The sequence below is a fragment of the Aethina tumida genome, chromosome 7 (assembly GCF_024364675.1).
Source record: "Aethina tumida isolate Nest 87 chromosome 7, icAetTumi1.1, whole genome shotgun sequence".
Classification (NCBI taxonomy): Eukaryota; Metazoa; Arthropoda; class Insecta; order Coleoptera; family Nitidulidae; genus Aethina; species Aethina tumida.
Genome location: NC_065441.1, coordinates 1,070,275 through 1,311,940, shown reverse-complemented (window position 1 = coordinate 1,311,940; position 241,666 = coordinate 1,070,275). Strand labels below are relative to the sequence as shown.

At 31.9% G+C, this 241,666-nt stretch overlaps 24 protein-coding genes across 34 annotated transcripts; 16 read left to right on the top strand and 8 right to left on the bottom strand.

Annotated features, from left to right (window-relative positions):
- Positions 1 to 19,141: 19,141 nt before the first annotated feature.
- Positions 19,142 to 24,076, bottom strand: LOC109597503 (putative leucine-rich repeat-containing protein DDB_G0290503). 2 transcript variants are annotated; one of them, XM_049969810.1, is made up of 3 exons: positions 22,576 to 24,076; positions 21,975 to 22,525; positions 19,142 to 21,909 (listed from the first exon to the last, which is right to left on the bottom strand). In XM_049969810.1, the coding sequence occupies exons 1-3, from the start codon at positions 24,038 to 24,040 to the stop codon at positions 19,150 to 19,152; spliced, it is 4,776 nt and encodes a 1,591-aa protein (XP_049825767.1). In that variant the 5' UTR covers positions 24,041 to 24,076; the 3' UTR covers positions 19,142 to 19,149. The 2 variants fall into 2 exon arrangements, with proteins under 2 accessions (XP_049825767.1, XP_049825768.1); XM_049969811.1 differs by lacking the exon at positions 19,142 to 21,909 and having other exon boundaries at positions 21,933 to 22,525.
- A 16,010-nt stretch (positions 24,077 to 40,086) lies between these two features.
- Positions 40,087 to 41,643, top strand: LOC109597501 (serine/threonine-protein phosphatase alpha-2 isoform-like). Its single transcript, XM_020013202.2, has 7 exons — positions 40,087 to 40,257; positions 40,317 to 40,445; positions 40,498 to 40,728; positions 40,786 to 40,983; positions 41,174 to 41,325; positions 41,384 to 41,518; positions 41,574 to 41,643. The coding sequence occupies exons 1-7, from the start codon at positions 40,140 to 40,142 to the stop codon at positions 41,601 to 41,603; spliced, it is 993 nt and encodes a 330-aa protein (XP_019868761.1). The 5' UTR covers positions 40,087 to 40,139; the 3' UTR covers positions 41,604 to 41,643.
- A 106-nt stretch (positions 41,644 to 41,749) lies between these two features.
- On the top strand, positions 41,750 to 55,325 carry LOC109597500 (serine/threonine-protein phosphatase alpha-2 isoform). The gene is made up of 6 exons (XM_020013201.2): positions 41,750 to 41,945; positions 41,999 to 42,532; positions 42,591 to 42,742; positions 42,797 to 42,931; positions 42,993 to 43,063; positions 54,908 to 55,325. The coding sequence occupies exons 1-6, from the start codon at positions 41,756 to 41,758 to the stop codon at positions 54,987 to 54,989; spliced, it is 1,164 nt and encodes a 387-aa protein (XP_019868760.2). The 5' UTR covers positions 41,750 to 41,755; the 3' UTR covers positions 54,990 to 55,325.
- LOC109597521 (uncharacterized) lies at positions 43,090 to 46,616 on the bottom strand. The gene is made up of 8 exons (XM_020013230.2): positions 46,568 to 46,616; positions 46,190 to 46,516; positions 45,307 to 46,140; positions 44,678 to 45,252; positions 43,779 to 44,625; positions 43,632 to 43,729; positions 43,434 to 43,576; positions 43,090 to 43,386 (listed from the first exon to the last, which is right to left on the bottom strand). The coding sequence occupies exons 2-8, from the start codon at positions 46,274 to 46,276 to the stop codon at positions 43,205 to 43,207; spliced, it is 2,766 nt and encodes a 921-aa protein (XP_019868789.2). The 5' UTR covers positions 46,277 to 46,516; positions 46,568 to 46,616; the 3' UTR covers positions 43,090 to 43,204.
- Positions 46,678 to 48,382, bottom strand: LOC109597520 (gustatory and odorant receptor 22-like). The gene is made up of 7 exons (XM_020013229.1): positions 48,191 to 48,382; positions 47,829 to 48,138; positions 47,538 to 47,776; positions 47,340 to 47,489; positions 47,073 to 47,282; positions 46,930 to 47,019; positions 46,678 to 46,867 (listed from the first exon to the last, which is right to left on the bottom strand). Exons 1-7 carry the CDS (start codon positions 48,380 to 48,382, stop codon positions 46,793 to 46,795), a joined length of 1,266 nt encoding a protein of 421 aa, XP_019868788.1. The 3' UTR covers positions 46,678 to 46,792.
- On the bottom strand, positions 48,541 to 118,180 carry LOC109597518 (protein sprint). Its single transcript, XM_020013226.2, has 14 exons — positions 117,561 to 118,180; positions 52,969 to 53,159; positions 51,657 to 52,916; positions 51,192 to 51,602; positions 50,948 to 51,095; positions 50,706 to 50,865; positions 50,549 to 50,645; positions 50,316 to 50,488; positions 50,154 to 50,258; positions 49,774 to 50,097; positions 49,576 to 49,708; positions 49,383 to 49,513; positions 49,155 to 49,323; positions 48,541 to 49,099 (listed from the first exon to the last, which is right to left on the bottom strand). Exons 1-14 carry the CDS (start codon positions 118,169 to 118,171, stop codon positions 48,972 to 48,974), a joined length of 4,041 nt encoding a protein of 1,346 aa, XP_019868785.2. The 5' UTR covers positions 118,172 to 118,180; the 3' UTR covers positions 48,541 to 48,971.
- A 10,651-nt stretch (positions 118,181 to 128,831) lies between these two features.
- LOC126266252 (uncharacterized) lies at positions 128,832 to 129,751 on the top strand. Its single transcript, XM_049969861.1, has 3 exons — positions 128,832 to 129,136; positions 129,232 to 129,416; positions 129,471 to 129,751. Exons 1-3 carry the CDS (start codon positions 129,015 to 129,017, stop codon positions 129,749 to 129,751), a joined length of 588 nt encoding a protein of 195 aa, XP_049825818.1. The 5' UTR covers positions 128,832 to 129,014.
- A 367-nt stretch (positions 129,752 to 130,118) lies between these two features.
- On the top strand, positions 130,119 to 130,872 carry LOC126266233 (uncharacterized). Its single transcript, XM_049969815.1, has 3 exons — positions 130,119 to 130,253; positions 130,306 to 130,490; positions 130,543 to 130,872. Exons 1-3 carry the CDS (start codon positions 130,138 to 130,140, stop codon positions 130,812 to 130,814), a joined length of 573 nt encoding a protein of 190 aa, XP_049825772.1. The 5' UTR covers positions 130,119 to 130,137; the 3' UTR covers positions 130,815 to 130,872.
- Positions 130,873 to 131,001: 129 nt separating this feature from the next.
- LOC126266234 (uncharacterized) lies at positions 131,002 to 131,792 on the top strand. Its single transcript, XM_049969816.1, has 3 exons — positions 131,002 to 131,125; positions 131,189 to 131,379; positions 131,433 to 131,792. The coding sequence occupies exons 1-3, from the start codon at positions 131,013 to 131,015 to the stop codon at positions 131,672 to 131,674; spliced, it is 546 nt and encodes a 181-aa protein (XP_049825773.1). The 5' UTR covers positions 131,002 to 131,012; the 3' UTR covers positions 131,675 to 131,792.
- Positions 131,793 to 131,901: 109 nt separating this feature from the next.
- LOC109597519 (UDP-glucosyltransferase 2) lies at positions 131,902 to 135,906 on the top strand. Of its 3 annotated transcripts, none has more exons than XM_049969812.1 (7): positions 131,902 to 132,033; positions 133,980 to 134,179; positions 134,241 to 134,660; positions 134,718 to 134,919; positions 134,972 to 135,203; positions 135,264 to 135,483; positions 135,541 to 135,906. In XM_049969812.1, exons 2-7 carry the CDS (start codon positions 133,986 to 133,988, stop codon positions 135,785 to 135,787), a joined length of 1,515 nt encoding a protein of 504 aa, XP_049825769.1. In that variant the 5' UTR covers positions 131,902 to 132,033; positions 133,980 to 133,985; the 3' UTR covers positions 135,788 to 135,906. The 3 variants fall into 3 exon arrangements, with proteins under 3 accessions (XP_049825769.1, XP_019868787.2, XP_049825771.1); XM_020013228.2 differs by having other exon boundaries at positions 131,975 to 132,060; XM_049969814.1 differs by lacking the exon at positions 131,902 to 132,033 and having other exon boundaries at positions 133,972 to 134,179.
- Positions 135,907 to 144,098: 8,192 nt separating this feature from the next.
- LOC109597516 (uncharacterized) lies at positions 144,099 to 146,317 on the top strand. Its single transcript, XM_020013220.2, has 4 exons — positions 144,099 to 145,549; positions 145,608 to 145,791; positions 145,852 to 146,027; positions 146,088 to 146,317. Exons 1-4 carry the CDS (start codon positions 145,469 to 145,471, stop codon positions 146,277 to 146,279), a joined length of 633 nt encoding a protein of 210 aa, XP_019868779.1. The 5' UTR covers positions 144,099 to 145,468; the 3' UTR covers positions 146,280 to 146,317.
- Positions 146,318 to 147,926: 1,609 nt separating this feature from the next.
- Positions 147,927 to 148,776, top strand: LOC126266235 (general odorant-binding protein 19d-like). Its single transcript, XM_049969818.1, has 6 exons — positions 147,927 to 148,017; positions 148,077 to 148,161; positions 148,213 to 148,301; positions 148,357 to 148,477; positions 148,534 to 148,604; positions 148,660 to 148,776. The coding sequence occupies exons 1-6, from the start codon at positions 147,970 to 147,972 to the stop codon at positions 148,690 to 148,692; spliced, it is 447 nt and encodes a 148-aa protein (XP_049825775.1). The 5' UTR covers positions 147,927 to 147,969; the 3' UTR covers positions 148,693 to 148,776.
- A 1,149-nt stretch (positions 148,777 to 149,925) lies between these two features.
- LOC109597499 (general odorant-binding protein 19d) lies at positions 149,926 to 150,888 on the top strand. The gene is made up of 6 exons (XM_020013200.2): positions 149,926 to 150,069; positions 150,123 to 150,207; positions 150,310 to 150,398; positions 150,454 to 150,574; positions 150,631 to 150,701; positions 150,763 to 150,888. Exons 1-6 carry the CDS (start codon positions 150,022 to 150,024, stop codon positions 150,793 to 150,795), a joined length of 447 nt encoding a protein of 148 aa, XP_019868759.2. The 5' UTR covers positions 149,926 to 150,021; the 3' UTR covers positions 150,796 to 150,888.
- Positions 150,889 to 151,271: 383 nt separating this feature from the next.
- Positions 151,272 to 152,201, top strand: LOC109597517 (general odorant-binding protein 19d-like). Its single transcript, XM_020013222.2, has 6 exons — positions 151,272 to 151,408; positions 151,469 to 151,553; positions 151,614 to 151,702; positions 151,763 to 151,883; positions 151,955 to 152,025; positions 152,087 to 152,201. Exons 1-6 carry the CDS (start codon positions 151,361 to 151,363, stop codon positions 152,117 to 152,119), a joined length of 447 nt encoding a protein of 148 aa, XP_019868781.1. The 5' UTR covers positions 151,272 to 151,360; the 3' UTR covers positions 152,120 to 152,201.
- Positions 152,202 to 153,834: 1,633 nt separating this feature from the next.
- On the top strand, positions 153,835 to 160,827 carry LOC109597528 (zinc finger matrin-type protein CG9776). Of its 7 annotated transcripts, none has more exons than XM_020013240.2 (9): positions 153,835 to 153,923; positions 154,029 to 154,125; positions 154,248 to 154,355; positions 154,560 to 154,656; positions 155,380 to 155,564; positions 155,951 to 156,117; positions 158,777 to 159,116; positions 159,176 to 159,933; positions 159,992 to 160,827. In XM_020013240.2, the coding sequence occupies exons 2-9, from the start codon at positions 154,114 to 154,116 to the stop codon at positions 160,659 to 160,661; spliced, it is 2,337 nt and encodes a 778-aa protein (XP_019868799.2). In that variant the 5' UTR covers positions 153,835 to 153,923; positions 154,029 to 154,113; the 3' UTR covers positions 160,662 to 160,827. The 7 variants fall into 7 exon arrangements, with proteins under 7 accessions (XP_019868799.2, XP_019868800.2, XP_049825371.1 ...); XM_020013241.2 differs by having other exon boundaries at positions 154,245 to 154,355; XM_049969414.1 differs by lacking the exon at positions 153,835 to 153,923 and adding an exon at positions 155,024 to 155,105 and having other exon boundaries at positions 154,104 to 154,125; positions 154,248 to 154,503.
- Positions 160,828 to 162,133: 1,306 nt separating this feature from the next.
- On the top strand, positions 162,134 to 164,795 carry LOC109597505 (protein Smaug homolog 1). The gene is made up of 4 exons (XM_020013208.2): positions 162,134 to 162,318; positions 162,405 to 163,530; positions 163,592 to 163,781; positions 163,841 to 164,795. The coding sequence occupies exons 2-4, from the start codon at positions 162,411 to 162,413 to the stop codon at positions 164,166 to 164,168; spliced, it is 1,638 nt and encodes a 545-aa protein (XP_019868767.1). The 5' UTR covers positions 162,134 to 162,318; positions 162,405 to 162,410; the 3' UTR covers positions 164,169 to 164,795.
- Positions 164,796 to 164,925: 130 nt separating this feature from the next.
- LOC109597506 (uncharacterized) lies at positions 164,926 to 170,588 on the bottom strand. The gene is made up of 4 exons (XM_020013209.2): positions 170,392 to 170,588; positions 170,075 to 170,338; positions 165,734 to 166,002; positions 164,926 to 165,678 (listed from the first exon to the last, which is right to left on the bottom strand). Exons 1-4 carry the CDS (start codon positions 170,440 to 170,442, stop codon positions 165,351 to 165,353), a joined length of 912 nt encoding a protein of 303 aa, XP_019868768.2. The 5' UTR covers positions 170,443 to 170,588; the 3' UTR covers positions 164,926 to 165,350.
- A 2,049-nt stretch (positions 170,589 to 172,637) lies between these two features.
- Positions 172,638 to 175,090, bottom strand: LOC109597509 (acid phosphatase type 7). Its single transcript, XM_020013212.2, has 4 exons — positions 174,656 to 175,090; positions 173,974 to 174,179; positions 173,575 to 173,672; positions 172,638 to 173,514 (listed from the first exon to the last, which is right to left on the bottom strand). The coding sequence occupies exons 1-4, from the start codon at positions 174,936 to 174,938 to the stop codon at positions 172,773 to 172,775; spliced, it is 1,329 nt and encodes a 442-aa protein (XP_019868771.2). The 5' UTR covers positions 174,939 to 175,090; the 3' UTR covers positions 172,638 to 172,772.
- A 124-nt stretch (positions 175,091 to 175,214) lies between these two features.
- LOC109597532 (histone deacetylase 8) lies at positions 175,215 to 176,745 on the top strand. The gene is made up of 6 exons (XM_020013250.2): positions 175,215 to 175,422; positions 175,474 to 175,811; positions 175,873 to 175,979; positions 176,034 to 176,399; positions 176,455 to 176,552; positions 176,605 to 176,745. Exons 1-6 carry the CDS (start codon positions 175,333 to 175,335, stop codon positions 176,731 to 176,733), a joined length of 1,128 nt encoding a protein of 375 aa, XP_019868809.2. The 5' UTR covers positions 175,215 to 175,332; the 3' UTR covers positions 176,734 to 176,745.
- A 9-nt stretch (positions 176,746 to 176,754) lies between these two features.
- Positions 176,755 to 178,035, bottom strand: LOC109597533 (beta-1,3-galactosyltransferase 5). Its single transcript, XM_020013251.2, has 2 exons — positions 177,167 to 178,035; positions 176,755 to 177,111 (listed from the first exon to the last, which is right to left on the bottom strand). Exons 1-2 carry the CDS (start codon positions 177,951 to 177,953, stop codon positions 176,816 to 176,818), a joined length of 1,083 nt encoding a protein of 360 aa, XP_019868810.2. The 5' UTR covers positions 177,954 to 178,035; the 3' UTR covers positions 176,755 to 176,815.
- Positions 178,036 to 178,049: 14 nt separating this feature from the next.
- LOC109597531 (ATP-dependent DNA helicase DDX11) lies at positions 178,050 to 181,687 on the top strand. Its single transcript, XM_020013248.2, has 12 exons — positions 178,050 to 178,245; positions 178,296 to 178,721; positions 178,785 to 178,951; positions 179,003 to 179,298; positions 179,381 to 179,602; positions 179,993 to 180,129; positions 180,184 to 180,522; positions 180,578 to 180,778; positions 180,832 to 181,081; positions 181,138 to 181,268; positions 181,324 to 181,542; positions 181,593 to 181,687. The coding sequence occupies exons 1-12, from the start codon at positions 178,096 to 178,098 to the stop codon at positions 181,620 to 181,622; spliced, it is 2,568 nt and encodes an 855-aa protein (XP_019868807.1). The 5' UTR covers positions 178,050 to 178,095; the 3' UTR covers positions 181,623 to 181,687.
- A 726-nt stretch (positions 181,688 to 182,413) lies between these two features.
- Positions 182,414 to 187,397, top strand: LOC126266251 (cytochrome P450 4C1-like). The gene is made up of 7 exons (XM_049969860.1): positions 182,414 to 182,660; positions 182,723 to 182,762; positions 182,828 to 182,931; positions 182,988 to 183,239; positions 183,271 to 183,457; positions 183,510 to 183,650; positions 187,312 to 187,397. The coding sequence occupies exons 1-7, from the start codon at positions 182,415 to 182,417 to the stop codon at positions 187,395 to 187,397; spliced, it is 1,056 nt and encodes a 351-aa protein (XP_049825817.1). The 5' UTR covers position 182,414.
- Positions 187,398 to 194,047: 6,650 nt separating this feature from the next.
- Positions 194,048 to 224,527, top strand: LOC109597508 (LIM domain only protein 3). 2 transcript variants are annotated; one of them, XR_007548652.1, is made up of 5 exons: positions 194,048 to 194,291; positions 214,928 to 215,322; positions 223,099 to 223,240; positions 223,665 to 223,954; positions 224,135 to 224,527. XR_007548652.1 is itself a non-coding variant. In XM_049969555.1 (4 exons), exons 2-4 carry the CDS (start codon positions 214,952 to 214,954, stop codon positions 223,845 to 223,847), a joined length of 696 nt encoding a protein of 231 aa, XP_049825512.1. In that variant the 5' UTR covers positions 194,048 to 194,291; positions 214,928 to 214,951; the 3' UTR covers positions 223,848 to 224,527. The 2 variants fall into 2 exon arrangements, 1 of the variants encoding a protein (XP_049825512.1); XM_049969555.1 differs by having other exon boundaries at positions 223,665 to 224,527.
- Positions 224,528 to 229,329: 4,802 nt separating this feature from the next.
- Positions 229,330 to 230,588, bottom strand: LOC109597515 (uncharacterized). Its single transcript, XM_020013219.2, has 5 exons — positions 230,429 to 230,588; positions 230,210 to 230,368; positions 229,905 to 230,151; positions 229,668 to 229,846; positions 229,330 to 229,610 (listed from the first exon to the last, which is right to left on the bottom strand). Exons 1-5 carry the CDS (start codon positions 230,506 to 230,508, stop codon positions 229,364 to 229,366), a joined length of 912 nt encoding a protein of 303 aa, XP_019868778.2. The 5' UTR covers positions 230,509 to 230,588; the 3' UTR covers positions 229,330 to 229,363.
- Positions 230,589 to 241,666: the final 11,078 nt, after the last annotated feature.

The following is a 241,666-nucleotide window of genomic DNA, read 5'->3' as shown; positions in this document are numbered from 1 at the left end:
ATTTGGTTCCTTTGGTACTCTGTTTTTGTTAGACATTTTTAAATAATGGTGATGCAAGTGATATAATAGATTATTGCATTTTTTAATTATAATTATTTTAGTTATCTTAGTATTTCAGTTTGTTCAGCCTTTTGAGATACATTTAATTTTTTTTTTCATGATTTATGGTTCATTTTATTAATTAGATTTGAAAAATACTAATCCATAAGTTCATATTTAGTTCCTTTGGATTTCTGTTTTTGTTAGTTATTTGTAGATAATGGTGATTTTCAATTAGTCCATATATGAAAGTCTCGGAATTAATAAAGTATTTGCATCTTTTAATTTTAACTATTTCAGTTATTTTAGTATTTCAGTTTGTTCAGCCTTTTGAGATACATTTTAATTTTTTTTCAAGGTTTATGGTTCATTTTAATCATTGTATTTAAAAAATATAATTCCATAAGTTTATATTTGGTTCCTTTGGTATTATGTTTTTGTTAGTCATTTGTAGATAATGGTGATTTTCAATTAGTCCATATATGAAAGTCTCGGAAATGATGTTTGTATCAACTCGATGCTTCTATATTTGGATCGTGACTTGTATTGTCTTTAATTGGATTAACAATTGTAACAACTATTCGTATTGACTAAATTTGTGCTTGCTTTTGTTCCATCAAATCTTCATTCTATCCAAATCATAATTTTGCTGTAATTTTTTCTATTTTAATTGAAACATTAGAAATTCTTCATCAATGTTCTTCTTCAATGGCTCCTTTGATATTAAATTGGTTATAATTTTGTGTTTATCAGTAATTTTTGCTATTTTTAGTAGAATTTTAGTTAGGCACAATTGTCAAAGATCATATACACCCACGACAATGTTGACTTTTTTATAATACGCGTAAAAAAGTACGGAGAGAAAATAGTACTACTATAGATTAGATATGGTGATCTAATATGAACAACGTGTAATATATGTGCACCTGTAGACGCATCGTGTCGGTTCGCGTACGCACCATATTCAGGTGTCCGATTGCGAGCGGAATAGGTGGAGAGTGGATTGGAGAGTGTGTCGGTGGAAAAGGCAAAGGAGTTCGGATGAATTTTCCACCTTGAGACAGTGAGACCCGCCGCACCGCCGCACCGCCGCACCGCCGCACCGCCGCACCGCCGCATCGCAGCACCATAACAGTCGGCGGCGATAGGAAAGGAAAGGAGAGGATTCGGCGTCTCTGTCGGCCGGAGAATGCCAAGATCACGGTTGGTACGGTTGGTACTCCGCGTTGCCAACGGGCACCGGTACCACACGCTCAGGGTCGCCGATTATCGCACTCGCATGTCGGACAACTGTAGCGGTTCGCGGTTCGCGGTTCGCGGGCCGCGGTCCGCGCCCGCCAATTCGCGCACCGGAATCCGGCCGGGGATGTACGCAACGCCACTATCATTGCGAATACTCTGCGGAATCTTCTCCGGTACTACCGTTTATGTTACGTCCGTGTTTTATCCTCTAAAAATTCCATTTTTTTACTCTCCCTCTTTTATTTAAGACGACTTTATTCAAATTCACGGTTGATAATTTTATTATTACAAATTCCTAACGTAGTAAAATTTAAATAAATTAATAAAAAGTCCAACAAAATAAATTATGTAAACAAATCACCTTGTACTATTGAGCAACAACCGAGATATTCTTTTTCTCTTTATTTAAATAGTTAGTAACGGTTTTCCGAAAACATTATATAATCGAAATGATCTCATTCCGCATTGATCGCAGCTCTACTCGTTCAAATGTCATTTAATTACATATTAATCGAACATGAAACGAAATGAAAGGCCTGTTTCCGCAAAACTTGTTTGCAACACTCGCCGGCAACTATTTGAATTGTAAATACTTTTCAAAGGCTCTGTTGATTAGAAAAAAAAAAAACGCAATTATATCACGTAAAGTGTTATTTATATTATTTTAATAAATTGCGCAATTGACATACCTATGAATAAATTATTCATTTTTTTTTGCTTCGTCTTCTTTGAATATTAATAATAATGATTAATAATTATACCACAGATTTACGGTTAAAAAATCTGACTCACATATGCATAATTTTGTTATTGTACCACTTTCTAAAGTAATTGCCAAAGAAGCAAAATTTCGGGAGATCAAAGAACTTAAAAGTAATTTTAAAATATTTTTAGGAACTGGTTGATTAAAGAACGGGGCAAAATACCCTTAAATGTGATATGATTAATAATTATGCCACAGTTTTATGATTAAAAGATATGACTCACATATACACAATTTTGTTATGGTATCACTTTCTAAAGCAAAATTTCTGGAGATCAAAGAACTGAAAAGTTAGATATTTAAAAATGTTTTTAGGAACAAGTTGATAAAAGAACGGGGTAAAATATCGTTAAATGTGATATGATTAATACCACAGTGATACGATTAAAAATCTTACTCACATATGCACAATTTTGTTATGGCACTACTTTCTAAAATATTTTTCAAGGAAGCAAAATTTCGGGAGATCAAAGAGCCTAAAAGTAAGGATTAAAATATTTTTAGGAACCGGTTGACAAAAGAACGGGGTAAATACCCTTAAATGTGTATAAACTGTTGAAATACAAAAGGAGTTATGTATAATCCGTTACCGCAAAAATTTCGGTAAATTTGCAACATAATCTTGGATAATATGAAGCTTTTAGCTACCGAAACAATGTTCAAACAATACTAAAGGGACTTGTTATTTAAATAAATATTATACTTTTGTGTTTGTTCGAGAGTATCAAGATTTGTTTGAAATGAAACCTTTTGTAATCCTTTTGTAATCTTTGTAGGAATAAGTTACACGTTAAATAAGCTTGTGTAATTTAATAACAGAAGGAGTTTTGAGCAACTTAATAATATCGATGAAAAACAGTAATCTATATGAACAAATATAGATATGACCAATTGACAATTGCAAAGATGTTAGGAACAGTTAGGTAGGAACGTACAGTTACACATATGCGACGAGAAGACATCAAGACATTGAGTCGGAAGATCGCACAACTGCTTTTTTCAATCTCAATGTTTCCTTTCTTCTCTTTTCTATTTTTTCCTCTTTTCTTCAATTGTTGCCACTTGAATGGACGAAGGAATGTTAGCCAGCAGCCACCAGCCAGCAGCCAGCAGCCACCAGCCAACAGTCAGCAGAGTTCTTTGCACTGTTTCATCGAGAATTGTTCCATAACGGATTCACTTTTGTTCGTATACTTCCAAACTTATTCTATCTCGCATTTTTGCACAATTTTTTTTTGGGAACAAAATGCGTAACTCCCATTATTCGCGGCGTCTTCCCTTAAAACCCCTAACCAGATGTTTACAACCGAAATTGCAGCCATAAACCAATAAACCGATCGGTTTAAAATTTCTGCCTGCGAACGAGAGGGTTAAAACTCTCCATTTCCGTTTATTGTTTTATTTTTACAATTCCGTGCGGCACTTTGTGCCACAGACGTAATAATTTTTTATCACTAATATCCTGATATAAACCGCACTCCTGTATAATCCTTTCTTTACCTGTTAGCAGCGTTTTTTACAATTTAAAAAGTGTTTTTTTATGATTATGCAACCCTATTTTTGGCCGTTTAGGGTTAAGCAAATAAAATAATTTTGGGCACAATAAACCAGTTTGCGTTTCAACAATGTGAATCCAATTAGTGTGAAATTCGGATTTCGTTTCAATTGTGGTAAAACGGTATGTATTAATTGATTTTTTTCAGTCAAACATCTGCGATTCAATTCAATTATTTGCATGTTACAATTATTTGCGATTTTATTGCAAATAAATAGAACTGTACTTCAGATTTTATAATAATACATAGTTAATAATTTCTCATAAATATTATAATTCGATGTTGCACATACTTTTGAATAATGCCTTTTTTTCCTGAATAGAAAGGAAACGCGAAAAACAGGATAATATTACATAATAAATGCAACATTCCAACAATTAAATCAATACCGTTAACGCAACTCCCACAAAATGTCACAAAGCGTTATCAACAATTTTACGTAATCGTAATCGATGTCATTGAATTTATTGAAATTGAAAATAAACGCAAAACGCGTCCGAGATTATTATGTAGTTACTTACAATTAGCACGAGTGAAAATAAATAGTTAAAACAGTTAGATTGTTTGCGCTGCCAATATTCATAAGATGATGTAAGTATCGGTGTGATTTTCTTTTTAGCGGAAAACGGTAGTTTTGTTTTGGTTTTGAATTACGTGCTGTTTCATCTGAACACTTAATTTTTTTTTATTTCTGTTTTTGTTGTTTTCTCTGTTTATTCTGAATTAAACGTATCCGTATCCAAAAAGCAGGATGATTCACTTGATTTATGTTTATAAAGAACAGAAAGATATTTATTTGAATTTTTTATTGCAATTATAATTTGGTTTTTAACCACTTTGATTTTGAATAAAATTTTATTTCTAATTTTCTAGTCACATCAATTTTATTATTTTCGGAGGGAATCCTATTTATTTTTGGATTTTTAAATTCTACATGTAATTGCAATTGTCTTATACACAAACCCAATAGTTTTTGAGATGTTTTTTTCAAAAATTTTGACAGATCATCACCAATTTTCATGATGAAAAATTTTTGCACACACGTTATCCAATGACCTTTCTATAAAAAGCCATTATTAGTACTCAAAAATTTATATAGTTTTGATGTTGTCTACCCCAAAATATTAGTAATTTTGATATTTTCAATGACATCATGTATGTTTTAAAACAATTCAATAGAATATCAAAATATTTTTCTATTGGTTTAAACATTCTCTGTACATAAAATATTTTTTTTCTATGTATACTGCCATTAATGGTATGTGTTTTGAATTGAATTTAATAATTTCTTCAATATTATTTGAAATATTAATCAATTAAATAATAAAAAGTACACAATCGAAAAGTTCTTTATTATTCAATTAAATTATGCCAAAGCATACATGATGTTCCATTAAAAATAACGAAGTAATTGATGTGTTTTGATGCACAAAATTAAATTTAAATAATGAATACCTTGTACGAAATTTGGAAATATAAATAGTGGTTACATATAGAATGGTTTATGGTTAACGTTCACAACAATTTTTAATTTTCTAGCATCAAATTTTTGAAAAATAATAACTCAAATATATTGGATTTAGTTATGGTTGCTATAAAAATTTCAAACCAATACCCATTTCCCATTCAAATCCTACTTTTTATGAATTTTTAAAATTAATAACCAAATAATAAATTTATTATAGCTTATTTAAATTTTGTTAATAGTTAGATAGTTTCTAATTTTTATAAATTATCATAAAATACAAAAATTTGTTTTATTTTTCTTCCTAATAATATTTTCTATTTAAATAATTATTAAATGTTTTATTTAAATATTTCTATTTAATTGGTTATTTATATCTAAAAAATAATTTATTTTGTTATTTATTATATATGAAAAGATTGAAATTTATAAAACAGTTTATTATTATTTAAGATAATAAAATTCCAAAATTTGTTTTATTTTTTTCCTAATAATTAATTTCTATTTAAATGTTTTATTTAAATATTTCCATTAATTTCAATTGGTTATTTATTTAATAATTAATAATATCTAAAAAAAAATGTGTTTATTTTTTATTGTAATTTTTTATATATGGAAAGATATAAAATAAATTTTTAAAATAATTTATTTATTTAAATTTAAATATTATATTAATCTGATAAGTTATAATAATTAAACTTAGTTTTAATTAAAATTATTACTCTTTGAAATTTGAAATAAAAATATGTCAATAAAGTTAAATTTAATAAAAAATCATATTTGTTTTTACATGTTTTTTATAAATTGATGAAATTAATATTTTTTTGTACTTTTGAATAATTAAATTAATAATATATAAAATAGACTAATTTTTATAATTAAAAAAAAAATAAATATAAAATTAAAATATATATTGTAGTATAAATTTAATAAAAATATATTAAATTAATCTGGTCAATTTTAAATAATTATAATTATTCTCTAATTAATATTGTATAATTATTATTATATAATGTAAATTATTTAAGATCTATTCGATATGTTTCTTATTTATTTTTTTATAAAATGTCAAAAATTTATATTTTTAAGTAATTAAATTAATAATTCCTGTATATTTTTATAATTATTTTTTAAGTTATTTAAAATTTTTGTACGATTATATTTTTTAACAAAACCATTTTTGATCTTAAAATTATCAAAATTAATGTATGGAATAAATTTTTACATAAATATATTCTCAAATTTTTAATTTTTATTATTTTTTTTGTTTTTTTTTACATATTTTGAAAACTATTTTTTTATTACTATTTTTTATAATATATTTTCCAGTTATGAAAATAGAGTATAAAAAATTAAAAACTTTTATTTTTTAATTTTTTATATCTATTTATAATATTCAACCGTAATATTTTATCATTATTTTTATTTTTCAATTATAGAAGATTATTATTTTTCAATTTCTAACATAAATAATTAAAAAAGTAAAATAATTTCTGAATGTATATTTGTTGAAAATTAAACAACCTCTAATAGGTAGATATTTATGGTTTGTTGACACAAAACAAAATTTCAATGACAATCAACGAACGATTCCCAATAATCCTTTAACAATAATTCTGTTTACTAATTTAATTTGGGGCAAGAATACACGTTTACGACACACAATAAAAATGCGACTGCCAAATCGAATCACTTAAGCACAACAATATAACTTAAGAAATTTGCATCGATTGTCACCGCCTTACTGCAATTTTTGCATAACACCGACTCAAAATTATACAACTTCCAAGTAAAATGATTTACGGTTTTATTCCTCAATTGCACAAGTTAAAATAGGTCAAAGTTTCGTTGCGTTTATTACCGAAAAGTTATCTAATAATAAAATTTCGGATTTTTATTGGACGGTAAAAGTAAAAGTTGAATTGAACCCTTTTTTTATTATCGAGTTGTGCCAACCCTTTCAGGCGTCTTGTGTTATAAAATGTGTAATAAATAAGTCTTTTGAAAATTGCCGAATTAATTATGTCACAGGTTTCCATTCTTATCTGGCGTTCAGGTCTCCAATTTGTGTATATTTAATTGTGTATATCTGCGATTATTAAAAAAGCTGTATTTAGCATATAAACGTTTATAAATCATTTGACTTATTGAATTAACCTTTATATTTTGTGGGTGTCGTTTTAAGTATCAAAATATTATTGCTTCACCGTTTGTTTATGCGTTCTAATGATGATTATTGAATTTTAACATTGTCATCTTACTTTCATGTCTGTGAAACTAACATAAAATTGATATTTTAGCATAAAAATACTCAGGTATTTAGTAACGGTAGTGATAAGATCACAGTGTCTAAGACAGTTTAGGTATGCCTCTTTGTCGGGGGGATTACCAAAAATTACAGGGATAATCGTTACAAAACGGTAGATAATCTAACGTGTCTGTTGTGCAAGGAAACAAAAACACCTCTTCCTGGTAAAAAATAATCCTAGCTGCGGCAATAAGGATTCTTCATAATCCGACGAAAGGAAAGGATTGGAGACGATGGAGATGGAGAGTCTGAGTTTGGCTGGCGGGTTTTATCCTGGCCTTGACATTGACACTCGTATTCTCATCATGGGGCCCCCACAAGGCAAACCGTTGCTTCATACTCGCAGGAGCAACGTTGCCAAATTATTCGCCACTGCGAATTCTTTCGAAAATCAATCACTTTCAATAATTTTCCACCCTAACATACTAACCAAATAAGTAATGTAAAAATTGTAAGCAAATTATAGTTTTAGCAATTAATGTTAACAACTTTTTTGAAAAAAAAAAAAAAATAATGAATAAATAAATTGTTGACCTAATTACACTTTAAACTATTTTAAAAATTTATGAATTTTTAAATAAAATGTTGTTTTATTTTCTTTTAAATTCATAGCCTGGCTATGTAAGTACCGATGTGATAACAGTTTCTAAAAGTATTAAGTAAAAATATGTAAAATAATGTAAGAACTATGATTAATGAATATTCCAGGAATCCTAATGATTTATAATTTTTCTGCAGCATTTCTGCATAAATTGGCAACATCCTTGCCATGCACAAACCAACCCACCATTGTTCGTTTACCAAGTCATCAAATTACGACCGCTTACAAACAATCCAATCTTAATAAAGAGTCGGTTTGAGTTCAATTAGCATAAATAATTAGTTCTGGATTTATTACAATGTAACACGATCACCCAACTATAATTGTTTTCTCGTTGCAGGAATATTTTTCGGAATGACTAAAGCTTTTCTTAGAATTTTGGTTTGTGTAATGAACAAGAAACGCCTTTTCAGGTTTCAGTAATTAAGAGTCAAGTTGACAATTAAATGTCGATGTTACAAGCAAATTTCCCACAATAAAAACTAACGGAACAACGTAAACTTGGCGACAACTTCCAACACTTCCTACGTGTAGTGCCTGTTTTATGGTTTTTCTATTAATACTTTTATACGTTTAAAAAGTTAAAAAAGAAAAATTGTCACGTCTCGAAATAAAACATTGAAATTGAAAATATTTAGATGAAATAAACGAATATATAATTAATGGTTGGATAGTTTTTGAAGTTGGTCATTGCCATTGCCGGATTGTTGATGTGAATGAATTGTGTAACTGCATCTATTGAAATTTCACAACGCGTTCCATCCATGTGCAACACCTCGAACTCGAACTCGAACTCGGACTCGGACGCGGACGCGGACTCGAGCTGCTATTTCGATTCAAGTTCATTGTGCCAGTGTTAAGGCTGAATTTCTTAACGCTACGAACAAACTACCTTATTACTACAACTAACATTACAATTCTTATTCGTTTTCGTCATCATAGCTGAAAGTTACTACATTCGATTTGTTTGTTTTGTTCATTTTGTGAGCTTGAAACATAAGGATGTTAATCGAAACCAAGGCAAAAATATATTATACATAATCAACGTTGTTAAGAAGTTTCAATGAGTAAAATTTCAGTACTAACAATAAGTGCTTTTATAGAAAAAAATTGTTTTCGTCATTGACACAGTGTGAATGGGCATAAAAAACATTGAAAACAGGTATTTTTCACCAAAAATTCCGGGGTGAATAACACCATAACACAGTCGGTTCATGTTCGTGTTAGACAAATATAATTTTACAATTGAAAAACGGTCCTGTCCGGTCCGGTTGCAAAACATCTCCAGTTATACACATGTGCATGTGTCGAACGAAGGAAGACACGACTTTTGCAATTTCCTGACGTCCTGTCGTCTATCGACACGAACTAAACCACTCAGATGTTTGACTGCTCGTTACAAAATATCAACCTTTTTTTGTTTGTTCTGTTGTTCGTATACAGAATATTTGAACTGCTCATTAGGATTGACGTGTGAAACACACCAACGAACAGAATATAAAAAGGAATGCCTGAAATAACACAAAAATGCCAACATTGTATTGTAGATAAAATCTTAAGAAATTTTCGAATTTTAAACATAACTAAAGTCACTGAAAACTGTAAATAATTCAAATAATTCCAACAACGAAGAATCCAATAGTAAAGCTAGTTTTCCTGCAACACCAATTACTCGAGTTCCAATTAATCGCCAACGAAAATCACAAGAAAAGTCACTTAAACCCAGTTGTAATGCATTTCCGAGTAGCCGAAGAGGAAGAGGAGGAGGAAGAAACGAAGGAGGAGAAGGAGAGAAGGAGGAGCGATCGGCCGCATGAGTAATAGAATGGCACAAGTCCGAGGTTAAAGTCCTTATTCTAGTAGGCACCGAAGACGTCGATGAACTTCCGGTGGTCGCGACTTTACCGTTACGCGTTCCTTCTTCGTTCGCCGTTTCGTTTTCTTCGTCTATGCATCCACCATCGAAAATTCCATTTTTTCTATTTCTTACACAAACTATATAAATTCTCTACCGCCCTAATTTAGTGTGATTTTTATATATCTTAAAACTGTCGCCAAAAACACTGAAACATTTTTATTGGTGTTTCAGATTTTTTCTACATTCATACAGAAATTATAACTTAAAATATTGACGATATTTTGTAGATTTTTAAATGTGAATAATACGTGATTTATGGTGGTAAATTGAGTTAGATAATGCGATAGAATAGTTGTTCTGAGAATGAAAAACAGCGATTAAAATTCATTGGTGGCGTCGCGGAACGTGAAAAACTAAAAAGACAATGGCCGAGTGTGCGAACCACCCACTCACGTAATGTTGCTGACCTGCTTTGTCCATAATAATAATACAGGCAACATATTCGTTTTGCCTCGCACATTCTTAACCCATTGCCTCAGGCTAAACGGAAGTTATCCTTCTACCTATACATGATGGAACGGATATCAAACCACATCCAAATTCTTTCAGCAACCTCGTATCTTAATTATAAATGATCTTATATTGTATTTTGTAATTAAATGGTGTAGATCATTTTCGTAAATAATTTAGATTTATAAGTTGCTTTGAGCCACCGTGTCGCATATTTTATTAATACCGTTATAGTTAATGAATATTAAAATGATTTGCAATCTGCCATTTAAATGTATCAGGCAAAATTGCAGGAGTGTTCCAGTTTAATTTCAAACGAGAAAACCACGACGATTCATTTCAAATTATATTTTAATCGCTTACATTTATTTATTTCTAAACAACCAAATCGTTCTGATTACTACGTAATTTTTTTTTTCAGTTTCTAGTTAAAATTAGTATTATAGATGTTCTTTTACTGATGTTGATGAACGTAACGCTGTCATTAGTGTGGATCTGTATTAATAAATAAAAGAAAAATGAGCTTGAGTTAAATAACTGATGTAAAAGGAAATTTATTTAGTTGCCTTGGTAGAAAAGTGGTAATAAAAAGTCACTTGCTTACCAGATGACGGTTACGTAACGTCGAGGTTATACATTAGAGCCGATTGATTCAAAACTAACGGTATAGCGAGAAAAAATTAATACACTACCATATTTTTAATGATCCCGGCTTGTTAACAGTTTTAATAATCTGGAAATAAATCAAAATTTCATGGCAAAAGTCCAACAGATTGCAAATAAAATGCGATAACATTCCTACATTATTTAAATTCAAATTTACATTTTTCTCACGCGAATCGAACTAAAATACAAAAAAATCTATAAAATATTATTCACAATTAATAAGAAGTTAAAAATAAATTATTATTAAAAAAATAATAAACGCAAATTGTGCAATAATTATTATTAAACAACCAATTAAATTAAAATTAATTTAGTCAAATTTGGTCATCATCGAATATTGAAGCCAATCTTTATTTTGGACTCACTTTGAGAACGTCAGAAGGAAGTAAATTAGTTAACTTATTCATTAGAAATTTTTGTAATCAATAATTGTGTATGTATATTTATATATAATTCATTTAATAATAAATAATAATAATGCATTGCATTGAACGGTGGATTGTTGACATTGTTTTTTGTCGAAAAATATATATATATATATATATATATATATATATATATATATATATCGTTTGTTAAAATCTGAAAATACAAACACCCCGAATAAAATTTATAACACTGCAATTTCCGACGTTAAAATTTGTGGATTTAAAATTAAATGTCAAAATTTTTGGAATAAAATTGTGATAAAAACTATTGTGTTTAGATGTAGGACATTTTATAGCCATTTTATTTGCAATTACATGTGAATTTAAAAGTCCAAAAATATGCAAAGGCTTCCATTGAAAATAACCAAGTTGATGTCACTTATGGCGAAACCGGAAACGAAATTTCGTTTCAAATCCGTATTTTTTTAACATTTGGGATAAGTGAATGACCCTGTATATAAATAAATCATTAAAACGTACGATTCAACGGACGTAAAAAAATAATAAAGAACCATTCAATTCCCACATAATAAAACTTAATAAAATAATTTAATTAAAATTATGACGCAATATCAAAAATTAATTAATTAAAAATTATATGTCTGAAAACACTGTCCTAAACCGGTTTTCAGTAATTTATAATTAGAAAAACTTTTAAAAGATTACATTATTTCCCCAACAGTAATAAAAATAAGATAAAAAATTGTGATAAAAACAAAAATGCGAAAAATTTAACTGTAACACCAAAAACTTGATATTTAATAAATATTTTTACAATCAAATTTTATAAGGAAATGAGATAAACCCCAATAACTATATATTTGGACAAAATAAAAAATATATATAATTCATTTATTTTACATTTTATTTATTGTAGTGTATCTTTTTTTGTTAATTTAATACTATATTTTTAATTTTCAATTTATACATTTAAAGAAAACTATGAACAATGCAAAAAACAAAATACTCTTTGTATTATAACTTATGATGAAAAAAAATATTAATTTGATTTGTCACACAAAATGAAAATATTTTCTTACTAAGTGATATAACCATTAAGTAGAGTAACTATAAATTAATTTGACGCAAATCCCTAAATATTATACAATAAAAGTGATCACATTTCAATATAGTAATATATGATTAAATAACCACAATAAAATAGTAATCTAACATATTTCTTATTTGTTTATGACTTGAGTAAGTAGCGCATACTCATCGGCTTAAACAAAACAATATGATGTCATTATAGAGCAGAAATAATTCAAATTGAAACCCGGATTATCATAAAACGAACGTTTGAATTGGAGACTTTAACGCTGCATCACGAATAAAACGCCTCCAGTTCCAACAGTTTAATAAAAACGCACATTTTCACAAACTACTTATTATTTTAATAATATAGTTTTATCATATATTATATTTAATAACTAGAAATTATATAAAACAACCAATTCTCAATACAAAATACTTTTATGTATGTCTGTAATTTACATAAATCAACTTGTATTGAATATGGATAAAAACAATGAACGTTGATTAATAAAAAATTACAATTTTTGTGTATTTTAATGAAAAATAAAAATGTGAACTGCGAGTGGTGCCGAACGCAATAAATTTCCCGGACCGTTAGTGCCATTTGTCCATCTATCGGCACTGGAACAGTTAGAGGTGGAAATATTCACGAGATAACAACTTAATGGTTTCTTTATAAACTTTTCTAGCAGATGTTGGGCAATTTTCATTTCTGCTCCGATCGCACTTCCTGATTGACACCAATCAAAAGCGACGAATTATATTGTTATTGAAATCTTTTCATTTATTTCTTAATGCCAATTTACGATTATAATGGCAATAAAATGGGAAATTCAGTACTGTTTGTTTTAGTAATCGTGAAAATTTTTGAGTGTTTCATTTTGTATACCGTTCATTTTAATTTTTGCATATTAGTACCATGAAAAAGGCGAAGAAACGTGTGAATTTTTAGTTAATTGCCTCGACATAATATTTAATAGCCATAAAAATTCCCATATTTTATTATTTCCTTATGACAGCATCGAACAAAAATTCCTTCCATCCACAAGTCATCGACCTTGTCTCATTTAATGTCGCCATTATCATTGTCGGAAAAATGCAATTTCTGATGGAACGACATATGTTTTAAGAGCCATTCAATCGTCGGATCTTTTCTTCTTCTCTTGCTTTTCTTTTCAGCCGTGCTGCACGTTACATCATCGCGGATTAGTTACGACATGTGGCCGCGCCAAACCGATGCGAACGAATTTCTTTACTTCATTTTATATTTATTCATAATTATCTTTTCAATTAACTACCGTTGCTCGATTTTCTTCACCAAACATATGGTTGGTTTTCATGAAAGTCAATGAACGAAAACAGCCAAATTAACGAGACGGTGGATCTCCTTTTAATCGAAATATTTGATAATTTTAATGAATCGAAAACGTATTTTTTTAAATGAGTTATTAAATATCAATTCCAGCAAACCCGGAAGTGAACCTGTTCCGAAGTAATAATATTATCGGATCGCCTGCATAACCTGCACATAATGGCATCGCACACGCCGCTAATTAACCGCGATAAAAATTACAATGAAATTACGAAATTATCGCGCCATTCATTATGGAATCTCCTGCTACGACAATACAAACACTAACTGTTTACCGATTCGATCCGAGACAATACCCTACTTATTCCTGCAACGCAAACATCGTATACTCGTATGTATAATATGCGTCTGAGCTCACCACATGTATATATTTTGGTCCTTTGCTTTTATGTTCTCCAATCGACCAACTGACGATGCAAACTGTTTAACATTCTTCTCCAATAACAAATATTTCCATCAGAGCATTTAATTTTTTTCTAATCCCCAACTGCTATTATTACATTCTCTGATGGCCACAAAACGCTTGGGAGCTTCAAAAATACAATTTATAATTGATTGCCGTGATTTTTTACCGGAAATAGACGTTCTGCCGTGTCAAATTGCCATGTTTCAACCTGTACAGTTAAGGCAAATTACATGGAAAAAAGCGTGTTTTACATTTGCTTAATTTCATTTCGTTCGCCGCCTTTTTAATATTGTTATAATGGCTCACATTTGTTCCATAACAGTCCAGTCAATTTGGTCAAAATTAGGTGAATATCTCGGAAATCGAGATACCCAGCTCGTAAAAACTATAATAATATATTATATTATATAATATATTATTATATCCCAAAACTTAAAAAATAAGAGTCACAAAAATTGATCTTTTGCAAATTTTTTGAAAATATCTCCTTTCCTATGGAGAATTAAATATTCTACAACTTTTGTTTTAAACATTTTTTCATACGTTCTCTACGATGAACGGATATAAAAATGCACAACCAAACCCAGTCGTACCTGGATGCAGTAAAGTTCAAGTCGAAAATTTACATGATGAAGATTCACAGAAAAAAACATTAACAGGCTTGATTTTTTGTGGCTGTATGGAAAGTGGAGAGATATTGCATCGTTGTTAGGGTGGAATGGTTTACAGCTCACTAAAAATAACAAGAACCTTTTAGCATCTCAAGTTATGATTCTTCTTTTTATTGATAATCCTGTCAGTCATGTAGACACTATTTATACAACTTTACATTGAGCTTTCGTTATTACTAAGTCGCATGGTCCACTCTAGGGGAAATGGCAGCTGCATCAGATGCTAACTCACCATTATGTACAATTGTTGTAAAATTAGGAGGATTTCATATGCTGATGGTTCCACGTCAGATAACATAGACAGAAGAAAGTTCGGAGAGGGCATTCCAAGAAATTGATAAAAAGGAAAAACGCATAAAAAGGAAAAGATCAATAAATATGTCAATATTACCAGCAGTGAAACTGAATCTGATAACGAAAGAAAAATGCAAATTTACAGCAGTGAAAATGAAGAAAATGTTATAGGTTTAAAAACAACCATAGGAAAAGCCACCAAAGGAATAGCAATAAAACGGAAGAGAGACGAAAATTCCATAAAAGACTCTGAAAAGATATTAAAGGTGAAAAACGCTAATTCTGAAATGGAAAATACGAATAAAAAAGCATCAATTTATGATTACTGTGGAGAATGTTTTGAAAATTACAATTTTCCAATCGGATTGGATCCAATGTGTGATGTGTCAAATGTGGTTGCATGAAACTTGTACAACATTCAAAAAACAATGCCTAAGATGTGGAAAGCTAAGTACTCTAGCTTCTGGTGATAACTAATATTAATACCAAAATTCATTATTGTAATGACAATTACTATGCTGTTCTATTTTTAAAATAAAAAATATTTTAATTAATTAACTCAAGTTTGGAAGCTATTTTTTTGTTATAATTTTAGAATATAAAATGTTATATTGCCTAAGATGTGGAAAGCTAAGTACTCTAGCTTCTGATGATAACTAATATTAATACCAAAATTCATTATTGTAATGACAATTACTATGCTGTAAAATAAAAAATATTTTAATTAATTAACTCAAGTTTGGAAGCTATTTTTTTGTTATAATTTTAGAATGTAAAATGTTATATTTGAATTTTATTTAATGTTATTTAATTAATATTAATTATTTTATGTTAATTAATATTTTAGTTTATATTTTAATAAAAGATCTCATTAAATATAAAAAGTGTTTACTTAAGTGATATACATAAATCATAATGGGGCTTATATCCCCGCACTAGGCAAGTATCCTTCGCTGCATTTTTAACTTCAGGCTACTATCCGCTGTAGTAGGCAACTATCCCATTTTTAAGATGACAAATAAAACAGGATTTATTCAAAATCAATATTAAAAAAGTTTACAAAAATTGGCTAATATTAAAGGCCAAATACTTAACTTTATACTTACATGTTTCATTAATCTAAGTAAATACATATTTTATTATAATAGACCTTTTTTAAAAAGTGGGGCAACTATCCGGTGACGAAATTGGACTCAAGGAAGCTCTTGGTGAAATATATTCAAAGAATTTTGTTGACAAATTGCTCAGTGGTTACGCTTACTCGAGAAACATCAGAGACCATACATTATTACGACTTGCATTATCAATTATAATTTTTGAAGATATGAAGATTGAAGACGGTATTTTTGATCAGTTAATACAGTAAATAACTTCTCGAGATGTTTCCTACGAAAACATAGAAGGGTGTATAGTGTATAGGTAGCTCAACCCTATTTCCTGTGACACTTCTGAACAAAATGGATGAATTAAAAGCTCGAGGTACAACTCGGGCTTTTTAAAGGACATCTTAATGCAGTGCGCAAAATGATGCTGTATTTTCACGGCAGTGGTTACTTCTTATACGCAAAATTAGCACACTTATATCTTCAAAATATGTTAAAGTTGTAAGAAACTATGGATCAACAAACTTTTGAGAACTTTAAAAATGGATTTTTCACCGTGAAAGGAACAGAATAATTCAATTCAGGTACAGTCGGCTGCAGAATGGCATTACCACTTTTCAAACAAAATCCTTTGCGATCCTCTCCATGTACATGGACATGATAATTGAACAGTCTTATAAAATCAATGAAAACAGAAGAAGTATCTCATGCTCGAAGTACAAACGAAAGCGTTTTGGGTAAATGGGTCTATGCTATGCATGCTATAAATACTATATGTGAGGAATTGGAAATTAAAAATAGATAAGTAAGCAGAAAAAAATGATTGAATATAATGTAATAGTTAATTAAAAATGGCTCTAGCTCGACAACGGTTTGACGTATGAAAAAATGTTTAAAACAAAAGTTGTAGAGAATTTAATTCTCTACAATACTGATAAGAAATACAAGTAGCGTAAAACCAATAGGAAACGAGATATTTACAAAAAATGTACAAAAAATCAATTTCTGTGACATTTGACCTCTTTGCGTATCATGTGTGAATTTTGAGACAAGTTTTGGGATGTCAAAATATAAGTTTATACGATTTTATAGCTGGATATCTCGATTTGCAGTAATAATTGGACTATACGTCGTCGTAAAAATCCATCAATAATCTGGCGCCGATACTGTTACGAAGCGATGAAGTGATAGAAATAAATTCGAACGCGATCCGAGGAGGTGTTGTAGTGGATGGTCCGTTAGACGGGCATCGCGCAAAGAAAGTCTTTCTTCGATCCGCAACTTTCTTCATACGGTTATTTAATACATTCGTTGTTACATAACGAGTGTTTGTAAATATTGCCTAATAATTTCACTTCGTCGCAACGGTGCTCTTTTTGCTGTTTCTCGTTCTTGTTTTCGGTCGCGCAATTAATACAGTTTTGTCTTTTGTGTTTTTCAACGTTTTGTGTAACCGAAACTTGTCGAGTTAGGTACAGCAATTTTATGTTGTTTATGTATGTAATGTAACGAAGAAAAACGGAAGAACACAAAAACCAGACGGTGATGGTTAAACATAAATACTTTTATTTGATAATGACTTAATGAATTTAATCGTCTTGATATGTAATAAAGTTGTTTTCTAATGTATTGCTGCACTTTTCATTACATGATTCATTGCATCTTCAAGTTCAATGCCATATTGTATGGTAATAATGCATTGTCAGAAACTTATGACTTAATCATGGTCATAAAACGTTAATAAAGATACATGGTCATCTGTCACACAAGAAATATAATTATCTTTCTTCCAACATTGTTTCGTATCAACTTTAGCAGTTTTAAAACATTTTCCTTTTTCTTATATTTCTAATTTAAACATAAAATATGATATTTTAAAAGTGATTTATTATTTCAAAGTTAAACCCGCGATAATTTTTTTATTCAGTGAACGTAAAATGTAGTTGAGGCAAAGAGTGTAGCTCAACGTAATGTTTAATTTACCTTTTTCACTGTAAACGCTCATTATTTCCTCGGCGAAGAATAATTAGACGTTAGTCCTTGGAATCGCATTGTTCCATTTCATGTTTCACATAATACACTTTACTGCGATTGTTCAGTTCAAGATCGGGGATTTTATGGGAAATTTACTCCTCTACTTTGCTCGAATTATTAATGGGACACTATGATTTTTTTATCAAACCATTTACTGAATAATATGTTGTCAAATTCCTGATAAATTTTTTCAAATTTGAAGACTAACATGAATATTGTTTATAAAAAGTAATTCTAATAAAAATCCTTGTGGTTCCGAATTTTGGACAGCATTGGCAGCAACGAATCCGTCTCTCAGAGAACCGAGAGCAGAGAAAAGAAGAGAAGAGAGAGAAGTGGCCGCGCGGCAACGCAGGTTCAATGCACCTGACGGAATGGCATCGCCCGGGTACCGTTAAGCCTCACACTAATGGGTTCCGCTAACCTTAGCAGCGGAACTCATTCCGCATCTGGCGCTTCTTATTGCCACTAAATTAGACGGGAGATGAGCCGGGATTAGATGCACACACCTCGACTACGTTTCACTTGGTTTCATCGGTTCCATTGCTTCCAGTCCCTACATTCTCACGGGGCACCAACGTTTTTGTCAAACTGTCAAAGAAAAACGTGGAACTTTTTTTTCAACGCATTGATTTATCTTTGCTTTGATAGCGACAAGCTTTTAAAATCAAGCATCAATCAGTGTGTCAACAAAGGCCAAAGTTCGTCGTTGTGAAACACCTAACTAGTTTTGAAATTGAGAACCGTTCCCAAAAAATACTCGTACTTAAATAAACAATAAAACACTGTATAACATGGTCAAGTTTTTACTTGAGGATTTGGACACATGGAAATTTCGCAAGCTTTGTCATAAGTTAAATGGGGGTCTTGCATAACCAATTTTAAACTTTTGTAAAGGACTTTAAACTTATGAACCGTATTTTTAAGAGTTGATTTTATATCTTCAACGTACACATGTCGGCTTCTATCTGAACAGTTTTCTGATTCGCCTTCCCACTTCACATTATTTTCGTAAAAAATCTTCGTTGTACATTTAATAGAACTAACACATTCAATGTTCATCATGTCAATAAACTCTTCGCTGCTACTTTCAACTCTCGAAACTTTTTTAATAACTTTTGGTAGTTTAGACTTTCTTCCATCAGTTTTCAAAGATTCAATGTCTTTAATGGTCGAAGGTTCCAAACTGCTGCAATTCAAATATGACAGAGGGGGTAGATCAAACAAGTAAGTTTGAGTTTTGTCATCCTTTTTCTGGACCGGATTGAAAAAATTCCAATCCATCGGAGTAACATCCGATTTGAATGAAGCCGAAGATGCAAATTCATCAAGTAACGAAGTCATACTTTCTGGTCCACTAGTCATTTTTGACCTCTGCTTTGTTTTATGCCGATGAGGTTTCGTGGTCTCGGAGCCTCCAGGAATAACTTTTTTACTATTCTTTTTATGTTTGCGTCTTCTTTCTTTTAGGGCATTATTAATGGATTGATGCCAACTAAAAATTTTCGATGGTGCTAGTGATATATCAGATTCTTGGTTTTCAATTACTTTATTATCAATCTTTTCTGAACCTTTATTTTCATTTCCATCATCTTCTTGATTTGTAATATCTGCAACGTGTTCTTCCTTTGGAGATTTTTTATTTTTTTCATCTGATTCAAAATCTTCTTCTCGTAATTCTGTGATGGTAGAGTTATCATTTTTCATAAGAAACGAATTATCTTCTGTAAAATTATCCTGTGAAATAATTTCGGGCACATCTTTTATTTCAACACCTCTTGTCTCAGTATCTTCATTTTTCTTTTCATCATCACTATCTGCTGATTCTGTTTTTGCTGACTCTGATAGTTCTTGAATAACTGGCATTTTTTCTTTGTTGGAATCACTTCTCATATTCTCATTCTTATGTGCGTTCCTTCTCTTAATAATTTCTTCACTTTTTAGAATCCCTCTCAAAATATCACTAGTTTGTGTAGCTATTGTTTGATATTCAGTTTCGATTTTATTTATCTTATTGGAGACTCCGATTAAACTGTCAGAGGTTTGTGTACTTACTGCACGAGATTTACTGTTTTCTAGATCATAGTTAGTTTTTCCAGTAAGGAAACTGTCACTAGTTTGTGAAGCTATTGTGTTGTTTGTTACATCAGTTCTATCTGTTTTATTATCATCATATTTAGATTGAACAAGTATAAATGAAGGGCTGATTATTGTACTTACATTAATGAATTGTAAATTAATCGTATCTGTTGTTTTATCTAGTTGATTTTTTCTTGTTGGCTTTATTTTTTCTTTTACATTACAAATTTGACCACTTTTAATATTTTCATCGTCTGTTCCAGCTGCATTTTCTGTTTTAGATTTTGTGCTTGTGCTTTTTTCATTTTTATGTAAATTTGTACAACAGTAACTTTCGTTATCCTGTGAACATTCTTCAGCAAGTTCCATTGTTGAGGAAGTACTGCAAGAACAACTGTTACTAAGACTAGTGGAAACGTCAGTTAATTCCACAAGTTTGACTTTTTTGTCTTCTTGTAGTGTATGGACTATCACATTTTGATTAGGAAGTGCTGAATATTCTGTCATATATTCTCCATCACTTGTTAAAGAATTAATTTGTGTTTTTTCACTGGTGTCTGAATAATTTTTAAAATGTTCACTATTTGGTAATGATGATAAATAGTCAAAATTGGTGCAACTTGTTTGGTTAGATATATCTCCGCAATTTCTACCAGAAGAAACTCTATTATGAGACATAGTTCCTTTATCTTTGCTGTAAATTATTGCATAAACATAATTGTCCACAATCAAATTATTCTTATCATTTTTAGAAGGAGGTTGTGAAACAGAGACAGATGTTGCCTCAGATGTATTTGCTGAAGTCTTTTTCTTCTGTGGACATTTGTGAACTTTTTTCTCTTTGTTCTTAGGAACAGAACTTAAAGAGGAATTGTCTGATTCATCTTTTCTATTATTATCTTCTTTACCGTGTTGAGAGTGGTGTGGGGCCTTGTCATCCTCTTTATTGGAGGCAGATTCCAAAGAATTGCTGAGCTGTGTTTCAGTTTCTTTTTCGCTTATATTATCTGGAACTTCTTTATTTTCGTGGTGTGAGGAATCGTTATTGTTACTTCGCCTAACATCTGAATCAGAATTACTACAACAAACGGCCGTTTTTACCCTTTTATCTGTTGAATATTTTATTTTTCTTCCTGGTTTATGGTGATCTCGTCTTCTTACCTCATTAACATTAACGGAGGACACTGACGATTTCTTACGAAGTGGTTCCATCATACATGATACGCCAATTGTAGCAACTGTACCTGTACTTTTATCTGCTCCAATTTTTCGCTTTCGTTGAGGATTCAAATTAGAATTAATATGTTCTTCTTCATCTTCGATTTCACTGGCGCAGACACAGTTCTTTCTTTGAAAGTCACCAAAAACGTATTGTATCGTATTGCAACAGTGACATTCTTTAATTGTTTTTATTTTCTTCAACAATTCTTGATATTGACTATGTAAATTCTTATATCTCTTACTTTCATTGTTTTTATACTACAATTAATTAATAGGTTCATCAATTTCAATGGTTTCATTCATGTAATGGCTTAGGATCTTACCTTTTCCTCATTTTCATCGGACAACTCTACAATTTTAAGCGATGGTTGGTTTTCCTTTAATATACCATCATTTTTTTCTTTTGTTGTGTCATGTGACGTATCTACAATTTCTTCCGACAATTTGAATTCAACAGACATTCCATCATTTTTTTCTCTTATTGAATCATCAATTTTTGCCGGTGATTTGCTTTCTGCTGATACACCATCACTCTTTTTTCGTAGTATATGAGGACAGTTTGATTTACAACTAGATGTGTGACTACACTCCACAGAACCTTTAGATGCTTTTTCGTCTACCTCTCTCTTTCTACTTTTGAAGAAGGGTCTTTTTTCTTTGGATTCTTTTCCAGCCAGATCCACTTTATTTTTTCTTTGTTTGATCTTCGAGTCCATTTTTTCTACATCATTTTTACTTTGTTTATCTGTGGGCGCAGCATCTCTGGATTCTCCTTTGTTCATTCTCCCTTTTTCACCTCGGCTACTTTTGGATTCACTTTGTTCCAATTCATTTTTACTCCTTTCCTGTTGAGGAGATTCTGTACTTCCCCCATCTAAAATTATACAAATAAAACGGTCTCAAATAACAGAGCTTTAACATTACCTTTCGGACAAACACACTGTTTTCTTCCACCAGCGTCTGAACAGTCAACTTTGCCCATCCATTTAGCAATTTCTTCAGCAGCTTCAATAATAGTATTGGCGGGACATGCGCCTAATACATACCTAAAATGACCCGCGTAGTCTTCGCCAGTAACGCAACTTTCCAGCGTCTCTATTTCTTGACACTTACAATCGTCCTGCACACAACCTACTTGGCACTTTTTCGCTTTCGTTTTAGTATACCTTGTGGTTTTCAATTCTGGTTTCGAAAACCAAGGTTTTATATTTATACACCGTGAACTTTCTTGTGGTGATTCTACTCCACCTGGTTTTTTATCTTTGTGGTGTCTGCTTTCATCAGTTGTAGAGGTCTTGGGGTTAAGAGGGTCTTTTCCTACCAGTTCCGATGGGGAATCTGTTTTATTTGATGCTGATGCCATGTTTTTCTTATTAGCCTCCAGCGGAGAATCAGTTCTGTTTAATTCAGATTGATATTTTTCGAATCTTTTGTTGGTGGGACATTCTGGAAGTGCACAGGTTATTCTATCGGAAGATGCACATTTTTTACCCAAAGGGCATGTTATACTGTCATTCTCTTTTAATTTGGAAATCATGATGTTGGTCGGACAAGTTTTCATTTCGCATACTTTTGAGGTTGAAGGCTGAGTTTCGTTATAATGACATTTATCGTGCTTGCAGTGAGTTTCTAAGTCATGAGGAGATGATTCGATTTCTTTTATTTTGCTTTTAATCATATCCTTGATGAACATTTGGTCCTGAAATTTCATGGTAGGACAAGAAGGCATCTGACAAGTTGAACTTTTCGGTTCACACTTTTTATTTGGACACAATTCCTGTGGATTGATATTATTTTTACTATCGGAGTCAGAATTGAATTTAGTTGAATTAGGACAGATTTCATCGTAACATGTGTCTCGTTTGGGTTTATAGAGACAAGTGTCTTTTTCGCATGGCTGTTCATTATTGCTTTTACCTCCAAAATTAAGATTCTTATTCGGGTCCTTCAAATCATTTATATATTTATTTGTTGGACAAGAGGGTTTATCACACAGCTTAGAGGAAGAGGGTTCATTCTCGTCAAAGTGGCACTTAGGCTTAATTGGGCATTTTTCACGTTTAGATTTTTTATGTCTTTGAACTGAAGGACAGGAATCATGAGGACAAAGTTTAGGCGTTGAGAGTGAATGTTCGCATTCTTCTTTAGTTGGGCACTTCTTTGACTTACATTTTCGTGCCTCATGTCTTTCGATGTACGCTGGACATGTTTTTAATTTACAGATTTTCGACTTAGATGGTTTTTCTTTATCAAAGTGACACTTTCGTTTTTTGGGACACTTTGGATAATTGGAATCGCCGTCTTTTATAGATTTAGAAGAGATTTCCGAAGAAGAATCTTTATTGGCATCTTCGCTGGAAGACTCTTTAGATTCCTTTGACGATTCCATAAAAGAGCTTCTTCAGTATGGACATGCAAATTTCCATTATTGTTTTAAATCAGCTCTCTTCATAACGAATACACATAATTTTGACATTTTGACAAACCAAAAACGCGATACGTCACAAACCATAGAAGTAAAAGCATTAACCTTGTCCCATAGAAAAGCTTGGGAACGTCTCGAAATAGGAGAAGGTGGAAGGAAGGTGGATGGTGGAAGGGTCGAGTTGCGCAACTCCGAAGAAACGAAAGAGGCGAACGAAGAAGTGAAGAGAAGGTGATGGTGGTGGTCACGGCCAGTATCAACGACCTCTGATTGCCTACTGAACCAAACCCGTTCCTCCTTGCCGCACCGCAGCCATCCGACGCACCGTGGCAAATTCATTGTGTCAATTATCCATGTGAATTGTTCCTTACTATTTGTTCCCCTCGTAAAAACTAATTACCACGTCTTTGATAGGAGAAAAAACCGAAAATAAAACAGATTTTTTAAATCATAAACCACAGAAAGACTAAAATTCAAATAAACTAATTATAAAACCTTAAATTATAATTGAATAAAAACGCATATCTGGTTTTAAGAACATATATTATGATACATTTTCTTAAAACATTTTACAACCTTGAGTACATTACTCATCCTCCATATTATGATCTTCCTATTTTTCAAACCCGTTTAATATTTGTAATGACACATTGGACAATAATGATTATTTTTTTTATTATTTAGGGCCAATCTATCATTGCAAATGTAGGAAGCTTTTTCTGTGCCTTGAACACAAGATAGAGCAGAACCACGCAGAAAATGAACATCTTCTGGATTGTGTGATGTTTTACGGGTTCCTTGGTTCTGTTTGTTCAAATAATTGTAAAAGCCAATGACAACAACGCTTGGATTATTTTTTTCCTGTTCCTTTTCTTCTTGTTCTTCTTGAATGGCAGATTCGATGAACTGTAATGTTTTCCTGGTAGCTTTTATTAAACTCTTTTGTTGGCAACGGCTTTCGATTGGTTCACAGGCAGATTTCATGTGTGGTGGATGAAAATGATTTGCTAAATTTTACATGATCTTACTGAAATTTTGTCATTTTGACATTGTATCGTTTGATTGAAATTAATTTATTGATTAACACACTTGTCAACGATCCGGTTCATTAGCGACGAGACAGGCGGAAACGGATATTGCGGATGTATGCCTTATTTCTTTCCACAAGGTTCACTCTGGGTTAATTGCAGAAACACTAATCAGTTAGTAGGTATCGTTAACAAGAATCTATGCCTATTAATATTGGAAAAATGTTATCGAATGGCAGACATTCTAACGGCTTCCTAAGCGAATATAGATTATTGGTGTCTTCTCTTTTTTATTTTAATTCTCCTCATTGACATTGATAATGTTACTAATAAATTAATGTATAAACACATTTGCATGATGATAAATATTAAATTATAAAATAGTTGCGGAGGTATTACGAAAACAAAATATTCTTTCCAACAAAAGTAGCAGCGGTACCACCTTCTTAAATAATTATTCAACAATGTTAATTGCGACACAAGAATAAAAAAAAATCATGTTCCAACATTCCCACAAACCATAAAATCATTTTCCTGAAGCAAATCTGAGAGATTTCAAACACCTGTCGAGTGTACGACTCGACAACATATTACAACAAAACGAATAGTAAAAAAGCTTCGTCTTGTCTTAGAATCGTCGTATGGTTGTGTAGTTGTGTTCGTATAGTGCGAGTATAGTGACCGTCACGGTCGAGAAACGTATGACGATTTGACCCAATTCCAGGTTAATACGAAAAACCACTCACGGCGTTTCCTCGCCTCCTCCTCCTTCTCCTCCGTATGCCACGTCCACCGAACTGCTTCGCGTCCGACAACACTACAACTTAACCGTGACAAATGCCAATGGACAATGGATATCTTCAAATATTAGTCATTATCGGAAATCGAGATGCCCAGCTATAAACTCGTATAGAGAGAATTAATTCTTTACAGAATTGATAAGACATATAAGTGTACCGTAAAACCCAGAGGAAACGAGATATTTTCAAAAAATGTGCAAAAAAATCTATTTTTGTGACATTCGACCTCTGACTTTTTAAGTTGCGCCCATCATATCATGTGTGAATTTTGAAACAAATTTTGAGATGTCAAAATATAAGTTTATAACTGGGTATCTCGATTTACGAGGTATTCTTCTATGTTAATTTTGACTAAGATACAGGACTATATCGAATTCACACAGATATAAAAAATTCTCACTGTTTCAAATAGTTTTTTTCCCATCAGTTCGATCAATATTTATTTAAAATCATCCCGCTTTCATTCACACTATCCGATCATTCGATATGTTTTTTTATTTTGCGCACATGTTTCCTGTACATTTAAGAATCCAAACAGCGTAGGAAGGAAGAGGTACCTTTCCCAGACTCAGTCTCAGCCTCAACACCTGTACAATTTTCCCACACCCCATTGTGCCAGCTGATATATGTGCAACCCTTGCCTCTACCTCCTACATGATCAGTTCTTTTACTTGAGCCACCCGCTTTGTCGCTGATTGATGGACCGACAGCTCGAATGTTTTATCGACTACACCCTAACCTAGCTATAGGTAGATTTTTGATTAACAGTTCTCTATTATTAACTATTAATAAAAATAATAATAAACAATTCTCTATCCGGTAAGAATTGAAGATGTCCAAAAATTAGTTGCAGTGCCATGAATATTAAAAGCAACAAATACACACTTCCTGATGAAAATAGGCCAAAGAGAGGAAGTTTCGACTATTCCGGCTTTTAAACTACCAACGTGCATGCAATATATATAAACCCCACTTTTGAACCGTAACTAGTGTTTGTTGGATTCAATTAAAATTCACATTCCATTTTAATATTCAACCAATATAAAAATTATCTTAATGCGTATTTAAAAGTGGCATAATGAGATTGCGGTACGGCTGGCATGTACCATTCCCGTGTGTGTATAATTAGAATATGGGCAAAGTAAACAACACTTTGTCATCGATGTTTTTGCCGAATTTTAACGGTACCACCTTAAATGGGTCACATGTTTAATGGATCCGCGATTCACAGAAACTGACCACGTAGATTGTTGCGAAACATTTCTTCATATGTTTTTTTATCGATTACTAATCTCGAAAACAATAACGAGGTTGTGAGTACCGTCAATAATGTTGTATGTGTGTAGTTAGACTCGCTAACCTGTGAGATTTTTAAGCTTTTTAAGAGAAGCTGCGAGTCTGAGACACTTAATCATTAATGGGATTCTAGCTCAACGTTTCAATCTAGCTTCCTCCTAGTTCAAAATAGCATAATCGTCTAGATTACAGTCGTGGCCACGAAAAGGCTGAAAAAGTACGGCAAAAGAATGAAAAAGGAAAAGAGCGGAGAGAGAAGGAAAAAAAGCAGTTGGAGAAGCAGTCGAGGCGCTCAGTCACGTAAAATTAGGCCAGTGGAAACAAGTATAATATATCAGTAACTTGTTCCTTGACTTTGGCGATTTTGAATGTCTCTCTCGCTCAGGTAACGTGCAGTCGTTGACCCCCGTCACTCTCAAGGTTACCGCAACCACCGCGCTTCGAAAATCTGACTCCGATTCTCCGTTTCTGAATTCTGATTCCGTGATTCAATGTTTTCGTCGTGACAAAAAAAAATGAGAAGACTTGCTCTCCTTATGCACCAAAATTAACTGCATCCATTGTGCTTGATTTTCAGATGATTCTGTAAACGATTTTATTAAATAAATGGTGACTGAACGTTCTAAAAAGGTTAATGGTGATTAGATCACATTTAATTAAATTATTATATCATTCTAAACTAACTGTAGTTTTAGCACATTAAATGGCACATGCAAATGTGTTATTAAATTATTACCATATATGTAAAAATAGCCTTACTTACTTGATATTACATTTATCATGTAATTTAATCAAAATATTGTTCGTGTTTAAGCCAATTATAGACAATCCATTGAATAGAAAAAAACCTATCGATCAATTGTGTGCGAATGGAAGAAATCCGGTGGCAAAGATGAATTTGCAGTTCCCACGCACAACGAGGGTGGGTGTAAAGTATCCCTCAGGTAAAAATGCCACTTGTTTGCCAAAATCCCTGTGATTTCGGAATGCATTTTTCGACCTAATTCCATCCGCAAATCCTGTCTGTAACTCTAGATCGGTCGCCACAAGATTTGAACGGAGAACTTGTTTTGTTAACGGTGCCACAAGTGGTGAGTAGCAATAAGACAATTGGCATATAATAAAGACGTCGAAACAATAACGCAAAATGAAAAAAGGAAGAAAAAAATAAATAAATAAGTTCGAATGTAGAGGTACCGTGTACCATACGTTGCATTATTTGCACAAACAACAGCGGCATTTCAACAAAACGATAATTAATATATTTGAAAAGGTACCATTAGCCATATGTTATGCGGTCGCACTCGGCTTAAATGCTTAAATGCTTAAATGCTCGCCAAGGTTCTTGATCTCTTCATGCCATTGCTTCTCTTCTGCCTCTCCGCTTTTTGTGCCGTGCTTTTTCACTCCGTGTTGACAATTAGTGACGCTAACGACTAACTCCGGACCACTTCGGTCGGCTAATCTATCCTGGTTTCCCTAAAACAGCTAAATGATGAATTTTGAACAGCAAAAAGCTTAGTCGTAATTGGGTGAATGTCTCGGATATAAACTTATATTTTGACATCCCAAAACTTAAGCAATAATTTATAAACTGTGACTAACTAATGACTGGACTATTAAAAGTATTTAATACTGACTTATAGCTAAACATGGATACCAATTTTGATTAGGAAATATGTTTTTGTTCCACTATAAATCAATCATTATAAATCATGCAATTAATTGAAAGAAGTAAGAACGTTCGCAAAAAATTAACGTACAATATCACAAAATTCAATTTTGCAGTACTAACAAGTAATCGGTAATTTTATATTTATAGATTTTTAGACGTTTCGAACTACTGTGAGATTAAAACGTAATTCATATTCATAACTTTTCTTATATTATTGGATAAATGCACAATTTACAAGTTTCCCCATTTTTTACATAAACAACAGCATTCTTATCTCAGAAATGACCAGTTCAGGCAACAATGATCGTTTCATATCTGGACGTAAAAACCCTAGAAATGGACAGGAATCGCATGCAGAGTAAAATGCAAAAAAATCTATCGCCTACGTTCAATTAAAATTATCAATTATGATCTCTCTATATCAATCGGATTGATTGGTGATACGCGTGGGAAACGGTGGAAGCTGCCGGTTTTAATCAGTGCATCCTAATCGCGCACCATTTATGGTTGTTTGTCGTTTGAGGATCGAGGAATGATTCGCAGAAAACAATCGAATCGATATTTTATTCATGGGAAAATTCGCAAACGCTCATAAAACTTCATTTCGGAATCTCTTTGTCTTTAAATATAGATTTAAATAAACGGGAACAATTAATTATACTCGTAATGTGTTTATTATTATTGTGGCAAAGAAAGAATTTTCGGTGCTACAATAATTTGTTGTTCCTTCTAGTGGTATTCAAATTAAGCAAGCGAGGTGTTTGATGTACAGTTATGAAGATAGTAAAATGAATTCGCGTGGCCGGTTCAGTAAAAACCGAAACGCCATTGCGTAATACTCGGTTTCAGGTTTTTTCTACGCCGCGACTTTCTTTCAAATCTGTTTGGGATCAATCGGCTTTATCGATCGAATAGAATTTGAATAAGACACCAGCTGATCCGTGATCCGTTTTAACATTAAAATAGATCGAGAAAGGAGCTTGTGAAGGTATTGTATCGGTTTTTTGGTATCAGGTTTTCGTTATTAGTTTTGTTGATTATTCACAGTCGTTACTGGAATAATTGTTTGCTTGGGATGGTAAAAAATTGTTGTTAAAGTCTCTGTTCAACATTTATTTATGGAATTGCGTTTGGTATTTTGTTACGATTTATTTCTGTTATGTAACAAACCAAAACGAATCGAATAGAGGAAAATATTTTTATGTTACGGTCCTAAAAAATACCAGACATTTATCATTAAGGAGATACTTAATTATACTTAATTTTATAAATGAATAATAAATGTAGACAATTTACTAATATTAGTTTTGGTTAGTTTAATAATAGTAATAATAAACTTTTATTTAGCTAATCAAATATGTAAAATATAAATAGAGTAACTGTAAATTATATTAAAGCAGTTGGTAAAAAATTAAAATGAAAATATAAACATAATTCAAATAAATTGAAAAACAGTGCAATTATTTATATCATAGAAAAACAGATTTAATTAAAGTTTTTATACATTGTTGAATGAGTTGAGTTTAATGCGTAATTTGTCATGGCCAGGTTAGTAAAATGTCTACTGTTCTGGCGAAGAATTAAAAACACATTGTAATTCTTCTGTTCTAATAAGCGAAAAACTTGTCCCACAAATATTATTAACAGAAAATCTCTTATAGTGTATGTACCATTGATATTTCAAATTTCAAAAAAATCCCCACTGAATATTTTGCAAAATTTAGTATTGACATTTGTAATACCATATACAGGGTGTTGCAACTTATCCGACAAATTTTAATAACATACTCACTGTTGCATGTGAAATCCATTAAAAAAATATAATAAATCGACTACTTATGTGAGTATGTGGTTAAAATTTGTCGGATAATTTGTGAAACACCCTGTGTGGTTATAAAGAACACTGTGCTAAATTTAAATTCGGTGGGCCAAAACTTGCATTGAAATAAATGGGAACAATTTCGAACAGCTTTTATAGATGGATTGAATTATTTTTAATCTCTATTACAATTTTTTTAAAAGGACTTCTTATATAACAGTATGTGGTTAAAATTTTTCTGATAAGTTGTAAAACACTTTGTATAATCTAATTTCGACTGCACAAAGTATATATTATATCAATTGAAAACCATTTGTTCCGACTGAATTTTGAGAAAGACATCATGTAAAACAGAGACAGTAAAAGTCTAAAAGTCAAATTTACTTCATAGTGGGAGTATTTTACTGTTTCTGTCATGTATTATATCTCTCTCAAAATTGAGTAGGATCAAAGGCTTTTCAATCGTAATTGTATAGATGAAGAAAATAATAATACATGGTGTAACTAAATCTGTTAGTGAAAAAGCTACTATTACATTAACATTTAAATTATTTCTTATACACCAGTCACACAGCATCACAATTTGCAATTGTAAATCCTCATAATTAGAAGCCGAATTGGCAGAACGAAAAATATTGAAATCATCAGGAAATAAATATATTACTGTAAATTATTAAGGAAGGACAAAAGGGGCCCAAGATTGAGCCTTCTGACAGCTCAGAGGATACCAAGTAATTTCAAAAATTAACAGTTTAGAAACATGATAATTTTCATGCATTAAGAAACAAAGATAACAGATAAAAACTAATATACATTTTGAGTCCAGATACTGGTTAACACAAATTTTCATTATTTTGTGATATAAATGAAACAAAAACATATATTTTTTGTTACTGGCTAATAGAATGTGTAATCATTTGCGAACCAACTAAGCACTAAAGTAAGTTAATTCAGATCTTATCGAAGCAAGTTTATGTTAAATCTACTCAATATAAATCTCGATCTAATAAACAATTGAACATGTTAGGTGCTAATGGTCTTACATTTCAGAACTATTTCGCCATTTTCCGAACCTGTATAACTAAAACTATAAAGAACGTTTATTTAAAGTCTATCAATTCAGTAAGCTGATGCAAAAAGGGAACAATCTAGTTTCTCATTTAAGGATGTTACTCATAGTTTTCTAAGAAATAAGAATTTAATTAACAGGTTCTTAAAAAACATATTTTGCACTCTCATCAGATTATATTCCTCCTAATACAGAATCTGAATATGATGATTAAGGTGATCATTTTCAACAAAATTTTATTGAACTTAATTGACATGTACTATAATATTTAAGATAAAAATAAAGACAATTTTTGAAGTGAAAACTTCTTTAGCCGCTTTGAGCACTTTTTGGTGGGGGAAATCTTATGGATTCGCGTCACCGACATGCTCACTTTTTGTATAGGTGGAATCTCGTGCGTACGCGTCACTGACATGCTTATACCAGTATATCTGTAGCTATACAGCTGACGTATAGTGATGTGTATATCTTATAAGTGAAATTGAATGGATTTATATTTTGTCATGATCTTGTATTACCTGTAATATATTTGAATAATAAAAAAATATACAAACATGCATATAATTGTTCCTCAGAGTGTAAATAGATGTGAAAACCAGATTGATGTTGATAATTTTAATTCAAACATTATGAAATTTCAAATTTTAGTACTAAAAGTTCTAAATTGTCTATTGGCAGTCTCTATAACTGCCAATTTTATTTTTTTTATTTATTATTGTTAGATTCAGTTACATCTAAAACAAAATTTTTTCGATTAAATCATCATATTTATCGATATGTCTAATATCACGTGGGCTCAAAAAAATCCCCAAAAAATACCTTAACTTTTCTGTTATTTTTAACGCTTGAAAATAAATATGCTAAAAAAGAAGATATAATTTTTCTTCTATTTTTATATTGACAAACTAATATGAGACTTCAGGAACAACAATTTGCATAAATCTAAAATATATAAAAATAATTAATGTGTTGTGTTTCAGAGGATGCATGTTAAAATCCGTATATCAGTGTAATCGCCAATTTCTGAATGTTTGTTTTCTAAGATTGAACATCGTTTAAGAAATTGGTACCGTTACTCACCGAATTCGCATAAAAACAGAATGAATCATGTCAGAAACATGGAAAATTTGTTTCGTAGTAGGTGGAAATAATAGTCATGTCGAAGTAACAAAAGTCCGGTTCAAGTTTACGTTTTAAAATGGGTCAGATCGAACCGATCGGTATTTGAAATGATAATTTGCATTATTTAGTTCCATTTAGCGTCACACGTCGTGCAAAAAATATATAACTGTACTTTTTATTTGGAGCGTTGTTTGTTTGGGCAATTATGCTGTTGGTAATATGCAGGTCGTTAAATAAGACGTTTTGCAATTGCGTCATCGAACTCTCAAGAATAATGGTCGATGAAAAGAGTTTAGTGTTCACTTATTCATTTTTAGTGGTGTTTAAATTTTTGAACAACGGTTAAATTTCAGTGGGAAATATAAAAATCTGTACAAATTTCTGTTTACTCAAAATCTTGTATATTATTTCCATACTCTTGATAATATTTTGATATTGAGATTGATAATAAGTAGGAAAACAATAGTGAAGAGTGTGGAACTGAAAACGGCAAAAGACAAAACCGGGAAGTGAAGACCTGAACTGAAAGGCCAATAACCGCACGCCGCTTCGGTCAAGTCTGCGCTTCCAACTACAAATCTATTTCTTCTTTTCTTTTCTCCGCATTTTTATTTCTTCTTAGACGTTTTTTTCAAGTATTATCAATAAAAAATAGAACAAGCTTAATATATTTCCTAGTGAATCGCCATACTTGTCTTAGTGGTGCTTGACAAAAAAAGTAATAATGTATGTTAGTGAAACATAATTGTTGATTAGTCTTTTTGGCCAAGGTTAAATTATGGACCGAAGCCATCACTAAAACTGAGTGGTTGTCCTTGGTTTTGTTCGGTGACGGTTTTACAGTTCATTATACCTTTTCGTACTTTTTTTCATCGGCCATCATCCGGTTACATGAATCCATTTGTTTACGTGTCGACTCGATTAAAGAGGGGAATTCGTGTCGTTGCACGTCCACCCGAACATCCGAAGATTCGAAGATTCGAAGATCTGACAAAGAGTCGAGTCGAGACGGACCGAAAATGGAAATCGGTTTCACTAAATGTAACGTATTCTGCACCGGTATCCATTTTCACTCTCCAAGTATTACTCTAGGGTTTCTTTCGATTTTTAACGCATTTCTTTCTTCTTTACTTATTTGTGTTTTTATTAAATGTAACAATAAATCAAACATCTTTTCAAACTGCGTTTTATCTTTTCTACCATAATTTGTACAAAATAATATATAACATTTAATCTAATGAAGAATGTTTTGTTCCTTTGGTAAAGTACTCTCCAAGTATTACTATTGGGTTTCTTTTGATTTTTAACACATTTGTTTCTTCTTTTCTTATTTATATTTTTTAAAAATGTATCAGTAAATCAAAAATATTATCAAACTGCCTTTTATTTTATCTACCATAATTATGTACAGATTAATATATAACATCTAAACTAGATGCACACTAAAAATGTGTTCTTCTTTTGATAAAATATGAAAAAATAGAAATTAATAAACACACCCAAAAAATTCCAGTCGCATTTCGAAAACACAAAGAGAGAAAGATTGTTGTTGACCCGTTTGGGTCTCCGCATCTGGTTTCTGTCCGATGATCCGATGATATGGCAATAGCCAAATAAAATTCCAATGATATCATAGCCGGTCAGAAAATCACGAGGCCAACAAACTCGAAAAACAATATAAATTTACATAACACGCTGAAAACACGATCTGAATTTTAAAATTGGATTTGTGATTCTGAATTTCGTCCGATTCTCATCGTCTCCGTTTTAATGTTGCCCACTGTATTTATTTGTGTTCACAATTTTTTAAAATTTTTGTTTTTCAGATGAAATAATATTATTTACAGGAAACAGTTGGAGTATTTTTTAAAGACAGTCATTCATTTAAGAAAGGTTACAATTTAGTAAAAGATACCATCGTGGTGATGGTGGTGGTGGTGGTAAACAGTGTGTCAGGTCAGTAAAATGCCAAAGGGTTACCATATACACCTTATGGCAAGTCAGCTGCTCCAAAGTCATGGGAACAACTTGAAACCAACAGTTTATCGCATGTAAAATTTCAGACTTGCTTAAAATTATAAATGTTACTTTGCAAACGATTCCACGAACCGACTTTGGACATTTCCTCTTCGCATTCGCAGGAACGAACATCTAAAAGGTACACGAATTTTAAAAAAGCGAATGAGACGAGTAATTAGGGATTTTTCGTTAATTAAAACAGTTCTCATGAGCTTGTGCGTTCTCACGTATGCTGAAAACAAAATCTGAACATGAACTTACTTCAAATGGCCGCTCATTAACATTTCAATGCGTTCAGGATTATGCTTAGAATTAATTGCGGATCTTAAAATAACTTTGTGTGTGTGTTTTGTGGTTACCAGAATTACAACAAATTTGTTTAATATTTTCTAATACTATTTATTATAATTACAAATTGGTTTAAGGGAAACTAATGGAATTTGCACAGTGAACGGCCATAATTGTAAAAACAGAAATGTCAAAGTATTTACAAACCAGTGTAAAGTGTTGATTTATGGTCCCAAATAACATTTCAATGTACTTTCGGTTTCTGAAGTCAGATTTGGATCGCGTTTGACGTAACCTTAGGTAAAATTATATTGTTTTGGGGTTGGTTTTCTGGAATTGTCCACCGTAAATTTCACGCAGAGCCTGGCAATTTTTAAGAAACCATAAATTTGATTGCACAACTTAGTAATTATTTACGAGCCCCATGAATAATCGGTTTACAGATCTTGTCAAACTGGCAATTCTCAATTTACAGCAAATTAAAATAGCAGCAGCAGCAAAAGAGTGGTTTAAAACCATGAATAATTGTTTTAGCGATGGGTCAACGAATTTTCGACAAAACAACTTTTTAGCATGTCCCAATTCAAAGCCGTTTATCACAGCGTGAATCATTGTTTCACATCCATTTCAATATTGAAACGAGTGGAACGTTTCACACTGGTATAATTGGTATAAAGTCGACTGCTTTGTTTATCGCATAAATAAATACATTCTGAATCGCTAACAAAGAAAAATTCAGACACGTTTTTGCTATTTAACTCTAGAACTTAAAACTAAATTTCTTTTTTCTTCTTGTATTAATGATTTGTGTGATAAAAATATACTTTGAAAGCATTTACGATGATAATTTTTGATTGGTCCTAAAGAAAGTGAATGTGTCTCACATATAGTTGAGTAACTGGATACTGTGAACCGAAGAATAAATACCATTTCATGCCCACCGAAAAAGGCCCATAAAAAGAAAGGGAAAGTAACCCGACCCTCGAAGGTACGCTGTTACTTTCCTTAATAGAAATATTTTACCTGCATCCAGCACCCACAATTACGTAGTTTATGCATCTTGTACGTGAGATTTCCTAGAAATAAAAACATGGGGAAACTGTTCAAAAGGCCGTATGTTCGACTACCTGTTAATTTTCTGAGGGTTTTGTGGATCGAAATCGAAATGTTTTAATAGTGATCTTGTTCTATATATCTATTTCTGTTTCCTCGTGATCACAGGTGACAGTTATGAATTGAACAAAGGAAGGTGTGCGACGAACGGATCTCCTCGAAGACCGAAGACCGAAGACCAGCCACAACCTTGGGACCGTACCGAGATCTCGTACCGTTTCTGCGTCCGATTCCGATAATAAATCCACGCCGTATGCATGATCGTCCTCGCATCACTTTCCCAGTTGATTTCGGGTCCAGGCAGAATCCGTCTGGCCGTAACTGTAACTTGGCACCGACCGAAACCGAAATGGGAATAACTGAATTTGTAACTGGACAATTTTAATGTCTGTGTGTGAGTGTATGTTTACATTGTGGTAGATCATGGAAAATGAAAACAATTATTATATAATTTTTGTCTCTATGATTTGAACAATTTTATTAGTTTCTGCCAAGGAGTACAGTTAACAAAAATAATAATGCGTTATGTTAAATTATAAACTTGGCACATGTGCAATTCTATTATGTTGCAAATTTAATAGACAGGTACAAAGTAGCAATGCAAATGAGAAAATTAACAAAAACATTATAAAATGACTGTATAATAATTTAATTCTTCTTATCTTTAACATACTTTTTTTTTACTAAGACTATGTCGTATATATTTTCTAAATACGTCTGTATTTTTTTTAAGAAACAAAAACAGAAAACCAGAAAAACTCTAAAAATCAAGAAAGAAAAAACAATTATGTTTCCATAATAAACCGATTAAAATTCTCGGTTCGATTAAAAAAATAAATTGGTGATCAACATTAGATCATCGAGACCGAAAACTAATTGATAGGAGCCAGATCAGGAGGGACAGGAGGGTCAGGAGAAGCAGCAGGTTGTTGTGTACTTGGCCTCGATTCGAGGCAGAGTCGAAACCGAGCGAAGAATTTCACCAGTTCATTGACCACACGTGAATATCTACAATGTATAAACCGTGGCTTGTTGCGGAATCGGATGGTTATAGGTTTTTTGGTGTGTAATAGTTTTGTTGTCCGACCGGTTCGGTTAATCCCCCGCACGGAGACCCCTTTCCAAATTAACATGTTTATCCGACAAAAAAATGTGTCAGTTTCGGATTGCTCAGTCATAAAATTCTTCTTCAATTATTTCAGGTTTTTAGTGCCATCTCCAATCCTCCCGCTAACATATTAGGATTCCGTTAAAGATGTTGCAGGAAGGAAAGTTATTTGTGGAGTATTTTTCGGATGATGCGCCGACATCAGTAACACAATTACGTAGGTACACATCGAGTCGTTAACGGGCGTTAACGGTACGCCCTGCAGGCTGCAGCCTTGTGACGTAGGAACGCACTGCCGGTGCGGCAGTACCGTGTGTACGAGTGCGTCCCGCAAAAACGAAATCAAAATTTCAATAAAAGTAACTCCACCGCGGGCTAACTGTAAAACCCGCGGCACGAACCATTACTTTTAGAATGCCGTTATTACCTGTCGTCGACGTGGACGGATCGAACTAACCCATTAAAACGGCCGACGCCAAACGAAATTAGCCATTCTAATTAATTACGTAAGGTATTGTTCGTGCGAGTTTTTTTCTTTTGGTAATGATTCTTGTTGTTTCGTTGTACGTGTGGGAAGATGATGGAGAGATGTGTCTCAAAAAGTTGACTGAACAAAAATGTATTGTATATGCTTGTAAGATATAAAGGAGTAAGTGATGACAGAAGAAAAATGGACGTGGTGGATTTTCACCTTGAGACAATGGGTCTTTGTTTGCTGCGGATTTTGGTCGAATGGTGACACAATATGAGACAATTATCCAATAAACAAACAATTGATGTGGGCGCGGATGACTGACGACGAACGGTAACCCTGAAATGGCGAGTGAGAGGGTCATGGTCTTCCTGAAAATATCAAGAACAAACGACGAACTCAACATGAACATTTAGATCATATCATGCAGATTTTAATGTGATATATTGGCAATCTGATTTTTTTTATTTAGATTACTTAAAATGTGAAAAAGAACACACAGAACAAGCTATTAAAATAGTGGAGAAAAAATTCCTGAATTTCTTTGCACCTGTCGGTTAGTCAAGCTTTTGCCTCTAATTAATGATGTTTTTTACCTTTTTAACGATTGGTAGCAATTCGAAAAGGTGCCACCATTCAGTTATTATGTTCGATCAAATTAATGTGCAGGTGGTTGGACAAACGCGGCCAATTAGTGAAACTGAAACTAATAACTTGGTTATTGATGATATATTTTATGTTTATCAATGTTGTATCATTGTAAGTTTGGTCTTTCTTGATTGGTACCTGAATGCTTTAGTGACTTTCAACCTTACAAAAAATTCCTTTCAAGACAATTCCTAATGAAACCTGTTCAATGTTTGTATGTAAATATTTGAAATTACGGTTCGAACTTCGAAGCCATGAAGTGAGAAAAACAAATATTGGAACAATCCTTTTCGAGTATTACAAAATCCACTTGTACTAACACTTTTGTTTAGGTGGGTTGGAATCCAAATAGATTCAATGATCGATCAAATTATAAAGTCGATTACACGCATGATTTACAAATTATAATTATCCAGCCTTCGCAAACGAGGAAATGAAATAGGAAAAATTGCTGTTACGAAACTGTTTCAGTTGTGCGATATTTTAAGGTCAACTAAAATTGTTTTTGAAATCTATTCGTAAAGTATATTGAATGTCTTTTCAAAAAAAAATTAAATACGTATTTTTCCAAAAAAGTAACTGTTATTTGTAAAATAATATGAGATGCTTTTAAATTACCATAATTAATTCCCATATTATAATAATTATTAAATAAATTCTGTAAATAAAATATAAAAATCTAAGAAAAGCCTCAGACTCTTCTTATTCTCCCTGAATTTTTTAATTTGTTATTAAATATTTATTTTATTTTTATAAAAAACTACATTAAATTATTTAATTTAATTGTGTATTATATATATTAATTAATTATTATAATCCGACAATTAAAAATAATAATTTTACAAATTCTTCTGTAAAAATAAAAATGTTTGAATTTAAATATAAAGTGTCTCCATCTGTGATCAATATGCGGAACACTCGTTTGATTACAGTTATTTACTTTTTAAGTGTTTAGTTAGTTATATAAACGCTAGATAAATGTTTCAAATAGCTAAATTTATTAAATATAAAAGATGAAAATACTATACATGCAATTTTTGAGCCTTTTTCAACATTGATTACAAAATAAACCTATGAATTAACTTTTTTATTTCACTCCGATTGAATATCAGATTATCTGGATTAAAACAACTTTATCAGGATATTAATAACTACGATTAACTAAACTACTTCAAGTTAAATGTCTATCGAAGTTTGGTGCTACCTAAAATTAATAATAATTTTATAAATTCTCTTGTAAAAATAAAAATATCAGTATTTTAATAAAAAAAAGTGTCGCCATCTGTGGTTAATATTCAGAACACTCGTTTATTTACAGTTATTTACTTTTTGAGTGTTTAGTTGTATAAACAGTAGATAACTTTGTGTGTTTCAAATTTATTAAATAAATAGGGGAAATACCATACATGCAATTAATGTGTCTTTTTCAACATTGATTACAAAATAAATTTATGAATTAAACTTTTTATTTCACTCAGATTGAATATCAGATTATCTGGATTAAAACGACGTTATCTGGATATTAATAACTACGATTAACTAAACAGTAACCACTCCAAGTTGAATGTTTATCGAAGTTTGGTGCTACCTAAAATGAATCAGAGAAATGGATAAACTTATGAAGAAAATTAGTTCCGTAACAATAAATGACGACGATGGCGATATTAAAGAGTCGGACGAATTCGATGTGGACAAACTTATAATTCAATTATTGGAATTTAACCGTAACTATTTCTATTATATTAAAGTGATTCGTGTGTTTTACGTCATTCTTATTTTTTAGCCAAAAAGAAAAAGTCAAAAAACTTGGACTTGCCCGAGAAAGCGATTATAACATTGTGCTTGAAAGCCAGACAGATTTTTTTGCAACAACCAATTCTACTTGAACTTGAGGCACCTCTAAACATCTGTGGTATTTCATCATATCTTTATTTTGAAATAATTTTTACAGCGTAATTTTACAGGAGACATCCACGGTCAATACTTTGATTTGTTAGGGATCTTTGAAAAGGGAAATTATCCTCCAGATTCAAATTACTTGTTCCTTGGCGATTATGTGGATAGAGGTCAACATTCTTTGGAAACGATTTGTCTTTTGCTCGCATACAAAATTAAATACCCCAACAATTTCTTCCTTCTCAGAGGAAATCATGAAACGGAATTAGTTTGTAAATATCATGGATTCTTTCACGAATGTAATTTCTTCGATAATTTAAGTTGATTATAGTTTTTTTGATTTGGATAATTTTTAGGTGTTATTAGGTACGATAAAATGGGACACAAATTGTTCAAGACTTTTAACGATGTATTCGAAAGTTTGCCCGTTGCTGCTGTTATTGACGATAAAATCTTTTGTTGTCATGGCGGTTTAAGTCCTAAGCTTATAGATGTTGAAGACTTTAAAAAAGAGATTAAAAATTTAAAAAGAAGTGGGGAGAATAATGAAGAAGGTACTTCTTTAATCAAAATTTATTTGATTTTTATCTACCTTCAAGTAGAAAATAACATGAATATCAGCTGTCAAACATGTTTCCTTACTACGTATCAAGTGTAGACACTTTCTAAAGTCTAATAATATTAAAAATTAATCAATAAAATTTCACAATTCTCAATTGACATTATCATTATCTATTTTTTTAGGTTTGATGTGCGATATTTTATGGTCTGATCCATCAAAACAAGTGAAAACTTGGGGTCCTAGCGATCGAGGAGTGTCTTACTTATTTGGTTTAGAAATACTGAACAAATTCCTGAAGCAACAAAATTTGGATCTAGTTGTTCGGGCACATGAAGTGAATAAATAAACAATATTAAAATTAAAATTGATTCTGACTTATCTGATCTTTTTAGGTAGTGGAAGATGGTTATGAATTTTTTGGTAATCGCAAACTGGTAACAATTTTCTCAGCGCCGAATTATTGCGGTGAATTCGACAATGCTGGAGCGTTCTTAACAATCGATGAGGAACTCAAATGTAAATTTAAGGTAAATTCGATATTTCATTTGAATATATTTGATTTAAACATTAATGTTTTTACAGATTTTAAAGAAGTCTAAATACAAAAAATAACTGTGTTGTAAACCTAGATAAATAAAGAGAATTTACAAATTATCTGTTATCTTGCTTACCTATCCTCTTATCTGATAAAAACTTTACAGTTATGAGTCACTATAAATTTTGTATTTATTATTAAATGTTCATTGGTGTGTCTGTGTTTAAAAATGAAGAAACGTTTTTCTAAATCTGTAGACGCACTAAATATCAAATCACCCACTTCAGAACGCAAATCGAAACAAAAAACATCAAAAAAAGACCGAGGCAAAGATGAAAATTATAAAACAAATCAATCAAAAGATGTAAACGAAGTTCTAGACGTTGACAAAATCATAACTCAATTACTGAGCAAAAACGGTAAGTAACATATTGAAATTTATATAAATTCGTTGTAAGTATTATTCTTACAGAGAAGAGGAACGAAAAAACATTTCCGTTAAGTGAAAATATAATACGTTTGCTCTGTATAAGAGCAAGAGAGTTGTTTTTGAGTCAACCAATGCTTCTGGAGTTAGAAGCTCCAATTAATATATGGGGTGACATTCATGGTCAGTATCAGGATATGTTGCGTCTGTTCGAAAAGGCAGGATTTCCTCCAGACGCCAACTACTTATTCCTCGGGGATTATGTGGATCGAGGAAAACAATCCTTGGAAACGATCTGTCTGCTCTTGGCCTACAAAATTAAATATCCCGTTAATATATTCCTTTTGAGAGGAAACCACGAATCGGACACAGTGAATAGGATTTATGGGTTTTATGACGAGTGCAAAAGAAGGCTGAGCATAAAAATATGGAAGACTTTCGTGGATATTTTCAATACGATGCCTGTTGCTGCGATTATTTCCGACAAGATTTTTTGTTGTCATGGCGGTCTGAGTCCTGATTTGAAGCAAATGGATCTGATCAGGAAGATTGCTAGGCCAACTAATGTTCCAGACTCTGGTAATATTTCCCAATAACAACATTCAGCTGACTTTTACAGGTTAAAGTTTTTTTTAAGGTTTATTATGTGATTTACTGTGGTCAGATCCGGAACCAAATGTAGAAGGTTGGGGAGAAAACGATAGAGGAGTGTCTTTTACATTCGGAGTCGACGAAGTGGACAAGTTTTTGGTCAAAAACGATTTAGATTTAATAGTACGAGCTCATCAAGTAAAACCACTAAGATTGTGTGGGTAATAAAACGTAGTAATATATTTTTTTAAGGTTGTAGAAGATGGATATGAATTTTTCGGAAAAAGAAAACTGGTTACCATTTTCTCAGCACCCAATTATTGTGGCGAATATGATAATGCTGGTGCAATGCTTTGTATTGACGAGGAATTAACTTGTTATTTTAAGGTAAATATGCTAATTGTAAATCATTCTGTTTATATTGCAATAAACATGTTTTTTTCTTCAGATTATCACTGGAGTAAAGAGCACATATTTTTTATATAAAAAAAATAAAATTGCCCCAAGTACCAATTTATAGTAAGTAATATTATATTATTAATGTTAGTTTTATTTAGATATTATGTGATTTTTACATAGATATCGCCTTGGTAGTTTAGATTATTAAAAAATATTCCTTTTTTATTAATTAATTTGTTTTTTTATACTAAACTAAATCCTTTAAATATATTCATTTTGTAGTATTTCTTCATCGTGCAAAGCAGCATATTTAGGAAAATTTAAATCATCCAAATAATTATCTTCATCGTAATCAGATTCTTTTAGAATTTTTCTAGTTATAACGGCCATTATTATGATCCCCAAAATTGATGCGACGATCACAATGTACGATACCATCTCATCTACAAAACAAAATTCTATATATAATTTTGATACAGTTATAACTTACAATTAGTGTTCTGCTCCTCGACAAACATTTCGGTAGTTGTTTCAGCATTTGAAACTGTTTTTTGAGTTTCTACAGGACTTGTAAAATTTTTAATTGAATATTCAGTGGGTGTTTGATTGTTTGATTGATTGTTGCTTTTCAAACTAAAATTAAAAAATATTTATAATCGTAAACTATAATAAAGGTGTTCAGATTTACTAGAAAAATCCAAAATTTCGACAAGAACATGTAACAAATGTTGAAACTGGTTTCAATAGTTTACACTTAGATCTTTTGTTCAAATTTTCTTGTACACACTAAAATTAAAATAATTAAAACACTTAACAGCCATATTTAAATCCTTACAAAATATTTGTTGTTTTGTTCTTTTGGTTGTGGAAGAAAAACAGTAATAGTCGCATTTTCAAAATTTTCTGTCTCTTTTAACTGTGAATTGACAATGTGAACCATAAAAGACACTCTTTTTTCTGTTACGTTTGCTCTAAATGCAGCTTTAGCTACGCAGTATTTTTGATTAACATCCAAACTATTAAAAACAGAAGATTCCATTTTGATTTTCGCCAAAACTGTCCATTCGTTATTTTCAAACGGTATAAGATAAAACTTGTTTCTCATTTTTAAATTAAGTTTTTCTACTTCAAAAATGGTGAGTCTTAACTTAATTTGAACTTGATTATTTTCCTTCCAAACATCTTCACAAACTTTTTCCATGTATTGTTTTACCAGAATCTTCAACTTCTTTTTTTCCTGTTCGATTTTATGTATGTCGTTCGAACTTAAAATTATTGATTCTGATACAATCATGAAGTTATGGATTTCCTCTAAGTTATTACCATCAATCACAGCTAAGAGTTGTCTTTGTGTATGTTTATAATATAAATTCATTTCTAAATTGTTTCTTAATGAGGATAATTCATGTAAAACTTCTTCTGTTAGTTTAATAGTGTCGCTAAAGACCCCAAAGGATTTTAGTAAGGAATTACTGAAAAACAAACAATCTTCACCAGTTTCATTGCAGTTATTTAGATTAGTAATTTCCTGCATAATTAAAGAAGAAAAATTATCTTGTACTTCTTTTATCATATCAAAAGTTGGTATGCTTTCGTAGGTTTGTAGAACTGCTGATGCTTGTGCGAAAGCTTTGTAATAATCTTTATACAAGAGGTAAGTATTAAAATCTTGAAACGATAATCTACAACATTAAAAGTTAAAGACAATTTAAAGTAATTGTCATTTTAAATTACTTTAAATTTATTTCTTCAGGTAGGATAGTTTGAATTGTATTTCCTCGCACTTCATCGCAACTATTCAAGTTGTCACAGACTTCCATGAAGGTAACAATGCCTTCATCACCATAGGGAAGCTTCATCTGACAACTGTAAAATCCCATCAAAAAACAAATCGTAATCCTTTTCTCCTTTAAAAAATATCCAAACTTATATAAAATGGGCAAATCAACAGGTTTATCCACGGCCTCTTCAGTTTCAAATTTGAAAACAGTTTTCAAAGCTGTACCTTCTAAAGGTTTCACATGCAATTTTCCTAGTTTTGGAGGCGAGTTAGTCTCTATTGAAATATCCACGTGAGTGGTAAGATAATTACTTGGCGAGTAATTAATTTCGTCGTTTGAAGTACTTTCGTAGTTTTCTGGGCAGCTGATATTAATTCTGAATTTGTACTTAGCATCGCCTGTTAGTGTTTTTGCTGGAATTACAAGACGAAGATCTTTATCAATTGTATCATTCAGGAAGTCATCTAGTTCATTTAAAATTAAGTCTTCCGCAGCTGAAACATTAATCTTCTTTCCCACGTTTCCAGGCTTAAATAATAACAATTATATAAAATGGATAATAGAATTATCAAAATATTTTACCAAAGTATTCAAGTCTATATTTTCGAAACCTTCATCCGAAACCGACAACCACTGAACAGAACAAAAAGTATATAATTCCAAGACACCAACGTGGATGACAATGTCTTGGGAAACAGAAAATGGTTGTTTTATTGTGTCTACTTGTATAATTGAAACTTCCTTAATAGTTTGTATTGCAGAGGAACGTCTTTCAGACACATTCCCATTAGTTACTTCTATAGTGACCGTGTAGGAACCTTCTGAAAGTCCTTCATCTAGTTGTAGTTCTGCTAAATCGTGTTCCAAAAGTGTGTTATCCAAGTACCAATTTATTTGAAGAGTTTCTGTGTCTCCATCAAGATTTTTTACAAATGCGTTGATTGTTATAGGTGCATTTGCTTTTGTTATTAGATAATCAAATGGCAGTTTCAAAAGTATACCTCGTTCCAATATTTTTATTTTCAAACTATTCTGTGCAATAACCGAGTCATCTTCAGAATTCATTAATTTACAATTTAATTCGTAATTTTCCAAAGGTTCAAAAGTGTATGGAGGCACTGTTAGAAAATTACTTTTGCAATTAGAAACTGTTTCATTAGACAACATCCAACTGAAGTAGTACCCAGAAATATTCGAACACGTTATAATTTGCGCATTAATATAATAAGTATTAAAGGAGTAAGTTGTGTCAGTTGCCAATATTTTTAAATCTACAATGTTGTTTTCTTTGTTGCTGGTAATTTCTGATTTAATTGTATTTTGGTCAACATAATCTAAATTGTAATTGTTTGTGCCTATTACGTTTCCATCTTTAATAACCGATATGTTCAGAATGTATTTTATTCCAGGTATGAGCTAGAAAAATTACATAAGTAGGGAGAAAAAGTAGTAAGGAATAATGAACCATTTCATTTTTGAACTGAATCGTTCCGTCTTGAATATTATAGCTCTGCAAATACTTCTGAAACTCTCTTATAGATTTCCAAATCATTAATGTACATCGTTGATAATTTCTACAATTTTTTCCAATTCTTTTATAGTTTACATCAAATAAGTACTGCACATTTTCATCATTAATATTATCTTTATAATCTCCAATTCTAAAAAAATATATAAATAGAAATGAAATAATTAAAACAAAGTTTTACCTAATTTTGGAGTAATCAGAGTTTTCTTCGCCAATATTTTGGTCGCATATTAATTCTGGAACATCTACCTCAACATCAACTTCCTAGAAGACGATAAATTATATAAAAAATGAATCCAAAATATACATACATACTTTGCAAATAAATCCTACAATAATAATAATAAAACCACTCACTAGTGTCATATTTTATTAGATTAAGAATTAACACAATGACCTACATTCTTTTCAAAACACCACTGACCCACATTATTCAAATCTATCGTTTATTGTAAATGTGTCACCATAGTTACCAGTGTAAGAATAATTATCCATTAAAAAAATACATATAATCGATACTATTATGATGAATTATTACCGTTAACCCCGCAAATTTATCAAGCTAATCTTGAACTGCAGGAGAACTATCAAGTATATTGCGACAGTTGCAAGGCTCTGAAAACGAGAAAATATCTATGTATATTATTCTAAAGGATATTTATTAAATAATTTCTTACAGAAGTTATAAGTTCCCTATTTACCACTGTATATCCCTTCAATGACACCTTTGGTGGGTTGTTTTGTATGGCCTTTAAAAACAGTTGTATCTTAAAAAAGTATTTTTAAATGTATAGTTGAAAGATGTTATTGAAAGAATTACTTCTTTGGTGGTTTCCACGTCCACTGAATAGACGTTGATGTTCATAAGCGAGAATTGAACTCTGTTGGCAATGTTTGCAGAAGCCTGATGTGAACAGTTGCAAAATACAAAGAACAAAGTTAAGCAATAAAGTCCATCGACCAAAAGACCGATTTCTTTAAAACTAAATTTCAATCCGTGGTCTATAATTTCTGACGTAAATCCATAAACCTGCGTAAATTCAAATTAAATCAACTCCAGCTAATTTATTAAGTATTAAGTTCTTACAGCAATTGTAATGTTCATCATCATGAACAGTGAATAGGTGGAGTAAGTTCTTGCGTATGCGTTTCCCAATTTCTGCAACAGTTCGCTGAGCAAAAGCCACAGATATCTATATTGGGCGATGATGAACGCTGATGAGCTGACTTCCAGATCCTAAAAAATAATCAAGGGTGAAAGAAAAACATTTTCAGATTTTCTTACTTTTTCAAAACTATCAGCTAAAGCGGTGCTGGCGTTTCCGATGGCTCTGCAGTTTATATACCAAAGGGCGCAATTCATGTTGATCATCGTGATGATATGATAATAAGCAATAGTATGATATAAAGTGAAACCCTCCATTAAAACGCTCAACGTTAGCAGGAAAATAATTGCGACTATAACGCTTCCCATGCTTATTATTACGATTAACGTGCTTAGATATGGAAACTCCAAATTTTTGCCTAGAAATTATGAATTATTTCATAGAATTGTATTGAACAATCTGATCTTTACCCGTAACCTGAAAGTACAGAAGTTGAAAGCTGCCCCAACTATTTTTATAATCACAAACTTCGTAAGCCACTCCCCAACCTACGAATGGAATCCAAAAGTGTGGTATTAAATAAACCACAAAGATGATTGAGTAAATATATTCGTCAAATTTTTTGCTTCTATTTGTAAGAATATCCAATCTTTCCCAGCCCACCAGAAATACCAAGATCGTAGTTATCGCATAGAAAAAATACGCGTAAATCATCGGAGGACTCTTCCATGAGAATTTTATTCTTCCGATGTCTCTTTGAACCGGCATAACCGCAAGGACCTTTAACCAATATTACAATTTTTTCATCTTTAAATAAAATAATACTACTCACTCTAAAGAGAGAAAGTAGAAGTTTGTGATCCCGGTAAAATTGATCGTGTTCTTCAATCAAATCGTAATTTTTCTTGTCCCATTTTAGTCGATCTTTTATAGCTCTAGTTCTTGGACTTCCTCTGATTAATTTAGTAAAATGTTGCATGTTTAACTCATTGCCGTACAAATCTGGCAAGTCCGAGAGCTGCATGTTGCTGCGGTCTTACTACTACTGGATTAAACTGAACGATTTGAAAGTAAAGGTAATTGATAATCTATAGTTTGTAATTATTTAAGACGTGGTAATTGAGGGCTTATTCAGTTGAATAAATATTTGTCATAATGTGAGTAGAAATGAGACAGTTTGTAAGAATATATTATTATTTTATTGTAATACTTAGTACAGATCAAATAAATACAAACATTAGTTAATTTCAAGTCACAGTTCTTTAATGAAAAATAGTCTGCTAATACTTTTTAAAAAAGTTACGTAAAGTGGTTAACAACGTAAAAATGCGATTGGTAAATTTTGTTTACAAGAACAATATATAAAATTTATTTTTCATTAACATGTATTAAAAAATTATGAAAAGACGTTACTTGTTGTTTCAACACAAAACAAACGTTATTTATATACACAGAGTACCTTAACAAATACAACGACAAAAATATCAAAAATAGTTTTGGATTACAAGTAGAACCGAAAACAAATCCAACTGCTTCGAAGTCATATTCATTAAATACAAAAACTAAGTTTACAGATTGTAAAATTAACGGACAAAACTGAATTTTATTAATGACTAGATGTTCAGTTTGTCCTGTTTGGGCCAGGCGATTTTCGCGTCTATCCTTTTGTAGGCAAGCATCGTGTGTTTTCCAGTTTCGTTCACGAAGTCCTGAGGACACTCGTTATCCAACAACATTGTTTCTACAAGCAAAAAGTCAATAAATTATAAACTTAGTATATTTTTTGCCTTCCTTACCTTCACCGTCGGTTAACCGGTAGAGAGCATAGTCTTGTGGATTGGTGATTCTGGCTTTGTGAGCGATTATTTTGCAGACCTCTTTTGTTGTCATGTGTGGCCGTGCCGGCAATGTTTTTGTCAATATTGAGCCGTGTAACTCATCAGGTACCACCACTTTCAACACAGACTGAAACAATTTAAAAATAAATGTAATATCAATTTATTTCCAATGATTTGCATCATTACCTCATTTTTAACATTATTTTTTACATTTTCTTCAAAACTTTCCTTGAAATTCTTAAGTACATGAATGGCGGAAGATAATGTAGTAAGATAATATCCGCCTTCTCCAGATAATAATGAAGGATGTAGCAATCCTGAATAAAACATACAACATTATTATGCAATTCGAAAACTATATATTATAGTATCTTCTTACCCCACATATATTCAGCCTCAATTTCGGCCGTCACAAAATTTGTTTTGATCAAAACCCACACAAACAGCGGCAAGAAATCATCAGCCCCCAATTGAGTGTTTTTGCCACTTCCTGTTAATTGTCCTATTTTTACCTAAAATAATAAAACAACCAATTAATCAAAACTGTATAGTCTTAGAAAAATAGGTTGAGTCTTACAGAGTTGAAAATACAAGCAATCGCAGCCAAAAGATATTCTAGCTTTTCCAACGGTGAGTCGGCAGTTTGCAGTCTTTTCAAATATTGAGAAATCGTGCTGAGAGCTGATTCCGATGGCAGATTTATCTTCGGTTTGATTGCCAGTTCGGCTATTGGTCTCGTTGATGCGTATTGTATGTTGTCGGCCAAAAGTCGAATCGCTCCGGTTTTGGTGTAATGGTTTAAGAACAGTTTCTGTAGATGGTCTTTTAGAGGTCTGACGACTAGTTTGTGCATCACACCTTCTAGTATGGCGTCTAGGTTTAAAAACTCAGTCGATTTAAGCTGAAAAATTGATAATTAAGTAAGTAACTGGAAGAAGGTTTTGTAGATGCACTTACTTTATTTCTCTCTCGTTCGATTTCTTTGTAAAAACCTTTTTCGCCGTGTTTCACCAGATAGTTCTTCATTCCCGACATAAACTGACGCATATTTCTCATGACAACCTAAATAGAAATAGAAAATTAATTAATAAATTAATTAAGAGTAAACTATTAATCTACCTGGGGATTTGTTTCCTTCGAATCGCATGTGCAAGCAATGAAATTATCAATGTTTTGAGCAAACGTTGTACTTTTATCTTGAGCAAGTTCGAGTGCATACGATCGAATCGCAACACCAACAGTCTTAGGTCCGTTTTGATCTCTACTGCGAAGCGCTTGCAAACGCGGGGCAGCTAAAATTTAAACAAACCTCAGTTAATTGGATCAATAATGATGCAATTTAAAATACTTACAGAGAAGGGGATCCAATCGTTCCTTGAAGCTCTTCGATCTATTTATTGATGCCACCTTGGTAGGACTGCAAGGCAGCTCAGAAATAGATTCATCAGTCTAAAACGTAATTGCACATTTAATATTGTATCAAAAAACATTTCCTCTGATTGATGTTACCTCAGTTTGTCCAATATCTTGTCCGACTTCAGCCCAAGGGTCGGAGAATTCTGTCACCTCGCTAATTTCCGAAGGGGGAGCTTTTGGAAGTCTTCTGTCTTCTACATTGTCATAAGCTGACATCCGGCATCTGTCTTCGTTTGAAGGCATATCTGGAAATCTAGAAAACACCATTTACCCTCTATTTATTCACAATTATTGCAAAATATTTTAGTTATCAATATTGTGCAAGAGTTATTTACCGGTTTGAAGTGAGTTCCTGGAAAGTAGTTCGTCTTTCATCACCGTCATAAGGCTGAAGGGATGATATCAATTTAGGGAGTGGCGGCCAATCCGAATCGTAGTCCTCGCTGGACTCCATATTGTCTAAACTACCATCACATTCAGTCACTGTAACAAGTTATCAATTAGTGTTTATTACATAGTATACATACAAATTTTTATCATAGTTTATTGACACAAGATGATAAAGGAACGAGCACTTACTCATAAATTTCCAGCCGTTGTCGACTTGCCAACTATCGTTGTTTCTAGGTTTCACCACCGGTGGCAATACGGGTTTTATGTCGTTTTTCTTTGCCAGCAATAGCTTTTGTTTTGGACTGAGGTTATCTACGGAAGACGACATCATACCTCCGGTAAACTCATCTTCGGCTTTCTCGAGAGGAGAATTAATGGTTTTGAGAGCGTGCAGATTTGGAGGATTGGAGTGCCGATGGTGCATTGGAACTCCGGGAGCGGGTCGGTTGAAGAGCCTTTTGGGTACTTGGAATTGGGCTATAGAGTCGGCAGGTTCGGCATAGAAGGGGCTTCCTTGCTTGGGTTGCGGGCTGGGTGCGTCGGGAGGGCCTGGCGTATTCGCCAGGTGTTCATTGGTCGGGGACAAAACTGAATTTCCTTAAAACAAAAGAAAATTAGTTACGATTCAATTAAGTTTAATTTTAAACGTACCTTTGTTTGAATTTGAATTCTGGCTTGGTGTGCTGCAATGACTTCTAATGGAGGAGCCATTGTTGGACTCGGTGGGACTTAGAATGTTATTGTTCAAAGAAATTTCGTTACCAGTGTGCTGTAAAATGTCTGGAGAAGCCAAATTGGTGATTTTCGGTTTGGGGATTGTTTGTTCGTTGGTCCAAACGTCCTCGTAATCACTGATCTTGTCACCAAGTCCACTTTTGTAGTACAACATGGTGGGCGAGTCCACAATGTCACTTTCCTGATAGTGCTTGGAAATTTTATGTTTGCGTTTACTGTGTCTGGCAGTTTTGGTAATACTCAATGGTGACAAAGTATCGGGCGATATCAAGCTGGTCGGATCAGAATTCGGGGAGAGAATCGACGAATTCGGCGACAAAATCTGACTGTTGTTCACCGAAGAATTGTCTCTGCTACCTTTAGAAGACATGGTGGAAGTAGTGCACTGACCCTCGGGACTCATCCTCTTGGGATCGCATTGTATTTCCATCTGAGAAGGTGGCGCATCACTCCTGGGACTCTGCGAGCCCATACTGAATGTCACTGTTGTTGTTACCGTGAAATTGTTCTGGGGAGTTGAAGGTTTGGACCACCTCGGTGGAGGAGGCGGCGGAGCGTTTTTAAACGACGGCATACTTTTAATTTGTTTTATTTCCGTGTTCGGATCGATTTTGTTGGTCAGATTTAAAGTACTAGGTCTTGTCGGTTTCTCTTTAGTCGTTACTGGAGTTGAGGGTTCGGCCGTTTTGAACGTGCTCATCAAGGGGTTCATGTTCAAGACGAGATCTGCGTCCGGACTCGAGGCGTTCGAAGGTGGAGGACTGTAACTCCAAAACTCCTGGCCCAACAGTGCGAAAGATGATAGCTGTTGTCTGCTCTTGCACTCTCGAATATTTTTGGGCAATGTCAGCTGCACCGGAAGCTCATCACAACAACTGGAATAATGTGCGATGAGTGCGGCCATGTCGACGAAACGATTCTCGCTCGTTTCTAAGCCCAGCCTCCCTTCCGATGAGTGGATTAAATAGTGTTCGATATAAGGCCCTTTGTCGGGGGGTAAACGTACAGAAAGAGCCATCGTGTCCGATTGCGATGACTTACGAACGACAAAGCAACCTTCCTCTTTGCCCTGAAGTAAATGGAAGGCTCCCGCGCGTTGAATTCCGGGTAAGAACCAGATCGGGTGGCACAACACCAAACGTTCCATTAGGCCTATATCACAGGTGGCTCCATATCCTAAAAAACATTCGATATAGGAATCTAAACTCTTGGAAATAGTTTGAGTTACCTTCTTCGCTGTCCTCGCTGCTGGCGTCGGAACCGCCTCCGTTCCCGGATGATACAAGCGATTCTCGGGACAAAGAGCGGGACGCTGGAGGTGGTAGGTGCGTTGGAGGTGGCGATGGGGACGGTGCACCGACCCCTGGACTTTGACGGTCGCCCAGGCCGTGGAGATAGGGCTCCAAAAATGCATCGCTTCTGAAAATAAACAATAAATCAATTTTAGAATATTTTATTGAAGTTGTGTAGTTTTTCTATTAGAGGTCTTGTCGACATTATTATTTTCTTGTATTGTGAGGTGTATAAGTACGAGGGTGCATTTTTTAGGGGCTAATAAGGGGTGGGAATGTAATTTAATTTCAGTTCAGTTTGGAATACTTCTTGGAGTCCTTTGTTTGGGAAATGTTTTATTATATAGATTTATTATAAAAAATAATTATTAATATTTACATAGAGTATTTTATTTACGACTATCAGAGGTTATAATTATATTCAGTTGGGAATAAATTAAGTAGTTAGAAAACTTTGGCAACATAAAAGTAAATTTAATTCTTATCTTTATTTATGCACCAGCACTGATTAGAAAAGGCCCAAAATTGAAAGGTGATATCCTCTCGTAATTGACCCTCGAATGGATGGATTTCCTTCACAACACTCTTTCCCCAATTATTCACCGATCCGATCCGTCCTGCGTCGGGGTCGCGGATAATTAGGCGGCGATAATCCCTTTTCCAAGGGACTCGTTCGGTCCGTCTGGCGGTAGGATTTACGGGGGTTGCCATGGAAGTGTGCGCGCATTGTTCCGCCCGTTGTCCCACCGTGTGCATCCCGATGACTCACTCTCGTTCTCAAAGAAATACCAAACGAGGCGACGAAGCAGGAGATAAGAGGCGACTGTTTGCCCAACGATGCGACATTTAAGATGACTTTCAATCGTATTTAATGTTAAAATGATTTCTTAACAGTTTTATCATATAAACATTAAAATTATTACTGCATCTTTAAAGTAAAATATAATGAATTTGCTTCGGTACATTTCTGAAGTAGATAAAAGCTGAATGAATGAATTGTTCTAAGTTAAAAGTTTTAAAAATCATAAAGCAAAAGCACGGGAGGAAATGAGTAGTTTGTTTGCGATCCCGTACGAACAATATTTGCATTGTTATCGAGGAATAAAAGCGAGTGGAGTTGAGAGATGTTTGGAGGCCGAGTGAGTAAACAACGCTGAGAGGCCAGTTTGAAAACGGATAGTCTGTAAGTTTATTGTGTTCTAGGTGCATATTCATCTCATATATGACCCATTTTCGCACGCGATCGATGGAAAGTCCATTGTTGTAGAGCGGATAATGATAGTTTGTGTGATTGTGTTGTACAATGAGTCTGTTGCCACGAGTAACGAGATATTTAGGTTGAACTGTGCTTTAAGTGACGCTTCATTTTTATTCTTCCTATTTTTGTATCGACACTAAAGTTTAGAAAAACACTTAATAAACAAAATATAAAAATAACTGAAGGCTTTAAAAAAATTGTTACTAAGAATTTTAAATATAATAGGAGATTCTAAGAAGAGAATCTGCATCATAGTCCAATCATTTTCGTCAAAATTAGGTGAAGATCTCGAAACCGAGATACCCAGCTATAATCTCGTATAAACTTATATTGTGACATCCCAAAACTTGTCCCAAAATTCATACATGATGGCCTAAAAAATCAGAGGACAAAAAACACAAAAACTGATTTTTTGCGCATTTTTTGTAAATATCTTGTTTCCTATGGGTTACTAAGATGACTGGACTAAGTTTCTAGGAAAAGAATTTGCATCATTCCCACAAAAATAAAGCACACTATAAATAAGTAATTATAAACGACTTAAACTATATTATTAAACATAGTGAACGTTCCAAGTCTCAGCATCCGCAATAATAAATTTGTTGCTCTTGTTTCAGTGGGATCCCGTTAGACAAACAATTTAGTAGGAAATCGTCTTATAATTGCGCCTTCAACTCCAACGACGCCGGGGAAAAATAGGAAAAATCATCGCATCTGTCGCGTCAATTAGCAAAATCCGTGAAAAAGTGGGATAATTGCAAATTGCGCTCTTGGACTTAATAGAGAAGTCGTATCGAGTCTTCAGATCGTTGCGATAAGAATAAATTAGCAGTAATAACGTGATGGGTCAATTCTAACTGAGAACTTATCTCTTATTTTATCACCGACATTTACATAAACATCTCCAGTTCTCGCGTTGGCAAAACCAACAGTAAAACCTATACACGTAAGTGTCTAAACTGGAAGTGAAATCATTTGTTCGTTGTTTGAAACAGGGTAACATGTAGGACGTGAATCAATTACAGGGACCCCTCGATATTCGTTTAAAGGGAGTTGTTAAGGGAAATGTTGGGTAGTTGAGTTACAGATCTCATAATTGACTGGTATTTTGCGAGCTAATTTCATTTCTCCCGTTTTAAAATTTAATATCGCTAATAACGGGGGCCCGAAAAAGGACCCGCTTGATCCTTCGGGGGGCGAAACGGAAAAGTACATTGAACTTGCTTTTCTAATTTAAAACACGCATGTCTGATACTTGTTACTCCCGTAATTTCCAAAACATTTTAGTTAATAAATTAACTAATATCGAAATCATGAAATAATAAATATGAAACTGTAACAGCTGAGTATCATGTGAATATCAAACATGAACTGACATCGATTAATTCGACATTGTGTGTCTCCCCGGAGAGTCGGCACGCCATCCAATTTGAATGTCATTAGCTGTGATCGAACTGCACCGATTCGAATTATATTTTCCGTGATTCCTAAACACATAATCAGTGTGTATCGCCATTTCCGCACTGCGTAACCCACTAAATCACGCACAGTATTCGAGAGGTGATTTATGAGGCGCAATAAGCGAAGAATTTTCGACAGGATTAGTTTTAATTGTTGCGATTTTTCGACCGGAGCCCTTTTTATTTATCGCTCGTCGGGTGTAATGACCGTAGTTCGGCCGGAATAAGAGAACAGGAGCGCATTAATTATGAATGTGCGGCCGTAAATGCGGAATTGATTGGCTTTCTCTCAGAAAATACGATATAATAACCATTAGAAATGGCACGCATCAACTGACGCCCATTTTTATTGTTTTATAATGAATTTTGCGATATTCTGTCTTGTTGTTAACTGATTCGTTTCACGCTTTCACCACACACATTCGCAGTTTAATTGGAAAGATGGTTATTGATACTGATGTCGATTTAATTGAGTTTAAAATTGGTACGTGTATGTGACGGCTTCTGCGGAAGCTTGGCCAGTTCAACCAAACCGTTAGGTATTTTTATAGAAAACGCAAATTCATTTAAATTAGTCGGTTTATAAATAGCAAAGACGGATTGACTAATATGAACATCACTATTCTTCTTAACCAATACGGACCAAAAAATTCTGAGGGTGTTCGGAGTTTCCAAACAGTAAAGACAGTAAAGGACAGTATCTCAGAAGTCGAATCGAATGACTATAATAATTATAGAATATAATAAACGTTATTAGTAAATGTGACCCTGAAAAAAAAACGTAGAAACTAATTTGTTGTTGTTTTTTAAATGAAACCTGACACACATGTTAAAAACATCAATTTTTCTTTTGAAATTTATTAACTAAATGTACTTTTAAAATATCTATGTATTTATCATTAAAATATTTGCCACATTTTTTGTAAAAATATTTTCAGTGTCTCCCTTAAAGTGATGATAACACAATGAACTTTTGTTTAATGTTTGTCGATAAAGAAACAAGTTTTATTTGCTCCAGTTTCCATATTCTATACATGTAAATAAAATTGGAGTGTCTGTTTGTAATATTGAAATAACCGTTTACGCGTGTAGTAAACGCATATGAATATAAATACAGTACATACACCAAAATAACATTTTTTGCAATTTTTGTCACTTTGTCTGTCTGTCTGTTTGTTCCGGCTAATCTGTGAAATGGCTGCACCGACTTGAAGGGACTTTTATTGGTAGGTAGCTTAGCCACCACTGGGCCGTTACGTCGGGCGCCTCCCAGACAAAATCGCGGGTACAGCTGGTTAATCATAAAATTAATTTAAATTAAAAAGAATTGTTCTTTTAATAAAATGATTATGTCTTTTAGTTATTTCTTACGTTTTTAGTAATTTTTTGGGAATACAGGAAGAATTAGAATTTATTTATTTTTACTTTTTTAATAATTTTTCAGGAAATTAGTAAAAAGTAAAATTCATAAAGTTATTAAAATGAAACTATGTAATTTAATCAGTATGAATTTAATTATATGGATTTTATCCCATAGATTTTAATTGTATGGAAATTGATCGTATAAATTTTTATCGTATGGAATTTGATCCTATGGAAATTGATCATATTTATTTTGATCGTGTGGATTTTGATCATATGGAAAATGATCGGATGGATTTTGATCGTATAAATTTTGATCATATGTAATATGATCGTATGGATTTTGATCGTATGGAAAATGATCATATGGATTTTGATCGTATGGAAAATGATCATATGGATTTTAATCGTATGTATTTTGATCATATGGATTTTGATTGTATGAATTTTGATCGTATGGATTTTGATCGTATGGAAAATGATCATATGGATTTTGATCGTATGGAAAATGATCATATGGATTTTGATCGTATGGAAAATGATCGTATGGATTTTGATTGTATGGAAAATGATCGTATCTTTTGAAATTTCTCAGCGAATTACTTAAAAAATTTAACAGAAATCAGACTAATTTAGAACCCTAATAACTTTTTCATTTTAAATGGGACACCCAATATATTTTATGTATTTCAATTGTAGAGTAAATTTTGGATATTTATATATATATCATATCTTATATAAGTCAATAGTTTTCAATTTATTAATTTTTTAGTTTAAAATGTGCCAAATGTATTATCAATAATAAGTAACTTATTTATTTATATTTTATATTTTTGTTTTTAAGTTTGCGTACCTAGTTTTTTGGGTCTTTAAACATTATTTAAAAAGTTAGAACACTAAAGATTGTTTAAAAAGTTTCTTGATAATATTTTGAAATTTCTTAACGAATTAATTGAGAAAACCTAAGACAAATTAGGTTGAACTAGGATCCTAATAACATTTTTTATTTCAAATGGGACACTCAATATACTTTTATATATTACAATTGTAGAATTTAGGATATTTGTGTATATCGTGTCTTATAATTAGAAGCAACAGTTTTCAATTTATTTAAAATTTTATTAAAATTTACCAAATGTAAGTGTCAATAATAAATAATAAAGACATTTTTGTTGTCAAGTTTAGTTACAGGGGTATTGAATTTTTAGAATTTTTAAAAATTGTTTAAAAAGTTTCTTAATTTAAGACAATTTAGACTAACTTAGTACATTAATAACTTTTTAGGTCAAATAGGACACCCTATATATATTTCAATTGTAGAATAAATTTTTGATATTTGGGTATAACTAAACTAAAGTTAATAGTATCCAATTTATTATTTTTAGTTAAAATTTACCAAATGTAAGGGTCGATATGTTAAAACTTTTTTATGTTTAAAATCTTCGAACATTGTTTAAAAAGTTCCTTCCCAATATTTCTCAGCGAATCCCTTAACATAAATTAGGTTAAATTAGGACCGATACATTGCCACTGTCAAAGTTAAATTCAAATTAATTAATTATTTATTGAAACATGACCATTTTTTAAATATAGTAATCTAATAAAGGTACATTAAACTTCTTTATGAATTATTTTATCATTTGATCATTGCAGTAGAAATATGAATTAGGTGGTTGTTTTAAGTGTCTTAATTACTTCAACTGAAGCTGTACTTTCATCAATGTAGCCAAATTCTGGTTAATTGGTAAAAGAACTAGTCAAGTTTACACATTAGCTATTCATGTTCCTATTAAAATCAATTCACAATCTTAAAAAAATAATAAATATTATTTAATCTTAAATCTTAAAAAAAATAATAAATAAAATTTAATTATGGCAAGACTAAAACAATGTGGACGGTCTGAAAATCTTATTTCCGACATGCAAATTCGTAGTGAAACAATAGCAAATCTCACGCACTTTCGTTCGAATAAAAAATTAAAATTCCCCTAGCAAAGACACGTTGAACTCGTGTCCATTTACAAATTAATATTTCAGCGATCCAGTCGAAGAGTGAAACATAAATAAATCCGCATTGTTTCCGTTTTTACGGGTCGTGGATCGTTCGACTTCCTGCACTCCACAACCTAATATGTTTTACGAGTGGATAAAAGCATTGTTGTGTTACACTCGTGCCGGTCATTCGTTATGATTGCGATTGTGAAGAAAATATCATCGTCATGTGCTGGTTTTTAATTAATTCACGGTTTTGCCGGTTCGATTCGGTGCTTAATGGAAGGATGATTGTGTTATAATTAAGTTTGTCCCGTTGTGTCACGTTTGTTTTCATTATTTTCGCTAATTGTTGTTTATTGAAGGGGTTACAAGTGCGTTTCTGATGTTTAAAACGCATCAGGGACTTTATTAGTCAGGTGACTCATTTTACTCCTGGCCTCCATTTAATTGTGTGTTTTTAAATTAGTAAGATAATTTATATTCAGTAGGTTATTAAGTAAGTTGATAGAAATTATTTTGGAGTGAAGCAACGGCTAGACGACGAGTGCATATTATGCGCTTGGTATTTTGTTAAGTGGCCTTTGTGTTGTATTGCACAGTCGGTTGGTTATTTCGAACCGAACTGATGCCAAACGATTTGGAAACCCGCCAACGAAACCAGGAACACTCGGAACGAGACATTCTCATTTTTAACCTTTAATTAAATTCAAATCCGGCACATAAAGTTTGCAAACATCAAAACAGTCATTTTCAGCCTGAAACAGATAAACAATACGGTGATCACAGATCGTGAAACTGGGAGAGACAAATTTAATTGTGACAATTAGCCGTTTTGCATCTGGATTCCTAATTGGCTAATTAGTTGCGGGTCGAGCACACAGCAAATGATTAAAACGCGGCCGAAAATGTTTTTTGATGATACCGCGTTGTTTTGCACCCGTAACGCAATTAGAGCTTGAAAAATGCAAAAGCCCGTTTTGTTTCGCCCTCCGTTTTTCGATTCGTTTGTGTAACGTAACTCGATTATTTTCACAATCGACTGTGTTCATTTCGTTCAAACCGCAATAACTGCTTTGTTTTGCGTTTTACAATTTGTTTAGCTAAAAACAAAGCCTCAAATTATTCGAACAAGTAAAACACGAATCAAAGTTAATCCGAATCCCATAAACACTCGAAGGCGAAGAGGAGTGTGAATTGAGTCGTTTTGTTGGGTAAAAGTGGCCCTTTTCGAAAAGCCACACCTGTTGTGATTCGACGATAAAAGCCTCGTTGCGGAAGCCGCGGAAGAGTGCGTGAAACGATGCAGATGACGCACTCTTGCGCCCTTAAAACAGACGGGAATTATCCCTTTTGTCCGATCCCCAGTTCTCCGATGAGAATCCTTTTCGAACGTCGCGTCGGTTGGAGGTAAATCTTTACAGGAAGGGAAGGAGTTGATTTATCGACCGATTAGGGGAAATTGTCTCTTTGATGATGTCTGGTTGTATATTGGTTATGTTCTCTGTGTGATGCGTGATATATTGGTGTTAAATTGCGTTGCTCAATGTTGTGTGAGTAAACACGAGTAAATTAAATGCAGATTCGAGTATTTTCAGTGGAAACAATGACCGGAATATTACAGTCTTGGTAAATGGGAATTAAGAAATTTCGAACGCCTTGAGGAAAAACGCCCATCAATATTTCATTCACACTCGCCCACATAAAAAGCATACATTTTCGTGTGGGTCTTTCAACACTCCCAAAATTATTTTCTCCTACAAGACAATTTACAAGGGCTGCATGATAAGTGTTCTTCTGTAAATTTATTTACTTTTCAACTTCAGCCTTTTAGTCCAACAACACAATGCCACATCTTTTTATGAATTATATTCCCTTCAAAAATATGATTCCTCCAACTTTTTAAAATTATTATTACCATATAAGCCATCAATTATAATGCTGAAAAGTTCATTTTAGGCATACACATTAGACAATCCTACTTGGACCATACTATGACAAGCCATTCCTAGTACTCCCAATACTTATGCAGAATTTTCATTATTTGCGTTTAATAATGTGCATCTTAAAACATCAATATGGTGTTTATTTTCATAGGAACACCATATAAGCCATCAATTTTGTTACTGAAAAGTTCATTTTAGGCCTACACATTGGTCAATCCTCCTTTGACCATCCTTTGAAAAGCCATTATTAGTACTTCCAATACTTATACAGAATTTTCGTCGTTTACGTTTAATATTGTGCATCTCGAAACATCAATAAGGCTTTTATTTTCATTGGAACACCATATAGCATAATTAATATGAATATTAAAAAACCTCGATAGGTATAAACATTAACTATTCATAAGATTATTCACAAATATTGTCAGAGATTTTATTAAAAATAAAAAAAATTATCAGATTTATTTTGTATCTGTTAGCATTACATTATTTTTGGTGAAATCCTTTTAATATTAATTTTATATATTATTAATTTTATGTATACGGAATGTTTATACCAATAGAAAGTCTTTAATATCCATCCCAATTATGGTCTTCCGATGAAAACAATAAACTTATTGATCTTTTAAGATGCTTAATTTTAAACGTAAATAACGAACACCCTGTATAAATCTTAGCAGTACTAATAATGATTCTTTATAAGATTATCTTTGATTAACGTCTATGTCATAAATAAACATTCCAACAGCACAATTGGTGGATTTACAGACATTTAAGTTAGATCATCAATCTGTCAAAAATTATTGGGTTTATGTGAGGTATATCCATTTTATTTGCAATTATATGAAGAATATAAAAATTCAGAAATATGCAAACATATATAAGTATTCCATTAAAAATAACAAAGTTCATGTCACTTCCGGCGAAACCGGAAATGAAATTTAGTTCATAATAAATAAGAAAAATATTTCAAGTCAAGTTTAATTGCTATAAAAATATTAAATAAGTACCTTTTTCTGCTCTCCATAAACTTTTAATTAACAAGTTACGTGAATCACTCTGCAGAAATATACATATAAAAAAGGACAGGTACTTTTTATACATACATAATCCGTTATTTTCAAATATTACTTTCTCGAAATTTATATTTGGTAAAACTTTTATCGGGTGTAATTTCAAATCAATTACAAAAATCTCAACACAACAATGTTGAAGAAAATCACAGTGATTCAGAAAATTAATTAGTATTTTAATCGGCACAATCTCTTCGTATTAATTGAAGAGTGTGTTGCGAAAGTTGCATTTTGTAACAAATTAAATAAAAAGATAAGTAATAAAACAATTTTCTCCTGCGCTTCAGATAAATGACACCGATAGATCTTGCTGAAATTACACATTGCACGAGAGAGAAAGTTTTAAATGCAACAACATTATAATTGTGTAAAATCAGAAAAAGAAACTTCGCTGTTAAATAAACACTTTAACTATTTCAAGGATTCAAAGGCAAAAATAAAAATTAAGTAAACTAAAGGAGACAATGAACTTTGCTCGTATTTAATGGAGCACGATATAAAAATTGGAAGAAAATAAAGAGATTATGTTAATATTGTTTTAAGCTTTAAATAATGCTAGAACCAACAAACCATAAATTTCAATTAACGTTTCGTAATGAACAATAAAATTACCATAATCCTGAATATCATACACAAGCACTAAACTATAAATAATCTTTTGTTTTTGTTTTTTTTTATTTGAAATTTAACTCCTGCTGAAAATAACAAAACGATTTTTAATGAACAGCACATATGACAAAATGAATACGTCCGCATACAATTCATATTCATAATCCCGATGGGGATTAAATATCCTCAGGCGAAGCTTTTGTACTTCCCCATCCTCCTGGAACTATCGCTAACTTCCCCCCATTAAAAATTCCATATTCGTCCATCGAAGGACGACTTTAAGCACCCCAGTTTATGAGGCACAAATTCGTATCGGATAACAGTAATTCGAGGTGGTTTCCGACCGGTTTTTGTGCACAGAAAATCGTCATGTTCACGGTTTTTAAATTTTAATGCGAAAAAGTCGTTTCGTATCGTGTTGCGGGACAAAAACTAAAACCAATTGGAGCGTGGTTATTTCAGTTTCTTTGAAACGTTAGATGTAACTAAAGTAAATCCCGTGTTGTTATGAAATGTTGCCGCAGAATGTAATTTACTCATTTTAATCGAATAAAATCGATGGAAATAAATCATATATTTCGTAATCGGCAACTTTAAAAAAGCAAATGTTTCCATTTTAGAGCATTGTGCGAACAGCAGGATGAATAATTCAAAATTTAATCCCGTCAGGAAAAGTTTTAGAGTGTTGCCAGATAAATTTTTTATCCGTCGACGCATGTCTTTTCTTTGATTCAGCATTTTTCGCCATTGAGACCATAATTACGTACTCGAGTTGGTTTTGGTTAATTCCCCTGGCGTTTTTAAATCACCGAGATTAATTTGGACTTAGTTGGTGTTTCAAACGAATTAATGAAACCAGTCATAATGCGGAACGATACAAATTTTCCAGTTTTCAAGAAGCTTTTCAAAGTGTCCCGTTTCTCCAATTTACTGTGCCTTAATTAATTGGAAATTTGATGCTCTCAGGCACAAACGAGCCATGGATTAAAATCGAATTTCCAGCTGAAGTGACAGATTGAACGCTTCTGTTCTGATTAAAACGACGCTCGATCAGTTTCAATAGACAATTGCTCATCATTCACTCCCTGTAACGAATTTAACACGCTGCGTCCCAAAATTTAACTTCAAACTAGATTAGTAGTAACGAATTTGATATTGTTCATGTTCGTAACCCGATATAATATACGAGTATATGAAAAATCGATAGAAAAAGGGAAAAACAGAAAGTGAGGCAAAGTGTAAAAGTCCGTAGTGTGCAGTAAATATTTGCTTTATGGCAACGACAAGAAAGTTCGGTCATTGATTTCCCGCGAACGACTGTGAAGGGTCGCCCTTTCCGCCATAAATCGACGCGACTTCCAAAACACCACCGGATAAGATAAGAAAGGAGATGAGAATGATAAAAGGACGGCCAAAGAAGCTGATCAGGAATCGTGAAACCGGCAATATTGTGATTATGATGTCGGTCGATTTTATGGCCGGACAATGATTAGACAATATCCTTTTCTTCGAAAACAACACCCTGAGAAACATTCCTGAAATAACATATATCAATGAAGTATATCAAAAAGTTTTTTTAAATATTATTTTATGAAAATATTTAACTGTCCCTTTTTAAATAAAAAAATATACAAGACAAATTGATCATCTTTATAAACATAATTATTCTCGTTTAGTGAAATAATATACCCTGACTGTTTTATATTCCACCTCATTTATCTTACACCATTTATCTTGTCACTTTGGTAAGTCTAAATGAGGAGAAGCAAGAAAATATGTAAATTTCCTAATTTACTCTTCCTCTTCCGTCTATTTATTTCCCTCGAATAATAACGGTGATCATAATAATAATAATAATAATAATAAAACCAAACAATAATTATAATTAAGCACCCTCCAGTTACGTGGAGAACCGCATTTCCAACAAACTGTATTATTAATCGAAACCGTCCGGTTTACACACAACACCCACACACATATCCTTCGGGAAAACGTTGGGAATTTAATATTTAAGGAGAGCGTTAATAATTTAAACCCCACACTCAATTTATGTTCGTGTTTTTGTTAATTAAACTTCCAACACTATTATCGGAGAAGCATAAAATTGAATAAACATAAACATAAATGAATATTTGTGATGTTACCGTGGCTTGAAGTGTCCCAATTCGCCGTATCGCTTGGTGCAAAAGGTGGTCTGGGTGCTGGGGGTGCCGCACCAGCTCCTCCTCTTGTTGTCGACGACGATTGCGTGCGTGATGGGACTCAGACACAAGCTGCCCCTGGTCCGCGGCAGTTCGGTGTTGTTGTTCGGACTCCGCAGCCCATTGTCGAGCATCGTTTCCGGCAACATTCTCACTCCGATCCGGACATTTTTTTATGCACCGAAAGGACGATCGATCAACGTCGAACGATCTGAATCTGGGGGGGAGTCAGAAATCAGTTTTCGCGGTTCTGCTACGTGTGAGTGACGCGCGTGTAATTGAGGGTATGTTTGGGCTGTGGATATGTCCTGACACTTTTGCTTTTGATAAAGCGACGCCAGCGTGGGGGATGAAAAATTGACTTGACTTTTCCTATTAGTTTGCCATTTTAAAACTACATACATCCATCAATGTTTCTTAAGTGGATACAGATAAATATTATAATATTCACTATCTTTGATTTTATTTTGATAAATAAACCACAGTTATTTTAAAATAAACATGTACAGGGACTCCATTAAGTTGGAACAGACACACTATTTTATTTTAATACAAAACAATATATGTTCATTTCAGATGGAGACTTTTAAACCAAACATTTTTCTTGAAAAAATAGTATTAGAAATATTCGTTAATAAGGTGTTAATTCATATAAAACTTAAAGTAAATGCCTCAACGCAATCCATGTTAAGTTAAAGATTAAATTTCAAAATGATAACAAAAATACTTTTAAAAATTGAATAATTGTCATTTTGGAATAGTACTAAATGAGATTTAGAGCAAATGTCTAATTTCGTCCCTAAGCCAACCTCCAATATTAAAACAAACCATTTGAAATCACGAAAATTGTCTAGAAAACGTTTAGTAAACGGAAAATGACATTTCCAGGATTTTCTTATCTGTTTTTAACGTGAAGGTAGTAGACACGTTAGAAACCATAACTAGATTGTCAACTACCTTACTAGCACCTAAAAAACAATGAGAATGTTAAAAACAACTACTTCTTAAATTTTTTGTACATCTGAAAAATCTCAACTAGCTTTCAAAATACTCTGTTTTGTAATTCTTGGATATTTCTAAATTCTAATATGTACAAATAGTCTTTTAAATATTCTCAAAGAAAAAGTATGCCTTTAATAATATTAAATGAATGTATATTTCATGTTTTTTAAATTATCTCCACTTTAAAACGATAACTCAGATATTATCTCCATTTGAGATAAGTGCATGTATCTTTTAGTATTGTAGTATTTTCTGATACTTTTATTGTGTCACCGATTTAAGACAAGGGACATTCCGTAACTTATTTATTTACAATTTAATTTTAATGAATGATCAAGAAGATTAGTTTTTGTAACCTCAATAGAACAGTAAAAATAATAAATAACTATTGCTCCAAATATTCACTGTAAAATCTTAATGAAATATATATATATATATATATATATATATATATATATATATATATAATGTTGGAAATTTAAAAATTTCTTCATTATATTCAAATATTTTATTGAAAAAATTAATTGAAGTTGATGGAATTGATTCTGATGATGAAGTTTGTCTAAATAAAATATACTTAATAAATTAAAAACAATTTAAAAATATATAATGATTTTAAAATTAATTAATACGCGAAACTAGATCACAAATAATTATAATTTAATAATTTCAAAATTATTATAAAGTATAAATTAATTAATAATAATAATAATTAATATAATATAATTTTTTATATCGTGACTTCTAATATGATAATTAAATAAGATCAATTAGGAATTCTAATCAATATTATTATTTTTAAAACAATTAATTAAGGAAAAATTTGGATTAATTTAATAAATTTCACATTTTTTTAGAATTTTTTAGTAATAAATATTGAGTCGAAATAATTTAATTATATTTAGATATTAGAAATTAACAAAAAAATTACTAAATTTGTTCCAAATTAAAGACAAATAAATAATAAAATATAAACTATCAAGAATTGAAATTTAATATATTTTAGATTATATATAACTAAAAAAATATAAATAATTGATAATAAATAAAAAACTTAAAAATTTAGTTTTTTTTGTTTATATTTGGGAAAAATAGAACAACTTAATTAATTATTTATTATATATATAACAATTGAAAATTCTCATAATTTTAATTTTCAATTTTTTAATTTTTTTAATATTAATTATTTTAATTAATTAAATTTTACTGAAAAAATATTGAAAATCGAAAAATCCTAAATATTACTAAATATAAGTCAAAATTTATTAAAATTGTTTAATTTCCAGAAAATAGTACTTAACCAAAAATATAATATAATATAATAAATTAGAATAGATTATAAAAAATAAATAAAATTTTAATTTAATAAAAAATATTTATAAAACTAAAAATTCTCATAATTTTAATAATTTTTTAATATTAATTATTTTAATTAATTAAATTTCACTGAACAAATATTGAAAAGTGAAAAATCCTAAATATAAATCAAAATTTATTAAATTTCTTAAAATTGTTAAATTGTCAGAAAATGGTACTTAACTAAAAATATTAGAATTTTAAATATTTTAAATATTGTAATTATTTTAAATTAATTAAAATATATTAAAAAAAATAATATAAATGAATTATATTATAACTAAGAAGTATAAAAAATAAATAAAACAAAGATTTTTGAAAAAATACCATCTTAAAAATTATAATACATATACAATTATGTTGGTTCTAAAATAAATGAACAGCTTTAAAGAAACGGTTCACATTTCTGCATCAGTCACATTAAATTTTTCACTTTCCCATGAGATAATTGCGCTATTAATACCAATTGAAAGAGTGCAAAACCGCTTTTTTACGTTTTTATAGAGATAAACCGCAACATTCTTCTCGATAATAAAGTGAAATGGGCCAGTTGAACATGTTGCGATCATCTGCGATCATCTGCGATCCTGCGACGTTTTTCGCAATCCGTGTGAAACAATATTTGTGAGAAAATCAGTGCGCAATGTGCGACATGTGTTTTGTTTCTGCAAAACTCTGACATAATCCCTCACTTAAGCTCACAGCCCGGCCATTAGATATTATTGTTTATGTTTTGAGGCAATTAAAGGCCCGTCGAAGATTATTGAAACACACTTGCATAAATTAAATGCACCGGCACTATTTATTTTTATCGACGGTCTGACCTTTGAGTCGCACTAGTGAAAGTCGACTTAGAAACAGTTACGTTGCAAACCAGATTCTGAGTCACTCGCTCGACTTTTGCATGCACGAATCGATATTTAGCGGCAAAACCAACGGAAACAATGCGAATTCGACAATCGGAATTTGTCGAATAAGTCAATTTTCACCTTGAGCTTACGAACCATTAATGCAAGACAACACTTGCACTTTCAACTTGTCAATTAGTGATTCGTAGTCGTGTGCAAAATAGTAAACAAATAGCATGCAAATTTTTTCGTGTTTACGGGTCAACAACCAACGCGACCCGAAACAATGACTCAAATGCAAACGCAAATATTCGATTCGATCTTATTCATTTTTTATTCTGACTCAATAGGATTTCATTGAAGCAACAACGCAAAATTTTCAATGAACGCATTGTTTTGTTATAGTTTAATATCGCATTGTTCGTAATTCAAACAATTGAAGCGATATATCTTAATTAATGGACTAATTAGTTCGTAACATTCCCATTCAACTGTGTGTAATTAACAGGAAATTAACTGTCAATATCGAACAGCATTTTCACCAGCAGGAAACTGTAAAACAACCATTCGTTGCTGATAAGACGATAAATGATTTTTTCTCGGAAAACTGTGATTATTAATCTAAAACACAGCTGAACAGCTAAAGCTAAAGCTAATCGATTCGAGTAATTTATGTGTTCCCCGAGTGGATTTCAGGACTGTCAACTTAATAATCGAGACACAGAATCGAAGTTACTGTTTCTGGAAGTTTCGAGGGTTTAATGTCGAAGTTTACAGGCACATTTCCATTAATAAACTGCTTTATTAATCTGAGCCCGAGCCACTTAATTGCCACAACTTTAACTTGCGTCACTGTTACTAGTTTTAATTGTAACTAATTGCTTCATGTGTTCGATGTTGCTAAAGTGTTTCGTCTGTTATTATTTTGGTTAATTGAAATGCTCGGTGAAAATTTAAAATAATTACTTTTCAGAACAAAAATTATTGCTTTGATAAGAATTTTAAATTATTACTAGTGGATGAAATGCAATGAAATATCTATTGCGAAAGTCTGTTATTATTTTGGTTCATTGAGATTTGACTGAAATGTTCCGTAAAAGATTAAAAAAATTACTTTTCAGAAGAACAACTATTGCTTAGAATCTTATTGCAAGTTTTAAATTATTCTTCTAGTTTATTTGTTAATAAAGTACTTGTAGCTAAACTTTTGGTCTGTTATTATTTTCGTTAATAGATATTTTTGCCGAAATGTTCCATTAAAGTTTAAAAAGTTTCAGAACATTGCTTAGAATATGAATGAAATTTTATAATTATTTCTTTTGGATATATTCATAAAATAGTTGTGCTTAAAGTATTTTATCTGTTATTATTTTGGTTAATTGACCTTTTGTCGAAGTGTTCCATGAAAATCAAAGGAAACTACTTTTCAGAACCTAAACTATGGCGTAGAATCTTGATTGAAATTTTAAATTATTTTTTCAGTACTTGTTAATAAAATAGCTCTAGCTAAACTTTTGGTCTGTTATTATTTTCGTTAATAGATCTTTTTGCTGAAATGTTTCATGAAAGTTTAAAAAGTTTCAGAACATAAATTCTTGCTTAGAATATGAATAAAATTTTTTAGTTGTCATTAAAGTATTTTATCTGTTATTATTTTGGTTAATTGAGCTTTTGTCGAAATATTCCATGAAAGTCAAAAAAACTACTTTTCAGAACATAACTTCAGATCATACTTGATGAAAGTTTTAAATTATTCTTCCAGTATTTGTTAATAAAGTAGTTGTAGCCAAACTTTTTTTGTTATTATTTTCGTTAACAGATCTTTTTGCAGAAATGTTGCATGAAAGATTAAAAAAATTCAGAACATAAATTATTGCTTAGAATATCAATGAAATTTTTTAATTATTCTTTCTGGGTATATTCAAAAAATATTTGTCGTTAAAGTATTTTATCTGTTATTATTTTGGTTAATTGAGCTTTTGTCGAAATGTTCCATGAAAGCCAAAAAAAGCTACTTTCCAGAACATAAACTATTGCTTAGAATCTCCATGAAAGTTTTAAATTATTCTTCCACTATTTGTTAATAAAATAGTTGTAGCTAAACGTTTTCTGTTATTATTTTTGTTAATATATCTTTTTGCTGAAATGTTCCATGAAAGTTTAAAAAGTTTTAGAACATGAATTATTGCTTAGAATGTAAATGAAATTTTTTAATTATTCCTTTTTGATACATTCATAAAATAGTTGTTGAATTATTTTATCTGTTACTATTTTAGTAATTAAGCTTTTGCTGAAATGTTGCATGAAAGGTAAAAAAATTCCTTTCAAAATTTAAACTGCCGCTTAGAATATTGATGCACTTTTCAAACTGTTCTTAGAATGTTCGTTATTAAAATAATTGTTACTAAACATTTTTACCTGTTATTATTTTGGTTAATTGAGCTTTGTCAAAATGTTCCTTGAAAGCCAAAAAAGCTACTTTCCAGAATATAAACTATTGCTTAGAATCTCCATGAAAGTTTTAAATTATTCTTCCACTATTTGTTAATAAAATAGTTATAGCTAAACTTTTTCTGTTATTATTTTCGTTAATAGATCTTTTTGCTGAAATGATCCATGGAAGTTTAAAAAGTTTCAGAACATGAATTATTGCTTAGAATGTAAAGGAAATATTTTAATTATTCCTTTTGGAAATATTCATAAAATAGTTGTTGTTAAATTATTTTATCTGTTATTATTTTGGTAATTGAGCTTTTGTTGAAATGTTGTATGAAAGGTAAAAATATTCTTTTCAAAATATAAACTACTGCTTAGAATTTTGATGTACTTTTCAAATTGTTCTTTGAATGTTCGTTAATAAAATAATTGTTACTAAACATTTTTGTCTGTTATTATTTAGGTTAATTGAGCCTTTGTTGAAGGCTTTACTTATTACTTTCCACTACAAAAACTACTGCTTAGAGTCTTGATGCAAATATTAAATTATTCCTCGAGGGTTTGATAATAAAATAGTCTTGGCATATTTGGCCTTGAGCAGTTCAGATAGATGAAGCATGCACTCGTCTTTTATTCGTAAAAAAATTAGTTGAAAGCGCCTCTTCAAAGCAACATTTAGTTAAAACACTCGTCGAGCAATTAGAACCTCTTCACTTTTAATTAAACATAGAGATTGAACGGAATCTGTAGTCTTTGTTCTAAATTTAATTGAACGCGGAGAAATTTTACGGTGGGAATATAACACAATATGAATGCCGGTCTTCCATTAATAGACACAAATATTTTTATTGGTCCGCAACGGGCAATAAAACGGCGACACTGCATTAATGGTGATTTGATCGTAAAAGTGGAATTTTATTGGAAGTGAAACACCCGAACTCGTTTCCAAGATGTGTTGTCGTTCCCGGACGAGAAATTCTGTTCTGACACTGGAATTTCGCCAAATTTAATTTGTTAATTTATTTGTTTTACAACTATTGTGAATTCAATACAAGTATTTACTTTAATAAATATTAGTATAATTGTAATCTATTTTAGGTTTTAAAACCATGGGAAAATTTGCCATTGATCGAGCCCTAAAAAAAGGTTTTTGAGAAGTAAAATATAATGGAGAGAATACAGTTGAGGTGCACCAATAAATTCTGAATTCAATAAGTCCACGCGACTGAATTTCCCTCTGGTTCGTCTCGTCTCGATTCAGGACCGGGAGCAGGAGGGAGAAGAAAAAGGATGGCGGTTTCGGAGGCAATGTATACATTATGCGGGTCCCGGGGGCGGTTGTTGGAATTATTCCGTCGCACATCAAAAGATTCAATCACATTTCATCTTTCATGGTGCGTTACGTTTTGTTAGCGTGCATTATTTGCTACTGACATGCCTGTTTCATAGAAACAGCGCCTACAATATTCGAATATAATATCGTCTTTTAACAGTCAACGAACACTCGTTTCAGACTGTTGCTGAATAAAATGACGGCTTACTAAAACTGTGTGTACATGGACTAATCAGTCAAGCACATAAATGTTTATGTGACGATATAAAAAAAATATATGGTGATGATTTCGGATGATCCCCGATGTGGGAAACTTGTTGTGACACTATTACATAAAGAACATTTATAGCTCATATCTAAAAATATCTGAGGAATGCTCTATTTATAAGTGGACGCAGAGTCTGTTGAATCGGGTATGTTGATGTTTCAGGATGTCACCTGTCCCATTTATTAGGTGTAAAAATGCGATTATGATGCGGAAAATAGATTTTTATCTCGTCTAATTATCTGGTTCATGCGGATGACCAGAAAAATATACATCCAAGTTATGATTTATGATCTCGGCTTATGTATATAGTCAAGTTGTAAAAGTTAATGAAGCACTCGGAACAATCCACTGTTGCAACCTTGAACTAAAATTCTCTTGTGCAAATGCTGTAATGAATATTTTTATTTCTCAAATGACACTCTTTGCAACTAGTTTCAGTAATTATTAGAAATTTATAGTAATTTTCTAAGAAATTGTAAAGACAAAAGGTGAAAAACCCACTTAAAAAACATCGTGTTGTAAGAAAATTGTTTGAAATGGCGAAAACGTTAATTTAAAAATATCCTTGATCGATTTCACGTGTTTGTTATTGGTTAAACTCGTTTGGGCGCACGTTTTCAAATATGGTAAAGAGACCCGATGGAATTCAGAACGACTCTCCACCTCGGATAAAACTACTAGAAAACTAAAACTAAAAATTCTACAATCTACCGAGAATTTATTCATGTGGGAATTTGTGGGCGTGTCACTCAAACGTAGAAAAATTTCTTGCGGATGATTGGGAAACGTTTTCATAAATATTTAAATGTGGAATTAAATAAGTCGATTGATGAATTAATAAAATGTGAAGTGCTGTTTCGTGTAGACAAAGTTCACACATTTCAATTACAATTAGAATCTTAAAGAATGCACTTGAACTGAATAATGTCGAGCAGATAATTTTTTATGGTCGGCTCTCAGAAAAATTGGACGCACCGAATAGACATGGAAACTTAAGTTTATGTGTCGACTAACTGTAAAACGTTGTAATGTGGCCGAAATATTATCGAGATTGTATGTATGGTAAGTGCGGCAGGAAACGTTCTCGACTCTAGTATACTCATTCCTGCTTACTTTTTTAGATATAATACTTCGTTTTAAATAATTAATACATATGTACAACTGATAACCATAATAATTACCATTAAGTTAACATAATTTATACTATTGCTATGCTGTTAAAATAAACATATATATATATATATATATATATATATATATATATATATATATATATGATTTCTAAAAACAAAATTTTGAAATTAATACAATATGAAAAATTAATGCTATTTTACACTCATATACAGGATGACTCACCCTGAATTACACCCTGTGTATTCTTAAATTTTTAAATTCATTTCATGTATAGAGAATACTTAAACTAGTCAAAAGGTTTTTTAATATTTAATTTAATTATGTTAAAACATACATGGTATTCCGTTGATAATAAGAATGTTATTGATATTTTAAAATGAACAAAATTAAATATAATATATATATATATAATTCAAAAACTATTCGGTTTAGGTATAGGACATTTTATTTACAATTACATGTAGAATTTAAAAATTTAGAAATATACAGGTTTTACCATTGAAAATAACAAAGTTTTGCCAATGAAATTTTATTTAAAATAAATTATAAAAGTATATCAACTGAAGATATGATTGCTACAAAAAATTGAAATCAATTCTATTTTCTGTCATTCACAATGTTCTAATAAACAAATTGATCAACTATCTATACTTTTAATTAAAAAAAAAATAATTTAAAAATTGTTATGTTAAAATAATTGAAATAGTTGTGAATTCATTCTAATAAATTATTTTTAAACTATTTTTTCAGAATTTATTTATTAATTTACAATTAATTAATAATTTTTGGTCAACCATTAACTCGCAGACTAAAGTTCATTCAGGCAAATATGACTTTTTATCAGACACAAATTAAATATTTATTTGTATATTCTTCAATTTTTAAATTCATTTCATATATAAGGAATGCTTAAACCAGTTAAAAGATTTTTTAATATTAAATTTAATTATGTTAAATGGTGTTCCATTGTAAATAAGAGTTAAGTTATTGATGTTTTAAAATGAACAAAATTAAACGTAAATAACGAATACCCTTTACAAATTTTGGAAATACTAAAAATGGCTTTTTATAGGGTGGTTCTCGGTCTCTCGGGTGTACGTAAAAATGAACTTTTCAGTATCAAAATTTGTGGCTTCACAGATATATTAGCCATCAATCGGTCAAAATTTTTAGAAATAAATGAATAACTCAAAAACTATTGGGTACAGGACATTTTATTTGCAATTATATCTAGAATTTAAAAATCTAAAAATATAAGGGTTGTCTCATTGAAAATAACAAAGTTTCTTTTGTATCCGGCGCAACCAATTTCGCCAATGAAATTTTGTTTAAAATAAATTAGAAAAGTGTATGAGTGTATGAAGTTATGAGGCTAAAAAATTGATTGTTGAGGAATCATCTATTTTTTCAATTAAAAAAATAAATAAATTAAATTTCTTAACTCTAATAAATCATTTTTAAATTATTTTTTCATAGTTTATTTATTAATTTATAATTAATTAGTAATTTATAGTCAACCATTAACTCGCAGACAAATATTCATTCGAAGCAAATATAACTTTTCATCAGACATGAACTAAATATTTATTCAAATCTGTTTAAATATATTAATTTTATTGTTTATTGATACATTTGTGTTTTCTAATAAAATTTGCCTGAATCACATCTGGATATTCACTACTTTCTCAATTGAATAATTACTACAGCTCATCATTATAATTCAAGTAAAAAATATTCTCGGAATTACAAATGTTTAATTGTAAACAATTTGTGGCCTTGAATTTGAATAAACATTCCAATGTGTTTTAGAACAAATTGTCAACATTTAATTTTGCATTTTTAAATTAATTTAAAATTGTTTTTTTATAAAATATGCATGTTAGTAATTTGCAATTAACATAACAGATATAATTATTCTTGCGGTATTAAGTAATAATTTATGGATATTCCCGTTGCATTTTATTAATTGTTGTTCAAGTAATATTAAACAATCAATTAAAAGAGCAGTAAAAATTCCTGTTGGAAAAGTCAAACAGGTTTATCTCACTGCCAGCAAACATTTGTATTTTTTTAAAACATAGTGTGATAAAATAGTAAATATGCCCACAGCTTTATCAGTAAGACCAGAAACTTTTCAGAATCTGTTGTTATTTTCGGGTTATAAAACGTTACATAAACAGAACAGAATTACGATAATACCAGTTTATTTTCGTGGCAACCTTGAAGATCGCATTCGACAGGTTATATTATTTATGTAAACCGAGAAAGTAAAATCTGAACAAAGCCATTTGTATTTTCGTAAGAAACGAAAGTGAAACGCACAAAACAATTTCCTTTAAACAAACCCATTATAAAAACAATTCGACTATTTATTTGAAAAGAAATCAATAAGCCGCGAATGAAATCAGAGCCATCCATCATCGGGTTTATTAGTAATTCAGCATTTGTTGCCGGCAGGAATTGATTGATATTCCTGGTAAACATTCTTTTATGTCGTGTAATAGAGCGGCCGAAAAATCGGCGGGCTTTTTGCATTTTTTATGTCAAACCGGGTACGAAGATTACCAGATAACTTTGCATTATGCAGGAAAAACAGTTTCAGACTCCCAAATTTCGAGGGCTGGAACGTGTTGGTTGCGAATTGTTTAAAGAAAAAGCGAATAATTTTTTGATTTATCACTGTAGCGTTGCAGGATTATTATTTGCAGGAAACAGAAAATTCGACTGTTTGATTAGCTGCCATTTTAATTGATGCTCTAAAGATAAAATAATAAAGAAATAGCATGGACACACAACAATCTTCTATTTTGATTAAAGTGATTAAAGTGATGCGTTCGCAAGAAAATATGAGTATAAATAGATAAATGGTTTTGCAATAATTACACTAATAACGAATAAAGACGGACGGAAACGACTCAAATTTTATTGTGGCAATAAATAATAAACATGTTCGGATATAACACTATTGTTGTTTCTATATCTTGAAACAATCTATTTCGAGTCGTAACTAACATTTATTTAATATTTGTTTTTGCAGGAGTTTTCAAATAAACTATAATAATATATAGATTTTAGATTAGAAAATGAGACATAATAATAATATACGTTATTAAAATTATGTTTGAAATGTTAGTTTATATATTTTATTGCAGGAGCTTTAGTTTAATATGGTTATAAATTTCATAGAAACATTCAAGTTGCGTTTAATAAGATTTTACCTAAATGTAACCTTCCTCAGTTAGCAAATTGTGAGATTTATTTATTTATATTTATACAAATAAATATAAACATTAAATAGTTTATTGTTACTGTCAACATTTATTAACCGTTCCATTCAAACCAACTGCTACGTTGTACGAACAAATCAATCGACTTTTTTAATTCCATATTTGAACACATTCCCAAATCTAGAAGGAAAACCACAAAAATTCAACCTACCAATTCCGAGATATAAAATTTGAAACCGTCACTCACATAAAACACGGAAAACCAGGCACAAATCGAGAACGTAATCGTGATACGAACGAACCGACGGCGCGATGCAGACTGCGGTCCGTTCCTGCAAAAGCAGGAAAGGCCGGCGTCTGTCGTCGGGGAACGGCAACGCGGAGTGGAGGGTTTGGGGGGGATGAACGCGTGCCCGTCGCGATGCTATCCCGCTGGACGTTGATGGCGCAGATTACCGGGACACCCCTAATTGACGGGACACATTTTTCGGGGTTGATCTTTCAATTTTCCATTCCGTTTTAGGCCGATGAAAATTTTAGAAAAATCTTGAGTAAAAGTACTCCATATCCGGGTTTATTGGTCGACGTTTGTTGGAATTATTTCCTGACGTTAAATTAGAAAATATCAGCAAAAAAGAAATATTTATGTAAATTTTGGTTCACGAACACATATTATCCTGTAAAAGCAGTATTTTTATTGGAATTTGATTTATTTATATTTATTTATAGATGAATTAAAGTAGTGTACGATTGCAGAAGTATAGTTTTTCAATGACTATGATTATTATTAAAGATACATTTACATTTCATCCCCCTTAGTATTTTTATAACTTTCAAGTATTACAATTCACAGAAAACGAACAAAAAATATCTTTTTCAAATATTTTGAGTTCACAATTATACGTAAATATGATAATTTTAAATCTTTTTTTCTTCCCCAACTTTTTCTTTTAGCTTGTATTTTCAATTTAAAATATTATAATATAATTCTAATAATTAGTTTTAATTAATTAATTAATTGTATAACTAACTTAAAATACCTTATTTCCAGTCATCTTACCTTATTTTCATAACAATTAAAATTTCAAGAAAATTTTCAGCTCTTAAATTATTATGAAAATAATCTAAATGAATGTTCAGGAAGTGTAATTGGTACCAATATCACATTGGTTCTAAAAATAGTAAATTCTTAACAACTTTAACATATTTATCAATCGTCTTCTTTCCGAGAAAAACATGAACAACATTCATAAATTGAAACCAAGATAATGCATAATTTTATATAATTTCTGTATAAATAAAATAAAATAAATTTCTGCGTCAGTTTTAGAATTTGAGAGTTTTTGAACAAACCTTCTTCCATACTGTCGAAGACAGTTTTGGAATACTTCAACATGTACTTCTCAAATTTTCTATATATATTCTCCTATTTTTTTTTTTTTTTTCATATTGGCCCAATTAACTAATTAATTTTCTAATTTTGCTCATTGAGATGATAATTTATGTGACAAAGAATATTTGTCTTTCTTCAGCTTAAGAATTTGAGTTTTTGAATAAACCTTCTTCAATGTTTTGAAAAATTATAACATCTAATATCTCCAGTTTTTTATACATTCTTCAAATTTTTTTTCTTATTGGCCCAATTAATTAATTAATTTTCTAATTTTGCTCACCGAGATGATAATTTATATGGCAAAGAATATTCGTCTCTCTTCTTCAGCTTAAGAATTTGAGAGTTTTTGAACAAACCTTCTTCGATATTGTGGAAGACAGTTTTGGAAAACTACACCTAATATCTCCAGTTTTTTATACATTCTCCAAATTTTTTTCTTATTGGTCCATTTAAGTAATTAATTTTCTAATCTTGCTCACTGAGATGTTAATTTATATGACAAAAAATATTCGTCTCTCTTCTTCATCTTAAGAATTTGAGAATTTTTGAACAAACCTTCTTCAATATTGTGGAAGACAGTTTTGGAAAACTTCAACATCTAGTATCTTCAATTTTTTATACATTCTTCAAATTTTATTCTTATTGGCCCAATTAATTTTCTAATCTTGCTCACCGAGATGATAATTTATATGGCAAAGAATATTCGTCTCTCATCTTCAGCTTAAGAATTAGAGAGTTTTTGAACAAACCTTCTTCTTCAAATTTTTCTCTTATTGGCCCAATTAATTAATTAATTTTCTAAACTTACTCACTGAGATGATAATTTAAATAATAAAAAATATTCGTCTCGCTTCTTTTTTTGCAATTTGTTTTCATTTTTGCAATCCAATATGTCACTATGTAATTCAGTTTCAAAAATTTGACTCGTGGTCGTATATCAAAAATTAAATTTCTTGAATTCCACATAAAAGTTGCTTTTTTCCTTATAAACAAGTGAAAAAAGGGACTCCGAAGTTGACGTTCCAGTTGAAATTGTAATTTGAACATTACAATCAACGTTATCCGGTAGAACAACACCAATAGTAGTTGCAGGAAATAATTTCCACTGCAATAGCCCATAATTTACCTGCGATTAACCCCAAGTTATTTCTTGATTACACATTATTCCATCGGTTTGGCGCGCCCCACCATCAGACACTCGGATCATTAATTGACGATCTCCGATGTAGATATTCAATCCTGCTACATCATATACCCACCCCGGAATCCTGAGGGAGTCCGGACTCCGGGGAATCGTTAAACATACCATTCGCATCGCACTCTACTTTCGAATTTACAATTTACGAGTAATTTTTCCACCAGTTGTACGATTTAACATAGGGTCAATTGACCAGAGGCAAAAGTTTTTTTCGGGGGGAACTTTAACTATCGTTTATCGAACTAAAGTGTGGTGATTGATTCGTTCCTCTTTTGCGAGACGATTTGGTGGAATACATAAATAGAATTGTAGACAAGTATTTTTCTATTTGATTTGTAGGAAATGTTCAAGGGTGCTTAGAGTCTTGACCTTCCATTAAACTGCAATGAAAGTGTCGGAAAGAATGTATATTTGTGAGAATGGAGTGTTTTTATTCGTATCAACTGGAGAAAGTGAAATGATGAATTGTTAATAAACACGTTAATATAGAAAAACGATTTACAGTGCACAATAAAGGAAATAATAAACAAATTAATTGAAATTTCATTCGATACAATAAATATATGTTTTATTCATAAATTTATGTAACGAATAATGTTATAAAATCTGGATTAAATAATAAATCAAGATATTTTTGCAGCAAATAAAATCTAACAGTTGTGCTACTTTAGTAACGATAATTCAGAGTTAGAAAACGGTAATACATATTTAATATTATTGGATTCGTGTAATTTTACACGAATTAATTAAATCGTTACCCTGATTTCAATTCACAACATTCGAACATCCGGTAAAATTATTTTTCAATTACTCTTTAAGTACCTCTCCTTATCAATAATTGTTTGTGGCTGATACGATCATATGGTACATACCTGAAACAAAAGAAAATTTAATTAATTCACTGGAATTTCAAAAATTTACTCACTGAATTTAGGTGCTTAGGCATATATGTTTTTAGTTTTTATATATAAAAATTATAAAATTTTCCTGTAAACATATTGATAGCATATCTACAGTATAAATATTTATTTAATGTAACTGGTGATCACTTAATTGATATTTTATCAATTCATTTAGCCGTTATCAAATTAATTAACCAAAAATATATTTTTATAGAAGCTATAATCAAAGTAAAATTGATATCATTAATTTGATTTATTTTAACCTTTAAACAATTTAACTCGACGAAACTTTAATAGAATATATCCTTATTTTCATCTCCTTTAACAAATTATGTAATTATCCTCATTGTGATGTTTATTTATCCCCATGAAACACTAATGAATCATCTTGAACCAAAACCGAAACAGTTTATCATGAAACCGGTACAATTCGGGTCCGAGTCGTAAAAGTTAGTGTCTCCAGTTGAGTAGTTGACTCCGTACGAAATTGAGACTGAGACTTTGGAGTAACGAGAGTTGGAAAATTATCCTGGACGGAAGCGATTTGGCTCGGTTACAATATTCTCCTCGTTCTCCTTAAATTGGCTGCATCCGCCTCCATCAAATCTTACTTGCTGCCAAGGAGAATCGAAACGGGACGTCTCCCGTCTGTTCCCGATATTGTTTCGACTCGATTTATCGCGAGCGACGGGAATTAACCGGGAATTTTACTGTTACCGCTTCGCAGTTTCTAATCAATATTTTCACGAACGATCGCGTTTATTTCGTTTTGTTGTCTCGAACGCAAATCATGGAAACAATGCACTCTTATGTTTTCCTATCTCAATAACAAACTGAATGAAAAGTTTTCAAATATGGTTTCTTGAATATTTTCCAATTATACAAACTGTCTTCCTGAAAGTTCGCCAGACATTAATAATCAGAATGGATGAATCATCCCCCAAAACAAGTCTGAAATGAAATTTAAAACAGTACTTGATCAAACAGTGACTTTTTCATAAACCGATTATAAAAATTAATGTGGCGTGCGAACGAAAATCCGATGATAAATTAAAACAAAGACGTCTCGATGTAATCGTCCCCAGTTTTATAATTCCAATCGCCTCCCCTCTTATTCCATCAAAAATTAAAAGTATGTAAATCACTGAAAAAATGTAAAAAGTCCCCAGGGACAATAATCCTATTAAATTAAAATCCTTGTACAAAATTATCCTGCAATATCGAGATAAAAAACATCTAAGATTCTCCGTTTCTCTCAAGAGAGATTCATAAGGGTAGTTGGGATCAATCGGGGTGTCAATTAGGAAGCGGTTCAGTCTGTGGCGATAACCCGGGGATTGAATCAGATTTACCCTTTGCGCCCTTTGACCAGCCCGAGGAAAAAAATCTGATTAATCGAGGCTTTTGAAGCGACACTTTCCAGATCAAAAGATACCTTTACTGGGGGCGGTTCCGGGAACGAAAGATTCAATCTGGGAGGGACGTAGGTTCTTGCTGGTGTCGGGTTAATGGTAAATCATTGTTCTATGGGCTGCTTGAGATTTTTCTTCCTTTGAATTAGAGGTGTTTTATCTTTAGTTTTAACGGTTAGGAAGTTGTAAGAATATGATGTACAGTAACGTTAATTAAGTGGAATAACATCGACAAATGAGACCTAAATCCTGAATATTTATCAAAAAATTTGTTATTTAAAATCGCCATCTCGACTTTAATTAGACAATATTGTAAACAAGATTCGAATCTGAATAAACTTAATGAAACCAAAACATCCCTCCAAATTTAATTGCATCAATTCCCCAATTTCCGTCCGCGTTGCATTATTAAAACTCCGGGTACGTACAAAAAAAAGGAAAATATCAGTAAAAACAAACGTCGAAACGTTATTAAAACGATTTGTATTCGAAAGGAATAGTAAATGAAACGCGAAACGGGATTACGTTACGGTTCCCGAGAAAAGACGGCCCCGTCCATATTTTCCGAATGCATTTGAATAATAAAAATCGCGCGACGTAAAATGTAAACGAGGCGCGCGTTTAATTAAACCGTATTATTAATTTATAAGCAAACAAAGCGCAATTTCGTGGCAAAAGTTTTTGAAAGGGGTTTTTCCTTTTTTCGCTGTCTCGACAGCCGAAAAGTTTCCGATTCTTCTTCCGTCGAAATTTTTGCAGAGGGCGAAAATTAGTTTGTTACACGTTGGAAAGAGAATAAATTAATTTTTTGAACGGAGCGAATACCAAGATGTTTTTACTAATTTTATGCCAGACTCGTTTCTTTTTACTATTCTACATTTTCAAGTTAAAACTAAAAAGGTCTATAAAACTTTAAAAGACTAAGAACTTTTTCGATTATTAAAAAACAATATTTATTCGGTGGATTTAAAGTTAAAAAAAATATAACATGCTAATTTCTAGTTACTTATTAAAAGTTAAATTAACAACTAAATATTTGTTAATACAATTCGCTAAAAATAATAGTTTATTATCATTATATCAATCATTATTATCATTATTATCATTACTATCATTACTATCATAATTATCATAATTATCATAATTATCATGATTATCGTAATTATCATAATTATCATAATTATCATAATTATCATAATTATCATAATTATCATAATTATCATAATTATCATAATTATCATAATTATCATAATTATCATAATTATCATAATTATCATAATTATCATAATTATCATAATTATCATAATTATCATAATTATCATAATTATCATTATTATCATTATTATCATTATTATCATAATTATCATAATTATCATAATTATCATAATTATCATAATTATCATTATTATCATTATTATCATTATTATCATTATTATCATTATTATCATTATTATCATTATTATCATTATTATCATTATTATCGATATTATCATTATTATCATTATTATCATTGTTATCATTATTATCATTATTATCATTATTATCATTATCATCACTATTATCATTATTATCATTATTATCATTATCATTGTCATTATCATTATTATTATAATTATTATGATTTGGGAAATATTAGAAACTACAGGTACTAAATACATAGTGTTAGATAATTATCTTAAAAATAAATTTCCTTAAAATTATTAATATGTATGTGTCTTTTATTTTAAGTGGAAACCATAATTGAATTTCCAATTAAGTATCAGGAAAACATAATTTTCAAAACTACAATAAAACTAACTAACTAAATATCGAGGCACATATTATTTCAAAATTTTAAGGAAATATGTTTATTTGAAGTAGCCACCATTTGTTAAAAAAAGAAAATTATTATACTACTTCCAAATCTACTAATTGTCAGTTTTTAGATACTTTTAGATATTTCAAACACAGAGTTATAAAAAATTTAAAAAATATTACATAAATTTGATTACTCTATCTCAAATATACCACTCCTAAATTGGACAATAAAATTTGAAATATATTTTATGTAAAGGAATAAAATTTTAAGTAGAAAAAAGAAAATTATTACACTTACACTTCGAAATCAGTCAAATGTCAGTTTTCTTAGATATTAAAGAAATTATTGTTAATGAGTTAATGAAAATTAAATAAATTTTATTACTTTAATTTAATAAAAAATACTGTTAAAATGTAAAACATATTTTATATTCATTTTTAATTATTCCAGAGTTTTATTTTAAAAAATGGTGTATGAATAAAAATTCAAATAAGATTCTAATCTAAATTGTACGTTATTCATATTAAAAATTGTTTCTGAATAAATTAACCCACGTTCAATGTTTCTTTAAAAATACGCAACACGTTTTAAAATTACTTAACATCCTGTCATTATACTATTTTTCATGTACGTTCCACAACCAGAACAAAATAAAGGTCGAAATTACACTAAATAATTAAACTTCAATGTCCTTATAAATTAATTTATACTTAAATAAGTGAAATGAGTTATACAAAATAAAGGCAAAGTTTGTTTACTGAATTTAAAATAATTATTTCTGAAAAATTAGTTTAAAATGTGTGTTTTTAATGTATACAATGTGAAATAGCCAAATTTACTAAATTAATTATCTTGATTATTAAGAATATTTTTTAAAATTTTAGAAACCACATTATCTCTTTGAGGGATAAAGTTTTTAAATTTATAGTAAAAATTAACGAACAATAAAATAAAATAGTCAAAATCATTATAACTTACAAAAAAATTAAGGTTATTAATTAATAAGTAATACGATTTGATTCTTGGTAATTGAGCATTATTGATTTTGATTATTTTAATGTTAATACAACAATAAATTAAATCTTTTTCTATGTTTAAGCATTACTTTATTTCAGGAGATAAACTAAAAAATATGGTAACAAAAGATAATTTATCAAATGTTTTAAATGCATTTTTAATTTGTAAATATGTAATTATACTCCAAAATTTTGATGAAGAGTACTTTGAAATTCACTATCTTGAAAGATGTAAAGGAACCATTTGCCAACAATAATTCATCACAATTACGTGGATTTTTACCTACGACAATGGTCCAAAACATACATCCAAAGTTGTTCAAATTAGTTAAAAAATAACCATGTTGAGGATCTCTAACTTATGGAACCATTAATTTAGATAAATTGTGATAATTAATTGTGGTGTTTTGCCATTTATATATAACAATATTTATAACAAAGGATACTTAACAAAATAGAAGTATTATAAATAATTATTTCATAAGTACTTTAGATCTGTGACATTTCTCTGAATAACCACATTGCGTATTTATTTTAGTTTAAGTAGAAATTATTTTAATATAGGTATAAAATGAATAATTGTAGAAAGAATTTAGTATTTATTTTAAATTAAATATAAAATATTTTGATTTAATTCATTTAGATATAGAGATTTCTTAATTAATCATAAATAGAGATAGTAATATATAGCACATATTTCTCTGGCCACAGGATACGTCCAATTAATGGATCCTGAGATTTGGCTGGGGGCTTGCATTATTTAACCACCACATTCAGTTTTTAAAGAGTTAAGAAATATGAAAAGTATTCCACAGTTTCCACGTTGGCAACTTTAAAATACGTTATCGAAAGAATCGGAAATTTATTCCTTTGATGTTGGTACTTTAATATTTGATACGAGTTTAGTGGCGGAGGTATTTTTTTATATTTTCCCGGTGGCAACATACATAAAAAGGACGCGCATCTGGATTTCACGTTCATCTTTATTTATAAGTGTTGCACCCCACGAATTTGCATTAATAGTGCGAGTCGAGTTGTCTCTTTTCTTCGTCGTCGCGGTTTTACGGTTTATGCGGTGTTAATGCACTTTCACCTCTCCATTCCTCTCTTCAATCTCTCTGTTTCCCTTTTATATGTATGTACATGTCTACATGAGGCTTTTACAACTTTTGATGAATATTTATGTGCTTAATTGATACACCGACTGTTATGTATTTCGTTTTTGAGGAGAGGAATCTATTTAATTGCACGCTAGTTTAATTTAGTTTGCGTCAACAATAAATTTCGCACTAGCAGGCTACAAACGCGATTAGCTCACATTAAGAACTGCGAAACGTTAAGTGTTTTGTGATGATGCAGTTTGTCATGAAAAGGACGCCGGTCCACGAATTCACAGTCTCCCCCAGAGGGTGGAAAACGGAGGGACAAGTCAGGGAACGGGCTCGACCGCAGGGATCCAGTCGCGGTCTGACCGCAGGATTCCCATATTCCTGCTGGAACTTGACTGTAATTTAATCAAATGCACTAATGTGTTTCGCTATTTCAATCGCCGTTTCCAAATCAACCTGAACTCTAAACAACAAAATAACTTTGTTTAACGTTACTTCTGAGTTCTGAAATATTGTAAATTAAGAATAATTAATTAATCTTGGGGGAAATGTTTACTTTTAAATTTGATAGGGAAAGCGAATGGGGCTTTTAGCAGATGAAAACTAGGAAAATCAATAGGTAAAACTTCACCTGGAAATCCCACAAGTTTTGGAAACCTTATAAAAACTAGCCCCAAACCCCCGTTAATGCAATCAGTCGGATCCGATTTAGTTTTTTCCTCGTACATAAAAAATCAGGATTAATCCGGAGCAGGGACCGATGCCCGTCAGATCAGGATCAACCTGGATTAATGTCTACAACCGAATTTGACCAACTGTTTCATACACTATACGACAAAAATTAAACATGTTTAATTGGTTTTTAACACTTTAATTTGTGTATGTTTTATGATTTTAATTTGAGTGTCAATCAATTAAACTGCCAAAAGTTAAATTATTAAAAATTTTATTGAGGTAGTTGCAAGAAGAGAAAAAATAACTACAAGTTTGATGTTTTTGTTCGGGTTTGTACCGAAATTCGAAAACGCAGGAAACAATGATGATGAATAATCGAGGTTTTGCAGGCATTTTGGGGATTAAATTCGTACAGCAACATCAAAATCTATTGTGTTTAATGGGCGAAAGGACGCATATGCACTTGGTAAATAATCGAATTACCGATGCATCAGGGGGAGGATGATTTGTTTTACCCTCACTGTTTTTTAACGGATTTTTATGCATGTTTTATTGTTCTGTATGAAAACAAAATACAATAACGTAGATAGTAGATGTTTTTAGCTGTCACATTTTAATTAATAGAATGCAAAATTTGCCCCTTGATGGAAAAAAATTGCGAAAGCCACGGGAGTTAATCGGCGAGTAAAATGTCACCGGGAAACAATGGCTCTTAATTCCGTTGGGCGATTTTCGGCAGTGCGAAAACCCAATTAACCGATATTGTTCCCGGTTAAAAAAACACAATGGACGCTTAAATACTGATCCCGAAACAATCGCTTTATTTTAGGGATCAACTCCTGTTTCCGAATTATCAATTGCGGACAGACGGGAATTTTGTTAATCTCATCGAAATATACAGTCAAAGAGCTTTCACATAATTTTAAAAAACACGAGAAATCCATTTAGAAGCTTAAATTTAATATTAATTGATCGTGTCTCGTGTTCAAAGGTAAAAATAAAAATGACATTTCAGGAGGGTTAAGTTGAGAATGAGAATTTGATCTTGGAAGAGTCCTTTAATCCCTTAAAGTTTCATGCGTAAAACGGAGGGTGGACGATGAATATGCATAAGAAAAGGGTTGTGCAGAGAAATATCAATGATGTGGGTAATAGTTGCGGCCGGTCGTTAAAAGGTGAAGAGGTGAACTCCGTGTTGCAATAACGCAGCTAATAATTATAAAGCTCCGTCCAAGTTTCCTAATTTCGGTCGTTGGGATGCTTCACTACGAGCTAATCAAATTAATTGCACGGAAGGTAAACTATTTCGGATGCTTACATTATTTATTGGTGCTTAGGAATAATTAATATTCCTACATGTTTACATGAACATGGATACACTTGATTATACTACAAGATTAACAACATATTAACAAATATGTATTCATAATTAAAGGCTAACTTCGTTAAAAAAATGACAATTATTTAAATTTTAAAATATGGTCACAGTTTCATTAAATTTTGATACACAATTTAGGAGAAAAAGAAGTATATATATATATATATATATATATATACTTCTACTATATTAACTATATAGTTAATAAAGAAGATTTTAAGGAAAATACAAAAATGTAATAAAGAAACAGATGTTTGAGTAATTTAAACAGTTTTATGAACGTTCTTGAAAAATGAGCAACAATTTCTCAATTTCAGTATTCATGTGTCCGATACGGAAACAGGAAAACGTGTAAATCCGAAGTATGTTTTTCTTTTTGCAAACTGCACCACACATATTCATCATAAAGTTTTAAACCGTAAACCAAACTTAAAGCACTCCAGACTCTACGTGATCATTTTTAATGCGACGTAAAATTTTACGTCGGACCGTTTACGGCTCTATTTAAACAAATTTCTGTTTTACGAGTGTGTTTTTAGTGTGTGAATTTAAAAATATCCGTAGATAAGAGCAGGACGCCGTTTTGAAATTTGGCGGATGCGCCGGTGTTTTTCAGAATTTTCGTCGTAACTGGGAATTTTAAGGAGCATTTTCATCAGAATTCCAGAAAGACAAAGAAGGGAGGAGAGCGGTTGTTTTCTAGTTCTTATTGGGATTATCTTTTATCCTCGTGTCTCCATTTAATAATCTTGGAGTCTGGCAGATTCTCCGGAGACCGTAGATATTTCACTTCGCTTTCAGGTCGAAAACAAACATTTTACAATAACGGCGAATAGGAAAATTAATTAAAAATTCTATTCTAACATATACAATTTTAAATTAGAATGTGTTTCATACGTTGTGTATCAATCATTTTTCAAACCCTTTTCGTTATGCAAATCTGAGAGGGAAAAAAATTGGGAGTATGAAATACGGACGGAAATTAGTGAACGCTAATCCGAAAAAATGCGTTTATCACGCACTTTGTAAAAAGTCATATTTATTTGACCGGACTGTTTTTGAGGATAAACGGCTCTAATGCATGAATAAATAGAAACGTTCTTTTTTATTTGGTACGATTCGTTAAATGTTTTATGAATACAAATGTGTACGTAACGTCCAACGTTATATTCGGTTCAATGGGATTTTTATACAAGGTTTTTATACTGGTTACTAATTGCCAATTAATTTGGAAAAGTATTCCTCGTATTAAATAAAAAAATTGAAATTGTGTACTAAATAAAACAAACAATAATCAAAATATATAAATCGATAGAAATGCCCATGTTTGAATATTAGTGACTGGGTTGGAATCAGTTAATGGAAAACGAGGTATGTTCTAACATTTCCCATTTATTGTGTTATTTCATTTTTTCGAAATCCGCCACGTTTTCATCCCGACAGGCTTTCAAATGGAAATGCAGAGGCGACAATACGCTTTCCCATTGAATTTCCATCGAGAGCAGGATTAAAAAACGATTTATAACTTGTATGACGTTCTGTGAAACCTATTTTGCAACACATGCAGACGATCTAATCAATTTTTACCCTTTTTTACATTTGATCTTTGTCGTTTTCAATTAATTCTGCCGCCCACGCTCACGCCCTTCCTATCTATCGAACTAATCCTTTGGCTAATAAACGTGATAAACGTCTTTTCATCGGTTCGGTCCTTTTTGCTCCATTCTTTCCCTTTTTGCGTTCATCTCATTCAATAACTGACAAAGAACAAATCGTCTATAAAAGTAGAATTTAATTTCGACCTTCCCAGTCCAAGAATCCAATTAGGGAGGAGCGGACGGTACATTCTTCGTTAGTTAAAAAACACTCTTTTTACAAACCCCCTGATTTTGTACAAGGGGGTTGAAAACTAATTCTGGGGCTTATTTATTAAATCACTAATTGGGGATCGAAATTATTTGTGAAATCGTTCTCGTCCCTCAATGACAATTGGGAATGTTCAATGTGTTTTTTCAAGAGGGCTTTCAATTTATTTGAATTGAACAAGGATTTTTATTTGCTGGTGTTTATTGCTCTTAATTAGTACTTAATTGCAACAACTGTTGGTAAAGTTGGTAAACATATTTAAAAATAAAATTTATGAATAAGAAAGTAAATTCCTGTATCATTTCCGCCACGAAGAGCTGAGAGAAAAAGCGAGTCATAAAATATGTAGTCGCAGTCTAAATCCCGTTTGTAAACTTATGTTTTGAACAAGTTCGAATGATTTATTTTCATGGGGATTTATATCGGTTCGGACAGCTGAGCCAGTTCCTCTCCCACATCCTCACGAATCCCACTTTTGGAGGCTCTCAAAGCTGTAAATTACACCAAACTTTTCTCATATAATTTTATTATTGGACAGGTAAATTATAACCGGAGAAGTTTTATCGATGCGGGACCCAAATGGATTACACATTTTCTTTATTAAATCAAAATGATGAAACAGAAGTAAAGCAAATTGAATAATGGGAAAGATCAAAAGGAGACGACGTTCAATCGAATTCCCAAAACACGCGTAAACAAAAAAAGTTATAAAAGTCAAGAAAATAAAGTAATTTTTTATCGTCGCAGTTTAAAGACGCGAACAGAGGGATGAAAAATCGGGCACAATAACTAATATTATCCGGGGCCAGTTTATTTCCGGGGGGTCGGAAATTCCACTTTGTTATTGTCTCGACGTTTTGCGTGCCATTCAAGTTATCTCTCCATTGTTACCCGGTAATTGTTTTAATTAATAAAGCGCCCATAAACGCCTTATAAAGTATAAACAAAAGGAATTGCGGGGGCGCTTTTAGCACCCTCAACGTCAGAACTACCACTCGAATTTGTCGCATTTTTCGGGCGGTCTCGCTCCGTTTTTGTCCGGAGGGATCAAGTGGATTCTGCCGCTGGCGTTTAGTATTAAAACTTACATTTGCATTGATAATTATTTTAATAAAATGTCTGCTTGACACATAATTGATTCTTAAATTTTAGAATTCATGTTAAAAGTAGAAGTTAAGTTACATTACAATTATTGATAAAACAAATGTTTTAAGTAATTAGATCCAGAATTTTACATAAAATTAAAAATGCAATGATAGTTTTAGGATTTCATTTGAAAAAAAAACACTTTTAATTGAATTGACGTATTAAAGTATATTTTTATCTTATATGGAAAAGCTTTCAGTTACACTTTTAGTTTTACATAGATTACATTAATGACAATTTTGTTTTCACATTGTAATTTGTTTTTATAAAAGTTTTATGAGCTTTAAAACGATCATTTATCATTAAAGTAATCTTAAAAAATTTTTGTTCGTATCTTTAACAATTTTTTTAATTTCTTACTATTGAAGCTTCAGACATTTTTCAAAAGTCACTTTTTATTATTATTATTTTTAATTGAATTGACATTAAAAGTAGAAAATAGATTAGAAGTGGAATTTCGATAACTCGAATTTTTGATATCTTGAAACAAATTGGATGGCAATGATGTACGGGGTGAATTTATGTCTAATTTTTACTTGATAATAAGACGAATTTCTCCTGCCTCAGATAAACTCTCGAGGTTTTTCCTTTCTAATAATATCTGTCTTATAAATTATTATGTATTATATGTGAAATTCTAATTTTTCTTCCTCAGTAGTCAAATTCATGTTATATAATGTATTTCCATAATTTTATTAATTTGTTTAATTTAATATTTTGGTTTCTATAATTCATATATGTGAAGACAGGCTGTCAGGAATTTTATCTGACGTATTTAAACAATATGTTGTTTTCAAATATTAACTGATATATATGATATGATAACATGTAGAGTAAAATAATAGAAGGGAATAATGTTAAATTAAATGAATTTAGCAAATATTGTTTAAATTGTGAAACTCAATTTCATATTTGATTCCATCAGTGTTTGAGAAAGGAGACAGTGAACAGGTAATTCGAGTCGTATCGGATAAGATTAATCGCGGGATGTTTTTTTTAAAGGCCTTCCTAATCCAATCTGTATTTATCTTTGAGTTCGGCTCGCTGTATTCCCATTCCTTTGATTAAACATCAATTTAAAAAAGGAATTTTCCGATCCGTCTTAGTCGAAAGGACCGTTGCTGTCTCCCCTCCGGTTTCCCATTGTTGACTTTAGCTAATTTCACGTAAATATCTCCGACAATCTCCACGTGGAAGATGGATTTTTTCTTATTAAATGCCAATGAACGAAATGCCAATGAAACGTTGAAAAATTGCAGCGGGTTTTATCTTTTAGATTGATTGTATCTGACAATTTTTTTGCCGGGGTTAAAATTTAATCAGAACTAGACATAATAAAGTGCTGTTTCAAGATATCTAAGCTGAAGAGAATAGAGACATCAGATGTGCTAACAAAAATGTAACCGAAAATCGAAAAAATACGTTCCACCCCCAATTCCACATATTTTATTAAACGTTTCTCCATTTGTCGTGCGTATGTGTGCCTTTTGACAGCTGCTAAATTCCTCCCTCACGGTCCGGAAACATTAGTAAGCAATAAAAATTTGCATACTCGCATCCCAGGCATTTGGGGGGGATGAAAGGGAGGTAGTGGGGGACGAAAAGGTTGCCACGTCATTGCGCTCCTTGTTACAGCCCCCCTGTCGACTGCATTACGGGGACCATGTAAATTAATTAAAGGCGTAATTGATTAATTAAACAGCTACACTAAACAGCCCCTTATCAATATCAACATGATGTGATACACTGCCTATTATTCGCGTTTCAGGCGATCCGAGAGGATGAAATACGATGTTCAACGGGATGTTTTCGGGATAATTTATGGAAGACTGTTAAAATTATACGTTTTAATTTGTGCTACAGGTATTTCATTTTATAGTAAATATGCTGTTTTATTAGAGAACAATTTTAATAACTCCTAAAGTTGTCCAATTTAAATTGTTTCAACCCTCTCTGCATTCAACAAGAAATTTTGCGGGATTAAAGAATAAAAAAATATAATTTATTATTCGTATTTGACGTTTGTCATTGATTTGAGATAGAAAGCATAATAAAAAATCAATTTGAAGAAACAATAATTCGATTTAAAATCAATTCGCGGGCGCAAGAACGACGGGAACGGTTTCGTCTGGTCTTTGTGTGTCATCTATATGTAAATGGCGTTAGCCGAAAAGTTATTTCCCGAGGGACGATCTGCTTAGAGAAATGTCGACCAAAACACGCTTCTGGCTGCGTTCATTAATTTTAATCGGCCGACATCAAGTCAAACCGCCACATTTAAATGCAACAACACCGACAATCCCAATTCATCTCTGTCTCATTTCCTAATATCTGTTTGACCGAATGAACGTCACATCTACGAGTATAATCTGTTAAATATTCGAATACATTATGTACATTTCTTACAGAAGGAATCTGTAAGTTGATCGCAATTAAAACAAGTCATTCCATTTGTCACGAACGTCACAAACAAACGGTTCTTGCACAGCTTTTAATCATTTCCATTACCAACACAATAATATTCTTAAGTGGCCTTTAATTAGCGAAAAGTCTTTGAGTTCGCTAAACGCTCCAAAATCCGCGGATTAAAAGCAATAACAATAAATTTAGAGTCGGTTTTCAATGGATTACCGAAGCCAAGAACACCTTTGGGGGAAAGCTTTGAGCTTTTCCTTTTGCGGGGAACGGAGAATGCAGAACAAACAGTCGGGAGTTTCGGAATGTATATCGTTAAACAATTAGTTTTGTTCAATATTTGTTCGGATGTAATTCTCGTTTGGCTTAACCCGAAGAAGGGTTGGCGGGAAAATATTGAAATAGGACGAGGGGTTGGTTAAAAGTTTCGCCGATTATCTTCGGGAAAATCCTGCTGAATATTTTATATGTGTATGTTCTGGATTAATTCAACAGGAATTTGAATTTAAAGCATTTTAAAAACAAAGCTTTTTCAATTTTACAAGAGTTTAAAACAATAATGTAAATATTTTTTGTTTGTTTCAAATTGACAATTTCACTTTTAAATAATATAAAAATACTGGCTTACAAATATCAACTTTATATAGAAAATATATAAAAGATCAAATTTGTTCATCTGTGAATCTGTAATTTCATTCTAGGAATAAAATAAATAAATTGTAGCATATTAGAAAATGTCTCTTAATGAGTCGTAATTGTTTATAAATTTACATTAACACAGATTGCCATCAGAAATATTATAAAAATTAATTTAAGTAATTAGTAATTTAATTCAAATACTGAAATCCACTGAATGGAATAAAATAAATAAATTGTAGGATATTAGAAAATGTCTCTTAATGAGTCGTAATTGTGTATAAATTTACATTAACATAGAGTGGTATCAGAAATATTATACAAATTATTTTAATTAATTAGTAATTTAATGCAAATACTGAACTCCACTGAAAGAAATAAAATAAGTAAGTTGTAACATATTAGAAAATGTCTCTCAATGAGTCTCAATTGTGTATAAATTTACATTGTAATTTAATTCAAATACTGAACTCCACTGAAAGAAATAAAATAAATAAGTTGTAGCATATTAGAAAATGTCTCTTAATGAGTCGTAATTGTGTATAAATTTACATTAACACAGAGTGGTATCAGAAATATTATACAAATTAATTTAATTAATTAGTAATTTAATTCAAATACTGAACTCCACCATAAGAAATAAAATATATAAATTATAGCATATTAGAAAATGAGTCGTAATTGGGTATAAATAAATTTACATTCATATAGAGTGATATCAGAAATATTACAAAAATTAATTTAATTTATTAATAAATTAGTTCTAATACCGAACCCCACTGAATAGAATAAAATAAATAAATTGTAGGATATTAGAAAATGTCTTTTAATGAGTCATAATTGTGTATAAATTTACATTAACATAGAATGGTTTCAGAAATATAAAAATTAATTTAATTAATTAGTAATTTAATTCAAATACTGAACTCCACTGAATGGAATAAAATAAATAAATTGTAGCATATTAGAAAATGTCTCTAAATGAGTCGTAATTGTGTATAAATTTACATGAACAAACAGTGGTATCAGAAATATTATAAAAATTAATTTAATTAATTAGTAATTTAATTCAAATACTGAACTCCACTGAAAGAAATAAAATAAATAAATTGTAGCATATTAGAAAATGTCTCTTAATGAGTCGCAATTGTGTAAAAATTTACACTAACATATATCGTGATATCGTAGCATATTAGAAAATGTTTCTTAATGAGTCGTAATTGTGTATAAATTTACATTAACATAGAACGGTATCAGAAATATTATAAAAATTAATTTAATTCAAATACTGAACTACACTCTATGAAATAAAATAAATAAATTGCAGGATATTAGAAAATGTCTCTTAATGAGTCGTAGTTGTGTATAAATTTATATTAATATAGAGTGTATCAGAAATATTATAAAAATTAATAATTTCTTAAAAATAACGGTGTTTTTTTCTTAAAAAGAACCTGAGAATCGTTCCCTTAAATATTTTCTTTACCTTTGAAACACCCTGTATATTATCTTTGATTGAACTGGGAAATGTTTATACCCATCTTTTCCATAATAAATGGAAAAAGAAAAATCGATTAATCAACTCAGTTTGTGGCACGTGGACCATTAATCCAAATTGTGGGATCCGATTTATATCAATAGCGTCTAACAAAAACAAACACATCCCGGCCACCTTTTCTAACGAGCGCAGTCCCCGAAAATCATCCCCCGAAATCTTATTGTCCCCGTTCTAGCTGACTCGGTTAATAATGTAAGTGCGTCGCGACCGCCACACTAATTGGACACGGATCGGGCAAATAGTGCGGCCCTAATCAAGTGGACGTGGCCGAGCTCTTTTTTCCACCCCGGCTAATTGAAATTGGGACCGGTATTCAGAGGAGGGCGGAAACTGACACCATAAAAGGGTGAATTATCGCGGGGTCAAGACTTTTTGTCCGGCCGATTCGTTTGCCGTGCGTGTTTCTCGAATTGATGCACTTTTAATCAGGGGACACGACAAAATAAAGGGGAAGGAAAAATGCTGATGATTCAGCCGCATTTTGTTTTGTTTATACCCAGTCATTTTCGAAAATTTGTGACGAAATTGTGCCAGAAATCACTTAGAAAAGCAATTTGCTTCGAACCGAATAGATATTAAAAATGATCGAAACGGCGATGCGTACTCTCATCCCCTTTCGGATGGAGTGTCGGGGGTTCGGTCGCCCTTCGCCATACATCACAATTTAAAGCGAAAATCACAGAGGCTCTAAGTGAATTGCCGTCGGTTATGCGGATCGCCCCTTATTACTGATAAAAGTTTGTTAAAACGAGTTCTCTACATTATTTCGCCTCGTTACGCCCGTAAAACTTTCGCCCCCAATCGATACGCGACCCTTCAATTTAAATACTGGAGTTTTCCTAATAATAAATTTGATTTGGACGTCTCGATTGCCGACAACAATCGCAACGTCAACCTGCGGATTTAATTTTATGCCGAGGGGCAATCCCCGAAGTTTTTTCATTTTCGTGTTGTGCACTGACGAAAAATTCGTATGGGTTAATGTGAAAAGTTTCGAAGTCATTAAGTTATTTGTCGTTGTCTTGCAAAATTGAATTTTTGACAACGTTTAAATTGGCCTGATTCACTAAAGAGTTCAAACGAGTTTTTCAATAGTATGTGGCAGGAAAAAACAAAGTATTTTATTAAATTTCGACCCACGACAAAGTAGTGGAGACATTAGCGTGCATTGCACACGCAATTCCGCTGCAGTTCCCTCTCATTTTCTTGTTATTCGTTTTTGCCGGCGCTCGTTTAATTCCACTCTAATTTAATGCGACGGACACGGATTAACTTTAACTTTCAAACAATCCGCATTAAATGTCTTATAATCTAGACTGTGAATTCATGTTTTCTAAAATGAAATGAAACGAATGGAATATTAAAAACAATAAGTTTGAAATTGCATTAAAACATCTGCAGGTTTTTGCGACACAAATCCAAATGGTGTCACTGCATTATTTATTAACTAAACTAACACGTTCGACCTTCGGTGTGGGCGCAATGTATGCCGTTTCCCAAATAAGTGTAAAAAATCATCGCAATCATCATCAGACTAATTTGAATTTTCTCAATTTCCAAGTAACACCTTCGCCAAATCGTGACGTATTGGTAGAAACAACGCGGATGAATTAGCAACTGTTTAAATATTGAAATTAGACAATCCCAACTCGGCATTGCGACAGCTCAACGTTTGCACATCGGCACGATTAAAAAATAAAAAGTACGAGCACGAGGGGGAAAACCGCCCCCGAAAAGCAACGTTCCTAATTACGGGCAGAGCAAAAAGCACGTTGCCACAGCGTAAGACAAAAACAGTGAAAAACAATCGGAGCGAGTGTGTTTCATCCGGGGAGACACAAATGAACAACGAACGGGAGTCTTATTAATCGCTGGCGGAGAACAAAAACGACGAAATAATAATAAGAAGGCGACGTGCAAAATAATCGCTTAGGGCGAACCATCCAGACGACACACTTCAATCTCGAGAAGGAGGAAAACTGTGATTAAATGCGAAAGGGAGCTGCCAGTTTGATTTAACGTCGGCCGGCTAATTGTCCTGATTTAAACTCCTCTTATTCCAGTTATTTTTCTACAAATTAAATTTTAAAGTAATACTAGTCTATGTTATGTAAGTAAATTGAAGCATTAAAACTGAAATTAATCATTTTTGAGGGTGGGAAAATTCGACAACCACTCGAATTATAATTCAAGTAGGCTTTTAAAAAACTTTTTCCGTCTCCGGCTCAAATTGACGGAGCGAGGGAAATTAAATCGGGGATTATGCAGGAGCAACAGTTCACCTGAAAACTTCTCTGGACACAGTTTCTTCCCCTTCGCTAATTTCTCCCCAATACATTCATTAGTTGTTTGATTTTTTTGTCGTTCGTTCAAGGATGCGACACTTCAAAGCAACTTCAAAACTCCTTTTCACAGTGAAGGAAAAAGTAATAAGCGAAAAATCAAATACTGTGTCGCCAATTAAGCGGATGAATTGCAGATGTTTTCTTTTTCAGAATTTTGTTTCAGTTATAATCAGTGGCACCTTTGAAGAATTTTAAATTGCTGTTTTTAAGATGGAAAAAGGCTATCGCTAATTAGACAAAGTTAACGGTAAGAAAGTCTTCTACGGATTGACTAATAGTCTGAGTAATTCCCATTAATTTATTTATATAAAATTAACGACCACCACTTTCCTGCATTAGCCATGCCTCGTACTGACCAATTTAATTACCCACTATAAAACCTATTTATATTACAAATACATTACTTCACATTTTATCGCTTTTACTCATATTAGACTTTCTGTTTGTTTTAACAGATTTGAGATGAGGAGATTTTTACGATTTTGTTTATGATTCTGAACACTGATATATTATTATTTATTTTATAACGTATTCTAAATACTCGTGAATTCATTTTCAGCAAGTTTTATAGGTGTTTAGGCGCCTATTAAAATTAAAAAATGTGTTTTTTTATATTTTTTCAAATCTTATTATTAATGTAACCTATATAACTTGTAGAATAATTTGTAGAAACTTTCCCATTTATGGACTACTTACTATTTTTTATTCCATATATACATATATATTAACAAGATGTCTATATTAATAAAAAAGTAAGGAATTCAATTTATTAGAAATTAGAGATTATTATCTGATAAAAAAACATTATATTTTTTATATTTACTTACAATTTTTTATTATTTATTTATTTTAATAAAAAAAGTAAGAAATTTAATTTATTAGAAATTAGAAATTATTATCTGGTAAAGAAAATCTCGTCTTAATTGATGAAGTAAATTTAAACTTGTGGTCAATTCATCATCCTGATTATATTTTTCGTCTCAATCAAATATGGTAATAAAAGCTTTATATATTGTTAATAATATTAATATTTTATAATTTTTAGTTTGCCTGATAATGTCATGTATATAAACAACACGTTACAAATATAAACAATTTTAAACCAAGAAAGTATTTCTTAAGGAAAATATTATCAATTTACCATTAAAGTATAATAAAATGTCTTTATCGTTAAACACGTGGAAAACGTTTTAAACATCAGAACTTCACAGAACTTCCGACTCTATTCTGTGAAAGTGAAACCGCATTTTGCACGTTGAAAAACGTTCCTTATCTTCAGATACAGTTCGTTGAATCTGATGGAACTAAACTGAAAATAAACCGTCTACATCCTGAAAAGATTAAACTCCCGAAATGTAAACGGCATTTACGACGAGCGAGGAACGTGTAAAAATTTTAATTTATTACCGCGAATGGTTAATTAAATTGCAACGATAACGAAGGGAAAAAGTCGCAGGGGTAAATTGAGAAATATTATCGTGGGGCGCAAATATAAAAGAAGTGAAAGTTTAAACGTTTCCGTTAATAAGAGTTTTATGATTTTTAAGATAAGATTTGCTTGAAAGAAATATTAAACGTAAATATGTACTTAACTTTTCTATAGTACGATTTACTTTAGAATTCGAAAATGTGTGCATTTAAGAATTTTTAGTCAATTTACGGAAAGGTAATTTTTACCTCTGATATAATATACGTAAAAAAACTTTTTGAACATGGAAATTAATGAAATTAACTTTTCAAAATAAAATCTTCTGTATAATTCGAAAATATCTGTGAATTTAAGATAAACTTTGGTGAATTCATGGTTAAGAAAAAGTTATGTCATTTTATGGAGACACTTTTACCACAGACATAACACAATTAAAAAACTATTTGGGCATTTAGAACTCATAATAATTTTATAGTTCCACAAACCTTGATATAATTTAAAAAATTTTGATGAAATTAATTTTTCTTCAGCAAAATTTACAATAGAATTATTGAGGAGTTAACTTACACTACTAACATAAAATTAATAAATATGGACATTAGACCTCATACTTTGATTATGTGCAATTAGTTTCCGCGTTTCACGTATAAAAATGCTATTGTTCATATTATATAAAAAACTATAAAAATACACAATGTTCTAGATTAATTAAAAAGAGGAGAGAAAAGTGAATAAGCGTTTTATTATTTATGAGCGTTGCGGTGGCGAGTTGTAAAAGCGGTCCGCCAACTTTTGGGCCGTTTAATTAAATTAAATAATTAACATTCAGCCGGGCACACTAAAATTTATTAAGCGCACCCCCGAGAAACCCACCATGATACCTCTCAGCGTTTCCCCTTCACATTTCCTCCCTTGTTTACTTGTTTGTCATATTTTTTATAAGTTTCGAGGCCGCAATTTAAACAGGTTTTCTCACTTATGTTATGTATCGAACAATTTGAAGATTGAAGCGAAGAATTTGCGTTTTGAATCGGTCTAGACAAAATTAGGTGAGTCACAAAGGTAAATGTTTTCGAACATGTGTTATACAAAGGAAATAACAGGCAATTTCAGCACTCGCACAGAACAATACCCTGAGACACACCGGACAACATCCGGACTGAATTGTTTAAATTGGACAATAAAATGCACTTTTGGTGTAATTTTTGAGTTTTCTAGAAGCACACAACTTGTATGCATTAATGGTACTTTGACCTTGTGCGGTTTTGGAAGGAAGAAGTGTTTAAACAATTCGATGTATTTATTATTAGTCAGAGGATTTGCATTATTATCGGGGTTTTGCAAGTATAATCGCTAATGTAAATAGAAAAAAACACTGATCTTTCAAAAATGCATTGTTTCAAATCGTTTAATAATTAATTAAACTAATCAGTATTTATTATTTGTTATTTATAACAATAATAATAAAAATAACATTTTGAAAAGTGTCACGTTTCGAAACATTATTAGTGCGATAAATGTATCTAAAAGTCTATTAATAACAGTAAAATTATCAAAAAGGTTTATGACAGTAATTAAGCAAAATGTATTTTTAAATATTTGTAAATAGTCTTGTTTTTATGTACCTAATTATTTATATTTTATAAAACTTTTCTACAAATGTTCAAATGATTAAACATTAAACAATTTGTAAACAAAACGTACTCGAGAGAAGAGAAAGAATCCCTGCGGTATCCCTGCGACTGCATCAGAATTGTGGTGAACCTAGTGATCATCATCTTGCCGCCGCCAATAATCACAAATAGCACCACAAACCACAAAACCAAACCACAAACAATGAAAAGAATCCAAAGTTAAAGGAGGCGCACGCGTCCGACGTTCGGCATTCGACGTTCGACGTCCAGATGGAAGTCGCAACACGAACTGAACTGGGAAAGTACTCGGTTTGGGTTTGGCCTTGTCGTACCACGCGACAGAGTTTAGCCACCTTGGCTCTTGTGCTTGTGCTTATGCTTTTGTTGCTTCTGTTTCGGTCGAGTTGCGAGATCGTTGCAGGAAAAGGGCTAAATTTAGAGTGGCACGCACGCTCGCCCAAACAACCTACCAACGTTCCTTTTTACCATGGGAATTGCAATTTATGTATCGCATATTTACAATGATTTAATGATAAAAATATTTTTAAGGTACTTCACCGTTCGTTTCTCGATTTTTTTAAACTGGCAAACAAAGTTAACCAAGAGAAAAATAGTCAAAATCAATTTTCACATTTAAATAGACATTATTCATTTCATTATTCATTTACAAACATCCCAAACTTTATAAACAACTTTAAATTAAAATTAAAAACATTAAATTATAAAGAGGAAACTACTATGTATTAATAGTTATAAATTTATTGCTAGATTTTTATATATAGGTTAATTAAATTACACATACGACATTTATCTACAGATTGGGAGCAGAATAGTAAATTGGTTAAAAAAATATTTCAATAACATGTTTTTATTTTTACACTTCATAATACTTTTTTGACTATTTATTTACTGCTTGGGGTTAACAAAAAAATTGTTAAAACTGGATTTCTAATTTCCTAATGTCCGTTGATTGGCGTTTTTTTTTTCATGTTACAAGATGTTGAAGTTTTTTAATTATAAATTGAATAGGTTTTTATTAAATATTTAATTAATCAACATTTCTACAGAAGGTGTTCAAGTTGACGAATTTGTTCTTGAATACACATTTCCAATCTTCATGTTAATGATTGAAATATATTCGGATTATTACGTAATCTATCAGCAAGCTCCACAATTCTGTTCCATAAGTGCTATTTATTATTTACTTCTATGGTATATTTTTCATAAACTCCGAAAAAAAATCGAGAATATTAAGATCAAGACTAAGAGCAGGCCTACGACGAGGGACCCACGACCAATTCACCTATTAATTAGGTATATGTATAAATTTTTTCGTGATTCATGATTATACGAATTTGATTAAACATTAAAAAATAACTATTTAAAATACACAATTATTTGTTTAATGTCGATACAATACATACATTTCTAGAAAATTCGTTTCCAATTTATTTTTATTTCTAAGAAATATTTTTATATTTATTATCTACGAAAGAGTCATAGGATTTTTTAATTTTTGGTATTTTGATAGCAAACAGTTATGAGAAAATCATAATTTATATACATTTTTATGCTACATCAATTACGCATTGATTAAATAATTAAGTTTGTCTACTATAATGACGATTAATTATGGGTTGTAGGTAATAAAATTGGTCAAACTTTGAGGTTTGAAGGAAAAACATATTGAACATATTGAAATTCGTCCAAATTTTTTATCCTACATCTATAATTAATCATTGTTGTTGTAATTTAAGGGTCTTGAATATAGAGATTTGACAATAAAATATAAAACTAACCTTTTCTTTTTTCTAATAAAACATTTTTATTTTTAAATCGATTTTAATTTGAAGGCTTAAAAAATTTGGTACTGAATATTCAATCTAAACCATGTATTATAATCAAGGTTTGAAATCGAAGCAAGACGATGAATACTCGGTGGAATCCAGTCAAATCCGGTACGATGCATAAAATCTATGACCAACTATCATAATAATTGGGGATTCGACTCAAATTAATCTGGTAACGGTAACAGTATACCATTTTTACTACTATTCCAACTGTTTAAAGACCTTCTTCTAATGTTCTCAAAGTTAAACCAGCTTAGGAATGGGGTTTATAGAATCAATTACTTAAAACATTTGTTTTATCAACAATTGTAATGCACTAAACTTCATTCTTTTTACATATGCCAACAAAAGATTAAATTATCACGAACTATTGATATTCTAAAATATTAAATTCAATATGTACAATACATTTTTCAATTTATATGCCTATAATTTTATTATTTCAAATGAAACTACCATAAAAATTTTAGATCATCGGTGCGGAATTTTATTATTTATTTATGTGTTGTAGCATATCTTATAGCTAAAATAAATATTTATTGGGATATTACTAAAAATGTAAAAATAGGGTCAATGATTATTTGTCAAATATAAAACGTTAAATCATTCAAAACATACGTGTGATAATAAAATACTTTGTATATTTTAGACTTTTACTTTCTCCATGCAAATGAAATGGCTGTGTCCTATACCTAAACCTAATAGTCTTTATGTTGTTACTTTTTTTAAAAAAATTTTGACAGATTTATGGTCTAATGTCTGTAAAACAAACTAGTATGATATGATAGTTTAAAGATTTAAGTAAACCATTTTTATTAACTTTCGGAATTGAGTTATTCTAATTTTACTATATTCTTACCATTTGTTTTTCGTTTAATTAATAGAATTTAACACATTTTTTAATTCAAAAGAAACGAATTGAGTATCATTAGATACCAAATTTAACCATATTAAAATAAAATTAATATGCTTCACCCTAGACTGTAGCTTAAGCAAAATCATAAATAGAAAAATATAATTATACAGTTATCAAAATGGCCGAAACAAAAAAAAATGAGTATGATATCAGTGTTCTTCAAACTCCAGTTATTCTGAAGAAAATTTATAAATTTTACTGTTAATGATTATTATAGAGTAAGAAAAGCGTTTGACCCGTCTGAATTTAGAGAGACACATCATGCCCGACAGAGACAGTAGTCCCATAGTGAGATACACACTCTTTTGATACTGAATGTGCAATATAATATACATAATTTAAACGTATCATATTGATTTTCATTAGAAAAAGTTTCAAAATGTAAATAAATTAAATAAATAAATGGGTTGAACTAAAAGTGTTGCACAGTGTGTCAATAAAAAGCGATTAACCGCACGAGTAATAAAAATCACTATACACTGGATATAAAATCGAGCATTAACTCGGCAATCGTAAAATTTTTGATGGTTCGCCATAAAAAGAACGATAAAATGACAATTTGTTTGGTTTTATTATTTAATTGCCTCTTCCGAATTTTCCTTCAATTGAAACAATCGGAAAATCGAGGTGCCATAAAGACATTAGTAAATGGAACGACACTTTATTGAGCGAAACTTTTGTTATGCTGTTTATTATAAAGTACGAAAAAATATTTATTTTTGTAGTGAAACGCTTAATTAAAAAAGGTAACAGATCAACAGCAATGTTTACAAGATCGTTAATCACGATTATTTTAGTTGGCGCTTGTTTCCTTTTTTGATTTTATGACGGCATTAATCACGATGAAGGCCCAACAGTTAATTTCAACGAGTTTAACCCACCACACTTTTAGACCGTGTTTACAAAAACTATTTTCACCCTGCCGCACTTTCGACGCACACTTGCCCGAAATGAACAAATCAAACTTTATTTTAAAACGGCAACAACACTCGTACATTTCAAAAATTGTTGTTATTATTCCCGTTCATAAAGTGTGAAAAGTAATTCCGAAGACGAAAATGTGTCGCATGTTTCGTTGACAGGTTTATTTGCGCGAAAACTACTTGATATTTATGCAGATCATTTCGGGCACTTCATACAGATTGTGAATGTTTAGTGTTCCCGACGGGCCGTAAATAACCGTCGCCGTTTTTGCCCCCCTTTCGCACAAATGTTCCCGACAAAACTTTTGATTATGTTAACTGGAACAAACAGTTTGGGGCTTTCAAAAAAATTAAGACGCCCGTTTTGCGGCGTCGCGACGACAACAACAACACTCCTAATTAAGAACGATGTTTCTTTTCGTTCTTCTTTAACGCAACACTATTATTCTAATTCCTTTTTATTCCTAAGAATAGTTTTCCAATTTATCGTTAGTTGCAAAGGTGGAAATGTGGTGAAACTTTTCGTTTAATGTTGCATTTAATGATCGAATCGCGTGTTTTCGGTGTTTTCGGAACTAAGTTATAAGAACAACAATTATTTTTTTATCGGTATTTCGTGCAGTTTATGGGAAACTGATAAGGTTTCCGTTAACCACAACATTGTGGAATGGGAAATAACCGCAATGCATCATGTGTAATTTGAGATAAAATTTACGCATGTGATATTGAATAATGTCAATAAACAAAATTATATGTATATTTTTTAAAGTTCATAGTATTTTTCTAATAGCCCTATAGTTCTCAACAGGGCGCGAATATAGTTCCGGGGTCTTTGTGGTCAATTTTTTTAAAAAGTTATTTTGCTAACTTACTATATGCATGTACTGTATATAATGAATACATACCTATACTCCATTTAACATAGGTACGGAGTAAAATAGAGAAATTTAGTTATTGGTGATTACTGGTATTGCTTTTTATTGGTTAGTTCAGTAAACTTAGTTTGTTTTAGTACTTACTTCATATTTAAATTTTGACAGACATAAAGACATTTTATTTAATTTATTATTATTTATTTCAAATTACGATATATAATACTAATTGTAATGTTCATATTTATGTTAAATTAAGTACCAAAAAATACTCTTTTAATATTTGTGTACAGCCTTTTTGACTACCACGTGTACTGTGCATGTATAGAACATGAATGTTGTGTACGAACGTTATGTAGGTACACTTTTTTTAATTTATTCAGCACTCATCATATCCTACAAATTTCTTGCCTTACTTTTAATACATTGCTTATAAAAGGAAACTCAAAACTGCAAAAAAGCTTTTTTGTATCAATTTTAACGTCATACACCAGAAGAATGTTTATTTTTTTAGACGAAAACCATACGTCGATAGAAAAAATCAAAAAATCAAAATATTATATATTTGTTTTATAAGTATTTTTTTAAGTACTTTTAATTTTTATTGTGAGATTATGTTACAATGTTTTGCAGAATACCACAAATTCAATAAATTATTATTAACTTTTGTCTTAATATTCAAAGTCAAATGTAATGATCTACAATGAGGTTCTAAATAACTAGAAACCATCTTCCAGGATTCAATAGAGTCATCTAACCCCAGATCCTAGTAGTGTAAGATAGTTTTGAAGTAATTGGAGTGGAAACTTACTAAGTTCGATTAAAATTAGTTCAAACGTTTTAAAATAATTATAAATAATTCGGATTGATTCCTTCAAATTTTAATAATCCTAGAAAAATCCGCAAATCTAAGAACTACAGGGACTCGCTTACTCAAATCTTTGACCTTTCTTTCAACAAACTTTTTACAATTTGGTCAGTAAAAAGGTATATATCATAAATTTAATTAATTGTTAATAATTCGTTTATTTTTTCACATTTTAACATTTTAAATTCCTAAGACAATCCGCAATTTCATATGCATATCTAACTCCATTCAAAATAGGTACGGAGTAACACAAATTTTGGCAAGGTATCATTTAGACATAAAGAATGTCGCAATATTTCATTTAATTTATTTTTATTTATTTAAAATTATGATATATAATACCAATTATAATGTTCATATTTTTGTTAAATTATTAAGTGTGTTAACGTTATGTGCAGCACTCATTATATCCTATACATTTCTTATCTTAATTTATAAGAGGTTCCTCAAAACAACAAAAAGAGATCTTTGAATCAATTTCAACGTCATCAACTATGCATAAAAACCGATAGAAAAAAGAAAAAAATCAAAATATGTTAAATAGCTCCGACAATAGCCAGAAATTTCATCAAATTTTCATAAAAATTCTGAGATGGAAATTATCCACTTATGTAGAGAAAACATTAAATACAACAAAACATATTTACAAAACCAACACTATGAAAAATTTCGTGAGATTTAGTTTATTTGAATTTTTATTTTTAATTTATATAAATAAATATCATTAAATTATCTTATTGGGACCTCTGTGTGTATAAATTAGAAATACAACATGCACAATACAAAACCTTCATCAGATATCATTTAGTACATACCTGAAACAAAAATAAAGATTAATATTTTATATATTAATAAATAAAATCTATAAATTCCTATATAATAAGACACTATTTGTTTTAGAAGTATTTTTTAAGTACTTTTACTTTTTATTATGAGATTATGTTATAATATTTTGCATCAATAATTAAATGTAATTATCTACAATGAGAAACCAACTAGAAACCAACTTCCAGGATTCAGTAGTTATCACCCCCGGTCCTAGTAGCGTAAGATATTTTTGAAATAATTGGATTGGGAATTTACTAGGTTCGAATAAAATTGGTTCAAACGTTTCTTTCACATTTACCATTTTAAATGCGGTAGAAAATCCGCAATTTCATACATATATCTATACTCCATCTTATTAATTAGTTCAGAAATTTTGACAGTGTAGCGTTCATAAAGAGTACCACGACATTTATTTAATTTGTTATTATCTATTTAAAATTACGATATATAGTACCAATCATAATGTTCACATTTTTGTTAAATTATTAAGTACAAAAAATATTCCTTTAATATTTGTCTAACAATATTATTTGGATATTTTTAGTCTTAAATAGAATGTTGTTGTTTACTTCAATTTTACGGACGTTATGTTAATACACTATAGGTAATCTTAAGTAGAACAAAATCGAGAGATCTATTTTGGGCAAAAATGAATAAGAATTAAAAATTTTTTTGTTACGAGAAAAAGCAGTGGTGTACCATATTTTTCAATTCTTCAGTTCACGTAGCCATTTTCTTTTTTGTTTTTATTTGTACATTCTTAACTGCCTCCTAGTGTGATCATTACAACGTTTACAAGTATTTAAAATAGCCATTATTATAAATAAACACAATGTAAAAAATCACCTAAAGTGTTTAAACAATTTTTTAACCACCTACAACTTCACATTTCAAACTAAATTTAAATTAAGTAATTTTCTCACACAGGTTAATCCCGAAGGCAAAATTACTTGAGAAACTCGAGGAAACCGCTGCATCTCGGCACGGGAGAGAATCAAAGCATTCGGCAACGTTAATTTCCTGCCGTTGTCTCCAGCCCCAGTAAACGCTTAATTGTCACTTTCACCGTCGCGATTAAACGGGCAAAAAGCATTAATTTTCGACGTTCATAATCTGAATCCAATATACATGAGAGCGGCGTAGACAAAAGGACACATTCCTCGAGGCGTTTTCGTAAGAACAAGAGCACAACTACAACAGGAACGGAACGGAAGAGGGAATTGTTGCAGGAACATTTCGGGAGCTAATGCATTTACTATTTAGGGACAAATCGCCCATAGGAATTTGGTCTGGCGGAATTAAGTGAATTGAGTTTTATCTCGGTGAAAACGATCCCGAAACTCCCTGAAATGTTACACTTGTTGTGCAAGACTTCGAAAACTGTGTTCTGGGTTTTCCTCTACCAATTACGACAAAATAGGAAATAAGTATCAAATACTCGTTTAGAATACATAACTAAAAAGTTATATCATGAACTAGTAAAAATGTTCCTGGATTATAAAACATAAATCCAGGGAATCCCGATGATAAACGCCAATCGAGAGTAATAAAAAAGTGTGGAATATGATTTCCGATTTTTTTATTGATATTTATCGTCTTCGGTTCAATTTATGCGTCTGCAGGTGACAAGTTTTTGCCAGTGCAAAAATTTATAAACCCATAAATACCTATTTTTGTATGGCCCAAAGTGTTTTTCGAATCGGCTAGACGCAATTTGTTTAATTTAGGGCCTTTCGAGCGCGTTTCCCCCGTTTTTTATAACTGTCCACTGCAATGCACCAACTTTACCACGCTAATTGCCATATATTCCACTTCGTATTTATGATATAAACATTTTTTTTTTTCATTCCACAGTTACGATAGTGAACGGTGTTTATGATCTGCAAGTCTATAAATTGTTGGACAATCAGCCATTAAGGCGTGGCCATTATTTAGAGTCGTCGAAACTATTAATCTTAAATCATAAATCATTTAAGCATCTGAACTATCAGATTTAAATTTTCGGTCGTCGGCATGATTAATAGTAAAATTAATTGCACGCCTCCGAAATACCTTCGCGTTGGGACGCCGGATATTAATTCTATAAATTACCATTATTTAGATGTTGGTAAAAATTATTACGGGGGGCAATATTGTGGATAACGTCTTAGACTTGAGTTTATGGCACGACGTGAGTTTCAATAAAAAAATGGGGGGCGGTTGTTTATTGGGTCGTAAGGCGGCTAATTAAATGGGGAACTAAATCATAACTGACGGAAATTGGACGAGTGGAAACCTCTTCAAGATTAACCAGTATTCCTCTTTTTTCGGTGCGGTGTTCTTGACGTTCGCATTAATTTTATCTCGCAAGGAAATCTCGAACAAGATTGAAAACTATACAAAGAACGTAATTCTTTGTCAATATAATAATAAACAACAACTTTAAATATTAATAACTTAATTAATAAAAATCAAAGATCAGTGAAAGGTTTCATTTAAGCCACCACAAATTAAACCGTGTTTTAAAAAGAGTAAACGGAAGAGATAAAACTAAGCCGCATATTTTCCAATTAGTTTAATCTGGTCGTGATTTAATGGTCGGTTTCATCTCGCACAAAGATCACATTCTAATTCAAAAAACGGCGTTATTTAAAACACGTAATCGACATCTGGTTTCGACATCAATGCATTCATTTGCGACGAATACTTTTCTCCGCAGCAGCACTGAAATTCCTCCCAACTAACTGAACTGACAATTTAAATTGGGGATGATACATTTTTCGAGAGGGTGTAATGGAAGGAGGTAAGTTATTCATCGCAGTAGTTGTCCGATGCTCGGTAATTTATGGAATTAATATCCGGACGATGAAAGCTGGAATCCGCAGGAGAAAGGCCAGGAATACAATTAGCCCAGGTATTAATCATAGCGACAATACGAAACGTTTCCCGATTGGGAACCATTCAAATCGAGTAATACTAAATTATTTTCCCTATCTGTCCTCAATTTACATACTAATTGTCAGTGATTTTCATACACAATTACGATTAGAGTTAGAAAAGTAATAACCTTTAATTGAGCCCTAAGAATTTGTAAACAAACCGAAGAAGCTTCGTAACACGGGAGATTCTGTTAAAGATCCCCGAATCCATTTTAGTGGGGGCGGAAACTCGAGATGGCGCATTAAAAATTAGCATAGATATAACAAATTCATTAATAGTAATTCGTTTAATCCCGAAAACTCGGAGCGAAAGCCTCCGGTAACACAATATCCTTAAGTGGGTGCGTGTCGACGCCCGAAAACACCTGATCCACGTTAACGCTCTCGCCCAGATTAATTCCCTCCCGCCGCCACCAGGTTCCTGCGGGACTCCGCCATTCCGACCGCATACATCAGCGGGGTGATATTTCAAGCCCGGTCCACAAAATTAAAAATACGGCCCCCGGATTATGATGCTTAAGATATATTAGCGGGACTCTTAATCTTTTGCGGGAGAGGTGTTTCGTTACAGGTGTTGTTTTCGGGATAAATTGCGCGGGAGAGGATTTTTTATTTCCGTGGCAATTTTTCATTTGTGACGAACTTAATCGTCGTCCTAAATTTAAACGGAACTCCGGAACGGTGTTTTAATGTCGATTGTTTCGGTATCGTCGGCGATAAATTTCACATGAGCAGATGGATCGTAAATTTTTGCCTTTTGGGGAAAAATGTAAGAGAAAGTAATCGTGACAAATTAATTGAACTGTTTATAACCACGCGAGCGACAGAGGAATTGCGTGACCAGAAACAATAACGTTGCGACCGATATTTTCAATTAGATTTTTCTCCATCCCTTCTTCCCAGTCGGCAACAAGTTTTATGCCATATCGACACCGAAATTGATACATAAATTTTAGAAAACGTCGAACCATTTTCTGGACGTTGATCGCTGTTTATTGCTTTTAAACGACGCCCGAACAAATTTATGCTCACTGTTTATTTAATGCCAGTCGGAATTATATTTTTATTGCTTCAATAAAATACAAACGGTAATTTAGGAAATTTCAATAGTATGGAACAGCAATAAAATTTATGCAGTGTGTCCACGGATATGAGTGTACTTTGTTATCATTTCTTTTATTTAAAAGTCATTATAAGAAAAGAGTGTTCTCCAAATATTTTATACGAAAAACTAGAAGCTTCTGTATTTATTGTTTATTTTTAAATTTTAGTAAAACTTTCTATAAAACAGACTTATTGCCTATTAAACATAAAACCAGATATAAAATTTAAGGACAAAATTCAGCTTTTGCATCAGAAATTAATACGTAGTTTCTCAGACAGTTCAAACAGTTCATAATAGAAGAATATCAGTTGCTCAATTTTTGAATGTTCTCCAAATTTTTTAATGGAAAATAGGAGCTTGTGATACATTGTTTGTTTGTATTTGTTGTTTATTTTTAAATTTAGATATAAAATTCAAGGGCAAAATTGATCTTTTGCTTCAAAAATTAATTACCGTTTCTGAATAAATCAAAAAATACTGAAAATCTGTAAAAATTGTTATTCTCAGCACCTTGTAAATCATCAGTTGATCAAATACTGGATATGTTTTGGAATCATGATGGTAGCTTTTAGAAAAAAAGTAAGAGGTAGATCTGTTCGTAAAAACCTTAAAAAACGAGGTTATTTTCTTAATTTTGATTTTTAACCATGTTATAACGATAATAATATAAAACTATTTCTTTGAATTCCTCATTCAATTTTCGATGAAATTGGGAATTCTTATTATGATTTAACTCTTGACATGATAAAATACCTGAAACTTGCAGCATCGAAGTATCTTATGAGTACCGACATCTCCTGGAATTATAAACCCGATACCTTTTTGAGGCCGATTCGGTATTTTTATCATCCCATGGTTTTTATTAAAAACTAGCATTACACAACATAATGTGTCAGCAATAATTATGATTTTATTTTTAATATTAATTAATTATTTGAAACTAAGAGTAACACATTTCCACTATAAGATATCATTTCATATTTTAAATTTGACTCCTCCATACTGTATACAGAAATATGTACATACAATAAAATGACAGTAAAATTATTGACAAAACCCTTGAATAGTTAATGTCAAAGTTTTCCCGTCGAACCGTCATAAAAGGGCCATTACCTAATGATGATCATGGGGAGAAAGTTCGGGGTGAAAAATCCCAAAAAAAAACTGGTTGAACAGTTGCAAGTGCTTCTAAGTACACATCAAAACCCTCATTTTCTCATACGCCACCTGCCACCTTTTCTTTAAGCGCTCTAATGCCTCTTTTTTACTTGCTACTTTTTCTTATCCTTCCTTTGTTTTGTCCGCCACAAGAAAAATTCAGCAACAGTATATTAAAAGATCCTTTTTTTTCTTGAGACGTAAGGAACAACAAATATTTCTTACTCGTTTTACGATTGAATTCGAAAGGGAATTAGCGTTTACGATTCTTATAAACTTGTTGCAGCCCTCACGTTATAGTTATTCGGAGTGGGCTAAAAGTTTGCGGAGCCACCGGCATTAATATTTAACGATCCGGCACTCGTGTTCCTCTTACGGCAAACATAAATTGTCCCGGTAAAACCCCGAATGGCGCAGTGCAGTTTAAACACCACCTTCGGCCCATCAAATGTGAAATATGAAAGCGGCAACTGAATTATGAATCCGTCCGTATTACTCTAATGGATGTGGCGGTGGAGGAGGGCGAATTTTGAATTTCCCCGCGAGTCCGTTCTTCTATGCCCGGAATTCTAAACGACGGGACAGTGCACATGCAAAAACTGCGGACGTGTCTAGACTATTTTCGGGGACTGGGTTTCGGTGGGGGACGGTTTTTTCCTATTTTTTTCGAAGGACATTAACTGCAGATGATCCCGACTTTTATTGTGTTTCGAACAATGTGCAGAACTTTAAGGAATTTAGCCGTGTACAAACTCAAAGCGCCTTTGTTGGGTGTTGCTTAAGAACTGGTCCTCTTACTACTTCACTTTAATGATAATAAAACAAGGAGATAAAACTAAAGCAGTTTTTAAAACGTCAAACACGGACGTACCATAAACTGTTCCTTGCCCGAAATTTCAATTCCCGCCACACACATGTAAAGTTCTTCGCCGGTAAAAATTATGAAAGTTGCTAAGTTAGACTTTAATATTCACGAATGTTTCGATTAATAATGCATAGTGCTCAGTACGGGTTAACAGTCCCCTGTAAAACTTCCAACGTGCCCCTTAATGTGGAGGCATATTTTTTACCATGGCTCCCTTCTCCTCATCCCCCAAGTTTATTTATTCACGGGACTGTTTTAAGGTGTCGGAACGTAAAGTTTTTTACGCCTGTGGCTTTTTATAAATGGTTGCGTTTTAAAAAAGTGTTGGTATTTTTCATTTTTTACTACATATATGAACGGGTGATCAAGAGGGTTGTTTAGTTGATGGTTTCCTTGGATTACGATGCTTTTTCAACCTGTTTAATACGAGATAAAACGGAAGAATGGTTCGTTTAAAGTTAACAGTTTCCCCACAGTTTTATCTTGACTTAAATACAACCAGTTTTTACTGAATTCTTAATTGAATATAAATCTAAAAAATACCTAAATCATGAAATATGAAAAAAATTAAAAATGATAATGTGATCAATTATTAACTAACGAAGAATTTGAAAAATCCGTATGATTAAACCATTGAAATATTTCTAACAATGACTTGTCACACATGTGTAATTTAAACAATGGCATAAATAAATTGTCGCATTTCCCTATTAAGTTTAAAAATTCTTTTGGTGGCCATCAAAATTCCGGCGGGCAAAAAACCATATTTATTTTAAAATATAGAGACGGATTTTAATGACCAGCATAAATCTGACTTTTGTTCCCGGCCATAACATAAACCGGCGACGCGGTGGGGGGACATTTTAAATCTCGTCGGCCATTTAAAATAATAAATTAGTGGAATTTTGTGGCCGTTTTGCATTCGGGAATTTACGATTGGAATAGTGCGTTTTATTGTGTTCTAAGGGAACAATGTTTCCCATTCATCATTTCACCCCCGAAATGCACACAAATTATCTCTGGCCAAATCCACGAAAAATGTAATATAATGGAAACTCTGTCCTGAACAGTGCAAACATTTCGTCTATTTGTACACAAACGCAGTGAGTTTTTCAAGTTGCAACATTCAAATTTGTCGAATAATATGCACTATACGAAAAAAGTACCCAGAATCAAAATTCATTATCAAGACTAAAATTTGTCACTACTGATGGGACAAGAGAAACTTTTATTGTAGCAGTGTGCTTCAGTACATTATAATTTTTTATTACACATACATTTCTACACATTTTTATTACTCATACATTTACACATTTCTCAGTTTTGATTGTCATTTCAAAGGCCAATTAATAAGTTAATTGAATTCGAAGACCACCATTTTGAACAATCTAATATTCAGATATGAACTATATTAAAAACTATGAACTATGTTCGCTTGTTATTATCTGTATTTACTTAAACACATATTATTGAATTGAAATTTTATTGTTGTAATGTTTAGGAATTCTAATTATATAAATTTAACTTATTCTTCTTAATTTTTATTGTTTCATCATTTTCTCCTTGTTAGTTAGAAAAAAAGTGGTACGCTTCGCTCTTTTAGGTTTCATCCGCTGAACTGATGAGACGTCTATAAAAGTAATGTAATAATTGTTATTGGTATAGTCAATTTTATACTTATTACATTTTCTTGTAAAATTTAATTGGAAAAAATATCTATATATTTGTTAAATATAGAGTTTTCCCTTCTTAAATTTGAATCTTTCGAATCTTTATTATTTATTAATACATTAATTCAGCCATTTAAAATTACATATAAAATTTAAAAAGACCAAAATATTCAGGTTGTTCAATGAAAATATCAAAGTTGATGTCACTTCCGGCGACACCGGAATTAAAATTTATACAACTTGACTTTACTATGACTATGACAATCAATTTAATGTGTTTTGCAGTAATAGTTATTTATAACTAATCAAATTAAATGAATTTAGTTATTGTTCATCGTCTTGTAGACGAAGAGTGAAGCCAATTTTCTCCTGGTCCCAATTTTACAAGAACATCAAAAGGAAAGAAGGTCCTTTAATCCGTTATCGAGAACAACACACATACAACATACATAAACATAATATCAATTCCCTCGGAGTTATCTCCACAACGTCTCATGAACAATATAAATAAATGTATAAATAAATATTTCAATATTTCATGTAAAACAACATTCAACGGACGAAAAATTACATAAGAAACAACATAATTCTAAACAACAATTCCCACATAATTTTAGAATTAATATTAAAACTAAAATTAATAAATTAATAAAAAAAATATTACACTGCTCTCACCTAGGTCTCAAGGAATCTAAACATGTAAAAAACTGTTTTGCGACTTCATATTGTTTCTAAATAAACAAGAATAATAATAAAATGATTGAAAAGATTATGATATGACGAAAACTCAATATGGTGGACGAAGTGAACAAAAAAATGTGAACACACATTCAAAATTAAAGAGAAAATTCGACATTTAAGCAAATAGAACAAATATAGATATTATTAAAATTTTTAACATGATATATAAAAAATGTTGAACTGACAAGACGTCGATAAGAGTAATAAAATCTGGGTATGCAAATTTATAATACAAATATTATTAAAATAACCTAATTTTTAACATGAAATATAATAATTATAAATTTACATACCCAGATTTTATTACTCCTCTGGAGGTCAACAGAAATCGAATTGTACAAGTCAAGGGTCGTACTACCTCTTGCTATTACTCTAACAAAAGAGTAATATTACATTAATTAACTTTGAATGTCTACCTTGGTCATATTGATATCTTGCGAATTGTAAAATATGATGAATTTAAATTCAAAGTCCGGACCACTACACCATGATGATTCAGTTATGTGAAGGTTTTTGGAGATGGAGTCAGACATTTTCAAAAATTTTTAATTAATTAATTTATGTATATATAATTTTATAAAATAATTAAATTTTTGTTCATTCTTACTTGACCCCTGATATGACCGTTACAAGCTCCGTAAAATAGGTTTAAAACACTTATCATTTTTATTCCATATTTAATATCCCTTTTAAAATGTTAAAGCATTCTCCAAAATAACACAACACAAAATCTGTAACAGTTAATTTGTAAAACGTTAACTAAAAACAAAATTCATTAAACGGAAACGATCAAACTAATTCGACGATCTTCAACTAAAGTTTAATAGAGAGGGAAATACATCTGTTCCATTTTAAGCTGAAAGTTCGTAACTAATTCAAATTCTATTTAAACCCGCCCGACAATTATTTAATCTTGCATTTTAATTAAACAGCACTTTTTTCCGACCAATCGATACTCTTATAATCACTTTATCGTGAGACGTGTTTGTGATAAATTACCAATTGAGCGCAATTTAAAATTTAAAACCGAACCGTGCCGGCGAATAAATCAAACGTTTTCACTGAATATTAAATGGTCCTAATGAAAATTTATGCGGACCACCGCAAAAAGTATTTGCAGAAAATCTTCCGACACCTGGAACATTTGTTTGAATCGGGGGTGAAAAAAGCTTTTCAATTCGAAACGAATTAAATTATGCTTTATAAAGATATTTTCAATCGTGTTTGAGTAGCTTTAATATCTGATAAAGTCGTGGGTCTCTAAAAAATTTGTACACATCAATTGACGGCATTAAATAAATATATTTGTCGGAGTTTTCGGTACTAACAAAGTAAATTCTTGAAATGTGTTCACAAACTGTTTGCATGACAAATAAACGGGTGTTTCATGTTTTGATAACCAGAAATATGTCACGAATACGAATAAATAATTTTAAGTTTTTAAATTTTAGCCAAAATTATGGTTTAAACAATCTAACATAACTGTTTAGAACCTTTGTGGTGGATTTATTATCAACTTCCGGTGGATTTTGTTGTTTTGCTACCGCAAATATCACCAATATTGCAGTTTCCGGTCTAAATGGCTGTAAAGTATGATAACGAGATAAATACGAATATTCATTGTTAGGTACAGTTTATTCAAAAACAAAATGGAAACAATTATTTCTTACTGATCAATCAATCCTATCTAATCTAGTAATTGCAATTGCTTACTAATCGATTGCTGAATAATAATTTTATCTGAATTGTTAAAAAATGGCAAACTCAATTTAATCATTTTATCTAACACAATATAATAGCTCCAGCGTAGGGTACAGATAAACATTTATTGGTAAATATCAGATTTTCCTGTATCGAAAAATAAATATGTGAAATACGAGCCCCAAAGGGACTATTTTTATTTACGTAATCCACACATTTATTCTCATGTAAAGTGCGTAAAATGATACGTGGATTTTATAAATTTATTCCCATCTTTCAGCCGGTGTAACCGATACACAAAATCCAATTTGCACCTTAAAATAATGATATTCCAGCGATCCCTCTGTCAACACACCACTTTTATGTTACGTTTATTTATTTCCTTATATTTCATCCGAAAACAATTCTAAAAACTTATCAATTTAGTCAATTAGTCAAATGTTTTTTAAATAGATAAATAATTTATTAATAGGTATATTCCATTAATTACTAGTAAAAATAGATCATCGACACTGTTTATAAACAACCAAGACTAAAATTCAACTTCATGACTCATTTACTTAGAAAGCATCACACATATATAATTTCCACTTTTGTTAGAACTGTTTATTTTAATTTAATCAGCCTAGTTCCTTTAAACAGTGGCTTTTCTTTAGGAATATTATTAGAAAAGTTTGTAATAATTGTGATGAAATTACCTTTTCGTAGGTCCACGTTTAATGGTGGTTGGTTTTCCGTAAAAGTTATTCGACCTCTTCTTCTTGTTCAGACATTTAGCCTCTGGCAATAACTCCAAAGTTTGCTTAAAAAAGTCACTGTCCAACGCATCGAAAGGTATGTTAAAGGTTTCGTAGGGTGAAATCTCCTTCTTGAACTGTTTGATGATCAGCTTCGCCTCCACATCAGGTGTTAGTGGTACCGTGTTAATAGGATCCGAGTAGATTTTCGACTTCCTCGCCTCCAGAGACGTTATCACCTCCTCGATGATGTTCGAAGTTTGTTTTGGCTGCTCCTCAGCCGGCAGGTTGAAGGGTTCATTGTATTTGGGGCTGAGCACCAGCTTGTTCGGCACCGAGTCCAACGGTTTCGAATAGACCGTATTAAAGTTGTCGTCCTTCTTGTACGCCAGCTTAACTCGCGGCAAGATGCCCGCCGTCTCGTTCGGCGGATCGTCCACGCAAACCTTCAGACTCAGCTCGAAGCTGTTCTTGATCCGCTTGCTCACTTTGGGCGGCTCGTCCTTTTTCCGTTCCAACGTGCTGAAGAAACTCAACGCGTTCTTGAAACTGGGACTGTTGATCTCGCCCATTGTTGCACATCGCGCACAAACCGACTGTCGACTGTGCGTCTCGACTCGGATTGTTTTGTGCGGTTATCGCAACGAGATAAGCCGGTTCAAACGAATTCAATGTATCGCACTTCTCGGGTTACTCATCTCGTCTAACGTTTTAACAATTTTGCGGGTGACACGAAAACGAAACGTTAAGTTTATTAGAAAACGTTGGCGCAGCACAAACGGACCGTGGTGAACAATAAGTAACGCGATAATGCGATTAAGAAATCAATCGGACGTTGTCACTTCCTCGGTACCGATTTTTATGGGACGAAGTGGGGAGTAATGGACTATGAAATATGCCCGCATCAATTTACGACTGTCGACAATAAGTTCGATGTTTCTCACTAATTAAATATATACCTACACTGTTTAAACTGTGACAGGAACACATTTTATTAGACCCTAAATCTGTTCCACTTGTTTATATGTAATAAACTTAAGAATGTTACCTACTAAACAAACAATACTTAAAACAATTTAGGTCAAGTTCGTCCAACTGTTTATCTGTATTTTAAATAATATAATCTAATTTGTAAACAAAACACAAAATTGCAACAAGCTTATATTCTCTTAGTAACTATCGTCTGGAGTTGGGATGTTCCAGGTTCATAAAAAATGCACCAGTCTGGAATAGAAGGATATATTTACAACCTTCTGGAACGACACGTAATAAATAACATGCATTCCGACCGAACGTGCCACGAATTCGATTTGCACTAGAGAAACTACCCCCTAATTAAATTTTTCTTTTCTTCTTTTGTTTTTAATCTATTTTCTTGTCAATATTTTTTATTAATAAGTCTAGTTTAGAAAAATTAAATGGACTATTCTTTGAAAATAGTGAATGGTTGTTCCTTATAAGATTATGATATGAGCTTTTGAAAAGAAAATAATAATAAAAAGGTCGTGTGTAGTGGGTCGAAAAAAACACGCACCTAAGGAAATTGATAATGGATTAATTTCATCAAAAAGTAAAAATCCATCGGCCAGCTCGAAATGGAACCGAATCTTCTAATGTTGGTCTGTTGTGGACAAAAGTTAAATGCGACTTCCCTAAGGAAATATTTAAATCTTCCACTCGGTTACGCTTTAATCAACTCAATTCCTTGCGACTCGTCCTAAATCCTTGATTGATGGATCACACCGACCGTGATTGTCCTTAATTTATTCGTCCTTTTAGTCGACAGTTTCGGACCAGCGGAGAAGAGTCGAGTGCGAACCGCAGGAGTTCCTCTTTAGATTTATCACCCCTCCTTCGTTCCTCCTGCCCCGAATTATATTTTTTTCCTCCGGCAAGTTATTCACCTTTCGCCACTCTTTTTCAATATTGTTCGGGCCTTTGACCGGCTTTTTACGGTCGTCCATTCAAAAGTCGACAAAGAAATTCTTATGATTCATGCTCAGTTTTTCTTGTTGGGGCGCGAGACGCTACGATAAGGGATGAAAAAATGATATACTAAAACGTTATGACTTTGTGTCCCTTTTGTCGTCAGGTAATAAAAGTGCTAATACGTTTACCCAATGCAAACTTGGATCCAAGCCTGTTTGTTTGGTCTTCTACCTTTTTTCCTTGTCTCCTATTTTAAAATCTTTTTTTTTCTGTTGTTATAAATGCCTTAAATTTTAATATTTTTTGTTTTACTGAAAATGTAACCTAATATGCGGAAAGTTTAAGTTCCGTGATGTCTAGACGCCTTGAAATTATTCAGAACAAGTTCCGCAGTGTCCAGAGCCGCAATAATACTTTAAAATTGCTCCTGCTAATGTTTGTGAATACTAATTAAAAGCAATAACAGTGCCGGCAAATTCCCGACGATAAAACTCACCGCGGTCCCGCTAATGAAACTCCGACGCCGATATTCGAAACATTCCGTTATTTTCCCATCGCACCAATTTAATTTCGCAACATGCAGACAATTTCGTGCACGAAAAACTTCTTTATCGCACATTCGCGATGAAATCAGATCGTCAAATCGAATGTAGCCATCGGGAAACGGGCTTGCAGGAAATGCACTCGAGAAATGCCTTCAATTATGCGTTGACCGCCCGGAGGAATCCGGATCCTGCGACCGGAACTAACATTTCAAGCTTGGCGAAACGGTCGTAACATTCGGTAAAATATGAAAGTCCTGAAGGAAAAGCTCGGTGAATTGAATTAGAGTCCCGGGGTGGCGTTTAAAAGTCGGGGTGGTTTTAAGGGAGGGTTTCGTTAATGCAAAAATTCAATTAACGGCAGTTTCAGGTACTCGGTTCTTTTGTCGGAGACTTTTGAATAAGACGCGACAAAAGCCCCGCTTCAATTCACTTTGAACACTTATTGTTTGAAGGACAAAAGGCTCGGGTCCTTCTCGAATGCGTTTTGTAACTATTAAACTCTTTAATAGTCTTATTAAAGTACTTCACAATTAAATTAACACTTTTTATTTTTTTTCTCAAAAGGTTTTTAGTATTCCTTTTTTCATCATAATATAATATTAAAGGATTATTTACAAACAATTTCATCAATAAAAATCATAAATTATAAAATGTGATAAAAATTATATGCATTTTGAAAAAATACATTACTTACGACGTCAATTATATTAAGGCTATGAACCGACAATATAATTATCAGGATATCAACAAATATCAATAATATTGACAGTAGATAGAATAGAATTGAGTGGAAAAAGTTCAAATTAATTTGTACTTCTTAATAATTTATGAATGTTTTACACCATCATTTTCTTGATACAAAAATTTAAGGTTTTTTAAAGTGTATAGATGTTTACAAAAGTTAAAATTTTTATTATTTTCTATAGATATTATTTAACTCTTTGTTGAAATTCTGATAATATTTTTTGTCTTTGACACACGATAAAACGTTAAAATTGAAATAAATAGAATTATTTGTTTTTCAAACCAGAATTTGAACAATTTGACATAGTAAGAAATACAAAAAGATGAATCTTTATATAAGATTAAAAGATATATTTTGAAATTTTTACACTACGGTTCATATGTAGACCAACAAATTAATAAACGATTCTTTTTAATTTAAATTAATTTTATAGTTATTAAGTATATATTACTTACGAATTCAATTTTTGGTCAAAAACATATACAATAATTACATTATGGCTATGTACCAACATCCGGATAATTTATTTATCAGGATATCAACTAATATCAATAGTTAACTAAAATTCAAATTAATTTGAACTTCTTAATAATTTGTGAAAGTTTTATACCATTATTTTCTTGATGCAAAAATTAAAGGTTTTTTAAACTCTCTACAAACGTTAAAATTTTTATTATTTTAATATTATTGTTTTTAATTTCTTTCTCCATTCAGGGTATTTCTGTATAAATAATACTTATAGATAATATTTAACTTTTTGTTGCCATACTAATTTATTTTTTGTCTTTGAAGTAAATTAAATAGATTTATTTGTGTTTTAAACAATAGTTTGAACAATTTGTCTTGGTAAGAAATATAAAAATTTATGCAAAAAGACTGTCAATAAATAAATAACTAAAATCTACAAAGATCAAAGTCATTGGAAGGAAATATGGAACGATTTTAATGAACAGCTACTGAAATCAATGAAAAAGAGATGTTTAGAAGTTTTTTTCAAATATTAATAAATACCTAACTAAACCCGCTAAAAACAATTGTATTGCCATATTGCTGTTATGAAACATAATTGACAATAATATGGATATTTAAATATAATATATGATTATATATATAAATACTTGATATAATTGAATTTTTAAATTTTCTATTATTTTCAATTCTATCTATCTATTGGATTATAAACTTCGTATCTTGTTTAATATTTTGAAATCACAAATCATGTGTTCAATAGGACCATTGTTAGTAATACAGACAATTTAGTTAATGTGAATTTAAAAATTATAAATCTCAAAAACAAATTTACGATTCATATTCAGAAAATGCAGTATTTTCTCATAAATCTCTAAAAAATCTATCAAATGTGTCACACTGTATAGTTTCAAATGTATTTTGCCTTAAAAATAAAATATATTACACATATAATATTTTATATATTAAGTGATAATTGAACCTTTTATATTTATTAACCTGATGATTATTATTATGATGTTTATTATAAAAACAAAAGTATATAATAAAATTTTTGATTGAATTTTAAGATGCACTAAATTAAACGTAAATAATGAAGACACCGAATAAAATTTGCGGATACTAATGTCTCCTTACAGGATGATATTTGCTTAACGTGTAAGCCAAAAATGAAAGAGACAAAACTATATAGGGTGTTCCATTGAAAATGACAAAGAAACAAAAATTTAATACACAATAAATTAGAAAAGTAATTTAAGTCAAATTACGATTTGTATAATTGCTAAAAAATTTTCAAATGAATAGTTTCTTCATAAATTTTAATTAATAAGTTAGGTGAATCGCTATGTATTAATATACAACTATAGTAGTTTTATATAGTTATGAAATGAAAAGTTAGAACTGTAAATGTTCTAACAACAAAATTAACCTGAATTAATATGCTAGACACAAACAAAAAACAACTGTATTTCATTTAATTTGATCTTATTTGTTTCATCAATTTAATGCTAATGAGTTATAAAAAACAGTTAATTAAACCAATTGTTGTAACGGTTACGTTGCAAAATTGATTTTGCATTGCCTTTTTTGTATTCGGTTGTTTCGTTTCAAGAATAATAAACAATACGAATTCGTGTTGAACAAATTAAGCTGAATATTTCGGATATTAATTTGGTTTGGTACAAAATATTCGTATGGGCAAATGGACAAAACAATAAAGTTTACTGGACGCAAACATACAACCGAAAAACACATAAATACCGAATGTCCGCAACTGTATTGCATATTATGTATGCATGTGGCAAATTTATCGTTTTCGGTAACAACGTCATTACATTAATCACCACGTGTAATTAGTAAACTACCTACTCTGTTCGCTTCTGGCATACAAGGTGTTAAATAACACCGCCTGTCCCATTGGGACCGTCCATATTTACTACTAACCCATTCCATATGCAAAGCCTGCATCAATTTACCACCTTTTGTCCGTGTTTTATCCGTTTCAGTTGTGATCGAACGTCAACGCTGCATTTATATACAACTAAAAACAATATAAAATAGTTGTAAAAGGAATAAAACGGACAATTTTCAACACAAAATCCCCTGAATAATGCAGACGGGGGTGAAAGAGAATCGCTTCGACCGGAACGCCGCAACATGTTTATTTAAGCGACGACTGCGACCGGACAACGTCTCGCAGGAATTTCTTTGGTTCGTCGGGACACGTCCCGGGAATCAATTTGTCCCGTTCGGCCACCGTGTAACGTGTCACTCGTTTTACGGTCCGAGGGACTCGCTTCCCGGACGTTCTGGACCTTGAAAATCCTGCGACCGAACTCATGAACGATTCAGGAGGTGAATTTATCGTTCCGGTGTTTCTACACTTATTGTGTGTGAACGTGGTGTACCACATACAACGTTCGTAACAGCAACGATATTTTTTTTAATATACTGAATTTAAATTCCTGCTATTCCCTGATGATGTTATTTTGCGCAGATCAATGAGCACTCGATGTCTACAGAAATCAAGCACCCAAATTCCATTCTATCTATATAATCTTGACTAACTGTGATATTCAAATAATAATTATACTAAAAATTATGAAGATTTTTACCCTTTTGTACATGACAGGCTCTTTTTGACTTGATCAACAGAATTGAGGAGTTCCTTAGTTACAAAGTGTGGTTAATATATAATTTTATCATTGAATAAAGACGGAGTTTAATATATAAAACTGGTGATACTTCTTTCGCATAACACAACAGATTATGGGTCCCAATTGGAAAGTTTAATAGTTTCCTGAATATACTCGAAGATAGTGAAATGTAATTAATGAGGTTATGTAAATGATACAATTGTGTGCCATAAAAAAGGTGACAGAATAGATAGAAGATTGATCATCAACAACCAATCAAACACCTTAGATGAAATTTTTCAATTTTACATATACATAAATAATAGGATAAGTTCCTACATTTTTTTTGTCTACGATCTTCTTTACAGACTCATAATAAGACAAAAATGAAAAATTTTCGTTAAATACAAATAGACTGAGTCTTGTTAAACGAATAATTTTAAACTCTTTATAAGTAAATATATTTCTTATTCTGATTTTGTTTACCATTCGCTCTTAGTTTGATTAAAATCATAAGCCAGTCACCAGGAAAAATACATGTTAAGTGAAATTATTCATGGAACAACATAGAACTTTTCAGATTCAACCGCTGGATTTGTACTAGATTAGGCCCAAGACAAATGAGTAGCATTTACTAATCAGAAAAAAATCTTAGTTCGCAACAACCATAAAGTTGATCGATCGTTATCGATCATCTCCCCCATTAAATCATCGTTATTTATTAGGCCCAGCTCCTAAACATGGTAGAAACTCGGACGGCAATCTAGTAAAGTACCGTCCCGTTATCTATGCGGACGCGTTGATGAATGCGCCCCTGCATTGATAAGCGCCCCGCATAGAACGAGGGGGGAATTCGGGGGCGCATCTGTTGAATTCCGGTATTTATCACTGGGCAAAAAGTGCGCTAACGAATTGGCCCATTTTTCTTATCTTGTTTTGCATCGGGACCGTTCCTGTTTATTTATTTGCCAAAAATAGGCTTTATGGAGTGTGGGGGGGATTAATGGGATTAAACTTACTAAACGTATGAAATTGATTTTCGAGTTTGTCGTACGTTATTTGCGACCGTGCGGAATGTGTTATCGAGTTGTTGCACAAGTGGATTGTAGTGGAAGTTCATTTCCGGGTTTGCATCCGACCGATCCGGGAAAGTTTCAGTTTCGGTTTCGTTTTCGAGCGAGTTAATGTGATTTCGCTTGTGCACGTACGTTTCTGTAATGCATTATGTAAATTCGCGAACACAACTTCTATTTGTACAGATCATAGCTACTTGGAGAAGTTTGTTTCGGACTAAAGTTTTAATATTATCTCCCCGGAGGACGAGTTTAAACTCTAACACAATTTCTAGCGTGAATAAGAAACTTTTTCGTTCTCCATCGTTTTGATAAAGTATTGCAGCTACACACACACGTACACCCCAGTAATAGGCATGCATGGACTGGTAGACATTTGCACGGTCTGTGTTTGTACATGTTTTAGACAGTTTTAATTCCGTGTCTGCGGTTTTAGGCAAAAAGCGCACGCCGGGACATCTGGAAACGTGCATTGCCTCTCGCATCAAAAGCCAAACGGTCCAGCAGCCAGACGCTTTTCCGGGGGACGGAACTGGGGGTGATGAAAATGCTGGGGTAACTTGTATGTTTGTTAATTCTCGCTCGGTTTTTCTTTATCTGTCGCATTGTGAAACATTGATGAAATGTTTTTGTTACTAATGAAAAAGTTTTCAAGTAATTTTATTTAAATATTATTATTAAAACTGGTGCTGCCAAATTTTAGAAATGTATTATTATTAATTTGTAATTAATCCCTTATTAAACGAATCGTTGTTTTTGAAGTATATATTATTTTATTTTACACTCAAGGTGTCAGGTGTGTCCCGACAAACAAAAATTGAGAATCACTGTTGTATATGCTTATAAACATACCCGGCGCATTCACCATTTTAAAAATAAGACTCAAATATTTAATTAATTTTTTTGTAATAATCTGATCATACACAAAATTAAGTGTTTTAATGAACAAACCGATGAATCTATTCCGGAAAAAATTATTCGATTCGTTTTCAGTACACCTGGCACAAATCCCGCAGGAAAAGTGTCTGGCCCATACAATATACCCTAACTCTTATCTGCGAGTTGATGATGCATGAAAAAATAATAAAGTGGGCACATCGCCAATATGGATGTTCCGTCAGATTTTTATGTGCTGGATAACATTCAATTTGTGAGTTTTAATGGAATATTACATGTTCAGTTTCGGTTTATGATTTACCTGGTTTCGGTTTTTATATCTTACCTGAAAACAAAATTTTTTTATTATTAATTAATTATTAAATATAAATTTAAACGTTTCATTAAAATGAAATAAAAATTTCAATTTGATCTGTCCTTTACAGTTGATATTTCTGTGTCATTTTAACGGAGAACAGTATTCTTAATTCCTCTAGAGTATATATATATATATATATATACTCTAGAGGAATTATATATATATACACACTGTTCCAAAAAATTAACGTACTGCTTATAATTTTATAAATATTTTTTTTTATTTAAGTGAATAGTAAATTGTTTGTTTTAACTTTGAAATTCGTATGTACATATATGAATTTTAAAAAGTGTGTAAACGGTTTTTACAAGATGTTTTTGTTGTTGAAGTTTTTTTTTTTGTTATTTGAAATATGTCAATTCTGATTAATTAGTATACATACTAGAAGACCACTCTAGAAGACCAAGTCAGTGTAGAAATCGTGCTATAACTCCTACACAAGATTGATTTTTGAGACTTTTAACTGGAGAACATTTTAGAGTTCTTTCTGGTACTACAAGATTCAATTCAACTATTAATTTTAATTTGCTTTGCTTTTGCTTCACGTAAACCTATTAGTAAAATCACATGTTTCTCTTCTAATTAAAAAATTAGAGTGAAACTAGAAGTATAATTTGATGCAGTTGGTGACTAAATTGCTTTGTGTAGTATGGCAGAAAAAGAGAGAGTAGGAGTGAAACAATGGGAGAATAATGAAGGACAATGTTATTTTCCCTGGGCAAATAAAGTATCAGCTCAAATCTCAAACAGTGCGTGGTCTGTGTGTGTTTTCCTGATCCGCATCATATTCATATATTCCACCCCTTGACGATGCATCTCCAAAGCGCACCTGATTTTCCGTGTTTGCCTCCCTTTGATTTTTAAATTTCGCCCCTCTTTTATGAAAACGCTATCGCGTTTCCTCTCACGTTTTTTTCGCTTTTTCGTAATTGAAACGGTACACACGGTCAATGTTTATTTGGGGTTCACAACGACGTCTAGTGTGATTTATAATTCGAAATTCATTAAATAAATGTAACACTAGAATTAAGACAAGTGAGCTAAGCAAAACAATTTAATTACAAAAATAAATAAACAAATAAATTATAAAAGACTGAAATTCAATGTCTGCCAATACAATTAGTTTCGGTTCCTCCCGTCATCCTGCAAATTAAATAACCGATACTCTCTCCCGAAGGGAGATAATTAAATTCCAAACCAACACTTGGATCGGCTTTCATGGTACCAGGAAGGCCTCCGAAGTGCTGTTGAAGGCCGGCGGTTCCTTGAAGAGTTGCGCTACCCTGATCCAAGAATTTCTTAGTGACTTGCAGAGAAGCATCTGTGCCCCAAACTGGAGTCTGAGCTATTGTTGCTTTCACACCAGTCCCTGATATGGTGATAGCAAAGCTTATATGAAAATGGTCTCAACAAATTTTGACAATTTAAACATTATATTCTTTGATATTTTTACCTGTTTACCTAAGTTTATTTTCATAAGCGACAGTTCCGCCGAGAGTAGTGGGTCCTTTCGGATCAAATTGTTGACTGACAAACCCACCAACAGATAATTGTTTGTTACTGTTGCCTAAATCTATATATCCTTCCTGACCCACTGTTACCTGTGTGCCATTCGCTGTTTTACTTACATCGAAAGAAGTATCTCTAAAATGATAATTAGGATTTAATGTATTATTATAAAATGGAACTTACCTCCTGTGTCTTTGAACGGGAATCAAATAATATTGTTGTTGTTGTCCATTAAAAACATCGACCAACTCCACAGGGATTGCACAAGTATAAGTAATCACTAAAGAAATTATTGATACGATATGCATGTTGATGAAATGCTGTTCAAAAACAAAGTGTTGGACATTTCAAGATTTGTTTCTTTTAAATCATACTACGAGGGGAATCACCATCACTTTATCGTTACTGGTTAGGATTTTACAATTCAGACATATTATTTATTCATGCATACAGTTCCTATTATTCACACATACTTTTGAAGCAAATTTCCATCACCATCTTGGAAATAATATTATCTACCATATTCGAAAATCAAATAGATCGTCTTCAAATAATAAATCTAAAAGCAATTTAAATTTATACTTCCGTAACAGATGCGGCCCAACATCATATTATTCATAGTGGCACACTTGAAAAAAAGGAACAAACGCTCGTCCCTTCCGGAAACTAAGGGAATGCTTGTAGTGTTCATTACACCGTTACTAACACGAAATTAATGACAATTCAGGGTCGGTCGCCCTTCCACAAATTGAACATATGGGACTGACCATTACCTACACCCTGTACTGTTCAAACAGCGCCTAAATAGTGCGCAATTGATTATTCACTCCATGCGAAAATACCGAGTGATTTGGTATTGTTACGAAACTGCGTAATTTACTACAGTAATTGTTATTGAGTATAATAATCGAAAAAACATGATATATAACGTAAGTATGTTTGCTCTTCTGACGCATTCAACGTAAATAAAGTGTTATTTATAGTGATTTACACATTCTAATCGTAAAATTTCAAATTTAGTGGCATAGTTCAAAGAATTGTAAAGAATCTGAATGGCTGTAAATTTTTAAAATCCCCGCGAGTCGATAAAAACTTGTTTGTGTAGCAATTTCTCTTTCTTTGTACTTGGGGATTCCTTGATAAAATGACCGTGTGAACAACCGGGTCAGATGAACGGAAACCATATAAATTATGCGAAACTAAGAAAAGAAGACTCATTCTAAAAAATACATGCGAATAGTAAATTACTTTAAAAATGGCAATCAAATTATTGTTGTGTGTATTTTGTTCGTGTGTTGCTTTGTCCCAACAGTTTATTATTGTTAAAAACGAACTCGGTGATGTGTTGTATTTGCAACCAGTTTTAAGACATAAAAGGTAAAATGTGCACTCCTGTAAATATAATTTTAAAAGTATTTGTCCCTACTGTATGATAGAAGAAAGACGTTTCAACCAACAAAAATTTATTTTAGGGATACTTCATTAAGTGCCTCAGGACAGGGAAGCACAGTAACAGGTCTCACTGCCGAACAAAGTGGAACAATTGCAAGTTTCGGTGGAGGAGATCACGTAATCGAAGCCGGAGGAATCGGTCACAAAACTCTTGGTGGGCCCGTTTCACTCGGAGGATCGCTCTCTTACAATCATCAACCCTCAAGTAACTATATTTAAATTGTTTATTAACGACTTTTGATTAAACCTATTTTTTTAGACACACAATTAAAAATATCCGGAATAAACACTCCGGATTGGGGCAACGACGTGAGGGCTGAAGCATCCCACACTATTCTTTCGGAAGGTGGGGCTCAGCTGAGCGTGAGCGGAGGCGCCTCTCAACACTTGGGAGGTTTGCTAGGAAACACCAGGCCGGAAGCTAACATCGGTTTGAATTTCGAGTACCGCCCTCTAACTCCGGATCTGCCACCATTGAATGCCGATATTCAGACAATGATTTGCAGATTCACCACCAACAGCAACAACGACAATTGTTAAATTATTATCTTAGATTATTTATTAATTTGTACATATTTATTTATTTGATAAAATAAAACAAAAACATATCTCTTTTAATATGATAATTTATTTTTCATTGTTTAATTTTCTCTTCCCAATAGTTAAGTAGTTACTTTATGATAAACAGTAAATAAAAAAATTAAACATAATAGATATTCTTATCGTCTGATTTTATAATTAGTAACAGTAAATAAATGAATGCGAGTAAGTATTAAAATCCGTACAAAAATTAATATCTCCTTCCTTGAAATAGGGGATTCTGTACTTAAATCAAACTATGTGAATAACCACAGTAGAATAAACGTATAAATTGTAAGAAACTGAAAGTAGACTTATCATTGTAGAAATACATTCGTGTAGTAAACATGGCTTTTAAATTGTTGTTAAGTGTCTTGTGTTTATCTTTTGCTTTATCCCAACAATTTATTATTGTTAAAGATGGATTTGGCAAAGAATTATATTTGCAATTAAGGCACAAAAGGTAATTTTTTATCATAAATTTAAAAAAAAAAAATAAATAAATATATTTTTAGAGAAACTTCAGTACAGGCATCAGGTCAGGGCAGTAAAGTCATAGGTCTTACAGTGGAACAAACTGGAGGCATTGAAAGTTGGGGTGGAGGAGATCACGTAGTCAAAGGTGGAGGAATCGTCCATAAAACCGTTGGTGGGCCCATTTCTACTGGAGGATCACTCTCTTATAATCATGAGCCTTCAAGTAACTAATTTTTCTTAGTTTAATTATATTATTACTAATATTTAATTTCCAGATACACAATTAAAAGTATCGGGTGTGCATACCCCAATTTGGGGCAATGATGTGACGGCTGAGGCGTCAAAAACCTTATTTTCAAAAGGTGGAGCTGAACTCAGTGCCTCTGCTGGAGTTTCGCAACACCTTGGAGGTTTGCCTGGAAACGGAAAACCTGAAGGTAATGTGGCATTGAAGTTTGAATACAGACCTCCAGTTCAAGCGCCTTTGCCACCTGATGTTCAGCAGATGATTTGCAGGATGACCAGACCAGCTTACTCTTGTCCATGATCTATTGAATTTTATATTTGTTTTCGAATATTTATTAATATATGTATAGTAATTTAAATTATCATTTGTTTATCAATAATTTTACAACGTAATCCAAAAAATAAACATAAGATAATTACAACAAAAAAAAATATAAGAAATCGGTACTTTTAATATTACAGTGAAAATGTGATTCCCAGCTTAAAATCTACAATATAAATGTGTAATAACCCAAACACTTCGACCATTTCAATCATGAATTTATTATTGTTAACAATCGTTAGTGCACACTTAGTGTTTCAAGTTCAGTGTTTTAATATAAGGAAGAAAAGGTAAGATTTTCGGTTATTGTTTTGTTTTGAACATTACCAAGTAATTGAAAAATTTCTAAATAGAGAAACTACAGTAAATCTACATGGACAAGGAGGCAAAGTGAACGGCATCACTTTGGGGCAAACTGGGGAAGTTTTCAGTTCTCCAAACGGAAATCACGTCTTGAGTGCCGGAGGAATAGTCAGTAAACCGTTTGGCCCTGGTTTACCAACTTCAGTTGGAGGAACTGTAAACTACCAGCATAATCCTTCTCGTATGTATTTGTTTGTTTATGTATTCCAGTAATTAATAAGTTTATAATTTTAGAAACATCGGTGGGTGCAGTGGTGTCCAACACTCCTCTCTGGGGCAAAGACGTGGGAATTCAGGCGACGAAAACTATTTACGGCGACAGACAAACGAATTTACAATTTTATGGGGGCGTCCAACAGCACATCGGAAGAGTTATCGGTACTCAAAATCCTCAGGCGAATGTCGGTGTACAATTCACGCATTTCTTCGACAAGGATTACCGATGCAAACTTTTAATGCTAGGTTGTACTGGTTAGACATAATTAAGCAATTAAACAAATTGTTATAAATTTGAAGAAACAGTATTAAAATTAATAACAAAAATAATATAGTTTATTCTCCAGCAGAATTCTTTTTAAAATACATTATTCATTTTTTCTTAACTCAAGGTTAAGTTTCGTTAGCACGAACAACAAAAAACTGACATGTATAATCATCAGTAAATGGTAGGTCATTAATCGATGTAGAATGGTTCTACCAAGTCCGGACCTGCGAGTTATCATTGAATGATTTGCAAAAGACGATAATTATAGATAATTTCCAAACACGAAATGCTTTAGTGAATCAACAATGTTTGTTAGATGAGGATCTCAAAATAAGTGTGCTTGTTTCTGTTGTACCTTTGTATTTGTTTACATAAAATGTGAGTATTTGATAATTAATATATTTTTCCTTTTTTAAGTTCTTAGCTAAAATTTCCACAATTTTATTAGTTTTTTTTCCAAACCAAATTATATATTTATTTTTTATATAAATAATATTTATACATATTATTTTAAGTATTTACATCAATTGAAATTAATAATCACTGTGATTAATTAATAAAAAAAATTAAATATATGAAAATTTATATTTAATTAATTATTTTATTAATTGATCACAGTGATTATTAATTTCATTTGATGTAAATTATACTTAAAATAATATGTATAATATTCTTTAAATAAAAAATAAATATATAATTTTTCTAAATCCGTTTTGTACCGGGTATTTCAAAAATAAGATAAAATATTAACAATTCTTTAAGAAAACTTCACATAAAAGTATATCAGAAACGTATTAAATTTTGAGACACACTTATAATATATATTTTTATATCTAGGAGTATTATTTGAACTAGCGAGGACAATCCAATTACTTCAAAAATGTATATTGATCCATTACTAGATAAGTTTGAATAAAATTGGTTGTTGAAACCTTTTAAAATTATTATTAATAATATTTTTATTTCTTTAATATTTCGATAACTTCAACAATTCTGAAGAAAATATGAAGTTTCACACACATACCTAAGTACTCTATTTTATTTTTGCTTCACTCAAGCATTTTCTTTTTAAAATTTTTTGTGTTACTTTTAAAGTAATGTTTATAACTGTGTCTTCAAAACAGGAATTTTACTTAATTTTTAATGTGAAAAAAAGATTAAATTTACACAGAAATGAATAAAAATTAAAAAAAATCATATTTGTTATGAAACCGTCACAGTAATTATTTTTTTATATTAATTAAAATTATTAATAAAAATATGTACCACATGTTTCTTTAAAAATTATTTATTCAAATTTGGTTTGAACGCCACTAGGGAAATATAAAAGCAGAATATGCCTTTAAGTATATAATAGCCACGTACTAAATTTCATTAAAATATTTTTAAAGTGGTATTATAGATTTAACACGTTGAAAATCGCATAGACCACCGATGGATCACTACGCAACAACCTTACAAACCCCCGTGCTCACGGGTGGGCACATTACATGTTTTACATGACCGTTTGCACACCGGTGGGCATGATTTAAATACAATTAATGTACAGTAGAGACACTGCAAATCTAGGGGTTATATAATGTCTACATCAAATTATTGTACACAAAAAAAAATATTTAAAAAATAATGTACGTAATTAACAATAAGAAAAATACCGATCCCTGTGTGAGAAATACGATTTTGCAATGCGGTCTTCAACGTGTTAATAGAAAAAAATCTCCTCTTAAATATTTTATTTTATTTCTGAAACACTCTGTATATTGTTAGAGAAATCTCCAAACGAATTTAATCAATATTATAATAAATTATGTAATATTAAGTGATAAAAAAATTTCATAGAAATGAATAAATATTAAAAAAATCATATTTGTTATGAAACCAAAACAATAATTATTTTTTTATATTAATTAAAATAATTAATAAAAATAAGTAAAACATTTTTATTTAAAAATTATTTATTCAAATTTGGAGATATAAAGTACAAAGTGCCTTTAGGTGTATAATAGCTATGTACCAAATTTCATTAAAATATTTTAAAAGTGGTATTATTGATTTAATAGAAAAAATCATCCCCTTAAATATTTTATTTTAGTTTTGAAACACCCTGTATATTGATAAACAATCCTCCAAAAGAATTTAATCAGTATTGTGATAAATTATGTAATATTAAGTAATATGTCTAGCCAATAATTTAATAGACAACTACCGAAATTGGGTTATCTTTCTTTGATAACTTTCAAAACTATTCACAATTAATCATTCGCACAGAAGCGTATTAAAAATAATTAGTTTTCCAGTGAAAAATGAATTTGATTGCGACAACATTATTTGTTGCCCTCCTGGCGGGGTCTATAGAAACAGCAAACATCTTGGGATTTTTGCCCCTGCCCAGCAAAAGTCACCACGTCATGTTCGAAAGGATTTTTAAGGAATTGGCGAGAAGAGGACACGATGTGGACTTTGTCAGTCACTTTCCTTTAAAAAATCCTCCAAAAGGGTAAAGTTATTTTCGTAGAATATAAAACATTTTTCAATAGCTAAATTAATTAATATTTCAGATATAATGATTTAAGTCTGGAAGGGTCGCTTAAAATTTTTGTCAACAATTTAACAATAGATGCGGTTCGATTCACTTCCCATTTGGATACGTTGAATTTCATGTTGCACGATTGTGGAACAGAAGTTTGCAAAGTGATTTTCCAAACGGACGTCCTCAAAAAACTGAAAACAACTAAAAAGAAATACGACGTCATTATAGCAGAAATTTTCGGTTCCGATTGCGTTTTGGGATTTGCCGATCTATTCAAAATTCCCATTATCGGTGTAACTAGCAGCGTTAATCTTCCTTGGGGTTCGGATAGATTTGCTAATCCGGATAATCCTTCCTATATACCGAATTATTTCACCGAGTTTTCGCCCAGGATGAATTTGTGGGAGAGGATGTGGAACACCGTTTTACTACTCATCGCCAAAACACAGTAAGAACTATTATTCCCTGGTTCATAAACCCATCAGTTGTCAACTTTACTTTTCAGATTTTATTGGACTAATTATCAACAAACAAAACTGGCGAGAGAATTTTTTGGGCCGCAACTGCCGGACTTAAACGATTTAGTTTACAACACAAGTTTGTTGTTGGTGAACAGTCATTTTAGCATGAACCAAGCTAGACCAACAGTTCCTGGTTTCGTGGAAGTCGGTGGAGTTCACATCAACGATCCACAACCACTAAATAAAGTAAATGATCTTCAATTTAATTTAATTTATTAATTGATTAATATTTTTATAGCATTTTCAAGATTTATTAACGACGGACACTGAAGGAATCATTTATTTGTCGATGGGATCGATGGTTAAGACAGAATCTTTTCCTGTACATAAAACACAAGCAATTTTCGACGCACTAGAAGAGTTACCTTTTAAAGTCGTTTGGAAGGCCAACTTCGAGGAATTTCCTAAAGAATTAAGATTCCCAAAAAACATTCATTTTGAAAAATGGATGCCTCAGCTTGACATCTTGTGTAAGTTATAAAAAATTAAACTAACAATATGTGTAAATTAACTCAAATTTATTAAAAAAGGTTCCCCAAACGTTAAACTTTTTATAAGCCACGGTGGCTTGATGGGCAGTCAAGAAGCGATGTATTGTGGCGTCCCGAGATTAGGAATCCCGATTTTTGCGGATCAAGAACTAAACATTAAACAAGCAGAAAATATGGGGCAAGCCATTAAAGTCGATTTCGAAGAAATCAGCAAGGAAAAAATTCTAAACGCCGCCAAAGAACTACTCTACAATCCCGTGTAAGTGTCTTAAATTACAAATATTTTATCATTTTTTTTCAACCTACTTTTTTATAGGTATACAGAAAAAGTGAAAGAATTTTCAGACGTTTTCAAAGACAGGCCATCAACACCTTTAGAAACGTCGATGTACTGGATCGAATACGTGATAAGACACAAAGGAGGACATCATTTAAAGAGTGTTGCTACTGAACTTTATTGGTACCAGTACTATCTCCTTGATGTTGGCTTCATTTTACTAGCTGCATTTGTTCTTAGTCTCTATTTATTAATTAAAATTCCTAGACGTTTGATGTTTCGTTAAAAAATAAAGAGGAAGATGAAACAAGAATTGGTGTAACGAATTTTATGTAATTATTTTATTTTGTAGACAATTAAATAAATGAGAATTAACAGTATTTAATAAATTTTATAGAATAATAATTTTCTTTTATTTTCTAATAAACGAAAAATCTAATAAAATAAAAAGTAAAAGAAATTATACAGTCACAGTTTAATAAGCATATTTTCGAACTTTCAAATTTAATAATAATAACTATATTATATTATTCAATAATATATAATATGTTGTTAACCGTTCGTTGCGTCTAAGTAATAATTTAGAATAACTTACATTCTTTTGAGAAAATGTTTAAATTAATTTTGAAAGAAAAACAAAAGATTTAATTTTAAAATGTGTACTCATATTAATTAATAAATTAGAATTTTCTTCGTAGACCGCCCCCTATTGACCATGTTAGAAACTCAGAAACATTGTTCACGTTTGTTTTAGAACCACTTTTATTAGTAATGTATTTTTCTTTACCTATTCATTCTTAATTATTTTGTAGTTTAGTTTATAAGTCGACGTCAAATCTATTTAAATTGAAGGAAAAATGAAACGCCACTGGATTACGCATCTAAAAAAGGCGGCCCGTGACAATTTCTCCAACCCCAAAACTAAAAGATGGGATTACGTTCCCGAACGTATTTTATATTTCGATACGTTGCCATCGGATATTACCGGGTGCAAAGCGATCCACGTGTCTGCGTCCACGTGTTACAAATTGCCACGCACTTAACTTTTTTACTGTCCGGACTTCAGACTGAGTTTAAATTGCGTCCTGAAAAATGGCTGCGGTGAAACATAAGGGATGTCAAATGGGTTTCGTCTACAATACACTCAGTCAATTCTCCGTCTTGGAAGGGAAAATAAAAACGAGAGGGTGTCAACGTTTAGCGGCTCTCATCATAGTTTATTGATCTTTCCTTTAAACTAATTTAATAAATAGTATTGTTTTCAGATTATAGACTTCACTCACTCACAATATCAATATCATCGATATGTTAAGTTGCATCTTTTTAATAAAAACACGGGGACATAATTTACTGTGTATAATATAAGGAAAGAAAATGTGGTAAAAATGTGAAAATGTTAAGAATTGTGCAATATAAAACCAATTGTTGATTCGGGTCTTTCGGAAACGAACACGCGTTTCCTTCATATTGCAGGAAAACATCTTGTGGGATGAAATTCTAAATAATTCGATTTCTGGTATCAGAAACATTCTTGGAAAGAGAAACCATCGCCTCCCTTTGCCCTAATAAGACGCAGTGGCGGAACATTTTTTTATTTTCATGTTCTTGTAACAGCCACACTAGGGTGCAAAAAAGAATTTACAAAAAGGCACATAAATAACTTCGTGATCTTCGAATAATTAGAAACCCTCGTTGTGTTATTAGGAAATAATAAATAGTTAGTAAAAATGTAGTAACCCAAATCTAAATGTCCAGAACTGTATAATCGTTGTTATAAGACAACGAATAAAAAATTAATAAATGTGATTTATTTATATCTTTGGTCATCTTTTCACTATTTTCTAACTTGGCACACGAGGTTTTAGTCTGGTGAGACACATTATACAGAGTGAATCAGAAATAAATGCATTAATTTTAGAGGGTGATTCTACAGGTTATTTACAGTCTTTTGAACTCGAATTTGTCTTATCCAAAAATTAATAGTTTTGGACGTATTTGATTTTTTGGGATTTTGATCAATAATTACGTCCACGATTATGTTATTCAAAATTTCTCAAAAGTAATTATATTAATCACTTTCAAAAGACTATTTAATGTTTAAAATTCAAAAAAATAGAGCAAAAACAATTTATATAATCTTTTCATACTTATTCTGAAAAGAACCTGAAAAAAATAAATTTTGGAAATTCTGAATAAAAAATACAGTTTTATAATTTACCAGAGGGAAATAATATAAAATACCATTTTGAACAATCAAAATTAATTTAATAATTAATTATATTAATAACTTCAAAAAATTATTTAAAGTTTAAAGTTCAAAAAATAGAGTAAAAACGATTTACATTATATTTTCATATTTATTTCTCAAAAAAAAAAAACAGAAAAAAATAAATTTTGGAAATTTTAAATAAAAAATACAATTTATAATTTAACAGAAAGAAATAATATAAAATACCATTTTGAAAAATCAAATTTAATTGTTATTGTTGTTTCTTACAAATACGTAAGTCGATATAGAAAGAAGGCGAATTTTTTCAGATTTAAATAAAAATGGAACACGAGATTTATTATGTTTGTTTCAAAAATATAATTAGTAATAATAATTATGAAAAAGTTACTAAGAATATTTTAAAACTACTATACTGCAGATGTTAATATGTCCTATAATGTCATCTAAATTATTTGTCTATTAATATACAGAGTGATTCACCAAACTTAGTCATTAGAAGTTTATTGAGAACGGAAAAAGTATTGATTTAAAATTTCTATAGCAATTATAACTTGATTTGAACTACTTTTCTAATTTATTTTGAACGATATATAATTTCGCCAAATGTGACATGAATTTTGTTTTGAGTTTTCAAAATAACATCCTATACAATTTTAGATTTTTAAATTCTACTTGTAAGTGCAAATAAAAGGACTTTATGCCCTATACCTAAACCCAATACTTTTTTAGAAAAATTTGTCGTTTCTTCTAATTACAGAACTACTACAGTTATGAAGTCGTAGAATAACTTAAAATGTTCAGAAAATGTGTGTAATGTAATATATAATTAATACAATTAAAATTGTGCCGCGAATAAATAAAATAATTATAAACGCATTAAATTTATGCGTATTGGAAAGTGTGACAGTTATATTAAAATTTACATTTATAAATGAATTCCGGGAATTGCGTGAGCGAAATTTAATATAAAGTTCATAAATCAAAGTGAAGACAGGATTTTCGGCATTCTGGATTCATTTGCAGGAAATTATTCCTGCCATCCTGACAGAAATCGTTCATGTAAATATACACACAACAATTGAAAAAATATATATGTTATTTGGCACGTTGAATAGGTAAAATAAATTTTAATGTTTATTGTTTTAATTAAATTATCCCCGGGACATGGATTCTCAATTTACATGCGGATTATATCGTAAATTTACGGCATAATTCAATCACGCTTTTCATAATAATCATGTTTTAATTGCGCCACCGCAGAATGTTGTTTAGTTTAGCGCACGTACCGAATTTTTCCTGAAAGGGTTGTTTCGACACAACATATTAAACGACGGAATTATTTGGATTATGCGGTCGTTTTGTGCTTTGCAAACAGGAGCGGGATTTAAATTTTCACATAAACAGATCATTTATGACGATACAACGCATAATTTATTGATAAAATAAATCGTAAAAATCACTTACCTTGTTATTAGTTCGTTGTCGGATAATCTGTCATAAGGAGGTGGTGGTGTCGTGCACAATTCACTTAACATGTTATCCAAATCCGTTGCTAAAGTTGACAACAACTGAAACAAAATTAAAAATGGAAACATAAAAAATTAATTATTGATTAATGGTGAAATGGGAACAGATTTATTTGTGAATTAACAACAACAACAACAGTCAGTGAACGTTACCATTCAGAAAGTCAATTTCTATTAATAGATGCAGATTTATTTTAATTTATACGAGTTAGAAGACAATGTCCCATTAAAATTCAAACTTAGTCGCTGTATATTTATGTAATCTGTTGGTACAAAACTGAATCGACCACACTAGCATAATAAAAGTTCCTTAATCTTGCTTCCAATAAAAATACATAAGGTTTTACTTAAATCTTTTTCGAAAACACTCCTAAGTAGAAACGTAAAGTAGTTTATGTCGAACAAGTAAACAGAAATACTTGTATAAGACACATCAAAAATATTGACTTAACAAAAGATAATTGAGATAAAACGGTCCCTTTACGATGACTAACAAATATAAATTGGGCCTTCCGAACTAAAATCTACATTCTAGGAAGTCTGATCACAAAATCACCTATGACTCACCCTTCAAAAACTTCTTCATTCTATTCTTTAGCATTTTAGTGACTAATTTTAAATAATTTTATTATATTGATTTTCGAGAATTTATGAAGCAAAAGAGAAAACGTAAATTAGAACAATTATTGATTATTAAATGTAGTTTTACAATAACGGTCGAGAAAATGCAGACGGAATAACATTTATAAGCACCAATAATCATGTATGGCAACTTTTTTTTGACCTTGTATTTAATTTTAGCATAACAAATCTCCACAACAAATTTCCTGTTTTCTTCATCATTAGCCATTTTAAATTTATTAATTTTTTGTACAACATTTGTTAATTTTCAATTATTCCCTTTGAAGATTTTTTTAAATTTGATACATCAGATAACCATTGACAAGAACTCTTTCCGACCCACGGTTATAACAACAAATCTGTACGACCGGTTTTACGCTCAACACAACAAAAGAAAAAATACATAAATAATCAGAAATTCTTATTAAACGGTAGAATTTGATCCGGATTATTAACGGACAAAAGAAACAATTTACATTCCAATAGCGCTGTTCAGCAACGACTCTTGTAGGTATAATAATTGTTGTTGCGACCTTCATTCAGTTCCTGGCTGTTACTTTTACTTTTTCCTCAAGTTTTAATTTAACAAGCAGAAAACACTTATTTCATTTAAACAGTCAACCACCTACTTTATAATATTCCACCCGGTAGACAGCCATGGTGAAAAATAATAACACAAAACACCACAAGAAACGAACGCACAGCGAGACTGTTTACATCGAGGATATTGACATGGAAACACTATGTTAGAAAACTAACCGACAACCCACAACCAACAACCGGCACGTTATCGTACGCTTTCGTTTGTGTGCATTTGGATCCACATGACTCGGATGTGGACGTGCAGCCGGCCCAACACGCGATTCCCATTCATTCGCGACCGACAAACTGATCCGCCGATCCTCGTTGGAAGCAGGTGCTGTATTCGGTGGTGGTACCCGGTGGAGTCGCCGTTTTCGAATGGGTTTGCATGTTGCTCATTATTTCTCTTTTAAATAGAAACAAAAATTTATTATGTTAATGATTTCGTTTTGATTGAAAATTTCTAAATCAGCAATAGAAAATAAATGTCTTCATTAACAATGCGTGGAGTAAAATTATATCCACGTCGGATGATTATAGATAATTCTCATTGAATTAATGACCTATAAGGGTAGATATGGTACCGTAAATTACGCATTTGTGGTCACATGTATTTAATGTGAATTCCACACGTTTTATTAGACCATCAGCGTTGAAGGAAAAACCATTCGGAATGAAATATCACCTAAAATTAGTGGGACGATGTATTTATTTTAATATTCGTCGACGAAGGGTTGACCGTAAATGGTGATTTAGCGACGGTTTGCGGCTCTGTCCACAACATGATTACACTTTAATGGATCAGGCAAGTTTTCAGAATATTTCGCATATATAATACTGGTCTACAGATTAAAATAAAATTTCCAGAACAAAATTTTTCTTAGATTATAAATTCTTAATATTCAATTAATTTTCAATTGTAAATATTTTAAACGCAAACAACCAAGTAATGTTGAAAATGTAGGGAAAAAATTATACTGGTAAAAGTTTTGTCTAATTTACAAAATTTAAAGTCTGTTCAACATATTTTTAAATTTCTCTTTAAATTAACGAAGAAATGCGCCCACTAGGTATGTGAAAAAAAAGTTTTAATCACATGTTTTTTATATTATACCAGAATCGTGCTTTTTTGGACAGATAAATCATCTGGATTAAAACTTTGATGTTTCTGGAATGTCAATATAATATTATAATCCCAATAATGTTTTTGTATGAACCAGTGTAATTAGTTAAAAGGAAAAATTTTTCACCCTTTAAATCAATTCAATCATTTTATTTTATTATATTATTAATCATATTAACTGAATAATAAATAATGAGTAGCTTGAATAGAATTTGACTTTAAAATTTAAATACTTTATTTTACACACCAAATTCTGATACTAAAATATTTGAAACTGGGATATCTCTATTAAATTTGTGTTTTTGTTCTTTTTTTTTTCAATTTTAAAGCATAAAAATGTATACTTTCAATTTCACATTTCTTGACTTAAAAACAAAACATACAGAATAATCTTTTTAGCATGGAAATTTTCATTTTTCAAGTTCAACTTGATAATTTACAATTTTTATTCTTAATGATGCACCAAATAATGCCTAGATTCCTTTGAGTATTAAAAATCTGAACTATTCAGGGGTTTAGTCATTCAATCAATTGTTAAAATTCTAGCCACTGGTGCTAGCGGATCGTCAGGAAATAATTCCAACAAAAATGGCCTATAAACCCAATCAAATATAGATATGGAAACAGTGCTCATGAAAGCCTTAACCTTCACATGCTTAGGCAGAATTTAGATCTTGTGAGTTTTTCGAGTTTTGTGCTCCACTAAGTGTGTGTTTGTTTAAATAGGACATTTGGAAATGTAGTTAATTTAACTTTTTGTTAAATAGATAAAAAATGTAATGCATAAAAAAACGAGTAAATTTGGGGTGCTTATTATTATCCTTCAAAGATATTATTGAGTATTAAAACTCATTTAATTTTACAAAGCCACAAATTAATAATCATTTTGTTGCTGCTTCACATTTAAGTTATTATATTATTATTAATTATCATGTTATTTTAACTGAATAATAAATAATGAGTAGTTTGACTAGAATTTGATTTCAAAATTTAAGTAATTTATATTATACTCCACATCCAAATACTATTTAAATATACATATTTGAAAGTGATCAGGATAATCCCTTTTAAATTTGTGTTCTTGTTCTTTTCAATTTTAAGCGATAAAAATGAATACTTTCAATTTCACATTTTTTGAACTCAAAACCAAAACATACAGGATAATTTTTTGACATGAAAACTGAAGAAATATTAACAAATTAAAATTTATGAATTTATTTTTTAATAAATTAAATTACCTTATTTTTCATCTTTATATCTTTTTCATAAGTTCATCTTTTTCAATTGTTCTGAGGTAATTTCTTAACAAAATTCATTAATCCTGTCACGAATTTTAGAAAATAAGTGTATTAGTATAAATATAGTATAATGATATTGTTGAAAATTAATATAATTTGTACTTTGACATAGACCATTTAATGAAAAAACTAAATAACTGTTAATCACATGGACTAATAAATCATCTGGATTAAAACTTTGATCTTGAGGAATATCAACGAATATGAATATTATAATCCCAATAATGTCTTCGTATGAACTAGTGTAATTAGTTAAAAGGAAAAATTTAGCACGCTTCGGTAATTTTTTCTATTATTGGAAAAAAGGATAAAATGTGGCACACGCGTGGACATAAATGACGTATTGACGACGGGAACAGTTGCAGGATTAGAAGTTATTACATCTGGCTGTTGAAACGTGGCAGTTTACGAGAATCCGCGACGTTTTTCCCTATTTCTGTATTTCGTTATTCCGACAACATTCGTTGCATTTGTAAGATGCCGGCGCCACGGCCAAAACGTCGAATTATTTATTGCTTTCTTGTGTCATGTTCGTTCAATAAAAATGTGTCTAATATTGCGTTTCTTTTACTTATAAAAATAAATAAATACCTGCATGTACATGCTGGAAGTCGAGGATCTTCTCGTCCTGCGGAACTGGATAAAATTCGTCATTTTCCTGTAAACAATTATCGTTTGTTAATAAATAGTTTAACAAAATTATTTACAATTTTATTTGATAACGAAATCAATATAAATTTAATTATCGGAAATTAACAGTCTAAAGTTTTTAATACGTACAAACATTTATCTCTTTTTTATTAGCTTTTATTAAATACTAATATTTATTTATTTATTTTGATAGATTTATCAAGCCAAATTCAAATTAATGAATAATCCTAACCTAATATAAATTTATGCAGCGCGACAATAGGCAACTCATATTACACGAATGTAATGTCAGACGCGTCCAATAATCGATAGGCTCTAAATTATAAAGTTAATTTGGTAAAACTGCATTATAGCAGCTTAAAATTAAGTTGTCAATTCTGGAACCTCGAAATTGATTTTTGATTTTAAATAATTTTAAATAATTGATAAGATTTATTGTGTTAATTGTTTTTACACAAAGTTTTAATATATATTTTATTTGTGAAAGTGTACAATTCTAATTATTACTCTAAAACAATAAAATACAGAATTATTTATCAGTAAATCTACTTAGAGAAATTTAATAGACATCGTCATTGTTTCACAACATGAGTGCAAATTATGTGTATTTACACACAAAAGTAAAATCCTTGAACAATTTAAAGTGATGTTCTGATAAGAATCAATCAACTACTTCAGTATTTTTCAAGGTACGATATAAAGTAATACCACTGACATTTTTAGGAGAGTCCGATCAATGCATTAAAATCAGTGCAAATCTGCGGTTTAAATCAAAAAGGGACGAAAAGCCGAAAATACGGGGAAAATCCTACCGAACTTCATCCCCCGGATTGATGTAAATTTATTCAGGCCGTTTTCCATGAGATGCAAGAGGACGAAAATACGTCGCTGCATTTTGGACACATCTTCTGGCAAAAATGACCGTTTAGGAAAGGGAATCACGCATAAAAGAAAATGCGAAAACGTAACGATGTCAATTTAGATCCTTATTTTTTAGCCTTGCTTGAAAAATATTTTATTTTTGTTTTTTTCTAAAAGGTCTTTACAATTATGAACATTGATAAATTTTGTAACTTAAAAAAGTACAGTTTTATGAGCATTTTTAATCATTTTTCTTATTTTACTGTATTTTATGCGTAGCTCCGATATTATTTTATATCGTGAAAGGCATCATAACCATTCTCGCTCCCCTATTTCATCCCAGATTTTCCTGTAATTCCCCCATCTTACCAAATATCCTTTCGACCAAGCACACAAAAAAGCAACATAATTGACCGAATGAACAATAGTGATCTCTATTATTTTATGCCTTGTTCACCTGAAAATGTGTGGAGAAATAATCCCGGAGCCTTTTTTCCCTAGGGACCCAACATCACACATTTCCGATAATAAATGTAATAAGGTCGCGTATCTTCCTGGAATTGGATGCAGTGTCACTTTATTTTTGTCTCGGTTTTATAGCATAGAAATTGAGGGAATTTCATTTCGTTTTTCCCGTAATTTATCGACGAAATATTTCTGTTATTGCTTACGAAATATCATTGCAGGTTCGTATTACACCAAAAATTTTCGTTCACAATTTTAAAATGTGTCAACAAATTACAAAACAATGCCATTTCAGTAATTTGACCGCTTAAAGAATTCGCAACGGAGACAATACATCTAACTCAACTAACGATTTAATGACTTATGATAGGACAACAATCTGGTAGAAAAACGATTGCAATTGTCGCTGTGAGGAAAGTTTCGTTTCTGGTCGAGCTGTTTCCTCAACAATGGGGAAAATTGTATCATCAATTTGACATTGGCGTCTCATCTCGAATCCCACCACGAAGAACCACTGTGCACATCCAGGCCACATAAAACTACGGGTGTCACTTTTGTCTTTTTAGTTTACTTGTTTTTCTTCTGTCGCTGGAAGTGAAATGAACGGACGATGAGAGTTTGGTCCCTTCTGTTTGTTTTCTTTCTTGTGTTTGAATCTGTTGTTTTGGATGATGGAAACGATCACCAATCAGTGAGTTTTATTAATTGCAAGTTTTTGGGAAACAAGGCACGTGTCTTTTTTGTCGCAGAACAACCTCATAAGGGAAGATGAAAGACGTGGTGCTAGCCATGAGGACAATGACGAAATAGAATCGAAGAAACGTTCTTTATTCTCGTTTTCTAGTTTTGGTGGAATCGGAGGAATTGGAGGACATGGAGGTGGTGGAGGAAGGCACCATCATCATCACCATCAACAACCTCAACAACCTTCAGGTTTTTATATTTTAGTTTCTGTTTTATGTTTACCAAATGATTCAAATCGATTGTTTTAAGGGTACGGATCTAGTGGGCCCAGTGGGTACGGCTATGCAAATTATGGAGGATCTTATGGACCGCCGAGTGCTCACGGTTACGATCAAGAAGAATACGGTCACAGTTTAGGACACAGTGCACCTGGGGGAAACTACGGACAAGTCCAACACGGATATGGAGGTGGAGGAGAACATTCTGTGAGATATACCCTTATTGTCTGAAGAAGTATAGTCGTTACCTCTCATTTGTGTTTGCAGGGATTATATTTGAAGAAGTTATTGATACCTTTAGCAGGAATTGCAATTTTGGGAGCTGCGGCTGCACTTTCCACCAATCCGGTTTTGTTACAATTGGGAGTGGTGAATGGTAGAAGAAAAAGACGGAGCATCGAAGAAAAAATGCTAATGACAGTTTATCCTGCAAATCCTAAAGTCAAACCTGATACATAAATTTTCCGTTATTCATATTTTAATCGAATAAATTAAGTTATAAATTGTGGTTTTGTTTGATAAATCGCATTTTCACATTCGCACCTTCTTTATTTTGCAGCAGGAATTGCAGTCGAAGCAGGAACAGGTGGGTGAACTGGTTGTATGGTTCTGTGGGCGTCTGATTTTTTTCATGGGGGTAGATTAAATTACGTAAATTTCACTTTGTCTAGACCTGAAAGTCCGTTGACACGAATCTAATGTTTAATTGAAATTACAGCCATTTATCTAATATCAAATACCATCGATTATTTATTTTTTTTTCTCCTGTTCAAACATACGTTTGGGTTTGTTTATGTTTTTTTTAGAAACGTTTGTGTATGCCAGTCCCGCATTGAAGCATTGTGAGTAGTAAGTGTGACAATTAAATAGCAGGTGCGGCTTTAATTGACAGGAAGCAATTCCACTCTAATTCACGTCAAGATTGTTTGTGTTAATGCTGACTTTTCTGGTTTTTCTCAGAGTAAATGTTTTAAAAATACATTTAATTATTTTATTTTTATTAAATATTCATGTCTATTTACAACTGCTCTTTTCTATTTTATTTACTCTAGAGTTAGTAATTTAAGATGTTTAATAAAAAATAAAAAATATGTTATATAAAACACAATATAAACCGATTTTTTCAATTCAATTGCAAAATTCTGGTTTCTTACCTTCTTAAAGGGAGTCACAAAACTCCAAATAAAACAACCACTCAAACAAAAACCTCAACCACTCCACCAACCACGCAAATTTCATCACTTGCCCATTATTGCGTCAAGCATGAAGCAAAAAAGGCCGAAAAGTATCAAAGTGAAAAATGGTGAAAGAGTCGTCGGGTCCACGGCCGTGAATCAGGTACTGAACGAGACGTTTCTTTGCTCTCCGACGATTCGATGACCTCTGGAAGACGATGGAAGCCATTTACTTGAACAGGTCCGGTGCCAGGTGGCTTTTGACACAATCTTACACTCGAATTCATTATTTTTAAACCCCAATGACTTTCTACTCTTGCTTTTTTATCATGGAATTGAACAATTGTATGGGAGTATTTTTTGTGCTCCTCTCTATGATTTTATTGCAAATTAAAAATTATTAGTCTTATTAAATAAGTTGTTTTGATATTTTTAATTAGTTTATAGTTAGACAATGAGCATGTATTTTTACTTTTAAACCAACCGTGAAAAGATAATAAACAACATATTGTTTAACCATTTTTAATCACGGTACTTTGAAATATTCTAGGAATTGTAATTTTAACATATGTATAATTGTTACTTATAAAGTTATTTAAAAGATTTATATATGAAATTTATGATCAAAATGTACAATTTTAAAAAATGCATAAAAGATGATATTCAGTTTTATTATTAATAAACAATAATCGTCTAAATACATAATTTAATTGATGACTGCGCACTTTCGTCAGTGAAATTTTTAAACCTGAAACTAACCATGAAAATATAATAACATACTCTTTTCATCAATTTCAAAATTAATTTGGCAAAATAAATTATAAATTAGCCAAAAATTAATATGTGTTTATTGTTGTCCTCCACTGTATAATTAGTCATTTTTTGTATAAAAGCTTGAACGTTTTAAAAAATACACCAGTACTATATTTGTTAATTGTCTCGACAGTGACTAACAAAGAATATATTTTTAAAAAATGAAGAAATTTTTCATCTTAGCTTGTTTTATCGTGGCTGCAAATGCGGTAAGCAATATTAATTAATTTTACATAACACGTAAGATAAATTAACTTTTTGATTTTAGCTCTCAAAAGAGTTCATTGAGAAATGTATGGCAAAGATGCACGCAATCGGTGCCAAATGCGCCGCAGAAACGGGTGCTTCTAATGGTAAATATTTTTTCGACCAATTTTATACTTATTATAAATAGTTACTTTCAGATGATATAGCAGAATTGATTGCCCACAAAATTCCCGGCTCCCACGAAGGAAAGTGCACCATCTACTGTTTCCATAAAGCTTGGGGAATGGTAGCCTAACATGTATTTTCACTTTATATCTCATAATTATTTTGACTAATTCCAGCAAAATGAAGATGGGTCACCAAATTTGGAAAAGGCCATCCAATCCATGGATGCGTTGAAAGCTGAAGATGCAGATGTTTATGGAAAAGTCAAAACCGCTTTCGAAACATGCCTACCCAGTGGTAAGCAAAATACATAATAAACATTAAATGACAAATAAAACATTCTTTTTTTGAAGTTGCTATCGATGCTGATCCTTGTATCACCGGTGCTAATATGGCTGTATGTATTAAAAGTGAAGGAGAAAAGGTAAAAGGTAATTTATTAAACAGTTCATTGTATTAATATGCAATTTCTTTTGTAGATGGGACTTACACGTGAAGCTTTCGAGATTTAATTTAAAAAACAATATTGATAGTCATGATGATACTGATGTTTTTGTTGTAATTTTAGATACCTTTAATAAATTGATTAACGTGTATTTTCTTAATTGATTATACTTTAGTTTTCCATAAATTACTAGTTTTAGTAAGAATCTTATGTAATATATAAAACACAAAGAATTATATGAGGTTTTATCATCATTATAAATTTAAAACTCCAATAAAATTGTTATATTAGTTTTATAAATCAACATCTTTTATATCGATTAGAAAGACTTTGATTCTACTGAATTTTGAGAGAGACATCATGCACACTACGAAACAAATATGCAGACTTTCTCTGTCTCTGTCGTGCATGATGTCTCTCTCAAAATTCAGTTGGATCAAACGGTTTTCGATTGGTATACAAAATATATACATAAATTTTATACATATAAAACATATAAATACAATACTTCAAGTAGTTTATAAAAGTTAACCTTATAAACAAAAATAAATTGGTTAAAATACAAAATATTTCTAAAAAAAGTTTTATATACCGATCCTACTGAATTTTGAGAGAGACATCATGAATGACAGAGACACTAAAAGTCTCCCACTACGAAGTAAATTTGCAGACTTTTACTGTCTCCGTCGCGCATAACATCTTTCTCAAAATTCAGTCGAATCAAACGCTTTTGGTATATTTAGACTTTCAGTTGTACTTTCAGCTGTATTAAATAAGTCCACCATCAAATAGATATATAATATATTTTTGGGTAGATAAATCACTTATAAGAATATTCATATAATTTCGTACAAGTAATTAAATCAATGAATCAAATTATGTTATTACAAAATATAGTTAATTAGTAATTATTTTTTTCTGACATTAATAATACCATTATTATTAAGAATGTTTTTAAACATTCTGTGTTCTAAACAAATTCCTTTTTTTTTACTTTACTTTAAAACCAGAATCTATAATTTTAAAATATATACATAAAAATACATATTTTTATATTTGTTTATTTATTTACCATTCCTATCTTAGAATCTTAGTCGAATCATGGTCCATCCTGCACGTAATCCTTAGTTAATGACTTCCGAACATGCACTTTAAACCTGAAACCAACCATGAAATAATATATTTTCAATCAACACATATATTTAACGTTCGGCGAATTTAATTTTGTTAAAAACTACACGATTATCGAAACAAAAAGAGTGTCATTAAATCTTTGAAAATTGTTACCTACGACCTCGAATCCGGTTCGAATTGTTCCTTTATAAAAGCGAAGGCGTGTTCGATGTGTTCATCAGTTACATTTTTATCTTATTAGTGTTATTATTCGTTTCGAAACATGAAGGGTTATTTGATATTGGCTTGTTTCATCGTCGCTGCCAATGCGGTAAAAAATTGTTGTATTTTGGTGTACCCCTAACAAGTTGTGGTTGATTCCAGATCTCTAAAGAGTTTGTGGAAAAGTTCATGAACAAAATGCAGGAAATCGGTGCAAAATGTGCTACAGAAACTGGAGCTAGCAATGGTAAATATTATATACTTTTCCGAATGTCCTCAATTAATTTCTTCTAATTTATTGTTTTATTAACATATAAAACTGAAATCTTCGTTGCTTTGATTCTTGTAGACGACATTGCTGAATTGATTGCCCACAAAGTGCCCGGATCCCACGAGGGAAAATGCATGATCTACTGTTTCCACAAAGCATTCCAAGTGGTAAATCTCTTATTATCAATATTTGAATCAATTTTTAACTATTTCTTTGTTTCAGCAAGGGGAAGACGGATCGCCAAATCTAGACGGGGCTATTAATTCGTTAGCACCGTTAGAAGCTGAGGACGCAGATCTTTACGGAAAAGCCAAAACTATTTTTGAAACTTGCATATCAAATAGTAATTATAAATAACATAAAATATATCTTAGAAACTAAAATTTACTATTTTTTAAGCTGCTGCTGATGCTGATCCTTGTGTCACAGCTGCTAACCTGGCTACTTGTGCTAAAGAGGAAGGAACCAAGGTGACTATTATTTATTTTATTTCATAGCATATATATATAATCCGGTAATTTTTTATTACAGATGGGATTAGGACCAGATATGTTCGAAATCTGATCACTCTTACTTTTGTTTTAATTTCTTTTACATTAATATTTTATTTTAAGTATATACAATATAAATTTGTTAATATATTTTGATTCTATTCAACATTGTTTTTATTATATAAAACATTTTTTAAATTTAATATAAATATAAAATAATGAAATAAATATTTTCAATAATAAATCTTACCTTATTAATATGATGTATTCTGGTTGTGCTGCATAAACCAAAGTCAATTTGGAACTAACCATGATAAAAAAATAACAAATTACTTATTAATTTGAAATTACCAAATCTTCTTTGAAATTATCGGTTCTCTATCCGCAATTTGGCGAAAATTAATGAAAATTGCATTTTAATAACATATCTACCAAAATCAATTAGTACCAAATCGTATGTTTATACACTAATACGGTTATAATAAATGTGTAATTAAAAATTGCACGTGTCATTAACTGTGATTTTAATTAGAACCCGACCCAAGCATTAATTGTTATCTCCAGTATTTAAGAAGAATGACAATTTGGAATGTACAGTTCAAAAATTTCCTCGATTTGTGAGCACAAAAGTGAAAACAATGAAATCTTTAATTGTTCTTGCATGCGCTTTCGTCGCAGCAAATGCTGTAAGTATCACTAATATTTTATTGTAACAGAGTTCAGTTGTCCTTTTCATTTATTTACAGATTTCCAAGGGGGTCATCGAACAATTTGTTAATCAAGTTAAAGATATCGGTGGAAAATGTATTGGCGAAACTAACGCCAAACCTGGTATTATTAAATAATAAATTAATTAATAATTAAGTTCTTAAATTTTTACCTATATTTCAGACGATATAGGCTCACTATTGTCCCACAAAATACCTGACTCTCACGAAGGCAAATGTCTGTTGTTTTGCATTCACAAAGGCTTCAATTTTGTAAGAAATTGATTATAATTATTAATTTATTATAATTTTTTTATCATTTTATTTTTTCAGCAAAATGCTGATGGTAGTTTGAATGGACAGGGAGCATTGAAAATGCTGGATCCACTAAAAGAGGATGATCCTGAGGCCTACGAAAAATTAAGAAATATTGCAATCACCTGTGGTGCTAAGGGTAAGTACATATTTAAAATTTTACAGTTTATTTATTATTAACTAAAATCGAATAAATAATTTTATTTCTAGTTACTATTGACTCTGATCCTTGCCAGACTGCATCAAATATAGCACAATGTGTATTTGATGAGGCTAAAGCTGTAAGTAAATTCTTTTCTTTTATGCTCAAACATAACTAATTTATATTTGTTATTGTTTCAGAATGGATTTTCCAGTGACATGTTCGAAATTTAATTCTTTTTTACACAATCATTTTATGTTATTATATTATTAATCATATTATTTTAACTGAATAATAAATAATGAGTAGCTTGAATAGCATTTGATTTTAAAATTTAAATAATTTATTTCGCACACTAAATACTAATACAGTTTAAGTATACATATTTGAAAGTGGGATATCCCTATTAAATTTGTTTTTGTTCTTTTTTTCAATTTTTAAGCATAAAAATGTGTACTTTCAATTTCACATTTTTTGACTCAAAACTAAAACACACAAGATATTTTTTTAGCTTGAAAATTGAAGAAATCATATTAGCAAATTTTTATAGGAAATCTGACTACATCACTGTATTAAGCACCTTGAATGAAATGGACATATACAAAAACTGACAACAAAAAATATGTATATTCATAATTCGGTGGAAAAATTAAATTCATATTCTTTTATGAATTTATTTTTTAATAAATTAAATTACCTTATTTTTACATCTTTATCTTTATGTTCTTTATATCTTTTTCATAAGCTCATAGGCATCTTTTTCAATTGTACTGGGATAATTTCCTAACAAAAAATGAGTTTTAAGTGTATTAATTATAGTATAATTAGTGTAGTATCATTACTATAATATTTTAATATTATTGTAAAGTAATATAATTTGTACTTTAACAGTTTATTTCATAGTCCATTTAATTAAAAAAATAAATTCATAGAATATTAGATTTGAATAATTTGTCCACAGAATTATGGAGAATTTTTTATGAAATTTGGTATATACCCATTTCAGAGTTATTTTTAAATTTGTCAATTTAATTTCTTCAATTGTCATGTCTAAAAATTTTGTTTTTGAGCCAAAAAACGTGAGATTTTATCTTTAAGTACATATTTTTATGTTTTACAAATGAATAGAAAGTTTGTTAAAATCAGACAAAAATACAAATTTTATGCGGGACCGCTTTCAAATGGGCCACGCTGTATGTATACCGATTGAAAAGCGTTTACTCCCTCTGAATTTTAAGAGAGACATCATACTCGACAGACAGAATCTCCCACCACGGAGCAAACTAGGGCCTTTTGGTGTCTCTGTCATGCATAATGTATCTCTCAAGATTCAGAAGGAGTAAACGCTTTTCTATCTGTACATTAATGTATTACTTATATTGTATAGGATAGGCCACATATCACATTAAAAATTAATATAATGAACATTGTTGTAACGAATACAAAAATTATAGACTACCAACAGTGTAGTGTAATAATGTAAACAATATTTGAATATACGCATACATATTTTGTACACCAATCAAACATTATATTGAAACATTAATTATTTGTAGGTAAATAAATGTAAATAGAATAAACGCCTTATTTCTTCAATTGCTGAAGCTACAATATTTTATATTTATATGAATTTATATCAATTCACATAAATATTATATTTTTAAACTTTAATATATTATTGAGTCCTTAAATAAATAATTATAATAAATGATATTTTAAATCAAGAAATTTCTTAAATTATTTTAAAAAACCTTCTGGTATTTAAAATTTCCCTTTACTACATTGTATTAATTTGATTCGCTTTTGGAATGATGAAATAAAAAAAATTTCCTTAGCCTCTCACTCTGAAACAAATAAATGAACAGGTAAATGTGATAAATTTCAATTTTATTATTTTTAAATTTAGCGCTTGTCGTATCAACCGTCGCGTCGTCGACAGCAGCGCTCTGATATCGTATTTTTGCAAACAGATAATGTCGACCGCGTCACTTGGACAGAAATAAAGCAAGTGTCAAACATACAGCAAATCTATCAAAGGTAAATTTTAAATCGACAGCTAAATAGTCTGATGTAAATAATTGACGATCACGTCAAATGATTTCGCATTGAGATAAATTAAACAATGGCCGGTGGTTATTTCAGGGTCGATCGTACCGATTTGAGTGATGTGCCACGCGACATTCACATCAACAAGGAATTCATAGCCCGAAATTTACTGAAAACAACCATGTACAACAACGTGAGTATTTCTACCAAGGTGACAAGTAATTTTTTTAGGTTATCTGTCATTATGACATTTTGTTTTTTAAATTGAGTTCATTAGCTTGATTTCAAATGATCATTATTGTGTTATGTTAGCAGTCGAGGCACGGTCAATATTCGGACCAGAACTACCAGAATTACACCGGAAGTTATCCACAAAATTACGGTGGTAGTTATGGTTACCACCAAACTTATGGTTCCTACACGGTAAGTCTTAACTCCTTCATTTTGTCTCGTCAATTTTTCGTTTCGTGCTTCAATGTTTTTACAGTGTTTTTATCATATTAGATAATTTACAAAAAAACTATAATAATGTCCACAAAAATATAGTGGTGAGGGTAATGTCGCAAAGAGTGTAAGTTTTGAGTACGATGGGCTTGGTTCATGTTGTTTATATGTTATTTCCTGCAGAACCAAACACAACCAACACCACCTGGAGACGTTGTCTATCCCAACACATGGGGCAACTCTACAAACGTCAATTATGGACAGGAAGAGAAGAAAGAAGGTAAGATCACTTTGTATGAAAGCAATATTATAAATGAACTTCCATTGCTATATAAAAAAGAAATAAAAACTAATAAAATAATAAAGTTTGTGTGTAATATGTATTATGTATGCATATAAAAAATAAACAATAAAATGGAACATAAAAGTATAACAATGAAAAGTAATTACTTTCATTCAAATTTGATAATTTTAATTGACTGTGCAGAAAATGATTGCAATGGAAGTTTATTATGAAGCCATGAAATAAATGATTTAATTGAATTTGCTTTGCGTAACAAATTAACGTCATAACAATACAATATACATAGCGAGTGTTTATATAGTGTCAATGTTGAAGACCAGTTCTTATCAAGGTTTAATTTTAGGTTGTACGTTAATAAAATCCAACGTCGTCGCAGCCTATTCACAAATAAAAAAGCACACCAGTGCAAGCAATGATTAAAAAGTGTATGTGCAGTTTTGTTTTGTATCTTTATTGTTAAGTAAAGCGAATAAGTTAGGTTTAAGTCCTGCCCCGATTGTAATTCCTTTAGCGGTAATCAGTTTTTCCGTGTGATTTTTTGAATGGTTGGCCCTCCTCTTCGAATAACGCTAGGCGCCAAATTCGACAAGGATATGTGTGTTGGACAGTAATAATCGAAAACAGTGGTTTGATGAATTACGAAATAGAGTACAGTAGAACAAACAACCGATCAGCATACACATGTAGGTTTTCTTTTAGCGGTGGCGCAGGAGATGCAGCAGCAGCGTGCGCAACTGATGACGCAGCGTGAGGAGTACGTGAAAAAGGCATCGGTACTGCGCAGAGAGCTGGAGTTGCTTCGCGACCAGAAACAGGACCTGCTCTCGGACGGATCTAGAGACCGGGACCTTGACTTGATCCTCAAGGAGAATGACAAACTTCAGGTAAATTTCTACCCGATTGCCGTTTTCGTAAACGTGCGTCTCTCGGATTTATTCCACGATTTATCTCCAACCCCGTTAAAAAATAAAAATATCGTTATGCAGTGATAAATTGATTGTTAGGGATCCGAGTGACGCCCGACGAGGCGACGCAAAGTGAAGGGTAAGGATGACTGTAAATCAGTGCGGCACAATTTCTCACGTTTACAAGTTTCCAGCCAAAACTCTGCGTTTATCTAAATACCGAAATTTAAAACTTTAAATACTCCATATAATAAAAACTAGGACAGAAATTCACCGGTGCAGTATGTATTCCAAGCAATATATTTATTATTTCAATTATTTGTGCCACGCACCGTTTTTTCGATTCAACGAACGATTCGTTTCAGGATGAGATCCACAGTAAATTGAAGGCGATCGTCAACGTCATAGAAATGCTGTCGAGCATCATCAAGGACGGGAAGACGATGCAAGATTTGGAAGCTCAGTTGCAGGAATCACCCAAAAACAACCGCAACAGTCCCGCATCCAATCAAAATGAATATGGACACGATAGGTAAGACTCATTACGAAAATTCTGTTATTAACTTTGTATCATCTTTTTAGATATCCCAAAAGTTCTTTTTAGGATTTCCTACTTAGAAAATATTGTATATTTATGTATGTACAGTTATCTGATAAAACGTTCCCCCTTTATCGATAATACTAATTTTCTGATATACTGGTGGCCCTAACTACATATTTTTTATATAATCTCATATAATAGGTTTATTGGTAATATATTAATTAACAAATGAATAAACAAAATACTTATTCCTTTAAAACATATATAGGAAGAATTAGTTAAATTTAAGTGTCAACTTTATGATGAGATAATGTATATTTTTTATTCTTAATGATGCTCCAATTAATGCCTGAATTTCTTTGAGCATTATGATCTGCACTCTTCAGGGGTTTGATCATTCAATCAATTATTAAAATGATGGCCACTGGTGCTAGCAAAACGTCAGGAAATAATTCCAACAAAAAATAAACCTGAACAAATATGCTTAGGCAGAATTTTGATCTTGTAAATTTTTTTGAATTTTGTACTCCACTTAGTATGTTTAAATAGGATATTTAGGAATTTAGTTAATTTAACTTTTTGTTTAATGAAAAACAATTTTATTTGTCATTTGTTGTAATGCCTAACAAAACGAGGGAATTTAGGGTGCTTGTTATTATGATTAAAAGATATTATTGAGTATTAAATTTTATTTGATTTTACAAAGCCACAGTTTAATGATCATTTTGTTGCTGCTACACAATCATTTTATGTTATTATATTATTAATAATGATATTTTAACTAAATAATAAATTATGTGTAGCTTGAATAGAATTTGATTTTAAAATTTAAATAATTTATTTTACACACCAAATCCTAATACTATTTAAATATATATCTTTGGGATATCCCACCCCTATTAAATTTGTATTTTTGTTCATTTTTCAATTTTAAAGCATAAGAATGTATACTTTCAATTCACATTTTTTGATTTAATTTATTTTCCACACCAAATCCTAATACTGTTTAAATATGCATATTCTAAAGTGAGATATCCCTATTAAATTTGTGTTTTTGTTCTTTTTTTAATTTTTAAAGCATAAAAATGTGTACTTTAAATTTCACATTTTTTGATTCTAAACAAAAGGATATTTTTTTTTAACATGAAAATTGAAGAAATCATATTAGCAAGTTTTTTTAGGAAATCTGACTACACTGCACCTTGAACGAAATGGATATATACAAAAATTGATTAAAAAAATTATACATATTCATAATTCTGTGGAAAAATTAAAATTCATATTCTTGATGAATTTATTTTTTAATAAATTAAATTATCTTATTTTTCAGCTTTATTTTTATATTCTTTTCTTTTTCGTAAGTTCATGGGTATTTTTTTTCAATTGTTCTGGGGTAATTTTCTAACAAAATTCATTAATTCTTTCACGAACTTCAGAAAATGAGTTTTAAGTATATTATATATAGTATATTCAGTATAGTGCCATTACTACAATATTGTAATATAGTTACAGTGTAATTTGAGAGTTCATTTCATAAACCACTTAATTAAAAAACTAAATTCATAAGAATATTTGATTTATAATTTTTCAACAGGAATATGGAGATTTTTTTATGAAATTTCGTATATACACCCATTTGTCATGGCACTTAATTCAGAGATATTGTTAAATTTATTAATATAATTTCTTCAATCTTCATAACAAAAAATTACTCAATAGGTTTTAGTTTTAAGCCAAAAAGTGTGAAATTTTATCTTTAAGTACATATTTTGATGCTTTACAAATGAATGGAAAGTTTTTTAAAAACTTGATGAATGCCACACTGTACATATATATTAATATATTACTTATATTGTTAACTTTTTGTTTAAATAATTTTATTTGTCACTTAGAAAAAACTCAATGTAGACAAATAAAAATAGTAATGCATAACAAAATAAGGGAATTTGGGGTGCTTGTTATTAGTTTACTTCTACACATGGTAGTACAGTCAGTCAAAAGGAAGACGCAAGTGAAATCAAGAAATTCTGGTACAAACTTACGGTGACAATGTCCCAACACACGTGGTGAACTCAACTCAAGAACAAATGACAGAGAGATTGAACGTTGGTCGCTGAAGAGTATATTGCATACCATGAGAAGGATTCAACACAAGAAAATGGATATTTCATTAGCGAAAGACAGATAGATGGAATGAAGAGACTATAACCTATACTACTGAAAATCAAGTTGTAAAAGATATACAAAATACTTTCAATTACCAAAGTCGTAAAAAATGTTGAAAATGGCAAATTTTAAAAAATGTATGCATATTTTTAATAAGGTTCAAAAGTAGTCAATTCAGTCAATTAAGTTTTTATTTTATTGAATTTCTGTGACCACTCAAATCTGTTCCAGTAAATATATAATAATAATTATTTGATCAGAGTAACAATATTACTTCACAATATTATTATCATAGTTTGTGAGTGAAAAAAATGTATAAATAAATAAAGATCCCCAAGCTATAAACTATTGTAAAATATACCTAATAAATAAATACAACTTCATAATCACTATTTTTAAGAGCCTACCAGTTTTTTTTGTACTGTACACTAATGTAATTAAATAATCTTTCATTGGCAATTATCATTTTTTTTTTTTTTTTCAGAGTCAATTACGTGCATTACGACACGGGTTTACATTGGTGCCGCGTGTGCGACGAGTTCCCGGACACAGCGAAAAAACTGCTCGTTCATCTCCAGTCAACGAGCCATCTGGAGAACGTGAAAAAGAATGACGCGATCGACACGACACCGTGGCACAAGTTGCCCGCCGAGCCGTTGCTTCCGACGCACGAAGGTGCGCCGCAGAAACGCGTGCCGATCAAGGGCTTGCAGTTCTTCATAGCCGCCCCCAGTTGGTACTGTAAACTTTGCGACGTTTGGATCGGGGACTTGCACTGTGCCTCGCACCACCTGAAATCGCAGGCGCACTTTCAGAACTACGAGGTGAGTGTTAGATAAACCTGGTTGTGAGATGCGAAATTTATTATGGTTGTCATTTGCAGAGTTTCATCGGTCAAAATCCGCAGTGGGAAGTGGAGTGGTTGACCGATCGTAAGAAAGCCTTGGCGCGAATCGGTCCGAAGGACTCGTCAGACGAGGAGGAATCCAAAAAGAAAAAGAGCCGAAAAGAAAAAAAATCGAGCGAGAAAAGGAAGAAGAAGCGTTCGAAAAAACGCAGGAAAGACTCGAGCGATTCTTCGTCGAGCAGTTCGTCGTCGGACAGCAGTTCAGAGGATAATGCCAGGGATAATTCGCGGAGCATCCGCGTGGCGATGAGGAACAAGGCTCAAAGTATATTGGAGGAAGACTTGTCCAGTAAATGGTCTGTTTTGGAACGTCTAGTCGAGGAGCACAAGAAACATGAGGAAATGGCTATAGCAAAGGAAAAAGAAAAACAGCCAGAGGATAAGTTAATCAGCCAATGGATGACTGTCCAAGAAGCGCCTCAGAAAGAAAAGGACATGCTGGGAAGTTTAAAGGACCGGATGAAAGAGAAACAGGACAGGGAAAGGGCCAAACAAGCAGAGGCGGATCGAAAACGTGGAGAACGCGAGAAAATTGAACTGGAACAGATGGAGAGAAAAAAGAGAGAGGCCAGAGAAAGGATGGAAGAAGAGGAGAAGGAGAGAAAACGTAGGGAACAGGAAGAGTATGAAAGAATTTTAGACAAGCAGCGCAATCAGGTCAAGTTTAAAACGTTCAGAAAACGTCGTTCCGACAGCGAGGACGATGGAGGACAGGAGGAAGAAGTTCCGACCAGGTAAAATATCTGTACACAACCATACGTCACTATTTTAAATTATAATTGTATTTTTCAGAATAAGAAAAGACAGTCACTCAGACAGAGAGCATCACGAACGTCACAGAAGAGACAGCGAAGATTCCAAACACGATGATAGAAAGAAACCGCCGCCTCCGCCCTCGTATAAAAAGCTCCCGTTTATAGGAAGAATGCCGTTATTTAAAAACAAAAAAATGGAAGAGAAGGTGGAAAAGCAGAAGGAAATAAAGAAGGAAGAGTACGAGAAGCCACGTAGGACACGTTTTGAGCCGGGTAACTTGCCAAAGGCTTTTATACCGAAGCCAGACGTAGTTTGTTTCCCCAAATTGTCGAGCATTCCACCGTTGACGATTCCTCCTCCGCCCTCTGTTAAAGAGGAGGAGCCGAAACCGCCGTCACCACCAAAAATCAGCGAGCCTCAACCTTCAGCTCCGCCTCCCCCGAAGATAGGTGAACAACAACAAAATGAAGTTAACACAGCCAACAATTACAATTCGGAACACGCAAACAGCATGATGGACATGTATTATAGCGAGTACAATCAAATGTATGCTCAGCAACAATATGACTATGGGGCGGCGACAGATGAGGGACATGGTGTTCCGTTGTCACACACTTTACCATTGGAGCCACCGCCATTGCCGCCAGAGGATGATCTGGCTATGTTGGGCATTTGTGCAGATGATATGGCTGCACAGTCTTTTTAGTTTTAAACCTGCAATTAGGAACTTACATTAGAGTGAATAAATATGACTTGTATTTATATCATATTTTGTTCAAATAAACTTTCTTTTATATACATACAAATTGCCTTTTTTACTGTTGTAGTATTTATTAATTTAATAAATAAATGGAAATTTGAGTTTTATGAAATTTTACTTTATTTTTTTGTTTGTTGTAATAGTATTTATTATTGACCAACTACAGATTGCAAGTTTTAAATTTTTAACCTGTTATTCAATTGGAAATGTCTTTATCCTTCCAAATTAGTTACTTCACTGAATGCAGAACGATTTCATTCACTTATAAAAATATTTGAAATGATTAAATATTTAATGTTGCTACTAAAACTTGGAACACTAATTACAAGATTAAAAATTGCTGTTTATGTATTATTTAAGATTGCACATTTCGGTACTTTTATGTATTTTACATGCTAAATAATTTATTTCTATAATATCAATTTTATCACTCACCTTTGTTTAATTTGGTGCTTTTTACCTAAGTTTGGCCTTTTATTTTATATGTTACGACCCATGACACACAACGATAATTTATTTGTTTATAATTAGAACATTAATTCCAGAAAACCATTTAAGGATATTATTATCATTAAGTGTGTGTTCTTTTCGTAATAAACTTATAGTGTGTATATTATATGCATTACTAAGTTGTAAAAGTGGTTGCCTATTAATCAAAGTTTATTATTAACAAAATCGTATTTTGGTAGCATATTATAGATTTTTTCTCTGGAACAAAAGACGGTACATTGTTGGATAATTATGAACTTTCCCAAATATTTTCCTCATTTGTAAATTTTCCTGCGAGAATGGTGGAACATTTATATTTCACCATATAAGTTGAGTAAGTTCGTGTATATTTTTGTTTTTACATACCAAATAATTTATTTCTATAATATCAATTTTATCACCCACCTTTCTTTAATTTGGTGCTTTTTACCTAAGTTTAGTCATTATTTTTTATGTTACGGCATTATGGCACGCAACGATAATTTATTTGTTTATAATTAGAACATTAATTCCAGAAAACCATTTAAAGACATACAATCATCTTTAAGTGTGTGTTGCTTCTGTAATAAACTTATATTGTGTATATCGAAGCGTTACCAAGTTGTAGGGTAGGTTGCCTATTAATGAAAGTTTATTATTAACAAAATCCTATTTTAGTGTCAGATTATAATGTTTTTTTCTGGAACAAAAGACCGCACATTATAGAATAATTATGAATTTTCCCAAATACTTTCTTCATTTGTAAATTTTCCTGCGACAATGGTGGAACACATTCATATTTCATCATATAAGTTGAGTAAGAGATTGAAATAAATTTGTTTGATGAAATATCAAGTAAGCAGCCAGTATATATTAAAAGCAAATGATTTTTTATAGATTTTGCGCCTCTTCCAATTGGATCGGTTGGTAGTGCAAGAGGTTTTCTAAGTGAAGCAGTGGAATTAGTTTCCTGCTAACTTCGCAGTAGTTGGGTGTGTCAACAAAGTGCGAGTGCATCGAGTTCGCAGTTATGATATAAAGTGAACATTGTAAAATTTGAAAAATAACGACTGCAAAGACGGAAAACTCGACCGCACTCCAATGCGATTTCGTTCAACGCCCATCCAATCGCACGGTGAGTATTCCGCAAATTCATGGATCCACGAGTCTATTTTTTATGTTCATACGAGATGAGAAAAAAACGTGCGGGTTTTTTTCTAGATTAAAATGGAATTTGGGAACATGCGTGACTTTTCGGAATTCTGCGAACAATTACACGAGATTAGGGTGAAGTTCCACAAGTGGGACAGCTGCGAAAGGACGGTGGCCCTTTATTACCTGATGTCCGGACTGCCGTTCGCAAACGCGCGTTTCTTGCAATACGCCCTGGAACAATGCATCGCCACCGCTTTCAACGACGAAGCGCAACTGATGGAACGGAACGCGAACGACGCCAGTTACGTGAGCAGCTTCTTGTCCGAACGACCGCAGATCACTTTGTCTCTGTTACTCAACCACCTGCCTCTGCTCAGACCGGGCAATAAAGACACTGCCGACTGTTATCTAAAGACAATCCGTAAAGTACTAACGGAATTTTTAACCCCACCTTATAAAATTTATAACGAATGTGTCGAGATTATGTCCTATGTGTTCATCCATCCCGCTTTCAATAAAGAGGACAAGAAAACGTTCAAGTACTTGCTGAAGCACGTCATCAACAGGGTCAGTCCGGACAATTTCATACACTCCCCAGTCAACGAATCTAGCGACGAATCGGTCAGTCCCAATCCGGATTTGATCTCCCTAAACAAACGGTCCAACTCGTTAACGCCGGGACAACTGCCCAACGACGTCACGCCCGCCTACGATCAATGGTCCTCTCAGGAGAACTTGAACAAACCACCCGTACAAAAGCAGCGCAGCTACTCGCTCTCCAGCGACAATCCCCTGCTCCTCAATCCGCAACTACAGACGAGCAGCTCCGAAACGAAGTTGCAGGACTTGCAGAACCAGCCGTCGATGAAGAGCATCATGTCCTGGCTGAAGTCGTTGCGTTTGCACAAGTACAGTTGGGTGTTCAACAATCTGACCTACGAACAGATGCTGCGTCTCGACGACGACATGTTAGAAACGATCGGAATCACGAAAGGAGCGAGACACAAGATTCTTTTGAGCATCGCCAAACTCAAAGACAGAAGTACGATGCTCACCGAACTGGAGACGGAGGTGATGAACGGAGCCGATCTCAATGCGGCCCTGAAGAAGGTGAAGAGCGTGTTGCAGAGTCCCCTGCAAATCGCCAAAGGTGAAGATCTGCCTGCGCAGATCGTCAGAGTCATGGGAAAAGGTGACAATCATTTATTTATGTTGTTCCTCCGTTTTAATATATTGTTTTGCTTTGTTTGTAGTTTGTACTCAGTTGTTAATGCTCAGACAGCCACAAGACGAGTGCTTGGTTCTGTTCAACTCGCTGTGCGAACGAGCGGAGTCACTCGAAGCTTTCAACGACGACCAGAAGAAACGTTTGCTTATGTGGAAGGGACAACTGTTCAACGGCACAAACCTACCTATATACAACCAACGCCAAAACACATCTAGGTAATAAAATGTCCCCAATTGTCACTTGGTTCTTCTTAACAAATTTAATGTGTTTTTAGAAGTCACCAGTACAACAACGGGGGAGCGTACAAATGCACGTACGCCCAAAAGAGCTCGTCGTTCCCGAACGTGCAAAGCGGCGGCGCACAGAAATCCCACCGGCATTCCGTCGGGAGTGTCACGCTTAAGAACCAATTGTTCAAGGCTTCCGAGATATTCAAATTTCAAGAGTTACAAGGGGAATTGTACAACAAGCGGCTGCATCCGATCGTCAGGTTCAGAGAGGAAAACGGGGAGATCAAACAGAAGAACAAAACGAATGTGGACATAGAAGACAGTCTGGAATCGCTGTGCAGGGAGATGATGGAACATGCACTGGGGCCCTAATCGATCGTTGATAGGCTCCAGTTCTCCGTCACCGTCGGCCTACGTAATGACAAAATTCTTTGTGATAGATGATTTTTTTAGAACTGCTTTTTTATATAACAAGAGTATATGACACTGCTGGCAGATATACTATTGGTTTTTAACTTGTTTTATGTTGATTTGTGTGTTAGACTACTTTTATTTATTGAACAGAGCTTTATATTTTTTCGAATTATTTTTGGATACACGATAAAAACGAGAAGAAAATGATGAAATGGTAAAACGTTCAATTTAAGACTGCTTAAATATTTTTTGTACTTATATTTAAGATTTTATTTAGATAAGAGTAAATTGTTGTTGTACATGTCCCACTTGATTGATATTTTATATAAATGTTTTTTTAATTGTTCGTGAAGATTGACAAAGTTTTCCCGATTCCGAAATGTATCGTTCACCGACACACCAAACACTAAGTTTAATATTTATTATTTGACTCGACATGCAGATTAGTTTTTATTTATTTTTTGTAGAAAACTTTGTATTTTGTAAACTTGTGCATGTTTGTGATTGTTTCTGTGTGATACAAGTTTGCCTGAAAAGGGCTACTGATGAAAAAGACTGATTTCTAAATAGATACGACAGATTGAACGAGTCTTTTATTTATTTATTGCATTTAATGCAAATGAGCGTCACCAAAATCTATAAGTAAAATAATAGTAAAAATTTTATCATTAATAATCTCTGTATAACAAAAATGTGGTACCAATAATAATACACATTTAAATTATATATGTATATTTAAACTAAATTTCTGTTTAATTAGTTATAAATGAAATTGAAATCAAAGAAATTATTGAACATTTATTATCCATGGTCCAATTTATGATATTTTAAATATTATCCAACCAACTCAATACTGCGTAATATATTAATTACATCACACTTAAGTAATAATCAGAATCACACGTCCAATTCTCGTTTATCACAATAGCGTCATGGGTAAAGACAAAAGAGCCGACTTCATTTGTACTAACCATTCTGAATATTGAACATTTAGAATTTTCAAAATCAAATAACTTCTAGATGAAGATTATCTTATTTTAATATAAAACGTTATCCCACACAAAATTAACCCCATATAGTCTGAGATTTTAATATAAAATATGCTCTAATCTAAATTTGATCAGTTCGGTCAAATAGTATTTACAACTTGACTCGCAGCTTCTCAGCTTCAACAGTTCTTCCATTCTCCTTGACCTCCTTGAGGAAGGCCGTCAACTCCTCCGTGTACTTTTGAGTGTGCGCCCTTAAATGTCCGACGTGCGGCGACTTATCCCAGCAATTCCATCTGACTTTAATACCGGAATTTTCCCAACTGTCTCTGACCCTGCTGTTCGCAGACAACGCACCTATCGGATCAGATTTGCTGAGGAAGAACAAAGCCGGAGCTTTCACGATGTTAGTGTGGAACATTTGGCTGGCTCTCACGTAATGGCACGTGGCTATTTTGTCGAACGCGTTCAAATGGTAACTGAAAATGAAGCGGTTTATTAACTTACGGCCAATTATATTGACAATTGGCTTACACCACATATTTCTTTAAAGCGGCTTGCAAAACTCGATTGCGGGGGAAGACAGCGACCGGTAATCCTATCGAGATTTCGGTGATGTCGGTGGCGCTGTCCCAAACTTGGCCCTGGATCCGGTTCATGATCGGGGCGTACCGGTCCATTTCTCTGGCCATTTGAACCAGACTTTCGCTCCATAGGTAGGCGCCCACGGAAAATCCATGCAACACCACTGGACTGTAGGACACGTTCCTCTCCAAAAAGTTCAGAATGTCCCCGGCGACGACCTAAATAAGACAATGTGATGATTATTTCAGTCAATTTATCGACTGGTCACAAAGGAATGTTACAATCTGACCTATCAGTAAAAAAATTATGTATTGTTCAATGTTGAATATTTCGAACGGAATTAATCAAATATGCATTAGTCAGTAGCGGTTATCTAATATTAATTACTTCTAGTTTATGATTTCTATGATAGAAACAAAATAACCGGAAGATTACATATTTATTTACAAAAACATTGCGTGCTATAAAACATAACGTTTGAGTTAGACGATGACACAAACGATATAGTTTTAAATTACCACAATTATATCAATTAATTCTTACAACATCGAATCCTGTTTATTTTGGAACAAAATAAATAAATAACTGTTTATGTCAAGGTCAAATTTGTAAAATAGATTTCGAAATTATTGCTATTTTTTGATAATGTTAAAATAAATAATTAAAAATTTTCGGGATGAATTTTTTTTGGTGTTGTTGAAAGTTATTACGTACTAATTAATGTACTTCGATCGATTCGACAGCACTAAACACGAACGTATAAATAAAATACATGAGTTTACCAGTTAAAATAATAGTGTGCAAAATTATATTATTTAATTACAAAAATAAACAACGAGCTAAAATTAAACATAACATTTTAAAGGGAATAATATCATAGAAGTTTGTGAACATTTTAATAACTAATAATTCAATTGTAAAAGTATAAATAGTAATAAATTTTAATTCAATTGAAAGTGTGTGAATAAATTAACAGTAAACGAAGAGAAGAAACCAAATCAAGGGCAAAATATTACATTGTATGATTTACCTGTCATTCTGTTACACAATACACATTTACTTGAACAAAAAAAATCGCAAGTGCAAAACTAATTAATTCATGAAATAGTCGACAATGCCTATTGTAGTTTTTAAAAATTTTTACCCAATCTAGTTACAATTGAAATGGCGGTCAGAGATATTTACATACATAAACAAATACATATACTTATATGTCACTAACACAATAATGATTTTATTATCAGTTATTTATTACAATATTTATTACGCATAGAGTTGCAAATATCAAACCGAATCGTCGTTAAAAACTTTATATTTACTATTACTCGGGTTTTAATAATTTAATTTATTCACTTTATTTAATTTTCGTAGTTACTTATATAATTATAGTCCAGTCATTATAGGGAATTCACTTCACTCGGAAATCGAAATACCCACCTTAAACTCGTATAAACAAATATTTTGACATCTCAAAACTTGTCTCCAAATTCACACATGATGGACTTAAAGTCAGAGGTCAAAAGTCAAAAAAATATTATAAATTATTGCTAAATATATAATATTAACTATTACATTATATTCAATCATTTTTTTGTTTTGTGTAAATGTACTTTACTTTACATTTACACAAAACACATTCTTTTCTACTTCGACCACGAGATACTCCTTCAGTTTTCACTGATTTCATAAGACTTTGTTCAATTACCATATCTTTCCATGTACCAGAATTTAATTTTTCTGTTCGTTTCACGATGAAAAATCCATTAATAAAGTTTTCAAATATCCATCCATAGTTTCTTCGAACTTCAGCATATCTTAAAGATATAAGTGTGCTGATTTTGTGTATAAGAAAAGACCGCTGGCGTGAAAATACAGCAGCATTTTGCGCACTGCATCAAGGTGTTCTTTAAAAAACCCGAGTTGGACCTCGAGATTTTAATTCATCCAATTTGTTCAGAAATGTCACAGGAAAAAGGGTTGTGCTACCTATACACCCTTCTATGTTTTCGTAGGAAACACCTCGAGAAGTTATTTGCTGTATTAACTGATCCAAAGTAGCATCTTCAATCTTGATATCTTCAAAAATTATCATTGATGATGCAAGTCATAATATTGTATGGCCTCTGATGCTTCTCGAGTAAGAGTGACCACTTAACAATTTGTCAACTGAATTCTTTGCATATATTTCACCAAGAGCTTCCTTGAGTCCACTCTCGTCTATTATGTACCCTATGCTTCCCAGAAAAGATATCAGCATATAAAATCCTCCTAATTTTATAACTATTGTACATAATGGTGGTTTAGGATCTGACGCAGCTACCATTGCACGTGCTTTAGAGTAGAGAGGTTGATCAAAAGTAATCACACATGTGTTTTGTCCATGTGACTTAGCAATATCGAGAGCGCAATGTAAAATTGTGTAAATAGTGTTGTACGTGACTGACAGGATTATCAATAAAAGGAAGAAACATAACTTGAGATATTGAAAAGTTCTTGTTACTTTTAGTGAGCTGTTCAAGATAACCATTCCACCCTGGTAACGATGCAATATCTCTACACTTTCCATACAACCACAAAAAATCAACTCCGTTGATGTTTTTTTCTGTGAATGCTTCATCATCATGTAAATTTTCGACTTGAACTTTACTGTATTCAGGTAAGACTAGTTTTCCATAAACTTGAAGAGATACATGTGATATGGCTGCCAACTCTTTCGCACTTGGTTTGGTTGTGCATTTTTGATCCGTTCATCGTAGAGAACTGCATTTTTTGCAGTTACTATTTTAATCCCCATAACATGAAGAGTATTGTGGACATTTACATCTGTATTGTCTCCAACATATTGTACAGGTGCACCAGACTCTAATGATAATAATAAAAAGTGATAATTATATATTTATCAATAATTTATAAACTTTATATTATGTATTTTCAATCGGGACTACCAATTGACCTCAAATGATACTCTAGCCGTGCGCTCTCTGCCCTCTATCTCGACAACGGCTCGACATATGAAAAAATGTTTAACACAAAAATTGTAGAGAATTTCAATTCTCTACAATATTGATACGAAATACAAGTAGCGTAAAACCCATAAGAAACGAGATATTTACAAAAAAATATGCCAAAAATTGATTTTTGTGACCTTTTAAGTTGCGGCCATCCTATCATGTGTGAATTGTGAAACAAGTTTATTTATTTAAGTTTATACGAGACTGCACTACTATAGTTTGACTTGATTGCTTTTAATACCTTTGTAAAAATAACTCAACTCACTACAATGCTATAATTACAGTCAATGAGAAAATTGAGTGTGTCGATTTCCTGACAATTTTGACGCATTAATTCTTATCTATCATCGAACTAAACGATTCTATTTAATTGGCAAATTCCGTCTGGGTCATTTTATTAATATTTTGTTTACTTCAAAAATTGATGATTCAATAAATGCTATTTATTATTCAATTATTTGCATTTTAACTTAACTGGCGATAAGTTATCAAAGTCAATGTTTGAATGTATGTCTGTAAAAAATATTAGACACCAAAATTGTTACTTTGAAAATAAATTAATCCATTAACAAAGCACATAAAGATTTAAGTAAAGTCGCAACGTGCAAAAATAATGCATCACTTGATTGTTATGGCTTGATATTATGATATAATTACACACAATTGTGCATTTCCTTTCAAACTGTAGAATGCACCTACTGCTACTACTTTTAATTATTAATCTCGATATTCACGCAATCGATTTGTGTTCATTTCTCCTCCTTTCCAACACTGAAAACCAATTTAGACTTAATGTTTTAGTGTTTAATCTCATTTGTGCCGCCAATTTAACAAGTCTAAAGTCCGTCTTTAAAAATAAATGTTGTGTATGAATCGTACAACGATAAAACTAAGCCAAGAATACACGATCATAGTTTCAGTTATGTTGTTTTTGCAATTTTACATATGTGTTTATAATACATATTACAGAATTATGGAAAAACAATAACCACTTTATGAACTATAAAAATACTCCTCTCTTATATTATTTATTTTTTTTAATACTTCCAATTATGAAAAAAACTAGAAAAACTAGTAACTAACAAATTACGCAGTTATCATAACTTTTAGATAAAATTAATTGAATTTTTTCAGACATGTGACTCACTTGTCAAAATACCACATAAACAAAATAAATACTACGATATTTGATTTCTTGTTGACATCTAGACAATATCGGATATCAATTAAATACTTTATTAACTGGGTACATAGTAGTGGTTATTAATTAAGTGCATACCTGTGTTCCCTTCGTCGGCCATAACAACTGCCACGGACTGACGTTCACGTTCAGAACGTCGAAACCTTCCTTCAAGTAGATGTCAGCGTACTTGAATATGTTCTTTTTCTTCGCCATCAACCAACTTAACATGACAACCAACGGTTTGTCGTCAGGCCGTTCCAACGTCAAATTAACAACATTCCCTTTCTTTTTCTCCTCACTGATAATCGACAAATTTCTGTTGATCTGCAGAACGGAGAGCTTTCGCACGAAAACCAATCCCTGAAATTCAATTTAGGTAACACCACGTCAAATAAACACGTATTCAAACCCACCACAACGTTGGTGTTCCTTAAGGCACGCAAAGACATGTTGCTAACAGCCATTTTCGATAACTGTGGTGGTAAATATGTTGTGACAACTTGTACACAAAAAGAAATTGGGATGGCGCAGCTCGGGAACTTCGCTCGCGGCTACTGCGTCTGATGTGTATGTTCCGGCCGGCTCAACTGACTATTCTTTGTTGATTGCTTCTGAAAACGCAGTACAAACACGGAACACCCACTGAAGTGGTCATGCCGCGATCACGTGATTACCACGTGTTTAAGGATTAATTAGGGGGGATTCTATCAGTGACTTTATTTTCATTTTTATTTCAATTTTTCTACATTACAAAATTTGCTATTTTTGCATTTTAAAAATAGACTTTAATTTTTAATATTTAATAATTAATTTCACTATAGTTCTCTTTAATTATATGTACTACATTTTTGGTCTTTGTCAATGGAGGACACTACCGGAGTTTATAGAAAAAATATATTTTTAAGTGGTAAGTTTATTAAAAAAGTATAAATTGCAGAATTCGGGACTTGGAAATATTTTATGGCACATGCGCCGTATGACGCTGATTTTAGGCATTTAAAGTTTATAGTGCACCGTTGTCGCTGTGCTTTTTGTTACGAATATTATATATTTTTTTAATATTTTAAAAATCTTATTTGTACTGTTAAAACTTATTTTAATACCTTTGGAAGTCATTTTTTAAGTTATTTTACTTTATAGATTATTTGAGTGTTGTATTTCTAAAACATTAAATTTTTATTATTAACATTATTTTTTGGTAAGGTATTTTATTTATTTATTTATATATTTATGTGGAGAAATAAATATATAAATAACACAATGTGTTTATGAATATTTTAAATTGTATAAGGGAGCAATATCTGGAATAGATTTATTTTTGTTTTAATCGTGTTGCGTTTTTTATTATAAAATATATAAATATATTTTTTGTTAATGTTATATTAATTTATTATTTTAATATTCTCTTTTATAAATTTACCTAATTATGAAATATTTTCTAAATTTATTTAATAATGAAATTTTAATTAAATTTATTATTAATTAAAAAATTTATTAGTAAAGTAAGGCCTAACCTTAACAAAAGTCATACATGAAAAACAAAATAAATTAAATATAGATTTTTAATAACATGTTTCTCTACATTACTCTATATTAAAACTGAAATCTGGCAACTATGCAGTATAAAATCTCCTAAACAGATTATTTCAAATCAAGTTGACGCATGCGCTAAAAATATTCCTTATAGTCGGGGATTCCGCAATACTATTAAAACCTGCCTGTAAAAATATATATGTTATTCAAAGATTTATGCCTATTTATTTCATTCTACCAGACTGTTAAATGTATAATATATCAATAGGTATTGTGTTTTATAATGGGACGGCGTGATTTAACTTTAAAAAGTGTGGAGGTACAAGAAACACATAATGTACATCAAGTTAATTTACATTCTCGAAAAAGATGCCTACTTCATACTAGAGATAATTGCGAGGTAAAATTCGAATACTGTGAAGATTTTCAAAACCAAGATGAAATGATTGGTGGCAGTTTTAATCCCCCAAGGGGTCCGATTTGCTTTTCATCGAACGAGAGTTTGGGTAAGATCTGGAAATTTAAGTGTTAGGCACGTCCATAAAATTTTTACATACAATAATGGCTTAGGGTAGTATTATTCATCATTATTGGCGATAATACTAATTTCGTCTTTCCAAATGGGTTTTTAATGGCATTGTAATATGTTAACATTTTGCAATCAGTTGTCTTTCCAGTTGCTGGTGCTATTGGTGAAAAGTTCCACATAATGTTAGTGTTGTGATAAATTGGATAATCAACAAATGAATTGAGGTTTTACCATAATTAAACAAATAAATTCTACAGAGAATGTATGGGACATGATTCAAAAAAAAAAAAAAAATTCCCATAAATATAATATTGACCATCAGATTGATGATGCGCACAATAGATGTTATAAACATTCATAGATGGCATATTCTTTATTAATTTGAATTTAAAAATTTCCCATACATACTTTTTGAATGTGATGTTTGGAAAATGTGGCCTCAAATTTGTTTCACTTGAATGTAAGTATACAGACCTAGTGAGGATAGGTCCACAAGTGAATAATTTTGGAGACATCAAACATTGCTTGCTTCAAATTTTCACGTGGGTTACTACCATTTTAGCCACAACTAGTTTACCAGACACTTCACATGAGGAATAATAAATAAACAATATTTATTATAGACATAATCAAATTAGATAAAATTATCACTAATACATTTTTGGTAAGTTAAAAATAGGAATGTAACATGTAAAATCAGATATGTTTATATCAATTACATGTAAGTCATTTTTACAAATTCTTCAACCGCATTTGGTCCAACTTTCCCCAATCCATCTTCGATCCTGGATAACTTCCGTGTCTGTTCTTCACGATCCAAAATGAATCTATAATCGCTCCTTCCTTATCATCAGAAACCTGTTCCAAATACAAGTGCGAACTGTTATGAACCTTCATTCTCGTATAGCCGTAATCCCGACTGATAAACGCAGACCAGTGCGGCCTGAACGGCGTGAAGTTTTCCCTGCCCTCTTTGCAACCGGCCGAACCAGTGACTACATGCACTGGACCTTTGGGATTCACGTACGGCTGTTCGTAGCTCCCATTAAAGATCTCGTAATTATAAATCGGCCAAAGTCTTTCGTAAGAATGTTCATGAGCCCAAATTTCCAAATCGACGCCGTAATTATAAAACAACTCCTCCAGACCGAAAAAGTGCATAAACGGAAGTCCGACCCTCGTCAGCGTCTGGTTGTGGGTACAATCGTCCGAGTTTTCATTGCTGCAATACATCGGTCTGTGTCCCATCACAACTATCCAAGGTTGTGCTTCTCTGTTCTCTGGCAAGTTGGCTTTAATCAAGTCGTTCTCCAGCCATTCATACTGGAACACCAACGGCTTAATTCCGTAGTTTAAAAAGTAGTAGACCTCAGTGGAAATCGATATCAAATGCACCGGTCCGATGTTGATGCTGTACATTAATTGTTCAGTGCCCCCAGGCATGCTGAACCGTTCTCTGTAATTACTGAAATTGCTGGAAATGAAAAACAATTATTAAATATTTGGGTTTCCTTAATTAACCTTCAGTTATTACTATCGTTCCTCATGATTTCCTGGACAAGTCATGTACGGTAGATACGCTGATATGGATTCTATTTGACGCATAAACGCATCCCCGATTTCTGCATCCTCCTGCAATAAATATAATAATTTATATAGAAATATTTTTAACTAATTATAGAGATTAAAATTTTACCAAAATCTCTTTTATTACAACATTTAACTAACTATGAACAAAATAATCTATTAATAGGAAACAGTCCAAGGACTTGGATGTTTGCAATTGTGTAATTAGTATAAAACAAACAATACTAATCTCAACCACATAAACCAATACAATTAGATATACTAATAATATTTGCAATTTCATGTGATTACACTACTCAATTAGTTTGATAAAGTTATTTATAACAAAATAAGAGGAGGAACATACAGAATCCATATCATATGCGAAATCGCCCACGTGCAAAATAGCATCATACAATCCTCGTTGGGTCTCTTCCTGAAGTCGAGCCAAGGACTGTGCGTTTTCATTGCCCATGTCGCCGAAAATCGCCAGCAACGGTTGCCAGTTATTTGCCGGAGGAGTTTTAAACCAAAACTCTGATGACCAGCCCAAATCACTGCCCACATGATAAACTGCAACGCAAAAAATTATACAAATATTATTCAAGTTACAATAATTTCAGTTAATAACAAGTTACTATTTTTTATCATTTCAAATATTTGACTGCTTTTGAATACAAATATTCTCATGATAATTGTGATAACAATAATAGTTTTTATCATAAATGTTGATAGTAACTTATTTATACATTTTATTTCAAGGAAATTTTAACTTATCAAGTTATGAACAAAAAGCATTGTTAGGAATCTTTTTCCTTTGTTATTTTAGATGTTTCAAATAGAAACAAAAATTGATTGTCAACTTATTGATTATTTTAATAATACAAACAAACATATAGAATATTATTAACTATTTTATTTATTTTATTTGAAACATCACAAAACTATCAGCAAAGGAATAACTTAAGTCAAAATCTGCCAAATTTAATAAAATTTTCTACAAGCTACAAAAAAAATGTTTCATTTAAATGAGTAAAATATATAATTACCATATTTAGTGTCTGGAGTCAAATCAGTTAAAAGTACTCTGTGAATATACTGGGAGTGTTTCTTGGGGCCTCCATCGACAAATAATTTGGCAGAGCCTGTCGCCCTTAAAACGTACCCCCCAATTCCGTATTCCACCACAGATATCTGCGTGTCATTGAAGGTGGACCAGGTAACGACAATATCTCTAGTGTCGTCTCCGTAAGCCAAATGTACTTGCTCAGGTTGATAATAAACTTGAGCGTTGGTTTGTATCAAAACACACACCAGACATAACCTCCACATGTTTAACTCGGTAAATTACTACTGATTTAACGGCGGTGCGGTTTTCAGTGTCGGTGTCAGGATAGATTCATTTGTTGAATAATAGATAATTTGAAAATGACGCATTTGACATGTTTACAAGCTATTGCAGTTGACTTCTGTGATCTTGATTGCACAACGTCATTGATTTAACAGTTAAGGTAGACAACCCTGAAAACACTATAAGTAGTTTGGAGTTTGGATACGGGAAGCGCTGTCAGCGCTATAGTCGCCGTTTGGAGCGTTATCATCGACGGTGTGTAGAACACTTCCTGGTTTGAAATAGATACACCACCTTCACATAATTTTCTGGATGTGTTGTTTTACTAATAAACTAAAAAATTACAAAAGTCATTACTAAATACGTGTGTACAAAATGTCGATTTCGTTTCCCCAGTCAGTTGCATATATTTACAGCGATTCTCTCATAAAACAATGCGATATTTTACCAACAATGTTAAACAGAGTACGACAACAATTAATTTATCAGTTGTAAAGTAACTAGAGATGATTTCAGGCGTCAATTGTCCACAATCTGATCGAATCCTACGGATTAATCGACAAGGATAACCTGTCATTAGTTTTAAGCCAGGAAGCGACAGAAGATGAACTGAAGCTGTTCCATTCAACAAGTTATATAGAATTTTTAAAAAAAGTGAATAACATGCTGGACTTTGATGAAGTCTATGATGAACAAGACGAATACGGTTTAGGTTACGATTGCCCCATTTTGCCACATAATTATGACTTTATTAAAACAATTGCTGGTGGTTCTTTAACGGGTGCGAAATTGTTAAACCAAAAGTTATATAGGATTGTTGTTAATTGGTTTGGAGGTTGGCATCATGCTCAGAGGTATAAACAATAATGTTCTTTTGAACAAAATCAATTCAATTAATTCGTATTAATAAATTAGAGATGAAGCTGAAGGATTTTGCTATGTGAATGATGTTGTTATAGCAATCCAGGAACTGACTAAAACTTTCAACAAGATTTTATATTTAGACCTGGATGTTCATCATGGTAAGTGTTTGATTATCATTAAATTATTGTTGAGTATTAATAATGTTGATTTAGGAAATGGAGTTCAAAACGCTTTCGAGTATAGCAACAAGATTTTAACGCTTTCGTTTCACGAATTTTCGCCAGGATTTTATCCAGGAAGCGGAAGCATAGACGAAGTCGGTTCAAAGAATGGAAAGTATTACACAATCAACGTACCGTTTGTGAATATGATTTCAGATAAGAATTATATAAAATTGTTTGATGCTATTTTTCCAAAGATAGTAGAGTGTTTTAAACCAGAATGTCTGGTTGTACAATGCGGTGCCGATGGTTTGTATGGAGACCCAATAGGCAAGAATAATTTAACATTATATAGTTATGGACATTGCATTAAAAGAGTTTTACAGTGTAATTTACCGACATTGTATCTTGGAGGAGGTGAATATTTTAATGAACTTTCAATGATAGATTAATTAAATTAAAATTATTATAGGTGGTTACAATTTTCCAAATACAGCCAGACTTTGGGCTTATCTCACTTCACTAATTTTAAAGACTGAGTTGGAAGACGATATACCTGATGATTGTCAAGTAAATTAATTTACTTCACTTTATTATACATTTTAAAATATATTGTTTTTAGTACTTCACCAAATTTGGGCCCACATTTGAATTACACCTAGACCCATCTTTCCAAAAGGACAAAAATGAAGGATCCTATATTGATACTGTGATAGACAAGATATTGTCATACTGTGAATATATTGTATAAGTTCAATTAATTTTAGACTCAGATTATTCAAAGACAATAGTAACAAGTTTTTAACAAATTTATTAAAAAATATTTATATAAATTATAACTTGTATTTTTCAATAATTCCATTACCATTTCCTAAATGTAACTTAAATTCAGCAACACAAGTATCATTTAACGACTTGCTCCGATTATTACATTTATTTTCATCACAATAATTAAGTGCCTCATTAAATTTATAAAACAAATTATTGTCTCCTCCATTAGGACCTACAAGAACATCACAATCTAGCTTTTTCTGAATATCTCTTATGCAACACTCCAAAAACTCCGGGTTTACCGTGAAATATTTACCAATGTCGTAATGTTTTATACGAAGTTTTTGGGCTAATATTCCTGTGAAAAGTATGATGATTAATAATTTTAATTTAATTATGTGATTAATACTTGCCAGTTATAAAAAGATCATCAATCCAGAAGTAGTTGTAAAAATGTGATAAAGTAACCAATGAAGAACTTGTTTCTGAGTTTGTGATATAAAACCACCCAGATACAAACTGAGGATAAACATCTCCATTATATTCATCCTCTGTAACAAACCATTTATTGGCTTTTTCTCTTATAGGTTTCATGCCTTTTAAAACATAACCAGCCAATAATTTGCTAGGAAATCTATTATTTTCTAACATTTTAACAATTTTTCTTAAATCTATGACAATATCATCATCCATCTTCAATATGAATTTAGTATCGCAGCGCTCGCTCGCCCATTTTAGGCCCATTAGATGTTTGAATGTTAAATTCCTGTAAGCCTCAATAAAATTTCCCTGAATTAGGTCGCCAAATCGCCTGTTTTCATCCACAACAGCTTTCTGACTTGTGTACTTATCATTTGGCGCGTCTCCAAGTAAAAAGATTCGTATCACTCCCATATTTTCTAAAACGTCAGCGGGGAAAGCCCTTCTCATAGCACTACGTAACTCCACATGTCCAAAATAAGATGTCACAATCAGCACAGCTAATAAATTTGTCTTGTTGCTGCATTTGTCACTGTTTAATAAATAGTTTAGGTTCAAGTTAAACAATTTATTCGGGTTCAATGCTCTGTGGGGTTTGTTTACAAATAATTCGGTTTCCAGCGGCGTTAACGCTTCATCTCTATCATCAATTGTTAAATAATATAGGATTAATAATAGAAAACCCGAAAGAAGCAGGAGTAAAATATGGTGCAGTTTCATATCGCCCACGAATTAATAAATGCATTTTTAAATGTGTAGGTTAGTTGCCTACAACTTGAGATAGGTTAAGTCACAGAACAGGTGTTAGCATAGAAAACCTGTTAGGTGCTTCATAACCTTATTAAAACGTAAACAAATAATTATGGATGCCTTTATTGAAGATACTTTAGAAATCCCCCAAGAATTTGAATTTCCATTCAAACCTTACGACATTCAAACGGAATTTATGCAAAATTTGTATCATGTTATTGAAACAAGAAAATTGGGGATATTTGAAAGTCCCACAGGAACGGTGCGTTATAAAATATTAATGTTTTTCTTATTATAAATTCATCTTTTCAGGGAAAATCGTTAAGTATTATTTGTGGTGCGATTAAATGGCTTAAAGATCATAATAAATTTATTAGAAGTCAAATTAACAAGGAAATTACCAAATTAGAGGAAGCAACAGCAAAACTATCGACTAATGATGACTGGTTCACTTCTCAAACGAAAGAAATTGAATTGAACAGAAAACTGGATGATTTAAAAATTGAACAGAAAAAAATTATTGCATATGACGAAAAAATTGAAAAAATTATTTCAGTTAAAGGTAATAAGTTTAAGCAGAAGAGTAAACTTTTGAAAGGGTTAGATTCACAAGAACTAAACAAAAATGAAGAAAAAAATGTTGAAGAAGATGATATTATATTGGATGATGATCCTCATAATGCTCCTGATGAATATGATAATCAAGAAGAAAATGAGGAACAGTACAAACCTGTAAAAGTATATATTTATTCTTCATTCATTAATTTCATTATGTACATGAAACTGGTCCAACTGTTTTAGATATATATATGCAGCAGGACTCACTCTCAGTTATCTCAGTTTGTGGGTGAAATTATTAAATCTCCATTTGCAAAAAACATAAGGGTTGCAACTTTAGCCTCCAGACAAAATTACTGTATTAATCCGGAAGTCACATGCCTGAAAAATATGGCACTAATCAATGAAAAGTGAGAGAAATATTATATGTTAGATTAAATATATTTTTGTTTTCATTTCAGGTGTTTAGATATGCAAAAACCAACGTCAAAGACAACAAAACAAGATGAAGGCAAAACCATTAAGAAGCAAAAACAATCATCGGCGACGGCACGTTGTCCTTATTATAAACCAGAAGCAATAGAAGAACTAAAAAATTGGACATTGACAGAAGTTCAAGATGTAGAAGATTTGATTGCGAGTGGCAAAGAATTGAATGCTTGCCCATATTATGGTAGCAGACGAGCGGCAGAAGATGCGGAAATTATTTTGCTTCCATATAACACATTGTTGCATAAAGCTACCAGTGAAGCAAGTGGTAAGAAATTTCTTTAAATTTATTCTACTGTATCATGCTGCTGTATATTCAGTGTATCATGCTTTATCATATTATGTTTTAGGTATTATACTGAAGGATAATGTTGTTATAATTGATGAAGCTCACAATTTATTAGAAGCAATGGCTCAAATGTATAATTCAGAGGTTAATTTGAACCAGTTAAAACATGCTGTGCATCAGTTGAAATGTTACAAGAAACGTTTTAGTACTAGATTCTCTGCAAAAAACTTGCTTTCAATCAATCAACTTACTTTTGTAGTTAATAAGCTGTTGGAATTTCTAGGTAAATAAAATTACATTATTCAGTGCTAACTTGACCAACATAGATTTCCTTGATATCTTTACCATGTTATAGTAATCTTCAAAAATAACATATCTGAAAGAAATATATCAAAAAGAAAGTTTCTATATATTTTTGTAAACCAGTCTTATAAAAACAAATTGAAGTTGATAAAAAATTGATAAAACTCTTGTCCTAATTACGCAATATAAAATATTGTTTGGAAAGTTCTTTTAAAAATAAACAGCTTAAAATTCATATATTTTCTGATTTAATAAAAAACAATAGAAACATATTTGGGGGAGTACTATCACTAAAAGGAACAAAACATAAACAAACATGTTCATTCAGATCACCAGAAACAAGTAAGTTGTTAATTTACTTTTTTTTTAGAAAAAGGTATTGATTGTTTAAAAGAAAGTAAAATAGATATTAGCCAAATAGGTAGTTTTATGTTCGACGCAGAAATCAGCAAATACAACATATCTGAGATCATCAAGTTTTGCAAAGACACGAGAATTGCACAAAAAGTACATTAAATGAGTTACATTAACCAATATTATGTTTAAATGGCTTTATTGTAGATTCGCATATATTCAATAAAATATCCATTGGAAGAGGCAACAAATGTACAAACCGCAAAAAAAGGAGTGAAGGATTTTTTAGCCAGTATAGAGAACAAAAAACCCGTCAATGTGAAAGTAGAACCTCAGAAAAGTGAAAAGAAGAATGAAGAACGTTCAGTTCCACCTCCAAGTAATCCACTTTTGGCAGTGATATCCTTCTTGGAATGTCTTAGATGTGATTCTAAGGATGGAAGGATTTTAATCACCAAAAGTGTCGATAAGCTTCAATCAAAATTACAATTTTTGTTATTAAACCCTTCTTCAAATTTTAGCGATGTCGTTAAAGAAGCTAGATCAGTAAATCATAAAATAATAATTTTAACATTCAGTGTATATATGTTACTATTTTTAGGTAATTGTTGCTGGGGGTACCATGAAACCAAATGACGAATTCCGAGACCGCCTCTTTGTAGGTTCTGGAGCCGATCCCAAAAGAATTTTAGAATTCTCCTGTGACCATATAATTCCACCCGAAAACATTCTTCCGTTAATTCTCAGTAAAGGACCCAAACAGGAAAATTTACTTTTCAACCTCGAAAGGCGATTCAATATGGTACATAAAAAATATTTTTTATTAATGATGTCATTAATTTAAATATATTTTAGTCCAATGCAATAAAGAGTATTCTCGAGGATACCTGTAAAAGAGTCAGAGGTGGAATCGTGGTGTTCTTCCCATCATACAAGTACGAAAATTGGGCTTGGCAACAAGTGAAGGATGCCAACTTCGGCCGACCTGTTTTCAGGGAACCGCAAACTGGCAAATCAGGCGGAACTGTCGAACAAGTATTACAAAAATACGCAGATGCCATTAAAAGGTCCTCCAGTCGTGGTGCTTTAATGTTCAGTGTTGTTGGTCTGTTAATTTATTTTTTCCCATATACGTTCCTTCTGTAATATATAGTTTTTTAGGTGGAAAATTAAGCGAAGGTTTGAATTTCAGCGACGATTTGGGTAGATGCGTGATAGTTATCGGTTTGCCTTACGCAAATATTATGGCAACAGATTTAAAGGAAAAAATGGCCTATTTAGACAAGACTGAAGTAAAACGGTTAAATGTTTTCTTAACAAATATCTAATTTGTTATTTTTTATTTAGGGTTCTGGTTCTGGACAAAAGTTCTATGAAAATATGTGTATGAAAGCGGTAAATCAATGTATTGGTAGGGCTGTTCGCCATAAGGACGATTACGCGACAGTTTTATTGGTGGACGAGCGATTTAATAGAAGTTCCACAAAAAGTTCCCTTCCTGGTTGGATAAAAAGATCATTGAGAACACCAAACGGTTACCAAGAATGTTTCAAATTCATTAATGAAGTAAGAATATTTTTGATAAAATAATATAAATCTAATTTGTGGCTTTTTAGTTCTTTCAACACAAAAAAACGTCTATATAAAGGTTTGTGATATGATTATAAATGATATGTATTTATGATAATATATTAAACAATTTAAAAGTAAAGTATGTCTACAATTTTTTAATTCCCATTTAAATCAGTTATTCAATATTAATTAATATTCCGATCACTAAATAAATTTAAACAGCCGATTTAATGACTATTATATTGTCACTCAAAGTAAATTAGTCTGTATAGTAATGTCCGGATATATTTTGTTGGTTTTTATTTCTCTATTTTTAATATTTTTATTAAAAACAACAAACAAAAAATATGATTGCTTAAAAGAGTTGACATTGTTGAAGGGTTGTTACCCAATAATCGGCCATTGGATAATCCTGATGAAAAAAGGTAAAAACAACAATTTTCTACCAGTTTTAATAACAAACAATGTATTGTAGACTTACTAAAAACTATAAATGAAATTGTTGAAGAAAAATCACCTTGTGTGGTCTGGCAGGGACCAAAACCGATATTTTTAACCGACGATCCAGAGCACATTAAAATAATACTCAACAATTCAAATTCAATGGATAAAAGTTGGGTGTTTGAATTCCTAAAAGAAATATTCGGCCATGATTCAATAATATTAACGCAATGTAGTATATAATAATTCCTCAAGAATATTTAATCATTTTATTAAGAATTTTAGTTTCGAATTGGAGGAAAGTACGTAAAACGTTGTCGAAAGCGTTCCACCAAAACATTCTTGATAGTTTTGTGTACATCTTTTACGAAAAAAGCAATATTCTAATTGATATTTTAAAACGGTCTGATTGTTCAACCAAAAAAATGGATTTACTTTCTATTTTTGAAAAGTACTCGATGGATAGCTTCCTTTTGGCAAACACTGGAGCAGATGAGCAACTACAAATAATAGAAAACAGTGAACTAATTGAAGGACTGTATAAAGGGCAGGAATTGGCTTTGGAAAGAGTTTTTCATCCCCACTTGTGGAGTGATTTTATTTTCAAAATAGTTGGTAAAATGCAGAAATTGAGAAAATATGTTGCTATTACCTCCGAATTTTTAACCAAGGTATGCATTTTCTTTATCAAACGTTGTATATACACAGCTAATATTACATAATTATATTTTAGGTAATGAACGCTAGAAAAGTTGTAAAGAAAAATGTGCAAGGTAAAAAGGACATACGTTTTCTTTGGATACATACATATACATAAGTATAAATTTATATTTTACAGAATATGCTGGTCTAAAATCCAAACCAATTATGGATTTAATGTTGGACATACATGAATTTAAAGACTCTTATATCATCAATGAAATGCGAACTTTTTTTTATGCAGTAAGGTGTATTTTTTATTTATTAATCAGTTTATTTACGATCAAAATAATTTGTAGGCTGTTGAAACTTCTGGTTCTAGTTTAGCTTTTACATGTATTCTACTGGGAATGAACCAAGATGTACAAACAAGATGCTATGAAGAAGTTATAGACGTTGTGGGAATAAACAAACAAATTGAATTTTCCGACTTACCCAAGTTAAAATATTTAGATATGATTTTAAGCGAGTCGTTAAGGATTCTTCCAATTGTACCATATATTGGGAGACACAGTTCTGCTCCACTTGATTTAAGCAAGTATCAAGAAACATAATGTATGGGTATTTACTTGAATAATTGCAATTTTAGACGGTGTAACAATTCCGGAAGACATAGATATCCTAATACCCATATTTCGTCTACACAGAAATCCAAAATATTATCCAGATCCTTTGAAATTCAACCCGGAACGATTTTCACCGGAACAAATTGCAAAGCGGCCACAGTATGCGTACATTCCTTTTTCGGGTGGTCCCAGAAACTGTATTGGTACCTTTTATGTTAAATTTTGTTATCATTTATTACTATCGTATTTTTTAAGGCTGGAAATATGCAACGATGATGATGAAAACTACTTTGGCAAATATAGTGAGAAATTTTGAAATTCAATCGAGTTATAAAAATGTCGAAGATATTCGATTGGAAGCACAAATTTTAATTAGGGCTGTTGATACAATGGACTGTAAATTTGTAATACGAAAATAATAAAAATTGTTTTAAATTTACTAGCGCCATCTAAATGTTAGATCACCTGACTTTGACATGGATAGTGTGTGCCTTGTATGATAACTATATAGTCATAGATGTCGCTCACAGCGAAATGCTCTCAAATACTTGTATGTGAATTCCTGTACTGGGATTTGAAAATATCCGATAAGTAACGCCATCTCGAAATGGTAAACACAATCTGAATAATTCCTCTTCGAATTCATGTGCTCCTGTAACGTATGTGTAAGTTCAATTGACCGAGTTGGGTCGAAACTTCTTCCTTCCCCTCTTGAAATTCAATCGCCCATAAAAAATAGATTTCGAGGCGAGTACTTTTAATAATAAAAACGGTTCAATATGTTGCCGTTTTGCCGTACAAATGTCATGTCAAATTTATGTATGGAGAGTGTGTCCTTAATTCTTTTCCAATACGAAATATGGGACATATTAAAATCGAGTTAAATTCTAATAAAAAATATATTGAATTTTTAAGTGACGATGACGTCTGGTAAACCGTATGATATTATATACGTATATCAATGATAAATTTTTAGTGAAAATTGGTAATCGTTACCAAAAAACGTAATCCTAAACCTAAAACTTTCTCAAAGTTATCGTCCAAGACGTCGCTCTTTCGTCCACGGGGACCCGTAAACACACATTTTGATAATTCTGATAGATTCCCGGTCTCTCCAGGTCTCCATTCCGGCTATTATCCAGGGAATCGAAATTTGCAAATCACGGATTAGACGGTAAAGTTTCGGTCCCCGTGGTGTAATCGGGCGGGTTGAGGGAGGCGGCGCCTTCTTGGCCCCATTAGGAAGGTGCACGTGGGATTGACCCGGCGTATCAGACATTTATCATTCGAATTATGACCGGGTTTATCCCGTTTATTCCAGAGGGACATAAACATACATTCATTCGATTAATATTTGTTTCTAATTCGGATTGATCTGCTGTTTATTCTGTTTTGTTAACGGGGAAGATTTTTAAGGAGCAACTTAGCCAACTTGGATGTGATCGAAGTTTGTAATCTCGTTAGTCCGAAGGGGAAATTGTAAAATCTGTAAATTTAGTTTGGTACCCTAATATAAATTATGCATAAAGGGACCATTAAAGCACGCACTTGAAGATATTGGACATTAGCCTGTTCCGGAATTGCATTTTAATGAAAATTCCCAATTAGTTGATAATTTTATGTGCATTAAACCGCCAATTTATGGACGTTAAGGTGCAAAGTTATTAGCCCATTAGTCATCGTTCTCATTTAGTCTCAACGTATATTCTGGTCGTTTTTCAAAGACGTGTATTAAAAGACGGACACAGTAGTTAATTGTTTGATGAACGTTTGTGGGCGATATCCTCACCCCCACGTTCCCACAATGTGCCTTAATCCGATCCCATAATATAACATATCGACAAATCCCATAATTTATTGAATCGTCGCCGTTATAACTGCAAACTACACGACTAAACATTAATACGGATTAACCGGATCGGGATCCGAATCCGGTATACGTGATTTCCATGTTTCACATCACATTCCATCCGTCCGTGATCGTTTGTTTTACTGCATTTTTAATGGCTCATTTAATCCGTGTTTTTGTCTTTAAAGAAACACCGAATCTCGCAATTCAGCCCGTAAAAAACATAAAAAGCCACAAAACAACATAAAAAGCAAGCGTAATCGAAATGTATAATAATATTATATTAGAGTCCAAAATTGCGTTATGTTTTTGTAGGTTTTTCGCGAGGGAGGGAAAGCCCAAATTGGATAAAATCTGCGTAAGGGGATCAAAATGATCCGTTTTCTCTTTTAAACCAAACACTAAATTAATTTACAACATGAAACGAAAACGACCTGGAAAAACTACAAAAGAGGGTCCCAATCAAATTTACTTAACTTACTTAATCGGATTGTACACAACGTCAAAATATCTACGTAACCAAATTATATTACTTGTAAGTTTTATGCAAATTTATTTTTCAACAACAACGGCCCGTTTAGGACAAAAATGATGTTGGTGATTAATTAGAGCCATTCCCAGAGGAAAATTATGTTTATTTTTACGCTTATGCAAATGGTTAATTACTGTCCGGGGATGGAAAAACCGGTTCCCGCATTTTTTTTAATCCCCGACCATTATATTTAAAACCATCGCCGTTGCATACGTTAAAAATAAAGCCTTTCGGCAAACAAACGTGGGACACGGACACCAGTAAAAAAATCTAGAAGGGCAAATAAGGGTAGGAACACACCGCGCTGTTTCTGCACGTTTCCATTCATCCATTTGCGTCTCAAAAATATAAAACTATGTAATTTGAAGAGATGCGAGTAAGGGTTGATCGGCGATCGGGTCGGGAAAGGTGGCGGCGGCGTTTAATTATGGTACACCTTTAATTAATTAAATTAATTTGGGCACAAGTTTCCGGATGGCGTTTTTGGAAAGTTATCGGCCTGTCGAACAAAAAGCCAGTATTGTTTTATCCCGCATTGATTATCCATTATGTTGTTCGCGTGTGTTTCATTAAAATATTTCCACAGATTTACTACGCATTATTCAATCCCTTGTTCAATGTTAATTATTTTCTACATGCGTAACGTAAAAGCACAATCTAATTGATTTTATCAATTTACCTTTGATTTTCATTCTTTTTTTAATAATTTTACACTTTTTTTATTAATTGATAACAACATTACGCTAATATGAAGAATGACATTCGTTCCATGTGTTTAAGAAGATTTTGTCATCTCACTTTCGCCTTTAAATAAAAGAAATACCGTTTTTTTTTTTCGTTCATAGTAAATCTATTGAACATATTCCTGTTAACAATGAAACGGTTTCTTAAATATACGATGGAATTCCCAAAAGTCAGATACTTCCAACCATGGTGTTGAGCATTGTTGTGATGGAACAACACTTTTTTTCGTCAAATTTCGTCTTCCTCGGAGTCTATTTCCTAGTTATCTATTGTATAAATGGTCACCGATGATAATTTTATTACTAAAGATGTTAAATCGGTAAAACCTAACCACGAGATATCCATGATGTATGACTATATAATTTCTCTCATATTAATTTGAATATTACTTACTTTTATTCCTGTTGATCAGCTTTTCTTAGATAGTAACAGAATCACTATATTAACAAACAAATAGGGAAACAAATCAAAACAGATTGAAATATAACAACAATTGAAATAACGACAGATGAACACATTGGCTGATAAGTTCCCGTTTGAAACACAAATATAAAATTAATATTAATAGTACTAATCTCCATAAGGTATCTGTAAACATTTTATGACGATCTGAGGATTGGTTCAAAAGTTACATTCGTTTTAGTTTTTATATTCAAAACACTGGATTCGTATGTTACTTTTTGATAAAGACACTGTTAAATATAAGTGTTATCTAGACACTGCATCAGAAAAATCGATCATTATTGACTGGTTTGCAGTTTAAATACTACGTGGACGCACGAACATCAATGATGCACCACGCTTTGGTCGCCGAAAGGGGTGGCTATACTGTATAACATTAAAAAAATTTACAAAATTGTTTTGACAAAGAATTCTCTGTCCATGATTCAGGGCTTTGTTTGAGGTTGTTTTGGCGAATTCCTATTCTTCAGATTTGGTCTCCAGCGACATTTACTTACTAACAGTAGGTAGTGACTTTCTTATGGGACACAACGTTTTCAACAACGCAGCTATATAGTTGTACCTTTTCCATCCTTAATATTACTTCGGTGATAATAAAGTCATTACTGAGTTTTATAAAATTATACATTAAAGTTGTAGTTTTAAAATTGCACAAGTCCAAACATTTATTGAATGACCATTTAATTCAAATATTATTTGTCGTTTAAATGTATTTTTTTCTTTTAATTGAGCAATGGAATTTAATTATTCTGCTCATAAAAATTATTGATGTTAGTGTTGATATCTAAATTGCAAAAGTGATGACAGTTATTAATTTCCGTTTTGTATAAAGTTAAAATTTGAAACCATCATAAAAGCAAGACAAAAGCTATGTAGAAAATTGTGCATGGTTTCCTTGAATAAGTAATACCAAAATCCGTATAAAAATAATTAAACAAAATATAAAATAATGTTTTTTATGATTGTCATAGTTGTCTCGACTTCTTTCGTCTCACGTGTGAAGTGTGAATCTATGTTTCATCCATTGTTATAGATTGGAATAAAATTGTAATTTTAATTTAACGAGTATATTCAAAAATATAAATATTACAAAATATTTCATATGAACAGTTTAAGTTCCAAAAGCTTCTATAAATTTGTTTCTAGAAGGGTCCTTACTTAGAATTTGTTGTTTTGTGTTTAATCAGATATTTCTTTAAGTTAGCCTTGATTGACAATATTAGTAATAATTTCATCTTCTGTAGGAATTTTGCTGATAATAAAGTCATCACTGAGTTTTATAAAATTATATATTAATGTTGTATTTTTAAAATTGCACAAGCCCAAACATTTATTGAATGACTATTTAATTCAAATATTATTTGTCGTTTAAATATAATTTTCTCTTTTAATTGCAATGCAAATAATGGAATTTAATTATTCTGCTCATGAAAATTATTGATGATGAATTGTAGTCATCATCTATCTTCCACATGGTAACAGCAATGTTAAGACGAAACGATGACTTTAGATGGAAGAATGAGTTTCAAAATTGATTAAAATTTTTTACAATAATCGGAGTTGGTGAAGAAATTTAAAGCTTTTTATCATATTGTGAACAAAAGATTTTAAACTAGGATACCATTTGAAGGAATATTTTTTATGTATTTTCTTTTTGTAAATTATACATCATTATCTAACCAATTCATATAGTATTAAAAGTATTATACATTATGTGGAAAATGTATTAAAAGAGTCTGAGTAGTTATTTAAAACAATAACATCTATAGAATATTATTGAAAAAAATGAATAATTTTCATTCAGTCATTCATCGTTCATAATTCTAATGAATATTGTGCAAGCCATGAAAAGAAACGGGTGGGGGAATTGAAGGGTGTGTTCGTCCGGAAAAATATGGGGCCACGTGGATCTGTCGGTATCAGCGGTCGCAGTGGCCACGTGCCGCATATCGTCCGCAGCATCTCCCGATCCGCGTCAACTAAAAACCACCCCAAATATATATATATATTTTTCGTGTGCCATCGACGCGTCGGTCATTTGTGTGTCGAATTGGACATTAGTCACGCTCCGTAAATAGTAATGGTCTTTTTGGCAACCACGTAATGAAAATCAGAACACGACAAAGAAATTGTTAAATTGTTAACATGTTAAAGTTGAATTTAGTTAGTTAATTACGTGTACTAGGGATAGTTTCAGGTGTGGTTTGTAAGTAAACAGTTGGCCACCTTAGGAATTTAATAGGGGAAGGAATTTGGTGAATGTTACAACTTTTACACTGCCGAATTAGCCCTTGTATCGGAATTTGCACTTCCAGTCGGTCGTTGATTTCTATGTTCTATTGAGTTGTCGACAAGTCTTCAATGGTTTCGTTTCTTATAAACTATTACCAACTGTTAATTGCATTGCTCCGTTATTATTAAGAGACGTGAAACAAAGAAGTAGTGTGTTATGCAATTCGTCCAATAAATTTTGTTTGTACAAAGGGAAAATCAAAGTAATCATGTGAAGTGTTGCTGATGGGACAGTTAACAAACTTAATTAAAATTTTGGAACAAAAATCGTACGTTTTATTTATTTATTTATTTATTTTTTTCCAGGGTTCGTTATCTATGCACTCGTTCGGCGACAGTTCCTTAATGACTTTCTTCGGTTTGCATCCACCATTGTTTTATCAATAAATTAAACGTCAACGCGATTTGACTTATTCCCTACACTTTTTTCCCTCTTTCGCACTTAATTGTTTCGTTCTAGTTCGCGACAAGATACAGACACACTCTTAATTAACTTTTTTCCTTTCTTTTTAATTGATAAATATTCCTCCAACATTTCAATTAGAAAAATGTTGAATTAATTTTCAGTGTTAAAAAGTCGCATTAAGAAGATATTTCTTTCTATACATAAAAACCACAAAAATCAATATTAATTTTTTCATTTGGACTATTCACCTAGATAGTCCAAAATTTATGGTCTATGATGTATCCTTTTATTTAAAGTAGTTCCCAGAATTAACAGCAAGCTAGATTGTAATGCATTTTATTACAAATATATTTTACGTTTATTATTTTTAACTTGTAGTTACAAAAATTGTAACTAACCAAAATAAAATAATAAATGTACAGGTTTGTTACTAAATCTGCATATTTTTCATTCACGTAAACTGAGTAAACCAATGAAAAAAAGAAAAATACATGAAATTCTCTGTAATTTCAGGTTTGTATGAATAGTATGTTTAAATAGTATCTGCCTCCTGAAAAACAAATTTTGGACATTACAATTATGTTAAAAAAATAAAGGCATTGTTATAAATAACATTCATTTGTTTCAATTAAATCTTATTCATTTTAGGACATACTCATTCAAAAGTACTCGATTTAGATTTCCAGTTTAAGGTAAAGTACGACCAAATTATTGCACACTATTGTTAGTTTTTATTCGGTTAGGTCAGAGTAATGTAGAAGGAAAAAATATTAAATTTACGCAGTCCACAGTTTAGTGAAACAAAAAAATTACAAATAGATTTGCATATTTGTTTATTCCCATTATAACATTTTTATTTCTCATCTAATAATATTCCACCAAAACTTGGAATTGAACAAATTATTGATTAAAATTACAAAAATTGGGATACTAAAATTATTTGTTGTTGAAAAAATTACTCGAATGGCGAAAGTAAATAAAAATTATAAAAATTTACATGAATATTATAAGGTATATTATTTATCTGGATTGGACAAACCGTGTATTTTTTTTATAGCATTAAGTAAAATGATAAACTGAAAAAAAAATGCCATTATCTAATACAAATGAAAATATTATATATTTGATTTACCCTAAATATAATTAAGTTTCTATATTTTTACTAATACAAAAAACAATAATAATAACCGTAAAACATAATTTGTTCGTTAGTATTTAAATTGTTACGAGTTTGTATAAAACTAAACAAATTGGAATAAATTAAATTTAATGACGAACAAAACCGGGACAAAAACATTACATTTAATATTGACATAAGTGTTTTATTTTGGTTTTACCAATACGCAAAATTTATATTGTATAATTATATTAGTAAAGTTTATTTTTTGGTTCGAACACATTTACATATCGTTAATAAAATTACCGAGCCAAAATTAAAATACACATTTCCCATTATCCATACAACATACAAATAAATCGAATGAATTGTTGTTAAAAGTAAAAATAAAATTAGAATAAAACAAATATTATAGAGAAGTTTAATTAATAAAAGACGGAGATTTAAGTGGGAGATGGAAAATGGAAGCGTTTAATTAAGCACATATTAACCAAATGGAAATGAAAACGTCCCGACTTTTAATTAAACGTTTCGTCCGTGTCGATTTGCATAATCAGTGTTCAAGATATTATGCTTTATAAGAATTTGATTGTTGCACACGATAACGAAGTTTGTTCGCATGCTCTCCCCGAAATTATTTCCATTATTAAAATAAATCGAAACAGTCCCGTTAATTTGTGTGAAATTGAACGAGAGTCTGGAAGAGACATAAAAGACAGAGAGACAGCAATAAATCAAGCGACAATCATCAGTGGTATCGCATTTCGTAGTTGTGTTGAGTAAAGTGGGCCCCATTAAATCTGGACCGATTCGACGCAGGGTGGGATTACGCAAGGTCCCGTTTTGCGACCCCATCCGTGGGAAAATATCACCGACCACTTTCGACAATGCACGAATTAGTTTTTAATCGAATTAAACCGGATCCACTATTCGGAGGCGACCAACCGAATCACTCACACTTTTTTTTTGTCTCATTTTCCTCCGATTGAGACCTACGTGTGATGGTAATGTGTAAATTTTCCGGATTTCTCACTTATCGAAAGGCGCAAAGTCGGGAAAACGTACAATGGCAAATGGGGGTCAGTTTAAAGTAACAATGGCCGTGAAATTCTTTCCAAATTAAATCAATCAGGTAACGGGTGTGGGGCATTCACTGTTTCCATTTTCAAGGGGAATAAAACACGTACGTGGATTGAAATTAATTTCCTATTTACGCTCTTTCAAATACTGATCACAATTTTTTACTTGTCACTGTATATTGTCAAAAAGGGTTTGTGCAATTAGAATTTGTATTATATCATAATACATATATATATATATATATATATATATATATATATATATATATATATATATATATTTGAAATTGCTTTGAAAGAAAAATATATCTATACATATATGATAAAATTTAATTTTAATATATTTTATAGTGTGTTCATGTTAGTCTCTGTCGAGGTTGATGTAAAAAAGATAAAAAATATATATGAGAGAGGCAAAAAGTGCCCCTTTTTATATTAAGTTTATTAACTTAATATGATATATATTGACAGTTGGGCAAGAATATTTGACACTTATATTTCGATAAGTTAAATTTTTGGAGGAAATCTCTAATGCTGTTGTTTAATGTTGGTTAAATATTGATGATTGTGTCCAAACTAGTGTTTGAAGACACAGTAGTTTGAATAATAATTTGGAATAGTTATATATATTTTTTAAATCTTTGAAATGGTTTTGAAAGAAAAATATATCTATACATATATGATAAAATTTAATTTTAATATATTTTGTAGAGTGTTCATATTAGTCTCTGTCAAGATTGATGTAAAAAAAGAGAAAAAATATAGAATAGAGGCAAAAAGTGCCTCTTTTCTATATATAAGTTTATTAACTTAATATGATATATATTGACAATTGGGCAAGAATATTTGACACTTATATTTCGATAAGTTAAATTTTTGGAGAAAATCTCTAATGCTGTTGTTTAACGTTGGTTAAATATTGATGATTGTATCCAAAGTAGTGTTTGAAGTCGCAGTAATTTGAATAATAATTTCGAATAGTTACATATATTTTTTAAATCTTTGAAATGGCTTTAAAAGAAAAATATATCAATACATATATCATAAAATTTAATTTTAATATATTTTATAGAGTGTTCATATTAGTTTCTGTCAAGGCTGATGTAAGAAAGTCATAAAATATATATAAGAGAGACAAAAACTGCCCCTTTTCATATTAAGTTTATTGACTTCTGTTTAGCCAAACTGAAGTTAGAGAGTTTTATCTGTTTCAATTTTTAACATATTACCTACACAATTTTTTAAGAGGTGTGGTAAAAAAATATAATATAAAATATGGAAAATGTTTTCAAGATAGATGTTAGATGTATCTTTTTTATAGCTATCTTAAAAACTTAAAAACTTTTGTTAATAATATTTTTCTATACATATTCGATTCATAATTATATTATAATTTATTTGGTAAATCGAAGTGTTGATTTGTCTTGATAAAAGTGTACGTTTAAATATCCATATAATTGTCAGTTATGCAGTATGTTTGGTAACAACAATAGGCAATATAATTATTTATTAGTGAGTTTAGTTAAGTATTTATTAATATTTGAAAAAATTTTACGTACATTTAACCAGTGTTTAGACACTTAATAATTATAAAACTAATTTAAATTAAAATTTTTTTAATTTGTTGCTCTACATATGAACTATAGGGTAGTTTGAATTAACGAATTGTATATTTTATTGTAGGGAACTAAAAAATCTTAGTAATTTATATCAGCATAAAGTATGAAAAATGTACTTTTTAAAAAGGTAATAACCCCAACAAAAATGCACAAATTGAGATAGAAACGTCAACTGGGAGTTAAAAAACGAAAATTATTGTAGTTGAGAGATTAAAAGTACAAAATTAGATATTAATTCCAATTAGGTGAGTTTTCTAATTGTACATACACCGTATTTAAAGTTTATCCCTAAATTTGGACGAATGCGAGTTTCATTTAAAACTATGCAAACTGTTGAAAAATGTTTTAATTGGATTTATGCTTTTGCACCGTTTAATATTGATGTTGTAACAGCAGCATGTTCATTTTGTTTGCATTCAAACTCGATAGTGAATTTCAATTAAAAAAAAGCGTTAAAAATTGAATAAAAGAAATGTTTAGTGAGTAACGTAAGTGAGTAAGTGAAGTGTGCAGCAGTGTATGTAAGTACCTGTGATAGCGTCGCGACGTCTCGTCCCCACCACTCCACACCAACCCGTTCACCATCCCCTTTTGGCGTTGGTCGCGTCGCGCGCCCCAAAGTCGGATCGCCAGTCGACATTCTCTCTCCCGCAAAATCGCGTCATTCCGAGTCGAGAGCTGCGCGCAGTCAGATCGTCAGATCGTCGCTTCAACGTTCACCACCACACTACCACCCTCCAAACCACCTCGACCTGCTCTTTCTGTTTCGGGTTTTAACAGTCATTGTTAACCGGCTGAAATTTTTTCCTTCCTTCCTTGTGCGTGTTTCATCGGATTTTTCAGAGATCGGTGGACGGTGTGATTTTTTAGTGCGGTTTGTGGTTGGAAGACTGAACTTTGTCCGCCAAGAAGAAACACGAACATCAAGATTAAAGCTGTAAGTGCACATTTATTTATTTATTTGTGTGTTTATTTGTATTATCTCTTAACGGGACTTGCCTATTTTCCAATAATACAACAATAGGATATATTTATTAAATATTATAAAATTTTGGAATAACAGAAACATTTTATTAAATTAATTTCGTCCAAAAATTAAAATTACAATGAAACTATAACATAAACAAATGAACGAAATTTTTTAATAATTGAAATATGAAATCAGCACAGAGTAAGAACTGTTGTGGAGAGTGTCAGTTTTGGTGGAGCACGTGTTTTGGTTTAGAGTTTGGGTTTGGGATTTGCGCCGTTCTGTCGCATCCGCGTTGTTTTACTACGTCTTCTCCACCGATTTTATCAATGGAATCTCGTGCGACTTTTCACGTGTTTCCACCGACAATTTTTATTAACCATATTAACATTTTATATTTATTTTAAAAATCCTCATTTAATGTTTTATTATCATTCTTAAATTATATAGTTGAATTTTTTACGTAAATTATAGTAAAACACAAAAATTGACTGATTTAAATGTAAATTCACCTGAATTAAAATTAAAACTTTGTCAATTGGAATAATAAAAAATCGGATACATAATTTAATTGAAATTTAATTATAAATTGTAGGTCGGTCTTTCTGGGAATTGATTAATTATTTTTTAATGGCATCGCGATTAAATGTGTTGTACAATCAATCCGAATGTAAATTTTAATATGACACTCACAAAAAGATATTTAATAAATAAATACATACGCAATAAAATTGAATTGGCCGTTTCCAAATGCGTAAATTCTAACGTTAAAAAGAAATAGGAAATTAGGGAAGGATGAGTAAAAATAAAAATATAATCCAATCTAAATTAAAATTCAGTTGTACTAACCGCAGAACACAATCAAGTTTGGCGGAATGAAAAGAAATGGAACGCGGCGACTTCAATTTAAAAATGTTTGTTTATCTCTCGCTTTTCCGCTCTTCACAACCAAAGATATAATTGGCCTCTTTGTGCCTTCCGCAACCCGATTTCTTTTTTATTATTATCCTTTCATTATAATTATTCACCGATTGATTTTTTAATCGGTATTTCACACTACAATTTTTATGGTGGCCGATAGCTTTGGTTGATGGCCAATTGTTTTAGAAATCTCGACTTATAAATAAATTATATGCTGTTATTTAATATTTAGAGGTAAATGACTAAGCTATATAACTTATAAACTACATAAATTTATAAAAATCTTTATTTTCTTTACACATTGTTAATGGGATTAGCTAAAAATATATATTGATGTTAAAAAAATAAATTGCATATTAGATAAATGTATAAATTATACAGTTTAAAATAAAAAATCAAATTACTACATGTCCATTATTAATAATTAATTAATTTAAAATTCATCATATAATTAAAATTCACAAAACATTAATAAATTGATAAAAAATTAAAATTGTGTTGATAGAGTAGAAGAAAAAATCATACTCTTGTATTATATGTTTAAGAAATAACAAAAAAGTAATGTGTATGGGATAAATCATCTAACTTATTCATTACAAGTTTTTGGAGAACGGAAACAGGTTTTGATTTGAAATTTTTATAGTAATTGTATCTTGAATGGAAAATATCATTCGCCATTTCGTCGGAAGTTACATCAACTTTGTTATTTTCAGTGGAACACCCTGTATATTTTGGATTCTACATGTAATTGCAAATAAAATGGCTATACCATGTCATATATCTAAATTCAGTTTTTGAATTATTAGTTTATTTCGAAAAATTTTGACAAATTGATGGTGATCTAACTAATCTAAATTCAGTTTTTGAATTATTAATTTATTTCTAAAAATGTTGACAATTTAATGGTCTAACTAATCACCAAAATCACCAATTTTGATGACGAAAAGTTTAATTTTGGCATACACGTTATCCAAAAATTTTACTATAAGGAACCATTATGAGTACTTCTTTATACAAGGTGGACGTTATTTACGTTTAATTTTGTGCACCTTAAAATATCAATAACTATATTTTTTATTGGATCACCATGTATGTTTTAGCAGCATTAAATGCCAAATCTTTCGTTTGGTGTACGCATATCTTATACATAAGTGAATATTAATATATATTTTCTCAAAAATATACACATACATAGGAAGTCATGTTAAAAGTGACTGATGTCACTGATGGGCCTATAATATAAAGCTTTTCCTTTTATTCGAAGTAACTAAATGTAGTTAATATTTTTATTTTGAAATTATTTAATTTTTTCAACTACTCATTAAAGAATTTAATTTGAAAAATGTGGAATTTTTAAATGATTTTATTTATACTTGAAATCATTGTTGAAATATTTTTTTAATTAATTATTATTTACTTCAATTACATTAAAATTTGTTTAAATTATTTCAATTTTCTAAACTTTATTTATTAAAACAGTTATATAATCATTTAAGTACTTTAACTAATAGAAATTAATTTAAAATTTCTTTGATATTTAAATATTATTAAAGCAAATATAATATTTTTTTATTATAAATATTTACACACTATTCATTTAAATTAATATTTAAAACTTTCATAAATAATGCACACAAATAAACGTAAATAACCAATACCTTGTATAAAATTTATGAGTACTAATTATGGGATTTATAGGATGGTCTTTGATTAACTTGTATGCCAAAAATGGACTTTCTATCATCAAAATTAGTGACTTTACAAATATTTTAGACAGACCACATATCTCGGAAAATTTTTGAAAAATCCAAAAATGAAAATGAATGAAAATGGGGTCCGTTGAAAATATGTCGATAAGTCGATTTTGTTCCAAATAAATTAAAAGTATTTCAATTCATGTTATAATTGTTAAAGAAATATAGAAAATCAATTTTAACTTCACTGGTTTATTGGTAATTTAATAAAATAAATCAAGTAAGAAAATATAGCCTCCAGACTGATACATTGGCGTAAATTTTTGCCGATGGCAGATGAAAGGTTGAAATTTTAGATCACATTTATGTTTATTTATTGAATATCAGGAAGAAAAACAAAAGTAGTGTTTGTTTGATTATATTGGAAAAATGCGATTGATTTTGTTAGATTTTCCCATTGTAATTAACTTTTCTCTGTCTGTAAATTGATTAGATATATAAGTAATTTCACGGACGAATCGCCACAAAAACAATATTGTATTGGAAAACAATTTTCCGATTGTTCTCGCATCGATTGCACCCGAAAGATATTACACGAATATTTCTCTGTTATAAAACGATCGGATTTTGATTATGTTTATCGCTATTTTTTCGTTAATTGATTAGGTCCTTTCTAGTGTAAAATCCGGCGTCAAATGCACTAACGAAAATAAATAACCGGCCAATCAAAAACAAAACGCGATTAAAACGTTAGAGATAAACGTTGCCCGGTTTAATTAAACACAACACTGTCACACGAACATCCGAACATCCAACATTGAACGGCACAAATTAAAAATCCATTTCAATTCATTAACGAAAATCAAACTAACACATTATTTTCTGAAAAATACTTTTCTGGCATAACTAACGTAAAAATGTATTTGATGAGCCACGTAAATGGATCTTGATTCGCCCCCCAAATAGTTGGGCCACCCCAAACTCGATTGCTTTCTCTCGATTTCATCGCAATTACATTTACGTTACAAGAAAAACAGATTACCGCACCCCAAAAACTTTCCCCGCACCCCGATATTGTTATTTTAACACTAATTATTCTGGCTTTTTTGATTCGTGTGAAAAAGTATTTGCGGGGGGTCGAAAATAAATTAAAAGTTATCATCCGGGGAAAGTTTTCGCGGGTGATTTATTCCCGACACCTCCCGAAAATTGACTATTACCAGAAGGAAATTGAATACAATCTCGGGGAAAATTATAATGAGGTTACAACCCGGCCGAAAAATTTATACGAGATTACACGTGAAAAAAAGTCGACTCGAAATCAATTAGAAAACGTTGCACCGAACGCGAAACGCACAAACAAATCCAATTATGTGCCACCCTCCTCTCTTAACCATTCACATATGTTCTTCCACTTCCAAATCATAATCCACCCTTATTTTGACTTGGCTGCTCGTTCAATTTCGTTTGATTTATTTCCGTTGTTACTGTCACAAAAATGCATTAACATATAAGGGGCTCTTTTAAATTTTGACTATCAATTAAAATTTAAATTAGATAAGTATGGATTGAATGGAAAAAATGGTCAGAACGGAACTCCGAATTATCCGAATTATCCGCGACTTCCGCCTATCAATCAGTTTGTGTCGGTCGCTCATTATTCCGAAACTGATAAACTACATCCTTATTCTAATTTTAATTCATTCATCATTTAACTATCGCCACTTGAAATCAATAACCAACGAAAATGATGAAAATTTTTTATTTCCAGTGGTGAAAATGCAATAAAAAGAGTAAATTGTCGGTATTGTTGGTAAAATATGGTGTTTGATACGCAGGAAATCAGAAGAATAGGAGTAAAATTACGAATATACATACAACATAAAATCCCTACATCCTGTTGATTTTACGACACAAACATCAAATTCCGCCGTTCAAATCAGACGCTCCATTTAAATAAAAACGATCCGAATCCGAATCGGGATCGGAATCAACGAAAACAACAACCGCAAAACGGGATTGAAACGTTAACAATGTTGATCTAACAAGAACACAATAGAATAAGAGATGCGAAAATATTTACAAATTCTGAAATCAATTGGTGCAATTGACCGATCGATTTAACTTTAATTCGCAAACGTTTAAATTAATCACACTCTTTTCACCAGAAATGAACACCGAATCAATTATTTATATCTGACAATATGTGTTTAAATTGTACATTACTTTATTGGGGTTCGTTGATCTAAAAATTCCACCATGCACATGTTTTTCACTCAAGTTACTCATTTCAGGGTGTCTTACTATTTTTTCATGAACTTAAAGGACCCAAATGTCAAAAAAATTCAATTATAACTTATCTGATCTGTCCACCAAATATTGCCCAACAAAATTTATTTTTCAGCAAAATGTGAAGATGATGTATATTTTTAACGAAATTTGATTTAAATAATGACAAGCCCGATCGAGATGATTTTTTTTAGAAACGTGTGTAAATTATGTATCCAACAGTACATAATTTGTTTCATTCGAAATAAAAATAAGTGAGTGACAGCAATAAAATTTAACTTTTATACAATTTTGAACTATTTATCACCAGTTAAGTTATAATAACAAATAATTTCAAAATCCCTGGTTTTATACTTTTAATCGTTAATTTATTTAATTACAGACATTTTAGAAAAATGCTCGTCTCTCAAGTTAGAAATAGAAGAAAACAGATATCAGCCCTTTCTATTTAAGTCATATTTTGGTGAAACCTTTCACCTTGTTCATCGCTTTGATCACCCACATTTTCTAGGAAGTAATTAATTATTTTGATATGAATGGAAATTAATTAAAATTATGTTGTAATTTTGAAGTAATGGAACATTTGGATTGTACCAAAATCTTATTAACGACTTCCTGGAACATTCATTAAATATATCCTCGTTATAATAATTTGAAAAAATAAAATAACCATTTAAATTAAACTTTTTAGTACTAGTTTTTCTGGAAGCAGATACTATTTAAATACTATTCATGTAATTGAAAGTATTGGGAATTTCAGTTAAACAATATTTTCATTTTTAATTACTTTTGGTTTGCAAGATTGATTGATTTTTTATATTGAATAAATTATCAATTAAAAAAATAAAATTTGGAATATTGAAATAATTTATTCTGCATGATAAAAATTGATTTTATTATTAATTTTAATTGGATTTAATTCCGTATAGTAAAATGATAATTCAATTAATAAATTTGCAACTAAGTAAATAAATCAATTTAAGGAAAGTACACCTAAACTACCTTAGTTCTTTATATGTTGTTTTATACTAATATTATTCTTTTATTGTTTATTGACTATAATTAAAAATATGTAAATTTTCTACATTTCTATATTTTATCATTATATCACACTATTCTTAAAAATTGATATGTGAATCTTAGATTTATCATTTTATAAAACGAATTTAATACCTTAAAGAATATGAATCAATTTGAATTCATGTAAAATGAGGTAAATTAATGTCAAAAATTAAGTTAAAATTAATGAGGACACTTGTCTCTATAAAGGAAAAATGCAGAGTGTCCTTAGTGTACAAAAAGTAAAAAAAAATATTGTAATTTTCAGTAAGAAAAAAAAGGAAAATTATTTATTATTTAAGTACTTTAAATTTTCATGTGAAAAAAATATTTTCAGTCATTTTACTTAGGGAACAACTTATATACCACATATTTATCGTTTATAATTATTTTAGGAGCACCATATTTAAAGTTTCAACAAATCATGTCCCTATTATTTTCCACACATTAATTGGTACACATTTCACAAAACGTCTAACCCCAGTGTCCCTATTGTTTTTCACACGACTGTATTTAAAATGATTTCAAATATCTAAATTTATTTTTATTTTGATATATATGTTTTATGTTTGTGTTATCATTAATATTATTTGAATTGATAATACAATTTTTGATTTAATTCTTAATAGATTTGAATGGCTTATTTTCAGATTTAGGTTATGTATAAACTCATATGAATGTTATATTTTTGAAACCTTTGAAGACCGATGGACATTAGAATATCATTTATTTTATTTTTAATAGTCAAATGAAACAAGGAAACGAACGAACGAAACACATTTATTGTTTAAAGTAGCACCACAACGCACAAGAAGAAAACAACACACGCGACGAACGAGGGAGAAATTTGAAAAAGTGGTCCGCCTCGATTTTCTTCTTCGACCTGTCCAGATTTGTCGATCGATTGACCGTTGCACAGATCGGTTTTGCACTCTTCACAGTAGATTATCGAAACGACGCCGCCGAACCCGTACATACGTTTGAATCTCTCGCAATTCGCGTTGCACTCCCTATCCACCCACACCATTTTCTCGTCCGAGAACATTTTGGTGGCGGTCACGCACTTTTGCCCCCTCGGACACGGTTCCTTTCCGACCTTGGCTGGTTTACCGCATTCTTCCGTTATCGGCGACGAACAAACGTAACAAGAGAATTCGCCGTCTTCCTCGCCGCATCTACACAAATGGGCCGCGAAGATTACTGCTGATAATAATATCGAACGCATTTTTCGACTGCCAAAATTAATTAAATTGACTGACTTATTGATTGACAGAAATCTCTCTGTTGATTAGAAAATACATCAATTACTCTACTGTACTTTATTAAAAAATAAAATTTTCAATGTAATAATAATTTGAATAAGCTTTTATTAAATTTTATTTGTTTATTTATGGCGAATGTACATTGATTGTTATTGAGCGACGAGTAAACATGCCGATTTTCAAAATTCCAACGTTAGTATTATTAAGCACGTTTATTAGCACTTGTTGCGGCGGCCTCACTTACAACTACGATAACTTTATCGAATGCTATGACTGCTATTCTGCGGTGGACGGATATTGCGGGACGATGCAAGGAACCTCTCTGCACTTGTGCGACGAGGATGAGGTTTGTTCCATCACGCTAAGTGTAAGCATCAAATCGAAGGACCTCTACGTTGGAAGGCACTGCGTCTTTAATTGTACCGCCTATCGTTGGGTTTGGATCATGGATGACGAGGAAGAAATGAAGGACTGTAAAACTTGTAACACGGACGGTTGTAACGGTGTGGTAATAAACGGCCCGAAAATCCCCAAAATTTCCGGTACTCGCCCTTTATTCCAATCATTTCAAACGTTTTCGGTGTTGTTGTTTACGTTTGTTGTCAAAATTTTTATTTAATTAAACGGACTTGACGTTATTTTGTTGCTTTACTGATCCGACTAAGATTGAAAGGAACAACAGGAGGAAAGAAAGAATGTGAGTCTCAAGCAAACAAATCGGATTGACAATATCGTTGAGATAATCATACCCCGTCCTATCTAAACAAATTTTCTCGTTTCGTTTCCGTTTCTCTCGCACTTTTGCCACCCACCCGTTCTCCTTTTCTTTTCGTTGCTTCTCGAGTTGGAAACATGTGCGCCAGTCAATGTTATCGTTGGTGTTCCGCACATGGCCATGGTTTTTCAAAACCACATCTGGTACGGATTATTGTTAATCGTCGCATAATTGAGAGATAAGATGGGCCACTTCGAAGATGTGACATTTGTCAATCATTTTAGAATTACTCTCAGAAAAAACAAACAAACGATAATTGCCAATTGTTCAAAAAATTGATTCGTAATTTGAAATCCTTCATTGCGTCAGTACTGTAGTGAAAGCAGCAGCGTTGGGTTTGGTTTGGAAGTCCCCTAGTTGAGTTTAATTATCATTTTTCGGGGGAGGAGAGTCCGATGGAGGAAATTTAATTAAAATAGTTGTTCGGCGTCGACCGAGTGATACACAAGGTCCGTATTAAAAAGGTGATTACATAAAATGTATGGCAGCCAAGTACTAATATTCATAATTGGTTATTTAATTTCGCTAATGGAGACGATGACTGTGACGATGATTACCGTGTCATAATGTTTTCACCTGGTCCCTCCGACGTATGTAAGAAATTACTTTTACACACTAATTTAATTAACCACAAAAACTCCACTAATCACATTCATTTGTCAATTATAATTTCTATTCCATTTTTTCTTTTAATAACACACAACAACACAGTAATGAATAAAAAACACGTCTTGAAACGTACAAATAGTCAGTCAAGTCTCGTCACGTGGTTGTTTCTCTTGTTGCATTATCGGTTTGGAGTGGGGTTAATCCTTAAGTGGAGTCGTGGAGAATCCGGACCGTTCCGATAATTGAATCGCCCTCCAATTGCCTCCTTTTTCGCCATTATTAACCTCCCAATAACCCAATAATCATCTCTATCTGTTCCACTTTTATTCTTCTCTTCAATCGATCATTTATTTAACAAACTGAACGATAATGTTTAATAATTGCAATAAAAATTAACGACCTATGTGTTGTTTTGGTTTATTGTGTCTGGTTGAAATAGAAATAGCTTCTATAAACAAAATCATTAACAGCACCTGTCAAAAGTGGATGGATGGATGGATGGAACAAACATCCTCGAAACGATTAGGATGTTTAGAGTGTCGTAAATAAGGTGGCCTTTTTTTGACCTGTGTCTTCTCCGGTTTTACGGGTCGTTAAGAATGTTTTGTAAACGATTTGTTACGTACATCCTTCCCATTACGTTTTAATATGCCACTTGCCACCTTTCAATCATATGGATATGTCACACACACCCACGAAGAGAAAATCAACACATGTTTTCTCGACAAATTTTCACTAATTTTATAACTATATTAGACACAGATGTTTCGTAGTGGAACCGTGGAAACGGACGAAAAGATTAATTAAAAAGAACAATCCAATGCATAATAAAGCGCACAACACGACCGATTTGCATCGGAATAAATTGAAAACGGTTCCGCCAGACGCTCAAACAAATATAAGAGTTGCCTTAAGTAAATTAAAGTTGCGATTTACTGCCGCCTTAGGAAAACCCACATTGTCTATCTACATTCAATTTTCAGCTCTGTCCATAATCAAATCATGTTCCTATCTTATTCTTGTTTTATTGTATTGCGCAAAATTTGAAACGTCGTTATTATTCATCAGGTCGAGCCTCATAAATTGCTGTGGTTAAATTTAGAACCCATGGTACATTAACGGTGGTACCGATTAATCCTGAAAATCCGCGAAGAGAGAAAACGTTTGTTCCAGTTTATTAATGATAACGTTCTGTGGATTCGAGGTAAAGAGGACCCGCCTTCGTTTCCTCGTCTTTTGATAAATTCCTTCTTGTGTTTACTCATGCTCAGATCAAAGGTGAGCGAGTCGTTTTAATAACGACCACTTTTGCATATTTTTTCTTTGTTTTTATTAATGTGCAGTAATGTAATGTGTTCCTGAGGTTGTAGACAGTTGGCGGAGCTATTAGTGTTATTTGTCATGCCAGAATGTTGCCTTTATGTCTGAAATAACTAACTTGTTATTGCATTACGCTCATTTTTTGGCTCAATTTTTTAAAGATGATTTTTTAACTAAACTGTAATAATAAATAGAAGAGAAAGGAGGACGATGGGGAAAAGGGAAGTGATTAATTAATCGAAAATTGAACAAACAACTAATGGATTTAGAATAGATGTTAGGAACGTTGCGGGAATACCAATTAATAAACTAATCAATCTGGCTTCAGTTTGCAGATAACAACCGCCAACTACTGACCAGTAATCGCAGTGACGCAAACCAATTGTACTAATGATTTCTAATCATTAGGGAATTAATTACTGCTACAGATAAATTAATAATTACCTTGTGAACATATTTTTGTTTAACAAGTGTTACAAAAAAAATTAACGAAGAAGAAAGAAAATAGATTTTAATTAATTTTAATTAATTAGTTAATTAATGTTTGTCGAGTGGGTGAATAAATATCGCTCACTCGCTCACGTGAACATGTGTAATTACATTAACGTGTTGAAGATAATAATGATATTAAATTTGTGAGTGTTTTCAAAATATTTATTTTATTTCAGGTAAGTTTTACACTTGCACAAATTGGTTTGTATTTGTGTTGTGAATCAACGAGCAAACTTTTCGACATTAAGATCACTGGAAACTGAAAAATTGGGATTATTTCCCTCAAAAGTTTATGTTTATCCAGCAACCCTTGTCGCATATATTTATTATTTAAAAAATTAGACGGCTGTCGTGTCAGAAAAGAGCCCTAAAGTTGTGTGGCCGATTAGATCTTATAATTAGGTTATAATATTAATATATTATGGCAGGCAGGCAGACTAAAGTGGTTAGTCAGTGAGTGAGTGAGTGAGTGAGTCGAAGGCGTGTTTTTAATTTAAGTTATGGCCCTCATAAGTTTAAAACCGTAATCGGGGTAAAAGTGTAATAATTCCGTCGTTATAAGTGTCGATTCTTGTAAAGCGGCGCGGGTCCGCACATTGACCGGGACTCCCCTTTTAACTAAATTGGAAATAACCGTATAAGTTAGATCGAGACAACACAAAACAGGCCCTCTCAAATAAATTACTTTTATCGAAATTCGCCATCGACCCGAACTTATTCTATTATCTCTGCTGTTGCTACTCCTGCTGCTGATGCTGCTGCTACTGCTGCTGCTGTTGCTGCTTCTTTTCCTTCCGTTTATTATATTAACTTTTATGTATTTTTTGGCGGTGCCACAGCCATCAATCTCCGACCAATTTCACTTCTCACTAATACTTTAACTTTTAGCTGATTCTCCCCTTCAATTAGTCAGTTAGTTAAGCAACAGCTGACGGAATATTTACATAAAACGTGTACATATATACAGTATGTAAGATATAAATCGTATATTTATTGAACACTTTAAATAAATCATATATTTATTGTGCTGAAATAGGATGTAAGAATGTTGTGCCCCAGTCGGAAAGCACTCGATCAAATCACATTAATAAATAACGGAATGGAATTAATTTATTAGTTCCATGTATCGATTAGGATAATAAAAACCACTGGAGCCATTTAGAATATTAGAAAGAGAAAAATAAGAAGAACAAGAAGTGCAATAATAAAATGGAATAGAGTGGAGTGGAGTGGAGTGGACTGTCGTCATCAATATTGGGTTGTACTGTCCCATAATACACTTAGAAGGGACTCGAGATGGGATGGGACGGGACGGGACGAAATCGGGACACCAGGATAGATATATCAAACATCTGCCCATTATCCAAATTGACTGCCGTAATCAACTAGAAAGAATTCAATCCACTACACTTTTCTATGTCGATACACATTCATATTTTACACGATCTATTTGTCTGTCTATCTATCTATCTGTTTGTCTATAGACGTGGAAAAAAATCGGAGAAGACAGACACTCTTATTTAAAATATAATTTTAAAAATATAAATTGACAAATTTTACCGGAAACACTAATGAATGGAAACGTTAAAAAACATAAAAATGAATAGAGTAATTAGTAAAGCGAATATCGAATGGTAATTAACAGTGGAAAATAGTGAACAGTGCTTGAATTGTGTCATTTTTAATTAAAACAAATGATATAATAGTGCCTAACGAGCAGACCGATTAAAGTTCAACTGAAATGAACCGATTAAGGACTAAATTACTCTAATCCGTCAATTTTTTTCGTCCGTTTTATTTCATTGTGCGTCTCTCATTAATTCAATCGTTCATTCTTGATTGGTTTCATAACCTGACCAACTAATTCCGATTAGTCGTAACAATTAGTGAAAAAATCTATTTTAAAATTTCACTGAGGCATTTTTCGTGAATAAACATCGAATAAACAAGCGTGTTCCGATGGCAACGGGTTAATATCTGTTTTAGAGGGGATGAAATGAATAATTCATCAGAACGGGATTTCTTACCTTAACCCGTGGCGACAAGCCACCGTCGACGACAGACTGTCCCTGTCACGCGGGGGCCAAATTAAATTAACAATCTAAAGTGCTTCAGAAAATAATAATTACTAACATCCTCCCTTTTCCTCTCTTACCCTTTTATACATCGAAAAGTGATCGAAATTGACGACAACAACCTGAAATCGAACGTATTAACGTCTTCGGGGATGTTGAGGGAACAAGGAGGAGTAAAGTAACCGTCATCTACAAAATTATAATACTATATGGGCTATATGATCTAATCTAAATGTACTGTTTATTAAAAATGTGACATTTTTCTTTTACAACTTTACTGTTAAGTTTATATAGCACCTTCCTTTCCTATTTCCTATTTTCAAATATGAAAACATGAGAGTGGGGTAGAAAATGTTGGCTAAAACGGTTAGGTCAATTACAAATCATTGAGGTTAAATTAATTCAAGGTGATACAGTTGAAAAATAACTTAAAGTACATTAGAGTCTCAGAAAATTTGTTTATTTTTCTAATTTAAAAATTTACTCATTTCATGAATACCAATGGTATGTGTGAACTACATATACATTTGAAATAAGGACAAAGAGTGCCCTGTATTAGGTATAATTTCCTCTACTATACCATAGTACTTTAGACTCTCAAAAAAATTATTTATTTTTATAATTTAAAAATTTACTCATTTCATGAATACCTATAGTATGTGTGAACTACATACACACTTTAAATAAGGACAAAGATTTCTCTATATTAAGCACAATTTCCTCTGCTATACCACGGCCTAAAAGTACTTTACACTCTCAGAAAATTTATTTATTTTTATAATTTAAAAATTTACTCATTTCATGAATACCTATGGTATGTGTGAACTACATACACTCTTGAAATAAGGACATAGAGTTCTCTTTATTAAGCACAATGTCTTCTACTATACCACAGCCTAAAAGTACTTTAGACTCTCTGAAAATTTATTTATTTTTCTAATTTAAAATTTTGCTCATTTTAAGAACACCTATGGTATATGTGAACTACATACACATTTGTAATAAGGACAAAGACTTCTCTATATTAAGCACAATTTCCTCTACTATACCACGGCCTAAAAGTACTTTAGACTCTCAGAAAATCTATTTATTTTTTTAATTTAAAAATTTGCTCATTTCATGAATACCTATGGTATGTGTGAACTACATACACATTTGTAATAAGGACAAAGACTTCTCTATATTAAGCACAATTTCCTCTACTATACCACAGCCTAAAAGTACTTTAGACTTTAGAAAATTTATTTATTTTTTAATTTAAAAATTAGCTCATTTCTAGAATATCTATGGTATGTGTGAACTACATACACACTTGAAATAAGGATAAAGAGTTCTCTATATTAGGGACAATTTCCTATACTATACCATAACCTAAAAGTACTTTAGTCTCTCATAAAATATTAATTGGAAATACAATTAAAAAAGATGTGTCTTTTATTATTTTTGAACTAGATTTATAAGTTTGTATGTTTCTGAAATCAGTGTAGATTTTTTAAAACTTTTCCCCTAAAAATAAAGACGTGAGCTATTTGAAAAAAAAATAACCTTCCTCGTAATCGAAACCATCTGTTTGGAAAGGCAACCACCAGCAAAAAAACGACGCAGCGTTAATTGATGTTCCGAAGATGAATGCGGGTTTATTAACGTTGAGTTAATGTTAACGCAAAATTAACACGTTAACTCTGAAGGGCAACAATCGCTGGAGAATACCGTGAACGAGGACGAAACGTTAATGCACGTATAAATGAAACGGTTTCCGCTAATGGTGATTAATTCGCGCTAATGACAAATGTTCCGACGCACGTAACATATTACATATATTTGCAATCAGTTAGGTCGGGGATCGATTGTGGGTATTTATTTAAAATTCTCATGGCCGATAAGTTTCCCTGTCAGATTTATCGTTAACAAAAAGAAACAATCACTCCACATATTAGATACAGTTCTGAAAAACGTCCGACATTATTGAATTTGAAGCAGCGATATTGTTTTTCCCTCGGAATTCTCTTTCATTATTTTTTCATTGTTCTCGGGTAATTATTTTAGGTATTTTTCGTTGACCGGAATGGAACAACGTTCAATCGGACGAATTTATCTTATTTTCTTCGATTTCAATTAAACTCATCAAAAAAATAAAACAATAAGCTAAATTCGAAATCGGTTCTTTCAACTAAACCACATATAAACTGTTTTATTACATCTCGATCTTATTTATTATCACTCCTTTTGTTCTTTATTCTGGATTATTACACATGTTTTAGACAATTTTATATTTTACGTGTTGTTGAATGGTGGAATAAGTTGGTAACAACCGATGAAAATGTGCGGATAGGGGTGAGCTTGAGGCGTATACACGGTACGTATCGAAGGGCGGCAATAAACCGGGGTTCGATTGTCCGCTTCGGCAATTGTTATTGCAAATTAATTCGGATGATACAATTAAAGTTTAACGGTGGCTGTGCGCGGCCGGCCTAAAGCAAAACGATAAAACATAAACATCGTCGTTTTGTCGGGTTTACGACGGAATCGGAACACGGAATAAACTTGATCATAACACGGGCCGGGGTTGGACGCCTGGACGGTATTTTTGAGTGTTCCTTCGTAAACGACGTGGCGTCGCGACGCCGTTTTTATCTTCTTCTTGTTCTCAATGTTAATTTACGTGATCCTCCTCTTTAATACTCGTATATTCCAAAGGACGAATGGATAGGTTTAAACATACTTGTAGCCAAATTGAGTTTGACGTCGGTCGGACAAACATTTACATTTGAAAAAGTGGAGTTTAATACGCGTATTAATATTGTATGTAGTAGAAAGAATGAAAATAAGAGGGTGGAGGAAGGGGCAGTTGAGACCCTCGAACGATTCGCAATATCGTGGACTGCGACTTGACGTTTTTATTAAACGGAGCGAGGTATGCTTGCTGCTTGCCCCGTCGGACTTTGCCCATATTTTATTATTGCCCTGCATTATTTATGCCGTGTGTTCCTCTCTCTCCCTCACTCCTTTTATTCTCATTTTTATACTTGGTTACTTTCAAAGATTCGAATGCACAGTTCTGATTATTACGTACAGGAAATGTTTGTTGATCCGAAAGAAAGAAGAGGAGCAGAAGGTGAAGAGATATTCGTTGGCGTCGTCGGTGAGTGGATGTGAATGTGAAATTAATCCCGTCACATGAACACAATGCATATTTTATCGGTGGAAATAAAAAAATTCGAAATTCGAACATATATAAAACACATAATTGGGTTTGTGCCGCTATATTCAATGCAATTCGCAATTAACCATAATAAAAGTAGATTAAAAACGAAAATAATTTAATTAAAAATACAATTTAAATCAATATGGAAAATGCAATTACATTGGACATATATTTTTTTCAAATGAAATATATTAAATTATTCGGTAGATCAATGCAGGTTTTGAATTTATTCATCCAATGAAAAAGTCCTAAATAAAAATCCCTTTTGTTTTAAAATCTGCACAAAATTCCATTTGCTTTCAATAAATAATATTTAATTCATAGTTGGATTGAGTTTGTCGATGTGTCTGCTATTGAATTAATTGCACACCATATAACACACACACACACTACATACTTTTTAATCTATTTTCTATTAGTACACCAATAATTATTGTAACGATCAATGTAAAAAAGAAAAGAAATTTCGTGTAATTTATAAGTTTTCCCGTTTTTCCCGGTAGGTGACCGGCCGAACACTTTAATTTCCTTCTAATTACGGGGAACAAAACGCTCCAACTCTTAAACTTTATTTGTTTCAGCTACTAAAACAAAAGATACTTTTCAAGTTTTTAATTAAAATTACTACCTATTTCGTTTTACTACCTCAAAAATTAAAAATTCCTTCTCCACATCTTTTTACGCTCTTATTTCATTCCCTCCGTCATAATAAACTTCATTATGTTTTGCTTACAATAAAAAAGTTAATTTCTTAAAGATTTTCCAACTGTTAATTAAAATGTTTTTCCGTTTTGCCCTCGCTCACTCACTCGTTCGTTTGTCCTCTCGCTCCGCGACTTGAAAACATTTTTCCTAATTAGCAATTTGCATAGCTCGTGTTCGGGCGAATTCGCTTAAACAAAACGTCCAAAATACCTGATTGTTCTAACATTAGGGCTTTTCATCGGAGCCGCGTATTTTATACACAGTGAAAGAAAAATCGTTTCGATTGTGTTTTTGTTTGTGGTTTAATAAAGGCCCATTCAAATCCAGTTTCGCAATAAAATCTCGTCTATTACACGCCATTTGTTCTGTTTTATCGCCGGTCTAAATAAAAATTGTGCATCCCTTTATTTTTTTCTTTGCTCAAATTCGAATCAAACGAACCGAGATCAAATTGAATAGTACGAGTATGTAGATGTGCGTGATAAATAAAATAATTCTTCCGGTTATGTGGTTGGTCTTCGTCATTTGGTGTGTTTGTTTTAACATCTGGGATAATAAATTTCTCATCTGTGCGTGTTTCGATAAAAACACTCACACGTTGTGTTGTCAATGTGTGTATGGAACTACTAATTACTTTAATGGAAACTCTTTAAACAAAACTGAGGACTGTCTAGACTGATAGAAGAACACATTATATATTTTATGTTATTCGAAATTTTATTGTGTCGGAAAGTTAATTTAGTCCAATCATTATAGGGTGTTCATTTCAGAAATCCCAAAACTTGTTTTCAAATTCACACATGATTGAATGGTCACAACTTAAAGTCAAAAGCCATAAAAATCTATTTTTTGCACATTTTTTGTAGTATAAAGTTTATTAAATATATAATTACCATTTTTATTAACTACTACATTATATTCAATAATTTTTTTACTTACTTATCTAATCTTAATTTCCATTTCCTCACATATAGTATTTGTAGCATGCATAGCATAGACCCATTTACACAAAACACTTTCTTTTGTACTTCAACCACGAGATACTCCTCTTTCCGCTTTCATTGATTCCATAAGACTTTGTTCAATTACCATATCTGTCCATGTACCAGAATTGAATTTTTCTGTTCGTTTCACGGTGAAAAATCCATTTTTAAATTTCTCATAGGTCTGTTCATTCATAGTTTCTTTCAACTTCAGCATATCTTGAAGATATAAGTGTGCTGATTTTGCGTATAAGAAGTGACCTCTCGAGTAGGATCTCGAGCTTTTAATCCATCCAGTTTGTTCAGAAATGTCGCAGGGAAAAGGGTTAAGCTACCTATACACCATTCTATGTTTTCGTAGGAAACATCTCGGGAAGTTATTTGCTGTATTAACTGATCCAAAGTACCATCTTCAATCTTCATATCTTCAAAAATTATCATTGATAATGCAAGTCGTAATAATGTATGGCCTCTGATGCTTCTCGAGTAAGGGTGACCACTGAGCAATTTGTCAACAGAATTCTTTGCATAAATTTCATCAAGAGCTTCCTTGAGTCCACTTCCGTCCATTATGTACACTTTGTTTCCAAGAAAAGACATCAGCATATGAAATCCTATTTTTACTATTGTATATAATGGTGAGTTAGCATCTGATGTAGCTATCTTTGCACGTGTTTTAGAGTAGAGGGGTTGATCAAAAGTAATCACACACATTTTTTGTCCATGTGACTTAGCAATATCGAGAGTGCAATGTAAAGTTGTATAAATAATATCTACGTGACTGGCGGGATTATCAATAAAAAGAAGAAACATAAGTTGAGATGTTGAAATGATTTTATTATATTTAGTGTGTTGATCAAGATAACCATTCCATCCTGGCAACGATGCAATATCTCTCCATTTTCCATACTGCCACAAAAACTCAACTCCCTTAATGTTTTTTTCTGTGAATGCTTCATCATTATGTAAATTTTCGACTTGAACTTTACTATATCCAGGTACGACTGGTTTTTCATAAACTTGAAGAGATACATGTGATATGGCTGCCAACTCTTTCGCACTTGGTTTGGTTGTGCCTTTTTGTATCCTTTCATCGTAGCGAACAGCATTTTTTTGCAGTTACTATCTTAATCATCCTCTTAACATGAAGAGTATTGTTACCATCAAGAGTGTGGACATTTACATCGGCATTGTCTCCAACATATTGTACAAGTGCACCAGACTCTGATGATAATAATAAAAAATGATAATTATATATTTGGCAATAATTTATAAACTGATCGGGACTACCAGTTGACCTCAAGTGATACTCTAGCCGCCCGTTCTCTTCCCTCTATCTCGACAACGAAAAAATATTTAAAGTAAAAGTAGCGTAAAACCCATAGAAAACGAGATATTTTCAAAAAATGTGCAAAAAATCGATTTTTGTGATTTTTGAATTCTGACTTTTTAAGTTGCGGCCGTCATATCATTCCAAATATTCACCCAATTTTGACTAATTGTAAAGTAGTCAAATTAAGAAGGTGAATAAATTTGTTAGGTACGATCCTGTAAAATGTAATAATGAAAGTTAATTTTCTCCGGTTAAGTTAGAGTAACGTTTCACAGAACCAATTAGGTTTGTAAGTGGAATCCAGTCAAATATTAAGCAGGATTTGAAAGGTTTCCAAACAGAAACTAATTCACCTGTTTTCCAAATGAATTTTTTACCGTTCGCACACATACACACACACACACACTCAAGTATTTGCTTAACAAACACGGACAGACAGATAGTCACGAGTGATGAATCAAAGCGATTCGCGCACCGATTTTAATTAGACCCACTAATAATCCCCGATGCACGAAAGAAAGTCGAAAACTCTTGCCATCGGATTCCCGCTTTTGAATTAGTTTTTGATTGATTTTCCCGGGGAAACGATCAGGAGTGTTACTTAATTGGGAGCGTTGATTACGAACGAATCCCTTTTTGAAGAATTGACCGCGTAATTGCGAATCGTTCCCTCCCTATCCGCACGGAAAGCCATCAACTCATACTATAACGATATTTTTTATCGATTGCCCCGTCTCTGTCTTTCTCAAGGAGCGCTTATTATTTTAATGTATAAAAAAATAATCGTATTGGACAACAAGTTGCATTTATGTCGGTCGGAGTTCGAAGGAGGTTAGTTAAGAAAGGAAAAAATAAGAAAAAGGAAAGAGCGGGACGCGTAAATAGGTAATGAGATGATAAATTGAATGAATCTAATCCGAAATAAATAAGCGGAAGGACCGAGAATGGAAAGAGGCAAAGGCAAAACAGAACCGACCTTAAGTGGCACTAAACGAAGTGAGTGACGGATGAGGGCGCGCGACACTCTCCCTCTCGTTCCTGCCGGCCTTCCAAATCGGCTGCGGAACAAGGACGGGACGGGATCAGACGGGACAACGTTACCGTGAAATTGATCGGGGAATGCTCTCGCTACTCCGTCTGAGATGTCTGAGATGTCTGAGATGTCGATGTTTGCCAAATCCGAACGGTCTCTTCTCTATCGATCATTTTTCTGTGTTCTGTGTTCTGTGTTCCTTTCTGTTTCGACTTCCTTCTGTGACACGTGCCGTAAAAACCACAAATATTCGTCCATCAATAAAAATTAAACTTGCTCAAAAGTTGGTTCTGCTCCTTAAAGAGACGAATGGAAAAAACAAACTTTATACTTGATTAGTAGCGTTAAATTGGGGGACGAGGAGACTTAATTAAATTTCATATAATGAACTAAACTGAGGAAATGCTGAACAAAAATAATTAAAAAGCCAAATTCGTCCCGCGCGCGCAACACAGTTAAGTGACAAACTTAATTAACAGGGTTATTCTTTAGATACTTTCCCTCTTATCGTCCGTTCATCGTATCCCTTTTCGCGGACTGCATTATCGTTAAAAATACCCCTTTTCCTCTTCATCTCGTCTCCCACTCGAAACCCTAAATAAACGATAATTAATCCCGACTTTTTTCGCCCTTGAAACAAAAGGAACACCGAAAAAAAATCTAATCAAATCTAAGGACAAAGACTGTACAATTTGTTGCTTCAGTGGTAAATGGGACGCTTTACGGCCCTTCTGATTTGGACGCCGACCCAAAAACGGTTCATTCGATTGTACCAACCAACCGAGCAATTTTTTATTTTGTTAGATTTTAAATTAGAATATAATTTGGATAATCAATGTTAATTGCAGATAAAGAGCAGGCCTAACGGCCCCATGATGACGATGGACGTGTCGAAGACCGAGACGGCGAAAACGGGCGCTGGCGGAGCGGGCGGCGCCCCCCAGGAGTGTGCCGGCTGCTGCAAACCCATCACCGAACGGTTCCTGCTGAAGGCCCTCGACTTGTACTGGCACGAGGACTGTCTGAAGTGCGGCTGTTGCGATTGTCGTTTGGGCGAAGTTGGTTCCACGTTGTACACCAAGGCGAATCTGATTCTGTGCAAGAGGGATTATCTGAGATTGTTTGGAAACACCGGCTACTGTGCGGCTTGCTCGAAGGTCATTCCAGCCTTCGAAATGGTGATGAGGGCCAGGAGCAACGTCTATCACTTGGAGTGCTTCGCCTGTCAACAGTGCAATCACAGGTCAGTCAGTCACAGATTTCATAAATATCCCAATGGAAAATTGTCATTTTTACGGGCACAAACTGAATATTAAAATCCGTGAGGAAATATCTTTGAAAGTGGCAATCTTCCGATTCCGTGTTTCCGTGTCTCCGTGTCCCTCCGGCGAAATAACAAAACACCTCTTCCTTCTTATTATCGTCCACCTGCCCATCAATTATTCATCCGGGTGCAGCGGCACACTCGCACCAGTCAAAGGAGACCGTCGGAATCAAAGTCCCCCGGATCTTTTATTTAAACCGCACCGGAGCATACAAAGCGTCATATTTGAAAGTTTAATCGCGACGGAATGTGTCGTCCGTGCAAATGTGCACACACACACTCTCACACATGTGTCACCGGTGAGGAACGAGCCGAACATCGATGATTTCCCCGACGGCCTGTAAAACCGTGGAAAAGCGCGCGCCCGGAAAAACCGTGCCGGAAAGTGAGACGCGGACGACATCTAGGAAGGGACCGGACCGTTCCGGGATCGACACGAGCAGCGATCTTTCACACTCTTCGTCTTTTACCTTTTTTCTCTTCTTACTTACTTGCTCACCGAAAACGCAGAGATGTATTCAATCGTTTTTAATTAAATTTATTTTTTTTGACAACACAATTTTAGATTAATAAATACAGTTTTGGTAGAAAGTAGGGCTTAAAAACTTTAAAAATATATAAATTGCTACTGCCCTGTATATGCAAATGAAATATAATTTATACCAATTATGAACGCATTGTATACAAACATATCGATGAGTAATTCTTGTATTAAAAATAATTCTGTTAGTTACAAATCAAAAAACTAATATTCAGATGGCAAAAAGTAAAGCAACTTTTTACTAAAGGTCACTAAATCTCTACAAAATCCACAATAATTAAAGTGAAAACTTCTTTGCCGCGTTGGGTACTTTTTGGTAGAGGAAAATCTTATGGGTTCGCGTCACCGACATGCTTATAGCAATATATCTGTAGCTATACCCATACAACATACTTCAAAATATTTAAAGCAGTTGCTTTTAAGGAAAATAATTAATGTTATGAACTGACCATGTCAATTTCTCGATTTAAACTCCATCGAAAACTTATGGGAGATAGTGAACAACAAAATAAGACACAAAGAGTATTGTAATCAGAAATATTTATTCACGGTTCTGCAGAAGGCCAGGCAAAATATGGATCCAAATATTATTGACCATCTGTTGCTTTCCATGAAAAAAAGGTTATTCATAATTAAGGAAATTTTACAATATATTAGTGTACAATTAATTAAAATACTAATTACAAATTATTTAAATAACGTAAGTTGCTCTAGTTTTTGTCAGCCCAAAACAAATAAGCATCAGTAAAATTAAACTCTTTATTTTTTTTGTTTAACTATGTAATTGTTAAATTTATAAAGGGAAGTTAACTTTTAATATACATTTTTTTGAACAGAGTAACCAGGACAAAAATAATTTGAATTTTAAAAAAGATGCTCTACTTTCTGCCAATATTGTATGTGAACACTGTGTTGAAGACATCCTTTTTCCTATAAAAAAAAACATTTAAATATTTAGATCTCGACCTAATAAGAATCTTAATATGGAAAAGTACAAGAAATAAACTTCCTTTTACATTCAGTACCACAACAAATTGCGTAAATATAACTTTTTGATAAGTTTTTCAAGAATAGATGCTAATTAAAAAAATCACTAATTCAATTCTACAGAAAATTTTACTAGATCAAAGTTTCTTAAAGCCAGTTAATTGTAGAAGATACACAATAAAATTTTGTCAAAAGGTAAGCAAAATGTTAGATAGGCTTCTTGTTTTTGAAGGATAGTGACTTTAATCTCCAAGATAAAACTTGAAGATGAAACTAGCTTCAAAATTTGACATATTTAGCTGACATTTTTCTAGTTCATGTTTTAGAAAAAGATCATTAAGATTAAATATCGTTAAATGTTTACCCCTTTTTCAACGATTTTTTGGCGATGAACCATTATCATTAGATAGGGAACTTCTTCTTCATCATTAGCACCTCTCTACTATATACTTTCTCATTATTGGTAATGCTAAAAATTTATTACGAAAGCCGTTTATGATGACAAATGCAAGAATTAAGTTGGTGGAAATGTCTTCAGATAAAATTTTTCAAACTGATTTTTTGTGAGGCAAGATGAGAAGAAAATTCGAAGCTTTCAAGTGAGGCATTGAAATTCTTCATGTATTTTCTAACAACTTACGTAGTGACAATGGATTTTCACACCTGGTCGTGATAAAGACGAAGTAAAGGTATCGACTGATCACTTTATATTAATTATGATTATAATTAAGCCAAATTATTGCACTGGTAGTGGATCTATTTCGGACATAAAATATTCTAATCATATTAATTAATAAAAGTTGAATGTATATTCTTCATTTATATTGTTTTAAATAAAATCCATATTTGTTGTTTTATTTTGCAAGTTTTTTAAAGGTGTTTGCCGATGTCATAAAAGTCTGACAGAAATACTTGAAGTTACAAGTTTGACTAGCTCTGCTGTAGATAATGTGTTTTTAGTTTAATAACATTTACATATGCACAATTAACGGAAACATGTTTGTTTTGGTGCATGGAAAAATCGGTTTAGTTCAAAGTAGAATCGTTTGTTTCTATTAGTGTCAGAATGGTGCAGTACGCGAACGATAAATAAAAATTAGCGATAAATCGCAAAACGACCAGATCGTATTAACAAAACGCCCGGAATAATAATAACGGGACGAGAGAGGAAAAAAAATGGCATAAAAACCGTGTGCACACACGCACTACAAAATAATTACACGTGTGATTTTAATAGGCCGATAAATCACGGATCATATTTCACGGGAAATTCACGCTCTCCCCCCTCCTCTCCCTCTCTCTCTCTCAAAACACCAAACGAAAACTAAAAAAAAAATAAAAATAAAAAATGCAAAAATATCGAAAAAAATGGGCATGAAATATCAACGGGCCCATTACCGCTTTTCAGTTAGAAATATGGGAAACATCGGTTAGTTTTTCATTCAAAATATTTAACGGTCTGATTTATGGACTGGTTATCGGCCGTTGCCGTTGCTGTTGCTGTTGCCGTTAAATCGCTTTTGTGCTATTCTGATTTATACATTTGTACATCCACAGTCCCACTCTGGAATTTACACTATCCTCTTCTCTCTCTTTCTTTTAATTGCCGCTTCGATTACAGTAATATCTATAATTAGATATTTGGCAAATTTTCATTGCAGAATGAAAAGTGAAAAGCATTTATTGACATATGTTAATTATAATTTATTAATATTGATATAGTAACATATTTTTAATTAATATAACAAATTACATAAACAGTCAGTATAAAGGGACAAAAAAAGGTTTCCAAAATATATGTTAATATCCCATTCCAGTTTCTGTCATCATTTAAAGCATTAATTAATTAATTATGACATATGTGTGTGATAGTCAGAAGAGGGTAAACTAAATTCACGTTTTATTTTAACGTTTATCATATTTTTAGAATAAGTTTTCTTACCCTAAATTATTAATATTATCTTAATTAGTAATTTATTCGAATATTGCATTTATTTTTAAGTGTGGGGATGCTTTTGTAGTTGTAGTGTAGTGTAGTGTGTAGTTTGAAACAAAAAGATATAATAAGTAATAATAAAATATGGTATCATAAATAATATAATATTAGTTTTGATCACAGAATATCAATGAGTGTCACACTATTACATTGGAAATAGTATTAGTCAAAGTTATTGGTATTTAACGTTCCCTATTATTTATACAAAAATTGAAAATAATCTCATTTATGTAAATGGTCTATAAAAAGCCGTAGCCTTTGGGCCATATTTTGTTCGAAATTTCTCTTGCTGTTAAAACATCGGATCCGATAAATATCATGGATTAACTCTTTGAAACAACTGCTTTTACAAAGAGTTATTAAAAAATATATAAATATTTAATCTTTTTTGTTTATATGGAGCAAATTTTCATTGCAGAATGAAAAGTGAAAAGCATTTATTGGAATATGTTAATTATAATTGTTAATATTAATATAGTAACATATTTTTTAATTAATATAACAAATTACATAAACAGTGAAATATAAAGGGACAAAAAAAATGGTTTCCAAAATAGTTGTTAATATCCCATTCCAGTTTAAGTCATCATTTAAAGCATTAATTAATTAATTATGACTTATGTGTGTGTTACTCATAAGAGTATATAACTAAATTCACGTTTACTTTAGAGGTTTATCATATTATTAGAATAAGTTTTTTTACCCTAAATTGTTAAAATTATCTTAATTAGTAATTCATTCAAATATTGTAAAGTTATTTGTGTTACGTGTTGGAATTCTTTTGGTCTAGTTTGAAACAAAAAGGTATAATAAATAATAATAAAATAAGGTAAAATGAATAGTATGATTTTAGTTTTGATCACTGAATATCAATGAGTGCTACATTGTTATCTTGGAAATAGTGTTAGTCAAAATTATTGATACTTAACCTTCCCAATTATTCATACAAATATTGAAAATAATCACATTTGTGTAAATAAATCATTTAAATTCAATGGGAAATTACTTTTATATAAAGTTATTTAGAAAATAAAAATTAATCGTACAATTTTTTTTTGAACTTCAATCCATAGAAATCTAAAATCTTTGTATTATTGAATGATCTCATTAAATTCGTATTGATTGTATCTTTTAAATTTAATGAAGAAATTGCTTTGACATAGAGATTTTAAATAAAATTAAAAATAAACGATTACTTTTTGTGTCCAAAATTTTTGCTATTGAATTTAATTTAACCAATAAAGTATGCACGTACTTATATGCATTACTTTATTGTAAGTATGTTTCAAATCAAATCAAAATAGTTATTATTATGAATCTAGAAAACAATTTGTTGGTATTATTGCGGATAAAGAATAATTAAAATGATTAATATTTATATTTAAATGGAGGAACAATTCAAAATAAAGTCGGTGGCAATAAATAAATAAATAAATAAATAAAAAGAGCGTGAGAGTTATGAGAGTGGATAAACGGGAGGCAGTTAATCCGCGTTGTTCCAGGTTGACAAAACGGGTCCAATATGCAATTAGTCATTATTGGCGTGCGCACAGCTTTCCAACATGTTCGATACACACGCTCGCTCATTATATTCAATTGACCTGTCATTTCTAACTTATTTAACTGACTTCCGCCCGTCCGATTCCATTTTCAAGCGAAACCACCTTTTTTCTCTAACCCCCTTCATTTCCGATCTGCGCACATTTTTCACTTGTTTGTTGCCTCTTTTTTCAATTAACGGTCCAGAGTGGGAAGTGGAAACGCGTTTATGACACGTCTCGGCCAAGAAGTCACCCCCTGAAACTTTCTCGTCTTCCCGTTGATTGTTTTATTGCGCTGCGATTATCGTTTTACTTCACCGCTGCTTACAGTCATAACGAAGGCGTCGTTGTGACTTAATCTCCGTAATTTCGTTCCGAGATGTCGTAAAAGTGAGCCGAACTCAAAAATGGACCAAATCGAAAAAGCAGACTGCCGCTTAGTAGTTGTAGGTAAGTCAAACGGATTTGACAATAGTTTAATTTGTAGTAATTAATCGGGTTAACTCGTAATTGTCTACATAATCGAAACATGGTAATTGAAATGGCGGTGGGCCCGAGGCCCGGGGCCCCCCAACCGACGGTCGCAACGAAACAAAAACAAAAGCGGGCGAGCGAGCGAACACAATCATTTTATTGTCAAATTATCCAAAAAACATAAAACAATCGCACGTAAAACACAACAAAATCTAATATAAAACGCACAATGGACTAATAAAACACAATCGGAAACAAAAAGTGCAATTATAAACATGACAATACATATACTATATCAGAGTGGTCGAGTCAGAGCGCTGCGTAATGCAGTTAAATATATTAATAATTGCAAACAATAAAACTGGATTATTTCGCATGGCATGACCTGTTCCTCTGTTCGCCTGTTCGATTCGGCCGCCGATTCGGACTCCCATACCGATTCCGATTCGGTCGCAAATTTGTGGTCTACCCCAAATATTTTCACGGTGTCAAAACTATTCTCTACAACTTCATTGCCAAATTATTATTTTCGAAAAAATTACTTAAATTTATAAATAACGGGAAAAGTTCTTATTGATTTGAATTTTTTATAGCAACTCTTATTTTTCTAATTTATTTTGAACAAAATTGATATAAAACTTCATAACATACTTTTTCTTAATTTCAATAATTCCAAATAAAATAGTTATACCGTGTTCAATACCTAAACCTAATAGTTAGAAAGGATTTTATTTCAAAAATTTTGACAGTTCACTTTTGACAAACACCATCTTTTAAATATGTCCATCTCAAAAAAATCCTTTGATTGTATTCTATAATTCTTATTTTTTTGTATGTACTGATAGTAATGCACCAAGAACAGCATTTATTTTATATTTAGGGACATATAATAAATTTTTGGTAAAATCTCTGTTAATATTCATTTTATGTATACATTAACAGAAAATTTGTTTAATATTCAATTTAGTTTTATTAAAATATATAAGGAGTTCCATATTAAACATAAATAAAGAACACTATAAAATTCTAGAGTCTTAAAAATGGCACACAATTAATTTTACATCATTTAAATTAGTGACTTTACAAATATTTTAGTTGACAAAATGTTTGGAAACAAATTAACAATTCAAAAGCTATTAAGTTTATAAAATAAAATTATATATAACGTACTAAACTAAACAGATAAGGAACAAAATGCGACGTAGAATAAAAATTTGATTTTTTTGATCAGTTTGGCTTTTATATTTCGTATCATAACTTATTACAATAAATATATCGACGTACATTTTGATATGAATGTATAAGTGGACATCGATATTTAACAAAAAATGTTTTTAATTTTGTTTTTGTGAGCCACGAAGAAGATAGATTGATAAAAAAGGTAGTAACGGTGTTGATAACTCTTTGTATTTTCAATGAGGAGGGAATCAGAAAAACGGCAACCCGGGAATGAGTGTAGAGAACGTAGAGAGTGGAGAATCGCGGCGCAGCCCATTAAATCTGCAGAATACAGATATAACTATAATAGTCGGACAACAATGGGCCCGAAATAACGCTTCCATATATTTTCGTTTATTAGCGCCGATTTCCACCTAACTGCCGCCATAAAGTCAAAATCTGAACATCGCGATAAACCGGCCATTGTTTACTTGATTGTTAAATTTATGTTTGTACAAATTAAATCTGCGCAGCCGGTCACCGCTATCTATCTGTGTGCTCCCCAATTTCCTCCCTTTCGTCCCACCACTTCCCTTCAAAACCTACCCCACTGCAACTTGACAATCGACTGCATTGCCATACCTACGTTCTACGTCCTCCATCATCACTCTTTTCTTAACATCCATAATAACAATTGCGGACGATTAAAACGCGAATTGAGTTTGTGAAAGTGCGATTCCGGACATTAAGATGAAAAGTTTTCATAACGACGAACCTGCCGTTTTAATCGTCCTCCTAAATCACGCTCGCTTCCATTGTACCAACCCTCATTGGTCCCGTTATCGTTCGCCCCTCGTACACAATTACCACCAACTATTATTACACATTCCATCCTCAGAAATATAATAATACGTACGTAGAAACGGACCACGAATGAATGAATGAATGATAAGAGAACGTGGCGAAATAATGTGAGGGGTTTTGTTGTTCCGTTCCAGGTTCTGTGTCGGCGACCGATTCTATTTGTGCGAGAACAAGATCCTCTGCGAGTACGATTACGAAGAGAGGCTGGTGTTCGCCAACATGGCCTACAACCCACCACCGTTGTCCCACCTGAAACGGCAAACATCCATTCCACCGGTAATTCATCATTTCTTTATGTAAATGTAGAAAATGGTGGATGCGCCAGTTTCCGTTTTACAATAATTGATTCAAGCTAATAAAATTGCAAATTAAAATAGAGTACTTGTTAATGTCGACGAGAATAAGGTAAATATTATGAATTGATCGTTGATTTTAGGGGAAATTCGATTTTGTCTGTCACGTTTTACACGCGCCACGAAATGACAATCTGGGTCTCATTAGGATGCAAGACGATACTTTTAATTAGCGGATTAATTGGAAAATGGAAACTGGTTTTGTTCTAGTTTAATGTCTTCTCACACCACTTTAAACCACCCCCTTTCACAAACGCTGGATTAATTTCAGAATCTTTAATGTATAAAGTGTCTTCTTGTCAATTTACTTAATAATAATTAAGTGAGATTTTCGAATTTTTTTTCAGACATCGCTCCCCAGTCACATGATGAACGGACACAGGCCGCCGCATTTGGCGCCCACAAACGGAGACATGAACAACAACATGTCGGGTTCGGGCGGCGCCCAACCGCCCAGTTCGATGGCTAGTCAATCATTCTCGACCGCCCACATGAAAAACAGTCCGATGTCTTTGGGGGCGACCAGCTGAAGACGTCTGTGAAACCGCCTGTGATCAAACTAATCCTGTCTGTTGTAAATAGTCGCGGGGTTTTCCTTTCTCAACTCAAAATGAGAAACATGCTCAATTCTATCGACGTATGTATACCATGTGTAAGCAAGTCTCGTTTTCGTTGATATACATAAAGTGCAATCTATGACTCGTTTAAACTAATTAATACTCTCGAAACATGATCTCATTCTCGAACACAACTGAGAATCTAGTCAAGTTTTCGGTTAATTCAATTCAAATATTAATTACCTACTTGAATGTTACAGATTCGCCACTTGTATAAAAACCAAAAAAGCAAACTGTTAGTGTAAAAAGTGATTACCAATTAAGATTGTAAAATAATTGAAATAAATAGTTGTTTTCATATAAATGTTATTATTGCTACTATTATATTTAAGGTTATTCCATTTTTGACCGTTGCCATTTTCAAACATGTTGTTTTTATTATCATTATTATTGTACTATTTTTATTATTATTTTTAATGTAAATAATTGCGAAAGAATCAACTATTGTTTTTTGTATAAAATGAATACAAAAAAAAAAGAAATATGAATAGTGCCAAGTTTAGACTTTTGTGTACAGTACAAATATATTGTAAAATGTATGCAAATATTATACCAATGATTTTGACCAAAGAAATAAATAGATTTCCTTGAAACTTCTCGTGTATTTAATTATTTTTATTTTATTATCCCACAAATAAAAATTATTTAGTATTAATAAGGTAAGTAAACATTTTATATTATATTATTGAATATTTAAAATAAACAAAAAACATAATATATGGACGTTGAAAGAAAATCAAATTTTGTGGACACTTAAGATTATTCAAACGATTCGCGATAAAACATCTCGAATATAATAATCCATCTATGGAGTTTTTACGATCTTTTTTCCCCAACTAAACCACATTAAAGTTTTATCATTGGATCATCTTATGCATGTTTACTTGTTCGATTCCCGCATTTTAAAGATTCCCCGCACAGACAACCAGCCATCATTACACATTTATGATGTATTCGACGAATGTGTGTGTGTGTGTGTGCGTCTTGTGGTTTGGCGGGGGCGGCAGTTATCAACTTTTCAGAACATAAAGTAGATAGTAAAATAAGGCGAAAACGTCGAAACGGCGTATCAATGCGCCGTTAAGACCGAACCACTCGTCGCACACTGAATACAAATACATATTTTAGTCCGTTTAGTCGGTTACGTTTTCCTTCAACACACCATTGAACATTGAACATTGAACGAAAACCCGACATAAAACGAACAAGCAGCTAATCCGCGATGGAATGCGAATGTCTGTCGTGCACGCACGATTCGTCAGCTTCCAGCAACAGTTTTACTGCTCCGAAGGGAGGCGCTCTCTTATCTTAACTTGCGACTAATTTTTCACGGCGATTGACTAACTTTTACATTTATATGGTAATAAAAATTTGCTTAGGCGGCTCGAAAATACATCACGGCAAAAGATAAGTCACAGAAGGCATTAATATCTTTCTGCCTAAGGCCTCCCGACCAACTAACTTTTCCAAATTTAACTTGCACAACTCTAGCAGCTACTTTTTTTATCTGACCCACCTTTAACTTAGTTAATATCGATCAAAAATTCCGACGACGGTTGTAAATTAGATAAGTTTGGATTGAACGTATAATGTTGCGGTAAATTCCCAGTGTTTGCGGTACACATGCATATTTATTAGGATCGACAAAGGATGTGAAATTTACCGCTTCGAAAAGCCGCGTCCCGTTCCCAATTAAGTCGGGAGGCAAATCGGCGCACTCCTTCGAAACACACGCACACACACACGACTACGAATAGTGCGGGAACGAGTCGCGCCGCACGACAAAGGGATGAAAAGATGAGGAGGAGGAGGAGGAGGAGGAGAAAAGAGGAGAGAAGAGGAACGAAAACGGTAATTAGCATAGTGCGATCTTAAATAACGGCCTGTATTAAGAAACGTTTAAATAACCTGGGAACGGACCAGGTGGTGCGCCCGGAGTTTATGCGCTAAATGCCGCCCCATTCTTCATCCGCCCCACGCAAACTTTACAACTTTAGTCGGCGGCGCGTTCCTGAAAAGATGTGTTTTGTTTCAACGCTCAAAACAAGGGCCTCCTCGATTGTGCTGAGATATACAATTATAGTCCACGACTTTCTGTCCAGGTAATATCTCGAAAGACAATTACAATTAAAATGAAATTTAAAGAACTGATACAGGATGTTTCAAAAGTAAGATGAAATATTTAAAGGAGTGATTATATAGTTCATTTTAAGAAAAAAACTTCGTATGTTTGTCTTAAACGTCATAAATTTTGAGATATAGAAGGGTTAACAAAAAATTAATTTCCTTTTTTATCATTTTTATTAAATTTAAATTTGAAACACAGCACTATGTTTTAAGATATATTGTCTGATGTACATTTTTTTAGTTAGTCCAGTGGGGTTCGTAGGAAATTTAATCAATATATTTATAAAGAAATATAAATAATATTTTTTTTATAATTCTTATTCACTTCTGAGTAAATTTAATCTCCCTATTTTTACCGATTTAGGGTTGTAGTGGAAAAAATAAAGAAACATGCATTCTACATTTTATTAATTTAAAAGCCTATCTTTCCACTTTTAGTATTTTCAGGAACGTGTACAAAGAATTATATCCTCTGACATCAATACATGAACTGATTAGTCTTGTTGACAGTAAAAAAAAATTATTGGTTCATTAAAATATTATATATATATATATATATATATATATATATATATATATATATATATAATATATTTTTTTTCAATTGTAAAGTATGAGAATGTATACTTATATACAAAATCCTAAATTTTTTATCCAAACCAAAATTTACAGGGTAATTTTAGTTATAAAAATTGAAGAAGTCATACTGGCAAACTTTTTATAGCAGATCTAACAACACCAACTGGATAAAGCATCCTCTGAAATAAGTATATACATTTCATGAAAATTAGTGGTCTATGGAATAAACTGACACAAATCTTACTTACTATACTCATAGAAATACTCTTAAAACTAAAATTTTAAATTAAGTTTTGTACTGAATTATGTCGGAAATTACCCAAGAACAATTGAGATAGAAAATCACGAATTTATAAAATAGTTACAATATGAATTCAATTGAATTAAGCGGTGATTTGGCGGAAGTAAATAAAGATTGGGTATTAAGAGTATTATATTCATTACATTCTTCAAATAATAATAATAATAATTTGTGCTTTTTTTGATATTTTATTGTATATATGACAATTTGTTAATTTTAGATTCTTAAAGTTAATAAAGTACATAAATTTAAAATAATTTATTTTTTGATTAAATTTTTAATTTTTGTTATTTAAGTTTAAACTTAATTTATTAATCTTTATACTTACTTTATACTACATAATACATTTATTTAATTTTAGTTTTTTTTGTCATATTTCCAAAAATATATACATAAATTTAAAATGCTAGTTAAGCTAAATTTACAATATTATAAATTTAAATTATTTATTATTTTTTAATGAATTAAATATTTAAATTTTTTATTTATTTATTATTTTTTTAATATGTTTTTCATATTTTGCCTTAATATTTTAAATATTATAAGTTTAAATTAAATACTTTTTTTTAATTAAATTGATTTTTGTATTTTTTAAGCTTATTATATTATAAATTTATATTAAATATTTTATTTTATTGTTTTTTTAATTAAATTATTCTTTAATTAATATTTTGTTTATTTATTATTTTTTTAATATATTTTTTATTTTTTAGCTTAATATTTTAAATATTATAAATATAAATTAAATATTTTTTTTTTTGATTAAATTAATTTTTCTATTTTTAAGCTTAGTATATTATAAATTTACATTATATTTTGTTTTATTTTTTCTTTTTAAATTAAATTGATCTTTAATTTTTTTTATTAAATTAATTTTTCTATTTTTTAAACTTCATATTTCAAATATTCTGAATTTACATTAAATATTTCATTTTATTTTTTTTTTTAATTAAAATGATATTTAATTTTTTTAAGCTTAATATTTCAAATATATTTTATATTAAATATATATATATTTTTTAATTTATTAAGGTTAATGTTTCAAATTTTATATTTTATAGTAAATATTTTATTTATTTATTATTTTTTAGTTTAATATTTTAAATATTAAAATTAAGTTTATTTATTTGTTATTATATTTTTTTAATTTTGTGGTTTAATATTTTAAATTATTATTCATATTCAAATTAACATTTTATTGGTATAAAATTTCTTTTTTTTATTTTAAGACAACGGGATATAAATTTATGAATTAATATCCATATATTTTTTGTCTAATTTTGTTCCAATATTCAAAATATACAATGAGAATATACATTCATTTTAAGTTTACTAACTGCATTGAAGATATTACTTAGGAAAATGATTAGGGACCATCCTGTGTAATATGTCAGAAATGTACATATTAAAATTTATTAGAAAACTAGTTTTCTGCCTTGTATCATTGTGTTAATTATAATAATTTTTTTAATATCTATAAAATATTATATACATTTTTCAACGTTGTGGCAATTTAATTATTAAATTAATTAAATAAACGAGTCTGTCAGTTAGTTATTAAAGATTGGTCTGGTGTTAGTAAGAATAAAGGAAGTGGAGCATCGAGAAGGACGTTGGCGTCGCGTTTTGGGCCCGAGCACAGATTTACATAAGATTATTTCGCGAAACTGGCGGCCCCTTAACTTTAAACCTACTTTAGTGAGTGAAGAGCGTTTTAGGAAGTTGTCTCGCAACTTTTACATATTTGATTGGGGGATTGCCGCTCGTGTTTTAATCCTTTCTCTTCCACTTTCTTCCCTGATTCGGATCGCTTAATTATGCTAATTTATTTATTTGACGGCGCAACCCAACTTTGTTTCGGATTACGGACATATTAATTGGACCTGGTTCGAAGTGTATTTTAAGTGATAAATGAGGGATTGGTGTGATTAATCAATAAGCGAAATTATGAAACGCATCCCCGTCTTATCGTAGTTGGAACGGTCGAAGCAAAGGTCCGGACAGTGTCCACAAATGGCGGTAATTACCCTGCGCAGCGTGTTGACTAAACATCGAAAGCGTCCTCCCCCTCGTAGAGCCGCCCGCAGTTCTGACCCCGGGTTAGTTATCCCACTATTTGATCGGGTCGTGCGACGGCTGCACGGCTAATCTTTATTAATGATGTACTTAATTACGGGCCGCCAGTCACCGTTTTCCCGTTTTCCCGTTTTCCCGTTTTCGGTGTCTATGCAAAGCTGGTGCGGGCTCTAATCCCATCCATCCAAGATTGTTTATATTAACGCGGATGGATTTGCAATGATAGTTCCACTGCGGGAATGATTAATGTACACGGGAAGGATCAACTCCCGTTGGTGTACGTCTGAAAAAATTTCATAGACAACTTAGTAGTTGTTTTAGTAAACGATTTTATTGTCGAATTGTTCTATATGATTTTCGTTTCATCTTTTCCGGTAACTTTATTCACTAGATCGCCAGTAACAGCGATGTAACAAAATGCTCCGTCCTCGGGTATCATTTGAGAGCACAGGAACTTTTCCGCTTCCGGATGGGTCGGATCCGTTATCGGTCTAGGATCGTTCATTCTGGCCGTCGCGTCCGGCAGTGATAACAGGTATTTTAAGGGTGGATAGTCCACGAACGGACCAGGAGTTCTTAAGTCATATAAATAACTACAAACAAACAGATTATCAAAATAAATAAAAGTCGAAAGACGTCAATAAACTCACGATGTCAGTGCCATAATATAATCGTTCCTAATAGATTTCATTCCCGAACAGCAATCTTTTCCATGGATGGAGCACAAAATTTGTATCCAATTAGCAATTCTTGTTTTGTCGTGTCCCGTTAAAAGTGCTGCGTATGGTCTAGCAATGTGAAGGAATAATTGAAACTCCTGATCTAACACCTGTTAATATTGTCGATGTATGAGGATGGATAAAAACAAATTTTCGAAACAATATTACTGTATCCAAATCGTGATCCGCCATACATTCAGTTTCGTCATCATGAATGGTGCATTTGAGCATTTTGAAAGTATGTGGCAAAGCTTTCAACGTGTCCTGCCACGTGGTGTCCAATTCCCAATGAGCACAACTAGTGGTCGGTAATTTTATATCGTTCAAATCGGGAAGAGGACCTTCTGGCGGCGTATTTTGAAAATTGGCTTGCAACTCGTCCAGTAACATGCTCACTACTAAATATGATAAATACCTGTGCAATTTGTAAAAAAATCTGAGTTGTTTATTATGAATGGATAATTATTTCTTACCTGTTTCGTTTCTCCCTCAACTTGGTGGTGTGGTACTCGGGTCTAAACAATTTTCTGATCCAAGGAATTGCGATTTGTCTTTCATTATCGTTCGATAAAGGAGCCAAAATCTTTAAGACCGATGTGTAGTACATAAATTCAGTGGTGAATGGATCGGTACTGAGAAATTAATAAAAATTGTATGGTACATCTGTTTTAAATGTTGAATGCCGTACGTACCTTAAAGGTTCAGTTCTTGCGCTGGTAAATGATTGAACTTCTTCGGGTGCCTCTTCGGGTGGTGCTTCTTCGTCGGCCATTGTACAAAAATTTTAGGTAGTTTGCCAAAGTTTATGTGCAAATGTAAGTCAATATTTTTCTGACAATTTACTTCATTATTAAATTAGATTTGTTTGATTTGTTGTCAAGTAATTCATTTTTTCTTATAGGGTGATTCAACTGTTTCAAGTAAATATATAATTTTATCAAATTATGAATTTAAATTAAATTATTTTGTTTTACTTTATAAAAATGTTATTCATTTAATCATTATTTTTTACTTGGATTTTCAATTCTTGATATTTTATTATTTATTTGTTTTTAATTCGGAACAAATTTAGTAGTTTTTCTTTATTAATTTCTAATATGTTTAAATTATTTCGACTCAATACTTAATACTTAAAAATTATAAAAAATTTTCGTGAAATATATGAATTTAATTTACAAAAATCCAAATTTTTCCTTAATTAATTTAATTTAAAAATAATATATTATATTAATAATTATTATTATTATATTATAAATTATTATTTTTTAGAATTTTTAATTGATTTTATTTGATTATTTTATCACATTAGAAGTCACGATATAAAAAGTATATGATATAAATTATTAATATTATTATTTTATACTTTATAATGATTTTAATAATAATAATAATAATTATTTATAATCTATAGAATTATCCATATTAATTAATTTTAAAATTATTTTTTTATATTATACATTTTTGTATATATTTAAATTGTTTAATGGATATATAAGAAGTTAACAAATAGAAATGCTTTAACATTTCTTTTCAAATATAAGTGAATATATAATTGTAAACATACTCATAATTGACAGTTATTTAATTTTAATATTGTTACTATTTTTAACTTACTTTATAGCAAATGTAACTATACCACTGGATAAAGCACTCCCTGACATAAGTATATACCAAATGTCCTAAAAAATTATGCTCATTCATAATTCTGTAGAATATGATTATTTTTATATATAGTAAAACTAATGCAAATAAATATTGTTCAACAATATTGGAATATTGTACTAAATTACAAAAGTTTATGTAGTTGCCAAAGTTTATGTGCAAGTATAAATCAATATTTTTCTGACAACTTACTTCATTATTAAATTAAATTTGTTTTATTTATTGCCAATTAATTCACGTTTTCTTATAGGGTAATTCAACTAACTGTTTCATTACAAGTACTGTAAATGTTAATACATTGTTCACTTACTCTTTATATTCTTCACACCCTTATATATATATAGGTATTATATTTTCTTAACAATTTAAAAACCTATTCTTCCACTTTAAGTATTTTCTCTAAATCAGGGTGCAATGGTTCAGAAAAGTATGAAGCATTATGCCCTTTGATATCAATACATGAGCCTATTAGGGTGGTTGACACTAAATAACTTATATTGGCCATAGAAAAATTATGAAAATTAATTGCATCTTTAAAATATCACATACAAGGTGATTGGATATGTTTAGACTACTATGAAGACACATTTCTAATGTAAATATACCTGCTACCAAGTTATCAAATAGAAATGCGTTAAGTTTTTTCCCAAATGTGAGGGAATATATAATTGTAAACAAACTTATAATTGACAGTTATTTAATTTTAATATTGTTACTACTTTATACTAAAAATAAGGGAATAATTTCAAAATGAGTGATGAGAAGTAAGTTGAGAATGGTTCATTCACCCAATTTTGAAAATAAAACAAAAGATTACCCATTGAACAGTGGGAACAGATTTTTATTCTTAGGAATTTACATACTTTTTTTTAAGTTAAGTGGTCTATGGAATAAACTAACACAAATCATATTTTTTAACAATACTGGAATATTGTACTAAATTGTAAAATTTTAGATAGTTAGCCAAAGTTTACGTGCAATCAATCAATCAATATTTTTCTGACAACTTATATCATTATTAAATTAGATTATGTAAATTAATTTTTGTTCACATTAACTTAAAAAAGTGGTTCAAGTTAAGTTATAATTATTAAATTAGATTTGATTGATTTGTTGCCAAGTAATTTATGTTTTCTTGCAGGACGATTCAACTAACTGTTTCATTAGTTTATAGTAAGTTTATAAAGAACCAGTAGAGGGAATGAAATCCTCATGAATTATTGAATTATATGTACAATTTTGAATACATTGCATATGTTAAAATACATGCAATGTTAAAATTATTTCCTTCCCATTACGAATGAAAATGTTTGAGTGTTTGGCATCTTTGTTTACTTTTTTATTTAAAATGCTCTTAATTTTCTTATTTCAACAACCTTAAAATGTTCACAAAATCATATGAATCTTTTGAAATACTTCAAAGTAACCTTAAGGTATACTGGATGAGTAGTAAAATGAAAAGTGGAATTCTTGAAATAATTATTTGGATAGATGACAAATTATTAAATTGTTATTCTCTATGTTTTCGAATTTTTAAATTTTGCATGTATCGAAATTAATAAAGTGGTTCAAGTTATAATTGCTAAAAAAATTTCAAATCAGTATTTTTTCCCGTTGATTATAAACTTTTAACGAATGATTTAGCAGTACTGTCTCCCAAAAAAATACCTGGACATAATGAATTTGACTGATTTTCTTAGTACAAATGAAATAGTAGCTTGAGCACAGAAAAAATGTACCTATTATTTGATGATACATGAAGATTCTTACACTTTTTATGTATTAGATATTCTTCAATCTAATTTTTTGACTAGAATGTAGAATATAGAAAGAAGAGACTGTCAAAGGTTAACGGCTGAATGAGTTCGAAGAAGAATTTTTAATCGCGAATAACAGTGACAATAGAGACAGTTATTCTAGTTTTATTAATTTTTTAAAATATTATAATTTTCGTGATGTTGTAGTCTAAATATTCTGATAGTGTGTAGTAAGATTGAAAGCGGAAGTGGAAACAGGATTATTTATTAAGCATTGGGAAGTGTCAATCGGTGTGTCAGTGACGTAGGGTTAAGTGACGAAAAAAGGTTTGATCGATTGCGAATTAGTAACTACCTATATCGCATCCGGTTTTTGCCACTCCATTTCCGTGGACCATTGTTCGTCCGCATTGACATGTTCGGTTTTCTAACAATGACTAGAACGAGATCCGCCACTTACGCCGTTTAAATTGTTAATCAGGGTCTGGACCGAAACACCCTTGCCAGGGAAATTGGGCAAGATGCAAAAACGTGACCGCCTGATTTATGGACTCTGTCTTTATTAAGTTCCGGACCGACTGACACATTCAATCTGTATCAGTTTTACTCATTTGTCACGGCTCTACTACGTGTATGATTCGTTTCGCTAGACGGTTTGTGAGGGCCGAAAACTTATTAAAACGAAGTTGTGTGGATGACAATAATGTTAATACGGTTTGTGGAACCATCAAGAGTGAAGCAGTAGTCAAGTGCGAAGGAAATTTCTTAATAAAGAAAGAGTGACAAACAGTCGTTGCGGGAGTCGTATCCTTGAAAAACAATGATGTCCGTACGTTAAGTAAGTCGGCGTCGCGACGCCTGCGAGGGACCGGCATCGGGAGTGGAACCGGGAAACCGGGGAAGAGGGACTATCTTGTACAGTTTAATTAAGAGGAGATAAGGTTTTAGTGGGCCAGTTAGTGTGTTGTCGGATACGGCGTGTATACGGCGTGTAATAGTAGTTAAGGGCCAGATAATAGCCCGTCGGAGCGCACATTCTCGCCCTCTAATTGAGTCTACTCCAAATTGCCGCCCGATTCTTATTTTTACTGGCCGCTAACGTCGGAGGAACCGCTCCTCGTTTCCAACACCAATCGTCCAAACATGTTTTTGTCTTTTCGTGTAATTGCAAGGTGAAACATGGTGTGTATGTATATGTCACAGGGGGAAGGAGAAAATAAAGGGTAAACGAGAAAATAACAAATACATAATATGTGTTGTGTGTCGCGCTTTAATAGCCATTATCTCATAACGGCCGGCATTTAGTCGCGGTGAAATATTGAACGTTCAGTCGGGCGCACATGCACGTCGATACGGGGGACGTTCATTAAGCCAATTCCCGCTTTTATTTATCACACGCATAATTCACCGTTTTCAAACACACAAACACCCTGTAATTTAATGAATGTTTGTTTAACTGGAAAATCTGTTAACCGACAATCTATTACTTTTATACGTGCATAGGTTTCAGCTGAAAATAGTGTTGATGGCAAAAACTATACTGTATACTCTATACTCTGTTGAAGTGAGAACGCGAACAGAGTTATCGGAGCACAATGCACGCGTGTGATTTTGGATAATCGAGCGGTAATTTATCTTCCGCATTAACCCGTCCGCCCTTAATTCCGGCCCTTTTTGTGCGTCAAAAGGGCGCACCAATTGAATTTCACACCTACTCGTACGTGCCGAAATTATCATTAAAAACTTCCAAATCGACGCATCTCACTTATTAATTTTGGTCTAATCGATTTCAGAATGTTTGTCAATTATTTTTAAATATACATATACATGCTCTCATCTGCCCTTAAAGGAATTCTGATGTTTAATAGTAATATTGTTAGAATGTTGTATTGACTAAATAAAATAACTGTCATTGAAGTACCTTGTCATTTGTATATTTTAAAGGAATTTTATTAGTCGCACCAAGTACTGAATACTATAGTAATACTAACTTGAAGAGTCTATCCAAGTGGTACCCAAACTTATTTGGTTTACAGCCCCCTCTTCAGAAAAAAATATTACTTAGCGATTTCAGGATACTACTTTTTTAATTCTAATAGCAATTAAACATAAAGAAGTATTTATTAATTTTTCTACCTTTTTCGTAAAATACCATATAGTCAAGAAAGGTATAGACTAAAATAATGAACTTTGATATTATGAAATTAATTATTGAATTACTAATATAAAGATAATACAAAAAAAGTTAAAACAATCGAAATCATTTTAATAAGAAGGGTGAACGTGGTGTACTGCTACTAATTTATGGTAGTAATCATCTATTTTTGTCAACAGTAATTTTAAATCACAGTCATTGACAATTTGATTCCAAATGCATGTGTGTTCATCACCGTCCTCCTGAACCACTACAGCACTCACCAGGGGGTGGAGGCGTTCACATTGGGAATCACTGGCCTACCCACTAAATTTACATTGGTGATCCAACTTTTCACCTGTGTCTGATGGGTATATGGCCTGACCTCTGGCAATTATTCTAATAATATTTAGCTTAATTGAACATTCAATAGATCTATTTCTATATAGAGTTGGATAGATAGCTTTGGTTTTGGCTCTAGCATTATCTCTGTGTGCTTTCCAAGTGTGTACCCCAGTGGTACTCAAACTTGTTTGGCATACAGCCCCCTTTTCGGAAAAAATATTAGTTAGCCACTTCAGGATAATTCTAATAGTAAATAAACATATAGAAGTATTTATTAACTTTTCTACATTTTTCGTAAAATATAGCCAAGAAAGGTATAAATTAAAATCAATGAACTTTGAAATTATAAAATTAATTACTGAACTAAAAATAATAATATAATACATAAAAAAAGTTGAAATAATCGAAATCATTTTAATAAGAAGGGTGAGTTGCTACTAATATAGTAATCATTCATTTTTGTCAACAGTAATTTTAAATTACCGCTATTGACAATTTGATCCCCAAATGCATCAGTGACCATCACAGCCCCCCCCCCCTGAATCGCTACAGCACTCACCAGGGGACGGTGGCGTCCACATTGAGAATCACTGGCCTACCCACTAAATCCACCTTGGTGTTTCAACTTTACACCTTTGCCTGATGGGTACATGACCAGGATATTATTTTTTTTTTTAATTCTGATAGTAATTAAACATAAATATGTATTTAATAACTTTTTATCTTTTTCGTAAAATATAGTCAAAAGTAAAAACAATGAACAAAACATAAAAACAAAATTATGAAATTAATTATTGAACTAAAAATAAAAAGATAATACAGAAAAATGTTGAAACAATCGAAAGCATTTTAACGAGAAGGGTGAACCTTGGATACTGCTACTAATTTATGGTAGAAATCATCTATTCTTGTCAATAGTAATTTTAAATCACCGCTATTGACAATTTGACCCCCAAATGCATCTATAATTATCACCATCCCCTTGAACTGGCCTACTCACTAAATCTATCTTGGTGATCCTATTTTACATCTATGCCTGATGGGTATATGGCCATTATTCTAATAATGTCTAGAACACTCAATAGAGTTATTTGGATAGAATTTACTCATGGCAGCTTTGGTTTTGGCTCTAGTATTGTTTGTGTGTGCTTTTCAAGTTGGTAAATCTTCTCTTCTAAGAAAGAATTGGTCCTTTCCAGGGTTTATTTTAATTTTCCACTGCAAGTAAAGCATGTTATTATGGCCGTATCGTTGGTGTACATGGTGTATAATAGTGGGAATAAAATCGCTCCTTGAGGTACCCCAATTTCCAGTTCAAATGATTGGAGAGTGACTCTTAACTAAAAAGCGTCGATTTTTGATAAAATTAATTATTTAAATATTAATTTGTAAAAATGAATTATTGACTACAAATTTAAAATTTCTGGTAGGCCTATTATTTTTTCTATTCACAATGCTTAATATTTACTAGATTGAACTGGGCGGAAATCAAACATGTAATTGTAAGACATTTTCTGCAATTTTACTGATGGGTTTATAGTTCTGTGAATACTTTTTATATTTTCCATGTATGGGGAATATTATTTGTTGATTAACCTGGTAACTCCTTCTTTTTATTGTCATAGTTAATGATCAGATAATTTTCTAATAAGGCTTCAGCAAAAGTCTTCGCCTTTTCCATGTTGGCATTTCTGCTGCAAATTTACTGTTTTTAATTCATTTCTTATAAGAATTATGTTCGTTGACATCTGAGTCTGAGAAAATTATCTTTCGAATACTACAAGGAGTGTCATAATAGGAAGAATGCTGTATAACTATTTAAACTATCATACTAGTTATACAGTCACATCATTTAGAAACGAAGCTTGCCATTTTACAAATATTCATTTCTATTAGTCATTTTTAAGGACCTCTAACTATTGTTTATTATTAAGCTATATATTTGTGTTTTCACTTTTTTATCAGGAATGTGCCAACTTAAATAGGTAATTTTAAGTAGGTTTTCTAATAAGACTTCAGCGAAAGCCTTTGTCTTTTCCAAGTTGTCATTTCTGCTGCAAATTTACAGTTTTTAATTCATTTCTTAGAAGAATTATGTTCGTTGAAAGCTTTGTAATTTGAGTATGAGAAAATTAGCGTTCGAAAATTACAAGGATTGTTGTAATGCCGTCTGACTATTTAAACTATCATATCAGTTATACAGTCACATCCTTTAGAAACAAAGCTTGCCATTTTTTTACAAAGATGCATTAGTCATCTTGAAGGACCTCTAGCTGTTGTGTCATTATTAAGCTATATATTTGTGTTTCCACTTTTTTTATCAGGAATGTGCCAATTTAAGTTGGTAAGTTTAAGGTTTTTATTAAAATAAAACTAATCAATTTGGAAAGGCAAAGCTTTAAAGGGCAAGTTTGCGCTAACTCGATTGCGATACCTTAAAAATATGTATAAAAATAATAAAAGAAAAACGTCGACGTACGTCCGTAATGGATATACATAATATGCAAATGAGTAGCTCGTTATAAAAGCATAGATCACGCACGCGTCCATGCATCATTTTGCGCACATTAATACGAAACCAAAGTCCATATTTTATCAGGTCGATTTATCTCGAATTGCATTTTGCGGGACTCCCAAGTCGTGTGTGCGAGAGGGTGACTTTACAAACGTTGTTGCGTTGTTGTTTTCCGTTCTTGTTCTCCTCGCAACGAATCGGGCCCTTTAGCCCAAAGGCCTGACTCCACGTTCTCCACTTCTGTTGTTTGATTGATTGCGGTTGTTTTGTGTGGCTTTCGAGTTTCGTCCATGAATCCGGGACTCCCTTCAATTGGCAAAGTTCACTTTGACAGAACTTGATTTGGTTAATTATTGTTGTACGAGGACGATTTTGTAACGTTCAGTACATCCGTCGAAAGAGGTGAATAAACGAACGGGCGAGGGAAAGAAAGGTTTGTCGTGCAATGGATGGGCCTGTTTTCGGGGTCGGTCTCGTGTGTTATAATGGGGGTAAACCGCGTTGTTATGCGCTGATTTGATGCCACTATCTGATCAGAGCTAACCCCGATACTGGGCCGGGGTTGCCGCCGTTGCTGCCGCCGCCGCCGCCACCGCCGCCACCGCCACTGTTCATTACTAAGCCGCTTTGCCGTTTCAATTTCGCACGTCCATCGCTTAATGCTGCTCAAATATTGGCTCTATTCCGCTCCCTGTCTCTCTTTATATCGCCGATCGTTGCGCTGTTTAACATTTAGATGCAATTAAATTTAATTATCGCCGCAAACACGGCGACCCATTGTCAAAACCGACGTGGAAATTAGACTGGGAACAAATATTCGGCCCGTTACGTTTCCAAACTAATACACAGGGTGTTTCAATGCACTGCAATTCCTCTAATTATTTTAAACTGTAATCAATTTAACATCATTATTTATAATAATACTTGTGAATAGTGTGTGTGTGTTTAATTGGGGAATTAGGCTGGCAACGTTTCCTACAGGAATCAAAGGAACGTCAGCCAGTCAGTCAGTCAGACATTTATTATGAATGGATAGATGGATGGATGGATGGATGGGACGTGCAGTGGCACAACCTCCGGCCCTCTCGTTTCCCTAATTGTGTTTGCCCGTGCCATTGTGCTCAAAACAATGCTCTCCACTCATACATTATCGTTTTTACAACTGTCACTTTACAGCAATTCTCTGATAATTTGTTATACCGATTTAAAACAATATTAATTCGCGCATTTTGTGAACGATAATTAGTTGAAATGGTAGTGAAACTCGGTTAATCAAAACTAATTTCTGTGGGCAATTAAGCCGGGTCACATTATTTTCCTAATTCCATTCCAATTCCATTAGGGCGCAGTGACCAGTGGTCTCGCAGTCGCTCGGGGGCGCCGTGTTTAATCCGTTCCTAATGAAATATTCTTGCGCCCGCATTAAAATTATTAACGGATGCTTTAGCAATGAACCAAGTACCTGGGGCTTTACGATTTCATTACTAGTATCAATTACGGGGGATGTAACGGCGGCGGTACGGTGCGAAAAGCAAAAAGTGATCGATCTATCAACGCGGACTTGATCAAGAATTAATCGGTGGGTGCAGTGGGGAAACGGGGACGGGAGGTGACGTCAAAGTGTCAAAGTGTGGTTAGGCGGTGCATTTCATCTGATCCGACAGGTTCGGTCCGATCGTTTCGCTAAGTCACTTAGCGGAAAAGCAATGACCAACGTCCCCTGTGACAACGTTACACCATTCTTCCATTTTTAGATCTGAAATAACCATTAGTATTTCCTGCTGCACCATTTTTGTCGCTTATTTATTTGTTCCAATGTTTCGTTATCAAAGGTCAATTAAGACTGTTTATACATACATAAATTAAAAGCGGTCGGATAGTTTACAAACACAATACGTCACGCGAACAATCTAAAACTCATGAAAAGTTTAATCGTGCACAAAGAGAGAACAAAACGCAAAACGCCCAGACATTTTTCACAAATTTATTTTCATTATGTCCACTAATAAGCAGTTTCCATTTGCTCGAAATGCTTTTCACTTGTAACAACCTCATTCGTGATTCCCCAGTTGAGATTTCCGTCGCATAAACCGACCAAATTGATGCGTATCTTTAACCGATTTGCATGTTACACTGAAATTAAATTAATAGACGAATATTTATTTTATGCCGTCCGCAACTAAATTACAAAAGGCACACTTTTTTTCCATGCATACTAATTTAACGAGACCGCAATAAATATACCTCTGATTCGGATTAAATGAAGCGGGGGCTCGCCATTAAGGGGTTACTTTATTTTTCACTTGTTGTTTTTTGGCTTCTGTGTCGTGCCATTGTTTTTCGTTTCGTGTCAGCTCTGGTTAATTGTTCTATGAACTGTCAATGTTTTGTTTTCTCATTCGTTTAGTCCAATCTAAATATTGGAACAGATTTAAAGGAGACGATAGGGGTGGGACGGAGAGTCGAGTGTGTTAAGTCAGCTCGCACGCGATAATTTTAATTCGAATTGTTCCATCTTCGGGGGGGTCAGTCGCGTTCGTTCCGAAACAGGAAACCGCTGTCGCACCGTAACACGCGACGCAACCCCGATTAAAATTGAAACCGCTCTGCTCCACCCCCCGAGTGAGTTTTATTTCTTAACAACCGTCGCACGACACCGCCGACTGACATTATTAACGTGTTGCTCTAAATTCCCGATGCTACGCCACTGAGCGAACTTGATAAATACAAAGGAAGGTGTTTGCTCATTTATGTGATCGAGTATCGATGAAAAATGAGCGATGCGAGAGATTGCGGCGAAGTCGGCGGAATAAGAAGAAGAAGGAGTGGAGTGGAGTGGAGGAAGGGGCGAGGAAACCCCCCACGAAATGAGCGTAGTAATCTGACGAGGAGTCTGTTAATGTTTCCCATGGCGGTCGTTATGCGGCGGCTCTTATCGGTCCCGCCACTGGAACCAAGGACCTACTGATTGCTTCTCAAAAGGACAATTGCCTGTTTATATTCTGATTTTACTAACTAGTTTCGCTTTTTCTCGGCCCAACCAATTAATCACTGCTCACCACCGACGAGAATGGACGGATTCGTACCTCTACCGTTTCAGTTTCAGCTTCAGCTTCAACATATTGTTGAAGAGTTAGTTCATAACTTAAAGCTAGATTCAATTTAGATCGATCATAGATTTATTGTTCGAGAAACAAAAGCGAAAAGCGGAATGAATGTCTGCGAACCGAGAAAAAGAAAAATTGGGAAATTGTCGTTGAAAAGAGTGATTGTGAGCGTGCAGAGAAACGAGGGGGGGACGCCCAGTTTTGCATGGGGGTGTATTTCGAAATATAATGGTGTCGCTCGGTCCGTGTGCAAATCTGCCGTCAGACCGATTCAATTACGATCTTATCTACAAAATAGATGACAGTTATTTCCATGAGACCGCAGGACGATTTTGGGCCTTGTGCCCCTGAAACTTTAACGCGTGCGAAGACGTTATTCATTTTTATTTTCCACTGTCGCTGTCGCGTTT

Coding starts and splice junctions, on each gene's coding strand:
- LOC109597520 (XM_020013229.1), bottom strand. CDS start 48,382: ATGCAGCTCTCGGACTTGCCAGATTTGTACGGCAATGAGTTAAACATG. Junction 48,139..48,190: donor TTCTACTTTCTCTCTTTAGA/GTGAGTAGTATT, acceptor TATTGGTTAAAG/GTCCTTGCGGTTATGCCGGT. Junction 47,283..47,339: donor TGATGAACATTACAATTGCT/GTAAGAACTTAA, acceptor GAATTTACGCAG/GTTTATGGATTTACGTCAGA.
- LOC109597516 (XM_020013220.2), top strand. CDS start 145,469: ATGAGAGTTTGGTCCCTTCTGTTTGTTTTCTTTCTTGTGTTTGAATCT. Junction 145,550..145,607: donor ATGGAAACGATCACCAATCA/GTGAGTTTTATT, acceptor TTTTTGTCGCAG/AACAACCTCATAAGGGAAGA. Junction 145,792..145,851: donor ACAACCTCAACAACCTTCAG/GTTTTTATATTT, acceptor GATTGTTTTAAG/GGTACGGATCTAGTGGGCCC.
- LOC109597501 (XM_020013202.2), top strand. CDS start 40,140: ATGGATAAACTTATGAAGAAAATTAGTTCCGTAACAATAAATGACGAC. Junction 40,258..40,316: donor TCAATTATTGGAATTTAACC/GTAACTATTTCT, acceptor CTTATTTTTTAG/CCAAAAAGAAAAAGTCAAAA. Junction 41,326..41,383: donor TAGTTGTTCGGGCACATGAA/GTGAATAAATAA, acceptor TGATCTTTTTAG/GTAGTGGAAGATGGTTATGA.
- LOC109597521 (XM_020013230.2), bottom strand. CDS start 46,276: ATGATTTGGAAATCTATAAGAGAGTTTCAGAAGTATTTGCAGAGCTAT. Junction 46,141..46,189: donor TTCAGTTCAAAAATGAAATG/GTTCATTATTCC, acceptor TAATTTTTCTAG/CTCATACCTGGAATAAAATA. Junction 45,253..45,306: donor ATATAGACTTGAATACTTTG/GTAAAATATTTT, acceptor TTATTATTTAAG/CCTGGAAACGTGGGAAAGAA.
- LOC109597500 (XM_020013201.2), top strand. CDS start 41,756: ATGAAGAAACGTTTTTCTAAATCTGTAGACGCACTAAATATCAAATCA. Junction 41,946..41,998: donor TCAATTACTGAGCAAAAACG/GTAAGTAACATA, acceptor TTATTCTTACAG/AGAAGAGGAACGAAAAAACA. Junction 42,743..42,796: donor TAATAGTACGAGCTCATCAA/GTAAAACCACTA, acceptor TATTTTTTTAAG/GTTGTAGAAGATGGATATGA.
- LOC126266234 (XM_049969816.1), top strand. CDS start 131,013: ATGTGTAATAACCCAAACACTTCGACCATTTCAATCATGAATTTATTA. Junction 131,126..131,188: donor TTTAATATAAGGAAGAAAAG/GTAAGATTTTCG, acceptor ATTTCTAAATAG/AGAAACTACAGTAAATCTAC. Junction 131,380..131,432: donor CTACCAGCATAATCCTTCTC/GTATGTATTTGT, acceptor TTATAATTTTAG/AAACATCGGTGGGTGCAGTG.
- LOC109597505 (XM_020013208.2), top strand. CDS start 162,411: ATGGAATTTGGGAACATGCGTGACTTTTCGGAATTCTGCGAACAATTA. Junction 163,531..163,591: donor CGTCAGAGTCATGGGAAAAG/GTGACAATCATT, acceptor CTTTGTTTGTAG/TTTGTACTCAGTTGTTAATG. Junction 163,782..163,840: donor CAACGCCAAAACACATCTAG/GTAATAAAATGT, acceptor ATGTGTTTTTAG/AAGTCACCAGTACAACAACG.
- LOC109597506 (XM_020013209.2), bottom strand. CDS start 170,442: ATGGCTGTTAGCAACATGTCTTTGCGTGCCTTAAGGAACACCAACGTT. Junction 170,339..170,391: donor TAAGGAACACCAACGTTGTG/GTGGGTTTGAAT, acceptor ATTGAATTTCAG/GGATTGGTTTTCGTGCGAAA. Junction 166,003..170,074: donor GGCCGACGAAGGGAACACAG/GTATGCACTTAA, acceptor TGTCTTATTTAG/GTCGTCGCCGGGGACATTCT.
- LOC126266251 (XM_049969860.1), top strand. CDS start 182,415: ATGGATTTACTTTCTATTTTTGAAAAGTACTCGATGGATAGCTTCCTT. Junction 183,458..183,509: donor TGGTCCCAGAAACTGTATTG/GTACCTTTTATG, acceptor GTATTTTTTAAG/GCTGGAAATATGCAACGATG. Junction 183,651..187,311: donor GGCTGTTGATACAATGGACT/GTAAATTTGTAA, acceptor CCTATTCTTCAG/ATTTGGTCTCCAGCGACATT.
- LOC109597533 (XM_020013251.2), bottom strand. CDS start 177,953: ATGAAACTGCACCATATTTTACTCCTGCTTCTTTCGGGTTTTCTATTA. Junction 177,112..177,166: donor TGATGATCTTTTTATAACTG/GCAAGTATTAAT, acceptor TACTTTTCACAG/GAATATTAGCCCAAAAACTT.
- LOC109597503 (XM_049969810.1), bottom strand. CDS start 24,040: ATGGAATCGTCAAAGGAATCTAAAGAGTCTTCCAGCGAAGATGCCAAT. Junction 22,526..22,575: donor ACAGTGTGTTTGTCCGAAAG/GTAATGTTAAAG, acceptor GTATAATTTTAG/ATGGGGGAAGTACAGAATCT. Junction 21,910..21,974: donor CCGATGAAAATGAGGAAAAG/GTAAGATCCTAA, acceptor AATTAATTGTAG/TATAAAAACAATGAAAGTAA.
- LOC109597532 (XM_020013250.2), top strand. CDS start 175,333: ATGTCGATTTCGTTTCCCCAGTCAGTTGCATATATTTACAGCGATTCT. Junction 175,423..175,473: donor TACCAACAATGTTAAACAGA/GTACGACAACAA, acceptor AGATGATTTCAG/GCGTCAATTGTCCACAATCT. Junction 175,812..175,872: donor GGTTGGCATCATGCTCAGAG/GTATAAACAATA, acceptor TTAATAAATTAG/AGATGAAGCTGAAGGATTTT.
- LOC109597509 (XM_020013212.2), bottom strand. CDS start 174,938: ATGTGGAGGTTATGTCTGGTGTGTGTTTTGATACAAACCAACGCTCAA. Junction 174,180..174,655: donor GACTCCAGACACTAAATATG/GTAATTATATAT, acceptor TTTGCGTTGCAG/TTTATCATGTGGGCAGTGAT. Junction 173,515..173,574: donor GGAAATCATGAGGAACGATA/GTAATAACTGAA, acceptor TTTCATTTCCAG/CAATTTCAGTAATTACAGAG.
- LOC109597518 (XM_020013226.2), bottom strand. CDS start 118,171: ATGGGCGAGATCAACAGTCCCAGTTTCAAGAACGCGTTGAGTTTCTTC. Junction 50,866..50,947: donor CAGGAACTCACTTCAAACCG/GTAAATAACTCT, acceptor GGTGTTTTCTAG/ATTTCCAGATATGCCTTCAA. Junction 49,100..49,154: donor CCGGTTAACCGACGGTGAAG/GTAAGGAAGGCA, acceptor TTTTGCTTGTAG/AAACAATGTTGTTGGATAAC.
- LOC109597519 (XM_049969812.1), top strand. CDS start 133,986: ATGAATTTGATTGCGACAACATTATTTGTTGCCCTCCTGGCGGGGTCT. Junction 134,180..134,240: donor TTAAAAAATCCTCCAAAAGG/GTAAAGTTATTT, acceptor TTAATATTTCAG/ATATAATGATTTAAGTCTGG. Junction 134,920..134,971: donor ATCCACAACCACTAAATAAA/GTAAATGATCTT, acceptor ATATTTTTATAG/CATTTTCAAGATTTATTAAC.
- LOC109597515 (XM_020013219.2), bottom strand. CDS start 230,508: ATGGCCGACGAAGAAGCACCACCCGAAGAGGCACCCGAAGAAGTTCAA. Junction 229,847..229,904: donor CGGATCACGATTTGGATACA/GTAATATTGTTT, acceptor CAATATTAACAG/GTGTTAGATCAGGAGTTTCA. Junction 229,611..229,667: donor TATATTATGGCACTGACATC/GTGAGTTTATTG, acceptor GTTTGTTTGTAG/TTATTTATATGACTTAAGAA.
- LOC109597517 (XM_020013222.2), top strand. CDS start 151,361: ATGAAATCTTTAATTGTTCTTGCATGCGCTTTCGTCGCAGCAAATGCT. Junction 151,554..151,613: donor CGAAACTAACGCCAAACCTG/GTATTATTAAAT, acceptor CCTATATTTCAG/ACGATATAGGCTCACTATTG. Junction 152,026..152,086: donor TATTTGATGAGGCTAAAGCT/GTAAGTAAATTC, acceptor TTATTGTTTCAG/AATGGATTTTCCAGTGACAT.
- LOC109597508 (XM_049969555.1), top strand. CDS start 214,952: ATGATGACGATGGACGTGTCGAAGACCGAGACGGCGAAAACGGGCGCT. Junction 215,323..223,098: donor TGTCAACAGTGCAATCACAG/GTCAGTCAGTCA, acceptor GTTCCGTTCCAG/GTTCTGTGTCGGCGACCGAT. Junction 223,241..223,664: donor GGCAAACATCCATTCCACCG/GTAATTCATCAT, acceptor ATTTTTTTTCAG/ACATCGCTCCCCAGTCACAT.
- LOC126266233 (XM_049969815.1), top strand. CDS start 130,138: ATGGCTTTTAAATTGTTGTTAAGTGTCTTGTGTTTATCTTTTGCTTTA. Junction 130,254..130,305: donor TTGCAATTAAGGCACAAAAG/GTAATTTTTTAT, acceptor ATATATTTTTAG/AGAAACTTCAGTACAGGCAT. Junction 130,491..130,542: donor TTATAATCATGAGCCTTCAA/GTAACTAATTTT, acceptor TTTAATTTCCAG/ATACACAATTAAAAGTATCG.
- LOC109597528 (XM_020013241.2), top strand. Junction 156,118..158,776: donor AATGAATATGGACACGATAG/GTAAGACTCATT, acceptor TTTTTTTTTCAG/AGTCAATTACGTGCATTACG. Junction 159,117..159,175: donor CGCACTTTCAGAACTACGAG/GTGAGTGTTAGA, acceptor TGTCATTTGCAG/AGTTTCATCGGTCAAAATCC.
- LOC109597499 (XM_020013200.2), top strand. CDS start 150,022: ATGAAGGGTTATTTGATATTGGCTTGTTTCATCGTCGCTGCCAATGCG. Junction 150,208..150,309: donor AGAAACTGGAGCTAGCAATG/GTAAATATTATA, acceptor TGATTCTTGTAG/ACGACATTGCTGAATTGATT. Junction 150,399..150,453: donor TCCACAAAGCATTCCAAGTG/GTAAATCTCTTA, acceptor TCTTTGTTTCAG/CAAGGGGAAGACGGATCGCC.
- LOC126266252 (XM_049969861.1), top strand. CDS start 129,015: ATGGCAATCAAATTATTGTTGTGTGTATTTTGTTCGTGTGTTGCTTTG. Junction 129,137..129,231: donor CCAGTTTTAAGACATAAAAG/GTAAAATGTGCA, acceptor AATTTATTTTAG/GGATACTTCATTAAGTGCCT. Junction 129,417..129,470: donor TTACAATCATCAACCCTCAA/GTAACTATATTT, acceptor CTATTTTTTTAG/ACACACAATTAAAAATATCC.
- LOC109597531 (XM_020013248.2), top strand. CDS start 178,096: ATGGATGCCTTTATTGAAGATACTTTAGAAATCCCCCAAGAATTTGAA. Junction 178,722..178,784: donor AACAGTACAAACCTGTAAAA/GTATATATTTAT, acceptor CAACTGTTTTAG/ATATATATATGCAGCAGGAC. Junction 179,299..179,380: donor AGCTACCAGTGAAGCAAGTG/GTAAGAAATTTC, acceptor ATTATGTTTTAG/GTATTATACTGAAGGATAAT.
- LOC126266235 (XM_049969818.1), top strand. CDS start 147,970: ATGAAGAAATTTTTCATCTTAGCTTGTTTTATCGTGGCTGCAAATGCG. Junction 148,018..148,076: donor TTATCGTGGCTGCAAATGCG/GTAAGCAATATT, acceptor TTTTGATTTTAG/CTCTCAAAAGAGTTCATTGA. Junction 148,302..148,356: donor TCCATAAAGCTTGGGGAATG/GTAGCCTAACAT, acceptor GACTAATTCCAG/CAAAATGAAGATGGGTCACC.